Source organism: Eptesicus fuscus, chromosome 11 (assembly GCF_027574615.1).
Source record: "Eptesicus fuscus isolate TK198812 chromosome 11, DD_ASM_mEF_20220401, whole genome shotgun sequence".
NCBI lineage: Eukaryota > Metazoa > Chordata > Mammalia > Chiroptera > Vespertilionidae > Eptesicus > Eptesicus fuscus.
The window spans coordinates 85,345,138-85,633,495 of record NC_072483.1 but is presented as its reverse complement, the minus strand read 5'-3'; the positions used below and the strand labels follow the sequence as shown (position 1 = coordinate 85,633,495).

The following is a 288,358-nucleotide window of genomic DNA, read 5'->3' as shown; positions in this document are numbered from 1 at the left end:
ATTTCTGTGGAATTACATCCCTGGGTTTCCAAAATCCCATTTCCCATAGTCCAGTCATTGAAGTGTGGTTGGGCGTCGGCAGAGCTAAAATCAGTCAGTGTCCAGAGTTTCCAGGTTTGCACCGCACAGTCCAGCAGCAGGCTAGCTGTAGTCCATCAGTTCATTGTGTGGGGTCCTCATGGCCGTGGGCCACAGGGACAAATGCAAGGAAGCAGGAACAACAGAGCCCCCAGAAGCCAAGAGTCAAGCACACCAAGAGAGAGAATGCTTTTGTTTAAGGCATTATGTATTCCCAAATTTTCATGGGTCTGTAGTGGCCACACCCATTCTGGCCAACCATTTCTGCCCCGGGTTTGATTGACAGACAAGTACCTTCCTTGTGTCACCCCAATTTACTGGGCTTGTGTCTGTCTTTCTTTTGTTGGGTTTCCTCCCCCCGTGTTTTTCAGGGAATGGGCTGTGTTCCCCGGGGTAAGAGGTGGGAGGGTGGAGTGTGAAATTGCAGTTTCCTGGTGAAGCTTCCCAAATGATATGCCTATAATGTCTGACCTTCGCTTTGCTTCTTTCCTATTATTAATAACTACTGGCCCGGTGCATGAAATTCATGCACATTAAAAGGGAATTAATTAGAGGAAATAGTTTAATATTGCTATTTGCCCTTTCTCTATAATAGAAGTGTCAGAGATGAAAGAAAATTAGTAAAATGTATATGAAAATCTTCCTCCTGTCAGAGTCTGGGGCATGCTGCAGGACCCAGAGTCAAGTCCCTGCCCACCCATGTGCACCTCAAAATCGCATGAGACCCAGACCCGGCCGGCCCCACCCCCATTGGGTGAGATCCAGACCTGGCCAGCCCCACCCCTGTTAAACCCCACTGGGTGGGGGGCACAGCCTCAGGTCCCCCATCAAGCCCCGCTGGGTGGGGGGCACAGCCTCAGGTCTCCCAACACACCTTCAGGTCCCCTGCCCTGGCCCGACTCCAAGCAGCCTCAGGTCCCTGCTGATTGCTTGTTATGGGAACCCCACCTCTGCTGTGGGCGCAGCCATCTTGTGATGGTATGACAGTTAATTTGCATATTACCGCTTTATTGTATAAGACTAGCTAATCACAACAGTATCACACACACACACACACACACACACACACACACACACACCTAGCATTTCTAGACTGGAGTGAGACCTCTCCTACTTAGAATGACCAAATCGTTCTTGTCTTTTTGGGGTCAGGAAGCTTCTCTGACTTAATTCTGGCAGACAAAAATGCCCAATTTCTGTAATGCATCACATTTACCAATACTGCATCATAATAATTGGTTTATATGTGTGTTTTCTGAACCAGCCCCTAGGCCATGGGTTCCTTGACTATAAAACTGAGTCTTTTTCATGTTGGCATCACTGTGCTGTGTCCAATAGCCACTTGTAGCTGCTCAATGAATGAAGAATGATCCAATCCTGAAAACTGGTTTGCGCAGTCCCAACTTTTCTTTGGTGTACAGATGTGTTCATCCTCTGTGTGAGGAGAAATAACTTTCGTGTAGCGGGACTCTGTACTCATTCTTAAGCAAATAAAGGGAAGACATTGATTGGGTAAGCCTGGGCTTCAGGCGAACCTCTGGGTCAGGAGCTCTGAGCCCATTGGTATTTCTGTTTATTTAGACATGGCAAAACCTGCCTTTCTGTTTTGAGAGAAAACGATTTTCACAAAGCTTTATTAAAATATTCAAACAGTCTCGCAGACTTCAATCGCTCTCCCGACACACTCTTTAGTGTAAACAGTCAGGAAGGCAAGGATTAAGCTCCCCTTCGCGCATGTGGGCTTAAGAAGCAAGAGCAGCCATGCTTGGCAAAATAAGCTCTGAGCTTTGAGGAGCCTCCTTTCAGATGGCAGCTCGAGGCTGTCAGTCACTCAGGGACACGTGCGGGCCCCACCACGCTGGCTGCGGGAACCAGAGAGGGAGATGAGTGGACACAACCTTTATCTTCGTCTCCTTTCCTGTAAGAGGAAAGAGTTGAGCAGATGCCATGCGTACTCCAGGTGGGCTAAGGGTCATTTTTATTTTTCAAACAAATAGGCCTAAAAAGCCAGCCCTCCTGGTTCCCAGGGCATAATCCCCATTGACATGGCACGGGGCGAGCAGCTGTTTTGTTTGTTGTTGTTTTACCTTTAGGTAAACGATGGTCTGGGAGCCTGAAATTGGACACAACTGGGAGAAGACAACAACACGTGCTCTCTCAGAAATGCAACCTCCACGCACACCGAGGGCTCTGCTTGTCATGATTGCGATGCTGTTGTCAGTTTCCCCAACGTGAGCGGCTGGGAAGCAAACCACTGGGGAATTGGAAGATGGCTTTTCTGGCGATTCTCCCTTCCGAGGGTCTACCAGGGGTCCTCAAACTTTTTAAACAGGGGGCCAGTTCACTGTCCCTCAGACCATTGGAGGTCCGGACTATAGTTTAAAAAACACTATGAACAAATTCCTATGCACACTGCACATATCTTATTTTGAAGTAAAAAAACAAAACGGCAAAAACACCCGCATGTGGCCTGCGGGCCGTAGTTTGAGGACGCCTGGTAGACCGCCCTTGAGCATGTGCACCATAGAGTCCCTAGCAGAGAAATGCTCCAAGGCCCAGCACAGAGGCTCCCGTGTGCAGTCTGAGAGCCGCGTGGGCTTTCCCCACATTTTAGCTTCCACTCGGAAGCCGCAGCTGTCATCAAGTAAAGGGAAAAGGCTGCTTTCAAGCACGAGTCCTTTTTCACAGACTTCATTGCAACAAAACAAACCTCGTTGCTGGTTAGTGAAAGGCAGAGGGGGAGGTAAGGGGAGGTGATTCTAACTCCCCCTCCTGTGCTGAAGATCAGGAAAGATGGTGCCATTCCTGCCGTGTGAAAGGTGGAAGGCAACACATCCATTCCCAGGATAAATGGAATGACGTGTGAGGATGGAACTGGAGACAGGCTAGCCCAGAGACTCCGAATGAATCAACCGCAGGAGCGTGAAGAGAATGCAGGCTTTCTGATGCCGAGGCCAGCGCTCTGCCCCCAGTGCTTCCAGATGTTACCCAAATGGTACAATAATTGGACTTACGTATTTTAAGAGACGTTCTCTTTCTATATATCTGAAATATATCACAATATCCATCTCTATAACTCGTCTTCCCCCCTACAAGTGTGACAATATATTTGAAATAATCTGTGTATCCTCTTTTAATGTTTGAAACATTTTTGACCCATCAATAAATATAAAAACCTCTGTGTACCTACCATCCAGCTTAAGAAACAAGACATTGGAAATACAAGAGAAGCCCCCCTGGGTACCTCTCTCCTCCCGCTGAGTAAACCACTCTCCGGAATTTGTTTACCATTTGTGTTTATTTAACAGATGCAGGCTCTCTGACAGGCCTTGTTCTAAGTGCTTTACAAATATTGACTCATTCTTCATCATCAGAACAACCCAATGTGTTGGGTACTACAATTATCCTTATTTAACAAACTAGTGGCCTGGTGCACAGATTCGTGCACATTGAAAGGAAATTAATTAGAAGAAATATTTTAATATCACTATTCGCCCTTTCTCTATAATGGAAGTGTCAGAGATGAAAGAAAATTAGTAAAATGTATATGAAAATAATATACAAATTGATTAATAAATAAACAATAGCAACATGATATAACAACAACAAAGACATGATATAAAAACAACAGTGATAAAAACAATGACTGATAAATTTATTAAGCTTATTCTAATATCTCCCTGTATACCACATTAAGAATAAAAACACTTTCAGAGTGCTTGACCAATTTCCCTTGTGATGAAGTATTTACAACTTTAACTTTAATGTCACATGCTCTTCGAACTTGAGAGAACATATATATGAACTTGAGAAAAACATATATGAACTTGAGAAAACAACATATAACTGACCATATCCGAAAACATAACATGCCCCAGCAAAAATGTAACCCACAGCTGAAGATGGAATCGCATGGCCCCATGAGGAATCGGGCTCCCTCCTCTCTGGTGCTGAGATGTGTCACCCAAGAACTGCCTCTGCCAAGTCACTGCAGCTTGGCATCTCCTGCATTGAGCGTCTGCTTCCTGTGGTCAGTGCGCGTCATATGTACTGGCTGGTTGGACTGTCCGACGATCAAACAGTCACGTAGCCTTTTATATATATAGATGGCAAACCTGTGGCACAGAGAATTACATAACTTGCCCAAAGTCTCACAGCTACTAAATTACAGAGCTAAGATACCAATCCAGAAATTGAGATCTAGAGTCTGTGCTGTTATTAACTACCACATGATGTTACCTCGTGTCATCTATCTATCTATCTATCTATCTATCATCTATCTCCTATCATCTATCTATCATCTATCTATCTATCTATCTATCTATCTATTTTCTATCTATTATATATCCACCTATGTCTCTATCCCTAAACAAAATATACTATTTCAGCATTATCATAGTACTAGCACTATACAGTATGTATTCTTTTGCAATTTGCTTTTGTCCTCTCAATATAATATTTATGAGATTCATCCACATTGCTGCAGGTAATTCTCACTTTCATTGCTGGTTATCACATCATGGGGTGAAGTACAGAATTATCCATTTTAATATCAATGAACGCTTAGGTGTTTCCAGGATGTTTTACAGACACTGTCGTTATGAACATCCCTTCATGGTTTCTGTGCACGCATGCGTTGCTTTTTCCTCAAGGATACGTGCCTACGAGGAGAGTTGCGGATCAAAGGCGATGCTGATCTTCAGGTGAGACACGTATTGCCAAATTGCTCTCCACGGGGTTGTATTCATTTACATTCCCCCAGCAGGTGAGTCCCATTTTCCACATTATTGTTTTAAATATTTAGGTATTAGATATTTTAATTTTAATATTCTTTCCACCTTGTTTTAATTCCCTTGATTATATGCTAGGTAAAAGAGCCTTTTAAGAAGGCTTTTGTGAGCACTGCTCATTCATATATTTTACCACTTTTCTCTTGATTTGTCTTTTTCTTATTCATTGATAGGACTTCTTTGTGTATTCTCTCTAGTAACCCATGTCCATTATGTTCATTAGAAATATTTTTCCCCGACATGGTTTTGTAATGTATATAAAGGGCATGGGTGTTGAAGAGGCTACTCAGCAAGACAGATAAACACCTAAACTGGAATTTCTGGGTCATAAAGTAGGTGTATGTTTAACTTTGTAAGAAACTTCCAGACAGATTTCCAAACTGGTTGTAATATTTTATATTCCCGCCAGAAATGTGTAAGAATTCTAGTTGGCCCACATTCTTCTCAATGTTCGGTGTGGTCGATCTTTCTAATACCAGCCAGTCTAGTGGGTGTTGAGGGGCATGTTATTGGATTTTCATTTGAAATTCCCTAAGCATGTTGAGCTCTTTTCATTTGCTTCTTGGCCACCGTGTAGCTTCCTTGTGGAGTACCCGTTCAGATCTTTTGCCCATTTAAAAAAATTAGGTTGTTTGTGTTTTTATTGCCGAGTTGTAGTTATCGCTGTATTCTAGATGCAAGTCCTTTGTGAGATATATGTATCATGGATATTTTGTCAACTCAATCATAGCTCCACTGGCATTTCTCTCTTCCCTGGTCATTCTCTTTGGTGCAGCCTTGTGGAGTCTTGCTCTGTAAATGCACAGCTTAGTATTTGGCCAAAGAGTCACAGAACCTCCTATCTGAGCCTCTTTTATCTGTGCAGCAGCCTCCTCTTTGGGGTTCTGCTCTGCAGATTCCAGCCACCTCAGGAACTCTGAGCTCTCATTTCTACCTCCTTGATTCAGCAAGACCGCCATGCTCTGCCTGAGCTCGGGCTTCCTTGGTCACAGTCGCAGAGTTCCCCCAGGCAGGCATCCTGGTGAGCAGGGGGCTCATCTCATTTCCTCCTCTTCTCTTAGGAACCAGAGTCATGTGACCCTTTTGTAATATTTGAAAACGGGAATCACTACAGTTCACCTAGTATGAAACGAAAGCGCTAATCTGGTGCTAATTACTTCGTCACGGCCCAAGAGTTTTTAGTTTTTAATCATAAATGCATTTTAAATTTTATTGGGTGCATTTTTTTTTCGCCTATCAAGATTGTCTTGTGGCTTTTCTTCCATTTGTCATGGTGGTGAATTACTTTAATAACTTTTCTAATGATAAAATGTCCTCATATGCCTAGGATAAACCCAACTTGGTAAAGATAGTTTTGTTTTTGTTTTGTTTTTGTTTTTAATTCTTGCTAGGTTTATTTGTCTTGGCAATGTTTTATTTAGAATGTTTGCACCTATATTCAGAAGGAAATCAGCCTATGTAGTTTTCTTTCTCATACTGTCTTGAATATTGGTATCAAGATTATGCTAATCTTTTAAGGGGCTGTGTTAGTTTTCTTTTGCTCCTGTAAAAATTTACTATAAACTCAGTGACTTAAAACAATACAAATGTATTACCTTGCAAGTCTAGAGGTCAGCAGTCCAAAAACGTTTTCCTGGATCAAGATTAAGATTTCAGTAGGGCCACGCTCATTCTCGAGGCTCCAGGAGAAAATCAGTATGACTGCCTTTTCCACCTTCTGGAAGTTACCCACTTTCCTTGACTCATGGTCTCCTTCCCGCCAGAAGTCACATCGCTCTGACCCCTACTCTGCTGTCACACCTCCTTATCCCGCTCGGCCTTTCCCACCTTCCGTGTTCATTTATAAGAACACGCACGGTTACGTTGGATTCCTCTACACAATCCAGAATAATAATATCTCTAAGATTCTTAATGTAATCACATTAAGACAAGGATATCTTTTCTGGGGTGGAGAGGGGGCGTTATTCTGTCTACCACAGAGGAGAGAACATTCTTCAATTTTCTTTTCTTTGGAAGACCTTATATAAGTTTGGAATCCTCTGTTCCCTGAATATTTGATAAAACTCACCTGTCAAATGTGATCATATATATTTCCCTGAAAGATGGCATGGTGAACATACTGCTCTAAATTTTACTTTTCTCACTTTTTAAGAAACTACTGGTATGTTCTGGGAAGGAGACCATCACTATACAGAGACCTCTCTTATGGCCTTTTATAACTACATAGTACTCCTCGTTGGCACTCACCATAATTTTTTCAAACAGTTTCTTATCTTTAGACATTTGGATTGTTTTTAGTTTTTTTCTAATAGTACAGTGTTTCTTTTTTCTTTTTTTAAAATCTTTATTGTTGAAAGTGTTACATATGTCCTCCTTTTCCCCACATTGATTCCTTCTAGCCCACACTTGACCCCCACCCCAGGCCTTAACCACATAATAGTATAGTGTTTCAATGACTAGCATTATACATATATCATTTTATAGTTTTGCTAGCATATTTTAAGTAGAGCTTCCTAGAAGTGGAACTGATTTTACAAAGAATAAATACTTTTCTAGTCATCCACAGACTCATCACAGAATAACTTGTCAATCTTTTGGATTATTGCCAATGTGATAGGTAAGAAATTGTATCTCATTGTACTTTTAATTTGTATCTTTCATGTTATGAATGAGGTTGATCATCTTCCCTTATGGTTAAGGGCCATATACCTTTCTGTGAATTATCTAACATAGATAATATATATATGTATATATATATATATATATACACACACACACATATATATACATATATATATATATATACACATATATATATTTAATAGGGCTATTGTCATTTTTCCTTAGTTTTTAGGTATTATATATCATATTTTGTGACATATATTGCTAATATTTAAAAGTTTGTTATTTGACTTTTCTTGTGATGTGAGGTTTTTTCATTATTGGTTTTATCTTGTCATGCAAAGCATTTTTACATATGTCTATTTTTTTATGTGGTCAAATTCATTGGCCTTTTTTCCTTATTGATTTTAGTTTTTGAGTTATGCTTAGGAAAAGTTTTCTCCACTCCCAAGTTATAAAACAATTTATATGTGTTTTCATTGAGTACTTTTACAGTTTTATTGTTTAGATAAATCTCTGATCCATTTGGAATTTGTGCTGGGTTTAGTGTGAGGCATGGATCCAGTTTTACTTTTTTCAGTGTAGTTATTTAGTGTATCACCTCCTCTTATTAAGACTCCTATCTTTTCTCCACTGATTTTACATGTTGCCTTTATCACATACAAAATTTCCACGAGCCCTTGAGTCTATTACAGCGTTCTCTAACAGTTCATTGATACATCTACCTATCATGAGCCAATATTACACAATTTAAGCAGGAAGACACTGCAATCTTTTTTAAAGTCATACATTATTTAATTTGGTAGAGATAGCCTTCTCTTTTCATTGCTTTTCTTTCTGAAGGTTTTTCTAACTATTTTGTTGTTCTTCTTCCAAATGTACATCATAACCAACTGGTTCCGGTTCCAGAAAAGAAAAGAAAAAAACTCGTGGCATTGTTATTTTTACATGGAGTGTATCCAATTTATAAATTAAGTAAAGAGAAAATTACATCTTTATGATTTTGAGTCTTCCTATCCAAGAATATGTTATGTTTTTCTATTTGTTTATGTCTATATTTCAGTCTCTAAGGAATATATTATAGTTTTCCTCATGTATGCATTAGACAGTCCTTGTTATCTATGCTTATGGTTATTTTCATTTTGTTTTATTTTCTTTTGCTCTTGTAAAATGGACTCATCTCTCCTTATACCCTTTAACTAGTTACTGTTTGTGTCTATGAGGAATATTGATTTATGGTTTGTTGGTTTTTATAATTTGTGACTTTACTAAATTCCCTTATTGTTCCTAATAGTTTTCTCATTGATTCTTTTGAGTTTTCTAGGGAGGTAATCACATCGTCAACATATAGAGGTAGTTTCAGCCCATCCTTTCCAATTGCTTTGCTTGTCTAATTGCATTGTTTGTACATCTTAATTTTACTATTTTCCATTACCTATGAATGTAGAATCGAATGGCTTATCCAGTGAATTTCCAAATGATATTATAGATTGTAATTAAAAATATTATCTTTATTTCAATCCTGTTAGAATAGAGTCTTGATCTTATCATTACTGTCAACACTTTCATGCCTATACTGTATTTCTTCTCATTTTTATTAAATAATAAGTACAAACGTGTTGAACTATTCCTGCAGCACCACAATGACTGCTAAGGAGACAAATAGGGCAAATGTAGTCCACGTGCCCATATTGGGCAGCAGGTAGCACCCCCATGATGGGTTTCCTGTGGGATCTCGTATGCAAAGGCAGATTCTCAAGTAGGAGAGGACTTCATGAACATTTAACATAATTTCGGTAACTGCAAGTGGGGCAAGAGTTCGAATTTACACAAGTTGAAGGCTAGCCGCACTTCTTTTACACCTGAGAGGTATCTGGGACAACTCTCTCCTTTAAGATGTAAATTTTTACAAACTATTAATCTGGATACCCACATTTTTTTTCCTGTTAAATGCTTCCCATTTAGTCCTTGCCCATCCTCCCTCTATCGAAGATCTCTTTTTCCTCTCCTCCGTCCAGAATAGAGGGGATAGCATATTTCCCCCTCAAAACATTAAATCAGGCCCATCAAGTGGACATTCAAGAGCAAGGGACGAGTTTCTTGGGGCCTGAAGCCCTCGCAACCCCCATGAGTGTAAAGCGCAAGGTCGGAGCAAAACAAGGCATGAAGTCCAGGGTGTCTGTGATGCAAGCAACTTCCTAACCTTGACCTTCCCAGGTCAGCTTCAGGACAGACGAAAGGGTGCTCGCAGTGCCCATCCTGGAGGGAAGAGAGAAACGTGCCGTGAGGGTCTGCGTCCCTCTGACTCTGAAATTGTGACCAGCCCCGTGTCAGCATCGATGTCAGCTGGGCTGGCAGGTTTGTCCAACACATTTTTGGGGCTGGGAGCAGTGAGGACCAAGGGCCGAGTACTTTGTTTCCTTCAAATTCTAGACTCTGAGAGGCCCAGCTCTCTTTCCGTTTCCGCCTCGAGCTTTGCAGGATTGCACATTGCATGTCTTTTCATCCCTGCCCCCTCCTGAGAATGACCTTGAAAGCCGCCCCCTGTTGCTTGCCATCAAACGCCGTGGAGCCCTTCACCTCCCAGCACGGGAACCAACACCCCGGTTCTTTGGCGCTGTCGGTTTGTGGAGGATGGATCCTCAAACAGCTGCAGGGCAACCACAGCTTCTTAGCAGGCTGCCTAGCACCTAGCAAATTTGTTAAACTAAATTACTCAAACAAGGCAGGCAGAAGGATTGCATTTAAAACACCCCGGAGCATATGTTCCCAGGAGACGCTGAAACTGCAGGCTTCCGGCGAACAGCAGCAGCCAACATCTCAACAATCAGAAAAGAAGATAAGATGTTGGGGGGACCTGGAGGTCACACAACAGAGTCCCGTACGCGTCTTCCCAACTGCAGAGTTGTGGGTCAGAAAGGAAGTTAGTTTATTAAAACGCCAACATGCAAGTTAGTCTTTCCAGACATGCCCCTGAGGACTAGTGTTTCAGAACTGACCAGTATGCGGCACGCATATGGCTATTCCCCCTCCACCACCCAGTGTGCACAGGTCTTCCCCTGAGCCCATGACCAGCTTCAGAATCCTACTCAACCAGCATTCAGGAAGCCACCACAGATCAGAAGGTTGGCAGTTGAGACCAAACTCACTTGCCATCCTGACATGACACATCCCTCTCATTTCAAAGGTGAGGACATGGTGACAGTAATGGTCCCTGGGTTTTCCATACCATTCATCCTACCTAATAATAGACAAATATGCAAATTGACCATACCTCTGCTACACTCAAGCCACGCCCACCAGCCCAAGCCACACCCACCAGCCAATCAGGGTGAGTATGCAAATAAACCGAACCAAGATGGCTACAGCCACCTAGAGTAAGGTTTCCCAGGCAATAGAGGGAAACAAGCTTTCCGCCTGCCCTTGCCAGGCCTAAGCCTCCACTCAAGCTACAAAGCTTCAATTATAGAAGGTAAACAAATTCAAACAAATGGCGGCAGCCATGGAGCTGGAGAGACCAGGCCAGGGTTGCCCGCGGTAATGGAGAAAGCAAAGCTTTCCGCACACCCTGGCCAGGCTCAGGCCTCTGCTTAAGGCTACAAAGTTTCAATTATAGAAGGTGAATTAACTCAAACAGAAATGGCTGCCGGTGGAGCATTCAGGAGGCTTGGCTCCGCTCCAGGCTACAAAGTTTCAATTGTAGAAGGTAAATAAATTCCAGATACCAGTGCCTCTGCTTGGGTTGCAAGGGGGCGTGGCTGGCCTGCAAACCACCACCGGCCCCTTGCTCAGGCGGCCCCATGCCCCAAGGGAACCCCCACCCTTATCTGGGACACCCTTCAGGGCAAACCAGCTGGCCCCCACTCCTGCACCAGACCTCTATCCTATCTAATAAAAGAGTAATATGCAAATTGACCACCACTCCAACACACAATATGTCTGCCCCCATGTGGTCAAAGATCCTGCCCCCATGTGGACACAAGATGGCAACTACAAGATGACAAGCAGGGGAGGGCAGTTGGGAGGCACCCGGCCTGCAAGGGAGGGAAGTTGGAGGCAATCAACCCTGCAGGGGAGGGCAGTTAGGGGTGACCGGGCCAGCAGAGGAGGGAAGTTGGGGGCAAACAGGCTGGCAGGGGAGCAATTAGGCATCAATCAGGCTGGCAGTGGAGTGGTTAGGGGGTGATCAGGCTGGCAGGCAGAAGCAGTTAGGAGCAAACAGGAAGGCAGGCAGGCAAGCAGTTGGGAGCCAGCAGTCCTGGATTGTGAGAGGGATAACCAACTGCCCATTTAGGCCCGATCCAACTGGGATCGGGCCTAAATGGGCAGTCAGACATCCCTTGAGGGGTCCCAGATTGGAGAGGGTACAGGCTGGGCTGAGGGACACCCCCCCGTGCACAAATTTCGTGCACCAGGCCTCTTGTTTATTTATAAAACTAGAGGCCTGTTGCACAAAGACTCATGCAATAGGTCTTCCTTCCCCTGGCTGCTGGCACCAGTTTTCCTCCGGCACCCGGGACCCAGGACTTTGCTCTGGTTGCTGCCTTCCATCTTTGCTCCAGCCAGAGCGCCGCTCCTGTAGCTTCCTCTGCCCCACCCCCATCCCCCTCATAGCAGGCATCCCGCCCTGCCCAGCAGCTCCGCACCTGCATGTGTGCTGCCCAGAGGCCCAGAACAGCTGGAGGGTGGGGCCACTGCCATCTTTGTCTGGTTAATTTGCATACTCACTCCTGATTGGTGGGTGTCGTGAAGTGACAGTCAATTTGCATGTTTCTCTTTTATTAGTGTAGATTGTTCAAAGTGGCACTTAGATCTTTTGACTCCTTGCTCAGTGCTCTTTCTAGTAACTACCTCGGAGGCTTGAAATGCCCATTTTTAGTGACAGTGGCTTGGAAACTTAAGAACTTCCCGGCATTTATGGTTCAGGTGAGACCTGAGGAAAGGCTATTATCTAGCATCGACTCCAAAACAGAGGCCCTGGAGGCCCAGAGAGCCTCTCACTTCCTGTGCGAATTTAAAGTCGGGAGTAAGTACTGAAGGTGAGAGGTAAACCTGGCTATAATTCTTTTGGTCTCTAGTTCCTGTCTTCTGCCTCTCCCATCTTCCCTCTAGAGGCTAGCCACGGAGCCCAAGTGAACAGGTAGATGCGAGCCGAGATAAACGCTGCAGCAAAACAGTAATGTGTTTTGGCGTTTTATGATTGATTTCTGTTTTCTTGAGCTGTTTGCTCTGTAACAAAAGCATCTTCTGTGTGTATTTTGCGCTCTTTGATTGTTCATCTTCTCATAAGGGAAAAAAATCTTAATAAATCCTTTGTTTTGAACTCCATAGATTAAATTTTTTTAACATGCTATTATACTATATTTCTGAAAGAAGATAATTACGTGGTGAAATTAAGACATTCTGCAATTATATCTTGTAATATCATTAATTTCCAGATGAACACAAATTACACCTACCTCAAGAAGAATAGCAATTTCCTTTGTTTCACTCACAAAAGCAGGTAATAACAATCATTCTCCTGCAATTATTTTAGAAAAATTTTCCAATTTGTTATCTTAGACCTCTCAGAGCAGTAATGATACACTGTCTCAGGTTTCAAGTTTTACTTTTATCACTGTATCGCTAATGATCTTTTAGATTGAAAATGTTTTGTTTTTGAAAATGCATTGACATTCATTGTGATATCTCTCCAGTCTCTTCATAATCTTAGGAGAGAAATCATTAATGGTAATGAATGAACAGGCTTATTGAAAATATTATGCTATGGATAACATGCCCCGTCTATACTACACAAGAACTATTTCATGCAAGACATACATAGAAAAAAAATTAATGGCACAGAACAAAAAAGCTTAAAGAAGCATACCCATGAGCATCTTATAAAGTTATTCCAATCTTCATTAGAATTTTTTATTCATACCAAATAAAAAAATGTTATTGAGCATATATTCTATGCAAAACACTATGTCAGGGATAAAACTGCCATTGGACCCCCTAAGAGCCCAGCGAGGGGGACAAGAATGAAAGACTCAATATGGCAGAATGAATAGCAATATAGAGTAAGGATGCATTAGTAATCCAAGACTAACTGTCAGGTGAATCTTAAAGAAAGGAATCCTGGGGGTGGAGAGGGAAGAGAGCTCATGGGGTTTGGGAGGTGTGGGAAGAGTTCCTCGAGCAGGAAAGACATAAACTGAACGGATTAAGAGAGGAAAGACCCCATGGCCAAAGCTGAACTTCATCAAGTAGGCTTTCTCCACGAACCCATCTCTCATTCTCACAGCCGTCTATCCACACCTCACCAAGACTCACCTCGTCTGGCCTCTCTTTGTTTCTCATTTCTGTTTCCTCTTTGCAATATCACTAACTCCTGTGGGTTCATTACAACATGTCTGAAAGCTGAGTTCCCAGCAAATCTGCGCCTCTCCACTTGGGCTCTGAAGCCCACTGTGCCCTCTGCCTGCTCAATGCCTTTCCTTCCATACCAGTGTGAGCAAATCTCTTCTCTCCACCCAAGCCAGTTACATGCCACCTCCAGGGAGCTTTCTGTTGATCCCCTCATTGAATGTCCTATGTCTCTCCCTTGCAGTCTCGTAGCATCTTTTCGTTATCTCTGCCATGAGCAACCCTCATCACTTGTTAAAACCCCAAACTTGAGTAATTTGCCATCATGCCTTCGGCTTTCAACATCTTTGTTCTATGCCACATCTGAGAGCCAGCTCTGCCACCAACAGAGGTAGATTCAGAAGCCTTATTTGTACTACGTGAGCTCACCCCCTGACCATGGCTGACTGGGTCTAAGGTGGACATCAGCCTCTGGTGGCGCAAAGTTAACTTTCCTTCCCAGCAATAGGAAGCAAATGAGTTTCTGCTGGTTCTGAATTAATAAGATAGTTAGAATCAAAGGACATTATCCAGAGAATGAAAAGTTAACCCACAGCATGGGAAAAAATGGTTGCAAACCATATAGGACCTAGAATACACAATACGTAAAGAGCACTTACAATTCAGCAACAGAAAGACAAACAACCAAATTAAAAATTGGGCAAAGAATTTGAATAGACATTTCTCCAAAGAAGATAAGCCAATGGCCAAGAAGCACATGTGTAGATGCTCAAACGTCATTCGTGATTAGAAAATGCAAATCAAAACCATAATGAGATACCACTTCACACCCATTAGAATGGCCATCATAATAAAAAGAAAATGATAAGTGTTGGCAAGGATGTGGAGAGATTGGACCCCTCATACATTGCTGGCGGCAATGTAAAATGGTGCAGGTGCTGTGGAGAAAAGTTTGGTAGTTCTTCAAGTTAAATATGGAATTAAAGTATGAACCAACAATTCCACTCCTAGGTACACATCCAAAAGAATTCAAAACGGGTATTTACACAAAAACTTGTCCCTGAATATTCCTAACAACATTATTAATAATAGGCAAAAAGTGGACACAACCCACACGTCCATCAACAGATAGATAAACGAAGTGTGGAATAGCCATACAATAGATATTATTTAGCTATAAAAAATGAAGTACTGGTTCATGTTACCACAAGGATGAATGTCAATAACATTATGCTCCGTGAAAAAAGCCAGACATAAAAGGCTAAATATTGTGTGATTCCCTCTCTGTAAAATATCCCAAATAGGAAAATCCACAGACACAGAAAGTGAGGCTTGTGGCTGCCAGGAGCTTGGAGTAGAGGGGAATGGGAGAGACTGATTTAACAGGTGGGGAGTTTCTGTTTGAGGTGATAACAAAGTTCTGGACCTACACAATGATGATGGGTTGCCTAACATTGCAAATATAATTAAGGCCTCCAAATTGTACATCTTAACGTGATTAAAGCAATAATTTTGTGTTTTGTGTAATTACCACACTAATGAAAAAGGACTTTTAGAACACTTGGGTGAACTTTTCCCTTCATATTCATGGAGAATCAGAAAAAAAAAAGCCAATCCACGCAAAATGAATGATGGCGCAATGGAGCAGAGAGAAGCATAAAGCCTGGGAGCAGGAGCCACGGTTTCTCCTGTCCTTCAGGATCTGGCCGCAGCTTCACCAGGCTCACGAGGCTCCCACGCCCGGGCAGGCTAGATGGTCACTCACATTAAATCCCCTCTTCAGTAACGTGGGTGTGGTACTGCCCCCAAGAGCCCTAAGGCACGCCCCCCTCTCCCCCCCCCCCCCCCCACACACACACACTCTGAGCTCCTTAAGGTCATGGTCTATAGGAGAATTCAATCCCATCTTTGGCCCCACAGGGCCCACCTAGCCTAATACCCGATGTTTAAGTGACACGCACAGCATTTGCCCATTAAAAAAAGGAAGGAAAATAGATTCAAAATCAACACAGGCAAAAAACACTTTTTGACCTAAGTAAAAACAGACCTAATGGAAGAATTTGCTCTCATTTCTCATAATAATTTAAATCAAGTTGCTTAGTAACCATCTTCCTTAAAATGGTACATTTATAACAAATAGTGCTTTTATAAGAAGCTGTGGATTTTCCAAGCCAGGTTCTATAACCTCATGCAGGCCCACATGTCTTTTTTCCAGGCTAAATTCCAACTGCCTTGCAGAGGAATATGCAGGCCCAAGAGCAATCCTGAGAGCACGGGGGGTCAGGTCGATAGGGGAGGAAGGATTTCATCGGAGCAATAATATCAAAAGGGTGCCTCACAATGAAAAAGGATTTTGGTCTCTGTGCTGTGTATTTACTTTCCTCGAAGGAAAGCTATTGGATAATATTGACAAGGCGTGTCCTGCCCTTGACTCCATGGTGTGCTGTTTTTGCAGAGAGGTGTCCAAAGAAGGGAAAAAGGAACTCATGCTCATTAAGATTTAATATGAAAACTCCAAATTCTTGTGCAAAATGTAACCTGGGAGAGGCAACAAGGTTGTTATTTTTCATTTAATGTAATTTTGGTATCCATTCTCAATTAGAATCCTAATACACAGTATTATTTAATGGCATATTAGTACTACATTTGTGTGTTTCTCATTAGGTTTTATTGATCACCTCCTAGAACAGGATGCCTTGAGTCAAATAATGAATCTGTATAATAGTTTGTTAAAAAAAAAAAAAAAAAAAAAAGAGTGTCCACACCAAGTTTTTGGTTCCCTTGGGGCAAGAAGCGCATCTCATTGCGCTGTTTCGGGTTTTGGCTTCTTTCCTCTTAATGCAGGATGGAGGCAGGGACTGGCAGGGAAGACACGCCGCCTGGAAACACTGTAAATCAGCACCCCAAAACGTCAGGTGGGCAGCGCTCACTGGAGTAATTAGCAGAAGAGTCCATGAGCCACGTCTTGCCGATCGCACTGTTTAGACGCACTCAGCGCATGCTATGCTGCGGCAGCTACAGAGCCCCCGGCACTTCCTGGGTTGGCTGTCCCCTGGGTGCCTGTGCAGTCACTTTCCCTGGGGTGAAGACGGCTGGGCCATAGCTCTTCGGAGACAGCGTGAAGTGCAGTAAGACCACAAAAGAGCATGATTGGGTTCGGCTGGGCTTGAGTCTGTCAGTTCAATAATTCAGATAGCGTCTTCTTTTTGGTTGACATCTCTCTAATTATGTGACAAGGACGGACATGTCAGAGACACTGACAGGTAGCGTTCTGTGTCATGCATCCCTGGTCCCAGTGTCCAGCTGAGGTGATCTTTCCTTTTGTGTCATCACACTTGTGCGTGTAGTGTGTGTGTGTATGGTGTGTGTGCATATGTGTGTGTGTATATGTGGTATGTATGTGTGTGTGTGTGCGTGGTGTGGTGTGTGTGTGTGTGGTGTGTGTGTGTGTGTGTGGTGTGGTGTGTGTGTGGTGTGTGTGCGTGGTGTGTGTGTGTGGTGTGTGTGTGTGTGTGGTGTGTGTGTGTGCGTGGTGTGTGTGTGTGTGTGTGTGTGGTGTGTGTGTGTGTGTGTGGTGTGTGTGGTGTGGAGTGTGTGTGGGGTGTGTGTGTGTGTATGTGGTATGTATGTGTGTGCGTGGTGTGGTGTGTGTGTGTGTGGTGTGGTGTGTGGTGTGTGTGTGTGGTGTGTGTGGTGTGTGTGCGTATGTGTGTGTGGTATGTATGTGTGTGTGTGTGTACGTGGTATGGTATGTGTGTGGTGTGTGTGTGTGTGGTGTGGTGTGTGTGTGTGTGGCGTGGTGTGTGTGTGTGGTGTGGTGTGTGTGTGTGTGTGGTGTGTGTGTGTGTGTGTGTGTGTGTGTGTGTGTGTGTGTGTGTGTGGTGTGTGTGGTGTGGAGTGTGTGTAGGGTGTGTGTGTGTGTGTATGTGGTATGTATGTGTGTGCGTGGTGTGGTGTGTGTGTGTGTGGTGTGGTGTGTGGTGTGTGTGTGTGGTGTGTGTGGTGTGTGTGCGTATGTGTGTGTGGTATGTATGTGTGTGTGTGTGTACGTGGTATGGTATGTGTGTGGTGTGTGTGTGTGTGGTGTGGTGTGTGTGTGTGTGGCGTGGTGTGTGTGTGTGTGTGGTGTGGTGTGTGTGTGTGTGTGTGTGTGTGTGTGTGGTGTGGTGGATGTGTGTGCAATTCGGTCGCCTGCAAAGTAGAGTTACACTAGGAAGCTCAGGGGGGCCGCTTCAGCCGCGGGGGGGGCTCAGCGTGGTGCCTCGCCAGGGCCACCATCCTCCTTCCAGCAGCCGGAAGTGGCAGCAGGGGTCTCCGGAGAGGGGCAGGAACCTGTGACGGCCGGATAACACCAGAGCCACTTCCAGGAGCTACCACAGCTGGGCCAGAGTGCCCAGCCCATTCACACAAACACTTTCAGAGCAGTGGCCACCTGCCCAGCAGGGAGCCAGGTGCGCTGGGGGTTCAGAGCCTTGCAGCTTATGGCTCCTTTTCTCACGTCATTTGCCAGCAGTAGCTACACCCATATCTCCCCTGTCACATCTCCCTGAACTTGTTTGCATGCACACTCCACCCTTCCAGATGAAAACTACTCCCCTCCCCCGGTGATAACACCCCACTCCTGAGCTGTACTGGGGCGACAGGGAGGCAGCCTCAGCTTCCTCTAGCTGTGCGCCTTTGCTCATGCCAACTTCTCTGGGCCTCTGCTTCCTTCTTTGTAAAAGGACACACATTCACCCCTGATCTCTAAGTCCCCTTCCAGCTCAAAACTCAGTGTGAATGGAGTTGAAGCCACTAATATTTCAGCGGGACTACGAGGTGATTAAGAAGTACACTTAGATTGTTAGGGCTCAGATTCTCCGACTCAATACTTTATACAGTACATTTGCATTTCAGTTGAAACTCAGCTTCAGGTCCACCAAGAATTTAAACATTTGAGTATCTTATGAGTCCTTCCATTTGTGACATTCAACAAATACTTACTCAGTGCCCACTTGGAGACAGGTCCTAGCACAGGAGAGCTGGCGAGACATGGAAAATGAGGCATGGCCTCACCCTCAGAGAGCTCACACCCCAAGCTTACGTGGCTCCGGACATGTGTGAGAGCCACGGAAGAGCCAGAGATGCTGTAGGGGGAGGTTACGTTAACCCCCCTGTTAAAGCACTAACTGACAAAACGACGGAATTCATCCCAAATGCTGATTCCCCAGCTTTCGAGTTGAGTCCAACTGTCTCGGTGGAGCTTTCTCTTGCGCACATGAAATGCACACGCTTTCTTCACTCCACAAAGCGCTGAAGGAACAAAGCATTCTGGGGATTGCCAAGGTGCTCGCCCTGCGCCGTCTTATCCCACAGGAAAGGGGAGAAAGTGCGAGATTCTCCTGTGCTTCAATGACTCAGGGCTGACCCCTTTGAAGCGCGTAGCAAGGAATGAAAAAGGAACGGACAAGCAGAAATCAATACTGCTCGGCTATTATCTATCCACCCAGGGACACCAACCCCAAATGCACATTTCTTTCACTGCTGCGGGTGCTTGTAAATATCACACACTAACATATCAAGACTCGGGACAAGTTTTTTTGTATTACAACATCATCTAAGAAACGCTGTAATATTTAAAATGTCTGTATTGTGCTTGCTTTTTAAGGAATGAACTTCGCTAAAATTGTAGCCGGTAAAATAGGGGCGTCGGTGGACGGTCATTTGTTTCAAAATGGTTGTTTTACCAAAAAAAAAATCCATTCATCGCACGCAATCTTTCTCACAGCTCTCGTGCGGCATTGTGTAACTGGGTTCCGTGCCACCTAAAAAAAAGAAGCGATCACAAGCTCTTAGGACCCATCTATTGCATAGTGTGAGAACCATTTATACGCTCATTTGATTACCGATTCAACAAAGCCCTTTTAAAAAATTATCCTGAAACTATCCCATCAGTTTCCGCTGTGAAATCTAAAACCAGTTTGTGCCGCCACCACAGAAAAAGAAATAAGACGGCCAAGCCAGCAGCCAAGCAAATCTCCTCGGTCTTTTCAAGAGGTCAAATTCAAACTAGAATTCTTAATTGCAATCAAAATGAGAACAAGGGCTACAGCAACAGATTAAAAGGATCACTTTTCTAAGTTATAGCAAGTAAGTTTATAATTTTTAAGTTTATAACCTGCTTAACATGTCAGGCAGATTTGGGCTATTTTATAGTTCTGACAGTCCATTTGAACAAAGACAGCAACGTTTACTCAACTTTTCAATTTGAGCAACTATTCCACCGAGTTTTTCATCTGAGCTACGTTGTTTAATCTGGCTCCTTCAAAACCATCCTCCAAAAACCAGCAGCAAAGCCAGCGGCGTCCTCGCCTACACCCTGAGCAGAAGGAAACAGAGGCGAAAGGCCTTGCGTGGATTTCATCACCGCGTGATGACTTTCCTTCGCCCTCTGGATCCAGTGCCCCTGTCTACACGATGAAGATCATCGTCAGGGCCTACCTCCTAAGGCTGTCGTGAGAATGAGCTAAAATGACATTCAGAAATGCGGCGGCTGGCACGGCCATGGCATACTCAGCCCCAGGGGGCTTTATGTGCCATGCCAGCTCAGCCAGGTTCAGTGAGCCTGAGTGTGGGGGTGAAGGGTTAGGAAAGCCAGACAAGAGAAGAAAGCTGGGTCTCGGTGGGACACTGCCCTCTCTTGTGGAGAGAGACAGCGCCAGGGACTACAAGCCGTGTCTTTGTTTTATAGCCGATGCCACGAGGCAAAGTAAGGGTGTGGTCAAGATGTTTACAACATTCTCATGGGTTTCGATCTTACTCAATTACATGCACCTGAACTCTATCAAGCCCGCGTCACTCAGGCACGTGGGGCCACGTGTTTGGACCATAGGTTCAAGCTGACAACTATAGCTGTTGGCTATGATTGTGCTGGGAGGGCTCTGCCCTCCAAGCTGGGACTTGCACGTGGCCATGAGAGGACTGTGCCCTCTCATCAGTCCGAGGCTTGAACCTGTCCAAACACTGTAGCCGCTCCCCACACAGGAAGCTTCCAGCACGTGGCCTGACTCAAAAAATGAACGGCGCTATTGTTATTTTTTGAGCTGGGCATTAGGGAACACGGGTCTGTGACCACCAGCTGCGTGGCCTTGGTAAGGTTGGCCCTTGCCTCCCGCAGGCCCTGACTTCCTCCCTGCGAAGTGGAGCTCTGACCGAGCCACCAACTCGGTGCCATCAGAGGCCAGGCCGGGATGCCCGTGACCTACAACGGGTAGGAGACAACTGAACGGATGGAGACGGTCATGAACTTTGCAGTTCTTCCCGCCTCGAGGCATTCACAGGCTAAACTTGTTAAACGCACCCAGCCCCGCAAACCAAACACGCGCAGGTCTGATTCTGCCAGTGCGGGTCCACGTGCGGCATCTGGGCACACGCTGTGACATTCCTCTCCGCTCTGGCTTCTCTTACTCTTCGTCTCCCTGCTCTTCCTCTCCCTAAACTCTACCCTCAGGGGATTCACAGTGGGCCAGCCAGAGGGAGGGATGGTGTTGGACCTTATCCCTGGAGTCTGCGCTGCCCTCGCCCCCAACCCCCCCCCCCTTTCCCTCCTCCACAAACTGTATGTGACCCTCCCCAGCTCGAGTGACGCACCCTGGAACGACCACGCGGAGTGTATATTGTACATGAACGGGTCGCCTACACAGCTCTCTGCCACGCTGCTTTTCCCTGGGTGAGCGTCTGAGGAGGACGGAGACATGCGTTATATGTTCCTCTCGGTGCTCAGCACTCTCTGGACATGCAAAGTTAACGATGAAAAAAGTGCCAGTACAAGCTCCCATTTAAATGTGTCCCATCTCAGGCGTCTAGATTTTCCTCAGTTCCCTAAGCAAACAGCACGGCCACCGTGCCTCATACGTCTGCATAGTAAATGAGACTCGCTCCGAAGGGCTGGGCTCTTTCCCCTCCTTTTGCCTCCCATCCAGGCCTAGCAGATGCAGAACAATTGCTTAAAGCTGTCTTTTTCTTCACGGATTTCCCGCAAACTACAAACGACACATAGATGCAACATGGTGGGGCTCAGAGCGTACCCAGAATACTCTGTACCTACAGAAAGGAGTAAGACACAAAGAATAAAGAGACTACCTGCCTGTTTCAGGGCTTAGTCCTTGAGAAAAATCCTTTTCATATCCCTTTCATTACCTCGGAAATGGAGCCAGGGCTTTAAGAAGGGTCATAGGATACTTTGAAAGGCCTTTTGCCTCCGTGTGGTTATTAAACCCCTGGGAAACAATGGGCTTCTCGTAAAGTATATGGAACAGCCGTGCCCCCGGAGGCCCGCGTGGCTCCGAATGAAATACACCGGCTCCTCTAGAGAGCGAAACGTGATTGATTACGGCTTAGAACCCGCGGTGTTCGGGCCTCTCACCTCTGGCTCCGGCTCATTCTGTAGCGCCGCAGAATTCAGGTTGAGTCTTTCAAAAGCTCCCTGCCTCCCGGCTCTAATGCAGCATATGGTAAAATGAGCTCAGCACAGGGTTATGTTTTTCTTTTCTTAATCCTCCCAGTCAGACGAAATTCCAGGAGTGGGATTGCAAAGGGAGGCCGTCGGCAGAGAAATACAAGCAGGCCGTGGGAGTGAAAGCTACAATGCAGCTTTGAGACGGAAGAATCACGAGAAATACGTGTAAGTGAGAAACAACCTGAAAGCCAGGATAGTTCCTCCCCAAGCGGTGTGCACTCATCGCCCAACCCTGAGACCTCCAGCCACATCACGATGCTTCATCACTTCTTTGCTTAAATGCATGTAAGTGCACTCGGTTTATAGGTCCAGGGGAAATACACGGCTGTCCTAACCCAACACAGGGACATGCCTTAAACCTGAGTCAGCTCTCTTCTTTCCTCGCTTACTGCTCTTTGATGCTGTTTTCTTTTCCTGTAAGACGTTCCACAAGTCAGGCCTGTGCTAGGAAAGGCCCGGAATAATTCTCCCCTCCCCCTGTGCTGCTGAGAGGTCCCAGTCAGCTGGGCAGGCTGTTCCATGAGTGGGGTTCCAAAGAGGCTCTGGCCAAAACATCAAGGGTTTCCCTCTCTCATGGCAGGCTGGGACCTGGAGATCTGGCCGGAAAGCAAGAGAGGGGAGAATAAACAATATACAAGAGCCACTGGTAATTGGGGAAAGATGGCAGTAGCATGGAGGAAGCAGAAAGTGAGATAGTTGGACCTGTGAAGCGGGGGAGCAGCATGTCCAAGCCCAGGGCTCCAGCCACATCACGGTGCTTCATCACTGCCTGGGCCGGGGCCCGGGTGCAGATACCGAGAGCTTCCGATCCACAGTGGAGCCTCGGTGCGTTCGGGTTTGAGCTCTGGAAGTGAAACCAGTAGGCAACATAGAAGGATTGGCCACTTTTGAGGTCTACAGAAGAGAGGCCCTTGAGACTATACATTTATTGTTTCTTGACGCTGAATACATATTTGTTGATGTCTCACAATTGCAGTTAGTTGAGATATTTTTAATAAAGGACTCAGTTTTGACTTTTAAAAATCATTATTGCCCAGCCGACGTGGCTCAGTGGTTGAGCGTCGACCTATGAACCGGAAAGTCACGGTTTAATTCCTGGTCAGGGCACATGCCCAGGCTGAGGGCTTGATCCCTGGTGTGGGGCATGCAGGAGGCAGCTGATCAATGATTCTCTCTCATCACTGATATTTCTATCTCTCTCTCCCTCTTCCTTCCTCTCTGAAATATATAATATATATATATATATATATATATATATATATATCAGTATTAATGGGATCATGGCTTCAGGATAAGTGTTCTGGGGTGAGATAACCGGACTAAAAGATAGGAATGCCTTTATGGCTCCTTGGGTTCTTACCGCCAGACTACATCCCGGGAGGACAACAGCGACAATGCCAGCTGCTGGCTGTGAGTGGACCCATTTCTCCATGACTTCGTCAGCACCGGATTTTTGTGCCACTTTTTCAAGGATAAAAAGGAATTTCAAAGTGGATCTACTTGCACTGCATCACAAAGCAGTTTTAAAGTAGCTTTATCTCATTAATTTATACCAATAAAAAGGAGTTGGACTCCTTCAGAACAGCAGTTTCCTTTCAAGATAGAATTTTCTGTGCTTGTGTCGTCAGTTCTAAATGAGGCTATGGGTTTTAAAGTGAAGCTAGTGTTGAGGCAATTAGCCTTCTACTCTCTGCTCTATTCTAGGAACAACAACAAAAAACGCTTTTACTAGAATCAGTGATAACACTACTGCTACCAGGAGAACTGGTGACAAGTTCTAAGTATTGCACTAGTCAGCTGGTTCAGCGTGGACAAGTACTAAACCTCTCAGTTTCATCTTCTGAAAAATAGGCATACTATTTGCCCTATTATAGTCACAGAATTGTTTTAAGTATTGGGATAATGATTGTAAGAGTGCTATAACAATAATATTTGTTTAAAACATTATAATAAGAAACAAATGAATAATAAATAACAATAACCCAGAAATTTGGCAATATTAAAGTTACTACGTGGAAGAGAAAAGAGGCCCAGATCCAAGAACTTAAAATTCCTAGGAGAAAAAGAAATCATAAACAGAACAACAATTCCATTATTTCTCACCCTCTTTTAATTTTCCGAGATGTTCTTTTAAACTAGATTTACATAAGGTGTCAATACTCCAAAGAAGAGCAAATAACTATAAATCAGATATAATGTTTATCAATTAAATAATAAAAAATTAACATATCTATACGTGATGCATTGACAGATGAGGTCCACAAATCCTCCCAAAACAGAGGTACATTGGGAAGGCAGTATCTGCTGGGGTGACATATAATAAGTCATTGGTGTTGGGTTTTCTGATGCTACTGTAAATTGTATTTCTTATTTCATTTTCCAATATTGCTAAAAACTACAAAATATTGAGAAGAAAAATTAAGACAAATAAATGGAGAGATTTTCTAAGTTTATAGTTTGGACAGCTCAAGATTGTTAAGATACCAATTCTCCCCCAAACTGATCTAGAGATTCACTGCAATCACAATTATAATCCTACCAGTGTGTGTGTGTGTGTGTGTGTGTGTGTGTGTGCATGTGCATATGAATGTAAATTGACAAGTTGATTCTAAAATGTATATGAAAATGTTAAAAAGCCTTGAAAAGACAAGGCAATTTGAATAAGAAAAAGTTGAAAGTCTTGTACTACAAGATTATAAGACATGATGGTATTGGTATAAGGATAGACAAAGAGACCAATGGAACAGAATAGAGATCAGAAATCAATCCACATGTATACAGTAACCTGATTAATGACAAGGACAACATAGAAATTCCATGAAGAAAGAATGTACATTTAAATAAAGGTGCTGGAGAAACTGGATATCCATATGGAAAAAAAGTGAAGTTGGACCTCTACCTCACACCATATGCTAAAATTAATTCAAGATGGATCATAAAGCTAATTGTGAAAACTAAAATAAGCCTTTAGAAGAGAGATAGGAGGAATATGTTTATAAACTTGTAATAGTCCAAGGTTTCTCAAACAGGACACAAAAAGCACTAATGATTAAAGAAATGATAAATTGGACTTTAGTAAAATTAATAGCTACTATTCATGATATTTGTAATTTATTTCAATATAACAAATATATGTTATATTGATATACATATTTAATTATATACATATAGGCATATATAATATATACAATTATACATAATTAATACAAATTAGCATATATTAATGACAAAGATTCACATCCAGAATAAAAATCTTTTACAAATCCATAATAAAAAGAAAAAACAAAACAACTCAATTTAAAGTGGGAAAATGAGTTGAATAGGAATTTCTTCCCCCCCCCCTCTAAAAAGAATGTCCAAATAGCTAATAGGCATGAGAAAAGATCATCATAATGACTATATCCCAATTCAGTTATCCATTCTCACATTGAAGAACTTTGAGTTGTTAGAATTTTTAGCTATTATGAGTAAAGCTGCTATGGGCACACCTGTGCATGCCTTTTTGTAGACATTGTCATGCATTTCCCCCCTTGGGCTTGCACCTAGGAGTGGAATTGTTGATTCACAGTGCCGACACATGTTTAGCTTTAGACATGTGTACCGTCAAATATTTTCCAAGGTGGTCCTGCCAATTTACATTCCTATACGTAATGTATGAGAGTTCCAATTGTCCCACAGCCTTTCCAAAGCTGTTACTGTCAGTCTTTTTAATTTTAGCCATTCTGGAGGCCTGGATGTTATAGGGCCTTGCCCACGGCCAATAACAAACCAGTGACAAAGTAAGGATCAGGCTGCCAGACTCCTGATGACCCTCCAGGGGTCTTTCCCTCACTTCATTTCCCTAGAGCACCCATGAGAATGAGGTTGGCACCCAAGTGGGCTCTTTAGTCAATCCCTATGTCCTAACAAAATGTCTGCGGAACTTTGTCCACGCATCTCCTCTACTTGAATTCTCTTTCTTAGTTTGTTTATTTTCTACCACATCTCTACCAACTTATCTCTCAAGTCTCTGCTCAAGCCTCCCTCACTTTATAGAGGGCTTTCTGTAATCCTTTCCTCAGGAGAATTGATCCCTCTCAATATCTATGATAGTAACATCTGTTCTTTTTTTTACCAGTATTTATTGGGCATCTATTATGTGCAAGGTACTGTTGTAGATACTTGGGACTCAGCAGTTAAGACAAACTTCCTGTTTCTATGGAACTAACATTCTGGTGGGAGAGGAATAAAGTCAGGAAATGACACGAGGCCATAAAGAATAGGGTAGGGTGACTGTAACAGAAAGTGCTCTGTAAACCAGCTTGTCAGTAAATGTTTCTTTGATGAGGTGACATTTGAGCAAAAACCTGTGTCAAATTGTATGCCAGAGACCTTAATCAAGATAGAAATCGGGAGGGCCTGAAGAAGGAGCTCTCACACCCTATGTTGGTCACAAAATCCTCACAGGAAGAACTCTGTGGTTATGACAGCCCCTTCCTTTACTTTCTCTTCCCTCATTAATGGTCTTCCTTCTCTTTGTCTCGGGCAACTTGCACATGGCTCGCCATGGCTGCAAGTACCAGATGAAATCTTTTACTTTTCCTGTATAAATACTTCTTGCTGACGGAATATCTGGTAGGCTTTTTGCTTATGGTTGACACCTGAAGGAATTAGAGGATGAGTCTCTCCAGAGTATGAGACTCCTCAATGTGTCTGTTTACATGTCTTTTTTCTTCATGAAAGAATCTGATTGACTAGAAGGCAGAAACAGTACCTTATTTCACCTTATTATTTTGGATCAGTGTAGGGAGGCAAAAAAGTTGGGAAAAATAAATAAATGGCACAAGCAACAAAAGGAACTATAGATAAATTGAACTTAATTAGAATTTTGAGCTTCTGTGTTTCAAAGGACAATCAAGAAAGTGGAAAGGAAATCAGTAGGATAGAAAAAAATAGTTACAAATAAAATTTATATTGTACGGTATCTAGAACATACCTATATATTTAGGATATTTAGAGAATTCCTACAACTTAGCAACAAAAAACAAATAATCCAATTAAAATGAATAAAGGATATAAATATACATTTCTTCAAAGAAGATATGGAAATGACCAATAAGCACATGAAAAGACGCATTAGTCATTAAGATGAAAAACAAAATCATAATGAAATATCACTTACCACTCCCTAGAATGACTACAGTAAAAAAAGACAGATAATAACAAGTGTTGACAAGAATGTGGAGAAGTTAGAACTGTCATACATTACTGGTAAAAATGTAAAATGGTACATCCATTTTGGAAAGTAGTTTCGTAGTTCCTTAGAGTGTTAGATGGGGGTTACCATATAACCAACAATTCCACTCCTAGATGGATGCCCAAGAGATTTGAAAACATCAACTCACATAAAGCTTGCACATGAATGTTCCAAAAGAGGAAACAACCCAAATGTCTATCAATTAATGAATGGATAAAGAAAATGTGGTATAAACATATAATCAAATATTATTCAGTTATAAAAAATAGGATAAAGTATTGATACATGCTACAACAAGGATGAGCCTTAAAAACATATGGTTAAGTGAAAGAATCTATACAAAAAAGGAATATTGTATGATTCTATTTATAAGAAATGTCTGGAATAGGCAAATCCATACAGACAGAATGTAGATAAACAATTGCCAGGCGTTTGGAGGTGGGGGAATGGGGAGTGACTGCCAATGGGTGTGGGTTTCTTATTGGGGTGATTTAAATATTCTGGAATTAGATAGTGGTGATAGTTGTGCAACTTTGTGAATAAACTAAAACCACTGGATTGTATACTTTATTCTATTTATTTATTTATTTATTTATTTATTTATTTTGGATTGTATACTTTAAAAGAGTAAAAATTTTAGTATGCAAATTTTATCTTAATTTATAAAAAGAATGAGTGAGTGAATGAATGAATATACAAATAAATACCTAGGAGACAACTCAGGCTTGTAACAAATGTGAGTTCTCTGAAAGCTTTATTCACCGTGAAATAGCAGAATTCTACTGTTTGGTTCCCACAGTTTTTCCTGCACTTGGTGACTAGGCTGCCAGCTGCACCATCACCAAACACAGAATCCAGCCCATCAAAAATTGAAGCAATGAACCCAAACCAGTGCTCTGGCCACTAAGTCAGCAGCCAGTGCCAAGAACTCATGAGAACATCTGGACAATGTCATTGCCAATTCAGACTTCACCCACACATCATCTGATCACATGATTACACTTCCTTATAGCCCACAAATTCTACAGGGGAAAAATTTGTTTAGAACAAACGAAGGAAGGGTGATTTCATCCTATAACAAATCAATCAAAGGCAAGTAAAACAAAGGAGGCATAGCATAGAGAGAGAGAGAGAGGGATCTCAGACAAAAACAGCAAGCTCTTTTGATCCAGTTGTTTATGTCAGAAATCAATAGAGATGTTTTCTTTCACTTTGGAGAGTGAGAATTGGAATTTGCTGAAATTGGATCTTGAGGCACTTAGATATTTTTCCCCCCTTGGTACTGGAAAAATAGCACACACATTCTGTTTACCAGGAAAGTCTGACCACTGGGGCAAAAATTGTAGTAATTCTATACTTAGCTTTTAGTTTTCAGGGTTGTATAGAACAGACTCAGAGATGTTAATGGGCAGTCCATGAAGAAAGCCCTTAAGATACTTTTGGAACGATGTGAAACATTCCACTTTATTGAATGCTTCTTTCTGGAAATATCGTCGGACTGTGATGTCACCTGGGAAATGGAGAGAGAGAACACCGTTATAAACTTTTCTGAGTGCAAATTTCATCTCAGAAACAGGAAATGATTATGCTAAATGAATGCTCTCAAGATAAAGCAGTTTTATGCAACAAACCAAAATGAGGGTGGCAGTGCATGGTAGCTAGCTTTATGACTTTGTTTTAATTACGGCCTGATTACCGCAGCTGCTACTTGTTTACCTAATAGCAGAGCTTTGGTGTTTCAAGAGTGGAGAACCCCAGAGCGGGAACTGTGGTGCCTGAATGTGAGAGTGAGCGTGTCATGGTAACTTCCAACGCGCAGATTATGAATTGCTGTAGGATTTTGCCTAAAGCCCCATGAAATTCATGGCAAATAGAGTATCGTGTTGAGCTCTGGAATAAAGAGCAGCTGTTCAATAATGCCTCCAGAAAGGCCAGAGTGGGCCTTCTGCATACCACTGTTGTGACTCAGAGAATTCTTCATCAAAATCCCCCTTGCTTATTAGGTCTCTAAGAGATTTCCTGTTGCCCCTAGAGCAAATACTGTGATCCAGTCAAAATGAGGACATTCAGCATTACCTTTCCTCCTGTACAGTGGAAGTTCTTTTCCTTGTCCTTTTATTTCAGTGGACATGAGATCTGTAATAGGATTTTCGGAGTTGATAGGCCCTTTAGGCTGATCTGTAAGGTGGTACAAGACTGGACCCGCGTTGCGAAAACAGGAAGAATAATTTGTTGCATGTAGCACGTGAAAAGTCCTGTCTAATGGAATTATTCAGGCCAGCCAATCCCCAACATGCCTACATTTTTCTCTCCCATCCTATGTAACCCTTCCCCTCGGCCTTCCTAATGCCCAAATCCCTATCTGTGCACAGGTGTGCTGCCCCAGGTCAGGCAAGGCTTTTGATAAAGCCAATGAAACATTTCCAGAGGAATCCTTCTGGTTTCAGAGCAGATGACATTGGCCTGGGATAGTGCTTGCTGTTGAGAGTGTTCTGTACCTGCCCCACTCCGAGCTCTGAGGCAGCTCTTCCTCCCTCAGTTGCCATGCGCATGTTATTTGACCCCGATTTCTTGTCTAAAGCTGGTTTGGCTAGAGCAGTGGTCGGCAAACTGTGGCTCGCGAGCCACACGTGGCTCTTTGGCCCCTTGAGTGTGTCTCTTCCACAAAATACCACGGCCTGGGCGAGTCTATTTTGAAGAAGTGGCGTTAGAAGAAATTTAAGTTTGAAAAATTTGGCTTTCAAAAGAAATTTCAATCGTTGTACTGTGGATATTTGGCTCTGTTGACTAACGAGTTTGCCGGCCAGTAGCTTAGCCAAAATCAACCATAAATAATGAGTATCTGGGAAGACAACCTCAATTTTCTTTTAGCCTGGAAAACTGCTAATTTGATTATCTTCAGACAACTTCTACATCTAGGGTAGAGGATTCTCAATGATGAGGTACCGTTGTTCAATTTCTTAATGAGACAGCTCTCCATGGCTATTGATTTTTCCATGTTTCCTAAAATTTTCTGCATCTTCATGATAAACCCAGAGTATCTTTAAAAAACCTGATTTTTATCTAAAAGAACCTATCTCTATTCTTGGTGACCTGATAGAGCCTAACAAGCCCAGGAGCTTGAAAAATGCCATATTCATCATTGTAAACTCAAGGCCTAGACTCGAGTAGGGAGCTCAATGAACATGTTAGATTCATGGAATGCAACCCCATTAAAAATTCCTACTGTTAATCATGGATTGAGGATGTGGGAATATACTTTAATCTAGGTGAAGGATCCTCAATTCTGAATATTGTCAACATCGCTAAATTAGCCTGTCTGAAAAGATAATTTCAGGTCAAAATGAAAAGCTATGCAATTGAACTTCAGCTGATAGTTGGGAAGAATTAATTGGAGTTTGTAAAGGAGAATTCTTAATGAGTTTCATCAATATGGTATGGTATTTTCTTTGCCTTATTAATTGGTGAGGATAAGAAACTGGGTGGTTTCATTTAGGGAACATTTGGTCCTCCTGCAAATGCACCAATAGGTCTGGGGCTCAGAGCTCTTCAGCATGGGAGTGAGGGCCCAGAGACCTATAGCCGTGGTCGGCAAACTGCGGCTCGAGAGCCACATGCAGCTCTTTGGCCCCTTGAGTGTGGCTCTCCAATTTAAGAATTGAGTAACCTAATTAAGTTAATACAATGTACCTACCTATATAGTTTAAATTTGAAAAATTTGGCTCTCAAAAGAAATTTCAATCGTTGTTCTGTTGATATTTGGCTCTGTTGACTAATGAGTTTGCTGACCACTGGCCTATAGGGCATAGTTCTCAAACTCAGCTTGCACCTACGTCACATGGAGGGCTTTCTAAGATTCAGATTACTCCATAATTTCTGAATCAGAATTTCTACAGAGAAACAGAACCCATAGGAGATACATATGTTATGGAGGCTGAGAAGTCCCACCATCTGCTGTCTGCAAGCTGGAGATCTAAGAAAGGACCTAGTTCGAGCTCAAGGCCAAAGGCCTGAGATCTTTAGGAGAACTGATGGTGGAAGTTGTAGTCCAAGTCTGAAGGCCTGAGAACTAGAGGGGTGATGGTGCAAGTCCTAGGGAAGGAGACCACTGTCCTAGTTCAACAGTCAGGCAGAGAAAGAGCATGCTCCCTTCCTCCTCCTTTTTGTTCTATTCAGATCTTCAGTGGATTGGATGAGGCCCACCCACTTTGGGGAGGACAAGCTACTTTATTCAAATGCTAATCTCTTCTGGAAACCCTCTCACACACAGACCCAGAAGTAATGTTTAGCCAGATATCTGGTCACCCTTTGCCCAGTCAAGTTAACACATAAAATTAACCACCACAAATCCATCCTTTGTCAAGTTGGCAACCATAAACATCTCCTTAGACCATATTTAATCTCCAAATAAAGATGATAATAATGTCACCTGACATGAAACAACTATCCTGCAGATAGAAACCGTGAGTGATGTTTACTCTTCTCCTTGATAGCCCATAGCTTAAATACTATAATGTAAACTTAGCAATGCTTAAATATGATATAAAATCAACACATCCTATGTTACATGATAAGGAAATAAAAAGAGAAAGAAAAAGGTATACACAGAGATGTATTCATAACAAAATACGGAGAAAATATTCATGACAATTACATGGAATTGCTGTCATCATTTCATCATTTTTCTATAACTGGTCATGAGGTCATATCTGCTATTTGAAATTCCCACTATTCATTCTGTATTCTCTTTGCCTTAAGCAAGAGCTCAGCTGGTCTTGGTTCTTTTACCTGGGGAGGGGGGTGTGCGGGGTTGTGGGTGGGGTGGTGACCCAACCCTTCATCACTGAAAGGTGTGGGCCATAAGTAGTTCTGCCTGGATTGGGTTGTAGTTTTCCATTAACCTAAATCACAGGGCTTAATAATACTAAGAGATACTCTAAGGATCTCCTATATTCCAGACACACTCTTCCTTATCTCCATGTGGAGTAACGGTCCAATTACCCCTTACTGTCAGAACCAGTCACTCCATCCAACACCATAGCTCCCGTCTTTGCCTTTTGTTTGGGAGTCATGAGGAGCCCAAAGTGGCTGTGGCCATCTTAAATCCCTGCTCAACGTGTTTGTAGTGACTGGGGGTCTTCCTCAAGGGGATTTGGCCTCCTCTTCACTCACAGGTCCTGAGTTTATAAACTGGCTCAAGTCTGGGGATTCATCGAGGGCCTGTGACTCAGATTTTATGATTCAAGTTCAACTTTTGTTCACGTCTCCTAGAACTTTCCTGCTTATACAGATTAAGTCAGAATTCAGTTAGCTTCTTATCTGTTTCAGTTCTAGGAACATCACAATCAACTAGCTGATGCCAGAGGTCTGTGCGAGTCAGCACATTCTGATTGCCGCCCTTTCCATTACAATCAGCGTCCCACCTTGCCCTTGGAAGCTAAGTGAGGTCACGTGGCCCCTGCCACGCTGGCATCCGATTACTCCCATTCATTTAGGTGTCCCCGCTCAGTGACTGCAGTTCCCGCCGCAAGGTCTGGACTACAGAGAAGGGCAATCACAGAGCTCTTGTTTCCCACAGTCCAGGTGAAAGGTGTGTCTTTTGGACCCTCCCAGGGTGGGTGAGCAGGTCTTAAATGATAAATCCACGGCAACACTGCAGCCTCCCTAAACCTTGGAATCCCTTCCTCTACATTAAACCCAGGCAGGTCTGGCATTCCCCATTCACTCACAGTGGGCCATCTTTTGGTCCATGTTTCAGCAACCATCCAAACTGTTCGGGCCCTTTCTAACCCTCCAAGCTGCCACATTAAATGCAGAATCTCTGCCTAGTGGGCCCACACCAGTAAATTCAGCGTTATTCATTACCCCACACCCCGAATATCCATTTGACAACTGTTCCCCAGATTTCTGTCTGTACAAATTAGAAACCTCAAGCAGTTCTCTTAGAGTGCAATTCAAAATCCTGAGCTCAGCTATAGAGGGGCTGGTGAGGCACCCAGAGAACAGCAGCAGGAGGAAGCCACTCCCCTCTAAAGGACACTGGGGACAGCAGGAAGAGGTAATGTCACTGGAATTCAGGCCAGGGGGTGATGGGGAAACTGAAACCGGAGTGGGCTCTGTCTGGTGGAGCTGGAGCCATGGAAGAGAGTCAGTCACTGACACAGATGTTGCTCTGCGCAGGCAGAAGGATGGCTAGAACCCCCTGGTGTGGAGAGCGGCCACAGCGTTTGGACAAGTTCAAGCCTGGGACTAATGAGAGGGCACAATCCTCTCATGGCAAAGTCATGTGCAAGTCCCAGCACAATTACAGCCAAAGGCTATGGTTGTAAGCTTGACCTTGTTATGGTCCGAACCTGTGGTCCCACATAGTTAAGTGATACAGGCTGCAGGAGGTGCAACAAGTAAACAAAGCTTGATCAGGTGCGTGTAACTGAGTAGATTCAAACCCCGTGAGAATGTTGTAAACATCTTGACCACGCCCTTACTTTGCCTCGTGGGATCTGGCTATAAAATAAAGATTCGGCTTGCAGGCTGTGGCACTGTCTTTCCATCAGAGAGGGCAACGTCCCATCTAGTGCCCAGCTTTATTCTTTTGTCTGTCTTTTCTCCATCCTTCACCTCCCCCTCTCAGGTTCACCATGGCAGTGCCAGCGCGGCACAACCTGGTATCTGCACCCACCTCACACCCTTCCTACATATGCAGGCACATGTGCGTGCACACACACACACACACACACACACACACACCCCAAAGAATGGATCTGAGGGGATACAGACACAGGGCCTTCTCAGAGGGTCAACCACATTACCATGGTGACTGAGACAGACATGGGCCCTGCCGTCTTTGACCTTACAGTCCAGCAACTGGATTGCATGGAGCCTAGGAGTCCTGTAGAGTGGTGGGCTCCATCGGGCCTTATGCTCTCTAGAGGGGTTTTTTGCACTGAATGCGTGTGTGCCTCTAAATTTCGTATGTTGCCATCTTATCTCTAATGTGATGGTATTTGAAGGTGAGGCCTTAATGGGTGATTAGGTAATGAGGTGGGCCCTCATGACTGTGCTTTCACCCTAGGAAGGAGAGTCCAGGGAGCTTACCTCTCCTCTTTCTGTCACCTGAGGGTATAACAAGAAGTTGGCTTTCTACATCCCGGAAGAGGCTCTCTCTGGAACCCTACCATGCTGGTAGCCAGATGGCAGCCTTCCAGCCTCCAGAGCTGTGAGGATTCAATGTCTGCTGTTGACAAGCCACTCAGTCCATATTTCATTAGAGCAGCCCAACTAAGACAAGAAGGATAAGTAAATCAATGGTGTCACTTTATAAAGATATAAAACCCAAATGTATCTGTAAGAGAAGCTGGGCTTAAAATTATTCAGATTACAATCATAATACATTTTTTTCCTTGTCCGGTTAGGCAGAAAGTTAGAGAAAGAAGTAATTTTTTCTTTTGCCCAAATGACCATACTTTGTATAAAACTAATGTTTGGAAATGGAAAAGCTCTGGAAGTGGCAGCGGTTGTCCTTTGAATTTATGAATATCGTCACTATCACATGTTACATTAACATTAATAAGAGCTGAGGGTGTGTATTGAGGGGAGAGGAATGGATCCCTCGCTGGGCTTTTGTTGGGCACTGCAGTTGTGCTGAGGAATGGAATTTGAGGTCTGGTGCATAACCAAGCATGAATTAATAGCATGGTAGAGTGAGGTCTACAATAAAAACACGTGGCTGTCTTTCACAGCTCAAGTGCTCTGCTCTGCTCTGTTCCACATCCTGGAATTGAGCACTTAAATCAGATATCTTTAAGTTCTTGCCAGAAAGCCCTGTATTTCTCTTGTAAGCCTGAATTTTTTGGAGGGGGAGGAAGTGGGTGGCGGTAGTACAGAGCCGTAGCTTTGAATGTTGCTCCTCTGGAATGCATTGGGACAGCGCTGGCATGTGGGGGAGAGATTCTGTGAAGATAGGAGATGCCTGCAGAACTGTTTGCTAGCTGCAGTCATATGGTAATGGCATCAGCCCTGCCTGGGGAAAAATGACAGCATAGAATTCGGCTGATTTGCCTAGACAAAATTACATGAAATTGCATGTATTTGTCTAGCGCATTCTAATAATAGCATTAGAGGGATGGATTTTTCTTGAAGAGCAAATAATTTGGAGGCAGAGTTCATACCCAGTCTATCATTGCAGCAATAAGCTAGTGCCAGAACGTGCCTTGTCTCTTTTTAGGATTAGATGTTACTGAGTTTCAGCTTATTTAGCGCGGTGGCATATTTTCTTCACAATCTCAAATTTTAAGTGAAATATTTACACATCTTACTGTAAGGTCATCGACTTCGTTTATCTTATCTTTGTGGGAAATAATAGAGTAGTGCCTATTAGTAAAGGCACATTTTCTTTTTCCCCTGACAAGATCAAGTCGGTCTAGTATGCACACACAGATGTGCCTCATGCAATAAAATAACTGCATTTCTAAAAGGTTGTATATGAATTGAGCCGTTTTCCTATTGGCTTATATTATCTTGTCAAAGACGTTATGTCTCCCTTCCAGAGTGAACGCCAATGAACTTCTAACACTTTAAGTTTCAGTTTTTCCTTATTCCTGCACTCTTTCTAAAAAAGTGTTTCATATTAATCTTGATCATCTTAAAAACACAAACATATGCAGAAAACTTCACAACTTGGAGGATGATTTTATTTGGATAAATAACTACCCTTTTTTTGCTTGAAGGAAGGCATTCCTGAATATGATAAACATGTTTACCTCTTATTGGTGAAATGAAATCCGGTGAATGTGTATTGAACATACAACGTTGGCTGTGCTGGTTGTGGCTGGATTGTCACACACACATACACACACACACTCACACATACACACACACCCTCCCACACACACACTCATACACACAAACTCACACACACATTCACACACACTCACACATACACACACATATACACACTCACATACACTCACACATACACACACACCCTCCCCACACACACTCATACACACAAGCTCACCCTCACACACACACACTCACACCCTCACACACACATTTACACACACTCACACACACATTCTCTCTCACACACACTCACACACACACACACACACACACAGCCCACCCCAAAGAATGGATCTGAGGGCCACAGGCCCAGGGCCTTCTCAGAGGGTCGAGGTGGAGTCCCAGGCATCCCTCAGCCACCACCACTCGGCAAGAATCGCTATTTCCGGCTGCTAAGAAAAGCTTAATAGTCTGATACTTTGTATGATTCTGCTTCCTTTCTGTCTGGAAAAATAATAAGGGAAAACTATATGGAACACATTTATGCGCATAATCTTACACTCTGTTCACATCTACCATCCGATCGAACATAAAAGCGCCTACCTGAATCCTGCTCTTCAGTTCTCAGCAATTCTATCTCTGACATTTACTAGCCCTACGATCTGTCTGCTCAATTTTCCTTATCTTTATAATGGACTTGGCAAGCACTACCTTCAGCAAAGATTAATCATAATATATATTAACCCTTTGCACTCTCTTGCTTTTTTCTCGATTCCTTTATTCTAATGCTAACCGTGTCGAGTCACACTCGACATCCGAGTGCAAAAGGTTAAATACCCAGCACAATGCCACAGTATTACACAGCAAAGGGCAGTTAACCTCCTCTTTCTCCTCCTGGAGTTAGTTGTTGATAGCGCTTTCTTACCTGTAACTTCAGGAGCTAGTACAGTGCCAGGCCTAGCATGTACTCAGTAATTATTGACTGAAAGAATTTGTAGGTAAAATTGAGCGTGTTTATTATATACGTGAACTCCAGATTCCTTGTGCCCCCACCAGCCTACAGATACGAAATAATCCTATTTGATGAGTCACACCTGTTCACATAGCCCCCTAGTCTCCTGACATATGCTTCTTGAGCATGTCTGTGAGTCTGCAGGTTAGTCTCAGATACGCATGGAAAGAACCTGGGTCCAGGGGGCTCCTCCCCTGCCCCCAGGTGATGCGCCAGAGCCTGAAGGGACCAAGCATGGGCGTGGACAGCAAAACCTTATGAGGGCATTTCTCTCCGTTTGGTATTAAATCCCCTACAGGGGCTCCCAAACAATACTGCCTGGGAACCAGTGTCATGGACACAGACCTGCGGCTCTGGGAATGGGCACAGGATGGAGGAGAGACAGCACCAGGCCGCGTCGCAATCAGCCTCCCTCTGGCCGAGGCTCTGCGCATCAGATCTAGAGCCTGGCTCCCTCCTCTTGAGGAGGCGTCATCTCCAGCTGGGCCCTCAGGGAAATGGGTGTTGCTGGGGTCAACCCCAGGCTCATGAGACAGGCTGGGCCACAGCCGGACTCCGGCAAGGTCCCAGCATTGGTTCCAGTTGCTACTCTTGCCACGGAGCTCCATGCTGGTTGGAAAATCAACGTGTTACCTTCGTCTGCGATGACCACCCAGACTTCCAGCAAAGGGCTCCTTCGTGTACTGTTTTCTCCCCACCGTTACAGCTGCCCCGTGGGAGAGCTGGCTTCCCTCAGGAGGCTGTATGTGGAGGGCTCAGCTCCTCACAGCACGGCACGGCACAACGACAACCCGAAGTCCAAATCACGTCACTGTCACAGGGCTCCCGGGACTGTCCGAGGCCCTGGTGTCAGAGTCCCTTCTAGGAGTTCGCAGGCAAAGCAGACCCACTTCCCGCACCAGCTGGGCACCAGGACCACAGGACTGGGCTTCTCACCAGGCCTTGGGAGCCGGTGGCCAGGCAGGCACCGATCAGGACTCGCCTCTTTACCAGATGGAGTGTCCTCGGATTCCTGGCATTCTCCAAGTCCTGGAGAACCCCTGAGGGTGGGCATAAAACCCTGGGGGTGGGCAGCTGCTCCTGGGAAGAGGCCGGCAGGCCCGCCGCTCTCCAGCTCCAGCTCCAGCTCCGTCCAGGGGAGTCTGGGCCATGGCTAGAGGAGAGCCTCGGCTTGGAGGAAGCGCCTTTACCCGCGAAGGATGGCTGAGCACCTCGTGCTTGTCAAGTTCAGGGATGAACAATAACGGAGGGGCTTAGAGAGGCTAATGACGAATGGCCCCTCAACTTCCTGCTGAGACGGGCAGTTTTGTGTTAATTTATGCACACGGGATTAGAATGTAGCATGATGTGGTCATTTAATTTAATTGAAGTATGGAACTTCACGGGCCCAGTTTTACATTTCCCTTATAGATTTCAGTGACTTTATCTTTAGCATTTAATTCCCCCCCACCCCCGACGGCCCTCCTCCCCCGCTCCCCCCCCTCCAGATCACCCTTCTAATGGCAATAATACATTTACATTTGCACCGCACTTTTCCTTCCTAGCAGCTCCAAGCATGGCATGGCCCATTACCCCACAGCGCTCTGCAAGGCAAATGCCAGCGAGCATTGTGAGCCCTTGCTTGGGTTTAACATACATGAAAAGGCGCCGCCTTCATCATAGAGATGAGTTCCCAGCCGTTTAAATGACTCTGGACGCGATGAGAAGCTTTGCTCGTGCAGGAGGCCTCCGCTGTGCTGTGCTTTTCATACTCAGAAACCCGTGACCTTTCAGAGGGCGTGCAACTTATTAGAGAGCTTGCAGCGAACACCCCGTCGCCTTCTCTTAAAGATGCAGTGTTCGTGCCACCCTGCCGGGGAAGACTGCCCAGGGACAGGGAAGAGCCGGTTGGGAAGTGGGGGAGAGAACACAGGGTCAGTGAACTCCCTTGTCAAAGCCACAGCCTTTGCTCGGCCCGTGTGGCTCAGTGTGACCCAGGAACCAAGAGGTCTCTGGTTCGATTCCCCGTCAGGGCATCAGCCAGGGCTGTGAGCTTGACCCCCCAGCATGGGGCATGCAGGAAGCAGAGTATGGGTGATGACGTTCCTCTCTTGCATCGATGTTTCCATTTCCCTATGCCTCTCCCTGCCTCTCTCTGAAAATCAATAGAAACCTATTTAAAAAGTAAATACAAGCCACCAGTGTTTGATGGTCGCAGGGACTAGTCCGAGAGTCACAAACGCACTGGACCCGTTCGGGCTCACTCTGAAGAGCCATGCAAGTGTCCGCGTGGAGACATCAGCACTCGGCACTCCTTTTCCCAGAGGCCAAAGGAAGGCAAACGTGGTAGCGAATTCGGCTGAGACGTTGGTAGAGAAGGAGCAGAGCACAAGCCCCAATGGAGGACGCCCTCCCCCGAGTCTGATGTCTGTGTGGGGGTAGGGGGACCCCCTTTCCCCGGGGAAGGTTCTTTTCGCTGGTCCAATAATGAACTCTACCTGAGCTAAATTAGATTAGCAAGGGGAAGTGAGCAAATTTAATTACAAACAGATGTACAGGAACCCCACCTACACGAGAGTCAGAGACCCAGCAGACGCGAGAGGTTCGGAGACAGAAAGGGAAAACGAGGTAGATAGGACATGCTGAGCTAAGGGTGAGGTGCAGCGTGTTGGGACTTCAGAGGGGAGGAAGGGCCCTCGTAGGATGATGGGAAGAGCAGATGTTCGGTAATGAGAAGTTTGCCCTGCCCTACAGCGGGCCCACAAAAAGTTAACTCTGGTGATACACTCTTATTATGGGCAAGACTCCTAATTTACATTTTTTAAGGGAGAGGTGAGTGTCTCATGAGCCACACGGTCTTCATTGCCTTCAGCTCAAAATAATTCACAGAACCGTTTGACCTACAGATTGAGAACCGCTAACAGGGTCGCCTAAGACCATCGGAAAACACAGATATTTACATTACAATTCATTAACAGTAGAAAATTACAGTTATGAAGTAGCAACGAAAATAAATTTATGGTTGGGGGTCACCACAACATGAGGAACTGTATTAAAGGGTGGCGGCATTAGAAAGGTTGAGAACCACTGCCCTAGAGGATCAGCAGAGTGGCTAGAGCATTTCTGTTCCTAGAACATGAGGAAGAACACTGTCTGGCTCAGGCCCTCGGGGAGTGGCAGGATCCTGTGATAACAGCCGGGCGGTGTCTATGGCAGAGGAGGGAGGACAGCAGAGGTGGGGCCCCGGGCGAGAGCCAGGGACCTGCTCACAAAAACTGTCACTGTAGTTAAGTCATGTCAAATCTGACTCAGCAATCCCATCTACTGACTCATAGAGAATTTCATTCTTGGTTATTCATGGGCCTTTTCCTGCTCCTTACTAGTCCTGTGGATAAGTACACTGTCAGGGGCCATGGGAGCCCTTCAACCCTGGGGCTTTATTAGGGGAACGCAAATTAAAACCACTAAGAGATGCACTACACACCCATTACAATGGCCGTAAGAAAAAGTGCTGACACTCCCTGCTGCTGATGAAGATGCAGAACAATTGGAACTCATGCAGTGTCGGTGGAAATGTTACATGGTACCACTACTCTGGGAAAAGTGGAGCAGTTTCTTATAAAGTTAAGCATATTCTCACCATAGGACCCAGAAATCCCACTCCTGGGTAAGTTACCCTGGAGAGAGGAAATCGTATGTTTCTATAAAAACCTGTACATGAATGTTCATAGCAGCTTTATTGGTGATAGCCAGAAGCTGAACACAACCCAAATGTTCTTCAACGTTTGTGAAAGTATTAACAGTACATCCATTCTCTGGAATACTACTAAGCAGCACAATGAAATAAACCATTGATACACACAAAAGCATGGATGAAGCCCAAAGAGACTGTGCTGAGTGAGAGAAGCCAGTCTCAGAAGGATACAGACTGTATAATTCCTCTTATTTGACAATGTCAAAAAGACAAAACTAGATGATGGGAAACAACTCTGTGGTTTCCAGGGGCTAGAGGTGGGGGGAAAGCACAGTGGAGTTTTGGGGATGGTGAAACGGCTCTATATCCTGATGACATGCATCGATACATGTGCTGAAATTAATAGATCTGTACCACGAAAGAAAAAAGCTAATTTTACTGCATGATGGTTTGAATAGCACAATTTCTAAAGAATCAGTCCAAAGGCTTTGTTCCTCCCATGCCATGTTTGGGTGCAACATTCTACAGATCCTGGGGCTCCAGTGCCTGGAGTCCAGTCTCTCTAGCCCAGAGAACATCCCCCTTGAAGAATTTGCAGCCTTCCCCTGGGAATTATAAGAGAGATGTGGACACTTCCTGGCTTGACAAATTGTTGATCCTCTCTCTGACATTTTTCGACCTACTCCTCTTCATTCGCTTCCCTGTGGGGGGACATTCTCACTTAGAATTCTCAAGACTTTCAGGAAAGCCAGAAAGAGAGATTGTTTGCAGCACCGGCTGCTTTCTGCTCTCCAAATACCCCTGAGTCAAGTACAAAGGCCTTGACCCCTTCCAGAAAAGAGATGGGGAAAAGAAAGAGCATAAAACCCCAATGGCACTCGTTCTTGCTGAATCTCTAAGAAGCAAAAACAAAACGCAAGTCAAGTCCTCAGTAGAATCTTGCCTAGACTCTACCCCTGTTGTTCTGGCCGCTGTAATCAACACCATCTCAAGTCCAGGAAAGGTCAGTTAAAAGCAGTATGTGGGGATAAGGGGGAGAGATCAACCAAAGGACATGTGTGCATGCATATGAACCTAACCAGTGGTCACGGACAACAGGGGGGTGGGGGCATGCGTGGGGAGGGGTTTGGGATGGGAATGGGGGGATGAGGACAAATATGTGAGACCTTAATCAATAAAGAGATTTTTGTTAAAAAAAGCAGTATGCACAGCCCACAAATGTGTGTTTGTGTGAATTAACAAAGAGAACAGGAGGCCACCAAAGGGGAGTCAGGCGGGGACCGTGACCCAGGAGCCCCGGGCCTGACTGTGTAAAGGCGACATGTCACTCACTGCCTGGGAGGTGAGTGGCATCAGATGGAGAACATCAGGCCTCCTGAGAGCAGAGCCTAAGTCCACATCTCTGACCTTGTGGTAGGCAGGGGGCCAGCGAGTGCTCTGTGTAGACAGGGGCCAAGGCCTGCCCCACGCCTGAAGGCATGCACGATGGGAAGTGGCCCCAGAGATGAAGCGGGAAGTGGAGCCAGGACTGTGGGCGGGTTGTGCCCTACACAGAGGTGCCAGAGGGGAGGCGCCAGTGAGACTGAAGCCCAGCTCACCCTCCGCTCCACGCCACAAGTCTCATGAGACTGGCCTATACTGACTATATATATATATATATATATATATATATATATATATATATAAAATTTCTTTATTGAATAAGGTGTTACGTATGTGTCCTTATTCTCCCATTATCCCCCCCCCCCCCCCGCATCCGCCCCACTCATGCCCTCACCCCCCTGGTGTCTGTGTCCATTGGTTAGGCTTATATGCATGCATACAAGTCCTTTGGTTGATCTCTCCCCCTTACCCCCACCCTCCCTTACCTTCCCTCTGAGGTTTGGTGGTCTGATCGATGTTGACCGACACTTTAATATTAAAGTATTAAAATTCAGAAACAATTTTTTTAAAATTACATATATTCTCATTGAATTAAAATAATTAAGCACTAAACTTAGCCCTGAACTTTCTGAAAACCAAAGGGAATAGTAGAAAATTTCATTGAAATCTTCACCTCCTAATTATTCAATACAAAGAAATCGTTATTTTATAGAGGTAAGTTTTAGACTAGAAATACATATTACTGGATCCTATTAAGGGCTTTGAGGAACATGGTAGGAAAAGTTGTCAATTACAGTTTTGCAAAGTATGCAGAGGCATTCTGCAGAAGAACATTTCCTGCATGGATCCTCTAAAAAGCCAACGTGAGGAACTAAGATAAGATGATCTGAATATATCACTTTCTGATTTTTTTGAATTAATAATAAGACAAAATACAGAAGGTTCAACACTCAATGGGCCTCTAACATGTGGAAATTTCAAAGCGTTCACAAATCTAAGCGCTGTCTATGGCTCAAATGAATAAAATGAAAATGTAGATCATGTGGGAGTCAGCAAATCGTTTTTCCACTTTAAGAAAGAAATCCCAGCACAATATCATGTATATAGTATCCCCGTCCAGCCAAGAATGCATAACCTGAATCCAATTAGACAAACTAAAAGAAAGGGAACATTCTATGAAAAATGGATTAGGGACTCTATTCTTCAAAAGTGTTAATGTCATAAAATACAAATAAAGGCTGTGAAATGTCCAAAAGTAAAGAATGCTAAAGGACATAACAACTAAATATAATTCCTTACCCTAGCCAGGACCCTATATTGGAAGGGGGAAATGAGCTAAAAAAAGACATTATTGGGTCAATTAAGTATGGGTAGAGACAAAACTCGAATATGGATATAGATTAGACAAAAGTATTGCATTGATGTTAAATATTCTGAAGTTGATTATTGTATTGTGGTAATGTAAGAGAATCTCCACTGTTCTTAGAAATCACACACTAAATATTTAAGAATGAAGGGTTATGATGTACATAATTTATATTTAATGGTTCATAAAAATATTATATTGAGAAAGCAAAAGAGAACAAATGATAGAGTAAGTGAGGTAAAAATATTCATAATAAATGAATTTGGGTAACAAGTACAGTAAGTTTTCACTTAATGTCATCAGTAGGTTCTTGGAGCTGCAGCAAAATGACATGTAACAAAACCAACTTTTACCTTAGGCTGAATGATATAAACAAGAACTAAGTTCCCACAGCATTTCATCAGCATCATAACAAAACCACGTCATTGGAGGATCTGCTGCATAGTTCATTTTCTTTTTATTGTTGCAGATTTTCTGTGCTTAAAAATATTTTTTAAAAATCCTTTTTAAAAAGTCCTGTCTGTATGATGTTATGGTGGTGGATGTACATCATTATAAATTTTTTTCAAACCCATAGACATCAAGAGTAAATCCTATTGTAAACTATGGACTTTGAGTGATAATGATGAATCAATACAGGTTCATCAATTATAACAAATGTATCACTCTGGTGGGGCTGTTGATAAGGGGGGAGGCTATGCATGTGTGGGAGCAAGTGGTACACAGGAAATCTCTTTAGAATTACTGTGAACTGATGAAAAAAAGAAAGTCTATTTAAAAAAAAAAAAGAGTCCTAATGCTTAATAAAGGTTGGGGACCACAAGCCTGAGAGAATAAGTAGTGAATATACGTACTCTCAATGGCAGCCTATTGCAGGTGAGATGACAGCAAATATATGGTTAAATTCTGAAAAGTGACTGAAGAGATAATGGTTTTCCCTATTGATTCAAAAGTGACCCACACTATATAGCTAGCAGACAGGTGGGTGGCATTCAGTTATGAAAATTTGGAGCCTTCCATTTTCAGGTCATCAATTTTTTAATGAGGTGGGTCCCTAGAATACCTAGGGAAATGATGTTTCAACCACAGAATTTAGATTTTTTTTTTATGTTCTACATTTCAGAGGAAAATCTAAGTTGCTTATAAGTATAGACCGTCAAAGGAAATCCGTCTTTTTCCCCATGAGTTTTTCTTAAGTAATGACTCTGGGTGATTCTTCAAAAAGTCCATGATCCATTCCGATGGACAGAGAATATTAATGAGAGTGTCAAGAAGGTGGGTCTGACAATTTGATAGATTGAAAATGGTACCACCAGGGTATCAAACTCAGATCAAACTAAGGGTCATTAAAGTTGGGGTGTTGGTTTCCTATGCAGTTGTGACACTGGACGGCTGGCGTCTCACTCATCAATGCTGTTCCTTGGCCTCCAAACACTAAAGGGATATCAAAATTGGGTTAAGAAATGTCAAACGACATGTCCAGAGGTGAGACCCTTACACTGGAATAGCACTGTAAACTATGACTTGCCTTTCATCACACCTTCAGAATCATAAATCTTGTCCCTAGCTAAATCTGGATCCCCCCAAAGGAGGAGGTGGACGAGAGGGGGAGGTTCGGTATTATATTGCTTCCTGAGAATTCTCTTTCATTAATCTCTGCTCCGAAGGTGCCTTTGAATGGCTCTTGGTGCAATGAATAACGTTCACACACAATCTTCCCTGTCAAACATTTTACTCACTCCAAAGCCTGACGACAGTTTGGGAGCAGTGTCTTTTGCTATTATGCTTTCCAATTGGCTTTCTATTGTCACTTCGAGAAGTGTGGAAACACCTGATTTATGAGAGCCTGGCTGAAGAAGTGCCGTTTCCATGGGTTCTTTAGTAACCGCCTCCAATAAGCAGAGGAGGGCAATTTGGCTCAAACTTGCTTTGAGAAGCTTTACGTTTAATTTATACATTGGGTAGAGCTCTCCAACTCGTTGCAATTCTACTTAATGCATCCTCCGAAAATACCTGGAAGACACAGCAAGTGAAGCTACGGTAGGCATGACCCTACAGTTAAGGCAACAGCTTTGTGTGTGTGTGTGTGTGTGTGTGTGTGTGTGCGTGTGTGTGTGTGTGTGTGAATAGGCTCAAAGCAGATCTTGTTTTGCTCTCCTCCTTACACTGTCAGAACATATGAAAACCAGAATTTCAATGAACCCAGAAACGATACCTCAGTTAATAACTGGGCCTGTTTCTCGAAGGTGCTTTAATCTTCTTATTTCCTTAAGTGCCTGTCTATAGTTTGTCTATGTTCCTCCTGATATATTTTCTTCAATAACCTCATTTGTGGGGCCTGGCTTGAAAGTCAGCAGCAAGGAAGTGACAGTTTGTGAAAAGAGGAGTTTTAATTTAATATGTGCAGGCACAGGAGTCTCTTAGAAGATGATTGGTGCCAAGAAAGTTGGAAGGTCATTATGTAGAATATCTGTAGCTCAGTATCTTTTGAACCTTTTTAATGGGTAAGGAGGAACATTTATGCATAATGATATGGGACTTCCTGTACCCTTGTCCTCAGAGCTGTCAGTCACGGGCAGGGCTCTGAGACTGGTTTTGCAAACGCAGGATCACAGCAAGCTGAACAAGCAGTTTGGAGGCACCTCTCAGCCTCGAGTGGGGAGAGTTCCTCAGAGACGGCTTCTCAAACTTCAGCATGCAGGTGAATCACTTGGGGAGAAGTTAAGATGCAGGGTCTGATTCCGAAGGTCTGGGGCACAACCTGAAATTCTGCATTTCTGGCACGCCCCCAAGTGATTTGGATGCTTCTGGTCCATTATCTATGCTCTGAGTAGCAAGGGCTTCGAGGACAGTGCTTCCCCAGCCTCCTCTGCTGTGCAGACTAAGGACTGGCATATTGGGGTTCGTACAGTTCTCCTGCTGTGATGGTGGATGCCCTTCAGCTTCTTCTTCCATCCTTCTTATTCTTCTGTCAACTACGAAAGGCCTCCCTTTAAAAAGTGAAAAAAAACACAAGCCAGAATTCAAAGGACTAATTTGAATTACTGAGATAATGGTCTTATGCTTTACTTTGGAGTTAGAACCCAAAATTTTTTTTTGGGGGGAGGGAGGTCGGGGTCCATTTTTTAATCCAAATACAACACCAGGCAAATAGTAATTTAGGGATGTAAAAGCAATAAAACTGGCATACACAGGTGACTTTCCTGTGATCTATTATTTGGTTCTCAAATGAATAAATGAGGCCAACGTGGGATTGCCAGGTTTTTCCATCATTTGAACAACTGTTTCCAAGTGTGAAAGTTGAGTTAGGATTCTCTGTCCACTGTGTCTGCCACCCCCTTTCCATTATTCCATTAGAGCGTGGATGCTTTCATGTTGGCCAGGATAACACCACATGGCTATGTTAGGGATATTAATTAAAAACAACGCAGACTTTCTAGATTGTTCTAAGGGATGTTTTTGAGTTCTGAGTGTTCCTTTCGAGCCATCTTAAGGATTTTCCATTCACTCTATTGATGGAGGGGAGAGGCCCTTGTCTCCCCCAGTTGCTAGTGGGGGTGGATTTCTTGCGATATTTCCCAAGAAAAATAATTTTCTGAGACTTACATGGGATGGTAAGATGTCATAGAAAGCTTTATTTCTGTGGAATCCAACTCCTGAGTTTTCAATGCCCCCTCTCCTTCAGTCCCACCACAGAAGAAGTGTAGCTGGGGTATCAGTAGAGCTAAAATCAGAGCCAGTGTCTGGAGTTTCGGTTGCATGTTAGGGCACAGTCCAATTTAGCATCAAGCTAGTTTAGTTTGTGCTTCTCACTGCAGTCCATCAGTCCACTGGGTGTGGGGTCTGCATGGCTGTGTGCCGTACAGGCAAGTGCAAGGAACAAGAGAGCCTTGTGAGTCAAGAGTCACATAAGAGAGCAACAAGAGAGAGAACTTCTTTGTTTAGGAGATTATGTATTCCCAGATTTTCACATGCTGCCGCCCATCCATTCTGGCCAATGATCTGTGTTCCCAGGTGTGACTGACAGGTACTTTCCCCTCTGTCACCTCAACTCTACTGGGCATGAGTCTCTCTTCTCTTTGCTGGATTCCTTCCCACAATGTTTGGCAGGGACCGGGCTGGTGGTTCCCTGGGGAGTGCAAAGTTTCAGCTTCCTGCTGAAGCTGCCCAAATGACATGTCTATAATGCCTGGCTTCCCCCTTTGCTCCTTTCCTATAACTAATAACTAGCTCATTACAATGGTATCGACTCCGTTGGGAGTATAGAACTTTCCCGATCATGTCCACCAGTCAAACCTGCTGATTCGAAGTGGATGTGCATATTAGAGATGGGGTTGGTGGAGCGCAGGGGTGGTCAAAGTCTGGGACAGTGGAACTCCAGAGGGTCAATATCGAAGTCACAATGTCATGGTAACAAACCAACACTGACTTATATCTGCCTAATATTTTGCCATTTAAAAAGATCTTTATTGAGTGTTTTGATCTGGAGAGTAAAATACAAAGGTTAAAAATGGCAGCACCCACTTTTTCTGGTTCAATTCTAGTATGACAAAGGATGTTTGGTGTTACCGGAATAAATCCCTGCAGCTACAGAAAATACCCATTAAAGCTAAACCAGCTAAACTTACTCTCATGAAGATCAGCTTATTATGCTCTTACTTGTGTAACACGGATTTACCTTGGGCCAGTACAAAAGCCTTCTCTTCTCCCCAGATATTGATTAATAGTGATCACAGCTGCCCTAACTGGTTTGGCTCAGTGGATAGAGCATCGGCCTGCGGACTGAAGGATCCAAGGTTTGATTCTGGTCAAGGGCATGTACCTTGGTTGTGGGCACATCCCCAGTAGGGGGTGTGCAGGAGGCAGCTGATTGATGTTTCTAACTCTCTATCCCTCTCCCTTCCTCTCTGTAAAAAATCAATAAAATACATATTTTTAAAAATTAGTGATCACAGCTAACATTCATTGAAAGCTTACTGTGAATCGGGCACTGTGCAGGTTTAATATAATCCAATCCTTACACCACCCTATGTGGTAGATATTATGATTAGCTCCATTTCACAGATGAGGAATTTGATACGTAAACAAGCCACGCAGTCAGCTTCTAACTGGTGACATCAAGATTCAAATACAGGCAGAAGAACTCCAGAGGCTGCATTCCAAGCAGGGGGCTAAAGTAGCTTCACTTTGGAAGGAAGTTTGAGACTTACGTAACTGTCAGTAAGCAAAAGGTATGACTTAGTCTTGCTTAGGACTTTGTCATTTTCACTCTAGCCTCACCTCCTGTAGGCTCTGAACCCTTGGAATGCCGTGGGGTCTAGCGCTCAGCTTGACAACATCTGAATGTACTTAGCTGATGCTTGCCCTGCTTCAGAGGACTTCCAGGGTCCTTTTCTTGTGTTTTGATACAATGAGAGAAGACACAGGGGATGGAGGGAGATTCAGACCCTGGGTTTTCATGAGCCACACAGGGTTTGGGCACTGCTATTCATTTAGCATTTAATTGAACTCTCCCACAGCCGTGCTCAGAGTTCTGCTTCCATAGCATCCCATGCTATTCCTCCAGACAGCACACAAGGAGGTTTGTCTTTAAAGGTTGAAGTTCCTGATTCTTTCAAGCCAGATGGATGGAAATGTGTGTGTGTGTGTGTGTGTGTGTGTGTGTGTGTGTGCGCTTAGACACTGATCCATATGCTTGCCCAGATGTGAATTCTGTGACCTTCTGTTATTTCTTTTACTTGATGACTTGTATACACAACCTCAAAAGGCAAATCTCATAATTAAGTTGGATCTGTTTCAACCATGAATTTTTCAAAGGATCGTAATCATCATGGTTTCCATGTCCATTTAAGAAACAATGTAATCACATATGTCCACAAATGAACTGTCCTTATCAATTTGGTTTTGGAACATGGGCCAAATTTGACTTATTTATATTCACTTCGAACGTAATGGCTTAGCCTGCTACTAAACAACACACAGAGCAGAACTGAAAATAAAAGAAAAGAAAAAGAAGCAAATACTCTTTTCTGTGTCAACTAGAGTTACAGAATACAGGGGGAAGGGAGCAAAGAATAGTTAAAAGCTTCAGTTTCTCTTTAAGGCTCAGTTTTCTCAGCTGTGAAATGGGAACATTAAAAGTTTCCTTGACAACTTACTGGACTTCTATAAACTTGAATTCTTCTATAAAATCGAGATGATCATAAAAATACCTTACAGGGAGTTGGGAGGGTGAAGTTCATTTCACATGCAAAATGTTTCTTGTAACCCCTCATGCTCAGTAAACATTCCATAAATTTTAACCCATTCTTAGTACCCACTTGTAGCACTAAGTCTAGACATTTGATTTTACGTTAATGAATGGATAGCTATTATTTTTGCAGGGAGAAAGGACTCCTCGAGTTGGAAGACTGAAGGAGCCATTAGCATAGCGTGATTTCAGAAGCCCTAAGAATGTTCTGCTTACCCTTAGAAGGGTCTCTTTCACTGTAAAATGAAGCCTGCTGCTTCTCCAACAAAGCTTAGTTGTCTGACTTAAAGTGTTAAAACAAAAAATACTCCTGGGATAAATGTTACTTTGAGCATCGTTAGCTATTTACATGTTGGAATGAGTGCGTTTTATGTCCTGTTCTGAGAAATGTCCCCACGAGTAGAGAGGAGCAACACAAGACAACTGGCAGCCGGGAGAACCACGCCTCCTGCTCCGCAATTATACGTCACTTCTGTGAGCGCCGAACTTAGTGACAGGCGTCATGTTTTGGTCTCAGTGCACAGCCCACGACGGCCTCCGAATACCCCGACAGAGTCATCAGGCCTCAGAGATATCACAAGCATAGACAAAAGCTCTTTTTATTGACCTTGACTGGACATTAAAATTATGTGGTTCATGCTAAATACCTTTAAAAGGAGAAAAGTTCCCGGAGAGCATTTATTTGTTGTAAATGTCATGACTGGGACTGAAGCTTAGGTAAAAACATAGACGTTGTTCCTTGCTCCTGTTCCTCCCTCTCTCCTGACCTTGCCAGGCACCCGAGGTCCAACCACCTCTCCCACAGGCGCCCCAGCCAAGCTGGGACCTGCCAGCAGCTTTACTGGCGGCAGCAGAGGCGCTGCACAAACACCACCTGGTACAACTGAGCGGATTGCCCATGGAGGAGGCAGCGACCGGCTCACACAGCTGGGCAGGACCGAGGCTCCGGTGCCAGCTCCTCCACAAACCTGGCAAGTCGCTGCTGCCATCCTCTTGGCCTTGGTTTCCCTCTCAGTGAAACGGGGTTGGGTGACATAATTTGTAAGACAAATCCTCTGGTCCTACTATCCTCTGATTACTTCTTGACCGTTTGTGCTTAACTAAATGCCAGATGTCCTAGTGACACCCGTGCCCAGCTGCAGTGTGAGCAGGACGCTGGCACTCCCAAGCTCCTGGGACAACCTGTCTTCATGCCACACAGCCAGGATGGGGACGTTGGTCCCCAGTGATTCCACCTTCTTCTTTTCTCCCCCAGAATCATGCAGGTGGACAAGTCTAGAATCCCCAGCCTCCTTGGACAAGTGATCTAGATTCTCTGGGCAGTGATGTCTTCTTTTATGAAATGGAAACAGTAATGCCCACCTCACTGGTGGGAATTAGTTATGTGATGTACGGAACTCACCAAGCACATGCCTCACACATATCGGCAATGGTCTCTTCCCTTCAACTTCACTGCCCTGTGCTTTAAAATTCTCATCCTCCCTCCACATGAAGGGAAATGATTTGGTGAGGCTGGGGTTCACTTATATGTATGATGGCCCCCCAGCCTCCATGGGGTTCAGCCTTTTATCCCTGACTGTGGAAGCCTCTGACTAGCCTAAAAAGGACCCCGAGCATCTGGGGTGCAGATGAGTGGCAGGGTTCTCTTGCTAAGTGGGGGCTACTCTCTGATTCTGAACTCAAACCTCCTCAAAGTCAGTTCCGACGTCTACTTGAGTCTTTTCCTAGGAAGCCAGAGAGCTGGGTAAGCCCGAGTCGGAGGCCTGGCAACCCTCCACCAGCTCCCTTCACCTCGAGCCAGAAACGACAACTGTCTGGGCTCCCTGGGGACGCGGGGGCAGCTGCTGGAGGTCCTTGCCCGGGAGCCAGTGGTGCGGAAGCTGAGGCGCTGGCACCGAGTCTGTGTGTCCTCATGCCCGCACCCCTCCAGCTGGCCACGGAGTCCGGGTGGGGGACAGGTGGAGGGAGGAGGAGGGAGGGCCCGGAGCAGCTGGACGCTCGCAAGGATCCCACATGAAGGGCGGTTCCAAGATCTGAGCACTTGGGCCTCATGAGGGGGAACCAGCTCTGGGGCCCGGGCATGGGCCCCCTGCCCTGGTGCCTACAGAGGGTCCTCCAAACCCCTTTCCCAGGGTCCAGGGCCCCCCAGCATAGCTGCTGCCTAGCTTCACCCCTCCCCTCCCCAGCGGCTCTCGCCATCTCCGGGGCAGCCTCCAGGTCTCCAGGTCTCCAGGCCCCTGGGTCTGGAAGGCCTCTCTTTCCTTTCAGCGCTGAAAACTCTGGCATAGTCTCGGAGACCCGTCTCTGTCGCCCCTTCTTTGCGTAGCCTCTCAGCCTGTGCCCCGTGTGCCCACAGCGTGCATGGCCCGCCCTGCCTTTTCACATGGCCGTGGCATGCCACCTATCTTCCACGGCTCGTTTCCCCACCAGGATGGGAGCTGCGTGGGAGCAGGGACGTGGCCTGATGTGCCCTGACCTCCAGCCGAGCCTGTGCTGGCCCAGGGCAGGGGCTCAGCAAACATCCCTTAAGGCTGTGGTCAGCAAACTGCGGCTCGCGAGCCACATGCGGCTCTTTGGCCCCTTGAATATGGCTCTTCCACAAAATACCATGGCCTGGGCAAGTCTATTTTGAAGAAGTGGCGTTAGAAGAAGTTTAAGTTTAAAAAATTGGGCTCTCAAAAGAAATTTCAATCGTTGTTCTGTTGATACTTGGCTCTGTTGACTAATGAGTTTGCCGACCACTGCCTTAAGGGACTAGGAGCCCCAGTTGCAAAAGAGACCTCGGACCTGCCCCGGGGCCCTGAGGGTGGCGAGGAGGCCCAGGCGCGCACAGGATCCAGAACCCGGCACATGCTGACCCTGGCCACAGCCTACCAGACCATGAACCAGAAACCAAAACTAGAAATTCGCCTCAACTGCTCAAAAATAATACTCACATTAGTCACTTTCCTCCAGATTTTGTTGGCAAGGAAAAGCATTTTCCTTGTCCTTTTCAAAAACCCTCCCATTGTGGCAGCAGAATGGCGTCCTCAGCTCCCAAGGAGCCTCATGGTAGACGTCCCCCCTCCCCCTCCCCCTGTGTGGAGACGCAGGGACAGAAAAGCATGGCCACCGCCGAGGGGCTCTGACCTCGGTCGCCACGTGGGCATCGGAGCAGCTCGCCGAGGCTACTTCTTCTTTAAGGAAAAAACTGCACGATCGTAAACATGCAATGGCATTTTCTAGATTCTCTGTCCATTTCCTCCACCCATGGAGGAACTCCAAATCTAATTACAGGCATTTATGGGAACAACTTCCATTTATGCCTAATTGCCATGTAGTACAATAGCTATTACGCACACCACTGTGTGCTGTGTGTTTTATTGGATTAACATTCCGCTCTACAGAGGCACTCGGTCCACGTAGGCAGGTCTGTCCACTCGGCGTGGCTGACCGTTTGTAGGGGACAGTGATCGACTCACATCTCAGAAAAAATGGTCAAAGAGGTGCTGAGCTTTGCAAGACCCCCCGTCCCCCTCCCCCAGGACTTCTAGTCTGGCAGGGTGCTCCAACGCATTTGTACAGGGGACTTGTGGACCATTATCTAAAGAGAAATGTGCTTTTAACGCTGTTACCTTTGGACCTTCCAGATGCCGCTAAGCTAACAGCCCTGCCATCAGCAGCTTAGGTCTAAGGTGGGAACCAATTTCACCTGAAGCCAGTTTCCCTCTACGCAGAGCTGAAGGTTGGGGGGGCGGGGGTGTTGGGGGAAGCTGGGAGGAGAGAGGAGATGGCAGGCAGCCCCAGTTCTGTCACCGCCAGGATTTGGGGCACATTCCCTCGGGGCTTTCGCTCTGTGAGCCCCGAGCTGCCTGTCTCCGGGGAGAGCAGCGAATCGACGGGGATGTGAATGTCCCGTTAGAGGTTAGAGGCGCTGGCGCAGCATTAGTGTCCGCTGAATCCGGTCCCCCGGGTGCGGGGCAGGGGTTTGCAGAGGAGGGCGAGGTGCGGCCCAGCCCACAAGCCCAGGGAAGAGTCTCTGATCTGAAGTTCGCCCACCTGTGTCGCCTGCCCTGCTCCCCGCAGCTTATGGGGGCCTTCCCGGTCCTCTCTCCGAGTGACCCCTTCTGGATCCGTGCTGCCCTCTGGCATCTCGGGGTGTCCCGGGGAGAGAACTTGTGATATTGCTTCGGTGTGGGTAGGCTTGGGAGACGGGGTGGGAGCAGCTCGGAGGGGCTGATGGGTTAGATAGTCCTGGGGTGGCCAGTGGGCGTGGAACCCCTGTCGCACAGGGGACCCTGGTAACTGGAAACTAGTGACTGGAGGAACCACGTGTGCGGACCTGAAGGAGGCCCGGGCTCAGATTCCCCTCCCAGTGACAACCCCGCCAGCTGACGCCCCTGACTGAGCCGCAGTGAGACCAGGGCGGCCACCACGGCCCAAGGCCAGCCTCCTCCCTGCTGGGCCAGCCAAACTTGCCCAGAGCCGCACTGCAGCCACCCGAAGTCCTCCCTCTCCTCCCCCTCCTCCCTCCCACTCCTCCTTCTCTTTCTGCAGGCCTTTCCCCAGAGTCGCTCCCACTTCTGATTCTGTTTTGATGTCCACTTCCCAGAGGACCTCACTGACCGCAGGTAAATGCCCACGCCGGGAGAAATGTAATTTATCTTTAAAAGGTTATTTGGTCTCAAAACACAGGACCATAATATTTTATTCACAATTTAAAATCCAAAAATTCTCTGAAAATGCCAAAACTTAATCTGACCTTCTGTGAGGCTATTTGCAATCTGCAGTTATTCCACCCGAGTCATACATTTTATTCCAGAATTATTAAGGTGCTTGGTTATCGGGTGCTGCCCCAAACTCGGCTGGAGATGTGATATGATATACAATCCACGCATTATATTAAGTCCTTAAAGTAAAAAAAAAAAAAATCTGAATTATGAGACAGCTGACTCCAAGCGTTTGAATAAGAGGTTGCAGACATGCGCTACGCAAAAATTAAAGTCTGCACCAAGTGACTGGTATCTAAATGAGGCTCCCCAGGAACCACACCTCCCCGTCTTCATGCACGTGGGAGGTCCTCCCCCCTTGAGTCTGGGTGCTTCCCCCATCGCATGTGGCAGAAATGACGCCGTGTCCGTTCTGAGCCCGAGCCTTCAGAAAGCCTAGCAGCTTCCTCTTTTGTACTTAAACATCCGATCCACCAAGAAATCTGGCCACCCTGATGGACAGGCCACCTGGAGAAGCCAAGTGGACGAGGCAGGCAGCACGGCCTAACCATCCTCATCTCCTCACCACCCTGCAGGACGCTTAGCCCGTAGATGGTCACATAAATGAGCCAAACCGACAGGTGACCGCAGGGCGATCGTGACCTCCCCTTGGTGCAGCCCCCGCGGCATTTAACGGAGCAAGTACCCGGTGACAATCTCAGGTCCTGCTTGTAGCTTTCCAGGTGCTCCCGGCTGTTGATGGTTGGCGCAGACACGTGTGAGAGCTGAAATGTTGATTACTTTTGGGCTTGGGAGACAATAAATAACATCTTCTTCCAGTCAGCTGAGAGCTGAGACATAAGATGAAAGCATTAATATTCAAATGTTAGCTTCATTACAGTGAACACCAATGGGAAGACATGACTTTAATTGGGTGGCCAAGCTGGGCCCCCAAAGGGAGAATTTGGGTCTGCAGAGCCAACCATTCATTAAGGTCGCTGCCTCCCTTCACGGCAGAAGGACAAAGACCCCTCCCTCAGTGATTGCCAAGTGTAAGTAGTTCCCAGAGCATGACCAACAGATGCTAATTCATTGCAAGTCCGATCGATCACATAACCACCCCTCTTCTCCTGCGGGAAAGCAAGAAGGGGCTCAGGGGAGAGAGCAGAAGTGTGATATAGTGAAGCCCCTTCCTGCAAACACAAAGCCAGGAACATGTTTGACTGTTATGTGGAAGGACACGCAGAAATCGGGAACCTGGGGGCTCAGGGAGGTGGCGGTAAGTCCCCAGAGAAACCCAGATGTGCTGGCTTCTTTAATAACTAAAGGAACAACCAAAATACCCAGAGAAACTGCTACCACAAATGCCTATATGGGTGCTTGAAAACACTGATTAGGAATTTAAAAACCGTGCATTTTATCCACTTAAGCAATCATATTTATGGCATGTAGAATAACAAGCCTCTTTGCTAACATAGCCAATGACATTTCTGAAACATGAACAATTATAGTGTTCTTCAGTTTACTTGGCTTGTGATAATTTCTTGGTTTTAATGGAAAATGCTGAAATGTTATGTTACAGTGTTCAGGCTGAAATAAATGAGTTTTTTAAAAAATACTGTTTAGAAAACTCCAGGGGGAAATGCAACCCTGGCTCACTTCCTATTATAGATTCAGATACAGCGTGTAGTTGACTGATTTTTCACATTTCGGGCTCAACTTTGTTCTTAGGTTGTAAATGGAAGAGAAAGTTGAGGTATATATTTTAAATGGCTCTGGAGCCCTGAATTTAAGTGCCAATATGGTCAAGTCATTTAACTTCCCTGGAACTCACTCCCCTCATCCCCATCTATAAAATAGGGATATAGTAGTTACATTCCTGGAGTGAAATAAGAATTAAATGGGACAAAGTGCATAGACATCTGCAGGCCAATGCCAGGCACTGAACTAGGTGCTTGGTAAATGTTTTCAAAGCGGCCAGCAAGGCAGCCCGTGATGAGTGTAACGTGAACACACCCCCGGCAGCCAGGGGCCACTGGGGGAATCTGATCTCACGCTGCTGGAGTTCTCACCCGGTTGGATCCCAGTGAACACAGCACAGCAGCTATGTTGAATTACAGAAACACCAAGGTTGACTCTTGGAAAGAGTAGAGAATAAATAAAAACGTCAGAGGACTCTCTCTGAGCCCAGTGCTAAGGAGACTGGAATTGTCTGTGCTCCTCAGGACGTAGGGACAAAAGGATGATGGGTACTGGAGGAGGAAAGTCTTTTCCAGTAGTGCATATGCAGTTGGCAATTTGCTGCACCCACCAGGTAAGAAGTCATTCACTCCAGCCTGAACACTCGACGTTTCTATTAAATATTCAAGCATGCATGTTCAAGTATGCTAAGAACTACACGTGAAACTCGGGCTGTGGACTATGTGCTGTCCAGACCAAGTGATGAGAATACCAGGTAGAAAGAGCAGATGGGAAGGAATAGTTGTTGCCCACCTGACATTTTCTGTAACCATGTGTTTGCTATTCAGCCTTCCCCCAGCTGGAGTTGTGGACAGTGAACAGAGAGAACAACGAGATAGCATGACGGATGCACATTTCCCTAGCGAGTTATTGTGGTGCTTGTATCAGAGCACAGTGAACATGATGCACACAAGGTTTTATTTCAAGAAACAGGTACATATATACCTATCTTCAAAGTGACATTCAAATTTTTAATTTCCAAATTTGAATATGCAAATATAGGGCTTCCCTAATGAACTTGATCACAAATATTATTAAAACTATATACGAGATTCTTTTCTTTACCCATCCCCCCACCTGCCTCCCCTCTGTCAACCATCAGTTCTTTCTCCGTATCTATAGGTCTGTTTCTATTTTGTTTATTCATTTGGGTTTTTTTCGTGTGTGTGTGTGTGTGTTGTGTGTGTGTGTGTTTTAATTTTCACATATAAGTGAAATCATATGGTATTTGTCTCTCTCTGTCTGACTTATTTCACTTAGCATAATACCCTCTAGGTCCATTCATATTGTCACAAATGGCAAGATTTCATTCTTTTTTATTACTGAGTAAGATATATATGTGAGATATATATATATATATATATATATATATATATCACATCTTAATCTATTCATCTATCAATGGGCACCAAGGTTGCTTCCATATCTTGGCTGCTATAATTAATGCTACAATGAACATAGGTATGCATATATGTTTTCGAATTATTGTTTCTGTTTTCTTCAGATAAATGCCTAGAAGCGGTATTACTGGGTTGTATGGCAACTATATTTTTAATTTTTGAGGAATCTTGACACTGTTTTCCATAGTGACTGCATCATTCACAATACACTAACAGTGTACAAGAGTTCCCTTTTCCCCACATCCTCACCAGTACTAGTTATTCGTTACTTTTTTGAACAATTTTTTTCAATTAAAGAGAGCAAGTTTGGTAACATGTTTATTTAGTCATTCACTGAAAATCTATAGAACAATCATTTCCTTAGTAATGTATACTGTACAAAGAATGAAAAAGAAATGTGATTTCTGCCTTCAGGAAATACATGACTTGGTTAAAGAGAGTCACTTTGAAAATTATATATAAGATTTTAAGTTCCTTGAGAGCAGGAATTGCCTGGTAGAACCTCAACACATATTAAATTAACATGAATAAATTCAAATAGGCTTTTAAGCATAAGAGATACAAGTTGTTTTGCCTGTTTTTCTGCATCCTATAAAATGAAATGAGATGTATGAGCACACATAGCATTAGGAACACCTTAGTTCCTTTTTTAATACAGTGTAATTTCTAAATACTATTCCTCCTATATGGTTGCTTCTTAAGAGTGAGTTTGACACCATCAGAGAGGGGCTAGCTGCTGTAGGTCACCGGAGTACTGTTTCGTATGTTGTAGGAGAGCTAAAATGTCACTATCCGGTCCCCAGTACCCAAGCCCTGCTATGTTTGGGGATTACCCACTCCCCCAGCCTTTCTCTTGCTTTCCTAAATATGTCAAGGATTTATTTTTTTACTGTAGTGTAGATATTTGGTTTCTCCATTAGAAAGGACAATGCAGCTCATAAAAAGTAATCAAAATATTACCTCAAGTGAAACAATTTTAGATGAAAAAAGAAAGCACCAATAACTTCTCCTCTTCCCCTGCCCTCAAAAGTGTAAGAAAGAAAGACACTTATTCTCACAGGTCAAAGGGCAAATGCTCCATTCTACCAGTTGTGCAGGGTCTACTGTCTAACGCCGCCAAAGAGAACAATTACACCTTGTTTTTCTTCCCGATAGACTGACACCAGAGCTACACAGCTCAACCGTGGAAAACTCTGAAGTGAGCAGTATGGGAAGTGGTTCAGCTGGCTTCAGGAGTGGGGCCGAGATGTTCTGGAAGTTCAGTGTTCTTCTGTTTAATTCCCTCCAGGATTTATGAAGGCAGAGCCACCATAAAGTATTATTTCCCAGGACATTCGCAGTCCTCCAGGCACCAGGGCTACGGGAGTAGCCTCTAGGTTTTGTTTCCTGCAGCCTCAACTTGAGCTCTCTTCTTTGGCTGTGGTTCAGTGGCAGCGCCTTGCTCCTAAGTCACAAGGCCCCAAAGTTGGAGATTGATGGCCTGAACTTGACTGAGACAGCACAGTTTCCCAAAGAAATGTGCGTGTTTATCCAGAGAAATGAATAACTTCTTTGAAGCGTGTGTCTCGGAAGCCTCTGAATGATTTCTATGAGACCCAGACAATGGGAGACGATTCAAGAAGAGAGTGGGAGATAAGTAGATAGGATCAACTCGGAACAGCTCAAATGAGACTGAGAACAATGCGGGGCTTTGATTGATAAGGTGATTGAAAAAATTAAAAGAGGGGAGTCTATCTGTGAGCAGAATGTCAGTCAGCAGAGATTGATGGAGGCATGCGTCTTCCTCTCTTTGTGGTATCTTTCAGATAAAGATGTGTTTTCTTTTCGAGAGATCTTTATAAGACAATTGCTTGAGTAGGAGTGTGTGTGTGTGAGTGTGTGTGTGTGAGAGAGTGAGTGTGTGTGTGAGAGAGAGTGTGTGTGAGTGTGTGTGTGTGTGAGTGTGTGTGTGTGTGTGTGTGTGAGTGTGTGTGAGTGTGTGTGTGAGTGTGTGAGTGTGTGTGTGTGTGAGTGTGTGTGTGTGTGTGAGTGTGTGTGTGTGTGTGTGTGTGTGTGTGTGTGTGTACTGCAGCATTTTGGAGCAGGGCTCTATACCTAGGATGCAAGGCTGCTCCATAGCTGTGCAAACTGTCTGCACTTTCCATGGCATGTGCATGGATCACGCACTTTAAAACCTCCCTCCTGGACGAGCCTTCGTTTCCAGTTGTGCTGTGCACCACGTGGCAGCCAGCACGGCGAGGCAAAAGGCGATTGTGTGAACCTCCACATCCATCTGTCATGTCACTGGCATTGAAGAGCCACGCTGAAAAATTAGCCTCCTCCTTCCCCCACCGTGTGTTTTCCCATCCTCAAGACAATGCTGGAAGCTCTCAGCTCTGAGGGAAGGGAACAAAGGGGCAAGGAATTCAATAAAAAAGAGATCCAAGGCGAAATGAAATATTGTCTCCCTGTCTGTATTGCTTTCTTTCTCTGCAATCCGCCAGAGCGTTAACCACTTCTCTGCTGCACCGGAAGCAGCCTCATTGCTAGGATTTGCCTGCCAAAGACCGGAGTGTCTGAGGCACCAGCCATGTCCAGGGTGATGAGTAGCTGAACATCAGAGGCTAAACTGGACATAAAAATGTCAGCCTGTCGTGAAAAAAGACTCAGATCTCCCACTGCCTTGGAATTTTTCTAGTGCACTTGCTTATTGAACTGCATATACAGGCTCAAAGACTCACTGGATTTTTATATTCTCTGTATGCATTGGAGGACTTCCTAAAATTGCATCAACGTTTGATTTACCTGTGCATGTGTGCATTTTTCTAGGGAGAGACTCCATAGCAACCTGCAGTTTCTTTAAAGTGTCCATGACCCACAATGTTAAAATTCACTGCAATAAGGTATTTGCTGTTTGGGTTGTTTGCTCAATCAGAGTGAGTGCACTTTCCATCACTGGGGATTAGGAGTTGGGGAGACTAATTCCATCTGTGAAATACTTGGACTAAGAACAGACCACAAAGGAAACACAAGTAAACTAGACAACAGATGCTGAATCAGAAGATGAAAGAGGATGAGGTGGAGATTTATAAGACTTGTATTTTCTCATTTCACAATTGCAATTCAGACTCAGACAAAACACATAAAACAGAGAATGTGTGGATTTTTGTTTATTTTTTTGAACTATTGTTTTAAATTTCCTTTTTCAGTTGTTGAGAGGAAAGGATGTTGAATATTTGGACTAATGAACTCATTTGAAATTTCCTCAGTTAATATGAGATCTAAAGAAAGTTAATTAAAATGGGAAAATTGCAGAGTGGCAATGGTGTTTCAGGTTAGGGGCTTTTGATGGAAAGGATCATTAACATAGCTTGCTGTGAGCAGACTGACTAACAGTCAATTAAATTTTTAATCCGTGTACAACCATCTTAACATGAATATTTTCTAAAAGTTTTTAAAAAAACAGAGTTCATAGATATATTTTAGAATGGAGTATTTTAGCTATAATTGCTCTTTTAGGCAAAAGTGATACCCCCAAAATTAGGATTAAAGGGGAGAAAATCTTTCATCAAGAACTGAAGTATAACACTAATTACTCATTTGAGTATGCAAAGTAATCTTAAAGAGACCAAAAACATCCTTCGTGATCAAAACACTCAATAGCTAGAAACTCCCCAAACTGATCAGTCATCTATGAAGCAAAGGTAACCTCATACTTAATGTGAAAGACTGAAAGCTTTTTCCCTAAGAACAAAACAATGGTGTCCAATCTTTCCACTCTTATTTAACATTGTGTCAGATATTCTGGCTAGGCCAATATGTCAGAAAAAGAAACAAAAATCATCCTGATTGAAAAGGAAGATGCAAAGATATTTCTATTCACATATCTGAAAATCCTGAGTAATTCACATAAACACACACACACACACACACACACACACACACACACACACTCTACTGGAGCCAATAAATGAGTTTAGCCAATGGTAGTATACAAGATTGATATATAGAAAAGTCATTGTATTTCTATACAATAGCAACGAACAAACCTAAAATGAAGTTAAGAAAACAATTTTATTTACAATAGCATAAAAAAAAACGATAAAATACTTAGGCATAAATTTAATAAAAGCAGTGCAAGGCTTGTACTCTGAAGACTAAAAAACATTGTTAAAAGAAATTAAAGACAAATGTATGGACATACATCCCATGTTCATAGATCAGAAGACATAATATTCTTTAAATGGTGATATTCTCCAATCTGATCTTCAGATTCAATGCAATCCCTATTAACACCCCTGTTGGCTTTTTTTGGTATTTATTTATTTAATTTATTTATTTATTTATTTATTTTTGGCAGGAATTAACAAGCTGATTCTGAAACCTACGTGGCAAATAAAAAGGACCCAGAATAGTCAAAATTACCTTGATAAAGAAGACTAACATTGAAAGACTTATACTGCCTGACCTCAAAACTTTCTATAAAGCTACAGTAATCAAAACAGTGTGGCATTATCATAACAATGAACATATAGGTAAATAGGGAAAAGAACACTCTTTTCAACAAATGGTGTAGGGGACTGGAAATCCACATGCAAAATAACGATTGGAACCCTACTTCACAACATATACAAAAATTACTCAAAACGGGTCATAGACCCAAATATAAGAGCCAAAACTAAAACTCTTAGCAGAATAATAGGTGGAAATCTTCATGACCTTGGACTAAGTGCTGACCATGCTACAACACGAATGAACCTTGAAAACATGTTGCTAATTGAAAGAAACCTGTCACAAAAGATCACATATTATATGATTCCACTGGCGTGAAATGTCCGTAAGAGGCAAAGTCCATAGAGACAGAAAGGGAATAGGGAAATGCAGAGTGACAGCTAATGCGTATTGGGTTTCTTTTGGGGGTGATGATATTGTTCTGAAATTAGATTTATTAATGGTTGCACGACTTTCTGAATATTTTAAAAGCTTCTTGATTGAAAAAAGAAAGAATGAAAAGGAGAGACCAAAAGTTTTTAAGTAAATATACTGCAATCCAATCAAACATGTTAAAGTTTTAACATATTTAATGAATGAATGTATCAGCATGTTAATCAGAAAAGCCTATTGATTAGCCATTTGTGGTAGATTGGATTATATGTACTAATTTTTCATTTCCTTGGATAATAATAATATAAGGTAGAACTATGTAATATTGCCATTTTTGATTAAGTACAAAATGGTGTAATTAATATCAGCAATTTCATGTGGTTTAACCTAATACACCCATGCCTTTTGCCATGTAATTTGCAGTGTTCTCCCAATGAGGGGTAAAATAATTCTGCATCATCCCACTGATGTTGGGTTTGGCCATGTGACTTGCTTTGGTTAGTGAAATGTTTGTGAACAGAGACTTTAAATGTGTTAACTTTGTATACCAACTCTTCACCAGGAGAGGAACATTCTGTGGGTAGTCACTGGTCCAAGGTGGATGAGATACAGAGGGGGCAGACCTGGAGTCAGAAAGATTAACTTCACCAATAAAAAAGAAATCGCATAGCTAGTAAGGGGAGGAGCTGAAATTTGAACCCAGGTCTAACAATAATCTTACTTAATGGTGAGCAAACATAATTTTAAGCTAGAGTTTTTGTTGTTGAAATAAAAATGTTCAACCCATAAAGATTTAGCTACCGGCATAGAAAAATAATCTTATGATAAGGTGGTCTCAGTTAACCTTTTTCTATCTATCTATCTATCTATCTATCTATCTATCTATCTATCTATCTATGATCTACCTATCTATCGAAATCTATCAAAAAGTTACCAGAAAATTCCAGTTTGAACATTTAATTCATTTTCACTTCAGTTAATTCCTACGTCCTTATAACATGTTGGTCATGGACCTTTGGCTCAGTCCAGAATGAAGTTGTTTTTGAGGAAGCATAATCTAAATAAGAACTCCAATCTTATCCATGTTTCTGAAAAATACCATCTGACATATGAGTACAATCCCAGAAAAATTCTCTCTCTCCTTTTCTCCCAACCCTCTCCTTCTCAGCCTGTGAGGCCTGGGCCCTGCCACCCCCTAGACAATTTCTCCTCCCTCCACTTTTCCACACTGGTCCCCGGCCACGGCTGACACTTACCCTACCCAGCCTCAAGGTGAACTTAGTGCCTCTCTCTTTATAACAGCCTTTAGGCAAGAACCTTCTCGGAGGCTTTGGTCCCTTTAACTCCCCTTCTTTCCTCTCTCATTCACTTCCTCCTTACAAAGGTCCAGAAAACCAAACTCACCCAGGACGCTCTTCAGAAAAGGAAGGAGTAGCTACGTGGGCCACCCAAGAATTATTCATCTTTGTATGGGAAAGAAAAATATTAAAAGGCTGCGACCTTCCTAATCCCTCATATGAATGTTCTTTGCCCATCACATGGTATGCTGGTTTCTTATTGCTGCTGTAACAATTACCACACAGTTAGTGGTTTACAACAAGATGTATTATCTTACCGCTCTGGAGGTCAGAAGTCCAACATGGATTTTACTGGGCTGAAATCAAAGTGTCAAAAGGCTGCAGTCCTATTGGGAGGCTCCAGAGGAGAATTTATTTCCTTGCTTATTTGTGTTATGGGCAGAACACAGAAATGGGGACTCAGAAATAAGGACCATTTTCTTGCTGACTGTCAGTGGAGTATCGTTCCCAACTTCTGAGCCCACCCACACTTCTTGGCTTGTGGTCCCTTTCTTCCATCTTCAAAGTTAGCACCTGGTAGGTTGAGTCCCTCTCACGCTACGAATCCTTCCTTCTTCTTACATCTCATCCCTTCAACCCGTTCAGCAAAGTTTCCCTGCTTTTAAGGACCCCTGTGATTAGATTGGGCCACCAAATAATCCAGGATGCTCCCCCCATCTCCAGGTCCATACCCTTAATCACACCTACAAAGTCCCTTTGGTCATATAAGTTAATGTATCCGCTGGTTCCTGGGATTAGGGCATGAACATTTTTAGGGGATGGTATCCTGCCTCCCATATGTAGTAAGTTTCATTCTTATTTTATAGGTGGAAAATCTGAGGTCACAAGGCATTGATTGAACTGGAAGTCCCACTGTAATATAAGCTGAACCAAGGTTTGTTAACCTCGATCATATACCTCTTGACCCTGCCTATATCCTTAACCCATACATGATCCTTGTAGGGAAATTAAATAATGACCTTTGAAAGTCATATAACTACTTTTGTTGACCTGTCCCCCAAATGTTTTTATTAAGCTGCATGTATTTATAATTTTTTCAGTTGTAGCATAAGGAAAGACATACATTAGAAAATGTATAGTCTTAGAAAAAACAACTTAAAGTATCTGTGGTCAAACAAAAAGAAAGCTTGCTTACTATTTTTATGAGGCCACCTTTCTGTACGATTTGGTCATGTTTCTGCTAAAAGTTCTCCACACAATGGTTTTCCAAGAAAAATCACATTTTCCCTACAACATCCTCGCTGTATGTCCTGAGTTGCCTAGGTCAAGATAATTCAGAATTCCCCAGTCACCATCACACATCAGAGTTTTGCTTTATCTCCTCTGCTGAAGCTGCTGAAGACAAGACGTCTTAAAACACGCAGCTAAATGGGAGGCTTGTCAAGATGAAGTGGGGTAGGGCACATCCGAGTTTACTCTTACTATTCAGCGTCGCTACCGCTGATGCTTTATGCTCTCTAGGAAAAATTAGAAGCCCAGATTAGATCGTAATTGCAACATGCAGAAACCAAGCAGGATACACACACAGAGGCTGCCAGAAACAACTATGATTAAATGATCAGCGATGAACAAATCAAAAGAAAAAACAGAAAGCAAACTGGGACAGCAGAGCTGAACGAGAGCTCATCACATCCAAAGCTAATAAGCAGGAAGGCACATGGGGATGGGAGAGGTTGTCTGAAGACAAGACAGGAAGGTTTACACGTTGTGGGACAGTCTGGGGGGGGTCTCTCTAAGACCTTTATCAACACAGACGGTGTCTCCGAAGGCTTGGCAGCAGATAGGACGGCTGCAATGCTTGCCCGGTTATGGGGACGTGCACAGGAGAGGGCTTTGTGTTGTGTCCTTTGTTGTGCATCTTTATCCCACCTGCCAGAACATTCTATTTATGCTCCCTCTTTTTATTTCAGCAAAGAGCAGGACAGTCGTGATGGGCAGTTGATAAAAATGTGGGGCTGAATTTACATAGTCTTTCAGGGACTGCCATGCTCCTGATGCCTGTGGTGTATAATTAAGAGAACCTCTAATTTGGTTCGAAATCTGTTCTTTTAGTTTCGTGTCATCTACAATATCTCTACAAGCTCATCTACATAGCCCATTATAATGCACACTTTCATACCACGATAGCCTTCGCCTAATCAGTCCTCTACGAGCTAATCAGCTCAAAGACTGTCACAAGTGGCATAATGCATGCAATTATCTTTAATTTAACTTCCAAACATGGAGGTGAAAGATCATGTTTCTGACAAACAGGCTTCTCGGGAATTCATGAATTGATAATCATGATTAATGGGAAATCACAGTGCAAAACTTGTTTTAATTTACCTGTTCATGTAACTTGTGTTACAGAGAAATGGGAACCTTCATCCAGAGCAAACAAAGACTGTCTGTACGATCAAATGAATCGTAACCCCAGTGTAAGAAATGTGCAGTCACTCCTTCACGGATCATCTTAAATGACAGAGATCAGGGTGGCTAAATCAGGATGATAGCTTTGACAATATCCTGACCTTGACTCACTGAAGAAAAAAGGGGAAAAAAAGAAATTACTCAGAAATGGAATCTCTAGTTATCACCAATACATGTTTGAAGGAGGGATTTACTTTAATGGGATGAATTGAACGGCTTGTCGCTGTAGATCCTCGGATTTCTACAGAGCTGTGCTATTTTTGGAAGGTGGTCTTTGACAATAACTGCATGAGGGCTTGTGTTCCCCTAAATGTTGACATAAGAGGCTCAGAATACTGCCTCTCACTCATTTACTGAAATAATATTTATTGAGCAAATATTATATGGCAGAACCTATGCTGAGTATTGGGGGTAAAAACGATGAGTAACAGAAGCCTCATCCCTGAGAAAGGTGCAGTCCAGTGTGGAAGATAACACAGGGAAATGGAAATAACTGGCATAACAGGCTGAGGCATTGACAAAAATGCTGGCGGGGTCTTATTTTGTAACTGTTGTGCTACAATAGGTTCTCCAGGGAAGACTGAAGTATATCCGAGCACATTGCCTGTGTTATGTCTCCGAACGGTTAGGATTTCCCTTCTGTAGGGGAATACAGTCTTTCCTGTTCCCGGCACAAAGCAAAGGTGTTACACCAGATTATGCCAGCGGTGGAAGAGTTGGGGCTGGTGTTCTGAGTTAAGGTGGGGGTTTGCCTTAACCCCAGGAGGCAGCTTCCCCAGAGCTAAAACGGGACGGCGGCTTGGAGTCTCTCAGGAGAGGCAGAGATGTCCCCTGCTTATACGTATATAGGCCCCTGGAGGGAGTGATAGTCTACAGGTGAGATGGCTGTAACATGCTTATGGAAACTGGAAATCTAAGTGCTGTGGCCAGGGTCTCTGTGTCTGAGTGTTCAGTCCAAGGAGAGGGCCCCAAGAGGAACATCTCTCCCCCTCCCCCTCCCCACACACACACACAGACACACACACAGGATGGCAGCTGGGCACATAAGTAGCAGAGGACCCATGCTGAGGAGGGCAACAATGACAGTGTCGACCCCATTCTCTGCGAACCACCCCGGCACAGAAATCCTCTGCATTCCTATGCGTGTTTGAGGACTCCACAAACATGGCTGAGATTGAACGTCTTGCCTGAGGAATCTCCTGTTGGGGAGCAAATCCATGCCAGGTGTTGCAAACTCAATGCCTATAGGAGCTACTGGAATGACAGGAAACAAGTGAACCAGACTTGCTGCCTTGTGATATGCACCTCTGCAGATACAGCCTTGAAATAGGAAGCAGGGTTGGGAAGTTCTCAACTCCCCTTCTCTTTCTTCTAAAATACCTAGATCAGACATAAAACTTGGTTTTCTATCCCAGCAGGACGGGGAAACACACTTGTTTAAAAACTAGCATATACGGCAATTACAGCTGCACCCCACCGTTACCACCATTGCCACCCCGCACGTACATGTGGGTGGTGCTGGTGGGTACAGCATCCATCAATCTCGCGTGGCTGCCAGATGGTGAGAAAGGACCAGCGTCCCCCACTTCCTCCTCTGCTCCCTGATGCTCTACATCCTGGTGCAGATTTGCCTCTTAGCATCCCGTCGATGTGCACAGACTGCGAACTCTTCCCGGCCCCACAGTCAGTTACCCTTCAGCGCGAGAGCTTTGTCTGAACTCAGTGTTTCACGGCTAGTTACAGATAACAGGGGGAGAGAAGAGAGAGTTAAACGCGGACGTGACGCTTTGCCTGCTGATGGAGACCACAGGGTTAGTTTGTAGTTACGGAACAGTCAGATTGAACTATGCAGACTCCAGGACGTAATCTGGACTGTGACTCACTCCTGAATTAGAATAGATCTTCACAACAAATTTCAGTGTCTTTAAGATAATAGAATTTTGCTTGTGTTTTAAAGTAAGTACAGATATTGCCGGTATTATAGCCTTTTTCATAAAGTGGGGTTTCTTTAAGATCTCTTAAAGGACTCCAGCTGTATAGAGACATCTCTTTAGTGATAAAAACAAAGCGAGTTTTTCCTGCTCTGTTGACTCAGACAGAGGAGCATCCTCCCGCACTGGTGCCTGGCTGCTTACAGTGGCCTGTGCAGGCTGGGTGTTTTGTTCCCATTCTCTAAGCATTTCCCTCCTCCCAGCATTTCTGCAGGTGCTTGAATTTCCTTCCAAAGTCACAAAATATAATATGAGTTGAACATCTGGCTCATAAAAGTCCTTTTGAAGGCCGAGCAGAATGCCTCTCTGGTCAAAGAAAGTTGCAGAAGAAAGCTCTACGGGAGGGTTCCGACCACAGGGCTCGAGGCTCACGTTGTTCATTGTGCTGGAAGGCTGTTGCCCTTCCTGAACACTTGCTGCCTGGTGTTATGCTCAGGAAGTACTCACCAGCTAAGCATTCACGCAAAGAAAAGAAGGACTAATATCCCGGTGCCCTGAGCGTGCAGTGCAGAGAGATGTAGCAAGAATTGCGTGCAAACTGGAGAGCTGGGTGTCCTTGAAGTTGCTGTTGACACAACCACAGTTGTCAAAGTGCTGCCCTAACCGATCTGGCTCACTGGATAGAGCGTTGGCCTGCAGGCTGAAGGGTCCCGGGTTCAATTCGGTGAAGGGCATGTACCTTGGCTGTGTGCTCTATCTCCAGTAGGGGGCGTGCAGGAGGCAGCTGATCAGTGTTTCTCGTCAATGTTTCTAACTCTCTATCCCTCTCCCTTCCTCTCTGTAAAAAAATCAATATAAATACATTAAAAAATAAAATAAAAGATGAAAGTGCTTAATGGCAAAAAATACAAAGTTCAGGAAGCAAAAAGAGAAATGTTAAAGCCATTCATGCAGAATGATGACAATCTGATTTGATAAACCCTGTCTGGCCTGTTGAACTTGAGGCTAAGATGCAATCAGAGTTTCTGCTGTGATTTGGGGCAGCGGGTTTTGCTCGGCCATCTGGGTGCCGGCGGCAGGGAACCCCTGAGGAAGGACCCCTGTCTATCACGATCAACACGGAGTCTCTTTGCTCTGATACAGGCCTTGTGCCAATTGGGCCCTAAATGATTTTTCAGTGCTTTACATGCCAAATTACATAGCTTAAAGCATTCTATAAAATGCTACATTTATAGGATGCTCGCCAAAAACACGTATTTGAAATATGTTACCACTAAGTAAGTAGTTTTATCCAATGGATTTTCCCCCCAGCTTCATCCATATTTACTTCCCAGATCTTCTGTTCCAACAGGAAATAAACAAAAATAGATTTTCCCTTAAGTCAGATCTTCCAGAGGATGTACCACCTCCAGAATTACTCAGTAAATATCTAGTCCGGTGGGTTCAAACCCTGAGCGCCCAGTTTAGTCAGGAGAGAAAAACTACTGTCTCAATAATTAAAAGAACAAGCAAACAAAAAAGGCCAGGCCCCTCTTGCCCACAGTCTGCAAACAGTCTGACAAACGGGTATCGAACAAGCACAGAGCCTGAGAGAAATCCGATAGCTTCCACCACCAGAATGCTGGTCTCGGGGGCAGACAACTATCAGGTGACCAGCACTTGCCTCTCCGTTCTTTAGTGCAATCAAGTTCCAAGGCACCTCTGAGACCCCTGCCGCTCCCTCTGGCTCACCCAGAGCCTTGGACTGTGCCCTCTGCAATTGGCAGGGGCACCAACATTCAGACATCGCTCACTCTGCTTTAGAAGCCTCACAACGACGCCCCAAAGCCCAGGCTTCTGAATCCTTCCTTCCTTCCTTCCTTCCCCCTTCTTCCTTCTTTCCCTTCATTTTGATGGTTCAAGGGCCAAAACAATGCAGGATGCAGAAGAAATATAAGGGGAAAAGAAGACAACTTGCAAAGAGTTTAACAAAGTGGCTGGTAACAGGAGTAGCAAAAGCACAAGAGGTAGGACGGCACGCAGGGCGCAGGCAGGACTCACGCCCCCGGGGCCTGTGTCGGGGGAGGAATTAGTGAGACGGGTGGACCGTGTGCAGAGGGCCTCCTGCCAGGAGCTCAGGCCTCCCATCCATTTTCAGGGGCCCTGCAAGGAGGGAGCCAGCAGAATAAACACCTGCATCCCCCAGACTCCTTCCAGCCCTCCTACTGACCGAACCCAGCCCGAAGCCAGAGGGCAAAGGGACAGGTTAGACTCTGAGGCGCTGAGGATGGATGTGAAGGGCAAACAGACATTTCAAATATCTGGAGTTTGCTTTCACACACACACACACACACACACACACACACACACACACACACACGTTTGCTGGAGCCGACACTAAAAGAGTGGAAACTGAAATCCGCGGTCAGAAGCCAGACTGAAATGTTCGTTCTCTTAGAAGTTAACCACAGAATCCACTTTGTGCTAAAATTCATCCAGAGCCGCTTACCCTCCTTATGTAACAGGGGCTGGAATCTGGGACGATGCATGGAATTCAAACTCATAAACCATAAAGAACATTTTGCTTGCAATTTTTTTTTTGCACTGGCCGCCTCTCTCCCCTGCTCCAGTTCCACCCCGTGGGCAGAGATCCTGGGCCCCCGCCTCGCACCCTCCTCCGGCCACATTGAAATTCCGCCCCGTTCGGGTTTCCTAGGAAAACCGACCGCTGATGCTTTCCAGCCAGAGAACCACAGAAGTGGTTCTGAGCACAGAATTACTTCAAGTCACACATGGCTCGTTTTTTTTTCAAGCATGCCTCCGCTTAGATGAGTGGATTTTCAATCAAAACACCACGTCCCTTCGGGCTGCTATGTTGGAGTCCCTATTTTCCAAGTGGAAAAGTAATCATGGTTGCTCAAGCACCGCCCAGCACCCGCCGCCAAAGCAGCCCCTGCCCGGAGGCAGACGCCAGCGGACGCCTCCGGACAAGGGGGCGTAAATGCACGGAGACCCTTGAAGAGCAGACACTTGACATTGTCTTTATTCGTTCCACACATCTGTTCTCGAACCACAGTTTCTTCAAAGTAATTCAAGAACTATCTGGTCCACCATAACACCAAGGAAGATGAGTTGCTGGCTCTTCAACACGAATATCTATCTATTTATCTATCTATCTATCATCTATCTATCTATCATCTATCTATCTATCTATCTATCTATCTATCTATCTATCTATCTATCTATCTATCTATCTATCTATCATCTATCTATCTATCTCTATCTATCTATCATCTATCTATCTGCCTATCTATCTATCACTCTATATCTATCTGACTATCTACTAGTATATCTATTTTTCTCTATATCTATCTAGCTATCTATCTAGCTATCTCTGTCTTTATTTCTCTATATCTATCTGCCTATCTATATCTATATAGCTCTATATCTATCTATCTATCTATCTATCTATGTATCATCTATCTATCTATCTGCCTATCTATCTATCTATCTATCTATCATCTATCTATCTGCCTATATATCTATCACTCTATATCTATCTATCTACTAGTATATCTATTTTTCTCTATATCTATATCTATCTATATCTATCTAGCTATCTCTGTCTTTATTTCTCTATATCTATCTGCCTATCTATATCTATATATCTCTATCTATCTATCTATCTATCAAACTATCTCTATATCTACCTATCTATCTCTATCTGCCTATCTATCTATCTATCTATCTATCTATCATCTATCTATCTGCCTATCTATCTATCACTCTATATCTATCTGACTATCTACTAGTATATCTATTTTTCTCTATATCTATCTAGCTATCTATCTAGCTATCTCTGTCTTTATTTCTCTATATCTATCTGCCTATCTATATCTATCTATATCTATCTATCTATCAATCTATCTATCTAACTATCTATCTATATCTACCTATCTATCTATCTATCTATCTATCTATCTATCTATCTATCATCTATCCATCCTACTGCAGACTCCAGTTACTTGGAGTTAAAGCTAGTTTATTTTATTTTATCTTTATTTTTGGCAGGAAGCTTTGTAAATATTTTATTTTTTTATTGATTAAGGTATTACATATGTGTCCTTATTCCCCCATTGCCCCTCCCACCCCCCACTTATATCCTCACCCCCCTGGTATCTGTGTCCATTGGGAAGCCTAACCAATGGATAAAGCTAGTTTAGACATCTCCTCTATGGTAACGATTCTAAACATCTCCTGTGGCTATACTTTGCTGTTGAATTGTATATGTTGATAAATATTCCTTGACATCTACTCTTGCTCATGGTCAAAAGCAATGTGATTCCGACCTGCTAATACACTGGCTTAATTGTCAATGTATTTTTCTTCTTTCATCTATTCATTTGATCCTTGGGGAGGGTGCCTGACAGGAACCCCTTGGTCCAGAGAAGCAGCCAGCCTTGGAGACCTCACATGGAGGGAGCTAATGAAATAAATCCCGGCCTCACCTTCCTCCCTCCCTCTACTTGGCTTGAATCCCATTTTCTCCACTGATCAGTTATGTGGTCTTGGGCAAATTCATTAGCCTCTCTTAACCTTAAATTTTATTTTTTTATTTTATTTTTTTGCAAACTTGGCAAAGTGATAAAAACCTATTCCACTGGGTTGCTGTTGTAATTAAATGAAAATGTAAATCTCTCGGGATGCCACCTGTAATACTTATGAAATAAACAATAGCTCCTGTGCCTCTTCCTGCCCTTACCCACCTCACGGAGCGAGGTCACAGCAGCACTTGTTTACGACACGCTGGGAGTCACAGCGTTTCCTCCTTCAAAGGGGCCATAGAGGACCCATCTTCTCTCTCCCAAACAGGATCACTCTTTCCATCACCCCACCACCGCTGGTCAGACACAGAACTCATTCTTAAAATATCTCCAGTATCTTCTCACTCACACAGCTGATATTATAGTCACTTGTGTACATCTTGTCCTCCCTACCAGACTGCAAGCGCTTTGAGAGCAAGGATGTGTCTAACTTTGTTGGTATCCTCCGGTGTGTCTAGAAAAGAGCGCACAGAAGGTGCTAACTAACGTTTTGAATAAATGAATAAGCTAAGTGACTTGGCTACATGTGTGATGAGGTCTTTTACTCAAAATGTAAGCCAGGCAAGATGGCGTTGTAAGGTTGGTTTGCGGCCTACCACCTCTACTCCAGGCGTACAGCAATGAGAGGTAATATATCAGGAGAATATTTAAAAGATGTAGCTTGAAACAAAAAACAAAAATTTTCTTGATTAAAAAAAAATGAAACAATAATTCAAAGCAGTAAGCCAGGAGCCAAGCTGTGGGTGCACAACCAGCCAGAGGCAGCCAGGGGTCCGCCCCAGCACTGTAATGGGGCTAAAAGGGTCCCAGCAGACAGAGACAGCTAGGGTTCATTTCAGGTATTGCAGCATAAAAAGCCACCCCAAATCTTAGTGGTGTGCAGCAACAACCATTCTATCATGCCCATGGGCTCTGTGGGCTGGGCATCAGGAAGGGCCGAGGTAGCTCTTCTCCGCTCCACAGCATCTGGGGCCTCGGCTGGGACAACTCGCGGGACAGGGAATGGCTGTGGAGGGGGAGCTGGGGCTGGAGAATCTATTTCCAAGGTGACTTCTTGACTCGCATATCTGGAGCCCAGCCCTCGGTGACTGTAAGACGGGCTCAGCTGGGACTCTACACCTCACTTGAAAGGAGAGCAACCCAAAGAAATAAGAAAAGGTTTGCAGAATAAAAGTATTAGTAAGGACATGGGGAAATGGAATATACCACGGATGAAAGAGTAAATTTGTCCAAACCCTTGGAATTTAGGAATTTTGGAATATCTAGTGCAATTGAAAATGCGCATCCCTTGTTACCCAGCAATTTCATTTTTAGGTAAAAGTCTTAGAACTTTTCTTTCATTTACAAGGATCTTGATTGTGTTATCAGATGTTGTTGCATAACAAACACCACATCTCCATGGCATTCCAGAAGAAACCTTTATCTGTAGGTTGGCTGGAGGTAGGTGGCTCTGTTGGTGGCAGCCGGGGTAGTTCACCCCCACCTGGGAGTCAGCTGATACAGGCTGGACTCAGCCAGGCGGCCCGGCTCTGACCCATGTGGATTACCCACCTCCTAGGTTAGTGAGTAGCATGCTCTTCTCACAGTAATAGCAGAAACACAAGAGCACCAATCCAATTATACAGATACTTTCCAAGTCTTTGGTGAGCTTATGCCTGCTAACATCCCACTGGCCAAAGCAAGTCACGTGGCCAAACAGAAAAATATACTCCAATGGAAGTAACTGCAAAGTCACCCGACAAGGGATATGATCACAGGAATCCGTGAAGCATTGAGTCTATGAATGCAACCGACCCCATTCCCTGCAAAATTGTTTGTAGTAAGACAAAGAACCCAAATGTTCATCAAAAAGGAGAGTGGATAAGTACACCGTGGTGTTTCCTCCATCAGAGCTCTGCCTAGCAATGAGGGCTACCTGCATCGACATGCATAAACATCAAAAACAGGAACTGTTGATTGGAAAAAAAGCAAGTTGCAGAATGAAGTGTGACAGCTCTTAAAATGTTCCAGACTGCAAGACTACAATGCATATTTTTATGGACATATCCATATATAGTGAAAGTGGTAAACATGGGTAAGAACGATACACCCCAGCCTCAGGAGAGTAATTACCTACGGGGGAAAAGAGAGAAAATGGGGTCGTGAAGGGAGAGGAAGTGGGCTTCAGCCGTATCTGTGACATGGTTTTCCTAATACAAAAGATATAAAGCAAACATGGGGAAATATTAGCATCTGTTAAATCTGAGTGTTGAATGTTATGCTGTTTCTTTCTTTTTCAAATGTTTTTAATTGATTTTTTAGAGAGAGAGGAGGGGAGAGGGATAGAGAGATAGAAACACGGATGAGAAAGGACCATCACCATTGCTCCGTCGGCGACATGCCCTGATCAGGCCTCGAACTGGTGACCTCTTGGTTCCTGGGTCGACACTCAACGGCTGAGCCACAGCGGCCGGGCTGATATGATGTTTCTTATATGTGCTAGTCTGGCGGTCTGGCGAGGAGAGGGTTACAAAGAGCCCAAGCAAATGCTTTCTGGGCCCTGGAAGAGAAACAACTGCCTGCCACACGGCACCAGGAGATTCTGCCTGTCTCCCCGCTGCCTCGCTCCCTGCCAACGTTTTGAAACTGCTCCAGATGCAAAAGGGATGCAAAGCAAATTAGACCAAAAAATTAGCAGCGTGAGCAAACTCCATTCATCTCATCCTGATCTCTTGTGTGAGCTTTGGTTTGAAAGCCCAGACACACAAGCTGCTGCTTGTTTCTGCGACGTGTCTGGCTGCTCCGGCGGCCGGCCAATCCGGCTGCTCGGCCGCAGCACCCAGGTGCCTTCATGGGGAGGACGGAGCTTGGAGGGAATGATCTCACTCCTTTTTTCTTTTCCTTTTCAATCCGACTTTGATCAGAACACCTCGGAATCCCTTTCCATCCCCAGGGGAAGGAAAAGGTCTGTTCTGGAAAGAAAATGACACCCCAATTTGGTTAGCAAATATTAGGAAAATGTTAAGTCACGGCAAGAACTGCCAGATGGCCTGGAAGAACAGAGGGTGCGGGTGTGGGGGTTGGGGGGTGCGCTGGCTGACTGCAAAGCTCTTCACGTTAACCACAGGAATCACGTAGGAGCCAGAGAAAGAGCATTGACTTTTAAGTAATATCAGGTTCGATACGTTTTTTTCCCCCAGCAGTGTTAAATTGTCCTCTATTTTCACTTGATGCTTCGCTCTAAAGATGGTGGTTTGGAATTGACACGTACGTGCATGTGAAAAAGCATATAAAACCCTACAAATCTAACGCGCCTTTCCGGTGGGCTTTGCTGCTGAGCCGTGGGCGGCTGCATCAGCACGGACCGTGTTGATGGTAAGCAGATGACACGTCTTCAAAATAGCTGCTTCACTGAAGAGAACAGGGCTGTCGGATGCAAGGCCACGGAGGGCTGGCCAGCATCTCCCCGGAGGCACTCAGCCCGCAGTGAAATGAATGTCCTTGGCAATTTGCAACGTTACAGTCAACATGACTCTGAATGGCTTTTCAATGGAATGATTCTAGCGTTTCCTAGCTGGGATTTTGAAGTTGCTTACGGTGGTTTTTAATAAAGGGAAAAAAATCTCTCGTCCCTCCTCTGAGGCTCCTTTAGAGTTACTTATATGGTTCTACTCCCAAAGCACACCTTGAATTTTTCTACTTCTCTCCACCCCGACTGCCACCACTCTCCCACCCTCATCCAAGCCACCCCGATCTCTCCCGTGACCATCTGGTCTCCCTGGAGCCTCTGGGGCCTCCTCTTTCTAGCTGTGCTCCGTACAGATAGAAAACAGCAAGAGGAAGCTTCCCCAAATGGAAATCTGGTCTCACCCTTCCCCTTTGAAAAGTCTTCCCTGCGCGGGCTTCCTCCTATTGCCTTTAAAATCCTTTCTGTGGCTCCCACCTCCCTGCTTATGACTCCAGACCCTGCTCACACCACTCCCCGCTCCCTCCCGATACCCCTGCCACTGCTCGGTGTTTGTTTCCCATCCGGGTTATAAAACCCTTAGAGAGGAAAGTCAAAAATCCCGTTATATCCCCAACTAAGGAAATGTCACAACCCACCCACTCACCCAACCCACGCAGCTTCCATTTCCCCAAGGGCAACCGCTTGCAACTGGTTTAGCTGATTCTTTGGGATTTTGCCCCCACATCTCTAGACACCATGCTTTTCAGGGTCCTTTTATTTTTGTTCTAAGCACTTTCTATGGAGGGCTCCCTAGGGAAGGTGAGAATGAGTTCTTTTACACCGCTGGCCAGCCCCTCCCCCAACACCACCCTTCCCGTCCCCCTGTCTTCCCAACATAGTTACCTGGTAACTGTGGTTAGGTCAGTGTCCTCCGGCTACGTTTAGAAGACGCACAGCGTAACTTCTGTCCTATCCTCATGGTTACAAGCCAGTGACAGGTTAGCCACACGTAAGGCGAGAGAGTGACCACCAGACAAACCTTGGGAACCACAATCCCTTGGCGGTGGTCTTTCGGAGACAACCACCACGGGCCTTGATTTCAGCGGGGGCGTGGCAATGGGAAAAGGTACGTGGTGAGACCAGACAATAGTAAAACCCAGCCACTTTGCTTAAATATACATTCATGTGTGTGGCCATGTGTTCGATTCATTCTGGCAAGGTCAGGGTGGGGTGGTAAACTTTTCCTGTGAAAGGCCAGATAGTAAATCTTTGAGACTTTGCGATCCATGCGGTTTCTGTCACGTTTACTCAGCTCTGCTCTTCCCGGGGGGGAAGCAGCCAGAAATGCCTGTGATTGACCCGGTGTGGCTGTGCAAAGTAAAGCTTTATTTATGCACGCCGAATTTGAATGTCTGATCATTTTCATGTATCACATAATATTGTATTTCTTTTGATTATTTTTGCCCTGACCAGTTTGGCTCAGTGGATAGAGCATCGGCCTTCGGACTAAAGGGTCCCAGTTCAATTCCAGTCAAGGGCATGTACCTTGGTTTCGGGCACATCCCCAGTAGGAGGTGTGCGGGAGGCAGCTGATCGGTGTTTCTCTCTCATCGATGTTTCTCACTCTCTATTCCTCTCCATTCCTCTCTGTAAAAAATCAATAAAATATATATTTTTTAAAATAAAATATTGTATTTCTTTTGATTATTTTTCAAGCACTTACAAATATAAATCCATCCTTAGCTTGAAGACAGAACAGAAGGAGGCAACAGGCCAGCTTTGGCTCATGGGCTACCATTTGCCAACCCCGGGTCTAGACGAAGGCAGGGACTGCACGGTGTCTGCCTTAGCCACTCTTTTATAAGCCCTGTATTTCGTACATCATAGCTGTGCTTAATACATTTATTGGGTGAATGCATAGTTGATTTGTAAACAAATTATAAAACCCTGAAATAAAAATTACTCTGCAAAGCCTTCAGTGCTCACCTAGACATCAATCTCCTCCACTTAAAACCGAGGTCAAAAATTACATTTGCAGGTTTATTGACATTTTTCTGGAAATATAGCAGTATTACAACACCCAAGTCTCACTTGCCCATGCTAAATGAGCCCAGAGTATCTTGAGTAATCTGAGATTTCAATACTAAGAGTGATGGAGGCTCATTGCTTCCTCAGCTTCTCAGAGACGCAAGCACAGACCATGAATCAGCGGCGTCATCGCTCCTGAGCCACGCATTGCTATTCAAGTGCTGGCAATATGACCATAGTTGTCCTGAGACTCTTGGTCACATCCCCTCATCTCCAGCCATGCTGCTGGACATCGCTGACCCGGATGCCCCAACCACAAGACCTGGTGCCAAACCCAGGGTCTTCCCTTTATGCATTCTAACCAGCTCCTCCTCCTGACTTCCTTATTTCTATTAAGGCACCATCTATCCTCAATTCCTGAGGCTTAAAACTTTGGAATTGCCTTTTTTTCCTCTCCCCTTTTCTCATTATTCCATCTTCTCATTGCTGAAGGCCCAGTTTAGATCCTATTAATTCTTGCTTATACTCCAGTCTAACGGCAACCTCTTAATCATTCTCTCCTCACCACCACCTTTTTGCTCTCCCTCCTCCAACATAGCCTATACACTGAGTGGCCAGATTATTATGACCTCTGAACGCATAATAATCTGGCCACTCAGTGTTTGTGTGTGTGTGTGTGTGTGTGTGTGTGTGTGTGTGTGTGTTTGTATTGGAGGCTCAGTGCATGAATTCGTGCATGGGTGGGGTCCTGCCAGCCTGGCCAGGGGGAGGGGTCATGGGCAGTTGGCTGGCCTGCCTGCTGGTCGAACTCCTGGTCTAGGGGACAATTTGCATATTAGCCTTTTATTATATAGGATATACACTGAGTGGCCAGATTATTATGCGTTCAGAGATCATAATAATCTGGCCACTCAGTGTAGATTCTAAACCAGGAGTAACTCTCAAATGACACTTAATAGCGATTGCCTTGTTTTATAATCCCTCGAGTGGCAAATTTTTAAAGTAGAAATCTAACCATATCCCTTGCCTGCTCCAAAATCTTGGCTGGTTGTCCATTGCCAACCAGATTGAACAACCTCCTTGATGTCGTAACATTCAAGGGCTTTTAACCCTAACTCTCTAGTCTCATTTCGCGCCTCCATTTTTGGCAACATGGAGTGGAAGAGACTGTCTGTGTCCCAGTATTTATTTTTGCATTACTTTCTTAGACATAGCACACTCGATTTTTATATGCATACAGGCCCATTACATTTCCCAGCTTGCCTGGCAGTTAGGAATGTCCCTTTGGCCAAGCTCTGGCAAATAAGATGTAAACAGAAATGGGTACATCTTGTGGAAGTATCTTTAAACAGTAGAGGGTTGCCCCTTTTTACTCCCTCCATCCAGTTAGGCAGAATGTAGATATGATGGCTGGGACTTGAGCTGCCACCTTGGACTTGGAAGTCGTACACTGAGGATGGCAGCACAACGCAACAGAATGGGCCTGGGTCCTTGATGCTCAGAGTCATCCTACCGACCCTGAACGCTCAACTTCAGGACTCCCTAACATGACAGAAAAATAAACTTTTATCTTTCTAAAGCTACTTTTTAAAAATTTGCTTGTTCTTTTTATTTTATCACCTAATAATGAGTGATGCCGGGGTGGTGGTGGCGGGGCTATGCCTCATTTTCTCAGAACATGGCGTTCTTGCCCCAGGCTCTCTCTGTATGCAGTGTTCTCTCTGCCCACTGCACCACCCCTTTTGTCCCCATTTCCTTCTGTTATGCATATCTTGGCAGTCTACCCATTGTCAAGGCCCATCTCAATGTCTTCTCTACAATGCCCTTTCTAATCTTCCAATCACTGGGTTCTCCCTCTCCTTAGATGTCTCTAGCTCTTTCAATCCCCTTTTCTGTATCTTCTATCACACTGGTCATCTCTGAACTAATTTTACCCCAATGCCCTCTCTTCTATGTGAGGGCAGATAGCCACGCTGTGGCTCATGGGTAGCAAGTGTGCATTGAGACACATTTTGGGTGTTGTCCAGCTCACAGAGACTCTCCTTTCTCTGGGAAGTGCCACTGCCGCACACCCACTCCCACCACCACCGCCATCATGTTTTACTAAATGACTGGGACACCTTTTGCCAGCTGACCTGCTCAGACGCTCTCCTCTGAGAAATGGATGCAGACTTCTGAGGCAGCATATAAACCGGAGAGCTGTGGGGAGCTTGAGGGCTGGAGGAGTGGTGAAAGTCAGTCTGCTGTAGGAGAACGAAGGGTAAGAGAAGGGGAGAGGTTCTGTTGACTCCCAGCTTCTCAGCCCAATTGTTCTAAAGGTCAGGATGTGGTTCTGCACTTGGGTTCTATGAGACCCCTTTGACTCCTCTTCTTGTAAGTGTCCACATCTCATAGAAGCTCATTCTAGCGAGTGTTTGTGACTCAAAATCAAAAGGTCAACATATACCTGTGGAATTTTATTCCACTGACCTGCTGGAGGGTCACAGGTTGTTCAGTGGCAGAGTAAGGGAGCCCTTTGGCTGTTTCCATTTGGGTGAAGAGCCACATGGGTCAGGAATGTCACGCCTTCTTTTTCTTTCTCCTTTTAATTTAGTGGAAGTTTAACTAGTCGTAGTTCTTCATCTTTAGAGTCAAGGTGTAATCTGAAACGGAACGTTTCACAGCCTGGCTTACATTTGCTTCTGTGGCATTTGTCATCTGTGGCGCTCATAAGGCATTTACCCGCTACCCCTCATTTGGTCAGTGTCCTCACTAACTCTTAAACCACAGGGGGCGTGTTTCCATCTCACGTGTCCTCCTGTCCCCAAAGCTCAATAAATCCATCGGTGTGTTAGTTTGTTCCCAATATATTTACATTGGGAGTAACCTGGACTGTCACAGGCCAACCGTGGTTCCTAATTAGATTAATTCAAGATTGAGTTTATTTGTAACTCAATCTCTTAAAAATCTGAAGTCCACAGATGGAAAGAGAGAGTAAAATGCTGTATTTTCTTTACCACCTAAAAATCCGGACTGAAGAGAGAAGCCAAAGTCAGACGTGAGACTGGCGAAGAAAAAATAAGTTTAAATAAGTGAATAGCTTAAGGCTTTAACGTGAAATTCACTCTGAAGTGTGCTGTGCAAGGGAACACGTAGTCTCCTGTTGCCTGTGTTCAGCAGACAGCTGGAAACCCACACAGGATGCCAAAACTATGTGACCTACATTCGCAGCTAGACGGCATTTGCTAAAATGAAATCTAAGATTCAGAATCCTTTCGTTTACATTTCTCTGGGAGTATTATGTGGACTGGATAATGGGGTAACTGACGCATTCTTTTTTCTTGCTTCCAGGTATTTAAAACCATGTTAACCTGACTCTCCAGTCTTTAAGAAAATCAAAACAACACAAACAAAAACCACAAAAACTCTCCGTTCGGAGTAGGGCTTTTTCCAGGTATAAAATATTAACCTATTGAAAGTTTAATTAACCACATTTCTTCATCTCTGGTATTAAGGTAAATCTGAAACAGAACGTTTTCAATCTGGCTTACATTTGCTTCTTGTTGGTGTGGTTATAAGAAAAACAACTACATGATTAGCGTGCAGTCGGATTCCTTTTCTCTTCACGCAAACAGCCTGAGTACACTTGCAGAAGGCAGAAGCAAACGTTTTAAGGGAGACTGGGCCTTCCCACAGGATTTCCTGAACAAGCCACCTCAGATCTAGCAACTGGCTCCTTCAAGTGGTTGGTTTGTTTTGGTGAATGTGGTAACCATGGTGGTGGGTGGGAAGGTGTCTTTCTCAGAGGCCTGGTCAGGGAGGGATTTCCCTTAAAAACCAAGCTCTTTTCTGAACTGCAGCGTCTGACTCTCAATCCGCAGACGGAGCCAAGGCAGCCTAAGCCTCAAGCAACCACATGGCCTCGATGTCAACTCACTGGAAGCCTTTTATTTTTCCAAATTTCCAGGGGAAATGAACAAGCAACTTGCACATTTCCATGGCTTCCACTTCTGTCTGGAAGGTTTTTCCTACTCTCCTTTATTATCCTTTCCCTGCCCCTCCCTCCAACTCAGGGGAGGGGATGTCTCAGAGGTCATTTCTTTGGAAATCATCACCAACCCACCAAAACGAATCCTTCTCCCCTCAGTGCTACCCACAGCCCTGCTGTCATCTCTCAGCTCTTGCAAATCACACTGGTAAATGACTCTGTCCCCTTTCCCAATGGACTGTCCCTCCCTACCCCCCTCTTCCAATATATGAACTCCCTTCGGGATGTGGCCCTATTTTACTGGTCCTTACATCCTCAGCAGCTAGACCAGTCAGAGTTGAACAGAGATGCGGAATAAAAGTGAGTTAGTTGCTTTGCTGTATCAATCATGTACTCTTTCTCCTGTAGCCCACCTGGCTTTCCCCCCTGCCTGTAAATGTGCTCAAGTACCTTTAAAAACTACCCATAGCAAATGATTTTAGCTCTTTGAATGCATAAGAAGCCATGAGTTCACAATGACATGAATGAAGAAACAATTAAATAAGTGGAGGAGGGAAAGCCCTTCATTATACTGCGAAGCAAATGAATAACTATAGAAAGAATAATGGATTTAGAAAAATTACCATTTTGCAACCAGTGTAATGCTAAAGGACTCAAGTAAGAATCATCAACAGATGCAATAGCTAGGGGTGAAAATTTGAAGAGAAATGGGCCATTTACATAGTCTCAAAATACCTCTCATAAGATTCTTACTCGTTGCAATGAGAAAAATAGTACATTTACAGTGGTGAAATCTAGCAAATACTATCACATTGACCCAATTATTAAAATGACTAGCACTGGGCCCCTGACCAGATGGCTCAGTTGGTTAGAGCGCCATCCCAATACACCAAGGTTGCAGGTTCGATCCCCAGTGAAAGCATATACCAGGAATCAACCATTGAAAGCATAAAGAAATGCGACAAACAAATCGATATTTCTCTCTTTCCCTTCCTCTCTCTCTTTAAAATCAATTTAAAAAATTTTTAATGACTAGCACTGGGACAAATCAACATCATGTGCCTCCTGATATGATGCTTAAGAAAGACACAATATCACTTCTGTAGCATTCCTGCCATAAATGTATTGCCAGAACGTAATCAGGAGGAAACATCAGACTAACCAAAACCAAGGGATATCCTACAAAATAATCAGCCTAGTCCTAACTGGTTTGGCTCAGTGGACAGAGCGTCAGCCTGCGGACTGAAGGGACCCAGGTTCGATTCCAGTCAAGGGCATGTACCTTGGTTGCGGGCACATCCCCAGTAGGAGGTGTGCATGAGGCAGCTGATCGATGTTTCTCTCTCATCGATGTTTCTAACTCTCTATCCCTCTCCCGTCCTCTCTGTAAAAAATCAATAAAATATATTTTAAAAAATAATTGGCCTATTCTCTTCTAGTATGCTAATACTTCATGAAGTATGAATGAAAAAAGACTGAACTATCCCAGATTAAAGGAGACTAGCTGATAAGACAATTGAATGCGACACCTGACCTGGGATTTTCTTTTGTAATACAGGACATTATTGGTGAAATCTAAATAAGAGCTGTGGATTAGGTAATAGTGCTGTATCAGCATTAATTTTCTGATTTTGATCACTGTGTTATAGATATAAGAGAATATCTTTGTTTTTTTAGGAAATACACTGAAATGTGACATGTAAAGCAGACTTACTCCCAAGCAGTTCAGGAAAAAAATAATGGTGGGGGAAGGAGGCTGTTGGAGAGAAAAAGAGAGAAATAAAGCAAATGCAGAAAATGTGATAAAATATTAATATTTAGGAAACACAAATAAGAGGTATATAGGAATTATTTGCATTATTGGAAATCCTCTAAAGTCCAAAATCCTGTCAAAATGTAAAATTTAAAAAACGGGACAAGTCCATCAATTCTATAATTCTTCACCTGCATATTGGATTGTGTGTATTGACTTATACCCTGTCATTCCTCTCCATAGCACTTAGCATCATATACTATAGTTGTTCTTTACTTATGAAACTTCCTTTGATTCCTCCTCCTCCAGGCAAGGTTTCCGGAGACATCTGTCAGTCTCCACACTTCTCATCAACTCTCACCCACCGCCATCCATTCTTCTCATCCATTACCCAACTGCAATGACCTTAATTTAATCTCCGGTGACCTCAGCACTGCCAAAGCCAATAAGATTTTTCTGTTCTCCGCTGCTGTTCATCTCCATAGCATGTGACACTGTCTTCACTTTGTTTTTGAAAGTTCAAATCCTTAAGCCTGAGCACAGCGCATGACCTCTCGCTCTCCTCCCTGTGTAGCTTCCCTCTCCAGCATTCCGGACGAGGTCCTCTTTACTGCTATTTGCAGCGTAGTGCTATTTATGTGGGACTCTTCTCCTCAGGCATTCCTTTCCTCAGGTCACTCTAAAGTCAAACTCACCCACCAAGTGGCAGCTTATATATCACCTCCTTTGATAAGCTTCTCTGAATTGGCATGCCAATGTTTTTGTGTGGTTTTTGTCTGTTTGTTTGTTTTTTGCTATTAAAATCACTTTATATTTCATATATCCTTTTATTTCAGAACATTAGCAGGTAGTTCCAAAACTGCAGTTTTGAATGGATCCTCCAAGGTCTGGGTTTTTACAAATGAAACAGACATTACTGAGACCTGTGTGTGTGTGTGTGTGTGTGTGTGTGTGTGTGTGTGTGTGTCACTTTTTTGTTCCCTGTCGATAAGCCTGGCTGTGACTCAGGGGTGGCCACATATGCCCTCCCGGGCTGGCCTCTGCTCCCTCACGCCACTGCCACTGCCACTGCCACTGCCCTGCTACACTCACCTCCCCGCAGAGGACTCTTCCCTCCGAGTGCGGGTTGTCCACGTGGTCTGTGGCCTGGGTGTGCGCACTGGTTCTCCGTCGGGGACTGTCTCTGAGGTTCAGCAAAGCTGCGTGTCCCATGGGTTCCTGTCCCAGGCTACCTCTACCAGCCCCGCCTCTCCAGCAAGACTTTCCGTGTGCCTCCTCCCCTCTGCTCTTCAAGGTTCTGCAGCTCCGCAAATTGATGGCCATTAGATTCCCCTGCCTGGGATGAGCCCCTGCCAGTACTTGACCAATTTTATGTCTCAATATGGATTTTTTGTAATGGTAGGATGCCCATGTTTATTAAACGACTTTTACCTAAAAGGGCAACATTTGATTTGATTTGAGCACAGAGAAGAATCACAGGTCTTTCTTTTCAAATTAAGCAACTTTTTAAAGCACCATTTTATTTAAAAAATAATCTATGCAGCACTTTAAGAAACAACTATAGGGTGTTGTATATTATAAACTGGTGACATTCTATTAAGTTATGTACAACATGCTTATTTGTATGCTTCTTGAGGTGGTAATGAGAAAAAGTGTATTTTTTTTAAAGTGTGCCTTGCTGTATTTCTTATACCGTTTATTAAAAAGCTGCTTTCATGGTAAAATTAGGTAGGTTTGAAAGGAGGAAATAGCAAGGTTAAGATGTGTAAATAATTTCTGCATATATGTATAATCAAGTACAAACCTTGATGTATAATGACAGTATAAAAGCTGGCATGTTTGTGATGTCTAGTGATGTGGAAAATATAAGCCTTAAATCCATTAGATCACATGGTAATTAAAATTGGCATAATAAACATAGGTTACTAGAGGAAAAGGAAAATTAGTGATCTCTTCCACCTGTGTGTTTACCAAATTATTGCATCTGGTTATGGAAGAAAATATTACATTTAGCAGCTTCAAAAGTATCTATATTGCATAAGAGTGTTGAAATCACTTCAATTAAAAACTACACATGAAAACTTCACAGTTTTTAAAACCTTTCCAATCACTATAAAGATCTTGGAACCCAAATGATTTAATGCCAGTTCCCCTAAACCAGTAGAATATATATCCAAGATTTTCTATTTCTACTTAACATTAACTAGAGGCCCGGTGCACAAAATTTGTGCACAGGTAGGGTACCTAGGCCTGGCTGGTGATCAGGACCAATTGGGGCCTTCTGGCTGCTGGCTGGGGCCTCCCTTCCCTAGCTGCCGGCTGCCAGCTGCCGGCCAGGGCCTTCCTCCTTTCCATGCCGTCCCCTGGTGGTCAGTGCATGTCATAGTGAGCGATTGAACTCTCAGTCTCCCAGTCAAACTCCCGAGGGTACACTTTGCATAATAGCCTTTTATATATATAGACAGTTTTAATGTTGGATCTCAGGATACTTAATGCACTTACACTTATTTTATGTTATCATTTTTATTGAATTTATTTGAGTGAGATTTGTTAATAAAATTATACAGGTTTCAGGTGTACAATTCTATAATTTTCACCTGCATATTGCATTGTGTGTATTGACTTATACCCTGTCATTCCTCTCCATAGCACTTAGCATCATATACTATAGTTGTTCTTTACTTATCTGTCCCTCCCCCTATAAAATCCAGAGACCATCGTTTATTCATCTTAATATTCTCAACACCTAACATAGTTCCTGACACAAACTAGGTGCTCAATGTGCAGGGGATGAATAATTGATGGACAGAAGTGACATGTTAAGTCTGAAAAGAGAAGCTGGCTTTTCCTATTCATAGACCTCAAAGAACAAAATTCTCTTCACAAGCAGAAAGTTGCAGTTGAAAGAAGGCATTAGTTATGTTTTCCTTTAAGTGGGTGTATTTCATAGTTATGGCCATTTAGTGCCCCGGAGCTGTAACACCACTTGTGGAACTATGGTCTGGCTGCCGGAATGACAGACCAGAATGACAGAGTGTCGCCGTCCACGCACTGGCCTTGATGTTCAGGTGTTCCTGAGCTCAATGCCAGGGACAGTCCTCTTTACAGTCGTTTGCTAGTGGTTTCCATTTTGCAGAGAACATGAATTTTGGCATGGGGCATAAATGTGTTCATTAACCTTATAGCAGCTTCAAGGGGATGCTTAAATAATGGCTTCATTTTACTGAAAAAAAAAAATTTTGTCCAATTGATGAAACAAAATAAAATTCTGGAAGAATCTCACAAGAAATTCTTTTCTGTCCCCATTATTTTTGTCCCCTATAAGGTTTCATCCCAGAGACCAACATTCATAAGATTTCCTCCCAAGTATAAAACTGAGATGTAGCTTACATCTAAAACCACCAAGTTGAAGTGGAGATGACACTTTAAGTCCTTGAAATCAATCATTAGCTTTTTGTTTCAGATGGTTATGAGGAAAGACAAGTTCAGAGCTAACGCTGGGCTGCAGCCTGGTCTCCCTGGTTGGAGTTAGTGCCCTCTGACGTCCTCTGTTACCTTAAGGAAAACACAGCTTCGGCTCAGCGTGGTTTCGCAGGGTTTGGATTTGGATAGGCATTCTGCAAGGGCAATAAACTGTGAAAACACATAAAAATCTCAGCAAACTAGGAAGGAGGAGAATTGCTAAGAATTCGAGGGTTTTTCTCAAACACTCCTTTTTTCACACATCCAGAATTTAAACTCAGATGTCGCTCTTGTGGGATGCGCTGCACACAGATTCAATATTTAATGACAGTGATGATTTAGAGTAGACACAGATCCCAGGATATAAAACTGGAAATGTAGCAGAGCAATCTTTCTTGTGCCACAAGAGGACAAGAAAAAAAAAGAAAAGGTGAGAGCAGAACCGTGTGGAAAATTAAGTATTTGAAAACTAACTTTCAAAAGAGAGTACAAAAAACATGGGAGAAGGTCTTTGTGTCCTTGGAGTAGGCAACATTTCTTAACCAGGACACAAAAGTAGTGCTGAGCATAAAAGAAAGATGTGTAAATTAGACTATATTAAAATTCAGAATTTCTTTTTATAAATATAAGATACCATCCATGCAATGAAAATGTACCCCCTAAAAGTGGAAGGTAATATTATTAAAGACAAAGGACTTGAATCTAGAACATTTAAAAGAGAAAATATTTTTTAAAAAAAGAGAAAACTCAATAGAAAAACTGGCTATTGATTTGACACTTTACAAAGATGTCCAAATGCCCAATAAACATACGAAATGGTGTTTAACCTCATTAATCATCAGAGAATTAAAAGATTTAGTTCAACTTCAAAGATAAGTGAGTGTTTCTGTGTTTGCTCGTGTGTATAACCAAGTCTTTGAAGGTGCCGTAGAACCTTCTTCTACTATTTTTATTTTACTTCATTCTGAATTTCATAGAGAAGAAAAAAATGGGTTCCAAGATGCGAAGGCTCTGACATGAAACCAAAGAATAAGTTCTGAGAACAGAGCCAGACAGTCATGGACAGACCTGGCTTTCACGGAGGAGCAGACCTTCATGGGAGGCCTTTTTTCGACATGCGCTAGTTTTAAAATTGCCACATCTCAACCACATCAAACATCTAGATGAACATAACTGTCTCAGGCCATTCTCTTTAAAGTGAAAAGCAATAAATAAATAAATAAATAAATAAAAGCAAATCTCTGAAGTCTGAAATGAAAAATGATTTACCCAAATTCCAGTAACAAATGAGAAACTTTAGATTTTAATTATTCAACTTTTATTTGATCCTTGATTCAAATAAACAGTCATTTGACTATGCCAGGGATAAGGGATATAAACATGTGTGCAGATACGATATTTTCAAGTCATTAACTCCAATGAGCACAAATACAAGTTATTATTTACTAACTGGAATCAGCTTTATCTGCCTAATGCATAGTCCTTAATTTAGTCATTTCCAAATAGAAATCAGGTGTTTCAAGATCCACTTTCAGATTTTTCCTTTCCCTCCTTTTTGTTCTCCAGATTATGGGGTGCTGAGTTCTGTGGGTTAACAGAGAAGTAGTGGTGGGGCTGGCTGGCTGGCGTGTCTCAGTGGTTGAGCGTCAACCTATGAACTAGGAGGTCATGATTTGATTCCCAGTCAGGACACGTGCCTGGGTTGTGGGCTCAATCCCCAGTGTGCAGGAGGAAGCCAATCAATGATTCTCTCTCATCATTTATGTTTCTATCTCTCTCTCCCTCTCCCTTCCTCTCTGGAATCAATAAAAATACATTTTTTAAAGAGTAAGTAGTAGTGGGAAGAGGAGGAGGGATTTGATTGGCAGCCACTCTCTGCCTGTGCTGGGATCTGCCAAGGTGACTAATCAATTGCTTGGGTTCTCATGGCCACCTCTGCATTTGGCATTACTAAGTCAAGTCCTGTCTTCAATCCACTGTTTCCTCTCCATCCAGGTATTACATGCCTGCTGTCCGCCGTTTGCATGACCCTCACGGAGCAGAGAAACTTTCAGGAGCTCTCGGGTGCCTTTGAGGACATTCTCAACCCTCTAGCGAGCACATACCATGACAAACATGTCTGCTTCATTTGTATTACACTGAGGTAGATGAAATTATTTTTCCCAATTGCTCTTTACCGCCCCATGGCTGTGGTGGGCCCGCGTTTGGTGCCTTGACTAGAGGAGGATCAAGGTTAAACTGAAGAAATTCAGTGAAGTCCCTAATAGGGGTGGAAACACCTTTATTATTAAACTAAAATAGTAATCCAGTGAATGTCCTCAAAGAACATACAGTCTCCTAGGAGAGATAGACCTTCACCAATAAGTAAGAGAAAAGCTCTCGGATCTGTATAAGATATGCATTGGAATTCCAAGGAGAAAAAATGGCAATTTCTGTCTGGAGAGAGAAGTGAATGAACCGTTTCTTGAAGAATATGATTCTAAAATAAAATTTAAAAGGCGATCATGATTCCCACTGATGATAAGTTAGGATAAAGCCATTTGGGGCAGAAGAAGAAAACATCTGAAGAGCTTGTCTTAGGTATCTCCAATTCTGAAAGAGAAGTTTTGACTTGTGTCCAGATCACTAGAGCAGAAATAGAGAGGCTTGAGTGGCATTTCCCAGATTGCTGGGTTTTTTGCTATTTAACTAATTTGTCCATCAGTGTAGTGTACATTATATAACTCACATGATGTCATCAGATTTCACATGAACTTTAAGATTTATTCATGTGGACAGTAGGGAATAAGAAACTTAAGAAATGGCCCCAGCTGATTTGGCTTAGTGTATAGAGAGCATGGGTCTGCAGACTGAAGGGTCCCAGGTTAGATTCCCATTGGGTTATGGGCTCTATCTCCAGTAGGGGGCATGCAGGAGGCAGACCATCAATGATTCTCTCTCATCATTGATGTTTCTAGCTCTCTCTCTCTCCCTCTTCCTTTCTCTTAAGTTTTTAAAAGAAACTTAAGAAATGAACAAAAGTATTTTTTCACCTTTTAAAATTTATTTTGGATACAATGGTATGAGATATCTGCCATCAATAAAGCTCTGATGGGCAGTCAACAAATAAATAAATAAAAAAGAGAGGTTTTAAAATCGCCTAGTACAGTTTTTATTAAGTTCTCCTTGTCTTCCCACTAGATTTTTGCTTTATCTATTTATTTATAGGTTGTTTGGTGCATATGAGTTTATAGGTATTATAGCTTCTTCATAGATTAAGCCTTTTATCATTGCTTCTTTGTCCTAGCACTTTTAATCTTAAATTCTAGTTTGGCTAACAGTAATATTATTCTGCTTTCTTTTTTTTTTTCTTTTTTTTTTTAATCTTTTCTGGGTTTTTTGTTTGGTTGGTTGGTTGGTTTGGTTTGGTTTGGTTTTACAATTGCCCGGCATCTCTTTCCTCTATTCCTTTGGTTTTCTCTTCATTTTAAGTGATTGTCCTTTAATCAGTATATAAATGTTTTGTTTTTTTTTATTCTAATTTGATTGTCTTTTATGGAAGAATTTGGTTTGCTCCTATGTCCTACCAATAACAATGTAATTGATTTTATTCCTTCTGTCTTTATTTTATACAGGTATCAAAAAAATGTACATAAAGTCCAATGGGTTAAATCTGAAAAGAAAGAAATATTGAAATTAATAATTATTCAAGTGTGTATACATTTTTGGGGGGACACCTTATGTTTTCATTTCCTTTTGCTCCTGTCTTTATTGATGTGATAAAATTGCTTTTCATTCCATTTTTCCCCCTGGTGAGTTCACAATATTTTTTTGTTCTATTAAACTACTAGTCCTTTTACCCTCTCTGGTCATTACTCAGCTACTTCTCCTTTACTATTTGGGAAAAAAATACTATTTTACCAATATGATACACTGTTTCCCGTTGTTAGACTCTCTTCTTTCTGCGTCTCTCCTGCCTCAGTCAAATGTGACCTATAGAATACATTCACTTCCCTCTATGCCCTTCCATCCCTAGTTCCTAGGCGTTTGCCAGACAACTTAGCACTTTAAATTTTGGATTGCTTTTGAAGTTCACCTGAAGAGTGTCCTCGAAGAGTTTTAAGCATGAGATTGATATCGTGACATGTGTATTTTACAAGAGCACCGTCGCTTCAGCGAAGAAACTCAGATAAGAGGCAGATACCTTTTACAGCTCACATCCTCAGATCGTCCGTATGCAGAGTAAACAGAATATTACACGATGCAAGCATGAATGCATTATGCACAAAAGTGTGTATATTGTCACCAGTGACAGGCAGTTTCTTGTATTTTTGTTTAACAAATATTCTCTCGTAAACCCCGTAAAGAAGTAATGATAAACTAGAAGCAGCTGCTAGAAATTCGGATGGCGATAGATCATGAACTGAGGAACTTAATTTTCTGATCTTTATCTTGAACTCTAGGATGCCATCAGCTTAACTCTGCAGTAAAGATAAATTAGAGAAGTCGGGGGGAGGGGGGAAGAAGCATTAGTCTATAGGTTAAACATACCAAAGAGATTTAAATGAAATGCTTGATTTTACTTCTGTTTCCTGTGATTTTTGCTTGTTTTCCTTTGATCTATACTGGATATATATTATGCTATATTTAAGGGAAACAGGATGGTTTTTACAAAAATGTGGCATTCCTTTAACATGGTATAACTCCAGAAGAAGAGACAAGAGGATCCCCTTCAGAGAATCTACTTACAATCAATGAGGAGCATGTTTACTGACGTGCCTGGCCTGATGTTAGGTGCTGTGGATGCGGGCAACAGCGCTACGAGATCCCTGTTAGCCCAATAGTGAGCTTTTAATTTGCCCTTTCATTTTTAATCCATGTGGTTCTTAAGAAAGAAATCCTATATAATAAAAGGCTAATATGCAAATTACCCCCTTGGGAATTTGACCAGGAGTTAGATTGCTTGCTATGGTGTATGCTGACCACCAGGGGGCAGCGTGGAACGTGGTGGATGACCAGCGACGATGGTGGGGCGCTGAGGGCGTGAGGGAAGGAAGGTAGGGAGGTTGGGAGGCGGGGAACCTGATTGGGCCCTGATCACCAGGCAGGCCTAGGGGACCCTACCCGTGCATAAATTTTATGCACCAGGCCTCTAGTTTATTATATTGATTTGAAATTTTGTTCAATAAAAAAGTAGCTCTCTCTGGGCGGCCGCTTTAAGTTCACCCTCAGTGAATGTATTGAGTGACTATGAGGACCTACAATTCGGCTACCTGCCATTAAGCATCTTCCTCCTGCAAAGTGGGGGAAAGACACGCATGCCTGGGGGCGAGTGAAATGCTTCTAGAATCTAATGAACTCTTCGGAAGGTTTGCCTGAGCTGAATAATGAGGAAAATAAATGATAAGGCTACTTTGAGAAGGATGACTGGAAAATGGGTAACATTTTTGGTCTGAACCATAACCACCCTTTCCTTTTTTATTTGGTATTTCTTTCCTTTCTAAGATCTCTCCAAGGCCTCCAATTTCTATGCAATAAGTGAGATCCAATTCATCTTTTGTAAGTCATTTAAGTAACTTGTTCAAATGCTATGACATTTCTTCAAGAAAATCTATTCATTTATTCAACAAACATGTATCCCTCACCTTCAGTGTCCTATTCAAAGAGGTAACATACAAAGCACACATAACAAGCTAACTGCTCGATAAACGTTTATTACGTGAAGACCGTCATCATGAGGATGCTATTTTCCAAGCACTGTGCTAACTGCAAGACATACATTTGCAAACAAAAAGGATACGGTCCCTGCCCCTTTCTGCCTGGGCAAGACAGAAAATACACCACAAACACGCACGATAGTAATGGCGTGATAAGTGCTATGAAGGAAACTGGGTGTTTTGATATAAAAATGGGGAAAGTAATATTTACAGAACTGAGTCTTGTGTACAGTTTGAACCAAAGGGTCTAGGGTTACTTCCTCTTGTTAAAATTCCCTGCCTTTTAAAAAAGAAATATTGTTTGAAACAATATTGTTTGAAAAAAGTATTGTTTGAAATCTCTTAACTTAAGACACTTATTTACAGCCCTTAAGAATATCAGGTACTCTCCTTTTCTTCTTTCACATTGGCTCCCTCTGGTTGGCTCTGTCTTCACTAACTTTATTTACCAGAAGTAGACTGTAATCTATAGAATTACCTGTTAGGAGGGAAGGACACAGAATCACTCTCCCCCAGTGAAGAAACGCAGATCTCAGAAATAACAAACTCTAACTCAAATCTGTCCCTCCAAGTCCTCCTTAAAATTAATCATTGGATTCATTTTCCCCCCTTTTTTCCCTGAGAGTAATCCAATTACTAAATGGCTTAGAAGAAATCTTAATGAAGTAAGCGTTCTGGCTAAAGGGGAAGGAAAATTAGACTTTGAAGTACAGCCCCAAAGACTGGTTCTGTGTGTGTGCCTCTCTTGCAAGCATGATGTTTTCACGTAACTTAATTGGCTCATTTCTCATTTTTTGTCATCTCTCTCTTGTTTCCTGGCCCAGGGGCAGGCCACTGTACTGTATACCATTGTTTTAACCTCTATCAAAGGCCTTATTATGCATACCCCATCATCAGTAATATCAAAATCCATAAGCCTTACCTTCAACTGAATTAAGTATAATTGGACTTAAAACAACCAATTATGTCCTCAATTCAGCTGGTGTACAAGGTGAGGAATGCAATTTCCCTGGAGGAAATGGGAACACCCTCACTCTGTAAAACACTTCTCAAGGAATTTTATAATTGTTCCTGTTCTCTGCCAGGCCTGTGTGCAGATTCCATTCGTGAATGTTCCCCACTGTCCCCCGAAGCACCCCACATCCTCCCTGCCGTGCCCTTGTTCCTCCCCCTGTAGGGAATGCCTTCCCCCCTCCCTGCAGTTCCCCGCCTAAGTCCCACTCAGCCTCTGAGCCACCTCAGATGTTACCTCCTTCTTAAAACCGCCCTCATCCCCAGAATTATCCCACCACCCTCACCCCAACCCCCTCTAATATCTCTCCTGACTTCATAGGTATTTGTGGTCTCTTTTGCTTCACTTTCTAATTTGTAAATTCTTTAAGGCCAAGAATTTAGAAGCTTCTGTTTGTATCCCGTTAGCCCCGCCCATGTTGCCTTTGACCCAGGAGGCACTCCACAGTTGTATTTTGAGAATGAATAAGCAACCAGACTGCATGTTACATCCTAAACAGTGCTCTCACATCCCGCATCCTTGTTGAATGGGATGTGTTTTTTCTACTAAGACTTTTTCCTGCTCACGTTTATAGAAAGTTGTAACGCCTGATACCGGGGGGCGGGAAGGGCGAATGCTGGCCCTTCTGTTCCTGTAGATGTCGCGCGTCTGGGAAACCGTTTGGTCTCATCATCGCAGTGAATGTGGAACGAGCTCTGTACACACTGTCTGCGGGGCGCCTTTCCCGGTGCGGGCGGCTCCCAGGCCGCGGGGTCTTCACGCCGGGCCTGTACCAGCATGTGCTGGGGCAGGGGGTCTGAACCTCTGACCAGCGTGTGAGATGGTTGCAGAGTCGCAGTATTGTCCACCTCTTTAATTAGTCAATGTGAAGGTAATCCACTCTGCTGATTGGATTGGCGATTTCTTTAAATTCACTCCCCATTCATGTAGGAGGCTCTCGCAGGATGCCCTGCCCACGTGGACTCACAGTCTCCAAAATGGGAATGTTGTGGCCATTCAAGTCATTAAATCAGAGAATGCTCCTCTCCTTCCCCAATGCTGGGAAGAAACTTTTAGTGTGTACACACACATACACACATACACACACACACACACACACATGCATTGATGTGCAGACCATTTCATCAGTTGAGTTCATCCAGACCCAGAGCAGAACTTCCGGTGTTTGCATGTCTTGGGCTGATCATGAACCTGGATTAGCTGTACAGCGAAAGGCGTGTTTCTCTGGAGCCAGCATAAGGGAGATGTCTGGGTCACACACATGTGCCATCAGCTCCGAGCTGTGGCCGTCCGTGCCCGACCCCCCGGCTCTCCCTGCGGCTGGGTGACCTCCAACTCTAGCTCTGCAAGAGTCAGCCGGGCTCCAGGTTATGCGCTCCAGGATGGATCCACTGACTATTCCGGTTCTTCCCTGGCACATGTGGCCGAAAAGGAGGCCGGGCCCAGCCGGCTCCGGCTCCGGCTCCCTCCGAAGAGGCCCGTCTCTGGGTTGTGCTCCCCGTGGCGGGGGACCCAGCAGAGCGCTGCAGACCTTTCCCGAGAGCCTGGCATCTCGCTGCGTCCAAAAACAACTGGACAGGCCAGGCTTGGGGCTAGGAAACGATTCAGCTCGTACACGGATTTCATCAGGGAAACGCTGCTCTGAAGCCTCCTGCAGAGACCTCTGCTTTGGAAATGGTTTCGTTTACACACAGCTACAAATATACCACTTCTGAAATAGTTAGGTGGGGGCCGTCCTGAATCTTTGGGTGACTTCTGGAAAAGTCCTCTTGGCCAGTATATTCCAAAGCTCCTCTGTCCCCGCAGGAGCCTCCTCTAGAGGCGGCACCAAGACTACCAAGAGCAAGTAACACCAGGCCCGCCTCATGGGATGCTTCACTGATAAGAGCGACCCCCCATCCCAGGAAATACGGGTGCATCTTGTTCTGTGTTATGCTGTTCTATATTTAAACATGCAAAAACGGCAGGGGATAGTTTTGATTTCATTGAATGCTTCACCGTGCTGAGTACTGGTATGTTGTCATTATTTGGCTTAAAACATATGCTGTAAGTCTAAGAGAGTTTTGAATTCCCTGAAAAACCTTGCAAAATGCTTAAATCTCATTAAACGTCCCAAAATTATTCTATTTACTCAGCAGAATGAGCACCACTCCATTCTTCTCTTTCTAACACAACCTTAATTGACGCAGGTCCCAGGTCTGCTGTCACTGCTCCATAGCTGGGTGGAAAAAATGAAATAAAAACGGAGGCATCTTCCTGCAGCCAGGGTGGCAGGGGTGTGAGACCACCCAGGGCGAGCAGTAGACCCTCGTTATGTCCCAGGTTGACACTGGAAATACAGCTGCAAAAAAATACCCAGCCTCTCACGACCTCAGCGGAGAAAAGGATGTGAGCTTTACGGTTGTGGCATTGAGGTGCTGGATCTGCTACTCTGGGCACAAACTTGACTCAGTTTCACAAAGCCTTTATTTTCTCATCTGTAAAATGGAGCAACTCATTCTTGTTGGCAGAACCAAGTGATGCAGATTATTTGTAAACTATGAAGGATCCCAGAAACGCAAAATATCACTTTGAAAGAGAGAAATAAAGAAAGCTATTTTAAAACTAAACCTACACCCAGCCTGTGTGGCTCAGGAGTTGAGTGTTGACCTATAAACCAGGAGGTCCGGTTTGGATTCCCGGTCAGGGCTCATGCCTGAGTTGCAGGCTCGGTCCCCATCAATGATTCTCCCTCATCATTGATGTTTCTATCGCTCTCTTCCTCTCCCTGCCTCTCTAAAATCAATAAAAATACATTTTTAAAAAACCTAATTTCCTTTAGATAATAAAATGTTGTCTTCCTAATTGCTGTTAAGAGGCTGTTGCAGCGAAGAGGGCTTTTCTATCTCCCATCCTTTGGACAGTTAGGCAAGAAAACTAATCAGAGTCCAGAAAGTTTGGGTCAAAAGATTAAACGTCAAAATTGTGGAACACGTGCTCTATCATTCCTTCCATACATGCCAAGCACATGGACCTGCACCGGTAATCCCGTGCCTCCAGCTGCGGGGTGTCGCAGGATCAGTGAGGGTAGCTCTGTCGTGACAAGCAGACCCCCAACATGTACATTATAAAGGCCCTAACACAACGGAAGTTTACGACTGGCTCATGTAAAGACCGAAACAGGTGTCCCAGGCAGGTGAGGCCTGCACTCCAGGCATCTTTCGAAGCACCAGGCTGTTTCCATCTTCTGGCTCCACCATCTTCAACACAGCGTCCCCAAGGTCAATATATTTGTCTGTATTGATCATGCAGAAAGGGAAGGAGAGCGTGAGAGAACTCCCAGGCCCCTTAACCACGCCAATGGGGAAGTGACACATACAAACCACGCCGCTACACTCCACTGGCAGGAGCTAGTCACGTGGGCCCACCTGGTTAGGCCAGGAGCTAGGAAGGATAGTTTCTGGGTACCCAGCACGACTTTATGATATGGAAGAGGAGCTTTCATGTTGATAGACAGTTGGTTTGCAGTCTCTGCCACAAAGTCATTTGCACAACAAACCGATTAAGGGTATCACAGCTGGAGGGCACCTGGAAGTCATGTCTCTCGGCATTTCTCAGACTGTTTGTGACCCACAGAATTAATTTTACATCCTAACCCAGTACACTGCACATGTGTGTGAAGCCAGTTACGTGAAATACTTTTATTTTTCCCTCTGCTGCATGATGCACGGGTATTTTTCACTCTTTAGTCCCATTCTATTTAACCCGTTATTTTTATCTCTAGTTTATTTCACAGCTTACTGCTGGCTTGTGACTCACTAGGTACAGCTCATCACTTTAGAAACAGTCCATACGAGGCGCCAAGGACGTACCCGAGGCCACGAATCACCGGCACCAGCTTTGGACCCACACCTATGAGCACAGCCATCAGCCGAGAATGAGTTTTTAAAAAAACAATATGCATCTTCTGGTTTAAACTTCAGAAACAAGTATCTTTGCTGAAAATTTTTAAATGTATTTGATGTAGGCAAGTGCTGACCTACTCATGGTTATTGAATAATTTATTATTCTCTAAATTTATGTATTTCTGAAATTTAAAGAGAAATACCAAGTGCAAGCTATAAATATGTAGGGCGTTTGAATCTTGAATAAGTTGAATGACAAAGATTCAAATTCTCCCCATTACCGCATCTAATTGTCTTAATACTAAACTCAAAATTCTATTTTAAAAGATTTAAGTTCTATAAACTACTTGCCTCAGAAATTCTAAATTTACTTTTACATCTTTACCCTTAAAGAAGATGTTCTACACACAGAGATAAGCAAAACTTTACAATGATATGCGTGCTTCTTCCCTTTCTCTCAATGTTATTGTGGAGTCAGAGAGTACCTTGGAAACAGAATATAGCACCATCCTCATCAGAAACGTGGCCATCTGGCCATGAAGGAAGACCGATCATTAAGAAGCAAAAACATCTCTGAAATGAACACATCCTCTTTCCATTCAATTGTATTTTTCTTTTTCTTACATTCTATGCAAGGCTTATGATGGCCTTGTGATCTCTCGCCAACTCTTTTGATTAGCAAGATTGTGAGGGGGAAAAATGCTTTTTGGAGCACACATCATACATTTTCGTGAGAGAACTGTACCGCACAGGGTAATTAACGTTATAAATAGTGAGTGTTTATTTCTGCGAGGAAGCTGCTGGGTGCGGGTTCCAGCTGGCTAGGTGAGTGTTTACTCAACCGAGAAATCCACACTGCAGGCACAATAGCATCATTATGCTCCCTGGGTGGCATGGGGGAGGCGAAGTGGGAAACTCCTCTAGCAGGAAATATTCCCATTATTTTATCTCAGTTACCAGGGATTGGCTCAGGATCCTGGAATTCGACTTCACCTTCTGGTAGCTTCAGTGTGGTATCCAGGAGTAGGAGTGTGAGCTTTTTGGCTCAAACTGGTTTCAAGTCCTGACTCTTCCTCTTACTTAGGTAGGTGAGTTTGGGCAATTTGCTTAGCCTCTCCAAATTCTAAATGCATTCTGTAAAACAGGAGTACCCATGTTACAGGGTTTTATGAGGAGGATTAAATGAGAGAGAACGCATGTAAAGTGCGTGGGGAAATGTCTGGCCTACGGAGGACGTACAAGGCATGCTATTATTAAATTAAATTTGAAGACTCAGAAAGGAGCTTCACAAGTAACTGTGAGGCTTAATTTTTTTTTAAATCACTCGTAAGCAGATCCCTTTGGATTAGACAAATATTATTAACTAGAGGCCCGGTGCACGAAATTCGTGCACTGGGGGAGGGTGTCCCTCAGCCCAACCTGCACAGTCTCCAATCTGGGACCCCTTGGGGGATGTCTGACTGCCTCTTTAGGCCCGACAGGGATCGGGCCTAAAGAGGCAGTCAGACATCCCTTTCACAATCCGGGACTACTGGCTCCCAACTGCTCGCCTGCCTGCCTGATTGCCCCTAACCACTTCTGCCTGCCAGCCTGATCACCCCCTAACCCAGTGATGGGCAACCTTTAGAGCTTAGTGTGTCAAACTTCGCCAAAAAACTGAGCATAACTCGGGTAGCATGTCACTTTGAGGAAAAAACTAACTCCAAGACTCTAGTCGCAAATGTTTCATCCTCAGGAGCAGCAAATGTTTCATCCTCGACATGCTGCCGCATGTCATCAGAAATGGCTACGTGTGTCAGTGCTGACACGCGTGTCATAGGTTCGCCATCACTGCCCTAACCACTCCCCTGCCAGCCTGATCGACGCCTAACTGCTCCCCTGCCAGCCAGATCATCTCCAACTGTTTTCCCCTGACAGCCCGGTCACCCCCAAATGCCCTCCCCTGCATATTCTCTCTTTATTAGATAGGGTTTTTTCTTTAACATATTGGACTGCTCTAACTGGTTTGGCTCAGTGGATGGAGTGTCGGCCTGCAGACTCAGGGTCCCGGGTTCGATTCTGGTCAAGGGCATGTACCTTGGTTGGGGGCACATACTGCAGGAGGCAGCTGATCGATGTTTCTCTCTCATAGATGTTTCTAGTCTCTATCCTTTTCCCTTCCTCTCTGTAAAAAATCAATAAAATTTATTTTAAAAAAACATATTGGACAGTGTACCTGCTGTGGTCTTGACAAAACAGTAAAAATGTAAACCCAGACTAAAAGAATCATAAAATAAACTCCTTCAACAGGAATTTCATGAGACTTGGAAAGGTGATATCCTGTGGTTGTTTCTTCCTTTTTTTCTTCTCTTTCTTTTTCTTGATGTTTCATCTTTTGTCCTTTCTTACTTTTCTCCTTCTATTCCTTTTCTATCCTCTCTTTCTCTAAACTTTTCCTTTGGAAGAATCATCAGTACTTGACTTGCTCCCTGGGGGGCGCGGGTGCCTCCCAGCCAGATACCTAGGGCTGCCTCTGGGAGGGGTTGGCGGGGTGGGGTTGAGGGCGCCTCCCATCCAGACACCCCGGGCTGCCTCTGGAGGGGATGGCAGTGTGGGGTCCTGGGCGCCTCCTATCCAGACACCCTGTGCTGCCTCTGGGAGGGGATGGCAGTGTGGGATCATGGGCGCCTCCCATCCAGACACCCCGGGTTGCCTCCAGGAGGGGATGGCAGTGTGGGGTCCTGGGCGCCTCCTATCCAGACACCCCAGGCTGCCTCTGGGAGGCTTGGTGGTGTGGGGTCGCGGACGCCTCCCAGCCAGACACACCGGGCTGCCTCCAGGAGGGGATGGCAGTGTGGGGTCCTGGGCGCCTCCTATCAGGACACCCCAGGCTGCCTATGGGAGGCTTTGGAGGCGTGGGGTCGGGAAGCCTCCCAGCCGGACACCCCTGGCGGCCTCCCGGAGGGGTTGGCGGCGTGGGGGCGCGGACGCCTCCCATCCGGACACCCCGGGCGGCCTCCAGGCGGCGATGGCGGCGTGGGAGCGCGGACGCCTCCCATCCGGACACCCCGGGCGGCGATGGCGGCGTGGGGGCGCGGACGCCTCCCATCCGGACACCCCAGGCGGCCTCCCGGAGGGGTTAGCGGCTTGGGGGCGCGGACGCCTCCCATCCGGACACCCCGGGCGGCCTCCGGGCGGCGATGGCGGCTTGGGGGCGCGGACGCCTCCCATCCGGACACCCGGGGCGGCCTCCGGGCGGCGATGGCGGCTTGGGGGCGCGGACGCCTCCCAGCCCAACACCCCGGGCGGCCTCCCGGTGGGGTTAGCGGCTTGGGGGCGCGGACGCCTCCCATCCGGACACCCCGGGCGGCGATGGCGGCGTGGGGGCGCGGACGCCTCCCAGCCGGACACCCCTGGCGGCCTCCCGGAGGGGTTGGCGGCGTGGGGGCGCGGACGCCTCCCATCCGGACACCCCGGGCGGCCTCCTGGTGGCGAGGCGGCGTGGGGCGCGGACGCCTCCCATCCGGACACCCCGGGCGGCCTCCGGGCGGCGATGGCGGCTTGGGGGCGCGGACGCCTCCCATCCGGACACCCCGGGCGGCCTCCGGGAGGGGTTGGCGGCTTGGGGGCGCGGACGCCTCCCAGCCGGACACCCCGGGCGGCCTCCCGGAGGGGTTGGCGGCTTCGGGGCGTGGACGCCTCCCATCCGGACACCCCGGGCGGCCTCCCAGCGGCGATGGCGGCGTGGGGGCGCGGACGCCTCCCAGCCGGACACCGCGGGCGGCCTCCCGGAGGGGTTGGCGGCTTCAGGGCGTGGACGCCTCCCATCCGGACACCCCGGGCGGCCTCCGGGCGGCGATGGCGGCATGGGGGCGCGGATGCCTCCCAGCCGGACACCCCGGTCGGCCTCCCGGAGGGGTTGGCGGCGCGGATGTCTCCCATCCGGACACCCCGGGCGGTCTCCAGGCGGCGATGGCGGCGTGGGGGCGCAGACGCCTCCCAGCCGGACACCCCGAGCTGCTCGGCTCTCAGCGGCAGTCCTCCCTGGAACTGGGGAACTCCGGCCGGATGAGCGTACTGGTCGCCGCCATCTTGTGGCTATGGGGGCCGCCATTTTTGTCGCGGAGGTACGGTTAATTTGCATACTACTCTATTATTAGATAGGATTGTTATAAAAACCCAGGTTTATGTAGAAAGGCCTCTATAGGCCGAATTCGCTTCTGTCTGAAACTTAGTGGAAAGGCCCTTAACTGGCATTATGTGGCCAAATAATACGGCAGATTAATATAGAGAGAGAAAATGATGTACCATCAACCCGATGTAGCCAGGTGTAAGTCACATCCAGAGTGCCATTCACTTAAACGAGCCTCCTGTTGCTCTCCGTTGATCATTTGCTTGCCCAGAATCCATCATGAGAAACGCTCTACGTGGCTTAACTAGATATCGGAGCCACACACTTCAACAGACTCACAGTCCCTGGGCTGGTGATTTGCTACAGTTAAAGGTAAATCTCTCTACCTTGTTGAAGAATCCAGAGAAGTAAACATCATTTCTTAAGTTTCATGTATGGTAGCTTATCTCTCAGGTCCTCTTTATTCTCTAATTGAGACCATTATCTAGATAATTTACAATCACACTGTCTCCGGGAAGAAATCATGGCTTTTCTCATCATGATGTCCTTGTCATTGCCTGGCAGGTGAAATCTAGGTTCTTTTCCTGACTCTTCAGCCATTTAAGTCTTAAAGACGTAGGAATTTATGAAATTCAAAAATTATTTTCCACTTAAATGCATTACTTATTTTGAGAGATTTCATCTTTTGCACACCTGTCATTAATTGTGATCCTTCTGCCTTTGGGGGAACTTCTGTTTTCCAGTTTTACTGAAAAATAATTGACATACATTGCTGTGTAAGTTTAAGGTATACACGATGGTACATTTACACAATGGAATACTATGCAGCGATAAAAAAAGAAAGAACTCTTACCATTTGCAACAGCCTGGATGGACCTGGAGAGTATTATGCTGAGCAAAATAAGCCAGTCAGAGAAAGGTAAGTATCATATGATCTCACTCATACGTGGAATCTAAGGCACCAAATAAACTAATGATCAAAAATAGACCCAGAGACATAGAAGCATAAACACACTGTTGAACCTCAGAGGGAAGGCAAGGGAGGGTGGGTGGGACGAGATCAACCAATGAACTTGTGTGCATATATGCATCACCCATGGACACAGACAATGGGGTGGTGAGGGCCTGGGGGGCGGGGAGAGGGAGGATGGGAGCAGGTTGGAAGAGGTTCATGGGGGGAAAGGAGAACCTACGTAATGCTTTCTACAGTAAAGATCTTTTTAAAAATGTATATGCATGTGATCCTCGCCATGTAAGAAAAATATTCACAGAATAAAATCTGAAAGAACATGTACAAAAAAAAGTTTAAGGTATACAGCATGATGGTTTGATTTACGTATGTTGTGACATGATTCCACAGTAGGTTTAGCTACATGCATCTTCTCTTATGGATACAATAAAAAGAAAGGGGGGGGGGGAGAAAACGCTTGTTTATTTGTTTGTTTTGTTGCTTGTGTTTTAGGTGTCATATCCAAAAAATCACTGCCAAGACCCATGTCAAAGAGCTTTATGCCTATGTTTTCTTCTAGGAGTTTCATGGTTTCAGGTCAAACATTTAAGTATCTTATCCGTTTTTTGTTAATGTTTTGAGTGGTATAGAGTTTCCCTTTTTTTTACATGTGAATATCCAATGATCCCAGCACCATTTATTGACGAGACTGTCTTTTCTCCATTGGGAAAGCTTGGCTCCCTGGTCAAATATTAATTGACGGGATATGCTTGGGTTTATTTCTGGGCTCTGGATTCTGGGGACAAAATAATAGCCATTCTGTATCTGTTGATAACTTTCAATTTCTGCATCATATAACATTATATTGCCCCCATGAAACTACTTTACTTCAAAGGCAATATCACAGGAAATGCTAGTTTATCTCTGGGAATTACTACACGACAGCTTTAATAATTCTGTTGATTGCTGAAGCCCATCAACTAGAACTGTGCCTGACACATACATGGTACAAAATGAATATTAGTTGAATATAAAAATTCATTTAAATCAATATCAGATATATAACTGTATCAAAAACTATAGTTTTAAAATAAAATTTCCTACAAGATCATCTGAAGTAAAAATAGCAATATTAATTACTACTCATAAAAATGATACTATTAGGATATCTTTATTGTCTCACATTTTTTCCAGCGTCAGGAGTATACAACTGAACAGAATCATCAGCCATATTCCTTTACACAAATAAACCTTTGATTCTTAAAGTTCAAAGTAAAAGCCATCAGGCACTATAAACTCTTTTGATCAGCTGGAACTACTCCTCTGCTCCAGGAACTGCTCCAGTGAGCAGAATTTTCTTGTTTGCAATTTTCAGCTGGCAGATGAGAAACGCATGAAGCTTTATCCAAATGGAAAACTCAGTCATTCTTGGTAGAGGGGGGAAAAAAACCTGTCAGCTCTAAGAATTTGTCCGTGGGAAGTATATTAAGGTGATGCAACTTATTTCTTTGAACAGGAGCAGGCATAGACTGAGTAACTTCTCATTCTCACATGTAATGGACTCTCATCACAATTATGCTCCCTGTCCATATAGTCCGCTCCCCCTGCCACACACATATATAAGCATATACACTCACATATGGGTATATGGTCATTGAAAAGGATGGGCATATGAATTCTTGGTGGGATCGTAAGGGTAGCAAAAGGGAGAGAGACTCTCTCCTACCCACCACTGTAGCAAGTCCTCTGGTTCTAGGATCCAGGAGGAGAGGGGAGGCAAGGGTGGCTCTGGTTTCACTCCTCCTGGGCCAGCTCCCCCTTCCCTCTCCCTTCATGGGAAAGTGCATATTGCTAATGACTGCAGAAGCCCTCCTGGGAGGAAAAGCCATGTTTACACAATTATTACTGAGCTGCATTCCACAGTCTTTGTTGTTTTAGTTGTCTGTTTTAAATCACAGAGAACGGGGAGGAAGTACTTGGAGAACCCGCTGAAAGAGAGGAGAGCGTGGCATGGCCTCGCGCCCTGGTTCCCAGGCAGTTGGGTTTCCTGGACCAGCAAGATGGCAAAAATAAGCTGGGGAACTAAGAGACAGTTACTAGCTTTTATTTTGTCAAGTAAGACATTAAAGCAACCATGCCAAGTCCTGTTGTCCACTATCACCAGATCTTCATAAAAGGGGCAACGTGGAAATAGCAATTAAAGCAGGAAGAACATACTCTTGGAATGAAGGACTGTTCTTCCAGAGAAAGGAGGGTTGGCAACCCTAAAGAGAGAGAGAGAGACTAAAGACTGTTTTGCTAATAAGGATATTAAAAGACATATTTATGGGTGTTTTTCTTTTCCTGTATTTATCAGAACAGATGTATTATGAAAAAGTAATGCATGACATAAATTCTTGTTACATTAGCATAAAAATGAAAACTAACCACAGGAAATGATTACAGTATAAGTATGCTTATAAATTTAATATTTTCTTTGTAAAAGATGAAGGGCGTGATTTTTAGTGGGGGAAAAACATGTTTATTTTATGTCTGAAAATGGACTTTTTTAGTATTAAAAAAAAAGGGCAAAATGTCGTATCTGAAAATAGACAATTTTTTTTTTTTTTTTTTTGGTATACAAAGGAAAAATATACCCAGGACACTCAATGTGATTCATAGAATTACAATTAGCCAGAACAACTCTCCCTACTGCTCTGATGTGCTCACCAAAATGTAACAGAAATGCCACATCTGATGGGCTGTAAATGAGACTGGCCCTGCCCGTCCACAGGGTTGTTCTGGAAGATAACATGAGCCAGTAGCATGTGCAACAGAGGTCCAACCTGCACCAGCTCAGGGCCTTTCTTTCCTTTGATCTCAGCCCTCTGGCTGTCAAGGCCCAATACCAATACCACCCGTCTGTAGGATGAGGGGCACAAGGGTCTTGGGTCATGGAAAAGGACGGGCATACACACGTCAGAGTTTGGATGGAGGTTGGCTGACTCTTGGAGATGGGCCAGCTTTCTGCCAAGGGGCAATCCAGGGCACTGTGCAGGCAACTGTGGATGAGAGGAAGAGAGCCCACAAGAAAATGAATCAATTTGTAGAAAGAAAGAAACAGCCCAAGGGCTTGAGGCAACCGCTCACATGGCTCCTACCCCTGGCGGACAGGACCAGAAATGTCAGAGGAGGCTGAGAGGAGAACTGAAGGCCAGGGCCCTGGGGGCTGGGCCTTGGAGAAGAGAGCTGGTGAGAACGGGAGGAGGAAGAGTTGAAAGAATGACTTTCTCAAACACTTGGTGCTTGAGGAAGCCTGAGAGGAAGAGCGGCCCTCAGGAGGTTCCTAAGGGCTGTAAACTGGATCGTAAAATAAAACCGTACAATCACCAGAAGGTAAAAGTTCTTTCAGAAGCACAGTTAAAGATGTGAGTGGCTCTTTAATTACCTGTGGGTGCTAGACTGAGTTTTCTGGATGATCTATTGAGTAACATGGAAGCTGTGGTGTTTATTCAGGTGCTTATTCAGGTACTCTAGCCATAGTACCTCTTGCTGGCATATATATTGTCTGCATAATAACATATCACTGACAAAACTCAGATGATAGATCTAGTGAGATTTTAGTAATGAGACCTACCTCATGTGCCTAAAAACATTCTTGAAACAAAAACCAGAAACTCTTTCGGATTCACACCACGATGTGGAAAGCAAGCGGTTCTGTTTTCCACATGAGGTGAGTGTTTCTCAGGAGGCAGTATGTTCTAGTAGAAATTCATGTGAGTTGTGAGTCTTACTACCTAGTTCCAGTGAAACCACAGACTTTTTTTTTTTTTACTTTGGATAAGTCATCCTCTCTGACTCTTTATAACTTTCCCCAAAAAATGTAGTCAAGAGTATAAATCAGTTTATCATTTGCATCTCCATCATTTGTGTCATACTGAACATTTCAACAAAATGAACAATATAATCACAAGACTGGTATCTTAGTCAAGGTTCTGGGCACCTCATAGCCCAGTCAAGTTGACAAAATGAACCATCCCAGCTGGGTTTTTTAAATTATAAATAAAGCCATGTTTTCAGGGGAAAGAGGACATACGTAATACTTTCAACAATGAAGATTAAAGTAAATGAAACCATGCTTTCATCTGATGGAATGTAGTGTGAGATTGTCTCTACTTCTTTGCCTGAGGAGGAGCCAGGAATTCATTCTTTTGGCCAAGGGCCTGTCTGACGTTAAGGGATTCCCATCACAGATGTTTTCCTACTTTGAGCATCGCTCCGGAAGGGCCAGCCTTCCCATGGGTTGAAGTGAATGGATGGCAAATGCAGAGTCAGCAGCAAGCTGGGAGCAAGATGATCAAGGGGCCAGTTAGCTCCTATAGGGGATCCCATATGACATTCCCAGACCTCACACCTCCACACCAGAGATCTAAGAGCTGGACCGCCCTTTGGGGACATAGAGCTAAAGGAAGACGAGTTCGCGCCAAGAGAAAATGAAGAGAGCTCTTGGCTGGTTGTTGAACTCATGTGTCAGCCCCTGAGAGCCAATTCCTCTGCTTTGCTTTGTCTCTCAGAGTTCATTTTGTTTTGCATCCAGTATTACCTTTCAGCTTAAAACCACATCCGAGCCGCTCCTCCCTCTCCTATATTAGGGTGCACCAACTCTCCCCAAGCCTTAATCAGGCAGTGGTGTGCCTTGCATCCAGATGAGGAATCCTCAGTGAGTATCATTCTGGAGTAATAGCTTCTTTGTAATAATGACTTACGACTAACTCATTACCTTCTCACCAGCCAAAACTGCGCACTTCTCCAGGGCATATCCACACGACAGTGAGTAAATGTGGGAGGAAAGAATCAACCGCTTTCCATGGAAATCTGTACTGATTTCTCTTCGTGGAAATTGGTTTGACATACTGATAGTTCTGCCCTGACTCTTCAATAGGTAAGTGTTCTCAGTTGATTCATTCTCATAACCAACAAGACCCTGGCTTACTAGCTCGTTGGCCAGTCCTCAAGCTAGAATTAATTTCTCCTTTTTTCCCCTCAACATATATTTGCACATCTCTTTTGTGGTATAATTATTTAGGTATACTTTTTGTCTTCCCTACTATGTTATAAGCTCCTTAATCTTCTGTGATCCATCTTTATACCTTGCACAACACTCAGCACAGTACTTTGCTTTGGGTATGTTTGCTATGAATGTAATCAACATAATAAAAATGTGTATTTGCCATGCAAAATCCAGTTATTAATTACTGAGCAGCTAGTAAGTAACCAGTATTGTGCTATTCCTATGAAAGGAATGATCTCCAACACGGAGGAATTTAAAATCACAGTGGTGGAGCCCAGATGGCATGGCTCAGTGGTTGAACATCGAGTTGACCTATGAACCAGGAGGTCATAGTTCGATTCCCAGTCAGGGCATATGCCCTTGCTGCAGCTTATTCCCCAGTTCCTATTACCATGGATAGTGAATCCTCTGGGCATCACATGAAACATCATAATCTTCTGTTGGACCTTCATGTTTATGTCACTAAGCTTTTTAATTGCTTCCTCCATTGTCTGTCATGGCAGTCTGGGCATTTCAACTTTATATAGACCATCACTTTTTCCACATTACTGGGAGCCATATTAATAACAAGCTTGAACTGTCTCCAGAGGTCCCTTCCATCCTGTTAATTCTGTATCTTGAGAGAGTGATCTCAATCAATAAATTCTGCCCTATCTAATCTTACGTTCCTACCTCCTTTATCAAATTCACCCATAATCTTTTGTTGGACCTTCATGCTTACTTCACTAAGCTTTTTAATTGCTTCCTCTCATCCCAGGCAAATGCTCCTTGCTCAGACTGGTATATGCTTGCTAGCTCTTGCAGCTCCTTTAGGGCATGGTCTGATTGTTTCCCTGATCAGTCCCCTAAAGTTCTCTAGTTGGTTAATATTATGACTTCGCCCCAATTACAGGCTGAGTGGTCATGAGAGAGGGTTAGGGACAGATCCTGAGGAGGTACATGTTGTCATGTGGAGGAGAGACACTAAATTGTCTCAAGGACAGGGGAGTGTATTAGTTCTTAATAGTGAGGAATGGGGACTGGAGAAAACTCAAAGGGTTCAGGAATCTGTGACTCAAATTTTAATGGGTGACTCATCCAGATACCTTCATGCCAAAAGTGAGACCCCACTTTTCTCCAAATCGGGCCTGACCTTGACATAGCATACCTGTCTTGGTTGGATGTTTAACCTTCTCTGGGGCTTGGTCACTTGATTAATTCTTGGGCCTGGGGCTAGTCTTCAGCTTTCTCTGCCCCTCTGCTATGGGAGATGAGAGCCCCTTTGTAAGTTACCAGGGAAGACCTCTGTTTTCCATACCTCACTTTCCAATTGCCAGTTCATCACTTACAGCTTCCCATAATCCTTTTTTAGGGCATAAACAGTATTTAGCAAAAGCCATACAATCTCACTGTTCTTAGAATTTCTATTTTCCCACACACTTCTCAACTGTCTATGTCACACCACTAATACTTCTGGTGAGAATGTTAACCACTGGAGTGCCACCTTCAGTCAGGAACTCCTCCTACCAACAGTGATGGGGGTCTCATTACCAAAAGGGAGGTATGTGATCCAGCTCCAAAACCTCATCTTTATCACCCATTTCCTCTGACAACTCCTTGTACTAATTGTCTCAGGTTGGGTTACCTCTGCAGGAAAAATGGGGTGACAAAGGGGAAGAGCAAATAGATTCATGGAAATGACCAGCTAATGCTCCTGTTCTTGAGTTGGGTGGCAGACTCGTTGTTGTTTATTGTATTATCTGGTAATTTACACATAATCTCTTGGCTATATATACCAATATTTTTTAAAGATTAGAAGGCAAAAAATAAATTGTTTATTAATTATTTATCTTGCACAACATCTTATGCTACTATAATTATAAAATTATGAAAAAACATTACTACATTTAAATTTTTTCTTCTATGCTTGTAAATACTTTAAAGCAATACATGTTATTTTGCTGTTTAAAGTATGTAGTATAATCTGTTGGACTTAACTAATAGTAGTGATAGTTCATTATCATTGTTACTTTTTGTTTTAATCTTGGAAATTATTTTGAATAGAGAAATGGCTCATTTAACTTTTAATGAATATAGTATGCTTTAGCTTTTAACCAATTAATGCTTTAAGTCTCCATTTTGAGGTATAGGTTATATATCTCTATAAGAAATCAGAGTTTTAACAAGGCTCTGAGATAACACTCTCAATGTAAGAAAGGATAGTCTCCTAGGTCAAGTTCTACTAAATTGTTTGTGTTGATCTTGACTCATTAAGTTTCATCTTTCAATTAACCTTGTTGCAATATTAATGTAATGATTCTCAATTCTGTGCATGATAGAATCCTTAAATATTGACAAGATTTTGCATGGAGCAGAGTTATGAGTAATCAAAAATCTTGGATGACTGTTTTTTGTTTTTTAAGCAAGGTAGTAAATGATCATATCTGTGTTTTATAAAAAAATATATCTTGATGTTCTTGGACTAGTGAATGGGAGAAGAAAGCGTAGAAAAGGCAGGAGAGTGGCCACTGAGGACTCTTACCAAAGTCAAGGTGACAAAGAATAAGTGTCTGAATCAATGGAAGTGATAATGGAGAGGAAGAAAGGAACCACAAGAGACCTTTGGGACATATCCTAGGGAAGAACATGGTGCTCGGTCTGATATAGAGATAAAGGGCAAGAGCTAGTCAAGGGTGACTCAAGTTTCTAATTGGGTGGACGGGGTGGAGATCGTGCCATCAGCACAGTTTGGTAATCAACGAGGAATTGATAGATTTGGCAAGGAAAGGATTAACCCAAGTTTTAGCCATTTTGATCTGAGAGGTCTATTGGGCATAGTGGTAGAGCCCTCAGGGATTACCAGGCAGGTACAACTGCCAAAGGAATACTTTGTAAGATTTTTTAAAATCTTTTAAAAACTTCTTCTCTGCCATTTACCTCAGTCTTTTCTTTTTTTAAAATTTAATTTATTGAGGTGACATTGGTTCACAAAACCATACAGGTTTCAAGTGCACAGCTCAATAAAACATCGTCTGCACACTGCAGCGTGCGCCCATCACTCCAAGCAAAATCTCTTTCAGTCCCCATTTCCCGCACCTTGGCTCACCTCCACCTCCCCCGATCCCCCTTTGCCTCAGGCCAACACCACACTGCTGTCTGTGTCTATGTGTTATGTATATGTGTCTTTGGCTGTCAGTTATGCCTTTCTATTTTCCTAGAGGAAACCAGATGCAACTCCTGAACCTGTGGGAAGGAAGAAAAGACAGCCACACAGAAGCAGCCCCAGGCCAATCCCAGTACCCGGGGCCATAGAGGCCTAATATGGAACTGAGTGTTTCTCCATATTACTTTAGATTTTATTCTTTTTAAAATCACAGTACAAAATATTTTCGAAACTGTGTAAAGTTCAGTTCTTTATGAGTTTGGAACATACAGCCCATGTTAAAAATGAATGATAGAAAAAACATGTTGGAAAAAACAAAACAAAACCATGACAATACACTGCCAGCCACAGGATCCATAATTCCCAGTGGGAACAACACAGAAATAATCGACATATAACAACAGGCCTACCAAATATCAATATGCAGCAAAAGCCAACCCGTTCTTTTATAAATGGGATAGATAAAGCTTTAGCAGCAAGCCCACTTTGGGCTTTTATTTTTAATTCAGCATAGCTGACCTTTCAATAGATTTGCATTGGGAGAAATGTAAAACTTCCTCAAATATCACACTACTTAATTCAACATAAGCTGTGGGGTGAGGGTGGAGGGTTCTATCTCTGGAGATACTTTTTATATCCTAGTAACTATAAAATAAAGGTTAAATACTAAGCTATTTCTCTGAATTTTTCATATTTTAGTGAAGTTTATAAATATGTCTTTGGGCTGATAACAATGCCACTGAGTGGTGTGACCCCCTCACCTCTGGGACTAGATGTTTGGCATGTACCCTCAGGATGGATGTTGTCTCACTTTGAGAGCTAGTTCTTCAATTTTGTTATGATGCCACCAGAGGGTGATTAAAAACATACTGAGATCAAACTGTAGAGGCTGGACCCCAACGATGCAAGATGGGCGGGCAACTAAAGGACTAATGGACACCTCTTTTCCACCCATGATTTTAGCTTTTGTAGTCACAATAGCACAAATACATTGTCGTGAGCAAGTCTTAAGTGAATGAATTTGTTTTCTGAAACCTCAACGTCCCCTTCCAGCCCTTTACCAGCCCAGGTATTTCTTCCAACTTCTTGCCCAGTGTCAGCACCTGTCTCTGCTTTCAACGGCAACACCAGGATGTGTCTATTTATTAGGTGTCAAGTTATTCAAATACTATGTCGGCGATTCCTCATATCAATCTGTGAGTAGGAATTACGGTTATTCTTTCACTGAGTATAGTAAGGCCAGGGGAAACTACGGATCCAAGCGATTAAATGATTTGCCTGAGGTAGCCCAACATATTGAAAATTTTATTCAACATTGGAAAATTTAAAGCCAGGCCTAACTTTAAAACCTCAGAAATTATACTAGCTCACCTCATGTGTTATCTGTCTGGCTCTTCCAAGGTCTTTAGCAGAAGGGAATCCTGTTGGTGAGGAAAAGGAATTTCCGGTATGAAAGAGTTTCGGGGAACTAGAAGATCTCAGAGGATGGAGATTTTTTTTAGCTGTTTTCCTACTGAGCCCCAGATGACATCTTGGCCTACTTGATTCAATTCAACCAAAATTGATTTAAGGCCTCTGTGTGCTAGTAAGTGCTCAGTGTTATAGCAGAAACAAAGATAAATGAAGCCAAGTGCTACCTCCCAGGAAGCTTATGTTTCTCTCCATCTTTGTCTACCAAGCATCACTGGATGGCATGCTATTCTCACAGAATTTGTCCTAATCCAGGCAGCAACAACCTAAGGTTTATCAGGTGAGATTAGTATATAGCCCAGGACTTATCTGGACCCATCCCAAGTCCATACCTTCCACATAGTATCAAGGAACACATTGAGTAACAGAGGAAGCGTATGAATGGAAAGGAGGAGCCGTTGTTAATCTCCTACTTATGTTTAACACCGTAAGCGTTTTATGGACCATTTATATGTTGCAGTGTGCATCCTTTTATTTATCATCATCCCTTCCTTGGAAAAATCTACCCTTTCTGTGCATGGTTAGATCCCGACAGAGCTATTAATCACACAGCCCTGCCTCCATTGGCCATAGGAGTGGGCCCATGACTCCACAGATTATTCAATGGTGTCCCATTAGGCATTGTGATTGGTCCAGAGGTGTACATGTGCTTCAGGTAGAGCCAATCAGAATTCTCTTTGGGGATTTCTATACGGACACCAGAAGAAGCTCTTTTTTCCACTGTGATTTCTAACCACGGACCGACCGTGTGGAACTCGCCCACCACGTGGAAAGAGACTGCAGCTGGAATAAAGCCAAGAGATGGAGAGAGTCACAGGCTCCTGGTGACATCATTTGAACTCTTGGATACGTTTCTTAGACTTCCAGTTGTATATAAAACACACACACACACACACACACACACACGCAAAACATTTTGTCTGTGTCCATTGGGAGGGGGGTGTTTGTTTGTTGGATGTGACTGAATGTTTAAGAAGCAGTATGAGAAGTTAGGTTGAGAGTATAAGAAGTTCGATTGAGTACCTGTTGCCTAGAACCAGGAATCCCGACTTTCAAAAGAAAAAACAGAATTCATAATTCCCTGAAACCTGGCATTAGTGGAGCTGCCTCCTTACATCTCCGAGGGTAATGAGGCGCGAAGTCAAGGGCCTGCAGACGCCCTGCTCTTCACCGGCTGTGCCCCGCGCGCAGCTCTCTTGGGCGTGAGTTCACTCTGTTCCCGAGGTCTCTTCCAGAAGGCTTTGGAGCGATCTGTCACTCCCGTCAGTATCAAGGATGTCGCCGAAAGCAGCATCTTGAATCCTAAGTATCCAAGGCAGCCTTCACCCCACACCAGCAATGTGAGCAGCCCGTCATCAGGTCGTGGGTCTTGACCCTCCTTTGCTCTGACTCTGACCTGAGATCCCTGATCTAAGGTCTCGACCTCCACAAAGAGAAACAGTTCAGCGCGTTCCTCCTAGTGATGAGCAAAGGGGCTTCCAACTATGAGTAATCTGAAAGCAGGCGTTTTGTGGGCCCTCGGTGGCCACTGTTAAATGGGTAAGTCATTAATCAATTTCAGTTCCCTGGCACGACGGGAGGATGAGGTCTGGAGACGGATATTGGGTCCATGGTGCCCTGGTCTGGAATTTGGCTACGGAAACCATAACATGCCAGAAGGAGCTGAGGTTTCGGCCTCACAAAGCCCTGATCGTTTACCGCTAAAAATAAACGTGCTCGAGAGACGACCACTATGTAAACAGCCGCAGAAAGGTTTCCTCAGCGTCTGCCTGCAGAAGCTGCCATCCGATGCCCAAGGACGCCGAGGGCACCGCTCACAAAGAAGGCTTTCTCTTTGGGGGAGCCGCCATCTGCCGAGCATGAGGGAAAGGCAGGACAAAGAGGCGCTTCTCCAGTCCAGGCAGGGAGACCGAACGTGACTCATTGTCTGTCTTAAGCCGTTGCCTGTTTACGGTTCCCTAACTGGGCTGCATACTGGAGCCTGCCTTTCATTAGACCCGCAGCGCCTGTCCTTAGCCTGGGTGTTGAGCTACCAACTACCTATTGGGAAGCGGAGAGGCCAATCCGCCTTGTTCTCACTGGGTACCCTGCGGTGTGTCCAGCATGCTACCTGGCACTGAGTAGGCGCTTCATAGTTTGTATTTCTTGCCCACCTTTCCAGGAATGCCTACTTTAGGCAAATGCAATTTGTGAAACTCAGATCTATAAGGCAGCCAAACTAGAACACAAAAACCATAAGATGAAAAGATTCCTCTGCCTCGCAGGGGTTTTAAACTGAAAGGCCCCTCACTCAGGGTGCATTTAAAATGCACAATTTACATGCAGCTTTTCAGGGACACTTTCAATGCGCCAGGAGCAGGGCCCACATTTGTGCTTGCCGGTTTGCCTCCGTCAGGGTTTGCAAAGGAAAGGCCAGAGGAAGAATTGGCCAAAAGAACAGCTGTTTCAGGAGGCAGGAAGTTGACATTTTCAAAGCTTTTACATTGAAATTAGGTTTGGGGATTATCGGAGTGCTTTAAATATGCATACGATTTGTATTCTTCATTTTTCCTGGTTAGAGAGTCTGTGCAGTGCTTGGGAATTTACTGCCCGGCACCGTGGCAGGAAACTCCACAATCATGAATGCACGGATTTCTGGGTTTTGAGTATGAATTTTTGCCATGGGTCACACACACCTTGTTATGGGGAGCTGCTTTGGACGAGCTGAGTGAGATGCAGAAAACGCTGCCAGGGTGAGGAGGGGTGGGGAATAACACCTGGATGGGAAGGAGCTACCTGCTACTCCACATGCTGCTTTCTCAGCTTTTCTGTAAGTCTGAACGCTCACCTGCCCCAGCACAGATCAGTCTTCCTGGAACACTAGCCTCCCCGCTGAGCCTAGTTCCTGCCAGCCCCCCCTCACCCCCCCCCCAGCCCCCATGCGGTGGGTAATCACATCTGCACTGGACTTTGTAGTGAAACCCTCGCTCCGCCTAAACTCGAGGGTCTCTCCAGATGTCTCTGCAGTTATGCTGATGGTTTAGTTTCTTTTCTCTCATTTTGAGTTTGTTTCCGATTTTGTGGTTTTATATATGGTTACTAGTACACATAACGTTATCTAGGGAGGATTGAGGTTTTCCATGATTCCTGGCGACTTGGGGCCTGCCTCTCGCTTTCAGCATTTGCTGAATGATGGCTAACATTTCTGACTACCAGCCAGCTCCTTTCCCTTCTTGTTCCTCATGTTAGAATTTATAAAAACACAGCACCAAATTCTAGTGCTCAGTAAATCTCTCACGGGGACTTAAGGTCGGAAGCCCAGAATTTTAGAAACAACCCAGTGACTAACAGTGGACTCTACAGGCCTGAACAAGTTCTGGACTCCAGGACCCTGGTGACGATTAATTTTACGTGTCACCTTGGCTGGGTCACGGTGCCCAGATATGTGGTCAAATGTTATTCTGGATGTTTCTGTGAGGGTGCTTTTGGATCCCTAAACTTTGTGTAAAGCAGATTGTCCTCCATGGTGAGGATGGGCCTCATTCTATCAGTTGAAGGCTTTAACAGAACAAAAAGATCAGTCATTTCAATAATATCCTTTTGGTTTCGAATTTCTGCCAGTGATCTAAAAATTGTTAAAGAAGCCCTTTTGATTTTATTTTAAACTAGAGGCCCGATGCACGAAATCCATGCAAGCATAGGCCCTCACAGCCCCGGCTGCCTCGAGGCCCCGCCCCCTGCCCATGGGTCATTCCGGAAGGTCGTTCCACCATCCAGTCTAATTAGCATATTAGCTCTTTATTATACAGGTTATGAATTCCTTTTGACTTGATTACCTGTGGCCCCTGGCTTTAATCTGAATTGAATTCTGTGCGAATTTGTAATGCCTGGAAATAGTAGTTAAAAATATAAGCATCAACAACATACATGCAACTATGATCAAGTGAAAATGTTTATTATTTATGCATGTGCTTATGTAATATTTTAAGCACATAAGCCCTCACCTGTGTGGCTCAGTGGGTTTGGTGTCATCCTATGCACTGAAAGGTTGCTGGTTCAATTCCCAGGTAGGGGATGTTCATGTTTCTCTCTCCCTTCTTCTCTCTCTAAAAATCAATTTAAAATAATAATACTAATAAATATTTTAAGCACTTAAATTTTTTTGTCTTTATATAGCTCTAATTTCCCCTGGAGTTTTAATTTCATTTTCAAGCATATTTACACACTGTTTTTAAAATGACTAAAAAAAAACCCTACATAAATGTGTGACTGGAAATTTAATGTCTCCTTAAGTTTATTATACAACAGGGAAAGAAAGGAAACTAACATTTATTATGTGCATATGTGCTAATTCGTATGCTAGGTTCTCTCATATATACATTCTCTCTCATTTAATTATAGACAAAAAGCTTATAGTAAAACAAAGGAAAAGTGTAAATGAACTTTAAGGATTTTACAGAAATATGATGATTTTACTGAATTCATGAGGATTTTTTCAATGTCTACTTTAAGTTCAAGTTGAATAATGACTATTTGAACTACCTAAGAATATCATCTCTAGTGTATAATTAAAATGAAACCTTCTGGGCTCGCTCACCTTGATAACTAAAAATGTGTTCAGCAATTTGACCCTTCTATTTCTCCTATTCTGTCATGTTAGTGTAATATTAAAATTACATTTTACTTAGTCCCTCTTTGTTCAGCTTATTTTCTAAGAAGTCTGAGAACAGATTTGCATTAGGTGTGATAGGGTCTTCATTGGGATTTCATTTGTATCTAAGAGACTTCATTGACATAAATTAAAGTAAGATATTTTTAGGTTACCTCTAATTCAAGTTTTGGATTGTTCATGAGTCCTTAGCAAAAATAGCAATTAAAACAATAGCACTTAAATAGACCCATTTGTATCTCTAAAGTATACTGAAATTGTCCTAACATGTTATTGTGAAATAGAAATCATTGGAGAGGCAAACCCTCTTTTATCCTGATTAGCAATGAATAGTCACTGAGATAGAGGAGATTTGAAAAATTTATCCTTAGTGCGAAATGTATGTGTTCCAAGAGAAGGAGTGGGAGGAGAAGAGGCAAAGAGGAGAGACACGGTATTTTTTTTTTGGACGATTGAGTTTTTGGAATTTCCCAGATCTGGAAATATTATTGTAGCCTGTCTAGTCAAGCTGATGTAGGGTCAGAAAGTTAGCTAAGGAGGAAATCTGAGGTCAGCTTGGCATAGACTGTTTGCGTCCCCCTCAACATTCATATGCTGAAACCTAACTCCCAAAGTGATAGTAGTTGGAGGTGGGGCCTTTGGGAGGTGCTTACGTCACGAGGGTGGAGCCCTGGGCTTGGAATGAGAAGAGACCAGAGAGAACACGCAAAAATATGGCCCGCTGTGAACCAGAAAGCAGGCTCTGGCCAGACACCAGATCTGCTTGCACGTTGGGCTTGGACTTCCAGCCTGCAGAACTGTGAGTAGTACATTTCCGTGGTTTTTAAGCCACCCCAGTCTATGGTGTTCTGTTACAGCAGCCCAAACAGACTAAGACACGCAGGACCTGGGGGGAATGGAAGTTCATGTCGTACCATTGGGGATCCAGAGAACACGGGCATCACCTAGTTGGGGAGATCGTCCAACCCGTTTCTGCCCAGGACACTCATGACTTTGTTGGCCCGGGCCCCTGGAAGCTTTGGGAGACCGTCTGAAGGCGTCACCGCCAAGGACACCAGCAAGCGGAGGCCCGGAAAAGCTGCCTTCTCCAAGGGGTTGGCAAATAACTGCTTTTCTCACAACCTCAGAAAGACAAGACCCTAAGAACGGAGCCACCTTGAGATACCACCTGGGGACTCCCAACAGAGGAGGGGGCGGGGAAGAAGAAAACTCAGGGCAATTTCAATAGGGAACGGGGCTGAAATCTGGGAGCAGTATAGGTGGGAATATAAATCTTGCCAAATGTTATTAATAAACATCACCTCTTCATGCTCACAGGCTGGTGAGTACTGAGGACGTTCAAAGGAAAGAAATTTTTTAAATGACAGCAATCTTAAGAATACAGATTGCAAGCACTCCATCTTGTGACGTTGGAATAACTTTGTTGTTTTACTATTAGTCACACACCGTGAGTAATTCTAATTGATCTCGGCTGCTTGCAAACGGCCACTTCAACCAACACTTGTTACCAGGTGTGAACCTCCGATGGCAACCCACGGCTCTGGGAGTGTGAAGCATCAGGTGAGCGGGTTTTGCTGAGCTCAGGTTCACTGAGTTGCAGGGGCCATTTTCCCTCCTCCAAGCACATCCTCCTCGGCCCATAAAGTCCACCTCTTTGGTAGTAATGGGGAGGCTCTGTCCTCATTCCACTTCACTCCTCCTCCTCAAGGAGACAGAAGTGGTGTCTGCAACTGATGAACTTGGGGAAAGGAACTGAATTGTTCCTAGCTTAGTTCTTTCTGATGCTTTTTCTTTTTTATTTCAGAGAGGAAGGGAGAGGAAGGGAGGGAGGGAGAGAGAGAGAGAGGAGAGAGAGAGAGAGAGAGAGAGAGAGAGAGAAGAAACATCAATGATGAGAGAGAATCATTGATCAGCTGCCTCCTGTACGCCCCCTACTGGGGATTGAGCCCGCAACCCGGGCATGTGCCCTCAACTGGAATCGAACTCAGGACCTCTCAGTCCGCAGATCGATGCTCTGTCCATTGAGCCAAACCAGCCAGGGCAGTTCTTTCTGCTTTTGATATGGCAGGTCCTCAGGGAAAAAATTCTCCTCTGCTAAGAAGGGGTTTGCCCTCCCCAGAGAATATGTTGTATGGTAGTAGCTGGGTGGGCAACAGAGTTCAAAACCATTTACGAGTAGCTGCTGTTTCAAAACACATTATCCCATCAGGGTCCCAATGGAACAAATTTGTATTAGGACCATCTGAGGAGGGCGTATTTACAAAGGAGCAGTTTACAAAGATGGGAGCAGAGTATAGGAAAAGCTCAAGATACTGAACCAGGACAGAGGTCCCCAAGGTGGAGGCCACCATCCAATCCAGTGAGGTCCTCAATGGAACAAAAAGACAAGGGAGCTTGAGTTTGCTCTCTGCCTGGCTGCGTGGGCTGAGCAATGAGCCTCGGGGGCTTTTAGCCAGGAGCTCTCGTAGCTCTTTGCCTCGTGGATTTCTCAGGCCAATAGGATCTACTTGACCTGCACACAGAGCAGCTGAAAGTGCCAGACAGTTGCTTCTGAGAGCACCACTCAGCCAATAACTGATAGGACTTGGAGGATAGCTACCTCAGCCCCTTGTTCGACCATTTCCAGGTCTGTCCTACACTGTCTTCCAGAGTTTACCAGTAGGGTCAAGGCCAAGGGTCCAGTGGCCATCTGCTTGATACCAGACCCTCTATTGGGCTTCCTGCCCTTTCCTGTCTCATTTCCCCAGGTCCTACCTGTGCTTCTAAGGATCATCTCCTAAATGAACTATTTTACTCACATCCTTGATTCAGAGTCTATTCTAGGCACGCCCAAACTTCAATAGTAGTGCACCCAGCTGCAAGAAAATGAGATAATTATCCCAGAAAGCATTTAAATAGATGGAGCTCCAAATAACTCTACAAATCTCGACCAGACCCCTCAAGTCTAGATAAAGTTAGAAGAACTGAACTGAGATTTAGACCTCCATCTAAGAATCGGAGTTGGAAATCCGAGTGTAACCAAGTCAATTGCACGCTGTCTTGGACAGCCAATCTCTGGTGCCTAAGAGACCCCCTTCTGAGAGAGCTCAGAGTGACATCCATACTGACAGGCTACTGCTGAACATGTCCTTACCCCTCGTCACTCCGTCTTAGCATCTGCCAGGGTGGAGGGGACCATGCACACATTTGTCTGTTTGCCAGTGACTGAAAGAGATTTGGGAATTGTAACTGACTGACCAAACCAAAATTTGAACGTGAGAGCCAGTAGAAGAGAGTCAGGTAACTGGTAGCAATTGGAGCAGAAAGCAGCTAACGCGGCAATAGAGTAGAGCACTAGAATAGGGTTAGATACCAATTTCTGAGGCAATTTAAAAAATTGGGGTTTTGAAAGCTCAATTTGAACCAATTTTCAAGGGACTCGGTGAGGCTTTGTGCTCTATCCTCATAAACCTGAGGAAACCTGAACAGACCTCAGTTCCTCCCAGCCTTCAAATACCCAGTCGCATCTTTCTTCCCGTTAAGTGACAGGCATGAAAGGGAGAGGAAACGCATTGCCGCACACAATTGCACAGTCTTGAAGCGTCAAGGGAAGTTGATCTAGCGGTTCAGTTCCATCGCCAAGGACTTACCTTCCCACTGACCAGCCCTTCTGCCATCCACAGTGTTGGCTTCATTTCCAGGTTTCAAAGAGAAGCTTTCTTCTCTTGGTGGCAGCAATTTCAGCCTTTACAATTTTTTAACCCAGCGCTTGGAGAAGAAACTTCTGTCGGTTCCTGCCCACGTCTAAAGATTCACTCTCACTGAATCAACAGCTGATGTCATAGTCCCATTCTTGCACCAATCTCAAGGGTCAGGGGCAGTGAGAGCGTATTTTTCCATGTTCCATACCTGAAGTTAGAGGTGGGCTCAGCCTTTAGGAAATTACATGACTTCCCAAAGATTTGGGAGGCTATGGAGAATGGGATGAAAGAAAATGGATGCTTGGAAGCAACATATATCTACATATGTCCACTACCTAGCCTAAAATGGCCCTCAAAGACAGCCATTGACTTCGTGAGCCCTGACATTCCACTCTTATAAAGTTTTTTGGTGAAGCCTTGGTCCTCCCCTCGTGAGCAAGTATCCTTGTTAATACATTCAGACATAATCATCAATCCTGGGCAGATTTAGACTTGAGGAAGGGAAAGAGCAATTGAAGCCTAAGGGCCTTGGATACTTAGAAAGGAGAAGAAACTACCAGAAGGGGAACTGGAAAAAAAGAGAGTTAGGATGCCATTACAAACTGTGTCTCATTTAAAAAGTGGATACTGTTTTAATGGTTCAAAAAGAGAGGATACTTCCCAATACCAACAGTAAGCTGCCTCTCGGCTGCACTGAGCAGGCTGAGAATGCCCATGTGTCACCTCAGACCTAAGAATGGCTTTAGGACTTCACAGGCCACTGCAGACATTTGAGACATTTTTTTATCAAACTCTGTTGGGCCACTCCAAAAAGGGAATATGGGACTTCGCTTTCTGCTAAACTAAAATAAACAAGATCTGTAATTAACGACCCCCTTTCTGCCTCCTATAAACACACACACACACACACACACACACACACACACACACACACTGTTAAAGATATTCCATTCTTGCAAGGGTCAAAATCCACACAGAAAAGATGCTTCATGCAAAAACACTGGATGTTCCCTAATGTGCCAGTTCAGAGTTATGAGCATTTTAATGAGGCATCAATTAGGCATATTTGCCCCTGGTTCATACCTACCCTGCTTCCCATTATTCCTCTCCCACTTGGTAAGGCCCCAGAGCTCTCTGGATTAAAGCAAGCTTATAGAACTCAAACTTTATAAACTGAGAAACCAATGGGACATGAGACAGGAATAATGTTGATTGATTTATTTACCATAAAAATAAAAAAGTTAACGTGACACCTCAAAAATTGGTTAAGTAGAGAATACATTTACATAACTTTCATTACAGTATATTGTTATAATTGTCCTATTTTATTATTTATTGTTGTTAATCTCATACTGTGACTAATCTGTAAATTAACTTTATTACAGGTTTATATGTATAGGAAAAAATATAGTATATACTAGTATAGGGTTCAGTACTATCTGCGATTTCAGGCATCCACTGGGGATCTTGGAACACATCTCCCAAGGATAAGGGGGGTGGGGGCTGCTGTGTAGAGGGAGGACAGGACACTGGGAGCGCCAACATTTAAGAGGCAGGAGAAGGAAGATACGCCAGTGTGAGACTGGAAAGAGGCAATCCAAGGGTTTGGATGAGAACTCAGAGGGTAGCACAGAGGAACAGAGCGTCTTCAAAAGGACGGCAGAGTCCAATAATTCAAGGAGGCCCTGGGAGATAGGGAGTGAATAGTGTCCACGGAATGTGGCAAATAAGAGGTCTCTAGTGACTTTGGGGAGAGCAGTTTGCATGTCATTGTAGAGAGGAAGCCAGACAGAATGTGTTCATATCCTTGCCTTGCACTTTCGTTATTGTAAAGAAGCAGTTGGGCATTTGAATCATTCCTTCTCGGCCAAGACTCACAGCACACTGGAACAATCAAAAAGTGGCATTTGTGTATTGGGACTTCTAGCTCTCACGTATCTGCTCCTCTCCTACCTAATATTGATCAGAATTCATGGCAGTCGTCACTTCATTGTTCTTTTTCCCCATCACTTAAGCCTCTCGGCCCTTATTTCTTTCTAGCTCCATCCCTCTCCTTCAAGCCGCTGGAAAGAGCGGTCCGTGCCCACCATCTCCACTTCCTCACACCCCCTCCTCTCCTACCATGTTTAGGCACCAGAATCCAGTCCTGACATGATGGGGGTTTGTAATGCTAGATAAAGGGGAGCCTAGAGGGTTTGACCACCAGACTGTAAGACGCCAAATGCGATTGACTTCCCAGATGAGAACCACACTGGCATGTCTGAAACCTTCACACCCAGGGCTGTTCACTCTTTAGTGTAATGACTGTCTGGTCCCTACCCTGAGGTGGCCCTTTTCTGCTCCAGGTCTTGACAGCTGTCTGTAGAGCGTCTGCTATCCTTCCTGTGGCTTAGTGGCAAAGGGAATGGTTGGTGGGAGGCTTTTGGGTTTGGATTTAAGTTGTTCTTTCTTTCAGAGTAGTGTTGCTGGTTTGGCTTGTATCTGATGTCCTAGTCTTATTAGCTATTCTTCCTCCCTTTCCCCCTTCCTTGTCCTAGAATCCTTGGAACAAAATCCCCGTCTCCATTTCCTATCCCTTAGCACCTGGCTTGTTAGTTGGTGATATCAGACGAGCATTTCAGTTGGTACCGAAGCAGGGAATAACAGTGGCTTCAGCAAGATAAAAGCTTAATTTTCTCTCGTGGAGAAACATTCAGAGGTAGACAGTCCATGACTGCTATGATGGCTCTTCTTTGGTGAGGGACCAAGATTCTGGATTTCTTTCTGGAACAGTTTCCTTAGCACTCTTTCTATTTTCAAAGTTGTTATGTGGCCCAAATGGTCTGTTGAAACCAGCCAGCATTGGTGTCTTTCAAGAGAAAAGCTGGAGACCAAGAGAACATGGTGGATTTTGGGCAGACAAAGAGCAGTCTCTGAGCTAACTGCTCAGCTTAGAAATGTTTGCCATTCGCATTCTATCCTCCCTCTCCCCCTGTACCAGCGTCCCACCTCATCTCTCTGACCCTAATATCTGCTGATGGACTTCTAGAAATCCAACTGCCTACTGATTACCCACCCGAGTCTCCACATACTGCCTGCTTCTACAGTTTCTATTCCTATGCTGTGTCGACACTCTGGTTTAAATTACCGGGTCACCCCAAAGGGCCTTCCATGCTGTTGACACTAAGCTCGGACTTCTCTATCAATTCCTGGTGAATGGTACTTTCCAATATTGCCAAACATGCTTGGAGGTGCTTAGGGAGAGATCGATGAGCACATTGCACAAGGGGCAAGGGTTCCCAATGATCGTGTGGGAGAGCAGCACATCTGGTCTGAGGCCAGCAGCTCCCCGCTGTGCATGGCACTCTCTCCCCCTTCTCCTTCCTCTCCTCCTCTAATCAGCCACCATCTCTGGGATATGCCCCTGCATCCAAGGCTCTCATTCCCGGTTAGTAACTAGATGGCTTCCTTCTGAGACGTTTCCTCTCTGTGCCTTCCTTGGCTCAGAATCATTTTTCTGGCTGTAAGTCTTCAGTCTTAAGACTTCACTGTAGAAATGAGGTTTTCTTGACTACTTTCCCCGTCCCCTGTGCAGGCGGACACTCATTCTCACTAACAGCATCTCTAGCGCTCCCCTGAGACTGCAGGCAAACAGCTTGTTGGTTTATTGCCAGGAGTTTGCTGGAGCAGGCTCACTCTGGCTTGAAAGAGACAATTGTTAAATATAAAAATATATTAAAAACAAAATAAATACAAATGTAGAACCTCTTGTTGAACTGTTGGTAACTTGAAATTGGGCATGGTAGAAGTATTTATGGCATGGAAATTGGCAGATGCTACAAATCAGGAACGCTTTTTCCCTGAAAGGTGGTTTACTACCACACTATTGTTTATTTTCCCCCATAATTGCCCTCTGTGCACACGCGTGCATGCACACACACGGTCACACACGCACAACGCACACACAGTACCATTCCAACACCAAGTGCTCCTCTCTCCTTCCACCTTAGCTTCTGGCTGCAGATAAGCCTTTCACACTCACCTGCGTCCAGGGAATTGACACTTTGGCTCCTACCTTAAAACATTCATTTTTAACATGTGATAATTTGAAAATACATTCTGGACCCTAAATAGATGTATCCAAAAAACTGCTGACCACACATTCTGGAAACTGCTAATTAGCCCCTTTAACTTCCGTGAGCTTAATATTTGGAGGAAGAGAGCCAATTAATTACTATAGATATTTCAGAAAACCTGGTGCAAACTGCACTGATAAAGCTGCATGAGCCACCAAAATTATCAAGTTGCTTTGCCTTTGACAAGAATTATTCCAATGCAGATCATGCTGTTACCTTATGTCAATTGGGAACTCTGTTACATATGTCTTTGATTAAGAAAATGAAAAATGAATTATTGCTTATTTCTGTACTTTAGCAAATAAAATCATTCAAAACATGGAGGGAAAAATATAAAAGACTAGAGGCTCAGTGCACAGGTAGGGTCCCTAGGACTGGCCGGCAATCAGGACTGATCTGTGAGGCAACCGGTGGGGCAATCAGGGGGCCCCTGCTGGCACCTGCCTTGGCTGGCCTAGGTCCTGTGGGCTGGGGGCAGTTCCTGCATTGAGTATCTGCCCCCTGGTGGTCAGTGCGCGTCATAGTGACTGGTTGTTCCACTGGTCATTCCGCCATTCGGTCAATTTGCATATTGGGCTTTTATTATATAGGATAATGAAAGGCTAAGAATCACCAGACTATGAATTTCTAAAGAACATGCCAATTTATTTTATTTTAAAGAGTTAATGTTTAGAAACCTGTAGAGGTTGTTAATACAGTGACTAGAAGCACAGGCTGTAGAGACAGACTGCGTGGGTTTGTGTGAGAGCTTTGCCCTCAAGTTACTTACTGCCTCTAAGTCTCAGTTCTGTCACCTGTGAAATGGAAATAAAAGCCTCTATTTTACATGATTGCTATGAAACCAAAATAAAATAGCACATACAGTGCTTAGAATCGTGTCTGGCATGTAGCAAATGATAAAGAAATATTTGCCATCATTTTCATTATTAATGCTCTTTTTGCAGTGCTCATAATGGGCCAGGAACTTCAGGCTTCTCTTCCAATCTCCTGTCACCCTATGAGGTAAAAATTAAGCCTTTATGGGTAAGGAAATAGCCCCTCCCTGAAACGATGCAACTTTTCCAAGGCCTTGTGGCTGGTAAGTGGAAGAGCTTGGCGCAGTCGAGTTTGGGAGTTTTAATTTCACTGAGAGAAAGATGCAAGACCACGGCTTGTCCTGGAATCCAAGCCGCCCCGATATTTGGTATTCCACTGGGAAATCCTTCCTTCGCAGCCAGCCGGGCCCTTGCATGCTGCAGCATAAACTGCCCTTGTTCTGTCTCCAGCAGCGACAGGAAAGCTCATCAACATGCCTGCGTTTCCACTTGAAGACTCTTATTACGTTGCCCTTCTGACGTGTGTTCCCCAGGTTTTAAACACGCACAGCTCCCACAGGTCTTCTCATGAACTCTACTTATTAACCAAAGAATGAGCTCCACAGATGGATTTCCACTTTGTCTAACTCTACCTTTTAAATTAGACTCTAAATCTAAGGCTCGTTATTCATGTAAGGAGGGCACAGGATCCTTTGGCTGAACTTGCTTCGTTTCTAAAGCAGCTGAATATCAGGGTGCTTTTTCCCGATTGGACTTTTCTTCCTCCACCTTCCCATGGAGGAGCTGCTGCCCACAATGTGCCACGATGAACCCGACAAGGGCTGCTCCAGTTTCAGATGTGCTTGTCATTTTGTTTGCAGGGGCGAGTCTAGGTTCACTTGTGTTTGGTTGTGCAATCTGGAAGACAAATGGCAGCATGGACCAGCGTCCTTTCAAAGGTGAACCTTGTATCGTTGTCCGTCATCCATTCGTTCCCCAGTCTGGACCAGGCACTGGACTAGGCATCATAACAAAGGACACTGTCCCTGCTCACAGGGAGTGCAGAAGTCTCCTCGGGGAGATAAGTGCACAATTACCTAATCACGGTGATAGGACAGGAACAGGAACATTCACGAATCACAGGAACATAGGAGAGGGGGTCAGGGAAAGCACCTTGGAATGAGGGTCTGATAAAAAATCCTGGGTAGCCAGCCAGAGACCCAGGCTCTAACCTCACTTTTATTATGATTAACTTCGTCACTATGGTTGAATTGTGTCCCCTCCAAAAAAATATGTTGGAGCCCTAACATCCCCATACCTCAGAATATGGCCTTATCCTATCTAATAAAGAGGGAATATGCAAATTGACCATCACACCATCACAAAGATGGCAGCACCCATAGCCACAAGATGGCAACACCCAGTCCCCTCTGCCCTGCAGTGGGGTGGCAGGCGCATTGTGCGGCCAGACCCGCCCTCAGCCCCCAAGCCACCCAGGGCCTCCCGAGGCGCAGGCAAGCCTCGGATGGCAGCTGCCCAGCCGCCCAGGGCCTCCCGAGGCTCAGGTAACCAGGGCCGGCCAAGGCTTGCGCTGCCAGCAGTGGCAGCAGCAGAGGTGTGATGCAGGCGTTGCCTTCCCCTGATCGCCGGGTCGCCTCCCGCCCCTGAGGGCTCCCGGACTGTGAGAGGGGCAGGTCGGGCTGAGGGACCCCCCTCCAGTGCATGAATTTTCATGCACCGGGCCTCTAGTTTTACGATAAGGTCAGTAAAATGAGCTCTAGGGTGGACCCTAATCCAATGTGGTTGGTGTCCTTATAAAAAGGAGAAATTTGGACATGAAGACAGATGCATGCAAAGAGAAGACACCGCGAAGAGACGCAGGGAGAAGGCAGCCGTCTGCAAAGCAAGGAGAGAGGCTGGGACACATCCTCCCCTCACAGCCTCTGGAGGAGCCAACCCTACTGACCCCTGACCCCTAAGTCTCGGACGTCTAGCCCCAGGACAGTGATACAATACATTCCTCCTGAAGCCACCCACTCAGCCTGCCCGTACTTCGCTATGACGGCCCGAACAAACACATACTTCATTTCACTGTCATGAGCATATCTCCCATCTCTGGTTCCACCCCAGGCAAGATCACGCCCACATATGGGAAAACTTGGGCAAAAGCACTCGGGGCCACAACCAATGAGAAAAAAGTGCCTTTGACTCATTCATCTGCTATGACCCAGAGGAATCTTAAGGTTTTTTAAAATAGTGAGTTTGGGTACAGAACAAAGATTCCTTTATCCTCTCTAGTGTGGTATCCAAAAGCAACACAGGAGGCCTTTATTTAAAAGGTAAATAATACACAATAATATGGGGAATTTTAGAGTACAAGCTATCCCCAATAGATAAAACAAAGCTCTCTGTTAAGTAACTGATCAACATGGCACTACTTAAAATAAATGGTTAATAAACGCAGGAGACGATATTCTATCTCACTAGAAATCAGATCAGTGATAAACAGAAGATGTTAATACACACCAGCGAGCAACTGAACACACGCATCCTGAATGCACGATAGCCTATTCACCTAGAACACACACTTCTGCCATTTGTCTTCCTGTTGGCACAACTAAGGTTGAATGAACCTGGAATTATCTTCCTAGAACACACAGTGACATGTAATCTTTAAAACAAAACAAAACAAAAAAAACAAACAGAACCAAAAAAAAAACAAAAAAAACTTCCATTAGGTACAGATCATTTCAGGCACCAGATTCTGAGAAGACAAGGTTGTAACCTAAAACAATCGGAGGCAGTAATATTTAGTTCCTGTAGAGACTACGCAAGTTCAGCCAAAGGACATTGTTTGGTTTTTTTGTTTCCAACATGTTTGCCCTCAGGCCAGCAAGGTTATCCTTTCTCTTCTCACCCCAAGCCTTCCTCTTTTCTGGAAAATTCCCAAGCAGAACCCTGGTCCCAGTTCATAACAACTCGATCCGCTGCCATTGGAACAGAGACAGTGACTCATTCCTTTGGATGTGTCTCAGCAAGGCTTCAGCTCGTCTTTGTTCCTCTCCCCATTCATTCCTCAGCCCCCGGCATTGGCCAGTGTCCACAATGGGCTTTTCTTTCAGTCTCTCTTGACTTCTGTCCTTTTCTGTTTTGTTTTCAAATTATAATGATAAAGATGATGTACAAATGGGAAAAAGTGTACCAAGTTAAAAATGGAAGTCCCTCACCCCAAGGTTATCAGTGTCAACGGTGTACATTCCCTCAAGACACAAAGACTTCTGCCTCCTATCCCACCCCCTTCCAGAGCACATACTGTGTATATTATTCTCACTTGCTCTTATCACTGAAAAATATATCGTTAACACTCTTCCATGCCAACAAGTACATCTCTCTCTCATTTTTAAACAGCTATTATTATTCCAGTGTATATTTATGAAATGTATTTAACCATTTCTCTATTCGTAACTGTTGAGCTGTGGTCCAATTTTTTTGGGGGGCTCCTACAAATAATACTACAATTGACTTACATGTAGATATATTTTGGCACACTTCGTCTTTCAGTTGGATAGATGGCTTATAGTGGAAATGCATAGTCAGCGTATATACGCATTCTTAATATTTACAGATACTGCAAATTGCGTTCCTGAAATGTTTATCAATTCTTACTCCAGTCAGTTCAGTATGAAAGCTATTTTTTATACACATTCACAAATAGTTGATATTAAAACTTTTTTTTCCAATCCGATAAGTAAAAAATGCTATCTTTTTATTTACACTGATCATGGGTGAGGTTGAGTGTGTTTTTATATGCTTATTAGCATATATTCTTTCTTTTGAGAATTACCTCTTCCTATCCTGTGTTCATTTTCTTATTTTACTGCTTCTCTTTTTTTGTCTTCATTTCTAGAAGCTATTTGTTATTTTGCATATTAACCCCTTCCTGTTGTGTATGTGTGTTGTATATATTTTCTCCCATTAAATAACATTGTCATACACTTCGCTGTATAGAAATGTCTTGGGTGATGGGTTTTTTTATTAGTCAAATATGTTTAATCTTTCCTGTTACAGTTTCTAGAGTTTTAATCGTGATATTTCTAACTAGTGTTAGAATGATAACCAATATTATAATAGAATCTCATATTTTCTTTTAGTCTTTTATAGTTTTCTTTGTTTAGATTGTTAATCCCTCTGGCTTTTTTCCCTGGAATATGGACTAAGATAGTGTTTAGTTATGCTTAGCTCAACAGGTTTGTTTGTTTGTTTGTATTTTTACTAAGAAAACATTTCAGTGTGGGTGTTCAGCAAGAGGACGCCACCGAGTTACTCAGAGACTCGGGCCCCTTCCATCCTGTGTTTCTACCCTCCTCTAGGTAAGGAGTCAACATATTACTGCACTCAGAACACAAACCCACTACCTGTTTTTGTAAATAAAGTTTTATTAGAACACAACCATTTTCATTTGTCTATGTCCTTTATAGTGTCTATGACTGCTTTCCTGTAAAACAGCATAGTTGAGTGGTTGTGATAGAGACCAATGACCCAGAAAGCCTAAAATATTTACCCTATATATAGTCCTTTAAATAAAAAGTTTGACGTCTCAGAGACCTCAATTTCCACATGGCTGATGGAGAAGAGAGATCACATAGGAGGCTTTCCGTGGGTGGGGACTGGAAGTGGAGTACAAAGCTTTCGTCTGCATTTCATTGGTCAGAATTGAGTCACTTGGCCTCACCCAACGACATAGGAGGCTGGGAAATGTGAATTTGTAGTGCATCCAGGAAGAGAAACAGGTCTGTAGAAGTATTAGCCGTTCTCGGCCAGTGTGCCCTGCAATTATTTCTTTCTTGCTTGCTGCCCATTTTTAATTAGAATAGGCTAGATCATGCTGCAGAAACAAACAACCCCTACATCTCAGAAGGTGAGAACAACAAAGGGTTATTTCTCGTTCATACTGCAGGTCCCTAAGGGACTCATTGTTGTCATTGACCCAGTCCTGTGAGCAGCCACCACCAGGCGCACCTCGTGGGCTGCAGTTGCAGAGGGAAAAGAGAAGGGGGTGCACTGCACCAGGGCTTACCTTCTCCCCACCTTCCGCAGGCTGAAGCAGGTCGCACACTGTGCATCCTGTGCTTCAAAGGAAGCAGAGCTGGAATATTCGGGAACAGCCCTAACAAACAACGCACTCACACGCAGAGACCACACTTCTCTCCTCCCCCAGGGAGACCACCCAGATTTCACACAGGGCACCTAGCCAAAGCCAAGGAACTCTCCATGGGAGACTCTCCACAGGTCTGAAGAGTGGTCTGGAGCCTAGCAAGTCACTTTCTGTCCCCACCGCCGATTCAGATGCCAAAATTCTAATTCAGGTCACGGCCTAAAACAGGCTTCTGAGATCTGAGAGACTCCCAGGGATGTGAGCCCCGCTCTGAACGACCACACCTACAGAATCGGAAGCGTGGCACAATCTAGGGGTGGGAAGGAGACAGAAGGGCATTTTTCTGGGATTGGGACGGCAGGGAAATAGCCTCATCGGAGGATATGTCATTGTCCCCCCTGCTCACAATGAAGCACAATAAATAAAGAGTATTGGTGACGACATAGAGGAAAGCAGCAGACACAGATTAAAAACACCTATATGGAGACCCTGTCAGGGTAGCTCAATTGGCTAAAGTGTCCTCCTGATATGCCAAGGTTGTGAGTTCAATCCCTGGTCAGGGCACATAAAAGAACCAGCCAATGAATGCATAAATAATTGGAACAACGAATCGATGTTTTCCTCTCTCTCCTTTGTCTCTCTCTAAAAAAAAAAATCAATCAATAAAAAAATACCTATATAGAAATATTAAAATATATAAATTAATATTTTGTTTTCTTAAAAAGACCCTCACTTTTCTATTTAGTTTTGAAAATAGTAAAAAGAGATTTGTGTATTTTAACAATAGAGAATTATTTTGAACAATAGAATCATACTACCATTAAACAGATAACCTCCTGATCAAAATTTCAAGTAATGTAATTTTTCTAATAAATGTTCAATATCTGGTGCCAACAACAACACATAAGCATTTTAAACCCTCTCCCTCAGAAACAGGAATTTTCATTTTTTCCCAGAGTAAATTAAACAGAAAAAGATTTGTTTGATTTGAAACTCACTGTCTATAAAACTTTCAAAAGTCTGATTTTTTTTTTTTTGCTAGGTCCCTTAGCTAACTCTTGAAAGCTATAATTATTTCTTTTAGTAACGTCATAATTGTCTTTGCATGGACCAGGCCTCCATTCCCAATAGGGATTAGTTTTAGTCTAGTTTGTGGGACAATAGTTACTACTCTATCCCTTTCTCTCTCTCTTTTTTTTTTTAATAAAGGAATTTTTTTTAACATTTTTGCTCTCCATACACATACCAGTTATTCTTATGTATAGTACCCACTAACTGGGAAATAGCCTTCAGATATAAAAGCCATGCGTGTGAGTTTCAGAAAACTCTGTCTTCCTTGTGGTCGTGTTTCTTTCAGACTTGATGAAGAAGCAAGTTAGATTTGGATCCTGGGAAGATTGTGAAGTTGTAGAAGAAAGAAATGAAGACCGAGTTCAATGTTATTTCCAAAACCCTTCTTAGGAAAGCAATAATTTATTCTTTATTTTGGAATTCTAATTATGGGGCGAATCCAAAAAAAGCTAAAATTATTTTGCCAGAGAACCTAAAAAGCATGTCAAATTCCAAGTCAAATGGTTACGAATTACCTTTTCCACCTAAACTTAATAAGCAATAGGATGATGTTTATCCTTTATATTTATATGTTACATTAGTTTAGAAAGCAGGTTTTCCTATCTGCAGCTTTGGCAGAGCTAGACAGGTAGGTGCAAATCCTCCCTCCACCATTTACTAGCTGTGTTATTTAACCTCTTCATGCCTGGTTCTTTATCTAGGGAAACGGACAAATAAAAGGATCGTTTGAAGTATTAATCAAGTTAGTACTTGTAAAGCACTTACAAATGCTCGTTAAATAGATCATAGGACCCAGGCACCCATCCAGGATGACAAGAGCCACCAGCACAAGTCACAGAAGAAAATGCACCCCTTGCCTTCCAGCCCCTCTTTCTTACGGCGGCTGTGCGTTGCCAACCGGGGCACATTACGTTAGCAGATCTGAACTTTGCCAGAAAGGTGTCTGTATTTTATTTCAGATTATGACTCCCGAACATCGGGTGATAGATATACCATTCCGCCCTACTGCTCCGGAGCCCCCTGGAGTCTGGAGCGTGGGAAGCATAACCAGCCCTGGTCTGATGTTCGCAAGGGGCTCTGCCATCCAAAGAGCCGCTGAGACACCGTTATTGGCACTCCGGAAGCGGGAGGCAACGAAGTCATCCCTTTAAAAAAATAAAAAAAATAAAAATACACTGAGTTGGACAGCTGCCTGCACCTCACTCCACCGCCTCTGGAAGAGCGTGTCCACAGCACCTCCATCGTGAACCGTGATTGAGAAGCTGCCTTCCCGCGCCCGGCTGCTGACTCCCAGGCAGAAGCCCAGGGCCCATGCCCAGGTGCCAATCTGGAACTTGGTGGTCGCACACCTTTAGAGCGACCACCTTCCAGAAGCTCGGCGTGCACCGGCAGCGAAAGGGGGGCGAGGGGGGGGGGACCGGGACGCCCCGGGTTGGCGGGGTTTCTAAGGTGGGACCCCGGCCCGGGACTTCCCCGCGCCTGGGTCTTCGGGTCCCCTCGGAATGCGCGCCCTTTGTTTACGTGTGGAGCTGGGCTCCGCGCTGGGCAGCACCGCTGCCTCCTGCAAGGAGCGGCATCGCGCCGCTGTGCACAGTGCGGGGGGCGGGGGGCCAAGTTCACGCTCCCGGGTGTGGGGGACGCCTCTCCCGCAACACGTGTCGGCGGTGACAAAATCAATAACAGCGGCGGCGGGAGGCGGGGGCTCGGGGAAAGGGGAGGTGGCTGGTGCGGGGCAGGCGGGCAAAGTGTGGAAGCGATCCTTCTAGAAAGTGGGGTGGGAGAGGCGCCGGGAGGGCGTGTGGAGGGAAGGGATCTGTGTCGGAACGTGCGTGTGAGCGGACACAAACCCGGGAGGCGTGAGCAGCGCCGGGTGCGAGCGGAGCGAGGGGCGCCGCCGGGGAGTGCGCGCCGGGTGAGTGACACGGGGGCGGGCGGGCGGGGCCGGGGCGGGGGCGGGGGGGGCGAGGGGCGGGGGAGCCGGCGAGGGGCGGGGGAGCCGGGCGCGGCGGGCCGACCGAGCGGTGTCCGCGAAGGAATCCAGCCGGGGCCGAGCAGGCTGCGCCCTCCGCCGCGAGCGCCGGCAGCTGGGCGAGCTCGGGACGGCGCGCGGCCCAGCCAGCGGCTCCCGCCCGCCCGCCCGCCCGCCCTCCGCGCCGCAGGGGCCGCCACCTCCGCGGAGCCTCCCCCCGCGACCGCGCCCCCGATCCCGGTCCCCGGTCCGGGACCCAGTGCCCGGCGATCGGCAGAGAGGTAAGCGCGGGACCCCTGGCCGCCGCCTCCGGGATTCCCTCCCCACCCGCCGGGCCCGAGCCCGGAGGCGGGACGGGGACGGGCGCGGCGGGGCCTGCGCGGCGGGACGGGGGCTCGGTCCGGGTCGCACGTTCGGCAGCCCGAGCCGCCCAGCCCCCCGCCGCCTCCCGGGGCGCTGGGTGTGGCCCGGCTCGGCGCCGACGCCGGCGGGCGGCGCGGACCGGACGCGGAGGTCGCCGTCCTTCCTTTCTCCCGCCCCGCACGGCGCGATCGAGCTGGCGGGGGGCGGGCGGGCGGGAAGAGGAGCCGGGGCCCCCGCACCCCTGTGCGCCCTGGGGGAGCTGGTGGCCGCCGCGCTCCGACGTGGACCCGCCCGCCCCGGATCTGAATCGGCCGCGGTCCCCGCTCCGCCCGCCCCGGCGCGAGCGCCCCCTTCCACTGGCCGAGCGGAGTGCCACCCACCCCGCCCGCCCGCCCGCCCGCCGCCTGCTCGCCCCCGCTCGCCGCCGGTGAGGAGCTGCCCGCCCCGGCGGGACCACCCTGCCCTCGACCGCGGCCCTGGGCACCGGTGGGAGCGGGATGCAGCGCCCCCCCCCCGCCCCCCCGTGCCCGCGGACTCGCCGCGATTGCAGGCGGGAGGACGGAGGAGACGCCGAGCGACCGGCCGCGGGACGAAGCGGTGGTGCTGCGGGGTCCGGGCGGGTGGACCGGAGTCCGCCGGCGGCGGCGGCGGCCGAGCTCGGGACTGTGCAGCGGACGCAGCCCCGGGACCGCGGCCGTTCCCAGGTGCAGGAGGGTCCGTCCTGCCCTCCGCACCCTCCTGCCCGCGCGCGCTCGGCTCGGTGGTTAGAACTCACCGCACACGCGGGAGAGGAAGGGCTGGGACTGCGCCTGCAGCCGAGCCGAGGGTTCCTGTGCTGGGGGGTTGGTGTGTGTCCGTGAACTTCATAAGCTTTCCGTTCCCAGCATTCCTGACTTCAGTGGGCGCCGAGGGTGTGGAGAGCTGACCCTGTCGTGATTCTCTATGTACAGCACTTGGCTGTGAGTAGATCGCAGAATCTGTGGCTTGAGAACCAGGGAACCTCAAACACAGCCGACCTCTACGTAAAATGTTGTGGAACCGTGCCCCTTGCTTATTTTTAAAATGTTAAAAAGTGTATTAGAAACTTTTACCGGTGCCTTCGCAAGTAAGAAAAAAACGACTCTGAAATTGTAGAACCAATGCCGAGGGAGGGGCTGGGTGCCAGTGTTTGAAAGAGGAAGGTCGTGTGACCTGTATGACATCGTTCATCTTCCAGGAATGATTCATTGCCGTTCTGATGGATTATGTTTTCTAGAGATAAAGCTGATTGCGATATGGCAGGAGAAAAAAAAAGGATGGGAAGTCAGAGATTGCTTCATTAAGAAAAAAAAAAAAGTAACAAATTTGGTTATTTTGAAAGATGCACTGAAAATAAAGACTTAAGTTGCTTTTTGGGTCAAGTATTTCACTGGCCTTAGACAATTGGATTACTTCACCAGAAAGCAGTGGGATGTGTGGATGGGGGCAGTGTTATCCAGTGACTGTAGTGTTTGAAAATACCTGTGTATGACCATATTTGTTGGATCTTTAACTGGAGGGGGAAATCAACTTTGGGAATGATTTTCTACTTGGATAAGGCATTCATTGCCGCAGTCTCTAATTAGAGTTTTGGACTAAACTCAAGCGTTGTTAAAACCTATTTTATGGAGCAGCAGAACAGAAAGCATGTAAAATTCTGTATCTTTGCGGCTTTAAACACACACACACACACACACACACACACACACACACTCACAAACTAAACTAGCCCCAAAGATAATTTGCATAAAACATACAATCACTTGAATGCAGAGAATATTTAAGAGGATAGTAAAAACTCAACATCTGGGGAAGGAGTATATTAATTGGCAATTTTCTTTCCTTCTGTAATCCTTGCCTCTGAGAATATTAAGTGATTTCCTAGGAATCGACTTGGTTTCATAGACTTATTTGGACAGGCAGAGTGACCAAGACTCCTTTTGTATTCATTTTGTTGAAGGGAGGCCCTTAGTAAAAGTCCTGTAGTCGGTTCTGTGCGCCCACTGATTTTCAGGTGGCCATTGTGGGGATAGGTATCCTGGGCTCGGAAGCTGCTTTGCCATCTCTGTAACGATCAGGGAGAGAGAGTGCTTGGGCCACATCGTTGCAGTCTTTGAAGCACTGCCAATCACAAGCAGCTCCTAGGTCACTTTTGCTGTGCAAACAGAAATACTGCTCCATCAGAAGTTAATCTTGAGATGTGGCTCATGTTTGGTCCTAAGTGTTATCAGTACCTCCATTTCTGATCATAGAACTGTGCTGTCATTAGCAACGAATATTCATTTATGGCTTTTGTGTTGAAGGTGCGTAGGTGGTCTTCATTCTGCTACCTTTGCACAATTTTTTTAATCAGCATCTTAGGAGGTGAGCCGGGGCAGGAACTTCTGGTTTTGTTTGATAAAATGGGAGACTCTGAGATGGCTCACGGTGAGATCGAAGCTACCACCACCGGCCTCGCCATGTAAGAATGGGGTGGGTTCTGTGTGCGTTAAACAGATACTCCCTGCTCACTGCTCCATAGTACTACTTTCGTATTCTGCAAACCTGTTCCTATTAGTTGACGGTGACAACTGCATCAGAAGACTGCCATAATTTTTGTACACAGAACAGCAGCTTTTATAAACATGACACAGGACGTGAGGGCAGAAATATAATGTGACAGAGTGATGGAGTCTGTTTATTGATCTCTACATGATTGTGCATAATTCAGCTAATCAATTCATGCCATCCCTGTTCTTGCCGTGTCATCACACAATTAAAATATGATTTTCATGATACAAACAATTAATGACCCAGTACACATACTGAGAGAAGAAAAACAAACCTTCCTTTCTCTCCCCTTTTTGGAAGTAGTCTGCTGTGAAGGTGTTCGTTCCTTGACACATCAAAATGGCTATTTTGGAGTTGCGATGCCTGTTATGTAAATAGGCCATATGTTGAATTTCTACAGAACTTAATGCGTTCAGTGTTGTGGCGCTGGACAGGATCCACTAAGTACCACATCTAAGAAAAATAATCGATTTCTCTCTACTCTATATCATTCCCACTACCTTTGTTTAATAGTATTTCTAATAAATTCTTAATTGTTATGGTGTCATCTGCCCTTGCATCATACAAATCTTTGGTGCTGGCACAACTATCCGTATTCATTTATTTTTTAAAAATATATATATTTTATTGATTTTTTACAGAGAGGAAGGGAGAGAGATAGAGTTAGAAACATCGATGAGAGAGAAACATCGATCAGCTGGCTCCTGCACACCCCCTACTGGGGATGTGCCCGCAACCAAGGTACATGCCCTTGACCGGAATCGAACCTGGGACCCTTCAGTCCGCAGGCTGACGCTCTATCCACTGAGCCAAGCCGGTTAGGACTACCCGTATTCATTTATGCGCCCATTTAACAGACTTTTCCCAAGTGGATGTCCTGCTGTCAGGCTAAAAGGCCTTCTGCCTGATAACAAACTTCTCATGTTCTTTGCTAACCCTTTTCCTTGCACAGCGAAAAGACCTGCCTTTTCTTGATAGGCTTAGCATTCTCTCATCACCCAGACCGGAGACCTAGGAGCCACCCTGACTCCGCTTTCTGGTTCCCTCAGTGAAACTCGGCATCAGGTCCTGTGAAGCTTCCTTTGTAACACTTCCTCGGAGCCAGCCCCACCTTTCCTCTGTATTCTCACTTCCCCACCTCCCCCCGCCCCAAAGCCAGGCCCTCAGCATTGCTGTGCTCTTGGGTGATTGAGTCTGCCCCCTTCTGCTCACTTCCGTCACATGGACCTCCCTAAACTCTTCTCCAAGAATTGTCTCAGAGGAAGGCTGTGTTGAAGTCAGCTTTATCTGATTCTAAAGTGCTCTTTCTATAGTTAAAGTCTTTCCATGCCCTGCCCCCCAAGTTGCTTTTGACATAAAGTCTAACCCCTCAACTATCAACCTATTTTTTTTTTTTTTATTGATTTTTTACAGAGAGGAAGAGAGAGGGATAGAGAGTTAGAAACTTCGATCAGCTGCCTCTTGCACACCCCCTACTGGGGATGTGCCCGCAACCAAGGTACATGCCCTTGATCGGAATCGAACCTAGGACCCTGGAGTCCCGCAGGCTGACACTCTATCGACTGAGCCAAACCGGTTTCGGCATCCCTCAACCTATTTTAATGTACCTCATGGTCTTGCCCAAATTTAACTTACTTCTCTCCAACATGAACCTTTACTCCTACTAACTGGATATCACTGGCCTTCAAAGATGACTTTGTACCCTTTTGTTCATGATCTACATTTTGTTTTTTTATTTATTGATTTGAGAGAGAGGAGGGAGGAAGAGATAAAGATAGAGGTAGATAGATAGATAGATAGATAGATAGATAGATAGATACTAGTTGTCCCACTCATTTATGCATTCATTGGTTGATTCTTGTATGTGCCCTGACTGGAGGTGGGACCCAAAACCATGGTGCATTGGGATGACGCTCTAACCAACTGATCTACCTGGCACGGTCCATGATTTACCTCTTAGAATGCCTTTCCTTTTTCCTCTGACCCAACCACAGTCTTCAAGTTCAAGTCCACCTGCCCATTCATGTTGCCGTCATCCGTTTCTTTCTCTTCTGCCCTTTTCTCTGCATCATTCCTTTAGCGTTCTAAAGTTTAGACCATCAGGTCCTCTCTTATACTCTTGAGTTCTTGATTTTTTCTTTCCTAACTAGATGGCGAGTTCCTTGAGGGCACTGACGTACCATGTATGCCATCTTCGAATCATTTACAGGCCCTTGGGCATGGCGAGCGCTGGGCAACCAGAGGGGACTTTTTTTTTTTTTCTATGATGGGGTTTGATATTGTGTACTGCTCCCAATTGTGTCCCCAGAGCCTAGGCTGCAGCTTGACACCTAGTCCTGACCTCCGTACATATTTGTTAACATAGACATTAATGTTGACATTGGGTCACAGGGTCAGACAGGCATTTGAAGGAGGCATTTGTCAAGGAGTTTTCCCATTTTTCTTCAGTGGTCCTAATCAGCCTCTTGACTCGTCAGCTGTGGGGATTCGGAGGCCTGGCATTTTCCAGAGTGGAGATAATGATGGAGGCCGGCAGTTGTGAGCTGGAATTAAGGAGGTTGTCATTATTTTAAGGAGAGTGATGGGTCCCATTAGTGAGCAAAAATAAAGGCATGCAGGCTGTGCCAGTATTTTATACATAAAACAATTCAGACTAGAGTTACCAATTGTCTAAGAGTTCAGCTCATCGGCCCTAACATCCTAGACTTTTATCAGTGGGTTGCCCAATCTTTTCATTTAAAAGCTTCCTTGTAACGTTAAAAATAAATTTATCTGGGGGATCCATCTGGGGATGAAAGTTGAGGTAGGGAAGAGACGCCACACCCCTCCTATTGTGTTCAGGACAAAACCCAAAACTTTAAACTTTTAATAAGACTCACGCAGTACATGGCACTGTTTTTGCAGGGAAGGAGTTTATAGTCAAGAAGGAGAAATGACATGTATCCCAGAAACAGGGGTCTGAGAGAGCTCCGAAGGGAAGATTTCCTTCTCCTGGTGGGGGGCAGGGGTGTGTGGCAGGGACCTGCTAAAGTGTGATCATTGTTTGAGCTGATTATTAACAGGATTGGGGTAAGACTTCAATAGCTGTTACTGGAAATACAAGGGCACGGGAATGGGGGAGGGCGGGGGCAGTGCCGGCAGGCAATGCAGGGTTTTTGACTCTACCCTCGGTCGGATGCCAGGGCGCTCCTGGGTGCTGGTGGTCTGCAGGGTTCAATAATGAAACTTTAAGGATATAGTGACACCTGCAATCATTACTTTCAGTGCTGAATTGACTGTGACATGAAGCACAAAATAAGTCTTGTAAGCATTGTAACCAGTTGCATTCCTGGGTAGCATCCAACTTGCTTCGAATGCTCAGAAAGGCCTCCTGCATCATGGAAACACCGCCGAAGGCTGAGCTCTCCCGGTGATGTAAAGAGGGAATGTCTGCCCGATTGTGCTCCCAAGTGGACAGCCATATGGACACTGCCCAGTGCGCCTAGCAGAGCTCAGTAAATGGGCAAACATAGCGTTACATAGAACCCTAGTTGTGAGTCGGTAGAACTACCCCCATGGATTGTGAAACTAGGACCGATGGGTGTAAGTTTCAGAGAGACAGATTGGGGGCAGTGGAAGGAAAGTAGTCCTATGATGGACTGCACTATCTCATTAGATGACTGAATGCATTCAAGCATAGGCTATACCACAGGCAGTGTCTCCTTTCAGTACATGCATTATCTCCTTTCTTCCTCCAAGCAGTGCTTTGAAGTATATGTGCTAATTACTCCGGGTTTACTGAAGAGCAATACTGAAGCCTAGGAGGTTGAGTGAGTTATAGAGCAGGTGCCAAGCCCAGGCAGTCTGAGGGCAGGGACTGAATATGTACTGGATGAAGAAAGGATGCAAACATCGAATGGCCAGTAGGATTTTCAAGGGCCCTTCCTAACAGGATTGATTCTGAAGTTCTCCTTATGGATCCAGGTGCTAACTGTTGCAAAGCACGCATGCATTATCAGCACACCCAATTCCTGCAAATCAGAACACAATGACCACAATTATCATCTGTAGGTATTTCTCTCTTTCCGCGTCCAGCGCGGCTAGAGAGCGGGTCCAGTTCCTGAGTAGGGGCGGCTGGGGATTGAGAAATAAAAGAAAGAGACAAGACACAGAGATAGAAGGAAAAGAGCTGGGACCGGGTGGGACCACCGTCCTCTTCTGATGGAGAGACAGGGACCCAGAGCCAATCCAGCGAGTTTATTTTATATCCCAAATACCAGGAAGTTTCACCAAAAGGTCAAGACAAAAGGAGATTATTTGCATTCTTGAGTAGTCCCTGAGCATTCCTGGTGCTAGGCTGTATTTAGATATGAAAACCACTTCCCCACACGATGGGCTGAAATGAAGGTCAGGCTGACAACACCCTTGCCCTTTTGGCAAGGCGTGTTCCCAGGGCGTGGTTTTGCCGACGCCACTGGGTTCAGCTGACAATAATTAAGGAATGCCCATGTACCTTCCCAGGGGGCCCTCTACAATCATCATCATCATCATGATAGTTTAATTTTTTAAACTTAAACTTCTTCTAACACCACTTCTTCAAAATAGACTCGCCCAGGCTGTGGAATTTTGTGGAAGAGCCACACTCAAGGGGCCAAAGAGCCGTAGTTTGCTGACCATTGGTATAGACCCTTCCCTGCGACTGGTAAGGAAGAAAAGAAGGAGACTTACTGGTCATCTCATTTAAACCTCACATGATCTTGCAAGGTTGGGATTATGTACCCTTTTAAGAAGGGGACACAAGCTCAGGGAAGTCAGATGACTTGATCGAATCAGCAGAGCTGAGAAGTGGCAGATGAATCTGGTGCCTGACCCCCACCCCCAGCTTTTTTCTTACCCTACCCTGTGAGGTAATGCATGGTGACATTGAGAATATTTACCCATCAGTTCAGCCACGGACACCAACCAATCAGAGAGGCCACTAGCTATAAACAACCACGGTGGCTCTCTGTCACCTGAGGTGATGTTTAGGTGAAGTCAGTCCAAAGGTGTGCGAAAGGCTTGGTAATATTCCAAGACTGCAGCTCTGGAGCTCCATGAAGCTAGTAACGTCTACTGACTTTATCCGTGATACATAGAAGTATTAGAGGAAAAGCATGCCTTCATGTATCATTCTATTTCATTTACATTTCTACGCAAGGAAAATTAGTTTTTAAATGTTAATGTTATATCTTCCTTAGAAATGACCAGCTCTTCCCCACTCCTTTCCTCTCCTGCACCTTCTTCCAACCTGAGGCTAATCTCTCTGGACGCCATCCCCTCTTGCTTCCTCAGGGATCTTGCTCCTTCATCTTCCTTTTCTTCATGGTCTCAACCAACCCTTTCTCTCAGCACATGAGCATTTGTAAGTACTTCTCATTTTTATCAAAACACAAGACAAGATAAACAAAATCCCCTTGGCTCCTCCTCTCTCTGCCTGGTTATGTTCCATCTCATTCCTGGCCTCAGAAGGCAGCTCCTTGAAAGATAAATAGTCCTCATGCAATACCGGCTCCTCCCACCTACTCATTCTCTCCAACCCTCCACAATCCTGGCCTTTCCTAATGGCCACCTCTGTCCTTCAAACTGCCAGATCCCTTGTCCAGGATTCTCCTCTAATTCTTGACCTGTGTTGGTGTTAATGACCTCTCTCTGCCCCTTGGAACTTTGCCCATCTGTCTTCTGAGACATTCCTCTCTCTTTATTTGTCCCTGTCACCCAGTGTTCTGTATTAGTTCTCTGTTGGTTCCTTTCCTCCTCTCAAACCTCAGCATCCTCCAGAGTTCACTCTTCAGCCCTCTGCTCACTCTTCACGTTTGCCTTGGGGCAACTCACCTGTTTTCTTCTGGTACCACCTATATGCCATTGATTCCTTAATCAACCGTGAACTCTTCTGACCTTTGCTCCAGGAATCTTAAACTCAGCGAGTCCAAAACTCCACTTCCACAAGCAGCATATCTTTTGTGGTCTCTTAATTAATGGAACCTACTTCACCAAGTTTGAAATCTGGGAGTTGCCCTCGATTCCTTGCTCTTCCTCAATCCCTACGTTTTATTGATCACCAAACCCTGTGGAAACTACCTTCTCTGTCTTGCACCTGCCCTCACCTCTCTAGACCATTGCCACCATCACTGCCGTGGCTCGTGCCCTCGTCACTCCTCTCTCGGATCACTGCAGTAGCCTGCGAGCTGGTCTCTGCCTTATGCCTGGCCTGCCTCCAATCCACTCCCCACACTGCTGCCTTTCTAAAAGGCAAATGCAATCACGACTCAGCTGCTTAAAATCCTCCAGCAGAGTCACTGCTGCTCCGGGATAAAATCAGAGCTCTCTAGCCTGGTACAAAAGCTCCTGGTGATCTGGGCTCTCCCTTTGGGGGTGTATTACAGTCTTTTCTAAGGACCCTGGTCCCCACTGTCGGCCCCTGCCTCTATCATCCCCACTAAAGAGCAGCAGTCATTACAGGGGAGAAATGAGAGGAGGGATGGGAGCAGGGGACTGACCAGTACCATAGCCACCAGCTGGATCTGGCTGGTGAGCCCTTGACGTAAGTCTAGTCCAAATCGAGATACGCTGCAAATGTCAAATGCACCATGGGTTCAAAGACTTCATAGAAAAAAGAGAATGTAACATCTCATGAATAAAGTTTAATATAGATTATAGATGGAAACAGTAATGTCTTGGATAGAGTGAGTTAAATAAAATGTATTATTAAAATTAATTTCACGTGTTTCTTTTTCTTACTTTTTTTTTTAACGTGACTGCTAGAATATTTTAAATTACCTGCGTGGCTCACATTCAAGTCCTACTGGACAGCATTGTTTTAGGACATCTCCTCATTCCCAGGAGATGCTTCCTGCGAGAGCCACGCCCAGGAGCCCTCTGAATGATGAAGTCAGCCCTACAGGTACAGAGAAGCAGCAGTCGCCCCGAGGCTTAAATCCAGAGACACCAAGTGCTTCAGATCAGGTTCAGAATCGGAGAGACGGACTGTGCAAGCGCCAGGCCGGCGAGCGCCATGCAGTGCTCACAGTGCCGAAGCCACGATGAAAGCACATCTGTCTCCCAGTCACCGCCCGGCGTGGGAAGCAGGGATGCTCGTGTGCTAGAGGGAGGATCTGAGACCGACAGGAGGAGCAAGGAAGGGCAGGTGGAGTCGCAGCCCGTGGGAGCCCCCAACCGTGAGGCACCAGGTGGGATGCGGAGAGCCACGGCTGTGTCTCTGAGCCCTCCACCCGGCCATCGATCCTTCCCGCTGGCTAAGTCCCGGCTCCCCCACTGTCTCGCTGTCGGATCCTGAGCAAGTCAGTGAATCTTGAGCCTCAATAATATGCACATCCCACGGCCATTGAGTGTCAAACAACATGCCATGCCCAACAACTGGTACGTGCCCTGCAGAAGCCAGGCGTGCCTCCAGACCTCGAGGGCGGGTGGCAATCTCTGCAGCCCTTAGCCCCGAGGCTTCGAGGACAGGCGGCGGGGCCGTCAGAAAGGCCCGGAAGATGTGCTGTCCCTACGAGGCACGCAGAGCTCTAGGTCTGCACAGTGGAAAGGCCGACCGCTGACAGGGAAGCAGAGCTTACCGTTTGGAGCAGGAGGCAGGAACGTGGAGGTGCGGGAAGAAGCATGGCCATCACGAGAGAGGCCCAGCAGGACCAGGTTCCCGGGAAGGCTGATGGGCCGCGTGACTCCGCGCCACTCAGCGCTCTCCTGGGAGTTGGCACGCCGTGTTCTGTTGAACCCTCCGCTTCCGAGCGGTTGTGTTTCTTTGCTTTTACCCGTTAGGCATTCGTCTAAGATTGTGTGAAGGGGAAAGATTCTGTGCTCCAGATAAGAAGTATGAAAGTCACACATCTATAGGAATGGCCTGCGAAAGTGGGGGCCACCCTGGTGGGATTGTTTCTCCCCCACTTGCAGAATCTGGGAGCGGGTTAGGCCCCATGCAGGCGCCTCCCAGCTCCCTTAGGGACTGTCCGTCCTGCTGACCGAGCAGCTTGCCTTGTCGGACAACGGACCTAGGAAGCCACAGCAGCCTCATTCTTGGGAAACCAGATCTTCACGTTGTCTCCCACATCCCCAAGTCCCTGCTTTGAGTTCTTGCACAGCAATCCCCAATTGCTTGGGGTGAGCGTGCCACCACATATCTCCGAGCCTCCCTGGACAGCAGTCTTGCCCCTGAGCTGCAAGGCCGGCCACTCCCTGCTTCTCCCTGCGAGGCTTCTTCAGGCCTCCAGCAGCGGGCAGGACACTCAGTTAGTTGAATCATTAGTTTCACAGCTTGCCTGGCTGCTGGCTGCTCCCTAACACCAAACACTGCTCACTAATTGGCAGCTCCACTGGTCTGGAGGTCCCATTTGTACCATATGTGCAACTTGGGAAGAAAAGGGAAGGCACCTAGAGGGCTGGATTTTTCTAAATTGTGACACAGCTGCTGCTTTGGCTCCTGTGGGAAGGCCAGGCTTACGTGTGCGGAAGAAAGGCGGCTGCCTCTACGACGTGATTTCAGAATCCGCACCGCTCAAAAGGGCGCTTCAAATGTCAGCGCTTCCACTTTCCTGCTCTCTAATATGGGAAAGCGTTTATTACGAAAACGCTGGGCTTTTTCCTAAGATCAGTACAGTTTAGAAGAAAAGGAGGACACATTTGGTCCTTGAATGCCCTGGTTTTGACTCATGTAATTGGCTGGCTCTATGAACTCGAGCAAATTATTTAATTAAGAAACCTCAGTGTTGTTTTTTTTCATGTATGGCATGGGACTAATACCTATTTGTTTTGTTATGATTTTACTAGAGGCCCGGTGCATAAAATTTATGCACGGGGGTGGGGGGTTCCCTCAGCCCAGCCTGCACCCTCTCCAATCTGGGACATTCCTCTCACAATCCTGGACCACTGGCTCCTAATCGCTCACCTGCCTGCCGGCCTGGTTGCCCCTAACTGCCCCCCGCTGCCAGCCAGATCGCCACCAACTGCCCCCTCCCTGCCAGCCTGGTTGCTCCTAATTTCCCCCCACTCCCGCCAGCCTGGTCACCCTTTACTGCCCCCCTGCCGGCCTGGTTACCCCCAACTGCCCCCCTCTGCCAGCCTGGTCGCCCCTAACTGCCCCCCTGCTGGCCTAGTTGCCCCTAACTGCCCCCCCTGCTGGCCTAGTCTTCCTTCATGCCTCCCCCTGCCAGCCTGGTCGCCCCACGCAGCCTGCTGTTCAGTCGTTTGGTCGTCCCTTACTAACCCCCTTGCCGGCCTGGTTGTAGGTAGCCATCTTGTGAGGGTGTGAGGGTCAATTTGCATATTGCCTCTTTATTATATAGGATGACTAAATAAAACAGGATAGAAAGTGCCCAGCAGCAGAGCCTAAACTGCAAATGCTATAGAAGCGGTAACTTAGGTCCTTAGGATGAATAATTGCATAGACCAGTAGTCGGCAAACTCATTAGTCAACAGAGCCAAATATCAACAGTACAACGATTGAAATTTCTTTTGAGAGCCAAATTTTTTAAACTTCTTCTAACGCACTTCTTCAAAATAGACTCGCCAAGGCCGTGACATTTTGTGGAAGAGCCACACTCAAGGGGCCAAAGAGCCGCAGTTTGCTGACCACTGGTATAGACCCTTCCCTGCTACTGGTAAGGAAGAAAAGAAGGAATCTGGGTCGAGGGGCCCAGGTTTTACCCATCCAAGGGCACAGAAGGACCAGAAGGAAGTTGCCTTCACATTTCACTGGAGGCCAGCCTTGCCTGGTGGTTTGCATTTGTGGAAATATTCACCTGGGACTATGAATACCGCATGAAGCCATGGAAAAAAAAGGCATGTTTACATCTTCTGCCAGGAAAATGTAAGAACAAACAAAGCAAGTTTTTGAATCTCTGAATAGTCAGGCACACCGGCCAACAAAATAAACTTTTATTTCTATTCTTTGCTGACAAATGACAAATAAAGGACGGCACTCAAATACCCTGAAAGGAAGACTCAGACACAAATTAGGTACCAGGGACAGACTTCACACTTATTTTGCCGGAGCCGCGCTTTCTCTAGCTGTGGGTGTTTGGGAAGTTCTTTTGTTGTAGCTTTTGTTGCTTACAGGAAGGAGGGGAAAGCTGTAGTGTACTGAGGAAGAATGGTTTTGATTGGAGGCAATATTGTTCTCAGTGTGGGCTGACTTTCATATATTGCAGTGATTGCTAATACATAACTGAGAAAACCCATTCACTGAAGTGCCGTACAGCGGTGAGACGGTCGGATCTGCCACTCCGTCACTGCTGATCAGCGAGGGTTTTTTATGGAAATGTGGGCCGTCCTATAATTTGTGAAGGGGAAAGTGGAGGCTGTTATGCTGGCTACGTGACTACCGCCCATGTCCTGGCCTAGAGGTTCTTTGTCCTTCCTCAGTCATTCCCCCTGGGAAGGGTGAGTGGGGGCCGGGATTCAGTACATGGGTTGACTCCCCCACTGTGATACCCTGGCCTTAGCGTAGTGCCATATTGAAATGGTGAGCACGCAAGGAGAGAGTGTGAATGTCCTGCCTCCAAAATTAAAAATAAAAACACTAGAAAAGCTTATTTAGTGCTGGTTTGTGGCATTGAATGTATAAACTCAGTTATTGTTCTGGTAGTCCCGGAGCACGAACTCTTTCAGCTGTAATGGATGATATCAACCAAGGTTACCATGACAACATGAATTTATCATTTCTAAACTTTGGTAGAATTTGACTCCCGGTCTCCTCTGGATCGCATTTAAATGTAGTTATTTCTCCTTTATTAAGGCCAGGCATATTTAGATATTGCTAACGTAAATGCCCTGGGAGTGTCTTCAGGGAAGTTTCTGGTGTGAAGTTAGAAGCACAGACTGTGGGCATTGGACAAGGGTAGTGGATGCTGGGGTCTAAGAGTCCCCCCAAAGGCAGTGTCCAAGTCAGCCAGCTGCCATTTGTTTTTTGTTTGTTTGTTTTTATCTTATTGTTGAGAGTATTACAAATGTCTCCCCCCGTTTCCCGTTTGCCCCCCAGCCAGCTGCCATTTGAACCCTGCCAGGGACGAGTTCACAATCTTGTGATGCCGAGGAATTTTGCTGACAGAGCCTCCAGGGCTCCTAGACCTTAAGCCCCTTTGGGATGTGGTTGGGCCATTGCTCACTAACAAGCACGGAAGACAATCATATTGACACCTGCCTCCCTGAGCTCCCCCACTTGTCTCCCGTCACCCTTTGGGGTGCCACAGAATAGACATGGACCTTCTGGGTGGCGGCTCTTCACATACTCCATCATAGCTATGGTATTTCCTACCATATGTGGTCCCAGGTCTTTCCACAGGTTCCCAGCCTGTTAACACTCCTCCGGGCACCCGCCATTCTGCCTGTGCCATTTACAAACGAGGCAGCTTGCCCAGCCGGCGTGGCTCAGTGATTGAGTGTCGACTTATGAACCTGGTCACTGCACATGCCTGGGTTGTGGGCTCGATCCTGGGTAGGAGGTGTGCAGGAGGCAGCTTATTAATGATTCGCTCTCATCATTGATGTTTCTCTTTCTCTCTCTCTTCTCTCTCTTTCTCTCTCCCCTCTCCCTTCCTTGCTGAAACCAATAAAAATATATGTAAAAAAATAAATAAAAGTGAGTTCCCCCAGGGGTAGAAACGCAGAGCTGCTTTTGACTGCCTTATTCAGAGCCCCCTTTTATTAATCTAGTCAAGTACTGTGTTGGCCTCCATTTAAATCAGCGGCAGTCCATTGTTAGTTTATATCTAAAGTCAAGTAAAACCTCCCAAGCCTTTTTCCGACCAACTGCTGCAAAGCCAAGTTCCTTATCCTGTCCTTGTGCAGTTCCTGTGTGAACCCTATCCTTGTTACATTTTGTCTCTTTTTGTAGAATTTTTGAATTCCAATCTTTAAAAATCCAATCTGTTAGTGGTACTTCTTTCACCTATCAATTACACTTTTGAGAATGGCACTTTCTCTGTCATTGATAAAACGTTGGTCACAACACAAGCCAAAGATAGAGAGCCCTTTGACCTTCTGGAGACTCCTTGACATCCATCTGTGGATTTTGTTAGTTTTTTTTTACTAACTTGGTAATCTTTGACTTGTGCTTATTTTCCCGTCCCCAGGTTGTCTACGAGCCAGGAAAGAGTGAGTCAGATACTCAGTAAAGCTATCATTGTTGATCCACTTATAGCCAATCGTAGACCCTCGCCTATGAAGTGAAATGAGATTAATTTGGAGGCACTGTTAGAATGCATTAATTTTTCTTTTGACAAATTTACTCAAAAGCTTACTCAAACAACCTTACTTTCAACTTACGTAAAAATAATCTGATGAAATAAATTCATACCCTGCCTGTCATTCCAGTTCCTATGAACTTGTTGGATTCAAAGGGATTGCCTTTTGGTACATCATTCTGTTCTCTTTGTGGAGTCGTTGCTGTGAAATGACGCGGTGGTGTGACAGGAGATCACTCCTCAGGTGTCACTCGGCACATCATTATCTTCAAACTCCTGGGAGCGACCGCGATCCAGCCGAGGCAGGCCCAGACAGTGCGCAGGTCTCTGCAGACAGCTCTGACAGCATCGCTACGTGGCCATGACGGAGCATGCTCTGAGGGCAGTGTCCCCGACGGTGCGTGCTCTCTCTACCTGGGGACTCAGATGTTACTTGAGAAGGGTTATGTTCCCCCTTCACACAAACCCTTTGGCTTTTTATATTAATACTAGAAGCCCAGTGCACAAAATTCGTGCATGGGCAGGGTCCCTAGCGGCTGCTGGCCGGGGCCTTCCACTGTTCCGCACCACCCACTGGTGATCAGTGCACATCATAGCAAGCGATCGAACTCCCGGTCGGTCAAACTCCTGAGGGGACACTTTGCATATTAGGCTTTTATATATATAGATCAAATGTCTGTCAGATATACATATGGTGGTTTCTGTACTTATTCATGTACAAATTAGTCTTTTTTTTTTTTTACTTTGGAATCAATGGAAAAAATAATTTAAAGGAATAGTAGCACTGAGAAACCCAAATCTACAATAAGTCAAAGGATAAACTGTCACAGGTACTCTCTCTCATTTCCTTTTTTGAAAAACATGTTTTTCTAGTTGTGAAAACAATGCACACTCATTGAATTTGGAAAATATACTGAAATGGATAAAAATTAGCTAAAATTTCACCACCCAGAGACTGTCATTGTTGGCCTCTGCCATTTATTCCTTCTAGATATGCATGTGCGTATTGTAGGTATGCGTGTATGTGTACATTTGCGTGTGTTTAAACAGCCTTACGGTGGACCCAGATGTCTGTACTGAAGCGTCAGTGTCACGTAGTTGTTAAACATGCTCTGTAATCAGACACTTTGAGATTCCAGTCCTGGCTGTGCTACTTATGCAGGGACTGTAAATTGCGATGATGAAGACTTCAGTTTCTATTTCTGTAAAATGGGGATAGTATTATGCATCTAGTAAGTTTGTTGGAAGAATTAGTAAGATAATGCATGCAAAGTATATAGCATGCTGCATGGCTCATAGTAAATGCTCAGTAAATGTGAGCTGTTATTATTATATAGGTTTTCTTGTCTGTTTTCCTCACTTAAATTTTAGGGTAGCAATTTCCCTTGTCATAAAATATGATTTGAAAAATATTTGGAATGACTGCATATATTTCAATATATGAATATACCTTAATGTAATCATTTCTCTATGCTTAGACCATTTCCAATTCCTTGCTGTCATAAAGAGCACCACCGCTAATATCCTCCACATTATTTGGGTGCATAGACAACAGATTCAAAATGAAACACTGATGGCATTTCATAGAGAGGCAGAAAAAGAATAACAATTCTTGAGTGTCTGTTAATGTACCAGGGTATGTGGCAGGTTTTCTACAGCAGCATTCTCACCGAACTCTTCCACGGCTCTGCTGAGGTGCATCTGTCACCCCCATTTTTCAGATGAAAAGCTCCGAGGGGAGATCAGTAGCTTGCCAAGGTCACGGAGATAACGGTGGTGGAAATGGTGTTTGACCAGCTGTCTGGCTTCAAAGCTGACGCGTTCCAGTGCTGGCATGCGGTCCGGGCCTATCTCTTTCAAGGCTGGAGGAATGAATAGTGACCATTGTGCACTTTACAGAATGTCCCTCGGTGCCACGTAGAAGATAGGACACTTGGCTGGAACGCCTGGCTGGCTCCGCACCGTACCTTTCGTGTGCCTACGTTCTTATATGTTTTGGAACCGAGCCTCATTAGCATAAGGTGTGAACCAAAGGAAATAAAACATGATGAAAGCAAACCTCAGGAGAAGAAAATATTTATTTAGTCAATCATACAAAGTCATCTTTGTTTAGTTGCATGGACTAAGCCAGAATTACTTACCTCCCTCGGAATAGAGGATTTCACATAGATCAACGCAGGAATTAAGCAGTAATAACAGCCAGAGTACATTAAGGCGGCCAAAAGGAGTTTTACGTTTCACTACTTGCATGTGAGGGTTGAAAGGGAAAATCTTTAGCCTTAGCTATCCGCTGATACGCTGGGGAAGAGCTGTAATAATTGCTCTAGGTCTAAGTATAGGTACAGGGGAGACATGAAGTGTACTGGGAGGAACCCCTAAAGAATTACTTGGTGAACTGTCAGGTTGTCTTTAAAAAAGTGAGCCATTTGGAACATTTATCTTGGCAGCTCTCAAGGCTGACTTATAGCAGGAAATGTGGCAATCAATTTTGTAGGAAAAATGCATAATTAACATGAAGATGATGGTATAGGTATTGCCAGTCAGTAGCTGACACAGTTTCTCAGGACAAAGGAACAATTGAAGGTGTCTTTTAATAGGGTAATCCTGGTTTGTCATTTTGTAGGTCTCAGTTCTTAGTAAAAATAAAAGAGAAAAAAACCCTAAATGTGTAATATTTCGTATCCAAGAGGTACTCTGTTGCATTTTCCAACCAACTGCTGTCTCATCAAGAAAGCTATCTTTGGCTTTTGAGTTCTTGAATTTTTATAGCCCTTGTACCCATTCTTGTCTTGGAATTGTTCTCGTTTTCTTCCGTCATTTTAGTTCTTGCAAGGGAGGGACGGTGTCATTCAAGCCTTCGTGAGAAGGCGTGGGACCCTGATAGAACATGACCGCCACCTGGACCTGTGGAGGGTATGGCCCGCCAACTATTGCAGGTGGGAAGGGCACACCGAGTTCCATCCGGGCTGTCTGTGCAACTCGTGCGTAGCTAGACCTGTGAGCGGAGACCTGGATGTGAATCTGCAGACTGGATTCGAGACGTGGCTCCGTGGCTTAGTCTAACGCTGGGCAGTGCCGTGCTATCTCGGAGCCTGGCTCCCGCAGCCCTCACGTGGAGATAATGACGCCTGCAGTCCAAGGTCATATGGGGGATTATATGTAGTGAGCAAACCACTTGGCTAACTCAGAAGTGCTCTTACGATTAGTTTCCCAGTTATTAATTAATGGTCACTGGTCATCCCTCTTGAGGAGAAGTGATTTACCATTTAAAATATTTTCAAATGAATAATGGGGATATTTGTAAAAAATATATATATATAGGTAAAAATACACCCCTCCTAGGGCTACGCTCACCAGACCCTGCTAACTCTTTGCTTCCACGGTGTACAGTAATAAGGGAACTGTTTGCCCGGCAGCCCCTGCGGGCTTGGAGTTTCTCAAAGGTCACGCCCGTGGCTGTTCCTCTGATGAGGGAAGGAGGCGCCAACAGGTGGTTCCTTTGAACACACACCTTTGTTAGAAAGCAAGATACGTCTCCAGAGTTGGGAGAAGGGAGATGTTAAGTACGTAGTGATTTTTGGTTTTTGCTGCACATTTTACAATAAATTATACTACATAAAAGTCTATACCAATATTCATTTATGTAGCAAATCCCTTTATAAAGAAAATTCCTGTTAATCTGTGACTTAGGCAACATCATTAGAACACAGTTCCAATACAGAAGACTGGACAATCCCTTGGAGTGAGCTAAAATGAGATTTGACCTATATATCAAGCTTTTCATGGTTTTGATATTTTTCATTTCCACGTGTCAACAAATACCTGGCTTGATATTAAAGCCAGGTAAATCAATATTTCTTGCTGTAATCAAGGTACAGCAACCTATATCCAAGGGCAACATATCCCCCACAGCCATATTCTGTTGAGTACAGAGATTTATCAAAAACCTCACTGATTGAACTACTCTTGGATAAATAGGATGAAAATATCAACATAGCCACCATGAAAAAAGAAAAGCCAGCGAATCTATGATCTTGTCCCTCCCCCCTCATTTAAACAATATCATAATTTATTCTGTCCACTTTAATCATAAGAAATGACGATATGGAAAAGATCTTGATTGTGGTAGCTTGTGGGTCTGCTTTAACCCTTCTCCCAACTCCCATCCAACCAGAGAATGTCTGAATATAGAGCAGCCTAGTAGCAGGTACCAGTGAATCCAAGTGTCTCAGACTGTGGGAATCTAATAATTGTGATGAATAGGAGAATGGGGTGGAGCCTATTCCTTCTTACTCTTTTTCTGAACTTTTAACTGTTAGAAGATTTCTGTTAAAAACTCATTCGCTTCTATAAACAAAGGGCCTGAAGCATCTATATATATAAAAGCCTAAGCAACCAAACAACTAGTTGAACGGTTGCTATGATGCGCACTGACCACCAGGGAGCAGATGCTCAATGCAGGAGCTGCCCCCTGGTGGTCAGTGCACTCCCACAGTGGGAGCGCTGCTCAGCTGACCAATGGGCACCAGATGCAGGGCTCACGGCTGGTGGCTCGAACCTCTCACGATCAGGACAGACTGGGCGTGAGCCTGCAGCAGGTGCAGCAGGGCTGGGATGAGCGGGAGCGGCAGGCAGGAGCAGCAGTCCGACATCCCCTGAGGGGATCCCTGATTGTGAGAAGGCGCAGGCCAGGCTGAGGGACGTCACCGGTGCACGAATTCCGTCGTGCACCGGGCCTCTAGTCAATTTATAAACACCAATGAATTTATTTACTGTTATCAGAGAAGCCTAACTTCTCTTCCCCGTGTACTATGAATAGAAGAGTGATTTATTTATTGGGCCCCTACTCTGTGTGCTAAGCACTAACAGTATCTCATCTGTAATCGGTGAAATGTTGCTTCAAGGGATGCGTTATTATTTCCCTTTCATGTGCAACTCAGGCTGCTGAGCAACTCACGTGAAGGCACCAAGCCAGAAAGGGTACAAGCTGGGATTTGAGCCCCAGCTTGTCTGATTCCAACGCCTTTTCACTTTTTACATCAGGCGATTTTCCATAATATATCATAAGATTGAAAAAACAATTGCTTCAAAGTCACACATGCTTATTATAGGAAGTTTGGGAAGCAGATAAAATTATAAAGAAGAAAAGGATCACCCATAATTTTTCAACCCAAAGATAATCACTATTAAAATTTTGATTATTTTCTTTCCAGGCGTAAGCAAGCTATGATTCATATACCCAAGGAGTATTGTTCCTCAGATTTGTCATCTCTGAAGTTTATGCATGTGCTCCAATAATGTTGCCATTGCTTAAAACATTTTTAGAATTCCTTTCAGAGTAATTTAGGAACTAGATTCTCTGTAGACTCCCAGGCCCAGGGTGCTTGGACAGAGACAGTATGTCCATTACCTGATTGCCTATCAGGATAATACATTTTTATATCTTCTACCACTTTGTGCCTTCTGAAGTTATATGCTGCCAGTATTTAGCCATCTGTAAAGAATACCATCATTGCCTCTCTAAGAACATAAACATCTTGTACTGACTTTTATTGTGGTAGGAGATGGAATTTATTAAAATGCAACTTTCTCCCATGTCAAGGATGGATGGACATTTTGGGGTATGTTGTAAAGTCTTCATTGAAAATTAAATCTATGCGTGTTTAATATCTCATCTGACAACTCGTGTGTTATTTATGACATTGCCAACACAATATTTGCCGTTTGTAGTTCATAATATCAGAAAATGTTGTTTTTCTCAAGTTTGAAAAGCATATTTTAAAATCAATTTCCTGTTGACGGAAGTACTATACTGACTGAATTAGTCTCCTCTAAGGAGTTTCTGTGGAAGCAAATACATCTAATGTGACGAACTGACCTTTAGGTAAAGTTAGCAGCATCTTGTGTTGGAGTAAACGTTTCTCAAAGGGGCAGTTTGTGTGTCCTCACAAATACCTGAAGAAAGATGGCTGTCCAAATAGCCAGTGGCGTACTTCATGAAGGCCGGGAAAGTCAACTAGCTCTCTGCCAGCCGAGTTCTCACCTCTGAGCTGTTGCGCACAACACTGACTTCAGAAAACAAATCCAGCCCTCTACCCAAGCATCTCACTGGCTGTCTGTTTCTGGCTTATTTTCCACAGACATTCTTTTTTTTTTTAATCTTCATTGTTGAGATTATTACAGACGTCTCTCTTTTTTCCCACCATAGCTCCCCTCCACCCGGCTCCTGCCCATCCGCAGGCCCTCCCCACCCTATTGTCTGTGTCCATAGGTAATGCACACATGCATATTAGATCTTTGTCCAGTCTCTTCCCGCCCCTCCCCACACCCCTTCCCTCTGAGAATCGTCAGTCTGTTCCACTTCCATGCCTCTGATTCTGTTCCATTCACCAGTTTATTCTGTTCATCAGATTTTTTATTCGTTTGATTTTTAGATTCAATTGATGATAGATACGTATTTGTTGCAACTTGGTTGTTCATATTTTTTTATCTTTTTCTTCTTTCTCCTCTTCTTAAAGAATAAGAGGCCCAGTGCACGAAATTCGTGCACGGAGGGGGGTTGTCCCTTAGCCCAGCCTGTACCCTCTCCAATCTGGGACCCCTCAAGGGATGTCCGACTGCCCGATCCTAGGGATCGGGCCTAAACAGGCAGTCGGACATCCCTCTCACAATCCAGGACTGCTGGCTCCCAACTTCTTGCCTGCCTGCCTTCCTGATTGCCCCTAACAGCTTCTGCCTGCCAGCCTGATCACCCACTAACCACTCTGCTGCCAGCCTGTTTGCCCCCAACTTCCCTCCTCTGCCGGCCTGGTCACCCCTAACTGCCCTCTCCTGCAGGGTTGATCACCTCCAACTGCCCTCCCTTGCAGGCTTGGTCCCTCTCAACTGCCCTCCCTTGCAGGCCAGGTGCCTCTCAACTGCCATCTCCTGCTGGCCATCTTGTGGTGGCCATCCTGTGTCCACATGGGGGCAGGATCTTTGACCACCTGGGGGCAGCTATATTGTGTGTTGCAGTGATGATCAATCTGCATATTACTCTTTTATTAGATAGGATAGAGGCCTGGTACAGGGGTGGGGGCCAGCTGGTTTGCCCTGAAGGGTGTCCCGGATCAGGGTGGGGTACCCTGGGGGCGTGGGGCGGCCTGAGCGAGGGGCCTGTGGTGGTTTGTAGGCTGGCCACGCCCCCTGGCAACGCAAGCGGAGGCCCTGGTATCTGGAATTTATTTTCCTTCTACAATTGAAACTTTGTAGCCTGGAGCAGAGCCAAGCCTGGGGCTCCCTCCGAGGCCTGAAGCCATTTGTGTTGGGGTTATAATTGAAACTTTGTTGCCTTAAGCGGGTGGGCCCAACCAGGGTGTGTGGAAAGCTTTGCTTCCCCTGTTGCCGCCTGTTGCCGGCAGCAACCCTGGCCTGCTCTCTCAAGCTCCATTCTGCCGCCATTTGTTTGAATTTGTTTACCTTCTATAATTGAAATTTTGTAGCTTGAGTGGAGGCTTAGGCCTGCAAAGGCTGGCAGAAAGCTTGGCTTCCTCTGTTACCTAGGAAACCTTGCTCTCTGTGGCTGTAGCCATCTTGGTTTGGGTTAATTTGCATACTCGCTCTGATTGGATGGTGGGCGTGGCTTGTGGGTGTGTCGGAGGTATGGTCAATTTGCATATTTGTCTATTATTAGATTAGATACCCTTCAATATTTCATATGACCCTGTTTTGGTGGTGATGAACTCCTTAACTTTTTCTTGTCTGTGAAGCTGTTTTTCTGACTTTAAATTTTGAATGACAGCTTTGCTGGAGAGAGTAATCTTGCTTATAGGTCCTTGCTGTTAATCACTTTGAATATTTCTTGCCACTCCCTTCTGGCCTGCATAGTTTCCATTGAGAAATCAGCTGACAGTCGAATGGACAGTCCCTTGTAGGTAACTAACTGTTTTTCCCTTGATGCTTTTAATATTCTCTCTTTGTCTTTAGCCCTTGGCATTTTAATGATGATGTGTCTTGGTGTGGTCCTCTTCGGGTTCCTCTTGTTTGGGACTCTCTGAACTTCCTGGACTTGTAAGTCTATTTCTTTCACCAAGTGGGGGAAGTTTTCTGTCATTATTTCTTCAAATAGGCTTTCAATATCTTGCTTTCTCTCTTCTTCTGGCACCCCCATAATTCGGATGTTGGTACACTTGAAGTTGTCTCAGAGGCTCCTTACACTATCTTCATATTTTTGGATTCCTTTTTCTTTTTGCTCTTCTGATTGGGGTTTTTTTGCTTCCTCATATTTCAAATCGTTGATTTGATTCTCAGGATCCTAGCCTACTGTTGAATCCCTATATATTATTCTTTATATCAGTCAGTGTATGCTTAATGTTTGACTGGTCCCTTTCCTTTTTTTTTTTTTTTTTTTGGCATTCTCACTAAGACCCTTAAAAGTCTCACTAAGTCCCTTGGAGGTTTCTAGGAGATTCTTGATTATAACTGTGATTTTGAACTCTATCCAGTAGTTTGCTTTCTTCCATTTCTTTCACTTGTGACATGTTTCTTTGTCTCCACATTTTGGCTGCTTTCCTGGGTTTGTTTCTATGTATTGGGGAGAGCTGCTAAGTCTCCTTGAGTTGATAGAGTGGCCTTGTGTAGTAGGTGTTCTATAGGCCCCAGTGGCTCAGTCTCCCCAATCATCTGAGGTGGACATTCTAGGTGCATCCCTTTGTGGGCTGTGTGCACAGTTTTGTTGTAGTTGAGCTTTGATCCTGTTGGTGTCACTGGGAGGAATTGGCTATGAGGCCCAGCTGTGACTACAGTGGGAGAGCTGCTATGCAGGAGACACCCCTATGGAGCAGGACTTGCTTCAGTGGGGCTTTGTTGCTCACTGAGTCTGCCCCTTGAATGTGTAGCTTATGGAGGTATAGAGTTGTAATCTGGTATGGTCTGACACTGACCACTGAGTACACTGGCTCTTGGGTCTCCAGGGAGGTGCAAAGTCAGCCACTGCCTGGGGCCACCCAGCAGGAGCTACAGGGAGATCTGCAGATTCCTCCTTTTGTATTGGGTTTGGAAGTGCCCAGACAAGGCCCAGCTGTGAAGCAAGGCAAGTTGGTGCTGGTGCCGGGTCTTGGGCCTTTTATTGATAGGTTTGGGGCTCCCTGACCCAGCTGTAGCTTGTTTGACAGGTTTTAGTCTGAGCAAGGACAGGGCCTTCAACTGCTCACAGCTTGGATGGTTGTAAATTGGATGGGGCAGGGTCTTAGGGAATCACCAGGGTGGAGCAAACAGAAATGGCTGCCAGTCAGCCCTGGGACTGGGGAGGTCCTAGTGTAGGAACAATGATCCCTGTGGGCACCTCCGTCTGGAAGAAAGTCACCCCTGAGTTCCTGCCCCGAAGCCAGATAATCCAGTTCCTCCTGGTATGTGTCTGTGTTCCCCAGAGCCTCACCCTGGTGATGGAGCTCAGAGGAAGCAGGACCTTGTAAGTTCAGTTTGTGGTGCTGGCCTTTTAAGAGGATCAGCTGGGTCTCCGGCAGCCTCCGTGTCACTGAGCCCCAATTGCACTGGTTTTCAGAGCCTGTAGTTCTTACTGCCCATAAGGACTTCTTTTCCCAGCTCTGGGACCCTGGGCTGGGGGTCTGGTGTGGGCTGGGACCCCTTGCTCCTCCGGGTGACCTCCGCAGAGACTGTCTCCCTCCTGATTAAAAAAGCGGCCCATGTGGGTGCCGGGCCAGCTCGTTCCGTGCCTCCTCGCCTCCTCCCAGTCTCTGTGTGCTTTCTTCTTTACTTCTCTAGGACTGCCATTCAGCCAGCTTTCCGGCGGTTCTGGATGATGGTTGTTCTGTGCTTTAGTTGTAATTTTGATGTGGTCGTAGGAGGCAGCGAGTACAGGCGTTTGCCTGAGCCGCCATCTTGGTTCCCCCAGACATTCTTATCTGTCCCGTCATCTTGGCATGGCATCCCTTCCCCGGATTGCTGGGCACCTGGGACACCAGAATCCTGGATTGGGAGTGTCACGGACCTGAGGGCCACTCTCAGGGTTCACATTGGGCATGCTCAGTTGTCCTCAGGATTGTACTCTCCCCTGGGCTTCTGATTGCCAAGATTCCTTATGATAAGATTTCATCCTACTCAGAGAGCTAATGACAAAGCGAAAACCGAGTCTTCCATTGATATCCTGGGCGCTATTCACAACGCCTGGCACTGTGTTCAATGCTCATTAGAAACAATAAGAGTTATTATAATCCATTCTCTCCAAAATGGATTGTTGGGAGGAAAAGTTGGTCTGATCGACAGTGTCAGAATAGGATTGTATATTAGAACCTCGGGGCTGAGGGGCCGCCAGGCCAGCCTTCTCATTTAATTATGAAATCCAGAAGTCAGGTGACTAGAGAAGGTCACCCAGAGAGCTGGTGCCAGAGGCAGGCACGGCATCCAGAGTGCTGGGGTCCCGTCCCAGCCTCTCCGTGCTCCCTCTCCGCCGTTGTTCTCCAGTTGCTTCGTGGAGGTTGATGTGAGTCTGCGGGATGAGTGACCAGAGCATGTGAAGCCTACACAGTGCTTCACAGAGCACCTGACACGCAGGCATCCTCGGGGGACCCCTGAAACCCTCATTGACTTAGTGAGTGACTGGGTGGTTTGCTTAGGATTCTGGCACGTGTCTCTATGCCCAAGTGGTTACTAGCTAAACGGTGAGTTCCCTGGAGCTGTGTGGTTATATATTCTAGGAGAAGGGAGTATTATAACAACAATAACAATATAGCTAACACTTATTAGTCGTGAATTAGGCAGGATATCACTGTGCTTTAGAATCCAGTCTCTGGGGCGAGAGGGTCACAAGAAGAATCCCTGATCCACCACTTGCCCTGTGTGGTTTGATGAGACAGGTGATTTGACTCTTTGATGCCTCATTTTCTCCATCTGCAGAATGCCAGCGTAATCGTGCCTACCTCAGAGTGTTGAAGAGTTAGCCCAGTGGTCGGCAAACTGCGGCTCGCGAGCCACATGGGGCTCACGAGTCTCGGTTTGCCGCTCTGTTGACTAATGAGTTTGCCGACCACTGAGTTAGCCTATTTGAAGCTCTAGAACAGGCGTCCTCAAACTACGGCCTGCGGGCCACATGCGGGTGTTTTTGCCGTTTTTTTTTTTTTTTTTACTTCAAAATAAGACATGTGCAGTGTGCATAGGAATTTGTTCATAGTTTTTTTTTTAAACTATAGTCCGGCCCTCCAACGGTCTGAGGGACAGTGAACTGGCCCCCTGTTTAAAACGTTTGAGGACCCCTGCTCTAGAATAATGCTAGGCACTTTCTGAGCAAGCAACAGATGTTAGCTGTCGCTATGATTAAACTGATTATCGTGTGCTCAGTTCGTTGCACGACGTAGCATTATCTTCCACTGCACTACTGAGTAAACTGAGTCACAGAGAGGCTACTCTGCCCACACAGCTATTGTCACGAGTAAAGGCAAATTCCACGTCTGCCTGGCCCCAGAACCTGCAGCTGGGTGTGGGTGGGATGGAAGTGGGTGGTGTGGCTGCTAATGTGAGATCTGACCTCCCAATTTTCCTTTCTCCTAGAGCCCTCCAGAGCCCAGGCTGCATTCAGGAACACCTCTGTGGATTCCCAGGTGAGTAGCCACGGCCCCTCCCTTCTCCATACCCTCCTCCCGTGCACATGGCCAGCTGTCCTTGCACCTGCCGCTGACTCCTGAGGCCTCGCCACAGCCTGGCCAGGCTTTCAGGGTCTCAGCGCCAGAGTGTCTGTGTATAGGTGTGAAGCCTGAAGCCGCTTGTAGTGGAGTATGGGGGAGGGGCAGTGGACCCAAGTCTGCCTCATCCACCTTCCCCTTCTCCACCCACATTAACATTTCTGTGGGTTTCCTAGGGTAGTGTTATGCATGTCAAATCCTTCAAAGTTCCGAAGAGAAAGTATTTTACAATGCCCCTGGGCTGTAGAGAGGAGTCATGGTTGAGAGTGGCGGGCTCTGGAGCCGGACTGCCTGGCTCTCCCTCCTCAGCGATGGCCACTGAGTTTGCTGCTGTTGACATTGTCAAGGGTCTTGCTCCAGTGACTCCAGGAGTAGGACTCGCGGTCTTCAGGGCTCACTGGGCGTTGGGTGGGAATGGACGGACGTAGGCGTTTGAGCAAGATGCCCGGGGCCGGCTTTGCATCCTGCTTCCGCTGCCGGGAAACGGTGCAGTCTTCCAGGCCACCTGCTTCTCTGAACCCCCGTCTCCTTCTCGCTAAGGTGGGGATAGTCACGCCCATCTTGCGGAGCTGCTGGGATGTTTCTAGCTCAGGTGCATAAAGGGGCCTGTACGACATGGACTCTCAGTGAAAGGGTGTCCACTGTCACCCGTTACTAGTATTTGAAGGGGCTCATCAGGAGTATTTGCTGGGCAGGAAGCACGTTCTTTCCGGTTCATCACATTTTCCCTGAACTGAACTGTTTGTACCCCCACCCCACCCCACCCCCGTCGTTTTGCTTGTTTAATTTGCTTAGCGAGCCATATATTTGTTGTGGAAAGATCATCTCTGGTTCAGACCCTGTCAAATGATTATAAATTCCAAATTGCGGTAGTCCAAATTAATGGGGTCTCATGGCACCTGGATATTTCCATGAATGTTTCATCTAAACTTGATTTTTTTTTCCCCCCATAACCCCGAAATTTTACTGGTACGATGACTAACTTTGAAACCATTGATGTTGGTGGGAGCTGGTTTTTTTCCATGAGTGGAATAGAATATTTTACTTCCTCATGTCTGAATTCTGAATCACCATGAAAACACTTTCTTTATTGTTGTTCAAAGAGCATTACTACAGAAACTCCTGGTCAGCCCCTATTCTCTCTCTCTCTCTCTCTCTCTCTCGGCTCATGCACGTGCACACACACATGCATATGCACTGCTTCGTTTTTCTTTCTGTTAGGCAACTGAAGAGTTACTATGTACATTCTGGCAGCATTCTGCCCATCAGACGCGCAAGGGCACAATCAATTCCTGTTTTCTCGGAATGTACCAAATAATCAGAATCTCTGATTATTCTGCTGGAAGGCTTGAACAAACAGCTTGATGGAAAGATGTACCAATTGAAACCAATTCTGATCATATTTCTGTCGGGAGAATGAGAGGCCTCCAGCTGTCTGTCACTAATCACATTAGAGGTGGGAGCAGGAATGTTGTGGCCTGCAACAGATTGCTCTAATCGCGTGTCGCAACACGACTTCCCCTGGCTGCTTCTCCCCGAGCAGGGAAGGGGACGGCCGTTCTGTCACTCCTCCCGCCAGTGGGTGGTGGCCTCCAACATATGTCCTGTGAGCACACTTAAGGAATTTTCTAATTACAGTTCAAAGGCTTTTCTTTTATATTTTTATACTCACTCCGCAGACATCCCTGACTGCAACGATTTCTCCCTCGGCACAGCCCTAGTGCCAGCGCTTACAAAAGAGTGATGAGATGGCAGATGAAACTCACAATAGCTGAAGAGGTGTCCGAATTCAATTAGGAGGAGGCCGCTCCCGTGTGGACGCCTAAACCATATAAATCCGTTTTAATCGTGAGCCGTGGTGCTTAGCTGGTCGTGTTTATTTTGGATGCCAGTGCCAGAGCTGGATTTAGACCAGAACGCCACATCTTTGAGCCCTAATGACTAATTTGGGTATCCGTTGAATCCCTTCATTCATTTCTTAATTAGTTCTCTCAGAGTGAGAGCTGCTTGGTTACGATCATTTCCACAAAATGTTCATACGTGAAAGCAAATGTACATAGATTCCCCCCACCATGGCTCGTACCTTTCTCTCTGGTCTTAAAGAGCTATTTTTACTGTTATCAAAATAATAACAATGACAACAGCAAAAGAGGAATGGGTTGCCAGGCAGTGCAGGGGAGTCTGAACTGAGACACCAGGAAGTTGGGTTCCGATTTCCAGCACAACTCCTTCCAGCCATGGGGTCTCGGTCCAGGCACTTTCCCTATCTGTGCCTCGGTTTCCTTCTGAAAATGGGAAAAATACTCATCCCTTCCTCCTAGGGCTGTTCTGAGGATTGAAACGGCATTCTAACACGCGCGAACATACAGAAAGCTCCGTAATAAATGTTAGTTATGAAGTTCCCTATCAGCGAGACAAGGGGTGCCCACTGAGTGGGTTCCCCGCGGCCACCGTATTGCCGCCTAAGCATGTCCCATTTGTGTAGTCCCGATGCACATCACTCATGGCTGTAACGAAACACCGGGAACTCTGAAGTTGGAATGACCTTTGTCCTTTGTATTTGGACTCCTCAGTTTGGCTGCAGGATTAACATGTTTGGCTTTTCATGCTTGATCCATAGGAGTGTTAACTGGAAACTTTTTGCTGCAAAATGGCTTTAAATTTTGAATGGACATTTTATTCTCTCAGTGGACCTGGATTGGCCCTCATTAAAAGGAAAAACTGTTCTTACGATGTAAAAAAATAAATATGTGGGGGAGGAGATTTGGGGCAACTGGCTTCAATAACTTCATTGGAAATTCTCAAAGTATTTTTTAACATCGTTAATATCATAGTTCAAATTTAACCAATGTGCCAGGCGTGGAAGTCTGGGGAAAGATAAATCTAGTAATTTAATGAGCTCATGGCTACATAAGAGTTAGTTCATGATAAAATTGATTGCCGAGAGTCGAACTAAGTTAGATGGGGCCCGACAATTCCATTCGCCCACTTGCGCGCGCGCGCGTGTGTGTGTGTGTGTGTGTGTGTGTGTGTACATTTTAGAGAAACGCATACTCATGTGCATCCATAAACAGGTGTGCAGTGTTCCGAGCAGCATTGTTTGCATTCACCTCAAATTAGAAACATCCAAAATACCTGTCAGTAGTAGAATGGCTGAGTAAATGGTGGTGTTATCATAGGATGGAATACCATACCGTGATGAAAAAAGAATACACTAAAGCTCCCCATAACACAAATGTATCTTAGAGATGTAATGTTGGAAGGAAGAAGATACAAAAGAATGCATGACAAAAATTTTCTATTTATATAAAGTGCGAAAACCCTAAAAACTAAACTCTGTTGCTGAGGGGTGCATGCATAAGTGGCTAAAACTATAAAGGAAAGCAAGACATTCATTACCGGAGGAATTAAGGTAATGGCTGCCTCTTAGGGGAGGGTGTGCTGGGACAGAGAAACGGCCTGGAGGGCTTCTGAGGGCGCCGGCACTGCTCCGTGTTCTGACGGGGCTGCTAGTTACATGGGCAATATACTGTATAGTCTATTGCATCCAACATTAATGTTTTATGTGCTTTTCTGGTTGTGAGTTATTGTTTAAAATTTTTAACTTTTTGTTTAAAAATGCACGGTCGCTGTCTTTTCAGCCAGGGTTGGTTTGTTTTTGTCCTGCATAGTTGTAGGCCTAGAGATTCCTGTGGTTGTAATTGGCTCCGGAATTGAGCTACTGCCTTGCTGCACAGCACAGTGGCCTCCAAGGAGGCATGTGCACCCCTAGGAGCTCCTGAGACTGACTTAGGGGAAAAGAAATGGACTAGAACTTGCATTTCCGTTCGTTTTATCAGGAAGCATTCTGATAACTGGTGTAATCATGAGAGTCAACAGTGACCCCTGACACTGCATCGTCCCAGGGTCCCCATGCCAGGTGGTCGGTGGCATCACCTGGAGAGAGGGAGGTGAGGCCTGCCTTTCACCCCGACTTCCCCTCTGGTGCCTCTGCTTTGGTGTGGAATAGATCACGCCTGGGTAACTGGAGTTACAAATTCTAGATTTTAGTTTTAGCAAGCCCTCACAAACAAGCAGTTGCTTAAAAAGATTCCGCAAAGAATGCCCATAAATTAAAGGTAACTTGAATATTGCAACCCACAAGAAAATGGCAAAAATTGAGTGTGAACTCTTTGTCAGCCACATTATGAGGTAATGACAGTGACCCGTAAATCAGATCTGGCAAGAAGCTGGCCACGAAACTCTAAATTATCTGGATGACATATGGATTTATAGCCACTGTGGTTAATTAATCATGAACCTCATCCCGTGCGTATTTGCCTTGAGATAATCATGATTAGCAAAACATTACATCAATTCCTTTCCTCTTTTCCATTTTGTTCATTTTTTTAAAGGTATAAAAAGATGTATATGAATTATGAAGAAAAACAACCAAACATATTTGAGGATACATGCTCAAAACATGTTAAGATGGAAACATTTCGGGGCACCCCGGGCATGCAGTTCAAAGGCCACTCCTTGCTAACAGGGAAAATGTGCAGATGCTGGTGAGCTTCTCTTCATATCGAAAGGAGGCACCTCTCGGTCCTAATTTCTTTTATTAGCAAATATCGACATGATGGCAATAATTTGCATGTTGCACTTTATTAAACCTTTCCCCGGCCACTGAGTTGGAGCTGGCGAGTAAGAGATAGCAAGTCCTAAATAGAGTGTTGTCCCCTTTGGATTATTCACTATAAAGCTACAAAGAGTGCAGAAATTCTTTGTTTTTCAAGCACGTACACATGTGAAGTCACCACATTCTCTGTTGTTAGTAAACAAGGAAATGTCTTAGGGCAGGTGGACCGCGGAAGGAGGAGGGATGGGAATAACAGTCATCATTCTGCTTAGCCTCCGTTTTCCAAAGTGCTGCGTTATCACGTCATCTACGGCTCAGACGTTTGTACCAACTCTCAACACATTACCAACCGGCGCCTCACCCTGGTTACAAGGATGATTTATCGTTCGTTAGACTTTTAAGTGCTGACTCATGGAATGCTGAACTTATATTGGCAGCTGTTGTCCAAAGGTTTGCAGATGTCCCGACGAACGCTTTGAAAGACCAGCATTAGCAATAAATCACTGCATGCATAACTTTTCAATAAAGTGATGGAAAGGATTTTGTATTCTGGGTCCTGTAAGCCTTGGTATTTGGAAGTTGCTTCACATAGAAAATTCAAGTAAAGGGGTAAAATCTTTTCAGGCTTTAACCCTTGACCCTTGGGCCAGCCATAGTCAATAGCCAAAGCATCTTGGTAGCTTTGTTCTAACCCTGAGCTCTCTTGGCTCTGAAATCTGACACAATGCCAAGTATAGGCCTAATTGCATTCCTTGTTACTGAGAAAAAAGAATCTCAAAAGAATCTTCCCTTTATTTCAAGGGGTACCTTGAGCATTAACATTTTCTGGAATAGCAAAATTGTTTACAAGACTTTTGCAAAGCTTTCTGAAAAGAGAGCGTGAAGAGGGCTCCAGCGGCCAATTAAGAGGCATGTGTTGCTTACCTAGAGCAGCAAAGTGTGAGGGAGATGAATCAAAGGAGCAGGAGAGATGGGGCTTTGGACTCTACGAGCTTGATTTCTGACTAATGAGCTGATGTCCTCTTTTCTTCTTTCTTTATGGTCCGCCCAAACACTTAGCAAGATAGTACATGATATATTCTGCTAGCCCCGTAACAGACCACTGACTGTCTGACTGTAAGTTCTGTATTCTGCTCCCCAGTAATCCCTCCCCCCACTGCCAGCCCCCGTGTTGTGCCCATTGCCTGGTACGGAAGAGATGTTCAGTTAGGACCTGCTGAATGAAGGGATATATTCAGGCAGATCTTTCTGTGATCTATGCATTAGTGAATTATATATCGGACCAGATATACTCTGGGCCAGACTAACTCTGATTAAAGAATCAGCATCAGACTCTAGGATCTTCCAATACAGGAGCCACTGCTCTGGTAACCAGTGAGTGAACACAGGAAGTATAGCTAGTGATAAGGGCGCCAGAAGCCCTCAGCGGGCTGCGGGCTGCGTGCTGGGATGGGGACCACGGGATTGGAGAAACCACAACCTAGAGCAGCGTGGGAACTCAGCGGTGAGGAAGGAATTGATATAACCTCCCAGGAGGCTTCCTTTACCCCAGAAGTTAGCGTATCCAGTGGAAACGTCCAGCTCATCGCAGCTTTTCTTCATGTACATTGTTGGCAGCGTTCTGACCACACTGACAGGGCCCGTTCCGACTTTATAGGATCTTGCTTTTAACACATCATGGGCTGGTGCCTCGTGCCAAGGCCAAGGGTGAGCGTTCTGCTTCACTTCCCTTGTCCAGGCTGCAGCGCCTCTCCCCAAGCCGGGCAGCTGCCTCCCTGGGCATGCTGTCCGTCACAGAGGGAACCAGGGGCCCCCAGGGAGGCGCTCGGCACAAGTCTGTCGTCTATGCTGCAAGGGGAAAAGGAACCTCCACGGGAGCGCCCCGCTGACTGCGGGTCAGAGGGATGTCCGTGTGGCTGAAGGACGGGACGTGTAGTGACGATTTGGTACAAAGTGCCCCCTCCCCTCCGGCCTGCGGAGCTGAGTCCACCGGAAGGCTGTTCCTTAGGGCTCACAAGTCCCCTTTTTCCTAAATGAAAAAACGCGAATGTGAACTCCCGACTCTCAACAACACACGGGGTTATTGTATGTGGGGCGAGGAGACCAGGAGACACGTCCTTGCCTAATGACACAGCAGGTCATTCAACCCGGCAAGCTGGCAGTGACTTCAGCTTCTTTCCTCTCCTCCATGCTGAGTGGACATGGGCCGCAGGCATTTCTGCCTCACTCTTCTTCATCACCTTCTCGCATGCTTCCTGTTTATGCTATGAAGAGCTGTTTTTAAAGACCCCTTAAGGGATACCCTTTCATACACTGTTTTTAAAATAATTACTCATCTATGGTTCCCACTGAGAATGAGAATGTCTGAGAGTCTAGGAATATAGAAACATCTTAAAGAGAGATGCTTAATGGTCTATGCAGAGTATTGTCAATCTCACACTTAGTTCAGTTCATGCAAATTATATTTAATCAGCCATTCCGGAAAAGCAGTAGATATTTTAGAATAGATTCAGAGCCAAAAACCCACCATTTTGCATTTATGTATAGTATTTATAGATAAACTTCTAGGAGGAGTAGTTATAGATGCAAAAAAAAAAAAAAAAAAACTGTTTGCAGTAACATAAAGTCAATTCTTAGGGACTCATAATAATATGAACAGTGTGACTTGTTGGGGCCTGAAAAACATTCATGCGGGACACAAGATCCCTGTTATAAAAATTCTTTCCCACCTTCAAAGTGTGACACAGGTGTCACCTGTTAGTTGTGTCCACACCCGCGGCCTGCAGAGCTGGGCTGACAGCAGCCCGGAACTTGAGGGTCAGTGGTGAGCATGTTCCTGTTTCAAGTGAGATTTCCTCTTTCCCACCTAACTCCTGTGTCCTGCCCCGAGTTCCCCGTGTGGGTGCCTTCCCACCGCACCCGCCTTGAACTCTCCCGCCCACGCGGTGCCACCGGAAGCAGCTTCCGTGGTGCTCTAGAAGGGGGTTTCGTTTCTAGAAGGAACCTCAGCCCCCATCACATCTCAGCTCTATGGATGCGCCAGGAGCCACGGCCAGGCCCGCCGCCAGTCCCCCGCGTGTCCTGCTTCACGTGTGTGGTCCTCTGTCGCACCTGCTGGCCCACGGCTCCTCTGGCGTGACGCGCTCTCTGCTGCCGTGGTATCTTCCGCAGGCGGGTGCTCTTGGGGCAGTTATTCCAGCCCCTGTGGTCTTTCTGCCCAGCTGGTTGGTCCCTCTGTTCCTCCCGAGCCTCCCCACGCCACCTTCTCTGCGCATCAGCCTCCTCTTTGCTCCCACAGCCACACACACCGACTAGACGTTTTAACAGGCGCCCGTTACATTCCTCTGCGGGTTTCCCACCGCCCTCTCCCCTGGTGACACCGATCTTCCCACGGCACTCCACAGGGGCCCCATCTTTCTTCTCCTCTCCTAGGAGGGGCACTTGGAGGGTGTGGGAGAGCTTGGCGGGGAGGGGGTGGTTGCTGGCCCAGAGGAGTGCTTTGCTGTCCACATGGAGGACCAGGCCGCGAGCAGCAGCCCCCCTCCCCGCCTTCCTCCCCCATGAGTCACCATGAGCTGCACAAATATTACTGCCATTTAGCTTGACCTTCCATTGTGCTCTGAAATGACTGAAAATACTTAAATCACGTGCAGTATTTTTCTGGAAGCAAGAAGAAATGGGGTCCTTTTAAGAAGCCACACTTGAACTTTTGCCCTTTTCTGACTTTTTGAGTCATTATATCCAGTTCAAGGTTTCCTTTTGTGAGAAATAGCTAATTTCTCTGCTGATAAAGTGATGAATCATAGGAGCGCTGTCATTGTTAGAGATAAGGATGCCTCACCGGCTTTCAAGCACTTAGCTCTGGGAACTGAGCCTTGCAAACATTTCTGAAGAGTGCAGGGGTCCTCACACTGTTTAAACAGGGGGCCAGTTCACTGTCCCTCAGACCGTTGGAGGGCCGGACTATAGTTTAAAAAAAAAACAATGAACAAATTCCTATGCACACTGCACATATCTTATATTGAAGTAAAAAAAACAAAACGGCAAAAACACCCGCATGTGGCCCTGCGGGCCGTAGTTTGAGGACGCCTGGTTTACTGTATGCCAGGCTCCGGCCGACTAACATCCTAATTCTTTAACTGATTTACTGTATCCACTAGTCCTCACAGCAGCCCTGGGAGGTGGGTTGTACTGTCCCTCGTTCTTGCTTTAGGATGTGGACACACCGAGGCAGAGTGAAGTAACCGGCCCACGGTCACCGAATGACCGGTGGTCAGGGCCTGGACTTGAACCTTGGTGTCGGCTCCCATGCCCACGTTCTCACCACCCAGCAAGCTGCCTGAATGACAGGTGCGCCGTGGACCCTCGGGGAGCGTCAGCCTCGCTAAGTTGTGGTGAGGATCCAATAACATAGTTATTCGAAAGGGCTCGGTAGACTGTGAACCGGAAACATCGGGCCACCTGTCCACACGCTGTTTCCTGTCAGCCAGGTGGGCCTGCCTGCTGGCGTGGCCCTTGCTCCTTGGATACACTGCCGGTTCAGGTGGAAAACTGTGAGCTTTTCTTGACATTTCAGAAAACCTTGGGTTTCACAATGAAAATGGGCATGTGTGAGTGTGTAGAATATGGGCAGGTCTCAGCATCGAACTCGTAATGTGCCAAGCGCTTTAATGACATTCACCCCCATTAATGTAGCACTTAACACCCCCTCCCTTTTTCTCTCAGTCACAAAAGATTACTTTCTGCCAAGTGTCTGCTCACACATACTGGGGACGTGGCCTGAAGTGCCCTTCAGGGTGTAATATGGGGTCTGGGACCATGTCTTTTCAGCATGCGACCCCAAAACAGAAATGATTCGGGCAAGGTTTTGAGCGATGGAATGGAGGTGGAGAGGAGTCCAAAGGTGAGGATTTAGAAAGGCCTCGCACTGAAAAGAATCATGCCTCCGAATGCGGGATAGGAGAGCAGAGCCGGCCCTGCGGGGTGGTGGGCGATGCGGGCAGGAGGCCTGGGAAGGAGGAGCAGAGGAGACTGAGGAGGCCCCGTGGGCCGGAGGGAAGGCCGGGGGCACTTCCTCCCGCTCTGAGGCTGGGCCTGCTTTCCCTGCTCCCGGGTCCTGGCACTTTGGGGTCTCACAGGCTCTCAAGTCAGCATGTGGGAGACCTGACTTCTTTTAGTCCCTCGGGGGAGGTGAATAGCCCAAAGGCTGACTTTTTGTGATTCTCTGGAGCTTTTTTAATGCAGCCTAGAAATTGAGTTCTTCCTGGGTTTTTATGGGGCTGGTATTGCATCCCCAGGGACACTCTGTTGGGAGGGTCTTCCAGGCAGGATTCGTGATCATAATGAGCTATTTTCCCCTCTTTTCTGGCTGAGAACAATATCCTGCCATTCAGTGTCCAAATATAGCAGGCAGTTATGATAGAAGAATATCCTTATGTTAGGAAAGAAGTTGGCAGCCTCGATGATGTGAAAATGTCCAATTTAGAAAACACATTTAAAAAGAAAAGCTCCTTTAAGTCCTCTTTTGGAGTCAGGTGGAATAAATACAACGCTCAAAAGGCAGTGTGTGGTCTGACAACACAGTCCACTTCCTGTCCTGAGTCTTGCAGGTACTCGTTGATTTTGCCTGAACTTCAGGTGTTGTTTCTGTCGTTTCACTAAAATGTCAAACTGCAAGCTGTTCTGGCATCTAATCAGGGGCATGGTTCGCATGCTGGATTTTCTAGCTGGTGCATGTAATCAGAGCACTGGAAGCATGTTACCAGGGACTGGCCATCTAGACTGTTTTTGAGAATATTAAGTAAGACTGCGTAATACAGGGGAGGGCAAAAAGGCATCCAATCCCAAAGAAAGAGTCCGGATGGGACGTGTACGTCGGTTAATGGCTGGCAGTGTGTCATCGGGGAGCTCCTCGCGAGCGGGTGGCTTTCCCTGAGCAGGATGCCAGGGTGATTTCTTCCCCGGGTTCTTATCCAAGTGAATTCGAAGGATGAAGCCATGGACAAAAAGGTGGTAGATGGAAAGAGTGGAAATTTATTGGAAGCAAGTACAGACTCCCACATAGGAAGGGGGTCCCCAGAGGGTAACCCCCCAAGCTCTCTTTTGCTAAGGTTTCTAAAGGCTGCAGTTCTTTGTTTCTTCATGCTGCCTTCTGATTGGTAGAACATCAGCTTCAAAGCCCAAACCCCACGTGGTGTTCCCCTCTTTCCCTCCCGCTTCAGTGGCAGAATTCTCTGTCTCCTGTGAAGACCTGTTTTCCTCTTTCTCTCATTCATGGGCATTTCTCTGTCCTCTGTGATGTTTCCTCTTTCTCCCCACGCCCTGTGCTTTTCCTGTCTTCTGTGAACACATGTCTTCCTCCCCCCTTCTCCTGTGGCACTCTGTTTTCCTCGGTGAATGTATGCCTTTTGGTAACTCTAAGCCAGGCGTCCTCAAACTACGGCCCGCGGGCCACATGCGGGTGTTTTTGCCGTTTTGTTTTTTTTACTTCAAAATAAGATATGTGCAGTGTGCATAGGAATTTGTTCATAGTTTTTTTAAAACTATAGTCCAACGGTCTGAGGGACAGTGAACTGGTCCCCTGTTGAAAAAGTTTGAGGACCCCTGCCTAAGCCCTCACCTCTGCCTTCCTTCCCCATGGACCCTCTTTATTCCTAAAACTCCCTAAACCTGCCTATTTTATCCCTAAAACTCCTTCACTAGTATAAACTCACTTAGTTGATTAAGGTGCCTATAGTTAACATTCATCAGAATTTTAGATGTAAGCATGTCTGTCCCACTTGGCCAACCCCAGTGAGCCTCAAGGGTTTCTCTTCATGGAGGGCTGAACTGACCAATACAAGTGATGTACATGTAACTCAAGCAAATTGAACTCTATGATTCCCATGTAGAGGGTAGTTTGGCAATGTGCTTTCTTTTAATCCTTTAAAATGAGTTCACTGTTCTGTCACAGGAATTTTATTTATAGGAATTTATGTTAAGGAAGTAATTAAGGATGTGTCAGAGGTTTTAGTCATAAAGCTATTAATCACATCATTGTTTATAAAGGGGTAACGAGGAAAAGTGCTTACATGTACAATGGCAGCTTGGTGAAATATATTACGTTACAGTCAAATATGAAATACTATCCAGCTATTATAGGTGATGTAGATAAACATTGATAATGAAAAGATGTTCACTATATATTGTTAAATGATAAAATCATGTTTAAAACACACACAACAAGTATGCACGGTACGCTCACATTTTTGTTAACCTATAGGTGTATTCCTGGAAAGTGACCCGGAAATATATTTCAGGTTTTTAAAGTGGTTCTCTGGCTTGTAAAATCGTGGGTATTTAAAATGCTCTCCTTTCTTTGTTTACCTCCGTCTTTACTTTTCCCACTCTAAACAGATACTGCTTTTATATGTAAGAAAGAACCCGCCAGCTTTCTTTGTCTTGGAAAAGGAAAACGAGCCGACCATCTGAACGTGAGTGAGTCAGGATAGCCTCACGTGATGCTTCTCAGCTGGGCACGTTTGTAAACAGATTTTAGCGGCGTGCCCTGACTTCAGAGCAGTGACTGCTCTCTCATCCCTGGTGTACCCGAGATTATCCGCTTTCTTCCTCATCTCTGCAAAATGCGGGAACTCCACTCATCAGACCCTCCCTGGGGTTTCTTCCTACTCCAAACCCCAGGTCCACACTTTCTGGATTTATCTAGAGCAGTGGTCGGCAAACTCATTAGTCAACAGAGCCAAGTATCAACAGTACAACGATAAATTTATTTTGAGAGCCAAATTTTTTAAACTTAAACTTCTAATGCCACTTCTTCAAAATAGACTCGCCCAGGCCGTGGTATTTTGTGGAAGAGCCACACTCAAGGGGCCAAAGAGCCGCATGTGGCTCTCGAGCCGCAGTTTGCCGACCACGGACCTAGAGGAACTGCTGAGTGGGGTATGTCCTGCATGTCTCATGTTCACAAGCGGCCAAGTGATGCCTGTATTTGAAGAAGAACCCATCTTATTATTTGTAGTGCACTCACACTAGCCACTCTGCAAGCTTATCCTTGTTTCTGTTTCCTGCCACTTCTAAGAGAGGCCTTTCTATGACCTAGTTTTTCCATCACTTGTCGAGTACCCTGGTTTTGAACTTTGGGGGGGAGCTATGGCGAGCGCAGTACGTGGCTGAGAAGTCCGTGTTTCAGGGGAAGGTCAGCAGTAGGTGGGAAGCAGTTGAAACAGTGACAAGGAATTCACTTCCCTTCGAAGGAAAGGTCCCACCACCTGCTAAACCCTGGCAACCTCTTAGCCCCTCCCTCAGGTACCAAGGAGGCCTCTGTCTGTCCACACACCCTGGGCCCGGTTTAGTTCAGTGAAGCGAGATATACACCGAGTGGCCAGATTATCATGATCTCTGAACGCATAATAATCTGGCCACAGTGTGTGTGTGTGTGTGTGTGTGTGTGTGTGTGTGTGTGTGTGTGTATTAGAGGCCCGGTGCATGAATTCGTGCTTGGGTGGGGTCCGGCCAGCCTGGCCAGGGGGAGGGGACATGAGCGGTTGGCCGGCCTGCCTGCTGGTCGAACTCCTGGTCAAGAGGACAATTTGCATATTAGCCTTTTATTATATAGGATATACACTGAGTGGCCAGATTATTATGCATTCAGAGATCATAATCATCTGGCCACTCAGTGTATGTTTTGCCTCATTAATCACCCTTGGCACATGTCATGGTATTATAGTTAATGTCTCCTACCTTTGAAAATATAATTTCAGGATGAACTTACAGTCAACATAGAAGTAAATCACAATACACATCTGGTAGACCAACTTCCTCATTCTGTAACTTTGGAATGGAAATTAGTGGACAGAGTATTGCGTCACGAGTTAGGAAACCTGTATTTTGATTCTGATTCTGCCATGAACTTGTAGAACGTTAGAGAGGTAGGTGACCCATCTTTTAGGTCCGAATTTCTCCTCTGCAAAGGGAGAGGGTCCAATTCGGTGATTTTCAAGCTTCCTTCCAGCTCTGAAATTGTGTGAAAATTATCCACAAAGGGTAATTTTATTGTTGCCTCCATAACTCAGGGCTGGAGGCAGAGCCCTGTGGACAGTCCAGCCCTGTGGCCCCCCTGCTTATCTCTCCTGGTCCAGCAAACCACTGTTTTCTTGTTTATCTTCCTCTTCTCATGCCACACTAAGTGATTTCAGAGAGAATCTCATTTTGGCATTCTCTATATCCTCTAACGAATGATGTGTCTTTGTGACTAGTGAAAAAAATTCTTAAAAGCAGCTATTTCCATTAATCTCCAACTTTAAAGCTATCCCCTGGGAGTAAATGTCAATTCGAAGATGCCTACATTTATAACCATTGCTCACCTAACCTGGAGAAGCCGAAGGCATAATTCGAAGCAGAAAAACTCCTGCCCTGAGACAGTGGACTCATAAATATGGAGTGTGATTTATCTCTATAATTTAGGAAGAAATTAGGATATTTAACATTTTTAGCAACATTTTTTTCAGTATCTACCTTGAGTATGCCAAGTTGGGCTGCTGCACGTGCTTGCCAATCCCGCGTTTTTAATTGTAGATACCGTATTTTAAAACTGAATAATAATTTCAAATGAATGTATTATAAAAGAAAAATCAGATTACCTTAATGAAAGATTTTACAAATCAAATACTTGTGTGTGTGTTAGCTTGGTCTCGTACTCTATTTATAGATCCCGAAACATGTAATAACTCTCTTACAGAACCTAACCCAAACAGATCACAAAAGCGACTATTAATTGCCCATCCAATACCCATTCTTTCCTGTTCCTTCCTAGCACACTCTGATTTTATTCAGGGAGGCAACATGCCCAGCCAAAAGACTGCATTTCCCATCCTCCCTTGCAGCTGGGGGCCAACAGAGAAATGGATAGTGGGACTTCCGGGAACCCTCCTCAGTGGGAGTAGACTGGGCTGTGCATTTCGTGACTGCTTCCTCTGGTTCCTCCCTGGTCGGCAAACTGCGGCTCGCAAGCCACATGCGGCTCTTTGGCCCCTTGAGTGTGGCTCTTCCACAAAATACCACGTGCGGGCGCGCACGTACAGTGCGATGGAAACTTCGTGGCCCATGCGCAGAAGTCGGTTTTCGGCTCTCAAAGGAAATTTCAGTCGTTGTCCTGTTGATATTTGGCTCTGCTGACCAATGAGTTTGCCGACACAAGATGGCTGAGACCACGTTAGTCCCTCCATCCTCTTCATTCAAGCCTAGCCAAGAGAAAGTCCAGTTTCCTTGTCGTCAAGCAAAGCCCCAGACTTGCTTCTCCTCGGCCTGCTGCCCGTTTTGAGCTGCCGCGAACCCATAACTGAGACGCATGGAATGATGTGCTGGTGGTGCATCCTGGTCACTCGCCCCACCCTGAGGCCCATCCTGGAGGTGTCTTCGCTGGGCCCCCCAAAGCAAAATAGAGCTTCCGTGGCCAAGGGAAGTAGGTGGATAGATATTGGATGATCAAACCACCATCATCCATCACCCCACCAAGTTTACCAGTGTATTCTCCAAGTTATTATACTCCCTAGTAACCAGGTAAATGATCATTTGGTTTGCAAAGTTATACTGAACCATGATTTGGTCATTGTGAAATCAAAGTCCCAAGCCCACACCATTGACCCAGGTTAGATATCAAAATATATATCTTTTAGTTTTCCAAACTAATTCTTGTAATAAGCCACGCAACTTCTCTTCCTCATTACCACACTGTCTATGGCTGTCTGAAAGGGTAGAATAAAAGTTTGCCAACAATTTTTTTAAACCCCAACCAACTGTATTCTCCAGTCTAGCTTGTTGACGCTGCAGAGGATATTGTTTCTAAGCATTGAGTTGTGTAACGAGTTAGAGCTAGATGAAATTTAGGATGACTTGCGGTAAACCCTGGAAAAGTGGCACTTTAAAATAACAATGTCAGCAAGCCACCTGGTAGGTAGCCACAGTGCCAAGTGCCCTGAGTTTCGACGGAGGAGCTACCGGGCAATGACAAAAAAAAGATTGTGTGGTGTTCTGTGCTGTAGGGTGAGCATGGAGAAGTGATTTGGAAGTGATTTACTGCAGAGGCATGTTGGGACATGCTGTGCAACAAGACAGATGATAATGGTCACAGTTCTGAAAATGTTCAGATGGCTTTCAATTAGCTTTGGGCAAGGCTGCTTCTCGCAGGAGCCAGTATCGATTTTTGAGATTGCCTCCTAGCTTTCCAGCAGAAGGGCCAATCCTGTCAGTCCTTGGGAGCCGCAGGAAAGGGCATTGGAGGATGGACTGCGGGAACGCTTTGCGGCTGAGGCGGGGGGACTGGCTGGCGGAGCGCAGATCTAGGTCTGCCGCTGGCCCCTCCGTGGGTACCAGTCGGTCACTTAAGCTCTTGGAGCCCCATTGCCTCATTTGTGAAGTGGGGGTGCATGAGAATCGGATGAAGAAAGACAGGTAAAACTACTGGCCCCAGTGCCTCAGACCTACCTTACGTGTTCAGTAAATGTTAACGATTATTCTGTTTTCAACGTTGACCTTAAAAAGAGAGAAGAGTGTTGAGTTCTTCACGCTTTTCTTTTCCTCCTGAGTTTCATTAAAAAAAAATAATAATGTGTGAAAGCAAGAAGTTGGGTTGGCGTTCCACCTGGCCATGCTTCCGCTTTGTTATGTGGGGACATGGAGAGGTGACCAGGGTGTATCATTAGGCGCCTCGGGGTGCTGTCCTGTGCTTGGGGTGGAGGGCTGTTGCGAACAGCCTTTGTGGAAGAATGGCAGCCACCTGCTGTGGAAGTGGCCAGGACCCCCAAGCGGTCAGCGAAGCCTCAGGCTGCAGGTGGTACCATGTCGAAGACCCCTGGCACTCTGTCTGTCGTTTTAGACCTGCTGGGAAGAGGGAGCATCTCAGAATAACACGACCCTAGGACCATGACCCTAGGACCCTTACCCTTCGTTTTACAAATGCGGAGACTGGAACCTAGAAAGGAAAAGCAACTCAGAGGCCACGTGAAGGGTCAGTGACACAAGCAGGACCTACTCCCAGGCTCCTGATGCCCAGGTCAGGGAAGCAATGACGGCGGCCGCTGGCCTGCTGTTATCCTCCAACCTCTCCTCTGGTCTGCTCATCGCCAGTTCATCAGCCTCTGATAGACAGGAAGTCGTTCCTGTGAGCAAATCAAACTTACTGGTACCCCTCCCCCAGTGTCAGCACAGGCAGGTCTTCCTAGTGTGGCCTCCACGTTCCCCATGAACTGAACCCACGTCTCCTGCGTGGCCACCAGCTAAGCTGTTGACGGGGGGAAGGGCTGGAGGCCCCCCTGCCAGTGCCCAGGCTCCCTGCTACGCCCCTTGTTTCCAGCCTGGCACCCACACTGTGCCCGCTGCCTGAAGTCTCCAGCCTCTCGGGGTCAGCTTTCTAGAGAATTAGCCGCCCACGTCCCCCAGGCCTGGCTGCTCGGAGGGGGTGGATCTGTCGCCTCCTGATCTTCCTGGGGTTTGGGGGGGGCCAACCCGCTGGCTGCTCCTTTGTGTTCTTGTCGGTGAGCCCTACATCTCCGTCTGCTTACTTCCGCTCTTTAAGAGTTGTTGCGCCCGTGTCTCAGCCCTTTTTGTCCCCTCTCCCATGTGTTGTCTTTCGGGCTTACGCCTTTTTGTTTCGTTCTCCCCATCCTAGTGGGTTTGGGAAGGAAACCGAGATTAGTTTATCTGTTCACCACTGTCCCTCCCTCCAGAATGTCAACAGCCTTTTCCCCCACCTTCACTTCTCTCCATACAAGGTCCTCATGGACCCACAGTCTAAGGAGTCATGTCTGCCCAGGGCTGAGCGCAGTTCATTTTGCTTACTTATTTAATGATTGGGGGCGGGGGAGTCTGGAGGACCTTGGCCTGGAGTCATACAGAGAATGGGTCCAGGACATCTCAGTTCTCACGTGTGAGGAGTGGCCCTCCGCGAAGAACACACCATGTGCCCAGTGTCTGCCCAGAACCTTCTGAGAGGCCAATCTCAGGTTTGCGTTATCTCCAAACGTCAGCCTCAGGCGTGGATCACACTCACGTGGATGAAAGGGTTTTAACCCTTTGCACTCGCTTGCTTTTTTCTCGATTCCTTTATTCTACTCGGGATTTAATTTTTTAAATACCCCAGATTTTACAAAGCGCGGCAGTAGAATAAAAAACTGGAGTTTCTTTTCATACAAACTTACTTATTTGGATTTTTTTATATTTCAAATTATTGATACATTCAATACAATTCGACATACGAGCTGCTACCGATGCTAACCGTGTCGAGTCACACTCGACATCCGAGTGCAAAAGGTTTTGAACGTGAAATGCCCCGCTGTGAAGTCATGGGTGGGAATCCACGAGAGCTCCCAGGGGCCGGCAGGGAGCACGGCTCTGCAGCAGCAGAGCCTCCGGGGAGGAGGCCCCGAGCATCGCCGCGTGTTTGTGTTCCTGGATGCGCTGAGCTGCGCAGACACTGGCCTCCCGGTGCGAGCGTGCGGGACGCGGAGGAATAAGTGTTTGCTGAGTAAATAAACGTAACGCCTGGTGGGGGGTTCTGACCGCAGCAGCGTGTTTGCCGTACAAACATTTGAAGGCAAGATGCTCGTCAAAACCCCGAGAAATAAAAATTCAGTGAATGGCCCGTATTTTTATTTTCTCAAGACTAAACTTATCCCTTAAAGAAATAAATATATTAGCCCATCAGTAACTTTCCTCCAACACCTGACATAGTTTCGTTAAGACTGCGTTATTCCCGGCGTTGACAGACACAATTTTACCAAAGGGATTCCCTGCTGCTGTTTGCAGAAGTGATGGCCGACTCACACAGCCCGAAGACCAAGGATGGCGCCTTAAAAGTTTTGTACTCGCTTCCTTCCCCCAGCCCCTCCAGTGAGGGATGATGAACTGAGCTTTTACTCCGATGCAACTACAGTTGAGCCTTTTGAAAGCGCAGCTAACAGCAACGCAGCCCTTAGTGCAAGGTGGTCCTGTGGACTTCATTCAGGAAGTAGCTGGGGAGTTTGGTTATAAAGCCCTGCCCCTGGACATAGTTCTTGAAGGGGGTGGACCTAATTCGGTGTCATCCTTCTGATGGTTGCCTTCTGTTGCCTTTAATGGGTTCTGAGAATGTGGTTCCATCTCTTCTCCCGTCTGTTTGGCTCCCTTCCTGGTTTGGGGAGTTTCCCATTTCAGTGTCCATCTCAGTTTCGCGTTTACGTGCTTGAAGAAAGACCCAGGGACCGAAGTGGTTCCGTGTCCCACGCTTTTTGTTAATGGCCAGACCACGTGACGATGCTCCGCGGTTTACAACCCGGTGCTTGCTGCCTTTGTGTTCCGAGTCGGCCTTATCGTGGAAGCAAAGCTGATGGTTTAAGGGCCACAGGAAAGGGCGGGCACTTGAAGACATAAAATGCGTTGGGCAAGCTCTCTGTGAAATGGAAAACACTTTGCTTTGAAGCCACTGTGTAACCAGCAGAAGTTAAGAAAATAAAGGCAAAGGCAAAGGGGCCATCTTTCTCTCCCACATCATTCCAGGTAACTGGTTGGACTGGTCTCCCGCTGCATGGAATGCTCTGCAAACCGTCTCCCTTCTTTTCTTTCCTAAGCCCCCGGGCTTCAGAACGGCTGCCTTTCATGGCAGGGGGCTCAGCCTCTGTCCCGAAGGCCTTCCCCTCACCTCCCCCCCCCCCCCCCCCCACAATTCCCCTAGAGAGGGAGGCAGGATTAATTCCCCCCTTCCCTTTTGATTATAGGAAAAGCCGGCTGCACCCGAATTGAGCGCCAGCGCACCTGAACTCAGGGGGCAGCTCCCCGACAATCGCGCTCTTGTTCCTTCGTCTCCGGGGCCTGGGGAGCGGTGAGGGCCAAAGGGTAATGAATTCTTCTGGGTGGTGATAAGAGCCACATTCCAAGAGGATTAACAGCACAAAAAGACCTGCTTCTAGAAGGAAAAAGAAACAGCGAAAAAGCGGGGGAGGGGGAACACCCACACAGACACACACACAGCCGCACAGGGAGCTGCTGAGCGTGTGCTCAGCGCCACCTCCCACGTTTAGCCTGACCAGAGCGCCTACGTGCCGCGCGTGGCAGGAGCGGGCCCAGGCGGGCAGCGCCGTGATCAGAGGAAGGGCCGCTGCCTCGCGGTGAGGATGCCATCTGGCCACTGTCAAGGACTTCCCGGATGAAGACGCAGCAACATTTTCAGAATGCCTGGACTTCAGACGTTGCGGAGAAGAGGGGATGGAACAGTCCATTGTGATTTGTTAGCCACATCTGAGAACAGTTCCGCAGATAGAAATTTGGCTCCATTTAAACTTTCCCAAAACAGCGTGAGCCCCGCATTGAAATGTGGGATCTTGATTGTGCAACGCACGTGGAGGCCCCTCTGTGCTCGGATGGATATATTTGGTGAGACGTAAAGGCAGCCTCACTCCGGGCCGCTCACCACGGGCCAGAACCAGCCCACAAACGTCTGCTGAGCTCTGCCTCCTGCCGCTCCGGAAAAGAACCTCTCCTTCTGCGGGGAGGTCACTGCCCTCCCGGGGAACGAGGGCACGTGGATGTGGTCCCTGCACCTTCTCGCCTTCTTCCCGCCCTTCCCCACCCTCAGCCCCATGGCTGCGCTGCCCGGGCTCCCGGACCTGACATCTCAACACCCCTTGTCTTGCCGCACCCCCTCTTTAGCTAAACCCTAAAGAAATAGTCCTGGAGGCGTTTCCCCCTCGGACACACTGTTCTTGAGAAATAAACACATAATCGTCTCTCGCTGAAACGGTGACTTTTGCAAGTTCTGTGCTACAGTCTGAAAAAGAAAATTGCCACCCTGCTGTAGGGAACTGCAGCTTGGACGTTTCCTTGGCCAAAGCCTGGGTTCCTCTCTAGCCAGAAGAGAACATTCCACAGATTTCGACGTGGGCCTTGGGCAGAGACCCTGGTCCGCAATCCCTGGCTGAGCCACCCTCTCGATGGCAGACGGGCTCACCGGCGTTAATCATTTGCCCGGGGAGTTTGTTTTTGAGAGGAGTCGCTTCGAGAAAGGCAGGTTGGAGCAAACCTTTGCTTAGCTAGCCGTGAGTAATTATTTGCCTGTGTCCATAATTCTAACAACGTGAATTATTAGCTCGGCCCCTCTCTTTGATCCCAAATTGGACAAGATCCATTGGCCGAGACCATGAACTTGAGTGAAGAAGGCTCTTTGTTCTTAAGAGAAAAGGCTGTTGATGGTCTTTGTGCGGTGAGATGACTTCAGCTTCAGCGACCGTGACCCCGGAAATGGGGCCACGGGTCTTGTGCAGTGTAACCGGCTCTGGTAGAGAAGGGGGACACCTGTAATATTCTCAGCAATAAAGATAACTTTAAAAAAATAGTAAATAATAAAACTAAGTAAATGGATTACATTTTAAAAGTCCCATTGGTCCATCTCCACCGGGCGTACCCGCTTCAGTCCCCTGCCTCTGAGGCCCTCGCCAATGGAGGAGGCCCGTCATTGCCAAGGACTCTGGTTACGGCCCTTCCTTCCCGTTTGGAGAGGGGGGGGGGTTGTTTGTAGAAAATGCAAGTCGCCTTTGACTGTCCGTGGATGCATTTGAAAGTGCTTTCTGGGATTCGCGAGAAAATGCTTTTCCATTTACGAGAAAATAGCCGCGCGTTTGTTAGTTATTTGCTGTGACCAAACAAACCCGGTTTTAGCAACAAAGGCAGTACCTTGACGTCTTGCCAGGCTTGTGTTTCGTAGCTAAACATGACATTTAGGAAATGTCAGCTGTGAATGACTTTTTGAAAAATCGGAGTAACGTATGGTTGGGTATGCGGACAGCCCCTGACTTACAAGAACTTGACAAACAAGTCTCCCGCGGACATAAAAGGCCGCCCTTCCTCCATCCATAAAAGGCCGCCCTTCCTCCATCCGTCCTTTTCAGGGTCCCTTCATGTCTCCTCCTGGGCCTCCCTCCCCCCTCCCATCCCCCGCCGTGCCAGAGCGGTTCGGCAGCGCCATGGAAACTGCCCGTGGAAAACCTCGGCTCTCTGGGAAAGCTGGTTCCCAAGGCAGGAGAGGACGCTGTGTCCAGCAGCGCAGTTGGCCCTGGCCCCAGAGATGGCTCCTGAACAGGCCCCGCTGGACTCCCCAGTGTTTCCTCTAAGGCAACATGATTCTTTTTCACTTCGTTTACTTTTATTCATTTAGACTTAAAAGTATCCTTTTTTTTTTTTTTTTTAAAGATCCCATGTCTGTGAGAGAGATGAGGAAAACAGCACTTGTTCATTTCCATGTGCATGTGAATGGGTTGAGCTATGGTGACCAGATGCACACACACAACCCTCCTGTGTGTTTAGTCTTTGTATCTCACTGTTACATAGGTGTCCACACGCACTCTTCACCTTCACCAGTGGCGCGTCTGGGACTCAGAGAGCTTGCAATGTCTGAGCTGCTGGAAGCGGGACTAGGAACTGAACATTTCATTCTGGATTGGGTTCTTCTGTGATTCCATAGGACATTGTGTGTGCATATTCTTATACGCGTGAGTGTTTTTGTATGTACACACAAATGCTCACATCTCCGCCGCTTTAAACAGTGAAGCAAAAACATTTGCAGATGATTGGCAGACAGCGTAATTCAGAGGGTCTCAGACCATCTCTGACTTCAGTATCCTGCTATTCAAGACCCTGGAGTCTGGAAGGTGAAGATTAGATGACTGGATCTTATTGCATAAGCTTTAGAGATTGAGGGTCCTGTGTGTGCACCTATATAACACACTTAGAAACCTGAATGGTAAGGTATTACAGCTTGGCTGAGAAATATCTATGTAGTGGTTGATTAAATGATTAATAAAATTCATGAATTATATTTCTGTTCATAGGCCTAATCCCAACACTAGCAGCATATTTCCATCTGTGCTTTGGACGTACTAATAGTAGTCCGTCCATTCTTGGTAAATGGGTGTTATTTGTATCTACAAAGTATATTTGAATCTCATATCAAAAAGCTTATTTAATATCATTCGATCTTTTCATGTGGTAACCTTTTGGATCAAACCCTAAATAACACAATTCTGAAAGTGAACATGATAAACATGTACATAAGCACATTTTACAGCTCTATTTATAGTAATAATATTGATGGCTCTAGACAGATTGCTCACTGGCAGTGAACACACAATGGGAACGTCATACGAGATGAACTGCTGCCATTTTCTGAGATAGAAAATTCTCACATTTTACATAAAGCCTAAAGTTAAAATGGTTCCAAGAAAAAAACATGTGTTAAGAATTATAAGTGTTTAGCTTAAAAAGCAGGGGGAAAAATGGGTTATCACAAACATTGCTTTTTTTTTTTTTCCTCCCAAAGTATAGAAACAGCTTCCATCCCCTGACCCCATGATGTCATGCCCTGAATAAGAAATGGTGAAGGAAATGGAATTATGCAAATGAATGACAAACTTGGTATCAATTAGACTTAATAGCAATTTAAAATTTGAAACAAGTTGGTAAATATTTAATAATGCCTTAAGGAGCATAGAATTACTGTTTGCTAGAACCCTGTTTATGGTTAAAATGGTATCAAGTTCTACCTGCAGATGTTCTCAAAAACAGTAACTTCATCTTCCAGCCTTCTCCACAGATGTTGAATGTTGTTCCATTCACGTTTATCTTGTGGCCAGAGTTTTCGGACATGTATGTACCCCGCTAATCTGCCTCCGTGGGATGGGCTAGCACTATTCCTGAGGGCCATCTCATTGGCAGTATCTGTGGAATGATGCTTTGGGCTCCGCTGCAGCCTTCAGCATTGCTGGCTCAGTGAGGCCCTTAGAAAAGAAGCCAAAACCACCATTCACAGACTCCAACACTCAGCTCAGCCTTTCACTGTCTTTGGGGACAGGAAGGCAGTTACAGAGACCAGCAATTCCTGACTTTTGAGAAACTAGGAAAGGGGGGAAAGCAACTATGAACTGATGTGACTTTTTCTTTTTCGTTAAATGTCTCTTTTCTTAGTTTAAACAGGATATGAAAAGCCAATCCATGCCACGTATATCCTGGCTAAATTTTATTTTATTTTTTATTTCATTTTACTTATCCTAAGAATGCAAGGATGACTTATTTTCAAGATATACAAATAAGTCAATATGATACACTACGTTAATTTAACAAAGGATAAAATTACATGGTTATTTCAGTAAGTATGGAAAAACACATTTGACAAAAGTCAACATCGTCATAATAAAAACAGCAAAATAGGAAAAGAAGAAATAAACATCATCATCATCATCATCCTGGCTAAATTTTAACCTTTTGCACTCGGATGTCGAGTGTGACTCGACACGGTTAGCATCAGTAGCAGCTCTTTTTATACTCTTTGACTGTATCAATAATTTGAAATATAAAAAAATCCAAATAAATAAGTTTGTATGAATAGAAACTCCAGTTTTTTATTCTACTGCCGCGCTTTGTAAAATCTGGGGTATTTAAAAAATTAAATCCCGAGTAGAATAAAAGAATCGAGAAAAAAGCAAGCAAGTGCAAAGGGTTAAAGCATAGGATGTATCCTATATAATAAATAGGTAATATGCAAATTGACCATCACGCCCTCACCAGACAGCTGCCTACGACCAGGCCAGCGGGGTGGGGGGGGGGGTGTGAGGGCAACCAGGCCAGCGGGGGGGCGGGGGGGCCGTGAGGGGCGACCAGGCCAGCGGGGGGGGGGGGGGGCAGTTAGGGGCGACCAGGCTGGCAGGAGGGGTGCAGTTGGGGGCAACCAGGCCAGCATGGGGGGCAGTTGGGATCGATTAGGCTGGGGGGGGGGCAGTGAGGGGCGACCAGGCTGGCAGGGGGGGCAGTTAGGAGCAACCAGGCCGGCAGGGAGGGGACAGTTAGGAGCCACCAGGCTGGCTTGCAGAGGCAGTGAGGGGCGATCAGGCTGGCAAGGGGAGGCAGTTAGGGGCGACCAGACAAGCAGGCAGGTGAGTGATTAGGAGCCAGCGGTCCAGGATTATGAGAGGGATGCCAATCCCCTAAACCAGCAGTCAGACATCCCTCAAGGGGTCCCAGATTGGAGAGGGTGCAGGCTGGGCTGAGGGGACCCCCCTTGCATGAATTTTGTGCACCGGGCCTCTAGTTTTATATAATGAGAATAGAAATTTTATTCCCATTTTGCATGGGACTCGGCGTAGGTCCATTTAACACTCACGTAGACCATGATAATGTCAACCGTGAACTAGCACTGGGTTTTAAAGTTTTTGTAGTTAATTTTAGAGCATTGGTATATGTGCAAGAGCAGTCCTCGTCCCAAGTGCATTGCAGATGTCATCTTTGAGAGATGACAAGGATAATTGGTTTGACTTCATAGCTGAAAGCGCTCAAGCAAGCAGACTCTGGGAGAAACTTGCTTAGCCACTGAGACCGGGAAACTGCCCTCATGTCACGCAGCTAATGTTCTGTCACTTGCCGGACATTTCTGCTACAGGTTCATGTTCTGATATTTTCATGAACCAGCTAGATGGACAAACTGTGTGGTTTGGATTAAATAATATCTGCCTGAAGGAAGGAAGTGAAGTTAGCCAGAAGGCCAGATGGCAGCTGCATTTTCTACACAACTCCATTTGGAAAGTAAGCTTTATGTAATTTTTGGTCATTTCTTACCATCTTGGGAGACCATTTTCAGAATAAGTCATTGAGCACACAGGTTTCAAAAAATGAACGGCACAGACATAGATACATCATATGTCCTGCCCACGGAATTACAGGATAGTTATATGATGAAAATGCTTGGGTTTCTTTTTCTTCCAGCATAATTATAACCTACTCCTCTAGTCTATCTTTATTATTTTGCAGCTGACTCAATTATCCCAGAGCTAAGCTTCATAGCTTATAGGACCATGGAATTCACATATAGCAAAAGCGTGGCTGAAAAGGTCATGAACTTATAACCAGTCCTCAACTTGTGGTTGACTAGATTGTTCACCTGCAGGAAACAAGAAATTGTGACCTGCACACACAGAAACACGGTGTTTCCTTTCTTTCCAAAGCAGTGTCATTTCTAAGTTGCATCTTCCAGCAAAGTAAGCCAGGCATAGCTTGGACTCCTGAAGGGTTAGTTAGTCCATGTTCGTGTTTAAGAATTTTACTTTGAAGTTAGAGGGTGAGCCCCAAGCTTTTAAATGAGAGCAGAGAAACACCACCTCACACTGAGGTTACTTACCTTGGCAAATCAGGAGAGAGGGTCATTGGAAGAAGTCAATTAAGGTTGTTCATGTCCCAAGTGGTGGGACCATCTCTGGGCATATTTGGTTTCTTCTCCTTCTCCCTCCCTATCTTCTTGGTTACCAAGGCTTAATCATATTCCTTCTAATTGACTTTTAGTTTCATACTTTCTCCTCCATTATCATCTCCATCACTCTAGTCAGATTCCCAGACTCTTCAGAGCTGCTCAAACCCAATTGAAATATCATTCCATCCAATACGCATCCTACTCCCAGTCTAATCTTCATCAAACATTGATATCATGATGGTGTTTATATCTTAAAACTTTCGATGGTTCCATATTTTGTTCTACAGCAAATCAGATCCAGATACCTCCGCCTAGATTTCATGGCCCAGGGAAACCTGCCACCTTCTCTCTTCTCTCTCTCCTCCAATAACCAACTTCATTTCCTGCCGCTCTGCAGTGTGTTGGTGCTCAAGTCAGTGTCTGTTGAAAGCCACCCTCTCCCCCAGTTCTGTGATGTCTGTTCTTGGAATAAGATATTCCCAGATAAGGCTCACTTAGAGTCTCTCTCCCTTTTCCTTCTAGCTCGATAAACACACCTTCATCCAGGGTTGACTCAGTTCTCATATTCTCTTTCCAATCGATTCAACACACACTTACTGAGCACCTGCCGTTACATTGAAAGTCACCTTCCAGGGTGTGGTGAGGATTGCCAAATGGTGCGAAACAGGGTCCCTGCTGTAGTGCTGAGTTGTCTGGCTTGTTCTGGACCTCCAGGTCCTTTTCTTCTAAGTGTCTACAGCACCTAAAGTCTAGACCAGTGGGTTACAGAGCGGAGTGCTCAAAATAATGCACTGGGTGCAGGAGGAACATACTGGAATTTCTAGTTACAATTTTTGTAATGTTTTCAAATTTATTTTAGAGTATTTTTATAAAGTATATAACATATTAGTACAAAGGTACATGTTTAACATTTACAAATACATAATATACATGCATTGGATGTCCATGTACAAGCATTTTTACTAATGGAGTGAATGATCAAAAAATATAGACAGCCTCAAATTCAGAACAATTTCATCAGGGCTTTAGGTCAGCAAACGGATGCAGCCAGTCTATGCATTCTTTCATTGATTTTCATTGATAACTTGTTTACAAATCTCATACTGTTGAAGTTGAAGCTTGACCACAAGAATGTCTTTTGCTACTTTACAGCTGAGTTAAAAAAGGTTTCTAGGTGAAGTTTCCAGACCCAGGAGGTTCACTATAAACCAAGATCACGCCTGGCTGGAGTGGCTCAATGGTTGAGCGTCAACATATGAACCAGGAGATCACGGTTTGATTCCTGGTCAGGGGCACATGCCTGGGTTGTGGGCTCGATCCCCGGAGGCAGCCAATCAATGATTCTCTCTCATCACTGATGTTTGGATTTCTCTCTCCCTCTTCCTTCTTCTCTGAAATCAATAAAAATATACTAACACACACACACACACACACACACACACACACACACGATCACAACTTTGCTGGTATTTCGGGATACTGAAGTCATGCTCCCTCATCGCCCCTTGATCTATGTCATCCTATTCGTCTAAGGTTTGCTACACTTTTCTGAAAGAGGCAGTGATGTATATTTGGAGCTTGTAATGATAAAAATAAAACTTTTTAAATGCTAGTGAATGAAATTTTAAGTTTAATAAAATTGTACTTGTGCTATCTTGCAAGATCTGCATTACTTTAAGAATGTTCTAGGAAAACAACCATAAAACAACACGTTGCTGATTCCGGCGTTACCCATACTCCATTGGGGACTCGCATGCTGTATTTGTTTACTTGATTAGCCAGGCGTGTTTTCCTGTTAGTGTCCACATTCATCTTTTTCAACTGTAATCCTGGTTTTCATCTCAACCTGACAAAGCCAACCTGGATTTTGACAGTCACACTGATGTTTATCTATTTAAACTGCTGGGAGCAAAATCTGATTTTGTGCCTGGCTTTTGTTATTGAAAAAAAAAAAGTAATAAAAAACCAAGGCAGAATTAGATCAGGGACATCCTTTATTTTAACCAGGATCAAAAACTAAATAAATATATAGCTCTACCTGAAAATTGGATTAATTTAAGTATATAGGGGATGCAGAAAAATTGCGTTTGAAATTTATTTCTCAGCTGATCATTTATTTCATAGACAAATTAAACATTTCTATTGCCTGTTGTGGAAACATTAATATAATAATGATGAAAACTCTCATTTGTTGAGTGGTCAGTACGCATCTTTCTTGCACTGATTTCTGTGGTCAAAGCTTCCGCCTCCACTCAGTCCCACCCACCCTGGAAGGCTGCGACACAGCAGAGGAAGGAAAATTGTGGAAGATAAACAATAGGTTCTACTTCAGTATGTTATTCCCATTTGAATAGAATGTGCATTCTCAACAGGGTATATTGCACCCAGATTGAAAATTGGTTTTTGGAGAGCGAACAAATCAGATCTTCTGGCTGATGTCCGAGGGAGAGGGAGATGTGACTGTGGGAGACTGGTCAGGGGGGTGCTGCATTGCTGGCTTTGAAGGTGGAGGGAGGAGCACCAGCGAAGGAATGTGGACAGACTCCAGGTCTGAGGGGATGCGGACAGACTCCAGATCTGAGTCCCTACTGGGTCTGGAAACTTCACCTAGAAACCTATTTTACCTCAGCTGTACGGATGCGGACAGACTCCAGCACCTGAAAAAGGCAAGGACACAGACCCTCCTCTGGAGCTTTCAGAAAGGAACGCAGCCCCAGCACTGTGATGGTAGCCCCATGAGTTCCGCGTTGGGTTCTTTGAAGGCGGCAATAGGAAACGAATACGCTCAGTTCCCTCTCCTCTGTAATGAGAAGAACAGAACGATCTACAGCCCAGGTGGTCTGTAAGCATTGCGGTAAATAACCTGCGAGGAGAACGGAGCGGGCACAGCGACTTGCCCCGCCTTGGCAGTGTTCAGGCGGACAAGGTGGGCACTCTGAGTGCACCTTGCTAATGTTGAAGTTGCTGGTAGACTTCTTTCTTTATGTCAGTCGTGATAACAGTCACGTTTTATGCTGGCCCTGTCACGTTAAGGGGACTTGGTCAGTTTCCCTTCAGGTTCATCGGGTATTGATTTTATATTTCAATTGTGGGAGGTTCCTTTTAGTGCCTTCCACGTACCCCCAACTCTTAGTTCCTCCCCCAGATCTATTCTCCCCTTATGGTCTTACCTGTCTTCTGCCCTGGCTGAGAAATGCCTGTAGCCTTGGCCGGGGTAGTGGGAGGGAGCGGGCGGGGGGGGGGGGGGGGGGGACGCTGTGGAAAGGTGGGGATCCAGGGAGCAGAGAGGAGAGAAGGGCCAGCTGCCAACTCTCCAGTGAGGGAGTGGGACCCCCCCCAGGGAGTGGACCCCCCCCATTCCATTCAGAGGCATTGCCCATTAGAGCCGCCCTGGCCTGGGAAGAAGGAGCTCCGGGTATTGTTTTATTTTTAACTTAGACAAAGTGTGTGTGTGTGTGTGTGTGTGTGTGTGTGTGTGTGTGTGTGTGTTTCTGTTCTTGTTTTCTTAAGTGACTAAGAAAATGTCTCCAAAAATGAGAATCGCACAATGTCCCATCGCTGACTTGCTCCTTGAAGTCAGTTGGGTGGAGCCTGGTGTAAATGAAGTGAGCGCCACGGGTTTTTCTCTTCTTTGTTGTCAGTTATTTTCACAGAAAACAGCTTCTGCATGGTCACAGGAAAAGAAACCAACAGAATCGTATTCCGACTACCCAAGCGCTAAAATATGTGTGCTTACATATGTTACCTTTTAATCCTCCCAGCATGGCTGTGAAACAGATATGATTACTCTCATTTCCTGCTGAGGCAGGGGAGTACCCTCACGATATCACTATGAATAGATTAAGAGATGTCATCACCCCCACTTACAGCGTGGGTCCCCCGGCTCGGGGAGTGTGGCAGCTGCACGGGGTTGGCTGGGGGACACCGGGGTGGCCGCTGACTGGGCTGCTGTAGCTGGTTGCCTACGCGGGCAGGACTTCTCGTTGGAGGCAGCGATCCATACAAAACCTTCAGTCCCCGAGGCCCATGCATTGGACTTTTCCTGTGAGCTCAGAGACGCCCACACCTTGCAGTGCTATATTCAGCTGACAATGTTCTTATGTGGCTGGTGGATAAATCAGAAAGTTCTTTTCTTGATTCTGACTTCCCAAGGGCCAGGGCATCCCCTCTCCTATATTAACTGAGTGGAATATTGGATATGAAAATAAAAGGGAAAAAGAAAACCACTAACATGCCAGCGTGTGTGAATGTCACATGTAAGCCACTGCAATAGCTCACACCTCATGTCCACTAGGCTAACTCCATGGAGAAGGAATCCATGCCAAACTGCAAGACTGTATTTGAGCGCCTACGTTATGGGAGTTACTTCCTTCTACCCATTCCTACGGCTTATTATCATAGGAATCATACCCTTGACCATGTCTCAGGTACTCTTGCTAGTAAATGAAACATGTTTAGATATTTCATTAATATATGCAATAATCGAAAGTAGTAATTTACTAAGACATTCTATAGGTGTTGTTAATTTCTTCTAAAATTTGCTCTACATTTCCTGGTAATAGTGACTAATTCAAAATTTGAAGATAGACTAAAAAATTTTCACCAATTACTTCTTAACCTTACTGCAAAGTCTTGATCAATATTATTGAAATGATGTCCCTAATGGGGAAAAATATCAGTATTGGAAGTAAACTCACTACAAATGATTTTAATTCCCACTTCTTAATTGAAAGTTTTCTGGCCAATGCCAAATTTCTTTTATCTTTGGACAAAACTGTATTTGGCCTCGTTTGTAGGCTAATTAGCATTAGGGTTTTTGGTTGTTGTTTTTTTCTCTCCATCATTTTCATGTGTTATTGCTTACTTAGTAATCCATGATGATCTCTGACCTCGTGACTCAGCAAAGCTCACTTCTAGCTCAGATGGCCATGACCTTGTGTGGACAGAGCATAGTCTGTTAGCAGCACATAAGGAAAACACCAAAGACAAATGGATGTGTTGTTTCTCTTCTTACAAGTTACTATGAGCTCAAATCACAGACAATGAAAATGATTTGATGACTCAAATAATTGCTACAGAAATTTTGATAAAAATCTATACTTTTCAAGAAAATAAGAGCATCTCTTTATTTCATATGAAAAATAAATTATGGTTTATTGGGGAACAGCTTTTGCATTTGATTATAGATTAATTAAATTACTTTGCAGAAAGTAGATTAAAGAAATTAAGAAAGGAATGCTTATATTTATGTATGTCTTAGTATTGAAAGTGCATTTCAATTTTCATGCTACATATGGAGTATATCATCAACTCTTCATGTTGATGACCAATTGAATAATGCTATAATTTTGGCTATATTCTTTAAAAATGTTAATTATTTCCATCAAGATCAGTGATTCTTAGTGGTGGGTGGAAAGGGGTATAGTTTATAACAATATAATACTTTATCTCATAGCTCTGATTTTTTTAAGTTACTGGACTTAATTTGTCATTTCAAAAAACAATATAGGAAAATAAGGAAATTTTTATTACCAAAAGACTGAGAAACCCTGTTTTAGCTAATCTGCAGTTACAGAAAAGGTTGGTCAGTGGCAGAATTTTTGACAGAGAAGAAACAGAATAAAATAGGTTATTCCGGTGAAGCAGGAATCGAGACATTCCAGGATGCAGAAGTGTGGGTATCCAAAAACCCGAGAGAGGGCACACTCTTGGTGATGTTAAAAGGAGGAAGAAAAAAATACAGTGTCCAGAATAGTTCCTTGCACATAGTAGGTACCCAATAGATAGTTTGGAGTGAATAAATGAACTCAGACCACCCAACATATCAAGCATTGATATAATTTGCTTCTGATACACCATACCAAGTGACATGAAGTCATTAGTAGGTCTTATGAGACGCTTAAGCTATGTGGGCCTCTGCTAGATGTTTTTGTTTATATTTAAATGAAAATAGGGTCTCAGATACCGGTCTACCTCACTGACATATCCATCTCTAAGAAGCTAAAGGAAATTAAGGGAACTGTTATTTTGGATCTAATTTTAACCAAAAAGAGACTGGTTAGTGTAATAGAAGTGGAAGGAGGTGTATCCTTTTATTCAATAAGTATTTTTGAATGTCTGCTATGTGCCAAGCACTTGGAAGATTGTGCCATGTCATCATAGCTTTTGTGATACTCAAGGAACAGATGATGGATACAGCCAGATAGGTATTACCATCTTCTGGAGGGAAATTTCAACTGTTCAGAGAAGTAGATGGGATTCTATCGACTGAGGCTCTAAAAGAAGATGACTAAAGAAATGAGAATCCCAGCCCTTTAGTTCAGATTAGGACCGTTTCTATGTGCCCCCAGAGCTCCTCAAACCTCCCTTCTCAAATTCGATATCATATGGGATCATAAGTGCCTTTGTACTCATCTCAATTTATACTGAAACTGTAAGCTTCAAGAGGGCAGTGCTGCATCTATCATGTTTATCTTTGTGTCCCAGCAAATAAGACAATACTTAGCACATAACTGATATATGCAATAAATTATACACACACACACACACACACACACACACACACACACGTCCAACAGTCCACAAGTTTTTTAATGATTAGAATTAGAGGTTTGAAAGTTCTAAAAAACGAAGACAGAGGGTTGTAGTTACAAAGGGCATGTTCAGACTAACTGAAAATATCAAAGACCATTTAAAGAAGAATGCAAGGAGAGGCACATAACTAAGAACAAATAGCAGAGAAAGAGATAATCCCATTAGAATGATGTCCGGAAGCCTGGAGTCCAGAGTGAGCTGAAGTATGTAAAAAATGCTGAAAACAACAAACAGGGATTTAAAAGCTGGCAAGGAACAATCCTCCAGAAAATGAAATTCTGCAGGCACGAGTAAGCCAGACGGCGAAAACTGGAAAGCTCATGAGGTGAAGCGTATTGGCCCCATTTTTTGGATAATGACATAGTCATAATTTTTGTCAAGACTGAAATACTATTTTTATCATGTTTTTTATTGTAGAACTTATTTATTTATTTATTTTTTTACTTTTGTAGAAAATAAGAAACAGGAAAGAGATAGGACCTGTGATGGGAAAAACAAAGGACTATTTATCTCTTCTTGTTCTCGCCTTGTAATCAAAGACCATGATCTCCCACCTGGGAAGCCTAGAACAAAATGTGAATATTAAGGAATTGTGGCCCACAGAGGCATGATGCTGGATCCTTAGCCCTTCGTCATGGGTAGGGCTTCCTGGCCCAGATTATATCCACAGGCCTGAAAACATCACACCTGTCACTCTCCCAATTCAGCCAGCCACCTGGGGATTTCAGCAAATGGAGAAATCCCCCAAACCTGACAAAAAATAAAAACCATGGAATGCCAGTAACATTCTAGAATTTATTTGGAAACTTTTGATAACACTTAGAAATAAAAAAAGTGATAATCATTAGGCAACAAGAAGTCAAGTAGGACTAAATGATTTTCCTGTTCAATTAAGTAACTGAAATGCAAGACGGAAATGTGGTAGAGATGATGCATATGAGTTTCATCAAGGCAGTTTTCACAACATCTCAAGATTTCATTGTGGATTTGATGGGAAAATAGGGACTGGATAACTGAAGAGTTAAGTGGATTCACAACTAGGTTTGCATAACCAAACCCAGGGTGCTAAAGTGTGTCAAACACTTATATTTCTCTATAGTATGTATTTAATTCTTACAGCCATTCTGTGCAGTTGACACTTCTGTCTCTACTTTATAAATGAATAAACGGCCGGAAGAGGGTTTAAATAACTTCCTCAAGATCACGGTTCTTAGGTGGCAGAGCTGAGATTCAAGCCCAGACTGTTCACTTAATGGCGTAGTTATATGAATGGTATCCATCGATTTGTGAATGACCAAGTGAAATGTACAGCTAAAGTGGAAAGTTATAGATTTGGTATTAAGAGAACTAATAGACTGGGAAATTCGGCCAAATTAATGAGGCAAAATTAATTGAGGCAGATATAAACTCATGCACTTAAGTTCCGAAAAAATACCAGTTGTAAAAGGGAAGAGTGGGGAAATAGGACTTACTTATAGGTCAAGTGAGGAAGTCTTATGGAGTTCCTTTACTATAGGCTTATTATGGCTAATGTATAGTGTGATCTGCTTGTCAATAAAATGCAGCCTTAGGCCATAGAATGAATATGTATGTATATATACATATATACACATATATGGACTTACGTAGGGTGAGAAGACTCAACACTTTGTCATATGAGGAATGAGTGGACTCTCAGAATTAAAGTTCTGCAGGTCTGACAATACAAAATGAATGTCTTATCCACAAAATAATGTAGGGATCTATGAAATCCTTTCGTGCTCTGACGTCCTGTGATTCAGTGAATGATTTTGTACTAGAACAGAGAAAGCATACTTAGGTCAAATCTGCTTTGCACGAGTGGTTCGAGTCCTGGCGTGTCTGGAGGCAGAACTAGGAGCATTGCACGGGACGTTGCAGGAAGGCGATTGACTCCATTTTATCTAGAATTTACTCACAATTGCTCTTGGGCAGAAGCCACATTGTGAGGCAGTGAGCCTCCATCACGGAACTTGTTCGGGCAGAGGCTGGATGGCCCCGTAGTGAGGATGCTGGAGAGGAGATGCGCTCATACGTCAGGAAGGTGGGAGACCCCTGAGTCCTTTTGTAACTCCAAGGTTCCAGAAGAGTGGAAATCACTAGAATCTCTCTGAAGCGAGCAGCGAGGGGTGGACGTGGAGTTGTGTTGAAGCTGCACCAGCTTGCAGGACGGTGGGCACGTTGAGACCTGGAGATGGACCTCCTGGCTTTCCATTGGAGGCCCATTGAGTTCTGAACCAAAGCAAACACAAAAAGCTAAGTTATAAGATACTGGTTCGTGCCTTCCTGGTGACAGTTTCTTTAGATTTTGCTTCAAATGGCCGGTCACAACAAAGCCATCCATCCATCAGGAGACCTTTCCAGTCCCGCCTATCAGCAAGCTCTTCTGGGACTCTCTCAGATTCCTAGGCACAAAAGCCCAAGGGGATAACTCCCGTCTGGAAGCATGCCACACATCAGGGAGACCTCACATGGTTTGTTTCCATTTCAAACTTTCAGACAAGGCATGAGTCGGACAGAAGGAGAGCACTCTGGGTGCTCCATGGGGAACCTACACACTGAGGGAAGCGACACACCTCACTGTCTCCCTTTTGGAGTCCTGGAGTTAGGAGGATTGTGAGTCCCCGCTCCAGCTCCCCATCCAGCCTCCGCTTGAACCAATTCTGTGACTCACTCCCTCCTCAGACAGCGCCTGCTGTCTAGAGACACCAGATGTAACAGGAAGCAAGGGAGGGGAGCATGGGGTCGCAGGCAAAGGGAAGGGTGAGCAAGACCTTGGAAATGGTTTGGGAATGTGTATTCCACAGTGGCTGTCCTCACTGGGAAGATGAGAGGAACATTTAAAACACTGGCATAACCTTCTCCTTCTTCCCATTGATAATGTCCCTGCCCCATGTGGCTCTTTGCCAAGCCATCTTTCCATTTCTGATTCTAATCCTCATGAATGCTAAGATTGCTCCGTTGGAATGAACCCACTAAACAGTTTTTAGGCGATTCCCTTTCTTAGCATTGAACCTAAACGGTGGCAGCAGACTAGTGGAATGGCATAGCCTGGGATTCGGCTTCAGACGTCTGAGCCCCTGCCTTGCCGTTGTCTGGCTCTTGGGCCCTGGGCTTGGCCTCAACTTCTGTCTTCCTGGTTCCCTCATCTATACAATAGATGCCTGCCTTGTGGGGACGCAGTGAAACCACGGACAGGGATAAAATCACCCAGCATAGTCCTGAGGGGATTTTGTGTTGCTTACTGTTGTATCTCCAAAACCTAGGACAGTGGAGCTGCTTAAAACGTTGGTTAAATTAGCACTGAATGAATGAACAGATGAATGAATGGATGGATGGATGGATGAATGAATGAATGATGAATGAATGAATGAATATGCTCAGTATATAATAGCTCTTGCTAAAGGGATGGTAGTGTTATCAGACATGAGAGTCTTTGTAAAACAATAGGCTGATTATTCAGAGGTTTCAAGAAGGAGAATACTTTGTCCTAGCTACATTCTCACCCCCACCCCCTGCCATCATGCAGCAGAGCTTTAGGATTTTTAAAAAGCTAAACTAAAATTGTGACCATTATGTAGTCTTTGTATTGTTTCCTCAGTCCTTACCCTGTGTTTCCCATGGGGTGCCTGGCATGGTCTCATTTTGTCTAGCCGTATTGTTTGAAAGTTTGAAGTGAAAAATAGTGAAATAAACCAGTCAGAGAAAGGTAAGTAGCACACGATCTCACTCGTATATGGAATCTAATGAACAAAATAAACTGATGAATAAAATAGAACCAGAGACATAGAAGCATGGAACAGACTGTGGAATCTGAGGGAAGGCGGGAGTGGAGGAGCGGGAGGGGAGTGATTAATCAGAGAACTTATATGACATATGCATAACCCATGGACACAGGCAATAGAGTGGTGAAGGCCTGGGAGGGGTGGTTACGGGGTAAAGGGGGTCAATGGGGAAAAAATTCACAAACAAAGGGGACATATGTAATATTTTCAACAATAAAGATAAATTTTAAAAAAGAAAAACAAGTTAGCCATTCAGAAATAGATTTTTTTTAAGTAGATTAATTTTCAAAGACATTTTCCCTCACTAATACTTCCTCATATTTTTTAAAGGAGCATTTAGTAAAACAACAAGAGTATCTTTTCAGTTTCTGGTTGTCTCCATTTCAAGACTGAGTTTGGTAATTGTATAATATTAGCTGTTGGTCAATGCCCAGGATGTAAAACCAGGTGAAAATAAAACCAAATGAAATCTTCAGTGTAATTTATGAGTTGCTTTCCTAGAGCGCAGTGAAACTCAGGTCCTTGGTTTTATTTGTTGTGGAGCCTCTGATAGCAGTCAGATTATAGCATGCTTTTGCAAAACTAAAAGGACAAAGAATCAAGGTGAAATGGTTAAAAAAAAAGATCCAGTTTTCAATTTAGCATTTCCAGAATAACAGCAAGTAAGGTCTAGTTTCAGAACCTTGTAAGCAACAATGACAGTGGCTAACGCAAAAACTGGGTGGGGCGGGGGAGAGAAGGAACTCTCCCATTTGCTAAAAGGAAAACGAAACAAGGGCGTTATCTCTTTGCTTCATTACGAACAGGACAAGCGTGTAATTGAAACCACGCCATGTAACACCTTTCACATACTGCCTTCTGATGTCAGCTAACTGCTTACTGCCTGCTAATCTTATCTCCCGTCGATCTGGTACTGCATTATAATTAGCCACACACACTGCATGGCGCCAGGACACCCAGTGCACTCCCCATAAATATTTACTGACTGACTGTGCACGAGGCAGGTAGGTTTTCTTTCTGGCCTCACACGTGACTTGTTTCTGCCAGAGAGGTACTTGCTCTTCCTCTTCCCTGGAATGCCATTCCCATCACTGCCTCTCAGAACCCCTCCCTGATTAAACCCATCTAAACCCAAACCCTCTCTCCTCTCTAGAAGCTCCTTTTACAGACATGGTTGTAGTCATTTCATCAGGATTTGTTTAAGATTCAGCCACTGGCATTCTTATTTCTCTTGGTTCTGACACACCCCGTGCCCACCATATACACTCCCAAGAATAGGCATGTATCCAATGGAATGTTACTCGGCCATAAAAAGGAATGGAATCTTACCATTGGGGACATCATGGGTGAACCTAGAGGGTATTATGCTAAGTGAAATAAGCCAGACAGAGACAAGTACCATATAATTTCACTTACATCTTGGAATCTAAAAAAGCAAAAGGAATGGATAAGCAAAGCAAACAAACCCCAGCCTGCCATATGGCTCAATGTCCAGAGAACATTCTGATGGTTGCCAGAGGGGAGAGGGGTCGGGGGGCTGGGGGAGAAAGGGGGAGGGATGAAGAGCACGATGAGGATGTGAAGGACAGCATAGGGAATACACTCAATAACTGTAGTCGTATGCGTGGGCACGAGACTTATCATGGGAGGTCACGTCTTAAGTTACATTAATGTCTACACCCTATGTGGTACACCCGAAACTAACAATATTGTATGTCAACTTTAATTGAAAAAAATTTAATTATTAAGAAAGTTAATTAAAAGAAAGAAAGACTAGGCATTGAGTCTTATTTCCCGTTGGGACACATACACGGATGCCCCTCCGCATGCGGTGTCCGGCTCGCGGCGAGCACACTCCCTCACAGACGTGTTCCGCAGCGGGATGACGAGATGTTCAGCCTTAGTTAAACAGTCAGGGAGCGCTGCTGGCTTGTCTCGTCTCAGCCTGCCAAGAACGGGTATTCATGGGATCAAGGCGGTGAGAGATGGATCTTTTATATCAACAAGTGATCACAACCTAATACGTTCCCACCTCAGAACTGCTTCCAGGTAGATTGGACGACTAACCAGAAGTCTTCCAAAGGGAAGTAGCGTATGGTGGTATATTTATTTGAGAGGCCTGTACAATAGTTGTACGAAAATAGTTTGGATTTATTCCATCTTTGGAGGAGATTAAACTACATATCGCTAAGGCTTATAGGCCATCCTAAGCATTTGATACTTTTCCGAACGTCCCGCAGTGTGAGTGGAGCCATATGGCAGGTTGGGGCTCAGTGCAAAGTAGAGGCTGAGGTGTCTGCTCCTGGGCCTTTTCTGCTGTAAACCAAAGGAGAAGGCAGGCAGGCCAGGAGGTAAGGTCCATGTAAAGGTGCGGTTAGTGGTTAAGTATGTTCAGCATTGGGGTGGAAACCAATTATTTTTTGTTTCCTCGTGCTCCACGGAAAAGGTAACATTTCAGTCTTTCTGTTTTGAACAGACCATAGGCTAGTCTAGTGGTTGGGTTCTCCTTAATGCAATGAAGGCTCTGCGTTTAGAAATAAAGTAAGGAGAAGAGGTTGGGGAAGTTACCTGGTTAAAGGTAAGGACACATGGGGCCTAACGCAGGAAGATGTGGGGGGCTTCGGGGCTCGTGATTAGACCTTGACTCTGAGAATGACTAAATCTTGCAGGGCTGGAGACAGGGGGGAGCGGGGGAGGGAGAGGGTTGGAGGGGGTGTGGACCCGTGGCTAGGACAGCATTTGACAGTGCTGGTTTTAAATGGTGGCGTTTAGAATGGTAACCCAGTACTAGGTGTTGAAAACAGGAGAATAAATTATTAAAGACTCGTTGCCACCAAGAAAGGAAAAATAAAATGAGAGGACATTTATTCCTCTTTTCCCACATGCCTTTATTGAACATTTAATTGTCAAAGGGATTCTACTAGGTACTTTGGAAAAGAGAAAGAAGAAGTGGAATTTACCAGAGACAGGCTTTTGGAAAGAAAGGAATTATTTTTGTATTTTAGTAAATCTATTAATATCTTGTATATTGGAAGCATTTTAAAGTATTTCTTCATCTCCCCCAAATAGCATATTTCAGGTGGCAAATTTCATTTTGTATTACAGTGAGAAATTGAAATGAAATTCACTTAAGATAGTAAATATGACCTCTCGAATTTTGAACATGTCATAAAATGGTCGAAATGAGTTTTTATTATCTGTGATTGCATTAGAATAAACTCAAGGACATGAAAGTCATATTAATTCTCTCCTTACCCATCTTGATACCAGTCCCTGAAATCAGAATGTGTGAAGAGACTTAGTCGTGTTTAGGTGGTTCTCTTAGTAGCTGCAGAACGTCGTTTGAACTTTGCCCTTTCTGTGTGGCAACTGTTTATTGTCTTCCAAAGGCAGGCACCTTCACTATGAAGTGGGTCACTAAGGACTGATCACATCTGGGAACCCGTGACCTGGCGGGGGTTTCCGAGCCGGTCTGCAGGGAAGAGGGATCGTAGCTCTGCATGGACTTTGCTTGTGCCTGATAAGTTTTAAGGCCATGGGAAACCAACGGCCCTGTGGACATCGGGCCCTGAGAGTGTCATCCCTCCTGGCAGTGCGCAGTGGGGGGTGGGTGGGGAGGGAAGAGCACAGCCATCGGAGGGTTATCTGTGGTCAGGGTTACGTGTCCAGGGCCACCTCCATCACTGCCCAGATGCAGGACCCTAAGTCTCAAGGTTTAGCTTCTCATCTACAACGTGAGGACCGTGGGCACGCAGCCCCACAGGCTGTGGAGAATCTAAGGAGAGTAGTTATGTTTCTGTTGTAGCACTTGCTGCGTGTCAAGCACTGTGAACGCGTGTTATCCTCACTACCACCCTGTGCAGTGGTTAACGGTGATCGCTCTGAGTTTACTGATGAGGACACGAAGGCATGGAAAGGTTGAGTAAACTTGCTCAAATCCCGACAGTAGTAAGAGGCCACGTTGGGATTTAAAGTTGGTTGATTGTAATTACTTATTTTCTGTCAGATAAGATAAGGGAGACTCTAAATAGCAGAAAATAGGCAGTGTTTCCTTTTTTGCCATCATTTAAGGGCCCAAGATACTATGGCTTTTGAAAGAGGCACCTTAATTAAAACGGATGCTATAGCGACTTCCTGGCTGACTTTGCCCATGAGTGGTTAGTGAGATGGGGGGAGGACCAAGGAGGGCCTAGCCCCACAGAGAAATACCGCCTAAGAACCTGTTGAACTTACATGTTAGTCTTTCAAACATCACACCAGAACACAAGGGACATGTATCGGTCTAACTTGCCGACAGGTAGAGCAGGCACAACAGATAAGAAAACCTCCTCCATCCTGCCCCTCAATAGTCATCCCACCCCCATGCTCCTCACACGAGCTGTTGCGTGGCAGACACTGGACATTGCACCGTGAGAACTTCATTCCTTGGAGTGAGAGCATGACCCCTGACACAGTGTATACAGCCCTGGAGATGGTAGGACATTATCCACTTAGTGCAAAGTCAGCCCACGGATACTTCCAGCCAAGTCCAGACAGGAACAGGTTTCGGAAGAGCGAGCCCCGGGGTGCCGTGCTCGGAATGTTTGCTGATTGATTGCGATGCCGGTACTGGTGTCACCGGAAGATTGCAGGCCCTCGGCCAAGACCACACTCAGAAAGTGACCTTTGGAAGGGTGACTGCAGTCCCAGCCTGCACTGTCTCAGCCCCTGGGGCAGCCGATGGGACGGTTGCAAACGCCTCCTTAAAACCGCGGCTTTCCCAGGAGACGAAGAAGAACTGGGCCTTCGCTGGCGGGCCTGCAGGCAGAGGCGCCGGCGGCTTTACAAAAAGGAAGCGAGCGGGTCCCCTGCAGGTGAGCCCCCGAGCCGCAGGTGGCTGAGGCCAGCAGCCGGCTGCTCAGCCACACCCAGGATCCTGCCACCCATCCAGTTCCTGACTCGGTGTGCGTCACTTCTGAGATGACTTACTGGTCACCGTCCATGCAGGTTGATAAAGGAGGCCAGTTGGGGGACGAGGCTTATTTGCCTGTTGGGAAAGCCGGTAGCCGGGCCGTGTCCTGGGAACCCTGAGTTGGAGCTTCAGGAAACCTTACACAGTGAGTTGAGGTGGATTTTGTTGGAAAATCTTGGGCGGCACAGCAAGGGGTGGGCAAGAGGCAGGCGGGGGCTGGCTGCCGAGTTCTGTCGCCGGATGCCCAGGCCCTGCCTCAGCCCCTGGTATTTCTTTCACCCGGTGAATTAGTACATCACACACTGTTTGCATTCAGCAGCGCCCGTGGCGTTTCGGGGAAGCAGGAAGAACCGGGCCCTCTCTGCTGCTTTGAGAAAATCATTAAGTGCTTACCAGGAGCCTCCTGGCTTAATGAATTAGGAATGCTGGGAGCCTGTGGAAGCCAGAATATGCTCTGAAGAGATGAGGGCTTCCTCCAGCACGCGTTTATTCCACAGCAAATGAGCCGCCGTCCCCAGAGCTGGCTCTGAGCCTGTCACCTCTGCTTGCCAGGTTTTCTCAGGATTCCTGGCCGGTCCAGAGATACATTGCAGAACCACAATGCATGTTTTCTTTGGAGATGAATGTGCTACAACACGTGTTTTTTTTTAAAGCAGACAGCTCTCTCCCTCCACCCCCCATTCCTTGCCCACTGCCAGCCTGCCTCTAGCTCTGGGCTGAACCAGGACTCTGTGATGAGACTCTCAAGTTGGGTGAATCACAGCCCCAGTGTTCTCTGCCCAGAACCTTGAGCCAGGCCAATTCCAGCTCTCCTTTCCTCAGTCCCTTCTGTGCTTTTCTGCACATGTCTGCCTCCCCCCCCCCCCCCCCCCCGGAGCTCCTCTGGGGGCAAGCGCTCTGGACTGGGAGGGCTAGCTCAGGCCTCAGCTTAGCACCTTTCTAGCCGTGGGACTTGGGTAATGAGCTTCCTAGGGTGACGAGGAGAATTAAACGAGTTATTCCATGGGAAGTGCTTGGAGCGGTGCGGGTGTACAGTCAGAGTTCAGTACGTGTTATTTTGTCACCATTGCCAGAATCCCCCGGAGCGCCTGGCCCATGGTGGGTGTTCAGTAACTGAATGTCACAGCAGAGGGAAAAGCACTGCCCTTTCTGTAGGAACGGCCGGAGCTGGCTGGGGGGCTGGGGGAGGGGGAGAAGGAAGGGGCAGGCACGATAGTCCTTCAGCGTCTGGGGACTTGGTGGTGAGAGGCAAGGAGAACTGTGCGTGGTCTTTTGTCTGGACCCCCGTGGGACTTGGGATTTGCTAGGCGGGTGGGGGTCGGGGGGGGGCTGGGGGTGGGGGTCTGCCAGCCTGTTATGGTTGCTGGGAGAGGGTGGGATCCTCACAACGTGGCCACTTCACCTTCCCCAAGACCTGTCTAAGCACAGCCATGCTTTAGAGACTCGAGCTGACATCATAGCATCTTGAAAGAACTGCGCGTAATTGAATTGCTGATACAAGTGGCTACTTGCCCCGGCCCGGGTCGCCCCCATCTCTATGGAAACACATGTTTGCTAGAAAGCCCGGCCATCAGAAGCAGAGTCAGCGTCGGGTCACTTAAAAAAAAAAAAAGACATTTATTTATCTTCTCAAACCGTCAGAGACCTACAAAATGAAATAATTTAAATAGGAAAGCCGTGCTGCGGGAGAATGCGAAGGGAGCCCGGGCGCACCCTCCCCTCTGCACGCGGTGAGACCCACGCATTCTTTTTCGCTGTCCTCTGCTCTTTCGCTCCCATTTGCATTCTGCTGCCGTGGGGCGCCGGCTTGTCACTTTATGCAAAAATGGATAATCTTCATTCCTAGGCCTTTGGCAGCACGGAGACGGAAAATTCAAAGCGGGCCTGCCCTGGTGGGCCTCGAGCGGCTCTCGGCCCCCCGTGCGTGCCACTCACAAGGGCGTGCAAGCCGAGGGCCGTGCCTCCCGCACCGCACTTGGCGCCCCCAGAAAGGTCTGAAGCCGCATCGGCACATCTTGCCCTAGATGTGCTCCAGTGATATTCTTAGTGATGGGGAGCTTTTATCTGGCCCTGGATGCAGGCCTTTTCAAACAAGTATTGACTGTTAATGACCTGTTTAAATAAAACATTCCGTTTTCTTTCTCCCCGCCACAAAGGACTTAGTAGGCAGTGACATTTCCAATCCGGAAGCTAACCCTGCTCTTCTCAAGAGGCAGAGCCAGGGCTTTCAAATGTGAAATTTTTGTCTGACATTGGCCCTTAAAATGCTTTTCAGTGAAGTTGTTCTAACAGTGGGTTCGGTGCATTGAAGTGTCTTTGAATAAATATGCAACCTTGAGAGTCTGTTCTCCCCCCCCCCCTGCCCACTCCCCAACTAAACAAAAACGTTTAGGTAAATATCTTTCTGTGAAAATGGTATTTCAGTCGTCATGCTGCGTTTCATTGTTGGTGTCCTCATTCCTAATAATTAAAGCAACTTCCCTCTAAGGAGCAGGCAGGCACAGGAACTTTTATTAAACCGGGGACTTCAACCCCGGAAGAGAGAGCTGGAGCGCTTGGAAGCTGAGACTTCAGTACTTAAAAGACCAGACAAGGAACAGCAAAGGAGTTGAGGGGAAGGGAAGAGGGGGTCAAATAGGAGAGAGATTGGGCAATGAAAAAGGTAAGCGGCAGAGCACCCACATCATGTTAAATTCAGACAAAGCCCCAGTTACGTAGAAGGACGCTTTCCCTTTCAGCTGGCATGCAAGCACCCATGGTGGTGGGAGGTGACAGGACATTGAGTCCTTGGCCAGTTTCAAGGTGATTGATTGTACAGACGTCAACATAAAAAAACAACAACAGCCAAACCTGAAGAGAATCTGTATGAGTTTGTTGGAGCCAAACTGACAACAATTGCCGGGAAGCAAAATCTCCAGGGCTTGGAAAAACGCTCCGTCCAGAGAATGGCAGTCTTGCCGCTTCCTTTCTACATGAGAATCAAAGGAAGAGGCACAGGAGGGAGGGTTGCGTGCAATCCATTGGTGGTGGGTTAGGGCGGTGGGAGAAAGCAAAGCATGGAAATCTCCAGGAGCGGACGAAGAGGAAACCCGGGAGACACATAGATAGGTCTTTTACGTGGGTGGCTACAGGGTAGTTAGCAATTAACGTTTACAGCGCCCAGAGGTGGAATTCGGGAACAAGATAACAGTGAGGTCCCAGGCTCTGGGTGCAGTAGGTGTGCCCTGAGGGGTCTGGAACAGGGGATTACTAGGGCATTCCAAGGTGATGTTATCTTAGACGCCAGGAGACCACAGGCAGGCTGGCTTACTTCAGGTAAAGCTTGGCCTTTGTCAGGGAAGCTACAGGCCTAGGACGTGGCCCGCTTTTGGTGAGGAATGTTATGTTCAGGCCAGCCTGTGCCGTAACCTTTGGTCTCCGAGTTTGTAAGGCTCACCAGGCTGCTCCCCCCCCCCCGCCTCCCCCCCGCACCCCCCTCTACCCGCTCCTGCCTGACGGAGCCTGTCAGGTTTAGTATGTGGTCTCTTCTTCCTCCACACAGAGAAATAGCCTCGAGCATTGGAGTCAACACCCACACCTTTTATTTTTTTAAGTTGAATTTTCAGCTTTTTGCTACCCTAGTTGCCTGGCACATTATAAGTGCTCCATACGTGCGGCAATTGTTATTTTAAATCGTTATTTTTAAATGTATTCTTGTGTATTTCCTCTGGTTTCATAATTCAATTAAAGGAAAAGTGATGTAATACCTGAGAACACGAAAGTGAATCTAAGAGCAGTAAGAGGTTCCAGAGAAATAAAAGTGAAACTTTATCACTACCTGCATAATAAAACACGAGGAAAAACAGTCATTGGGAAGTCATCAAGCAATTTGGCATTTCAGCACATTGTTTTAACTTTTTATATTTAAATGATTGCATGAGAAATATCAATTTATATATTTTTTAAACTGTTAATCAGATTGTCATATATATAACACTTCACTGAATTGTCTTCATTAGAAATGCTGAAACAAACATATTCGCCAGAATTGGTATTATTCAGTTTTAGTTTTTATAAAGAGTATTTGTCTTTGTCATAGACTAATAGATTTTATGACTGGCATTAATGCATATTAAGTAAGATCTTTGCATAACGAGTAGCTCAGTTTGCATAACTTTGAGCATGAAGTGATTGGTGGCAACCGTATTTGTGGTGTATTAATTTTCCACTGGAGAAGTGTATAGATGATATATCGGTGATAAATGGTGAAATTCTTTTCTTTGGAATTGATTTTTTTTTCTAATAAGTTTTTGATGATGGAAGATATATATTTAGAGAGAAGAGATTAATCTGTTATTTCATAAATAAAATTTCAGTCAACAATTTTCTTGATCTTTATTTTTCTCTAGGATATATATATGTATATATATATATATCTTAGATGACAGCTATATATGTTGGTAATGTTATTACTGAAAAATAAAGTATAATTTAGAGGGAAAATATTTCAAATAATACCTAAGCTACTGAAATGTTGCATGAGTATCAGGACTTATATTTCTGGTTATTTAATTGTATATTGATTTTTTTATATGCCTGGAACATGTATCATGGATTTGAATAGTTGGGCCCCAGTAACTGGTTGGTTCCAAGAACAGTTTTAAGTGATAATAGGAACCAGAAACCATGTTCTTTCCCAAGAAGCCAGAAGTCCCTTCTTGTGGGTGTGCAGCTCTTGCGATGGAGCTCCGCTGGGATATGGGCATCACTCGTGCCCAGGAGTGACGCTCTGTCACCTGTGGTGACCACGCATGGTGGGAGGGAAATAGGAGTCTATTGGGCCCGAACCTCTGTCACTCGCAGCGTTACAGGTTCCTCGGGCTAACAGGTTTCTGCCAGGCCTGAGGACTGGGGTTTCCAGTTGCTGAACTTCGGGCCTGTCAGTTGGCAGTTGGGCAGGGGTGACAATATGTTTCCTAGAGGCAGAGTTCCTGAACTGTCTAACAGCTAAGATTCAGACTGCGTTGATCTGACTGTCCCGCTATAGCTCATAGTAGACAACAGAATCCCGGGAGCAGGGGCACAGCACAGTTGACCCCCAGGTTCGTGGTCACGAGGAGGGGCTCAGGAGACGGAAGGAGCACGCCGTGAGCGCTGTGCCGGTGTGAGGGGCACTTTGGAGTATTCCTGAGGGGCTGGCGCCCACACAGGGCCACAGACCCCAGCGAGCCCCTTCGGCACACTGCAGACCAGCCTCGCCTGTGCCCTCGTTTCCCGAGTATTTGTCTTGACCAGTAGCACCCAATTGGACTGTCTGGTCACTTAAATTCCTAATTCTTTAAGGCAAACCCAACGTATGTTTTGTTTACATTAGAATCCTTCATCTCGTGTCCACAGCTGGAGCGCATTTCCCAGGCCTCTGTGTCCCCGCCCGCAGGAAGCCTGGACTGCAGAGGGCATTGGAGGTCACGGGGAGGTGGGGCCCGGAGAAGCAGTCCTCCATGCGGGAAAAGAACATTTCAGGGAGTAAAATGAGCAAAGAACAGCTTCCTATAATTATTTTTTATCTTATCTTCCCTGTAATAGCCTCCTCCTACCCTCATAGCCAGCATTTTCCTTCCACACACACACACACAAAAATAATAATTTTGTAATTAATCTTACTGGTATCAGTGCCAAAAAAGAGCTTTCCCTGAGTCAGACTTTGAGGTTAAAGAGAAAGAGAATTGCCCAGGGAATATATGTATATTCCTATGAATAATATATGCGTACATACATTGTTTTGCCCTGTGACTATAGCTCACCATTCAGTCCCTCCACTTCCTCAGATCTCAGAAATTCCTCCCGGATTCCTCTGTGGATTAAAACCCTCTAGCTTTAGAAAAACGCTGCACACCCAAACCCTAGACATCAAAGCAAAAAACAAACAAACCAAAAACCACAAAACTTCTCTCAGTTTTTGTCTCCAGAAGATTTAGCTAATCTAGTCTAATGAAAGGAATGTGGCTCACAGATCCATCCTAAGAGACAGCGCCAAATCCAGCCATCACCTTCTAACCTCTGTAGTTCATAGGTATCTCTTTTTCATTTGCTCCCATCCTCCTTCCATCCCTCGCTCCCTTCCTCCCCCATCTTTATTCTCTTTCACACCCACATACACTATAATACACAGGAAAACGCCCAAAATATAAAGTGTACTAGTATTCATGATGCCTAACTCCCATGTGAAGAAGAAAAGCAACTACCCAGATGTCATCGAGCAGCACGGCTGGAGGCCGGCTTGTGGGCAGTGTGATGCCTGACCAGCGGTTTCACCTTTCACGTGTGGCTCATAAACAGAAGCACCTGGTTATTTTCCCTGTGCCTCACATCCTCTCGGTTCACTGGTACAGATAATCAGAAAATAATCCTGTTGACTTTTACTAGTAACTCCCAGGGGCAGGAATAAATGAGGATGAAATTCCACTATTCCTTGCCAGCTCGTGTTATTTACTTCCTCCCATATGTCAAGTCAGAGGACATGAAATGTACCATTTGGGAGTTGTTTACATGGGAGGTGTGTGTAATGGGACGGGCACCCTTAGCGGAGCGTATGGGAAGGAGCTGCCTTAATGCGGATCGGGCATGAAAGTCTCTCCTGCCACCGTGCCCACGTGTATGTCTGTCAGTGGCTCTATCACGTGGAAAATTATAGAAAGAAAATCTTACTGCTTCTAATAGTTGGTAATATATAATAGTATACCTGTAAGGATTCCTATTTGCGTGTTACTAGTGTTAAGATTATATAATGCGAAGCTTTCATCCTAAAATCAACAAAAGGTAATGAATCGGAATTTATAGTTTGTTTAAGATCTAGTTTTAGAAGAAAATTACGAGGCCCTGGTCGGTGTGGCTCAATTGGTTGAAGTGCCATCCCGTGCACCAAAAGGCCACCCGTTTGATTCCTGGTCAGGGTCCATGCCCAGGTTGTGGGTTCAGTCCGCGGATGAGGTGCAACCGACTGATGTTGCTCTTTCACATGGGTGTTTCTCTCTCTCCTTTCTTCTCTCTAAAATCAATAAATATGTCCTCCGGTGAGGATTAGAAAGGAGGGAAGGAATAGGGAGAAATCCAAGAATTTTTGCAAGTTATCCCTAAAAATGTACCAACTCTAGATACACTCTTTGTCAAAAGTCAAAAAGAATATAGGAAAGCGTTTCAGTGGTTCTTGATTTACAAAAAGCATAAATATGCAAGTAGGTGGTATATTGATATCTTAGCCTATCTAGCTGCTAATCTGAACCAATATGTTCACTCATTTTAAGTCATTTATATTCTGTTTCAAAAAGAGATTGAAACTGTTAAAGACCTAAGATCTAGCTTCCGTAATAACAGTGAATGACTTAGAGCAGATGAGAAGAGAACACCCGAGCTCAAGGTTAAGAATAGACATCTCAGCACAGGCCACTTCCCCGAAAAGATTGGACACCCAAGGCAGGAAACTAAGCGTTAGGGAAACAGAAGGATTATGGGCAGTTGTAAGGGTCCATTTGAAACTCAAGAGCACAAATTTATGGTCATTAAATATATAGTAGTCCTAGCCAGTTTGGCTCAGGGGGTAGAGTGTCGACCTGCAGACTGAAGGGTCCCAGGTTTGATTCCGGCCAAGAGCACATGCTTGGGTTGCAGGCTCAATCCCCAGTAGAGGGAATGCAGGAGGGAGCTGATCAATGATTCTCTCTCATCATTGATGTTTCTATCTCTCTCTCCCTCTCTGAAATCAGTAAAAATACATATTTTTTAAAAATATGGTAAAGGTATGGATGTTCATGATACGTTGGTAAGTGAAAAAGCAAGTTTTAAATCTATTCTATGCAGTGTTTCTTATATTTAAATCTGGAATCATTTCTCCTGTTTCTTCCTCGAGTGCATGATGTAAATACATGCAGGAAAGACTCAGTAAATGTTTGTTATATTACCTGTACGCTGATAAAAGCTTTGGGACAGTAAGGGTTGTAATAACAATGCGCAGTTAATGTAGGTACACCTTTCCTCCTCCCCCTGCTCTGACCACCTTTCGTTTGCATAATAAGAGGAAACTCAGTTTGGGTGCATAGCCGCCTGTCTTTGTCATTTTTCACGTCGATACGGTATGAATAAAATATTGTGCGTTGTCTTCCAGAGTTATCGTAACATGCTTTTAGGACATATATAAGACAAGTGCTTTGCTTGAAAGTATTTTTACATTCCAAAATGGTATTTATGATTATGTCAGTGAAGTTGTTTACTAGGTTGGAAGAAAACATAAAAATAACACATTGGGAAATCAATTTCAAAACTTTCAAGTTAATCTTTTTTCCCCTTCTTTACAGGGCTCATTCCACTAGAACCAAGATGGCTGAACTCAATCCTCATGTGAATGTCAAGGAGAAGGTAAGATCAAGTTGCAGAAGCTCCACACTGGATGACGTAGTCTTTAGCTGGTGCAACTTCAGTTGCAATGGAAGAAGGGAAAAAATGGTTTGGGGGGAATATTTAATAAGTTCGACACACTAGGAAACCAACAGAATCTTAAGTCCCATTTACTGAATTTTTGGTAAGCATATTAATTCATTTTCTCATTTAAGCTTGACCATAACCCCATAAAGTTAATACTGTTTATTATTCTCATTTCACAGAGGAGGGACTGAGACACAGAGAAGTAATCTGTCTAAATTCACATAGGTAGTCATCGACAGAGCTGGGACTTGAACCCAGGTGGTGCCGCTCCACAGTCCATTCTCTTAACCATCATGCTGGTTGCCTCTAAGAGCTGGAGTACTATGCTGCATCTTCAGAAACGGTCTCATGTAGAGCTATCAGAAGCCTCACCTAGGGGTCGTGCTGTGTAACCTGTAAAGTTTTTCAACACTGAGCGTTCATGACCAACAATCCCCCTCTGCTGGGGTTCTTTTCCCAGCCTTACAAAGGGTTCAGCAATCTGGAGAAAGGGGCTGATGGGTAGATTCAAAAAGGAGTTCAAAGCGAAAGATAATTTTGAAAGGCATTGGGAGTCAGAGGATCTTCAGCTAAAGGAACTAAAGACTACTCCTTGTCTAAGGACCCCATGCTATTTATTTAACACAATTTGTCCTAAGGCAAGGTGGAGATAATACACTTCAAAGGGTAGGGTACAGAAGCATTGTCAGTTTGGGGAATAGCCTACAGCTATTCAGGTGTTTGGCCAACAGAAGGCAATAAAATGCCCTGAGCTGTCTGGCAGCAAGCGATTATACTATTCAGGTTTGGGGGAAGTGCCCTTTAGCCATTCCAACAGGTAAACTACATATGTGGCTCACCCTTGTTGAGCCGCCCAAGCTTCACCAACCTTTTGATGAAACTCTTGTAATTATTACATGCTGGAATTGGTTCCCGGCACCCCTCCTCATTTGTTGGAGGCTGATTACATTTCAGAGTCCTGCCAAGTCTTGTCCTCCTCTGTGAACTGTCTTCCACTTAGGGTCACCAGTCACAACCCCTCACTTGCCACGTAGGCTACTGTGCACTGTTAGCTCTTAATGATCATCAACCATAGACCATATAAGACCATAGAGAAACCACTCATCAGGGGACGGAGGCCCTAGAAGAGATTTGCCCCTGGTCATGCAGCAGAGAGAGACAGTGTGGGGGGGAACTCTCTCTGCCTTCCAGGTGGCCATTTCCCGCCTCCACTGGTCTATAAACTACTTAAGGGCAGGAGTTTGTCTTTCGTCTCTTTGTGCCCCAACAGCACCTAAAACACGCAGTGAGGGATGAGAGGAGTGACAGTTGTGGGGTTCTTACTATTTTTTCTTTCACTTAGCAAAGATGCATCAGACCCCGACTTTGTGCCAGACACCGTCCTAGATGCTGGGACATGGCACTGAGCATGGAGATGAGTCCCTGCTCGCGTCGAGTTCACTTTTTATGGAGGGAAACAGAGAATAAGCACAAGAACATGTATGAACACAGTCATTTCCGATGGTGATAACTACCATGAGGAAAGCAGGGTGGCGGGCGGGGGATAGGGGCGCCACTTTAGATGGTGTTGGACGGGGCAGCCCTCTTGGAGGAGGTGATTGTTGAGCTGAGATAAGGACAACAGGAAAGAAACCACGCACAGATCCAAGGGCAGAGCGTGCCAGGTAGAAAAACCAACGCCGATGGGCAGGTGGACTAAGCTGAATGTGTTTGAAGAGCAAGTGGTTGGTGTGGCCACCGTATGGGAGGCTGAAGGGATGGTGAGGTGAGGTGAGGTGAGGTGAGGTGAGGTGAGGTGAGGTGAGATGAGATGAGATGAGATGAGATGAGATGAGATGAGATGAGATGAGATGAGATGAGATGAGGAGAGAGAGGGAGGCAGGAGCCAGTGCTGGGAGAATATTGGCTCCTTACCTGTGCTCCTGGACCGCTGATGGATCCGTGGGTGGAATTCAGGTTCTGTGAACTTGGATGGGAAACAATACATTTTCATCTTCACTGACACCTACATGAAATGTAGCATTTCCTTCGATCAGGAACGTAGGCAAAGGAAAAATACAGCCCCAGTAGTAGCAGGAGTCCCTGTGACTCCACAGCTGGAAGTCAGAGGTGTCTGCACAGCCAGGTACGTTTGCAGCAGATCTCCTGAGGACTTAGTGCTCACCACCTCGCCATCCCCGATGGAGCCTGCACTTCCCCGCGTGATTGGATGCGGACATTTTACCGCAGCATAAATTCGTTTTTTCGTTACTATTTTAACTTTACTGCAGCAGGAGGGGTTTCCTTTGTAATCGGGTGTCCTTTATTTGGTGAATTTTAAGGCGTTATTCCTAGAAGGACCCCGCAGGCTTCCCTGGGTTCAGAGCCGGAGACACAGCCAGGAAGGGCTTTATCCGAAGGGCAGAAGCAGCTGTGGGAAGGTTGCAGGTAGAAGCGTGACTCGGAGTGAGACTTCCTAGAAGCTCACGCTGGCTCAGCTGAGAGCTCACCGTGGCTCTGTCGGCGGCTACGCGACTTGTTTTCTAAATCCTCACAATAAGTGGGTTTCCTGTTTGGTGAGGTCACGGAGGCTTGAGGTGAACCTCAAAGTCAGAACCCACTTGTCGCCCCAAATCTCGGCGGACGTGGTCAAAACCAACTTGCACCAACATACAATTTCTTTGGAGCTGGATGCGTTACCTTAAACACATGTGGGTGCGTGTCCTTTACCCATTGTCTTCCGTCACATGCTCCACGTGTTTGCTTGCGGACCACGGAGCGCGCAGTGGCAGGAGGATGCGCCCCTTTGATATCACGGCTTCCGATTCTCCCTGACCGCCAGTCCTAAACTCGGGGGGGACGATAGTGCCCCCAGTTTGAAACTCTGGGCCCAGCACCAAGCGCCGACCGAAGACCCCCTTTTCCTAATGTCTGCTGACCGATGGGCGGAGCGGCTTCTGCAGGCGGGCTGCGGGGAGGAAAAGCGCTTTAAACATCAGCGTCTGGGCAATCGATTCCCTGCAAATGACAACTCCCGGGCAGACCGGGCCGGTAGTCTCGGCAGCCAGGGAGAGTCTTGCTCAGAACAAAGGTGGCATCGAGCCAGTGAGGGGAGGATGGCTGGTCTGTGGGCACGCGCCTCCGAGGCTCAGTGTGAACACCCGTGCATGGCTTTCGGCCCCCCATTGTCTTCCTGTCGTGCTCCATGGCACAGGCGCACAGGAAGATGGGCGGTCGGTGCCGGTCCTGCCGTCCCACTTCAGAAGCTGACCGAAAGGTTGGCATTGTTTTGAAAGAGGGTGATGTCTGAGTTGTAAATATTATCAATCCACGTGACCAGGGCAGTAGAGCCCCCTCTAGCTCGATTAGTAAATTCCCTCTTCCTGGGTCAAAAGGTTAATAGATTTCTCAGCTCAATAAAATAAATCATAATAAACAACTGGAGATTCTGATCGTTTATAATTTTACATTGATTTATTTTCAGTACATGTATTTCCTTTAGTTATTAGCTCTTATGGCCTTTTTATGATTACTTTGTTTCTCAATCTGTCACACAGAGCAGTGACATTTTAGTTCTGAAAATTAAGAATAATAACAACTGTTACGTCTTTAAGTCCTAAAGCATAAGCTTTGCGAGATCTGAGAACAGATCCATGTCGAGTTCTTAGACAAGGTCCAGTCGAGCGCTGTGGGAAATGAAATACTCAGTAAAGGCCTTGCAATGGAATGAGCCCATCAGTTATGCCTAGTGTTGGTGCTTTGATGAGGAAATAATTTCTGTCCTCAGGCAGCTTTTAATTCGAAGGAGAAACTAATAACTCAAGGTTTAATATCCAAGACAGCTGACATTTACAATTGATACTCTGTGACTGTTTTATTTTAAAATATCTTAATATCATTGGATGGTCACTGTAAGGATTTAAATGGGAAATACTGTTGGGGTCAGAGTTCAGTCTCCGTGGTGTGCCGTGGGTGACCAGTCTCCTGTGTGACCCGACCCCATCTGCTTTACACCTTTATCGGTTGCCGCTTCTCCACCCCCTGCAGCAGCCTCCTGACCTCCAGGACTTGGCAAAGGCAGTTTTCTCTCTCGGGTATCCTCCTTACGGGCCCAACCCTCCCTCCCCTCCCTTCCCTATACCTCCTTTCTCCTTCCTTCCGCCTCACCTGAATTATCTGCGCTTCTACCCTTCTTTTTTTTTGTTTTAATATACATTTTTATTGATTTCAGAGAGGAAAGGAGAGGGAGAGAGAGATAGAAACATGAGAGAAAATCACCAATCGGCTGCCTCCCGCACAACCCCCACTGGGGACCAAGCCCACAACTCGGGCACGTGCCCTTGACCGGAATCAAACCTGGGACCCTTCAGTCTGCAGGCCGACACTCTATGCCCTGAGCCAAACCAGCCAGGGCCTACCCTTCTTTTTGCTTCCGTGGGGTTCCTGCATTCGCCTGCAGACAGCACTCACTGCGCTGTGATTGTTCGCTGTCTGTCTGCTCAGGGAAGGTGATGTGCTCCGGGGCAGGAAGTGGGCCTTTCACCCAGGTGACCCCCAGTGAGAAGCAGAGAGATGAGTGGGTAACAAATGAACGGACATGCCTGCTTGAATAGCTGAGTTCTTTAGAGAGGCATTTCTCACTCACGCTATTTGCGAATTCGCAAGCCTTCCTGAAAACAGAGATCTAGGTTAATGGCAGTGTCATCTCATTTCAGTCCTCTCTTTGCTATTAAGTAAAGCAAGTTCTAAATTGCTTCTAGAAACAGGAACTGGGGTTACCTAGGTGATTCTGTCAAAAAAGCAGCATGTTTATGAGAGGCTTACCAAATGCAGTTGTTCTCACGTAGGTCTCATGCTAACAAGTGATGTCTTTTGGTGTGTAGTCATAGCCCACTATGGCAAAAAATTTAAAGAAAAACCTGGGAGGGAGGGAGGGAGGGAGGGAGGGAGGGAGGGAGGGAGGGAGGGAGGGAGGAAAGGAGGGAAGGAAGGAAGGAAGGAAGGAAGGAAGGAAGGAAGGAAGGAAGGAAGGAAGGAAGGAATCCCCATGTGTCATTTTGTGAAGGAGAGATACCAGAACCAAATATTTGGGCTAATGAGGGATCTTCTATTTAGGGCATACTCACTTTTACAGCTCTTTTCTAAATGACATATTTTTAATGAAATTCAACATTGGAAAATCACAGAGAAGCTAAGAATAGGACTCAGTCACTATTTCTTTACTTCTCATATGAAACTAGAGTACCAAGCCAAACTGATTTATAAAATTTTAGTTGTAATTCTCAACTGAGTATGAAAGGATTACTGGAACCAGCATGGACAAAATAAAAATTTTAGTTAGGTATTTTCAAGCGTTATTATAAATCAGTTTAAATAGAACACAATCCAGCAATAAGAGCTGGTGATGGAACGTAAAGGGGCTCCTTGTGTGTAAAACGGGGTTAATATTCCTGAGTGTCCAGCTATGGACTGAGAACTAAACCCTAAATCACCCTAGAGAACCCAGAACACTTGGGAAGTAAGCTCCAGGGAGGGTAAATCGTGGGGCAAGTATGCAGGTTGGAGACAGAAGCAGAGATATTAGCTCCCCAATTATTAGTTGAGCGGCCTGGAGCAAGTCACTTACCTTGTACGGGCCTCAGTTTTCTCCTCTGTAGACTGGGTATAATAATAATAACACCTACTCAGCCAGCTCATCAAATGCAGTAATAAATGTGGAGCTGCTTTATGAGCTCCTAATCATATCATCTATGCGGGATCTGGAGGAACACATCTGTTTATTTTACAATTTAAAATGGAAAAGGAGCTCTAGTTAGCATTTTTGTGTAGAACTCAACATACATATTCACATGGAACTGAGATTAGAAAGAAAACAAAATAAAAAACCAGTAAGAAAAAGAGCCATGAACACAGACAACAGCATCGTGGAGGCTTGGCGTGGGGTGGGGTGGGAGCCGGGGGAGGGGGGCAGGGAGGTGAAGCAAAAAGAGAAAGAACAGGAAACTGGACTCGATTCTCTCAAACTCTCTCAAACGATTGCTGAGCCTCGGACTAGAAGACACGCTACGGGAATGAGGAATAGCTCGGTGCAGAATCGCCTCGCAGAGCTGTGCCCCTTGCTGGGAACGGCTTTTATGGCTGTTGACGTCGCAGAGGTAAATGGGGCTGTAAACAGTAATCACACGGAGTCGTTAAAATAATGGAGGAGGAAGCGCAAAGGCGGGGAGGGCCTCTTGTCCGCAGCGGGAACAGGGAGGGGTCACCTGGGCATTTCTGCCGATGACAGGGACCGGCTGTGTCCTCCTCCGCCCACAGCAGGTGAGCCTGGGTCCCATCCCACCCTTCCTGGACCGGCCTCGGTCAGTTTCACCAAGCACCGCAATGTAGCTCCCGTCTCCCTTCTCCCTGTGGGTGGGGTCTGGCCAGAAAAACCCACGCATCTGGTTAAAGAGATTTCAGCAGCAGCCGAGAGGAGACCCGCCATCCTGTCATCGTCCGCTTTGCCATACTAACTCCACTGAACAGAGAACTCGCTTCATGGGACGCGGGACAAGCTTTAATGATACGCAGTTGTTTCAAAAGACCAGATGGGCAAGCGTTGGGGGCACATTTTAACTTCATGGGTTTTTAGGGGTGTTTAAGTCAATGCAGCCCAATCCTGAAGTTCCAACAGCAAGGCCACCAAGCCACAGACAGCTTCCGGTTTCCCGGCGAACAGGTTCTTGTCACCATCTTCTCCCAGGAAAGGGCCACTGGGCTCCCCTTTCACAGACAGGAGAGGCGTTTGACAACAGTCATTGCCTGATGCTTATGCACAGAGCTTGCTGTTTCTGTTGCTTGGCAACTGGAAGAGAAAGGGACTTGACAAGGAGTCTGAAGGCACTGAATGAATGAGTGGAAATGTCAGCATCCGTTTCAGGGGATGAGAAGAAATCCACTATTGTGGGATTAGCAGCGCCGCGCTTTCTCGCAGCCAGACGGTGAGATTCACCGTGTTTCTGTCCTGCTTCTCCTGCCCCCTCCCCCTCCAGCCTCTCACTGTAGCTCTTCTGCGCCGTGGCTGAGATATACATATAACATAGATGACTCGTGCTAGGGAATACAAGAGCGCATCCGAAATTGAAACCTTGGCCGCAAGAAAAAAGTTACCTCTGTTGGCCATCCCTTGGGATTTATGGGTATTTCACCAACATTCTAGTTATCTCTCATGGTGGTCCTTCACATTAAATTATCCCATTTTCACAGATAAAAATATGAGAAGGCCGCAGTGGTTTCTTCTCTCCTGACCTTGAGCACTAAAAACCTGTCCAGGTAGATGAGATCGGCAGATAGCTGAACGGATGGATGCGGCACCTGGAAGTAGCCTGCCTGCGGGATTACTATTGAAACCGCTTTTTCTCTGTGAGCGATTTCTCCACAACTTGGTTACAAGCTCCTTATAAAACAAATGGACTTCTTAATTTATTTGTGTACTTCATAGCTCCTGTAACAGCAATATCATAGACTTCATGTCCCCAAATACTTATTAATTAATATGTAGGTAAATGACTGAGCCAGGATTTTATACTGGTGACTCTCAGCTCTTAGGACCACAGGAAGAGGAAGTGGGGCGTGCGTTAGGATGGCTTGGGACAGGCATATTTGTGGAAGAAGCATATTTGTGTTCATTTGAAGAAAGGTCCAAGACGCCAAGATCAGGCTAGATGAGGGACAGATTTGGGGGGCAGAGGGAGCAGATGAGTGCTTACAAAAGAAAGAATGAGGGGAAGGAAGCGCGAGCAGGTAGGGCGAGTCTACAGACCTCCATGCGGGTTTTACATCTTTGCAGGAAGAAGGAGAAGAAAGGAAAGTGGGGGAGGCAGTCTCAACTGGCAGCGTGGTTCTAGGCAAGTTTCTGCAGGCTGCTGGGGAGTCCTTGGGCCGGAGCTGCCTGCATCCCCCAGACAGGAGCTTTCCCTAGCACCCCGTCACCCCAGGTGTTGGCTGGGGCGTCCTTGAGGGGGGTGGCGTGGGTACCGAGGCACCGGTGGACCCACGGGGTGACAGCGGGGCTGCCGGTCCCCTGGACTTTCCATAGAGGGAGGTTCCCATAGCCACACAACGTGAGGGGCAACGAGAGGTTTGCTTTAGAAAGGAAACTGAAAGACCTGTTTGGGAATTCAAACATGTAAGTCATTTATATGTTTATTGAAAGGCGTTAATAAAAAGTTTGAGAACCACTGTTCTAAAGTAATTAGTAAATTAAATACAAACTCTAGACCAGTGGTTCTCAACCTTTCTAATGCCGCGACCCTTTAACACAGCTCCTCGTGTTGTGGCGACCCCCAACCATAAAATTATTTTCATTGCTACTTCGTAACTGTAATTTTGCTACTGTTATGAATCATAATGTAAATATCTGTGTTTTCCGATGGTCTCGACCCACAGGTTGAGAACCGCTAGCAGGGTCGCCTAAGACCATCGGAAAACACAGATATTTACCTTACGATTCATTAACAGTAGCAAAATTACAGTTATGAAGTAGCAACGAAAATAATGTTATGGTTGGGGGTCACCACAACAGGAGGGACTGTATGAAAGGGCCTCGATGTTAGGAAGGTTGAGAACCACTGCCTAGACCTTCCTGTCCCTTAATGAGCTGAGCCGTGCTGCCACTGGTAGAGAGGAGTCTTCTCAACTTCCAGGGCAAACGGTGAGTTAGGAGTCTCGTTTTTTAAAAATATATATTTTTATTGATTCCAGAGAGGCAGGGGGGAGGGAGAGAGAGAGAGAGAGGGGGAGAGGGAGAGGTGATGATGAGAGAGAATCATTGATTGGCTGCCTCCTGCATGTCCCCACTGGGACGGAACCTGCAACCGGGACCTGTGCCCTGACCGGGAATCGAACCGTAACCTCCCGGTTCCTAGGTGGACACTCAACCACTGAACCATGCCGGCTGGCCTAGCATGCCTTTTTTTAAATTGGTAAATCCTATTAAAATAAAAAAAGGTATGTGGGTGAACAAATACACTTCCCCCAAAAAGGGAGTGTGTGCCTAGTTTCCGTGGTATTCCAATGTTCCCCCTCCTGCATGCCAAGGTGAGGAAACAGCCAAGGCTGATGTAATTGGGAGATTAACTTAACTCCTTCATTCTGGCATCGACTAAAGGGTAATTAACTCCTTTACTCTTGCATTGATTAGCAGGTATTAGCGACTTACACTTTTATGGGACTGTTTATGTGAAAAGTCCTGTGAATGAATGAGGAGAAACAGCCACAGGGAGAGTGGATGTCGGTAATCACCCTCCCCCCAGCCAAGCAGAGGCCTTAAATTCCAAAGAAGAGGTTTTCACTGAATAGTCTTAAGTTAGAAGCAGAAGATAAATGAAAACTCTCTTACTTTTCCATTCTGATTAAAATACCAAAAACAAATGTCTTGTAAAAATAATGTCGCCTTTTGTGTCTTGACGAATGAATTCAAATACGGATTTCATCAGAGGAGGTATTTACCGAGGCCCTAAACTGTGTGGGTGTGACAGGCTGGCGGGGAAACAGACTTCCAGTGGCCTCAGGGGCTCACGCTGCCCTAGATTATGTGCAAGTCTAACTAGTAGTTCTGGGGAAATCGGAAGAATCAAACACAGTTATAGAAAGCAGGCAGGGTTGCGTGCGTGCCAGATGGGTGAGATGAAATGTGTATGAAGCCCGTTGCTTGTTTCAATAGAGATTAGAGGGGCAACTGCTACTAGTAGCAACCTTTTGAGATATATACACATGTGTGCGTGTGCATGTGCGTGCGTGCGTGTGTGTGTGTGTGTGTGTGTCCTGCAAGTGTCAGATTAAAGGTAAGAATTCTGCTATGAAAAATGTATCATAGACAAATCTTAAATTACAAGATTTAAGATACTTTGGTTATCAGACTTTAATTTTGTGATGTTTTTAGATAGGAGAAAAGTCCATTTGAGTATGTATCTCTTGCTTTACACGTCAAGTTTTGATGCTATCGATTTTCAGTTAGTGTTATAACAACTGTTAAATTATTTTTCTCTCCCAAAAGTTTAGCGAATTGACAAAGTCTAGACCCAGAGTTGCTGGGAAGAAATCTAGGTGGTGGTTGTGTTTAACCCTTTGAGGCAGATTGTATTCTCCAGCGGCCACAGCAGTATCCCCATCCACAGGTGGGGTTAGGCCCCTTCCCTTGATTGGGAGCTGGGTGGGCTTTTGGAACTAGGTGGCCAGGACAGCAGGAAGGAGGTGGCCCTGTGTGGCTTATGAAGCCAGATGACTCGGCTTCTTCCTCACTGGTTGGGACGATGGCTGCCCCTCTGGGCTGCCCGGTGCACCATCTGCTGTAAGGCCGCCATGCTGTGAGGAAGCCCAGCCCAGCCCATGAGGAGAGGCCACCCGAGAAGACCTGAGATGGCATGGAGAGAGAGGCCCAGCCGGTCCCAGCTGCACCAGCATCCCTCTCCCCATCCTTACCAGCCCCTCCACCTGCCCGCGTGAGAGACCCCAAGGCAGAGCCACTCAGCAAACTCCTCTCGAATTCCTGACCCACAGGAAGACTGAAGACGAGGAGAGGGATTGCTGTTTTAAGCCACGAAGTTGGGGGGTGACTTGTTACTCAGCAGTGGATGACTAGAATAACCTCTCACGAGGTAAAAGTGTTGTAAACGAGAACCGATGTTTTTGAAGTCATGCATAAATAGTGAAAGATGTGGATGAGCAGATGGTGCGCTCCGGTAAATTCGTTGGTGGCGAGTGGTTATAACCAGAGAGAGGTCTGTCCCACGCCACCTCTCTTCCTTCCGCACTGCCCCTCGCCTGTCCGTGACTTCCCTCTTGTCTGTCCGTCGTGGTTCTCAATTCTGACGCACATTAGAAACACTAGGAACACCTAAAAGACAATCCGTGTCCCGGCCCAGATGTAACTGTTGGAGGCGGGACCCAGGTTTGGGTTTATTTTTAAAACTCACCAGGTTGCTCCGGTTTGCAGCCAGGGCTGAGAACCGCTGTTTGACGCCCAAACCTGTGTCCCTGGCTCAGGTCGTGCTTGGAGCTCAGATTCCGAGATCCGATGGCTCCCCAGGTACCCGGACATGCATGCCTCCCTTCGTGCGTGGTGCTCATGACCCCTTTTCTCTGGAAATGACACCACTGTCCACGTAAACCATGTTCCCACCACAGACCTGGGAGCCATCAGAGTCCCTGTCTTCCTCCGCCCTCGCCTCTAGTCAAACACAAGCCATTCACTTCCTCCCCAGGAATTTGTGAGTCAGTCTCTACCCTGCCCCGTCGTGGTCCACCTTCTCCTCCGGAATCTGCTCTAGAATCCTAGCTCCATCCGTGTGCTCTCCTCCAGGCCATCCACATGGAAACCACAGTGCCCTTCTCACATGCGTGAGTGCCACACTCCTCTGAGGAAAGCCTTCAGTGGCTCGCCCTTAGAAGAAGGCTCAGGGTGCTAAGATGGCCAGCAGGGCCTTGCCCACTTTGGCACCGTGCTTCATTGATCCGACTGCATCCGACATCTCCTTCCTTGTAAGATTTCATGACGCTCCATCGAGCCTGGGGCTTCATTCCTTTGAACGTGCTTCTAGTCCCTCGGTCCTGTCCATCAGTAGATGTGTGTACCCTTCCTGGGGACCCCCCACCTCCTCTCCAGTCCCGCTCTCCTGTCTCAGTCTTGCTTACCTCTCTTCCTCAGTTTAAATGAGCACCAGGCCTGGGAGGGGACTTCCCTGACGGTCTGGATTGGGTTAGGTCCCCCTGTCACAGCACCCAGGCCGTCTTTACTTCCCTTCTGGAACGCTCACCAAGCATCAGTCTTTCTAGACCAGGGGTGGGGAACTTCCGGCCCGTGGGCCACGTAAGGCCCGAGAAACCATTTGATCTGGCCCCGCCAAGGGAGCCACAGATGGGACTCCAGATTCAATAAATCTAGGAGCTTTTTTTTTATAGAAACATACATTTGTATTAAGTGAATTATATTAAGCAAATGAGGTTATAAATATCCAGATGGCCCTCCCCTGGCAGAAATAAAAAGGTTCCCGCCCCTGCTCTAGACTGTCAGTTCGAAAGCAGGTCAGGATGGTACCGGCCGCCGCCCACAGCTCAGCTTGTAGCAGAGTCTGCACATTCTAGTCACTGCACGAGTGTGAGACGGGGTACCCTTGTCACAGAACAACTCAGGGCGTGTCCGCCGGAAAGTAAGCTCCCTGGGAGGCAGTCACGGATGTGGCTCCCGGAAGTGCTCATGCCAGCTCAGACTCCCCTGGTGGATGTGCGGGGTCCAGCCCAGGCAGGCGGCCCCACGGTCCTCGGCTCCGATCGATCGGCCTCCTCTGCTGCGCCGCCTCGTGGGCAGGACCGCGCTTCAGCAGGACCACGCCGAGGGGCTGGACCCGGGCAAGGCTGGGAGGCGCAGCTTCTGAAAAACTGCCGGAGAGCCCGTGTCTACTCCATGCAGCATGGAGTTCTGGGGCACACTCTATTTCCGTGAAGAAAGGGAAAGGCTGCGTTTGTTTGTTTGATGTTTACCAGGGGCGGAACCAGAACCAAGGATTGGCACCGTCTCGCATCCCCTTTCTGGCCACATCCTCTTGTCATCTCCCTCCCTCCTCCCTTCGCTCTCTGTAACATCTGCTGTTTGTTCTCCGAAGAACCTCTCATCCCTGGTCTCCCGCCCACCATCCTCCCCATCACAGACCACAGGTGCCTTGAGTGGCCACCTGGATGAGACTCAGCCGCACCCTTCCTCTCCCCAACCCCCACCCCCCCGCCATCCCTGAGCCCTAGGCTCCCCCACTGTGATGCTCATGTTGTAACCTTGGGTCCTTCCTTTGCTTTGCGCCTGCTCGTTGCTTACTGAGAATCGCTGGGGAAAGCCATGCCAGCTGGCTCCGTGGCAGCCCCGTGCTATCAGCGCTAGTGGGCCTTCGTCCCGCTCAGCGTCCTCCCATTCATCCGGGCCACTTCCTACCACAGCCCCAGAGAGCCGCTCTCAACCTTTTCCCACTGTTTGAGCCCTAAGCAGAACCTAAAAAAACGCTCACCCAGAGGAAATAGTTGGCTTAAAGTTCCTCTCCACAATCTCAAAATGTTACTGTACATTCGCGCTTCCTTTTTCTCTTCTCCTCCTTTCTCAGAATTCTGAGAACCATCCCCCATCTCCTCCTCCTTTCCAAAACTTGCTTTCCGCGTGGATTTTGGTATCTTTTTCTTTTTCTTTCCTTTCCCTTTCCCTTTTCCGACTTCGTTGTATAATTTATCTCCTGTCTTCTCTCCCTTTCTTCACGTTCTTCCTCGTGGCTGGCCCCTTCCCTCGGTTAGTGAACCAGCCCAGTGCTTTGGGGGATGAATTGTGCCGTGATTGTTTGAGGTGGTTGCAGAGAAGGCTTTGTCCGGGTGAAGGGCGCGGGGGACCAGCACTGAAAGGATGGAGAACAGGTGAGGTTCGGAGGGATTTCGTTGTCAGAGTGACTCTTGAGTTAGTTGTTATTTATGACTCTGCCTTCTTTTCCTACTGTTCTGTCAGCTCCTTGGGGCAGAGGCTGTCAGATGTATCTCACTTTCCGGCAGAAATATCTGGCTTGAATGAACAGAATTCCTTCAAAACGTGTGTGTATGGGGAGAGAGAGCTGCTCTCTGGAAGGTGTAATTTTTAAAAACAGGAGAGTTGATGGGAAAGAGAAAGACATCTTCCTGTTGGAGGACAAAAGGAGTCACCTTTCGTTCGTTCCCCAACGCGTGGTCCATGGTGTTAGGTTCCTGTTGCTGCAACAAATGGCCACATAGCGGCTTCGAACAACACACACTTACTCTCTGACAGTTCTGGAGTTCCGGGTGGGTCTTACTGGTTTGAAGGCCGGTATCAGCAAGGCTGCGTTCCTTCCTGGCTCTAGGGGAGAGTTGTTTTCTTGCCTTTTCCAGCTTCTAGGAGCTGCCTGCATTCCTCATGGTCGCCTTTCATGTCCAGACCCAGCAATGGCGGGTCAAGTCTTTGTCACGTGGCATCACTCTGACCCTCTCTCCTTCCTCCTTCCATTTATAAGGCCCCTTGTGATTATATTAGGCCCACTGAGAGCTTCCCGGATAATCTTCCCGTCTCCAGGTCAGCTGACTATCAACCTCCTTAATGCTATCCGCAGCCCTAACCTGCCATGTTACCTAACATACCCACAGGTTCCCGATGGTCAGGGCATAGACGTCTTTGGGGAGGCATCTGCCTGCCACCTCCTTGAACAAACAGCATCTGCATCGCCTGGGAACTTGTTAGAGATGCAGAATCCTGGGCCCCACCCAAGCTTCTGACGCAGACCCTGCATTCTAATCAGTCCCCAGGTGATTGGAATGTACTTTCAAGTTTGAGAAGCCACAACTAGATTATCGCAAAGCCCCACTTTAAACTTCCCACGATTCTGTGAAAACTGCATTTTCCCCCACCTTCCAATCTTCATTTTTCCTTCTTATCCTGGTTTCCTGCCAGAAAAAAAAAAGTTAATTTTGATTTGTACCCTTGGTGTTAATTCCCCAAAAGTCAGCCAAGTAGAACATGACAACAGCTCATGCATATATTTTTGCTGGCAGACAGTAGATGCTGGGAAAGGCAATTAAATTATAGAATTATCCATGATGCGGAGGTACTGGTCTGCAAAGAGTATTTTCTTCCCCGAGAAGATTCGCGGGAGACCTGCCTTCATTAGTGTGAAGATAACGTTAGTGGCCCAGCCAGTGAAGCAAAGCGAGCTGATTCTGAGGCGTCTCTGAGTGGCTCAGCCTTTGAGAAATGTGACCAAAGCTGATTATAAAATTCCTTTCAAAGTTGCGGGAACGGCAAACCCATACATAACGCTGGTTCTCGCTGGTGGGAAAGGAGGCGGCTGGCTGTGTGACTGCTGTCCTTATGGCAGGGATAGGCTTGAGCTCACCTCCCAGACCACAAGCTGCTCGAGGCTAGGACCAGCCACAGGCCGCGCCTGGGACCTGGGCGCTCGCCATACATTCTGGGCTTGAGCACTTTCTAATACCCAGTGATACTTTATGCTGAATCCAGAGATGCACTGAAATAAAAGTGAATAAGTAAACGGGAATATTTCAGGGGCCATCATATTAGACTCTCTACTTCCTTTTGTTCATTCATTCCTTCATCTGTTTGTTCAACAAACATTTATGAATCATCTGCTGAATGCCACCCATGGTTCCGGGCCCTGTGGCTATAAAGATACGGTCCCTGTCACTCGGGAACTCACATCCCAGTGAGGCAAAGAGTCACATCCGTGAATACCTGTGGCAGCGTGCGTGCCGGCAGCGGTATGTGAGCAGGTCAGGCGCCTCTCTTCTCCCACGTCATTGCACGTTAACTGAATTTATCTTTGACATTGCCCGTTTCTCCCCTTTGCCAGTTGGACTCATTATTGGGCTTTATTGTTTTGTTTTCATCCCCAGCTGCTAATGTCGCCTCTAGGCACTTCACTACTTGTTCTAGAAAGTGAAACCCTCTCAAACTAGTGCAGGTAAAAAAGGGGTTATTACCAAGGTCTGGTGGGGTCTCATGGGACTTCAGGAAAAGTCCAGGAAGCAGGAAAGGCAGCTCCAAAAGACCCCTGTTCTCCCCCTTTGTGTGGGGTAGAGCAGACCCCACGGCAGAGGATCTGACTGGCTCACGTCGTCTCTTCGGCCAGGCTGCTTCCTGACACCGTGATATAGTCCCTGTATTCTGATTGCCTCCTTCCTATCACTCACTTAGCATAAATGGCAATTACATATACACTGAGTGGCCAGATTATTATGATCCCTTAATGCAGTGTGTGTGTGTGTGTGTGTGTGTGTGTGTGTGTATTATATTAGAGGCCTGGTGCATGAATTCGTGCATGGGTGGGGTCCATCCAGCCTGGCCAGGGGGAGGGGACATGGGCGGTTGGCTGGCCTGCCTGCTGGTCGAACTCCTGGTCGAGGGGACAATTTGCATATTAGCCTTTTATTATATAGGATATACACTGAGTGGCCAGATTATTATGCGTTCAGAGATCATAATCATCTGGCCACTCAGTGTATATTTAAATTTACATGATTACATCTGTTTTCCTCTCTAGGTATGGTAATGACCGTATCTGTTTTGTTGCTGCTCTATCCAGCCTTGGATAAATAAATGAGAGGGAGAAAAACTAACTGTTATTAGTGACCCTCGAGATGGGCTTTCTGTGGTCCCCGTCGGCTTGCAGAAGGGGGAGCGGGATCGAGGAGAGCCTTGGGTCCCCTGGCGCTCACCGAGCTGTGGAGGAAGGTATACAGGGCCGTCTCCCCCAAATAAGTCTTGGCCAACGCACTCGCCACATGTTCTTTCAATTGCAAAGACACGCCAGCCTTCACACCCAGAGAGACCCTTCTCCTTCGTGGCCCAGTGTAAATGCCCCCACCCTTTTCTTTTTAAAATGTATTGAGCAGCTAATGAATGCCCAATCCTGTCTCAGACACTTTCATGCATCATGTCTTCATTGTCACAGAGATTCTAGCAAGTAAAATCCTCGTTTTTACAGCCCCGGGACCAGGTTTCAGTTACTTAAGCAGTTCATCCAAGGTCATAGAGCTGGCACGTGGCAGAGCCAGGATTAGGACCCGGGTGTGTTGAATCCCAAAGCTCCTTCCTTGCCATGTGGCTGCTCCTCCAGAAAGGATCCTCGCCTCCCCGGCGGGCTGGACTGCTGCTTCTCTGGAGAACCACTGCGCCTTGTTCCTCGACACACAGCGTGAGCACAGACAGCCAGGCTCCTCGCCGCCCTGTCCCTCGTGGGGGGGGGGGGGGGGGGGGCGGAGACTGCGTCGGCTTCCCCTTCGTGTCCTCGGCACCTGTCACTTACTGGGAGCTCACCCACTATCTCTCCGCTGGGCTGAGCTGCGGAAGGATAGGCAGTTACTATGCCATTTCATATTTTTTAAATATATTTTTATTGACTTCAGAGAGAGGAAGGGAGAGGGAGAGAGAGATAGAAACATCAATGATGAGAGAGAATCATTGATCAGCTGCCTCCTGCACACCCCACACTGCGGATCGAGCCTGCAACCTGAGCATGTGCCCTGACCGGGAATCAAACCGTGACCTTCTGGCTCATAGGTCGACGCTCAACCACTGAGCCACGCCGGTCAGGCTCATTTTATACTTTTAAAACTCCACCAAATACCATGAGTACATTCTAAAGAAAGCAAAATTATCGAGTCTTATAAATATTGTTCCCTCTCTGCTACTGAAATTGAAGGAACATATGTGTATTCTTCCTGCCCATGTAATGTTTAGTTACATCGCAGTCAACAGAGACTCACCCTCTGTTACTGTGGAAGGTAAAAATGCTGGTGACTCAAGGCAGCAGCCTGGTGTACCTACACATTGGCATTCTCTCCTCCAAGTGGGCATGGTGATTATGCACAAAGTGTCTGAGAGGAGGATTCTGCACTCTCTTCCTAGGAGACACAGTGTGTACACAAACACTTGGATATAAAGTAACAGGTGCTAAGTGTTAAGAAAGACCTCCTGCTTCCATGGTGGCGTGGCTCAGTGGTTGATGTCCACCTATGAACCAAGAGGTCACGGTTTGATTCCCATCAGGGCACATGCCTGGGTTGTGGGCTCAGTCCTTAGTAGGGGGCATGCAAGAGTCAACTGATCCATGATTCTCTCTCATCATTGATGTTTCTATCTCTCCCTTTAAAACAATGAGAGAGAGAGAGAGACCTACTGCTCAGGGCTATGGGAATTGAAAGGCGGCAGGGATGACCTCTGGCAGGGATGGGGAGGACTTCATGGGACACCTGGCATTTCAGCTGGAATGTAGGATTCAGACAAACACACACAGCTCAGGTCAAAGGCAAAATACACAGAGGTGGGATGGGAGGCCAGCACTGGGCTGTGCGTGTCCGTAAAGGGCAGAGCAGGAGGGGCGCTTGGAAAGCAGGCTGGAACCCCGCTGCTGATGGCCCCGAGTGCCAGGTGGTAGAGACTCGCTTTATTCTCAGGAAGGAAGGTGGTAAACGGCCACTGTTCTGCTCTAGGCAGAGCCGTCTGGCAGCAGGGAGGATGGATTTGCGGGGAGAGCCTGGAGCAGAGGGAGTGGTGATTTTATGTTTATTTGATAATACTGGGTCTTTACTGATCACACAGCTGTGTGGGTGGACTGAACACCGGGCAGATGCATTTCTGAAACTCGGGCACAGTCTACATGACTCATGGGTGAGGCTGAAGGATTTCTGAGGAGTCATCACAGACAGGCTCAATAAATGCACACTGCTAGCAGCTCTAACACCGGACCACGCGGTCCAGAGGAGGGAGGTGAAGGCAGGAAGCCGCAATCGAAAGGCTTGTGGAAGCCGGGCCTCTGCTTGGTGAGGGCGCAATGCCAGCAGGCGGGCCTGAGGCAGAACGGGCCAAATCCTGCCCGGCCAGATAGGAAGCCCCAGAGAGAGGAGGGAAGGGGAGATTAACACGCTGAAGGCGAAATCACAACCACTTCTGAGGTGCAAAAGGCCAATTTCTAAAGCAGGGGTACGTGATTTGGGAAAGGCAAGGCGGTTGCTAAGCGAACCGCTAACGAGGGCTCCCGATTGTCAGCCTGCGCCCTCTGGTTTATGGCATCAGCACCCAGGGGGGTGCAGTGGGGGGCAGCTCCGAGCAGTGGGCTTGGGGGCATGAAGCCGCCGCAGCAGGCACATCAGCCGCTTGGGCTGTGGGGTGCGGGGTGCGGGAAGCGCTGTGCACCAGGCCATGCCAGAAACAGCCCCTGCGGGACAGAGCAGTCCCTGCACGCGTGGATTTTCTGACTTCCCCGGATGCAGACTACCCTTCCTCACGCTTTGATGGATCCATTCCTCCAGGAGCTTCATTTCCAGATGCAAAGGCCGCCTGCAGCCCAGCCTCGCTGCAGCCCTGCCCGTGACCCCCTCCTTACAGTTAAGGCGACGTGTCAGGAGGTCTTTCTCAGATTTCAATGTTTAGAGCCCTTAGGATGGGGCTGCATCTTGGATAGTGACACTGTGGGGTTCCTGTATTTTTATGCGGACATGCGCGCGCACACGGTTTCACCATCCTTCTCACAGACGTTTTCACAGGAAAATAAGTGCAGTGACTATGAATAAGAAGGTGGTGGGACGACACCACGCCCTTCACATCAGCAGAGTTCGGTGATGAAAGCAGAAACAGCGTGGCCCAGAAATTCACTAGAATTCGACGTCACCACGGAATATCTAAGAATAAGCAGAAGCTATATTTTTCCCTCTTTCTCTTATTTTTTAAAAAAACTTGATATTCCCGTCTTGGTGAAGTGTCTTCCTCTGGGAATCATATGCAATATTCATAGTTAGATTTGGTGTCAGAATTCCGTTGTTGACAATGTTCTAAGGATACGTTCAGAGCTAGGATGTGTAAGATGACCAGGATGGATGTTTTCTGTATCTGACCATGGTTGTTGTTGTATAAACATCTAAAAAGGAAGTGTCTGTGAGCCATGGTTGATACTGTGTTTTGCTTTAACCTGACACAGTGTATTATGTTCTGCAGAGGAGAGACTGGAAACAGGTAGAACCGTTAGTTATGCTTATTCCATAGCTAGAGGCCCGGTGCACGAAATTCGTGCATGGGTAGGGTCCCTAGGCCTGGCCAGCGATCAGGGCCAATCTGTGGGGTGACCAGCGGGGCAATTGGGGGGGGCCCCCACTGGCACCCGCCTTGGCTGGCCTGGGACCTGCAGTCTGGGGGAAGCTCTTATGTTGAGCATCTGCCCCCTGGTGGTCAGTGCATGTCATAGCAACTGGTTGTTCCGCCGTTTGGTCAGTTTGCATATTAGGCTTTTATTATATAGGATTGTGGGTCTTTACTGATCACACAACTGTGTAGGGGGGTTGAGAACTCTGGTCTAATGATACTACAGATGACCCTGGAACAACACGAGGGTGGGGGGTTACCGGCATGCCCCTCTCTCTTTCCCGCACAGTCAAGAATTGGAGTGTAACTTTTGACTTCCCAAAAACATAACTACTAATAAGCCTACTGTTGACTGGAAGCCAATAACGTAAACAATTAACACATCTTTGTATGTTACATGTATTATCCTATATTCTTACACTAAAATAAGCTAGAGAAAAGAAAATGTTATCAAGAAAACCATATGGAAGAAGAAATTCCTTTACAATATTTATTTAGAAAAATCCAAGTCTAAGTGGACCTGCACAGTTCAAACCCAGGTATAATGTAGTTAATGTCATTAATAACTAAGTATTGTATTATTTAGAAGAGCATGGGTGAAGTGGTAGTAATAATGGTGATTATTAAGAGGTTCTGTGTAATACTAACCAACTAGAGTGGGTTGAAATGCTAGAATTTTATTTTAAAGAACTACGTTAGAAGGGTCGCATGTAATGTTTAGACACACAAGGCTCTGGTAAATACGGGGCCACTGTAGTTATAGTTGGGCACACACTGATAGTGACTTCCCTGGGTTGGATGTAGGTTTGTTCTTGTTTTTCTCCCCATCTTAACTTCTTTTTAAAAGAGGGGGAAATGGGAAGATATTGGTCAAGGGGTACAAACTTCCAGTTATAAGATTTAACAAGGACTGGGGGTCTCATGTACAGTTTGGTGATTGTATCTAATAATACTGTATCTTGTATTTGAAAGTTGAAAGTAGATCTTAAATGCTCTCACCACAAAATAAATGGTAATTATGTGATGAGATGGAGATGGTAGCTAATGCTATAGTGGTAATCGTTTTGCAATATATAAGTGTATAAAATCAACACCTTAACTTGCATTTACATATATATATGTATATGTGTGTATGTGTATACACACACACATATACACACACACACACACACACACACACACATACCGAGAGAGAGAGAGAGAGAGAGAGAGAGAGAGAGAGAGCGCTATCTTTTTTAACACGATCAATGAATAAGAACAACTTAACAGAAGATCTTGTCAGCATCCTTGAGGGATGCTCAGAAGACCTGAATCCTTTGCACAGCCCCGTGGGCCCTGCATGATCTGGTCCCTGCCGTCTCTGGCCTGTCTTACCCTCTAAAAGCCCCACCCTCTGCCTCCCTCCTAACTCACCTCCAGCCACTCTCTCCTCATCTGCACCTTGCTTCTCATTCATGCTGGTCCCTCTGCCTAAAATGCCTTTCCCCTTACCTCCCACTCATCTCTTCTCACTTCAGATCTCCACATACCGATATAAAGGCATGCATGTCTCCCTGTCATAAGATTTTATAGATTTTTATCACAGTGTACTGGTATGTTTGTGTGATCATCTGATCAACGTGTACATTTCTCTCTAGTCTGTAAGTTCCAGGAAGTTTGATACCTTGTCACACAACAGACATTCAAAAAATAGTCACTGAATGGATTTTTAAAAAGTGGGGGGGAAAACCACTTAGATTTGAAGAAATTACTGTTTTTTAATATGGAGGCTAGAAAAACTAAGAACCATAAAATGTGAGAATAGAAAAAACAACAACAGAGGAATCTTGAATCACATATACAAATACATATGTTGTATGAGTCCTCAGTAAACACCACAGAGTGAGCATTTTTGAGTGTTAAGATTCAAAACCAGCTTTCTGATCTATAGTGTCATTCACCCATCGCTTGTACTGTTTGCTCATCATAATCTAAATATTCATATGGAGAAGGCTACCGATTTCCTAACATAATTAAATGTCCTAGTCAATCGAGCCACATTACATCCATACCCATACAACCCATAAGCCATGAATCCGATTACAATAAACTGCAGGCAGCTCACAAACTCAACTGGTCACACATCACCATTGATGTAAACACTGAAGATCGTGCAGCGATCACCCCTGTGAAGCCACTTACCTTGGCACCGGGCAGCACCCTCGTATTTGTCCATAGCAGCTGCAGTCATCTCCTTGACAGGAAGCTGGTGAGCCAGGCTTTGCTAACGTGGATAGAGCACCCTATGGCAGTTGCCAGGGAGGTAGAGATCAGTTCTGTTAAGCCAGACGAAAGAATACGTGCTGTTTTTGACTAAGAAATACGTACAGATCATTAAAAATTGACGGTCAGCCTAATCTACTGCAGTCCTTTGCTCTCACATGTGTATTTACTGTGTTTGAAATGCTTGGTGTTCACACGTGTGTTTGGGAGCATTTTCTGCCCTGTGGCTAAGACTGCCATTTCGAACAATGCAATGCCCACGTCTCTCGGTCTCTGTAAACCGCAGTGGCGTTCACAGCACACCGGCAGCCCCGGGGTGACGGTTTCCACTGTGCGGAGCGGAGACGCTGAGGCACGAGGCCGTTCCTGCACGGTTGCTTCCCAGAGACCCCCCGGAGCCGGCGCAGGGAGAGCCCGAGGCAGAGCACATCCGTGTCCTCCCTCCAAACACATCTGTGTGCATCTGGAGCCTCGGGGAGGGTAGATGGCTTTTCACACTCGCTGTTGGAGTCCGAACAAGGGGACCTCTGTACGACGTGTGTGCGCAGCACGGGGGTGTCCAGGTGGTTGCCAGGGTGCACTCCCGCTGGCCTGGAACGCCCGAGAAGGCAGCGGGCCGGGGGCTTCCCGGAGCCTTTCCCACAGCTGTCATTGCGTCCGTCCGTCCGGTGAGAGATCCCCAAGTGGAAGATGTTTAAAGCGCTTCCCTCCCTTTCCCCTCTTCCCCCTTCCAGATCTACGCGGTCCGCTCCGTCGTGCCCAACAAAAGCAACAACGAGATCGTGCTGGTGCTGCAGCAGTTCGACTTCAACGTGGACAAGGCCGTGCAGGCCTTCGTGGACGGTGAGTGCGGCCCGGGCCGAGGACGCCCGAGTTACGTGCGCCCCGGGCTTCCATACGGGGTTCCTTAAGTGCACTGGATACCAATTCATTACTAATGCTTTCTCATGAGAACAGGCATGTTGGGAAACACACATACATACCCAAGAAGAACACAATTTAATGTTTTCTCCATCGTTACTAGTAAGGAAACACTATAGATGTTTTCTAAGTATTTCCTAAAGGATTCCTAGAGTAATGCTATAATTCCTCTGCTGCCAGTCATTCACGATTGTTACTGAACATGCGCTTTATTTGACGGGGTCCTGTGCCTGGAGGGGGAGGGACTCATTCTGACCTGGGAAGTTGTCGCTCTCCTTGTCTCTACGACTGGAACCCTTGAGTGTGATGCTTTAGGATCCGAGGAGACTGGTTTATCCTTCGATAGCCTTACTTTTTTATTTTGAATTTGCCTAATTAATTGGAATATCAGTTCATCTCGTCTACTTCTAGAACCTTTTTGCCTTTTTTTAAAAAAAATGTTTTTTAGAAAGCCCATTGCCAGTTATGTTATAGAATCTCAAGTCTCGGAATGTTTTTTCTTGTAAATGTATAACCTAGTGCTTTAGATCTCCTGCAAACTAGGACATCCTCTTCTCCTAATCACATCAAATACGTTTCCTTGATGAACAGAGATCGCATGCCCGCCCTTGGCTCTCATAACGCCTCTGGTCCCTCGTCAGCGTCTGTTTTGTAAATACGGACTGGCTCACCCTAGTCTGACGGATGAGGTCAGGGAAGACTTAGCGGTCTCTCAACCACATCCTATTTACACTGCGTTTGTTAAGGGTAGTGTGACCTGCTCATTTTCCTAGGGACAGAATAATCGTCCGAAGTTCCGACCAGTATAATTGCCTTTCAGACAAGGTCTTGGAACCAGGCAACAGGCTCGCACTCTGATGTCAGCAGCCAAGGTCTAAGGTCCTAATTGACTTTAAAAATGATTATCATTCAAAATAGACCTGCAAGCACACCCACAGTGCACAGCTTTCCTGCTTTTCCCTGATTCAGGGACCAGCAGATAGAGACTCTGTAGCCATCAACAAGGAATAGTAGAGAGCGCCGTATTAACCAGGCGTTGCGGCTTCCAGGGCAGTGTGTCTTCAAGAAGAAAATGTTGGGCCCTAGCCCGTTTGGCTCAGTGGCTAGAGCATCGGCCCGCGGACTGAAGGGTCCTGGGTTCTGTTCTGGTCAAGGGCACATGCCCAGGTTGCCAGGCTCGATCCCCAGTAGGGGGCGTGCAGGAGGCAGCCTTCAATGATTCTCTCCCATCATTGGTGTTTCTCTCTCTCCCTCTCCCTTCCTCTCTGAAATCAATAACATATATACACATATATGTATATATATGTGTGTGTGTGTGTATATATATATATATGGATGTATGTATATATATTAAATATATTAAAAAGAAAATGTTGGAGCCACACACATCCTGGCTCAGACACACTGTTCAGGTTTCCCCTGGCAGCATCGCTCGAATGGAAACGGAGCCTCAGGAAAGGGTTAGGGCGACTGTCCCCACCCCCACGGGCTCGTGGCCCCACAGGGGAAGTTCCATTACAGAGTGACCCCGAGGAAGCGCACGGACGCCCGGTAACTGATCACTGTGGAGCTCCGTGGTGTTTAAATAGAGCACCTTGCTTGTCCTTCCTGAGATGCTCGCCTCGTCAGGGTCGAGGCCTCATTAAATAAAACCCTCATCGATCGCTGAGGAGCCTCGTGCCATTGTGGCTGGGGACCAATCACACAGCTTGTTTAAAAGCCACGGAGAATCAAAAATATGTGTCAGCAACCTCTTACGTGGCATATTAACGGCGCTCCTTCCGAGTGGCCCAGGAAACCCCAAGCATTTTCAGTGTAATTAAAATTTAACAGTAACAGTTTCACAATTCTCTGCAAACATGGTTATTTCTTCTTCGGAATTACTCTCCAGAAGCTCATTTTTTAAAAACTGCAAGTAGAATTTATGTCAAAATATGAAAACCAGAGGAATAATTGAGCGTTGCCTTTGAAAGCAGGAAGCCATTCACCTCCTTCCTCCGCTTAAAAAGGACAGTATTTGGACATTTTTAAAAATATTATTTAGAAAACTGCAGCTTATCTATGAGTGAGAACTACCCTAATGACTAGTTAGCCACTGGTGTGACTTACCCCGAAACCCAATGAAAGGGACTTCCTCAAGTTCTTCCAAAGGGAAATCCTGGGAAGCGTTCATTCTTGGGGAAAATCAGAGGAAGGCCGGCCCAGTAAATAGAAAGTCTGAACTATGGTGCACTTCTAAGTGCAGTGTTGTTATTTCAAGTACATGTAACTCAAAAAGCCTGCGAGGGGCGCTGAGTCGGAAACTTTGAGTCGACAGGAATAATTAGCCCGTCTCAGCATTAGTCAAAGCAACGCCGCCTCTGCTTACCCAACAGCGACAGCAGACTCCATAATTGGGACCCGGCTGATTTGAAATTTCTCACGAAGGCCAGGCTCAAGTTTATCTTTGTTTGGCCAGCACACTCCTTGCAGAGAACTGCTACAGTGTAATGGGATTGTATGAGAATGCTCACTCTTGGAGAAGTAACTGCTTAATATGAAAAAAAGCTAATGCACTCATTACCAATAAGTTATTGTTGAAATTACCCCCCAGCTCAGCTGGAAGGAGGGAAAGAACTTTGTTAGAATAGGTGGAAACATTTACTTGAGCAAAAGATTAATACATACATACATACATACATACATACAAAACAACCATGTTGTGTAACATACCAGGGTGGGCTTTTCCTCTGAGTCTGTGTGGTTCCACATGTGTGAGTGGCATTGACAGAACCTAAAACTGTTGTCATTTGATGAACTTTTGTTTCAAAGTGGGCGCCTGGCAAAGACCACCCCCTACCTTTCCCCCAGTGATGAGCGCAAAGCTTGCATCAGCTCGTCTGGCCTCCTCTCACCCTGCAAACTGTGAGCACAGTAGAGGCAGGGAAAAGAGCAGGAATGGCCAAACAAAAACCTGTGATTCACATGGTTAATAATACTCAAAACCCCACCTTTGGTCCGGAAGATTAGAGGTATTTTGATTCATCTCTCCAACAGAACAATTTTAATTCTACTTACGGCAACGAAGCTAGCAGAAAAGTCTCAAGATATATTTCATTTTCTCTAAGACAACATAATGACCAAAAAAAGTAAGCTTCATGTAGTAGGGCTTAATGTTTTGATAAAACCAAGATCATGCGGTGAATTAAATGAAAATCTGGAAGTAAAACACGAAACTGGCATTTTTATTAAGGTAGGATGAATCAAAACAAATGAAAAAGCCGGGGGGAAAAAATTGCTACCAAGATGAAAAGACCGAGATGAATTTTGTGTGGTGTTTTATTATGTGAATATGCATTAAAGGTCCTTTGTCTTTGTCTAGGCAGCGCAATTCAAGTTCTAAAAGAATGGAATATGACAGGAAAAAAGAAGGTAAGATTAATATTGATTGTAAATTAGTAGCATCTTCAATCAAAACTTTTATGGTTGTTATCATTTTAACAAGGCTGCCAATTTTATGCTTCTTTCAAATATGATAATATGTACACCCAGAAAGCTTGCAAATCCACGACTCTCTTCCCTTCCCAGCCACCCTCCCCTCGAAGGCCGTGGTTTTCTGTCTGGTGTTCTAACGACCAGGTGTGCTTCACAAGCGCCCGGGTTTTCTTTTTACGTATTAGGGGGAGCCTCGCCTGAGAATTCAAAGGATTCAAGACATTAACTTGCCTGAACAGATCCTGTGGCACAGAGAGGATTAGGAGTGTTTCAGAGATGCTTGGAAACGCTCTAAATATATTTTCACATGTTTTTCCAACTGAAAGAATCTGTTCAAAGCTGTGCTGAGATACCTTTTTGCTGAGTTCTAAGCTAGATTTTCTTTTTTAAGAGAAAAAGAAAATACTTTAAAGTCATAGTAAGGGACCAATTTTTTTCTTTTTGAGAACTCTGGCAGACTCCTCCTGGAAAACAGAGGGGAGATTTTCATCGGCCCCTTTTACTAGTACGTGACTTTGCCTTCTTGTCTAGTCAGCAAGAGTGACTTGTGAGGTGTGCGTGCGCACACTGGCCTCTGTGTCTGGCTCGCCTTTCTCATCTTGTGAGCATGCTCACTCGCTCCTGGTTCTGCGCCTATAACCTGCTTCATGGCCTTCACAAAAAGTCTGCTCTTTTCTTTTTTAAAAATAAATCTTTAGCCCTAATTGGTTTGGCTCAGTGGATAGAGCATCGGCCTGCGGACTCAAGGGTCCCAGGTTCGATTCCGGTCAAGGGCCTGTACCTTGGTTGCGGGCACATCCCCAGTAGGGGGTGTGCAGGAGGCAGCTGATCAATGTTACTCTCTCATCGATGTTTCTAACTCTCTCTCCCTCTCCCTTCCTCTCTCTAAAAAAATCAATAAAATATATATTTTTTAAAAATAATAAAAAATAAATAAATCTTTATTGCTGAAAGTATTACATCTGTTCCCTTTTTTCCTCCGTTGACCCCTTCTGGCCTGCCCCCCTGCTCCTGGCCCCACTCCAGGCCTTCATCACCCTATGGTCTGTGTCCCTGGGTTATGCATATATGCACACAAGTTCTTGGGTGGATCACAAGTCTGCTCTTTTCGAAGTCATCGCCCCGCCATTGCCACTGTTGGCCAGCAGGGCCTGAGTCGTGGGCGTCCCAGGAGATAAACCCCAGTCTGACCTGCTGCCTGAGGGACCGTCACAGGCCTGCGAGCCAGATTTTCACCAAAACAAACAAGCCGACAGTATTGCCTTCGTACAACCCCGAGACCACGGCAATTATCCTGGCCCCTTTTCCTCTTCCCAGTTTCGTGTAGCATAGGAGGAATGACGAGCTTTTTTCCTCGTTTTTGTGAGCCACCATCTTTGACAGTCTCCGCTTATCTTTAATCATAGCTCCCTGAGCGTTTGTGGGAGATGAAGATGAGTCACAGCGACTGAAAGGCGGTGTTTACTCTGACATGGAAATTTTCAGAAGTGTGGTTTGGGTATGAATGTCTCTGACGTGAGAAAAGGAGCAGACAGCAGCTGCAGACCCAACTCATTACCGAGTCTCCCTCTTAGATGTTGGGTGGGCCCGTGGGAAAATGGCCTGCCCAGCCTCGTCGCTGTGGGGCTCCCGCGGGAACTGGGACCTGGTGCCGCTGGCCTTGGCCGCCACCCAGTGAATGAATGAATGAATGAGCTCCCTCCCTTCTCTAGGGGAGCGCTTTCTCGGGGGCATGGTCGTGGTTTCAAAGGAAAAAGAAAGGGAGGAGAATCCAGGAGAGAAAGCTGTTCTTTTTATTCCTTTTCCGCGTGTGTAGAAGAACAAAGCCCGCTGAGGTTTGGCGGGTACCCACTGATGCAGCAGGCAGACAGGCCGGGTCCTGATGGGTCGGCATCCGTTCTGATCGGCTGAGGCCTGTACCACACTGAAGGTTAAGAACAGCGGATATTCCTCGGTAGAAAACCAAAGCAGTAAAGCATACAACATACTTAGGTGCATCATCATAGTATGTTGACCATTAGGACATGTTAGGAGAGAGACAGGAGGACTCTGCCATATGGTAATAATCCGGGTCTGAAGGATTTTGGGGTGTCTGAAGTGCAGGGTAGGGAAGCCTTGTAAAGCCGGTCAACTACAGCCGAGAGGTCGGGGGGGGGCCGCTGCTCAGTCCAAACCCAGATGGACCAGGTCCATTTGGCCTTACTTTGTAGCCATTGTCTACTCCAGCTTACAATGTACGTGTAAGCCACACACATCCGTACGGGGATGATTTGGGGTCCCGGGGCTGCCTGGAACCTCCAGGCAGTGGTAGCAAACAGGATCTCGGGTGCGCTGGTGCCTATTTCACAGACCCAAGGTGGACTTTGGGGATCTGCCATTCACATCCTCATCTTGCAAGGACTTGCCTGCCTTTTTCATGCCAGTCCTTCCCTCCCTCTCCTCTCCTCCCCAGAGGACCAAACCTTAGTGTCCTCCTTGCCTCCCCACCCTCATCGCCTCTGTAAGAAAGGAGAGCCGTTCTCCGGGGCGCCAGGGCTGATTCCAGTTCTTTCCGGGCGTGGTCACAGGGTCACTGTTACCTCGCGTGGTGTCTCGATTCGCTCAGTATGCCAGTGTCTAAGCCATCCCTGCCATGTTCCCCTTTCAGAGGAAGCTTTTTGTTTACTGTTTATGAAATGAAAGTTGATACAACTTATTGTAAGAAAGAAGATATTTACTTACATTAAGTTGGGTGGTTAATAAAGATGTGTTTTCACCCATTCTATTAGAAGACAAGAATAAACTCTGTGTGTTGCACATACAACTGTAAACCTACTTTTGCCCCACCCTGTGTTTATGTGTGTCTATATATATTTGTGTCTGTGTGTATATATCATCTTATATAAAACTAGAGGCCCGATGCACGAAATTCAGGCCTCTGCCTTGGTCCCCGCCCGGTGCAGCTTTGTCGTGCACAATGCGGGGGGGGGAGGGAGGTGCCTCAGCCTGGCCTGCACCCTCTCCAGTCTGGGATCCCTCAGGGGATGTCCAACTGTGGGGTCGGGCCTAAACTGGCAGTTGGACATCCCTCTCGCAATCCGGCACTGCTGGCTCCTAACCGCTCACCTGCCTGCCTGCCTGATCGCCCCTAACCACTCTGCCTGCCGACCTGCTCGCCCACAACTTCCCCTACTGCCGGCCTGCTCACCCCCAACTGACCCCCCCTTGGCAGCCTGATCGCCCCCAACTGCCCCCCCCACTGGCCTGCTCACTCCCAACTGCCCCTCCCCACCTGATCACCCCCAACTGCCCTCCCCTCCTTGCCTGATCACCCCTAACCACCTTTGCCTCAGCCCCACCCCATGGCTTTGTCTGGAAGGACGTCCGGAAGGTCTTCCAGAAGGTCTCCCAGTCTAATTAGCATATTACCCTTTTATTAGTATAGATATCTTATTTTGGTCTGTCGGGTTCATCTTATAATTCAAGGGTCTGAGCTAAAATCATATCATCTTCTCATTCACTTCTCATTCTAGAACAATAAACGAAAAAGAAGCAAGTCCAAGCAGCATCAAGGCAACAAAGACGCTAAAGACAAGGCCGAGAGGCCGGAAGCTGGGCCGCCACCCCCACCGCAGGCCCAGAGCGGCCACAGCGGGGGCTGCGAGAAGGATGGCTCGTCCACCGATTCCACCAGCGAGAAGCCAGCCCTCCTCCCTCGGGAGAAGAAGATCTCGATACTCGAGGAGCCTCCCAAGGCTCCCCGGGGGGTCTCAGGTCAGTCATTGTTAAGTCAAGTTGCTTAGGAAGATGTGGAAGGAGGGGATGCAGAGGGAACCTGCTGGCCCAGTCGTGGCTGCTGTTGACGGTGACGGAGGTGAGAGGCTGGACTCGGTGCACATGGGTCAGGCTTCCTGGGAAAGGTGGGGGAGGGACGACTGTCATGGGCTGAAGAGCAAATGCTCAGTCCAGCCCTGCACTGAGTCAAAGGATTACCTTTTCTCAAAACCCCCGGTCTGGTCTGGGTTAGGATCATTAGGAAAGTGGACATTCCAAGTTTAAAGACCTTTTCTTTCTAGACACCTTTGCTGGGATAAGGGAGGGATAACTGGTGACAAGAGAAAATGTTATTTAAAGGCAGTGTTTTCCATGATGTGACAGAACATAATCTTCCAGGGTGTTAGCATCTGGAATGTTAATCATTTGGGCTGAAGCTAGATGTTAACTAAGCTACAAAGGCCAATTCTCAATCAGCTGCATGGCCTTGGGTACATCTTTCATCTCCACTCTCCCATTTCCTTGCTGTCTGTACTAGAATGTACTGGATCAGTGGTCCTCAATACTACCTGCTTCATTTTTACAACAAATCCTAAACCAAACTTCCTAGGTAATATAGTTTACCTAGAATTTCAATAAAGTAACACTAAAATAGAGGCCTAAGAAAATGGCCAGATGTTCACACCCACTTATAATGAATCACTTTGCACTACAAGAAGTGAGACATGGCTGGATAGTGTTGACACCGTTTCTCTGTATTTGGCATGCGAATTGAGAGCTAAATAAGTATTTTTTTGTATGCAGACCTGGAAGTGAATGCAGCTGCTATAAATGTAGTTGTCAGTTCAAGTACCGTGACTGCTGGTGTGGTTGGCCATGTGATTTTTCTAAATGGTGAGATTCTCTTGGTAAAGTTCTGAGCACCGTAAAGTACAATCTTTTCTTAATTTACACGGCAGCTGAGTCCTGGAAATTCAAGTAAAACAGTGAGAAAAAAAATACCTTTGGGTTTATGTGTAAAGTGACTAGAAGGACATAAGAAAGTTCAGGACACAAGGCAATTCTTGGCTGTGCAAGACTCTTGTGATTGTAAGCAGTCTATATCCCCCTCCACCCCCCCAACCCCCAGACATCATTTTGATAAGTTTTAAAAATGTCCTGTCACTTTTTCAAAATGCCTCCTAAGAGGTGGTAGTTCCCTCGGTGAGATCCAGGACACTAACTTATTCCCAAAGTCCTTCTAGTATAAAACCCTGAGTCTATTGCATCAGCAACTTTTTAAGCTCCTCTTACATGCAAAGAAGTGCTCTGGAAAGGGTGTGGTGTGGTCCAGGCCCTGGGGGAACCCCACTCTGGTCTCTTTAAAGAGAAGGTCGTGGGAACACTGATGAGTTGATGGTTTGGGAAGAGAAGAGCCACATCCGACTGAGTGATGCAGGGGATGTCATGGGAGCAGTGGGTACTGAAGGACCCATAGATGTGAGGCGGCGGAGAGGACTCGGAGGGTCAGGAAACAGTAGGAGAACTTGACTCAACACGCACCGCTATATACGATGCTGTGCTATCCTCTGATAAACCCAAGATGAATTGGACAGGGGCCCCGCCCAGGAAGCACTCGGTCTGGCAGAAGAGCCACGTGCCACGTCAGGGGTGCAGTGAGGCAGCATGAAGTAGCCGACACACTCCACAGCGCACGAGCAAGTGTTCCGATGGTCACAAAGCTCTACTTTTCTCCCATAAACACATCACCTAACAACTCTGCTCCTAGGGCTGGAGTTGGGGTAATCCTGACCACACAATGATTTCTCAAAGCCAGCGAAACAGCAACAAAGACAACCTATTTCTATTTAGAATCTCGAATTTTCCAGGAATTCTTTAAATTCCGTTTTTAACGATGCCTACTCTTTTGAGAATGTTTTGATTTATAGTCAGGGCAGGAGAAAGAAATTAAATAATCGAGTGGCAGATTCCCAACTTTGCTTGTTATTGCTTTCACATGAATTACTTTCAAAATCTAATTACTCAAGTTGCTGCTTTGATATCAATCATAGACTAAAAGCCTAGCACATCTATTTGTTCATTTACGGATAATTTATACCTTCTCCCTAAAACAATTTCGGTAACTCTATCAAGTATACGACGTCAAAGCAAATGCCATATTGAAGAGCTCCCTTCACCGTGGAGAGCTGCCTGGAAAGTTAAGTGCCCACTGGAGTTCTCTGTCCAAGCGTTTCTGTAAACCTGCTGGGGTGGTGAACACCCAGTACACAGATGATGTGTTATAGAATGATACACCTGAAACCTACGCAATTTTATTAACTGCTGTCACCCCAATAAATCCAATAAACAAATTCTCCTATATAATAAAAGGCTAATATGCAAATTGACCGATCAGTGGAACAACTGGTCCCTATGACACACACTGACCATCGGGGAAGATGCTCAATGCAGGAGCTGCCCCCTGGTGGTCAGTGTGCTCCCACAGGGGGAGCCCCGCTCAGCCAGAAGCCGGGCTCACGGCTGGCAAGCCCAGCAGCGGTGGTGGGAGCCTCTCCTGCCTCCACAGCAGCACTAAGGATGTTCACCTGCTGGCTTAGGGCCGCTCCCCATGGAGCCTGGGCCTAAGCTGGCAGTCAGACATCCCCCAAGGGCTCCCATACTACGAGAGGGCGCAGGCCGGGCTGAGGGACCCCCCCCCCAAGTGCACAAATTTTGTGCACCGGGCCTCTAGTCCCTATATATAAAAAGCTAGGGGCCCTAACAACCAAAACAACTGGATGGACGACCGCACAGCAAGCTGCGTGGTGTGACCAGGCCGGCAGGGGCGGGCAATGAGGGGCAACCAAACGACCGAACAGCAGGCTGTGTGGGGCAACCAGGCTGGCAGGTGGGGTGGTGAGGGGCAACCAAATGATCGAACAGCAGGCTGCGTGGGGTGACCAGGCCAGCAGCAGGGGCAGTGAGGTGTGACCAGGCCGGCAAGGGGGGCAGTGAGGGGCAACCAGGTCAGCAGGCAGAGGTGGTTAGGGGTCATCAGGCAGGTGGTGGGGGAGGGCAGTTAGGGGTGATCAGATAGGCAGGCAGGTGAGCAGTTAGGAGCTAGTGGCCCCAGATTGTGAGAGGAATATCCAACTGCCAGTTTAGGCCCAATCCCTGGGCCTAAACTGGCAGTCGGACATCCCCTGAGGAGTCCTGGATTGGAGAGGGTGCAGGCGGGGCTGAGGGGACCCACCCCCCGTGCACAAATTTTGTGCACTGGGCCTCTAGTATATAAATAAAATTTAAAAAATAAAGAACAACTAGGGGGAAAGTAATCATAACAAAGCCGTATAATGATATTCTGTACTTGAGTGGTTTCGAAGTAGAATCCTAAAAGAAATCTCCATTCTGCTAGCGGGAAGCATTTCTCAAGCTTTCCACTAATGAAACTGGCTCAAGCACAACTGCCCCGAGTGCCCAGCTGGGCAGCAGGCTGTGAACATGCACAGCAGGTGTTTTATCTTTTTATAACACCTTGACATTCAAGATCTCTCTTTTTAAAAGTTTTCAACAGAATTGTTTTCTGGGAGGTGGAGTCAGCTTTAAGAGATATACAGGTGGCTGCGGGGTGTTAGTGTGACTTCCTACGTGAAAAATACCACCCAGAGCATGTTCAGGCTGTAAATATAGCGCTGTCGAGTGGGACAGTGCTGCCCATCAGCAGATAGCTCAGACGTTTGGGAGTTTGGTTTAAACTTAGTACAGAATGACTTTAAGCCTTGGAGTACTTTTTTCTGGGCTTCAGAATTTTTAATAATAGTGACACTGAGCTCTTTTACATAATGCAATCAAGATTCATCCTGCATCCAAGCACAAAGTCGGACAAAGGGCAGATCAAGATTTATTCTTACCAAAAGCAATGCCAAGGCTCATTTTTATTTCTAAGGCCCCATGTAAAGCACATGATGATGTTAGGGTCCAATTTTCCCAAATGTTCTTCCTGGTCTATTTTCCTTAAGGCTTAGATTCTTCACTTGTTTGTGGGGTGGTTTGATTTATATACTAAGTTAATCATTATCAAACAAAGTGCTTTACTGAAATTATGTGTATGGGAGACTATGAAACCATTTTAACTCAATTGGTTAAAGTACTTATTTTAGAAGTACTCTGTATTCAATACATTTCTTAAGGTTAGATTCAAATTTTATGTATACTTCTTTCAGTTTACTTACAAGTACATAAAGCTTTCATTAAAAAGTAAAAACTAAAGAGAAAATAAGTGTTTACAGGAACTTTGAAATCTGAACACATACATGACTGTACATATATTATGAAAATCTTTGAATCCAAGTTCATATATTTCTCTCAAGAGGAACATTTGTTTTCTTTGGTGCTGTTAACAAAAAATGACAACCACCATTTATGTTTTGCTGTGTAAAATAAATCAAGTTAAGAACAAATTAAATTATGTAAGTTTTAGTAACTGGAAAATTGAAAGTCCTCAGTATTGAAGAGTTAACTTTGAGAACAATTGCATGCATTTACAGCTGAGTGTAAATGGGCACCAATTGATGGGAAAATAATTCAGCAATGCATATCAATAACTTTTTAAAGAAAATAAAAGCATGAATTTATATCTTCTTCATCACAAACTCCACTGACTTTTTGGATGTAGAAATCCTATATAATAAAAGGCTAATATGCAAATCGACCAAACGGTGGAACGACCAGTTGCTATGACATGCACTGACCACCAGGGGGCAGGCACTTAATGCAGGAGCTGCCACCTGGTGGTCAGTGCGCTCCCACAGCGGGAGCACCGCTCAGCCAGAAGCTGGACTCCCGGCTGGTGAGCGCAGCAGTGGTGGCAGGACCCTCTCCTGCCTCTGCAGCAGCGCTAAGAATGTCCGACTGACAGCTTAGGGGAGTGGGCCTAAGCCAGTGATGGCGAACCTATGACACACGTGTCAGCACTGACACACGTAGCCATTTCTGATGACACGCGGCCGCATGCCAAGAATGAAACATTTGCTGCTCCTGAGGATGAAACATTTGCGACTAGAGTCTTGGAGTTAGTTTTTTCCTCAAAGTGACACACTACCCGAGCTATGCTCAGTTTTTTGGCGAAGTTTGACACACCAAGCTCCAAAGGTTGCCCATCACTGGCCTAAGCCATCAGTTGGACATCCCCCGAGGGCTCCAGGACTGTGAGAGGGTGCAGACCGGGCTGAGGGACTGCCCCCCTGAGTGCACGAATTTCGTGTACTGGGCCTCTACAATAATGAAGAAAAAGGAAAAGAGGACCTGGCTTAATAGAAGAGGACAAGGAAATGGAAGAGGATTGACAGATGAAGCTACAGCACAGAATTACGAGGGAGCTTGGGCAGGAAGGAGTATGACTGCCCAGCAGGAAACGGAGAAGCTCTGGATTGAGGGTCAGTGGATAGAACTGAGGGAAAACTTGAGAAGAGGTATAAAACAGGACAATTGAAGGTATTTTAAGAAACAATCCACTATCCCCATACAATCTCTTCTACTCCAGCTTGTTCTATAAAATGCCTAATATTTACCTTCAAGGCAAAAAAAAAAAAAAAATCAGAGGAAGAGAATGGAACATGACCTAGTATTTTAATGACCTATTAGAACAAAATCAAACTATTTTGAGGAAAATAACAAAATCCAACATTTCTCAATGTGTCATCCACAATGTTCAATACCCAATTTTAAAAATTACTATTCACGGGCCCTGGCCGGTGTGGCTTAGCTGGTTAGAGTGTCATCCTGTACACCAAAAGGTGGGGGGCTTGATCCCCAGTCAGGGTGCACGCGGAAGCAACCAATTGATGTTCCTCTCACATCAATGTTTCTCCCTCTTCCTTTCTCTTGCTCAAAATCAATATTTTTTTTAAAAAATTACTATACATGGGAAGAAGCAAGAAAATGTGACCTATAATGAAGAGAAAAATTAATCATAGAAGCAGACCCATAGATAACCTGCTATTTTAGTCAGCAGACAAGTTTTATAAATATGCTAAAAAAAAATGTACAGAAAAAAAAAGGTGGATATAAAGGGTGAAGAGTAGGAGACTTTCAGAGAGAAAGAAATATGAAAATGGAAATCCTAGAACTGAACTAAAAAGTACAATATTGGGCCCTAGCTGGTTTGGCTCAGTGGATAGTGTCGGCCTGCGGACTGAAGGGTCCTTGGTTTGATTCCGATCAAGGGCACATGCCCACGTTGTGGGCTCAATCCCCAGTGGGGGGAGGGGGGGAGGAAATGGGGGGGAGGAAGGTGTGCAGGAGGCAGCCAGTCAATGATTCTCCCTCATCATTGATGTTTCTATCTCTTCCTCTCCCTTCTGCTCTGAAATCAATAAAGATACATTAATTAAAAAAAAGTATAGTATCTGAAAAAAATATTTTTTTAAGTCATCAGATGTACTTGACAACAATTTAGACAATGAAGAAGAAAGGTTCAGTGAACTTTAGGACAGATCAAAAGAAATTATCCAAACTGAAGAACAGAGAGAAAAGATTTTTAAAAGCGAGACCCGGGAAGAATGGAACACTTCTCAACTCATTTACTGAGGCCAACATAACCTTATCAAAATCTGACAAAGTCATCACAATAAAAATTACAGAATGATATTGGTCATGAGTAAAGAAGCAAAATTCTCAACAAAATATTAGCAAATGAGGTATGATTTTATATTTATAATATTTATATTTATAGTACATCATGACCAAGTGTGCTTTTTCTCAAGGATGTAACATTGGCTTAACATTTAAAAACCAATCAATGTGTCTTACTATATTAGCAAAATAAAGGAGAACAACAAAAGGATTATCTCAAAGTGAAGCAAAATAAAATCACTTGACAAAATAAAAACTCCCAGCAAATTAGAAATGTAAGAGAACTTCCTGATAAACGTGAAAAATCTACAGCTAATATCATACTTAATAATAAAATATTGAATGCAATTTCCCTAAGATCAAAATCAATGCAAGGATGATGATTCTACATTGTACTAGCATTCTTAAACAGCCCAATAGGGCAAGATTGGGAAGGAAGAAGTCAAACTTCGTTTTCAGATGTCATTATTGCCTATCTAGAAAAATTTTAAGACAAATACATAAAATAGAAATACTAGTAGCTACACTTAAAAAAGAAAAAGAAACAGGTGAATTAAATTGGATAATATATTTTGTCTAACTTAATATACCCAAAATATTATTTTGATATGTGATCAATTTTTTTAAATTACCAAAGATATTTTTCTATACTGAGTCTTCAAGTTTTAGTGCGCATTTTACACTTAATAGCACATCTCAGTTCAGACCAGCCACATTTTATGTGTTCAACAGTCACCTGTGCTGGTGGCTACCTTATTAGACAGTGTTATGAATCAGCTCTGAATCAGCTACAGTCTATTGAAGTTTGCAAATGGATTCCAGAAAGTCAGAGAATTGGTGCTACTTCTGGCCTGTAATGTTAGAGGAAAACCTCTATATCCAAGAGAGAACTCTCATTTATCCTAATTGTTAGAAATATCAGGATTTGCGGTCAAGGTGAACCTAATTCTGTTATAGCTGAGTAAGTCTCTACCAGTTTTCATCTGAAAGAACTTCATTACTACATTTGGAGACAGATCTGTATAGCCAATGTGCAAACAGTGCAAAATGATTTTTTTTCCTATGAAATCATTTAATTCAGTCACAATTTTACAGATAGCTATTGAGCCAGACACAAGTACCAGTACTGGGGCTTTAAAAATGTGTCATATTTTAATATTTGCCCTCAAGAAGTCACAGCCTCTTCAAAGCAAAGGCAAGGGGTAGTCCCTGAGAACTTCACATCATCCCAGTGTTCAATGATCCCACCAGTACTGAGACAGTTTTCCAGGACCCTCCTCTAAAAAAAAAAAAAAAAAAAATACTGCTACTCAAATTTCTCAATAAATATATGTTGGGTGAATGGTGAAACGAGCCATTGTCCACTTACCAGTTCTCTGATACAAAAACATAATATTTTCAGCTCTAGGTTAATGAGCCTGTGCTCATTTGCAAGCTTGTCTTCAGCTTAAAATCTTCTGCATTCAACAGAATAATTTTTCCCCTTCGGTCATTATTTCCATCAGGCTATCCTATAAACCCCCTTACTTTTAAGAATAAGACTAGTTTACTACACTATTCACACTAGGATGTATATTAGGCTCTCAATTTATAATATTTCATCGAGGCTGAATCTTCACTATGATTTACGAGAGGGGGGGAGTTGGAACCAGCCTGTGCTTAATCACTGTGTTAACGAAACAGTTACAGGCTCATCAAAAAGTTAGCTTTTTTAAAAAAAAAATTAGTTTTTCATCTTTCAGAGCAGATTTCCTCCAGGTGGGCGGTGCCACCCATCCTCACCCCAAAGGAATCACCTGCGGGTAGAATCCCGGGCCCCCGCTGAAATCGGAACCTCTGGGGGTCTCATGAACACGCAAGTTTGACAACCACTGCCCACAGTGAGCTTCCACTTCCGTGTAACGGAAGCCCCCTAAGAACCCTTCCGGGTGAGCACACTGCGGCAGGTGACTCCCTGAGATTCAGGGTCTTGCCCAGGGTCACCCTGCAAGTGATTCCCAGGGCAAAACACCCGCCCAGGTCCTTCTGAAGTACGAGTTTCTTTCCATTCCTAGTCCATCCTCTGATCTTCCGGGGGTGCTAGTAGATGTTTCGTTCCTGGAGGAAATGCTGTTTTCGGTACTTAGTTACTAAGTTTACTAGCTTCGTTGCACGCTTCCTGTGAACTGTAATTTCCCTTTAGGTAAACGTTAAAGAGGACTCGCTATTCAGCCCATCGAGCATATGCTGTGCTGCCTTGCTATGTAGGTTACGAATGATGGATTCAAATTCACACGTCTCATACATGGGCTGATGTCTAAGGCCAAGCTGACTAGGACCCAGACCGTATTCTTTGGCGCTTTCCGATGCTGTCTCCGTCATGTTTGTGACAGTGTCAGGAAACTTGGTTTTTGTTTTTTGGTGTGTGTGTTTTTTTGTTTGTTTCATTGTTTGTTTGTTTCATTATTTTCCTATAAAATCATTTAATTCAGTCACAATTTTATTTATTTTTTGAGGGTTTTTATTTTTTTTTCCACATTTTTTTAATTAAGATATTATATGTGTACATATCTTACCATTGTCCCCCCCGACCCCACACCCATACATGCCCTCACCCCCCAGAGTTTTGTGTCCATTGGTTATGCTTATATGCATGCATACAAGTCCTTCAGTTGATCTCTTATCTCCCCACCTCTCCCTAACCTTCCCCCTATAATTTGACAGTCTGTTTGATGCTTTACTGTCTCTGTATCTCTATTTTTTGTTCATCAGTTTATAATGTTCTTTATGATCCATAAATGAGTGAGATCATGTGGTATTTTTCTTTCATTGTCAGTCACAATTTTACAGATAGCTATTGAGCCAGACACAAGTACTGGGCTTCAAAAATGTGTCATATTTTAATATTTGCCTTCAAGGAAGTCACAGCCTCTTCAAGGCCAAGGCAAGGGGCAGACATGTAAATATTGTGCTCAAACATCACACACTACGTTTTTACGAGGCCCCGTGGGAGTAGAGAAGGGAGACGGGGTGACTGTCTGAAAGGGGGCTGGGCTTCATCGAGATGATGCTGTTCTCTGTTTGAGTGTGAATCCTCATCGGCCAGAAAAGTGAGGTCCTTCCTACGGGGTCATCGGGCCCCAGGGAAGATCAGACCACTGGTCTCAGGGATCCAAACCGGCACCCTCCCCATGACACCCAGCTCTCCCCAGGAACCTGGCCTTCAAACGCACACTGGCTCCCCCTTCTTCCACCCCCAGAGCTCTCTCTGGTTGTAAGATGTTCAGGGTGATCCATTTCCTTTTCAGGCCACGAAGGTGCCGTTTAATTCACTCCAGCAATAACTAAATGGGAGCCTACCTTTAAAAGATGCCGAAAGCAGCGTGCTGCTAATTTATGGCAGCAACTATCAGAGCTCCAGAGAGCGTCTGACTGCCTGGGTTTTAAATATAGTTGAGATATTATGATGATGTTTCCTGATTTAATCCCCCCCATAAATTAGATGAAATGATTGTAATACCTGTTGTCACTTCATTCTTGCCCTCTCTCCAATCACTCTGCCCGCCTTCATTAATTCAGAATAAAATACCACGGGACATTGATGTAGCTCTTAGAGACAGGAGGACTACATTTTATAGCCTCAATACGAAATCATACTCAGAGACATGTAAGCCTTTACCAAATGAGAAAAACACACAAACAGCCCACCTGACCTTCTGATGTAGCCCATGGGAGCCTCCTCAGAACTTTCCTGGGTGAGGAAACTAAGGCTCCGAGGTGGTAAGTGGCTGCCCAGGGTCACCCTGCGAGTGATGACCAGAGCCAGGACACCCCCCAGGTCTTCTGACTCCAAGTACAACGTTCTTTCTATTTCTCGTATATTCTCTAATCTTCTGGGGACTCTGCTAAAACAGTTTCTAGACTGTTTGCAATGAAAGGCATTATTGTCCACATGGAAACAAACGAAAAAAAAAAAAAATCGTGGCATCCCCCCATCACCTTATCATCCATGTTTCTAGTTGATCCCGTCACAGTCATTATTTGGTGTTTTCTTACAGAAGGCAACAGACCACTGCACCAGAAACTGTCCTTAGATGGGAACCCCAAACCTATACACGGAACACCCGAGAGGTCAGAGGGCCTGCAGTGGTCAGCTGAGCAGCCTTGTAACCCAAGCAAGCCTCATGCAAAAACTTCTCCTGTTAATTCCAATGCCCCTGCAGCTCATCCTGAGATAAAGCCAGATGAGCTGGCAAAGAAAAGAGGTAAAGTGGTTTCTTTTGCACAAATGATTCAACGTCTTTGACACACAGAGGAAAGGGCCAGGATGACAGGACGTTCCCAGAGATGCCGCCTCGTGGAAGGGAGAAGCACACGAGAGGGAGTTTCTTTCTGTGACCCACACGCGCCGAGAGGCAGATGTGGTTCTGCCCGTGGCGGTCAAAGGGTGTAAATGGCATTACATCCCTTTTCTCTGCCTCCCCGGGACCATTCTTCTCTCCGTGGTGAGGGATAAATTTGCAGATACTTTCTACCCTACACTCTCAGGAAGCAAATGTTAGTGCCAGATCCTTTACCCAGAACTGGTCCTCAACATGAAAGGGGCTAAATCACTTCCTTTCCGATTCCCAGAAGATTAAATAATGTTCTTCTCATCCAACCTCAGTTCTATCTGATTCCCTCGGCTTTGGTGTGATACGCTTTCTCACTTTTCTGGAGGGAGATTGCTTTCTTCCAAGAAACACGCCCTTGTTGGGATACGTACAATTTGCCGATTTGTTTTGCACTATCTGTCAGCCCCGGTGACGGTTTCAGGAAATCGGGCAAGATTGGCACCCACGGAGCCGCTTAAGTGCTGCTGTAATTACAGGCCTGGCCCGGACCGATGGGCCCCGGGCCAGCGTCCCTGGCACCGCCGCTCCGGCCGCTCTTGCTGTTTGTACCTCCCCCATCCTCTAAGGCATTTCCTCCTGCAAAAGCCCGCAGGCGTAGCCACGCAGAGTGGTGTTCACCGCGAGAGCCAGCGGCACAGGCAGTCTTTAGACACATCCCACTCCAAGAACGTGTGTGATGGAACATACATGATCGGGACCTTTTCCCAAGAGCAGAGGAGACACGTGTGCCCAGAATGGCCCAGCCAGAGGACCCACTAGTGAAATCCCAGCAGTCTCCCTACCGACCACCCGCTCTGGATGTTAAAATCCCTGGGTTCAAACAACCTCTTCGCAGAACTTTTTAAAAAAATTTTTTTCATTGAAAAACAAAAACAAATCTCTCTCTGTTTGGCGGGGGGTGGTGTTGGTGGTGAGTTAGTTGGATTTTGTTGGTATTGTTCAGCTCACAAAGATAAAGTGCTCACATTTAAGAGACAAAAAAACTTTTTTTTTTTCTTGACATTCATTTTAGGCCCAAATATTGAGAAGTCGGTGAAGGACTTGCAGCGCTGCACCGTGTCCCTGACCAGGTACCGCGTCATGATCAAGGAGGAGGTGGACAGCTCGGTGAAGAAGATCAAGGCCGCCTTCGCTGAGCTGCACAACTGGTGAGTGAGCGGCCGGGAACCTGTGCCCGGGGCACTCAAGCCGTCTCTATAGGATGGAGAACCCTGTTTATTTCGTATATAAACCGCGCAGGGCAACTCTTCAGCAGATTTTTTTGTAAGCCCTGCAGGCAGAGGCGTGTATCTTGGGAATGAGAAAGGAGAGCATGTGTTTGAATAAAAAGAAACCTGATGCACAGAGTTCATTGGCGTTTGAGGCTGGCCCAAAAGTGCATGGATGAGGTGGAGCGCAGCAAAGAACGAAACCTCCACCAGGGGCATTTTCGACAAATCTCTGGAGAGCCAGCAGCACGCATGCTGCTAAGAAAAGAATTTTCCAGCCTCGTCCTTATAAAAGGACAACTGCCTGAACAAAACTCAGAAGCATCCCATGCAGACATAGTGAGGGGCCCATCCGGGGGTCTAGACGGGAATTCAATGGGGCACCGTGCGGTGCTGGCCCTGCCTCGCTCTGCAGCTGGTTCGATGGGAGACACTCCTTTGAGTCCTGCTCCGTGGCTCGTGTCCACAGTTGGAAGGAAGTATCTGTTAGGAAAGGTGGGGTTCTTATCAGGAAGAAAATGTTCTCAGGCGATCAGCCAGAACTCTATTTCAGTTTTGGGTGACAGAAACCCAAGTCACACTAGTTAAAGACAAATAGAACTTACTGGCCGATGTACATGAAAACACCAGGAGATTCCTTTAGGCCCATGGTCAGCAAACTGCGGCTCTTTGGCCCCTTGAGTGTGGCTCTTCCACAAAATACCACGGCCTGGGTGAGTCTATTTTGAAGAAGTGGCGTTAAAAGAAGTTTAGGTTTAAAAATTTTGGCTCTCAAAAGAAATTTCAGTCGTTGTACTGTTGATATTTGGCTCTGTGGACTAATGAGTTTGCCGACCACTGCTTTAGGCAAATTTGGTTCTAAGCCCAAATCATGTTGTTTCTCTCTGTGCTCCTCCCTCCCTTTTCTCCTCGCTCTGTCTCTCCTCCCCTCTCTCGCTGTCCCCCACAGTCTCCTGGTTCTGCTTATTCTTGGCTTCCTTCTCAGGCATGACCTCTCCATGGAGCAGCCAAGCAGCCCCCCTGGCAGCTCCCGCTCACATACCCCATCGCCCCCGTCATCCGAGCGAGGGCTGGTCTCCAGGAGTTCTAACAGAGGCCCAGGGGCTCATTCTCATTGGCGGGGTTGGGTCATGTATCTGTCCCTAAACCAGCCGCTGTGGCTGGAGCGACCATCTCCCTGTCAGCCAGGCGGAGACCATGTCTACCACAGTGAGTGGGGGGCCGAGCCCCACCAGAACCCCATGAAGTGAGAGGTGAGGAGCTGTGGTCCCCAGAGGAAAAGCAGGGTCCGGAACAGAAATACACAGGACAAGGAGAACACACCCTCAGCGCCCCGATTTGCATAACACGTCCCCCGTATCTCATCAGCCTCCCACGGTTCTAGAATTTGGTCACGTCTTCTGCATATTTTTTCTATTCCAAGTCCCTTTTTGGCCTCTGATGTGCTTTTTAGCTAATGGTTGAGTTGTGTAAAACTAAGGATTACACTAAACACTAACCTAATAAATTCTTGAATTGTAAACCATCTGCTACATATAATATAAGATCCCAAGGGAATATAAGAACTCTTGAAAGACATCCACGCCCCTGGGTCGTCCTTCAGTGAGGAACCCTTTCCCCTCCCCCAGTCTCGGCATCTGTCATGGATCACTCCTCTGTTTGATCAGATTATAACCTACTTGTCAAAGGCAAACTCCAAGAATATGCTGAAACCATTAGAGAAGATAGGTGCTCTCAAGTGAAAGATGTTACACGTATTCTTGTTGGCTTTTATATTTTCCAATCTATCCTTAAGTTACCCCGATATTTAAAGCGCACTCAACTTCCAGGCCTGTTCTCTCGAGCCCAAGTCAGCAAACTCTATCTGTGAAGGGCCAGCTAGTACGCGTTGTAAGCTTTATGGGCTGTGACGTCTCCGTGTTGTGGCACGAAGCAGCCGGAGGGGATGCAGAAAGGCCGTGGGCCGGGTGGGCCCGGGGAGTGTGGGGGGGTCAGAGCTGGCCCTCCACTGTCTGGGGGCATTAGCCAGCTGCTCAGGGAAACCCTCGGTCTTCTCCTTTTGTGGGGCATTTTAGAGTAAACTCTTCCTCTGAGGCTCCTATTATACCTTCCGTCGGAGTGACTCACACACTAATTGACAAAGTGTAGCCATGACCTCGAATTACCTCTCCCCTCCAGCTGCTCGGCCGACTTTTATTTTTATTGTTTTACTTTATTTCCTTAGTAAAATGAACATCACATGGGTCACGGGACATCTTGAGATTTATAACAGATTCTTGGAGTGTTTCACGCCTGACGAGCTAAAAGCTTGGGGCCAGGAAGTCAGTGCTACGGGGGGGTGAAGTTGTATATCTTTTCTCTGCTTGTAACTCACATTGTGTTTCAAACTGGGGGGGCGGGGGGGAAGGCTCCCTTCTGAGTGAGCTCTGCCAAGCAGTGCTGCCGTTTCACAGTCACCTACGGGACAGAACAGCACTTTTCCCCCAAGCTGGAGAGGAAAAAATGTAGACCAGCCATCTTCTGTGTGCTGTTGCTACCCAGTGAGTCAACGCCCACTTGTTTTCTGATCTAACCTTTAAAAAAACGATCCCAAAACATAACGTAAATGTTAACTTAAAAATAAAACCAAAGTGGTTTTTAATCAACCACTTCCATGCATTTCTGCCGAACGGAAAGACGTTGGCTCTGGTCCAGGCCGGCCCGCAGCCCGGCCGCCGCGGTGATGTGCCTGGACGGAGCCTCCCTCTCATCTTCTGAGAGATGGATTTTAGGGACTGAGGTGCTTTTGGAAAATAGCAGGTCACAGAACTGAAGAAGGCAGTTTATATGTTTTTTAAAAATTAAGCTTTTCTGTTGGTGATGAAATCATGAACAATAGGCATGAGCGAGAATTTTGAATGCAGCACCTTTCGCTTAACACAATTGGAACCTGGGGATTGCTGTGGGGCAGGTCCTCTGGAGGGTTCTGGAAAGTGCTGTTTCCGAGACGGACGGCAGCTCACCTGGGGCCTGATCGACGTGGACCCAGCCCCTGTGCTCGCCAAGGCTCTCAGCGGCGCTGTGTCTAGTTTAGAAACAAATTCTAGACATTCACTTTGTTACCCAAGTGCCAGCTTCAGGGGGTGCGTCCTGCCTGCCTGAATCCCCCCGAATTCCGCGGGAAGCCACGGGAGTGGCCATGTTGTGAGGCTGGGGGAAGCCACCTGTTGGCACGTGCTCAGGACCACGTGGCCCACAGCTGAGTCAGGTGAACACATGCTCATCTTTCCCAGTCTGCTGTGAACAATACTTCCTTCAACGCCGTTGGGGGAGAAATCCATTGAGTTGCTGAATTCTGCTGTCAGAGTTGGCCTTGGACCCGGACACGGTTGCCTAGGCTCAGGGACCTTGCAGGGATCACGGCTACTCCCCCAGGAAGAACTGGGGACGTGAGAGGGGAACAGGGATGGCTAGAGCTCTCACAGCGTGTCTTGACAGGAAGTGGATGCTGCAGCAGGAGCATCTGTGTGAGAAGTCCCATCAGGAACTAACATGAAACAGCTGGCTTCTTGTCTGCACGCTCGGCCCCCTACCACAACTGGAAAATATTCATTCTTTGGAATTATAGCTGCCAGATTTAATCGCTCTGTGTGCGAACAAGTCCAGCTTCTCGTTGCAAATCTCTGTGTGTGTGTGTGTGTGTGTGTGTGTGTGTGTGTGTGTGTGTCCATGTGGATGGCGAAGGCTTAAAATGAGCAATAAAACATTGAATTCAGAAAGCACCGAGGAAGGAGAGCGATGCTGACAGTCGGCCGTGTGCTGGGGAGGCAGCATTCCAAGGCAGAGCTGTAGGGACTGCTGAGGGGCTGCAGTCGACCGGCGGGACTCTGATCAACAGCAAGGGGTGGAGTGTGTGCTGGGGGGGGGGAGGCTGGAGAGTGGGAGCTGGGGGGACCACAGCTGAGGCGGCTCGGGCTCAGATATAAGGGGGTCGTCGCAGCAGGCCTGTGCACAGGGGCCAGAATTCCCTCCGTACTCACGTTGACTTTTCCTGAAGCAGCGCCAGGTCTGCTCAAGGAGAAGTGGAAGTGGATCCGGAGTCCCCACTCCCCTGGCCCCCGGCCCTGCCCACTCCCCCTTCTCTCCATCTTGGAGCTTCCTCCCTCAGCGAGGTGGGGGAGGGGGGGAGGACCTCCCACTGCCCCTGCAGGCCAGGGCTCCTGGCCCCACACCAAACACTCCAGGGCGGAACTCCCATTGGGCCCAGCCCCCTTCCCTTTTCTTTTTCACCCTGAACTCTCTCATTTTTGTGTCCCTGGTAACTTCATCCTTTCGATGCCCAGGTGTCATCCCTCCCAAGTGGCATATCTACATGTTAACAAACGTTAACCAAATCTGCTGAGACTCACCCAGCAGACGAATGACTGAGCGTGAGACCTTCGGGCTGCAGGAAAGGCCTTATTCAGCTACACCCATCTTCTTGGGCCTCCCCACGGCCCCCCACTGCACAGCGTCCTCTCATCTGCCGGGAGCTCTGGCCGGAGCCCAGCACGCACACAGCCCGCCTGGTGGTCCGCAGACCGGTGTCTCCACTGTGACGCCTAACTGTGTCCTCTTCCTGGGCTGAGAGTTTGGGGAGCCCCCCACCCCCACCCCCAAGGGAACCAGCTCTGCAGCCCGCTGACCCGCATTCCCGGGGCCCTGCTCCTGGTCCCCAAATACTGTCAAATCCTTGGCGGACCAGCCTGGGAACGACTTCCGCCTGAGTCCCAATAACACCCTTTTTCTCTGCAGGGTTAGCACACAGCAGACTCCTTCCTCATTGCTTTCCCCCCACGTTCCCCAAACTTCTAGCTGCTGCTTGGAGAACGCCTGGCTTCCCACTGAGTACCGGAAGCCCAGCCCGGGTTTTCCTGTGCCCTGAGGGCTTTTCTTTTCTTTTCTCTCTTTGTGACTAACTTAAATTAATATTAACTTCTCACCACACCAAAGTCTGTGTATGTGCACTGTAATTAAAAACTCCTAGAGCTCTGGCCATCCTGGGCTCCGAGACACTGACATCGCTGGTCTGAAGTGGACCCAGCAGTCTGTGCATGTGTGTGTGTGTGTGTGTGTGTGTGTGTGTGTGTGTGTGCGCTCCGGGTGACTCTCTTGTGCGTCTGTGGCTGAAACTCGGGCTGAGAGTTCGTCAAAGGGGCGAGTGTATCTGGGGCCAAGCAGTGTTCTCCGCGGGTGGATTCTTCCCAGGAGACAGCATGTCTGGGAATACTTGGGGTTGTCACCATGGGCCGCTAGTAGGTAGAGGTGAAGCACGCTGTAGATGTTCTAGAATGCACAGGACAGTCCCCACCCCCACCCCTACCCCGCAATATTGCAAAGGTTGATCCCTCCCTCGACATCCACGATGCTGAGGAAGCCTGCGCCCCGGAAAGTGAGAGGACCCTGTCTTCTGGCACCTTCCCCCCGGCCCCGCCCTGCTGCCGGTTCTGCCCTGGCTGGAGGCCTGGAGGCCAAGGTTACTCCCTTTGCACACCCCTGAGTCGCCACCCGCCCCTCCCCCAGCTGCCCTCCCAGTGCACTGCTGCAGACAGGAGAGAGGAACGGTCCCCTCCACTCAGGTACCTGCCCAGACAGCATAACCACGGCCCTGTCTGCTCAGATCAGCGAAGGAGGAATTTTATTTTCCATATTGCCCGAAATGTAAACCTTCTAGCTACGCATTTTAAAGGTCAAATTAGATTTTTGTCGTCTTAAGGCCAGAAAACCAGTTGCATTGAAGTGGAGAAAATTGAGGGCTTTGCTTTTTGGTCTACTTTTCATTATAGAATTCAATTCAGTCCTTAGGAGAAAATATGGACGCTAAGAACGGACGCCTGTAGCTAATGATAGGCAGTCACTCTCATCAGCCGTCCTGTCTCTACCTGAGTCTTTTTCTCGTTTCGCAGTAAGACCACACAGCGCGGTGGGGCCGGGATTGGGGTGAGGGTCGGAAGCGTGTGGCAGTAAACACAGCAGGGAAGGCGTCTGTCCAGGCGTGGTTCTTGCCCTTCGGCCTCGGCCGGGCGGCAGTGTTGCTCGGTGCTCCTGGGCACACGTGGCATCTGTCCAGCTCCTCTCACGCCGGCGACCGTGGCATCCTCGGTGCCAGCCCTTGTGCTCCCCAGCGTGAAGGGAAACAGGCCTTTCTGTGTATCTTAGGCTTCGGTGGCGATGGAACACACACTTGCCCTCCGTTTAATTCGCCTCCCGTCATTGGGAGAGTCGTTGAATTGTGGCGCTGTGTGTACTGCGGTAGATAAATAAATGGAGGGGAGGGGAGTATTGGGTGAAACAGGTCCTGGAATCAGACCTGTGTCGCAGAAAAGACGCTGTGACAACAAGCGAACGTGGCGAGTGTTGACAGAAGCATGGATGATGAGTAGAGACTCCACTTTAAAACTGTGTGGCTGAGCCCTGCTGGTGTGGCTCAATGGTTGAGGGTCGACCTATGAACCAGGAGGTCACTGTTCAACTCCCAGTCAGGGCACATGCCCGGGTTTCGGGCTCAGTCCCCAGCAGGGGATGTGCAGGAGGCAGCCAATCAGTGATTCTTCTCTCATCATTGATGTTTCTATCTCGCTCTCTCCCTCCCTTTCTCTCTCTGAAATCAATTTAAAAAAAAAAAAAAAACACAGTTAAAAAAGATATAAAACCATGTGACAGAAACAGTAAGTATTCCTAGTGTCTCCACCAGGACCAGAGTGGTGTGTGTCCAGCAAGAAAGCGATGCTTTTCTCAGCCCTCTCCCACAAGGATGTTGGTCATGGGATCGCAGCAGAAGAGCTGAGGGTAGGAACCTTTGTAGCCACTGGGCAGTGTTATGTGATCATTTGACATCAGCCGTGTGTCACATGATTTCTAGGTTATTGCGCGCACCTTAAGCCAAGCATGTCATGAAGACAAAAATCAAGATTTTGCATTATATTTTTATGGTACTTTTTGAAGACATTTAATAAAAAGTCTCTATGTCCTTTTGCTCTGGACGTGAATACAATCTTCCCATCGATCAAAACCTGTATAAACCGGACTTTCCTTCTCGTCCAGTGATCTTCCTAAGTGCACACCTGCCTGTGATCGGTACAAAGTACTGTGCAACGGAAATTAACCAGGCCCGTGCCTTCTCCCCACACCCGGGATTCGCGACGTGCCTGCATCTCAGAAGCACGCACCGTTCGGAAATGAACATACACCTGCAAAGGATATCGAGAGGCAGTAGCAGAAGAGGCTCATAAATATATTTATGCCCAAATAGCGCCATTGCCTTACTCTGCACCAGCCCCATAAACAGAAGCGGGCTCCAGGCCCACGCTGAAGCTGTGGGCGGGGAAAATCGCACCCCACGGAGGAGCTCACGGTGCCTGTGCCTTTGCGTCTAGGCGAGCCCCTGAGGTGCCGTGTATTTCCGATCTTGCCTCGTTGGTGAAAGTGTCGTTCTAAATAGGTGCCGCTCGCTTTCGGGAGGCGAAAGCTTCTCGTTTCCTATTTCCTTTCCTCCCCGAGGTCTTTCTCTGGGTTGGATGTTTCCCCGGGGCCCTGCAAGGACTCCGTGAATCACTCAGCGTGAAGGAAGAGCAGATTGACAAACACAAAAACTCCGGAACCAGCCTGTTCAGTCTCGGCCTCGTCCCCGGGAAACCAGCCTGAATAGCACCTCGTATTAAGAGCCTTTCTGAGCCTCACATGTGATTACCGCCAGGCGTCCTGCCGGCTGCACACGTAGCCTGGGAAGTCGCTTCCCGTTCAGCGCAGCCTTCCTTGCAGAATAATAGACACACACACACACACACACACACACACACACACACACACACACCCCTCAGAGCTGGAGAGCAAGAGGTTGGTTCTAATTTCAGCTTGAAATCGGAAAAGATTTCTGAACCTTTTCAGCACATGAAGGCTACCAATCAAACAGCTTGGTAACATGCTCCTTGAGTAAGCATTGTTCGTTTCACTATAGAATGGAAATATAAAAGGGAATTGAGCAAATTGTTCTATCTTCACAATCCCAGAGTACGTATTATTTGTGTCTTTTTAATTTTGTAGTATAATCCATTGTCACTGGAAAATAAGACAAGTTTGTTCTTATATAATAGTATAAGTACAAAATACATTATTAATTTCGCAATTTCTGAATGGACCTTGGAGCTTATTTCCGTTTATTAGATGGGTACAGAGTGAGACCAAGGCATCGTTTGGGGCAATTTGTAGCTAGGACAGCAGCAAATCATAAGACTATATCAAACACCCGAAGTTACTCTAATAAAATTCCTTGTAAGTATGTCATGTTATTTTTCCAGTGACTGTAAACCTTTGGTTCTCAGTAGGCCAGTGGCTTCTAACAAAAGTCACAAGTTCAAGGCTTATCAACCACTTACCTGGAGGCATGAGGTGTGGAGCTAGAACAGCGTTTCAATCCCATCGCCACATATTCTAGCTCTGAAGATGGTTGAGTTTCTTAACGTCTACTCGGCTACAAAACAGGAGTGTTGCTGTCACTTTTAGGGCTTTTGTGAAGATTCAGGTACGAGATACACATTCCTTAGATTATTCCAGAAAATCTCCAGCCTGCGCATGAGAGAAGTCCCATCTAGGTCGGTTTCTTCACTTCCAGATAAGCATTTAGTGAATTTCTTTCCCTCTAACCCAGGACACTGGGAAGGCCGGCTCCTTCTCCGCTCTCTGTCTATTCAGCATGCTATGGGTCCCAGCCTGGAGATATGGACGTGTCGTCACCACTTTCTGCTGCTTACTGCTCTGTGATGAGAGAAATAAGGCAAAGGGACCTGGGTTCCGAGTGGCCACTGCTGCCACCAGCCCAGCCCTCCTTCCCCTGGCCTGTCTCCCATGCCTTCTCTCTATCTCCTCCTCCCCTTCCTTCATTCATCCTTCCAGTAGATAGATGAATATGTGACCAGCTGGTGCCTCTCAGATGTTGGAATCACAGGGAGCCTCAGAGCCCATTCATTCCCAGAGTCCCCAGTCTGTGGGTGCGGGGCCCAGGGATATGCATACAGTGGGGACCATCACCTGGAGAACATTGCTCACTGACTGAGGGATGGGAGAGATCTCTTGCCTAAAAAACATACCAGGTCCTATGGGAGCAGACAGACAGGCTGTGGAGCATGCGTGGGGGAGGGCCAGGCAGCCCTGGCTGTTACCTCGGGCCCGGAGTGACCAGTGCTGAGAGATCCCTGCAGAGAGAAACTTGCTTTCTCTCCCATAGAAGTAGTTTTAGGGTTTTTTGTTTTTCTGAAGGGGGTGGTGGTAACTCATACCATTTTTGTAGCTATGGAAACCGAGACCAGAAAGTGGCTTCCCTTGAATAGTGATCACCATAGAAAGAAACAAATCTAAGAAGTAATTAGCAAAGCTAAGAAATCCTGTTAAGCAAAACCACATGTAAAATTCCACATGGAGGTGTATGAGGACTACGATTTTCCTGCTGAACATGTGGAATTCATAGAATTCACAGGGCTTTGCAGCTCCTAGAAATTGTAAGGAGAAAAGGGGATCCCTGTGTTTGTTTCTCAATCAGCGTGTCTGTTTTGAGGGGCTCCCGTGTTTCCCGCGTGTTGGGAGTTGGTCCTGGTGCGACACCTGCGTGTGTCTCATCTCAGAAGCGCACCTCAGACAGCGTGATGAAATGTTCATTAGCTGTGCTGCCAGTCATCGTAGGATGCCAATAAAAGCATGCAGACTGGGAGGTGCTAACATGAACAGAACATATTACCTCCGATAAAAAGATAGAAATCAAACAGGCCGCCTGATTGGCAGGGAGTGCATTCGAGAGCGCCGTGTGCAGGCACCTGTCACAGTGTTGGGCCGCCGTCCTCCTGCCCTGGGAATGGAGAGCCTCCGGGTTGCTGCGTCTGTGCCCGGGGAATGGGTCAGCGGAACCCTCACTGGCTTGGCCCTGGGCCCTAGAACGTGTGGCAATACCTGAGGAGATGGCCTGGACAGGGCACCCTGGCACTGGGCACCCCCACCGTGTATGGGGAGCTTGTCTGCCCCCCGCCTGGAAGGGAAGTCCTGTCACTCCAGGGAGAGGACTAGGTGCCTGAACCTGTGGGCAGTGCTCCCTCCTCAGCTCCAGTCTCCTCTCCCAAACCGCCCCCCCAACATACACACAGGGCGGCCCCTGGGCGCTGCAAGGTGCCAGGAGCCCAGCGGGCGTCCCTCTGGGCGCGCACAGTGCTCACCCTGGCGCAGTGGTGAGGAGGAGCCCCGTCGGGGGGTGCAGTGTGAGGGAAATAGTTCTTTACACGGGACCCTTGCGGTAGAGTATCGCTCACCTGCGTGCTGTGTGTAGAACGTGGAGGCCAGAAGGCGGAGGCAGCAGCAGGGTCCCCAGCCCCTCGCCCAGCAGCGAGCACAGCCTCTTCCCTCGATGGCGGACGGGCCTTCCTCGGCCTGCGGGCCTCTGGGCTCTGGGCTCCTCGCTGTCTCCTTCCAGAAGCGCTGCTGGCTCTGCTCTGCTTGGCAGCTGCGGGTTAAGGAAGCTCCAGCCCGAAGCTCTTCCTCCACAACGAGGTTCTGAAGCAAAACTGTGGAGATGAGATGAGATGGGCCAGGCCCGCGGCAGACACCCCAAGGCCCACGCCCCGAGGTGGGAGGGGCCCCTCTGAACCCCAGCATCTAACCCCGGCTGTTGCTGCACATGGATGTCTTCCCATGCCCTTTGAGATTCTGCGTTTGTGCCTCAGTGTCCCCAGCTGGCTCTGCTCACCAGCTCAGCAGCATGTGGCTGCTCCTGTCCCAGCGCCTTCCTCTCGGAAGAGCCGAGACCTGCCACGGCCACCCCGGCTGCCAACCGAAACAGCCCGTCCCTCGGGTCTCGGTCCGGGTTCTAGAAGCCGCCTCCGCGGGGCAGGAAAGGGTCGCTCCATCCTGCTGAAGTGCCTTTCCGATTCTTTTTACTATTGTTGTTATGAGTCCTCTACAGAAAGGAATCGAGACAGTGGGAACGTTCTTAGAAAATGACACTTTATCTCCGTGATTAACTATACAATAAACCGTAAAGGCTGTGCCATGGTAATCTCCTTCTCCTCGCACCTTACTGCTTTGATAATAAAAGCTTTTTTATGGCAACGGAATAAAACGTTACTGCCCAGAGGGTTTAGGGAAAGCGAGGAGGCGTGTTTTGGAAGGTAAAGGGCGCATCGGAAGCCCGGGAGGTCGGCGTGGCTTTAGGGGGGCTCAGTGCAGGCTGACGTCGGTGACCTCGGGGACTGCACCCGACCCCGGAGAGCCCTTGCAGTGGCCGGCGGACAGCAGGGGGCGAGTTCTGTGTGTCCGCCCGGTTCCGGCGACCGCTGCGGGAAGCAGAAATGTTCAACACGCAGAGTCACGGGTGATTAGGAGAGAGAGAGCACAGATTTCAATAATTTATTGCCGTCTCGATTTGAGAACAGAATCATTAACTACCTGCTTTGATTCGAAGCCAAACCCTGTGTGGTTCGGTGACTATCGGTGCACTTTTATTCATAAGTTTGTGTCTCAAATGATCAGATTCCGTCAGAGACAAAAAATTATATAAATCGTTGCATAAGCGTGATTTATGTGCAAGCACTACAGTATAGCAATTAAGGAGAAGTTTCATTATTGATGCCACAGGAAAATGAATATGCTTTCTTCCCTTACATTCATCACGATCAGGCAATTTTTGTCGAGCAGCTCACAATAGTCTAAGATCGTACAGCTTTTAAGCACTCGGAGTTTCCCCGAAGATGCGATGATTAAACAGAGGCCTGAAGGGGTGCTCGGGCTTAATGAGAGGAAGCAGGCAGGGCTGGGAGGAGCATCTGTGTGCCGAGGGCCTGCGGGGAGCAGCGAGCAGAGCGCCTGCCCTCCGGGACGCTCACATGAGATCACCCAGCAAGGCCTTGGCGCTCTGTTCAACGTGCCTGGGACGCAGCAAGCGGCCGGGATGTGCTAGCCAAGACCAGCCCTCGTTTTGAGGTCACTGAGGGCGGACATGGCTACACAGGTGTACCCCGAAAGCAAGCAGGTGACCTTTGTGCCTCCCTGTGGGCACGTGGTTGGTGACACTGTCTGTGACTTTCCTGTGACTCATCAGCTCTCAGATGGCATGCCTCTCAAAGGCTCTCCCTCCAGCCTCCATATCTGGTAACTCCGTCCCAGGGTTTTGCCCAGCATCTGGCCTTGTCCGGCCCTCGTAGCTGTCTGTCACCAGGCGGCACTGCGGCATCTCTCTGTCCGGTGCCTCTAAGATTCAGCAGGACATGCGAACGGCACTGGTGAAATTCCTCGTGCAGCCGGATGCAACACCACCAGGCCCTGTGGGCACCTGGGAGGCTCAGACAGTCTTTCCTGTGGGCCCTTCCTGTGGTCTGGCGCTCAGCTGGCTGCAGCAGCCGCCAGAGGACGGGCTGGCCTCCACGGCCCGGCCCCTGCAGCCGCCTCCCACGGCCATTCTTCCCTCCAGGCCTGCGGCCTTGAAAGCAGAGCCCAAGAAGAGGCTCAGGCGCCCCTCTTGCGGTGCCTGAGGGAGGGCCAGCGGGAGCTGTCGGGCCAGCAGCCGATCCGGGTTTGCCTGCCGATCCTGGGTTCGGACCAGGGGCCTGACTCACAGATTCCTGGCTGCCTGTATCCGCGGGAGTTTTGGACGCAGTCGCACAGAGCAGCGCTTGAATTCCTAAGACGCTGAGGGCAATGTTTTGGTGAAAGACCCAGAGGAACGGAAGCATGGTTCGGTGCCAACGCCACAGGCTTTTGCACATCCTCACGTGGGCATGAAGCAGATTAACAGTGTATTGTGTGCAGCCTCCATTCCTCCAGTGGCTGGCCCGGGAGGCCGGAGCTCACCGTTGTGTGAGGGCCCAGCTTTGTGTCCTATGCGTCAGACCTGGGGGGAGGTCTTGTGCCCCAGATGTCCATCTGACTTAACTGACAAAAACTGGCCATGACTTTGTAGCTTGCAAAGAATTTGCAGAGGCCTTTCCTGCACTCTTCTCCTCGCCCAGCACACGCAGGCTGCAGGGTCTGTGGCCTCGGGGGGGGGGGGTCAGAGCGGGTGGGGACTTTGTGAGGCTGTCTGGATACACCCAGTCTTGTACCCGGTGCATGCGTTTCCTTACATGGTGTACTCTGTGAGCTCTCAAAACCTGGAGACCAGATAGAAGCCTTGTGTTTGGTTGAGGGTCGGGGAGCCCTAATCTCTTCTTGCCATCACCGTTTTCTTCCCGCTTCTGTTTCTCACTCTTTCCCAGTAATTTCAGCAGGTCCTCTCACCCCTTCCTCTCAGCTCTCCCAAAAGAATGTAGGCTCCCCAGGGATGGTAGTAATTTTATTTTCATTCACAGCGGTATTCCCAGCCTCGCCGCCCTTGCCTGGCACTTGGTACATGGCAGGCACTCGGCAAATATTTGTTCCGCGGATGAAGGCTTTGCCAGACTCCCCCTGTTTCTAGTGCTGTCTGTGGCATATTCCTGTGCAGCCGTCCCAAACCCAGGCCACCGCTGCACACCACTGAGGAAGAGGAGGCAGGACAGGTCACCTGCAAGTCTCCGTGACCTGCCAGCCAGTAGTCCACTGGCCTCTTCCTGCGCCTGAAGGCCCAAAGCGGTTGTCCGGGACTCCTGTTCCGTGCTCAGTGGAGCAATGTTAATGTGAAGATGCTTGAAACGCTTTCCCGGGGGAATGAATGAGAAGGCATAGACTTATGTGATAGAGCATGTGGGTGGATTGACCCAGCCTGCATTTCTCAATGTGCATGGCCCTCTCCACCCCCCGCCACCCCACCCCTCGCTGCCAGAGTCTGGGAGAGTGAAGCACAGAGACCCTTGAGAACTTACAAGCCTACATGACCCATGCACCAGATTTTAAAATATGTATTATATTGTTGTGGAACTTGGGAAGTCGTAGGGCAAAAATACTCCCCAATTCAAATTCAAAGCGGCGCCATCCTGAAAGTCCGAAGGGCTTTTTCTAGACTTGCTGACGATGATTCAATCAGCAGATGTCCCCGTGTCATCCTCGGGCGCGTCCCTTCCACGTTGCCTCATTTCGGAAAAGCGGAGTGTGCCGCTGGCGTTGTCACAGGGAAATAGTTACGGTGATTTGCATTTTGTTTAATGAAAATAATCTTTCTTTTACTCCCAGTGCTTATTAAAAGTTGGTCTTTGATTAAGCATCCTTAGCTTTTGTTTGTGTTTTGTTTCCCCCCAGCATCATTGACAAGGAAGTCTCCCTGATGGCAGAAATGGACCACGTCAAAGAAGAAGCCAGTAAGTACCCCCCCGGCTGCTGGACCAGGGCCCTCCCAGCCGGAAGCTATCTGGAAGGCAGACTGACCGTGATATGGATTCCGAGTTGGGTCCTGAAATCCACACGGTTTTCCGGCTCTGGGGCTCCGTAACCTTGGGCAGTTACATCACTGAGCCCCTGGCGACCTCCAGGACCTCGTGTGCCAAGGGGCGTAGCAGCACCCACTGCATAAGCACCAGGTGTGAGCGGAGCCATTTCAAGTCCAGAGGGACTTTGGTGCGTATAATGGGCTACTCCTAGTTGTTGGATTTAAAATGACATCAATTTTCGTCTTAAACTTTAAAACATGACTTTTAAGCCTTTACAACTTACAAATCTTGCTCTACAACTTGCACAGTCCTCTTCACTTGGTCTTTTTTTTTTTTAGGTTCAACTAACTTAAGTCCAACAAATTTAATTCCCCTAAAAAAAAATAAGTCCTGAAATTTAAACGGAAATTCCTCTTCACATTTTAAAGAACATTTATGAATTTATTAATCTTAGCACATCAGGCGTCTGACCAGGCAAACTCACAAACCTAATGGGCAAAGTGCCCCCAGCTTGTCAGCAGCTCTTGTAAGATTAGCAGTTCAGACTCAGAGATGCACTCAGCGAACTTTTCTTGACCCGCTCCAGTCCCGTTCACAAACGTCGTCGAGTTGGCTGACACCTGCCGACGTGACACCTCCAAAGAAGATGAATTGCATGTTTTAAATTGAAATCACAAGTGCGATTGCCCAATGGACCAGACACTAAACAGTGAACACACTCAGACGATCGTGATCATTGCAAAACTTTGCCTAGTTTTAACACAAAATATTTGTTCCCTGGGTTTGATTTATTTTGTTCTCTTCATACTTGTCTCTAAACCTTTCCGCTGCGGTGAGGTTCCGGGACAGCCAGGAGGGCAGACTTGCCGTCTCAAATGGGCCCAGGCTCGTGGGTTGGAAATTCCAGCCGAGACAAGATTGCACAATCAGATCCAACACAAGCCCAAGTGGACACGGCGGGAGGGAGGGAGCCTCTCTTAGCATTGACTGCAGCCTGCTCTGTTCATGGGAACCCTGAGACCGTGTTTTTAAGCTGGGATTTACTTTCACAACTCCTATCTCCAGAGCATTTTAAATTCCTCATCTTTACCGAGATTTTATCTCGTGAATTAGATGAATAGCAGTCTGCCACCCCAGCCGGGTTTCAGCTAAATGCCTTTACCTTTGACGGCAATGCATCTCTTTTACCAGAATGAAGGATCGGGCCAGATCCTGCATTCTTTTTACATTTTTCTCTTCCTGGCCCGTGTCCATAAGTCGGTAGTGTCTTTATGGAAAATAGCTATCGTTATTTTTCTTACCCAGCTTTCCTAAATAATTACAAGCAAACTTCCAGGATCTAAAATAGAGCAGGTTTGATGAACTAAAACTAAATGTGGTCCAGGGTCAGGCTGTGGGATAGTTAGGCCGTCACACAACCCCTTTGACTGAGACATTGTTTTATGCTTCCACACGGGTTGGCTTCCGCGGAAAAAGTAGGTTTCCACACGAGGGGCTGTCTCCTGTGTCTCAGGTAGAGCTGACCCTCCCTTTTCCATTTCGTGTCCTATTGGTAACAACTCTGAAAGCCGACACAGACACAAATGCTCCTCCGGCACCCTAACAGGAAGCTGCTGGCACATCACTTTCTGAGAGGTTAACAAAGCACCCGCGATTTCATGCGCTCCTTCTTCTTCTCGGGACAATGTGAGGTGCCAGGACCTGAGGAACTCGAAGCCTCTCTGGAGAGCACCCCGTTTTCACAGCTCACTCGGTTGGGGAACGTTTACCGTGTGCTGCCCCGGGTGTGAGCATGTTAGTGCCTGGGACAGCCGCAGGGGAGGCCTGTGGGGGCTCCCAGGCCGCTGCCCAGAGCTGGGGAAGCCGGTTCCCAGGCACTGGAGGCAGCAGAACCGAGTTCAAATCCAAGTTGTACCCATTTACTGGCTGTGTGACCTTGAACCATTTTGTTAATGTCTCAAGCTCTGTGGTTACACATCAGAAAGGGGGGAATAAGACTAGTATCGAGGCCCAACTGGCATGGCTCAGAGGTTGAGCATCAACCTATGAACCAGGAGGTCACAGGCAGGGCACATGCCCAGGTTGTTGGCTCGGTCTCCAGTGCGGGGCATGCAGGAAGCAGCCGATCAATGATTCTCTCATCATGGATGTTTCTGTCTCTCTCTCTCTCCCTCTCCCTTCCTCTCTGAAATCAATAAAAATATATTAAAAAGAATGGTATCTATCTCAAATAGCTATTGTAAAGGTGAAATGAGAAAATCCGTGCCAGGCGCTTAGCTCTGTTAGCAAAGGGCAGCCCGGCCCCTCCTGGACGGTTGCCCGGTGCAGGTCGGGGGCCAGGCGGCACCTCAGGGGACAGGCCTGGGTCAGCCGTGTCCTCTCCACACACAGAAGCCGGGAGACTTTCTCCCCACAGGGTACCGAACCATCTACAGCCACCACCTGGAGCTTGCTTGTCTACGGCCTCGCGAGTACTTTTCATTTCCTGCACACGGCAGAAACCATATTTCCTCAGTTGTAACATAAGCTCCTAATATCCCTCATGGCACCTAACACAACACTGAGAAGGCTGTAGGCACTTCCTAATATTTGTTAAACAAACCATTGTAATTCATTCAGTGTCTGTAGGCTGCGGGACCCAATATCAGTGAACACTGAGGTAATTACAAACAGAGCAAGTATATTCTAGATGAATACATCTCGCTTTATTAATACTATTCGTAGTGAGCTTTTCTTGAATGTACGGTGCTAACCACTTCTCACGGTTACTGCGTGTGGCTTCACAGTGGCCTCGCGAGGTGTGGGGTTATCTCACGGTGCAGACGCGGGGACCCAGGCTGCCGCAGTGCGGTGGCCCCAGACTGTGTCCGTGTACCAGGGAGCGGGAGGCCCACAGGGGCAGGTTCTTGGAGGGCCACGTTGGCCAGAGATGTGGGAAGAAAACATTATATTAATAGGAACACAGACACATTGTGAAATGAAATGCAAAATCCACAAGAATTTTTTTTTCAGGAATAAAAAGGATTTCAAAGAATCTTTGTGCCTGAAGAGCTCCTTCTGCCCCAGCTCCCCGCGTCCCAGGGTTTCAAGGACACTCCCCCGCTATGGGGTTTTATTTAAGAAGCCCTCAACATGTTCCGAGGCCCAGGCAATAGGGGCAAGCTTCCAGTGTGTTTCAGGAACTTGAAGGAATGTATAAATCCTGCTGAGAAAAGGGCTTTCAGCACACCAGATGCTGTTCGCAAAGGTGCCTAAGTAATCTGAACCGAGGCCTGCGTGCGGGGGAAACCTAACGCTGTGTGAACTGTCCCCTCCACAGATGCATCAAAGGAGGGTGCTTTCAAAACACACTTGTTATTCTATTTTAAATTTTAGGATCAGTGAATTTTAGGATCCGATCTGGTTTTGTTTTAGGCTTTTTATTTCTGTGATGGATGTTTTTGAGGTGAAATAAATGCCTCCCCCCAAAGCATTTAGCTTTAGATCTCAAGTTTTAAGGCTTTCTCATCATGAAAGGCTTTGAAATGTTAATGAGACTGTATGTAAAACTCATCGCAACATTTGCTGATGCAAAATTTGCATTCCCTTGCACATCTACAAGAGTGTAAACGGAGACTTTATTGGTGACCTTGCACCTGCATTCCTATTTTAGGGCCCATTTATATCTATTTCTACAAAATCTTTTGTTTGGTGTGAATGCCCAAGTTCTACCTAATCAAAAAGAACAATTGCCCCTAATTGTCACCAGTCCCGTAAATGATCCATTAAGAAATGTCGGTCTGCTTAACTGTGTCGTCACTCAGTTCTGACCCTGTGCTAGCTGCTTGTCAAGTCTGGGCCTTCAGAATTTTTTAAGACTTTGCACGAAGAAAGGACTTTGTTTCATCTTCTCACTCAAAAAGAATTTTCCCGTGTCCCGTCCATAGGTTGAATTATACTGGCAAACAAACAATCAAAGGTACGAGTCCTAGACATTGTTGAGTGGCCGCTGTGGAAAAGGGACCTCTGTCCTCTCTGCATATTCCTTCTAAGTAACGGATTGGTTCATTCATTCAATCCATTCAGCCAACATGTGTGCCAGCCCCGAGGTGTTATGGGTACAAATAACCGCACGTGCAGTCTCTGCTGTGACGGAAGATGCCTATGGCAGAGGCCGGGCAGGTGACATTCGTTGGCCGACAGGGCAGGGAGGGACCAGGCCCAGTGAGCGCCGAGCTCCGCCCGAAAAGGGCAGCGAGTTCTCAGCTCCAGCCAGTTGCTGCCACAGGGAAATGCTCGCCAACCATGGCCAGAAATTCCAGTTATCTGAAGAGAAGCCAGAAATCAGCTCTCACACGGGCTCTCCTCGTTTTCAAATGTGGGCAGTCAGTTTGAAAAATGAACTTGTCATGTGCAGACCAAACAAAACATATGTGCTCTGTAGCCAAAAGTGAAAGTGGGCCACCTTTCCGTGTCCTCGGGTCTGACTGGGTAACCTGGGACACCGTGCGGTGATACGCTGTCTATGGTCAGACGGAAATTCCCTGCATTCCGAAAGGCCGCCAGGCCTAGACCGGCCTCTGCCCAGCTACCTGGTGTAAGCGGGAGGCGGGGGAGTCCCCGTGAACAGCTAACGCATGATTACAGTAGTTTGGCAGATGGTAAGGCTTTAGTTGTAGATTTCTTATTTTATTGACATCTCGGCATAAAGAGATAATGTTTCTCTGTCTGAAGAATGGTTTCTGATGTGCAGGGAGTCGTCTTAACTCTGGACTGCCTCTGAACTTCTTGGGCGGTTTTAAGGTGACTGTTTTTGACATTTACGAAGTAAGAGCTCTCACAGTGAGAATCACATTGTTTGGCTCTGCGTGTGTGCTGGGAATCAGGTCTAAGGAAGCAGTTGACCTTCGTTCAACCTGGAACGGGATGTGACGTGTGCATAGTATCTTAGTTAGATGGGCCTCTCCTTTCTTACAACTCAAAATGTTTGTCCAAAGGAAGGAAGGCATATCTTATGTGGCTTGAATTAGAGAGCTACAAGTCTATCTGTTGAAAGATCAGACTTCATATTAAATCTCACCCCATAGGTTTGTGCTCATTGCTTTTGAGTTTCATGATCTTTTGGGAAACACACACATGTACACACACGCACACACACACACACACACACACACAGATTATCTTGTGGGTTACTACATCTACTTGAGCCGTAGTCCATCTGACAGATGTGTGGAATGTGGTGCCGGTGAGCCCCCCCCCCCCCCCCCCCCCCAGTGTCTTCGCTGCATGTGCAGATGCTAAGGAGTGCCCACCAATCCAGCTCAAAGGGACTTTGACTCGCCCTTGAGATGTTTCCATGGGGACACCAAAAACAAAGACACTCTGGTTTGGACCTTCCATCTGATTGCAGAACGGAAACATGTCTGCAGAGTGTCAAAAGAAAAGGCATTTTTAGCTCACAAAAATCCAATCAAGTGAGCCCTTTATGTCATACTCCAGTAACACAGCTGGTTGCCCTGGGTGTGTGTAAAGGTTCAGGAAGTCTGGTGCTGTTAGAATGTAACAGGACAGCACACAGAAGAATGAGTTTGGCTTAATGGACTCCTATCTTTGTCATGCCATTCAGATAGGATTTTACTAAGTGTCCTTTTTTTGAAATAGCTGTTCTGAGTAACGCACACATTGAAACGCCAAATTAAGTCAGGGAGACCAGATGCCAGTGAGGAAAATGGAGAGGACTGTGGGTGTGCAGTGAGTCAGAGGGATCGTGTTTGTTTGGGATGGGTGGGCGAGGACATTCAGAACGGGATGGTTGGTGGTGAGCACCAACGCAAACCCACCTCGGTGACCGGCTCAGAAAGCAGCCATGGTCCAGCGAGTGACCCCTCTGCAGAAGGAGAACTGACTCCCAAGAACTCGGGTCACGTCCTGTGCTTACATCGCGGGCACTAACGTATTCCCTCTCACTTGGCAGTGGAAATCTTGACTGCTCGTCAGAAGAAGGCAGAAGAACTGAAGCGGCTCACTGATCTGGCCAGTCAGATGGCAGAGATGCAGCTGGCCGAACTCAGGGCAGAGATCAAGGTCAGTTCCCAGCGACCGCGGCCTGGGCCCCGAGCCCTGAGCCCGAGACCCGACCCCATCACGTGCGTGTGGCGCCCAGGGAGCTGCTCTCTGAGGACCCAGCGTCTCACACCCCGCTCCCTTTCGCAGGGCTGAAGTCGAGAACAGGAGGCGGTAGAACCTTCTAATCACTGTATTCACGTATATATGGTTTGAATGGGCATTAATAGAGAGGCAGGTACAAGCTATTTTCTTAGGCGGTGGGGACTGACCTAAAGACAATGTATTCAAACGTGAATTACAGCTGGGATGGCGTGTTATCTTCACCTTATGTAACTTGTGTGTGTGTACATAAACACACCATGTGAACACACTCCGTGTGAACTCAGTGGAACAGTAAGGATTCTAGAGAATACACAGTGTGTGGAGACCTCTCCCCTACGTCCTTGCCTAGCTTAGGTGCCCTTTCGTTAAGGGCACCACCCCCAGGTACGTGTTCCCGAGCTTCCAGGGGTTCGCAGCAGAAACCGACCCTGGCTAACCTCCAGAACAAGTGAAATGGGAAAGAGCGTGAGCGTAGCTCACCAACGCAGAGTGGGATCTGAAGACTCCCACTGCAATTAGGCAGAAGCCTGGGCAGTTTGGGTAACTTGGCAGCAGTAATCGCCAGACGCTCCTCGAGGCACCATCAGCCATGGTGCCCCATTCGATTCAAGTCCCAGAGAGAGACTCTGACCGGCCTCTAGTGGGTCACAGCCACCATTGAGCCCAGGAAGTCTGATTGACAGACCACCCCCCTGCCCAAGACTGTGCGTCTTTGAAACCGTGTTGGGGTACAGTTACCAGAAGGAGAAATGGTTACCAGAAAGGCAAAAACAAGTATCTACAATAAAATAGGAAGTTACAACTTATAAGTTTCCCCTTATTCTCTTCTCACACACACACCAGCCCCTGACCTACTTCTTGGGAACTAGAGTACTTTGAAGCTACAGGCTTTATAAGTAGGATTGTCTGCCCATCTGGGCATGAAACTGGTTAGGCAAGTGACTCCCAGTCTCCTTACTTTGGTTGGGCATGAAAAGGAGCAGAATAAGGACCCCAAGAGTCCTGGGCAGCTCTCGGTCTTTTCTTCCTCAGCTTCTCTTCTGACCTTGGTTGCTTTCCACCCACTCCGTTGCCATGGCCTCCTACTTCATCTTTGTGCCTCCACTGTCTCCCTCCAGCCTGGCCGTCCACCCTCACACGGGAGGTGCAGCCCCAGAGCAGGTCTGATCTTCCCTCGGAGCAAACTCCACAGCTGGGCTCCAGTGTCTACACATCCAACTTGTCTCTCCCTCTTATTAGAACACTAGAGGCCCGGTGCACGAATTCGTGCATGGGTGGGGTCCAGCTGGCCTCGCCCCCTGGTTGAACTCCCCATCGAGGGGACAATTTGCATATTAGCCTTTTATTCTATAGGATGAAGTGAGGACTATGAAGTCACCAGCTTCCTCGTCTGTTGAAATTATTCATCTCCCAAGTTTTGTTTCTGCCTGTCAGAATCCCCCTGAACATAGCATGGTTAATAACACAGGCTTTGGGCTGAAACAGACTAACTCCTGCAACCTCGGATAAGTTACAGATTCTTAGAGCCTAAGTCCCCTCTATGTAAAATAGGGATAATAATAGTACTGACTTCATGGCACTGTGATCAGATGAAAATGAGATTATCTGTTAAGAATTTGACCCATTTTTTTTTAAATGTTCCAGCTCAAATGCTTCCCTTGCATAACTCCCTCCCCTCAGTGGGAAATAGTTTCTTCCTTTTATTTATTTTCTTCTTCTTCTTCTTCCGCTTTTATATTCCTGAAGCACATCCACAGTCACCCGATGTTGTAGTTGGTGGTATCTGTTTCCCTTGCCACGTGGTAAACTCTCTGGTAAACTCCAGGAGGAACTGAGTCATGGCTATTTCTGCATTTCTCACTCTGTCATCTGCACATAAATCTTCATTTCAAATGAATTGAAAAATAATCTTTTTCCCACTTCCTCTAACAGCACTTGGAATTCTACCAAGACAGGGTTTTCTAGTTACTGGAAGCTACTCAGACTTCCTGGTCCCCTATGAACACAGAGAAGGGTGACCCGGCTGGCATGACCTATGAACCAGAAGGTCACTGGTTCGATTCCCCGTCAGGGCACATGCCTGGGTTGTGGGCTTGATCCTCACGGTGGGGCGTTCCAGAGGTAGCCCATCAATGATTCTCTCTCATCATTGATGTTTCTATCTCTCTCTCCCACTCCCTTTCTCTCTGAAAATCAATAAAAATATATTATTAAAAAAAAAAAAAAACGGAGAGGAGTGTCTAGGGAAGAATGACATGTTTTCTCTTGAGGCGTAGTAATGCCTGAGCAGGCCATCGGCCAAATCCGGAAGATGAGCTTGACCCAAAAATTTACAACAGGACATAAAACCCTGCAAGGAGGGTGAGGGGTGCTACAGGGTTCAGGAGGAGTCCGGACGCTCACTTTGCCTGGATCGCCGTGTTGTCTAAGCCCAGGCAGGGGAAAGACGGGGCCCACACATGTCCCCAGGACAGGAAGGTGATCGTGCTCCAGGCAGGTCGGGGTCCTCGCAGCCGACACCAGCCGCGGCAGCGGCTGAGCAGAGAGCCGCCTGCGTGAGCCTCCGCCCTCTCCGTCGTGTGGCGCTAACTCCTGCTCTCCTCTCTTGCCTCCAGCACTTTGTCAGCGAGCGGAAATACGATGAAGAGCTCGGGAAAGCTGCCCGGTTCTCCTGCGACATCGAACAGCTCAAGGCCCAGATCATGCTCTGCGGGGAAAGTGAGTTGTGTGCGCTGGCCCAGCGACCCTGTACCCGTGAGCCTGGAGTTGCTATGTCAGGCGCGGTCCCCAGGGGGCTAAAGCGAGGTCCAAGGAGATTTAATGATCTAAGGTCATGACACAAGTCACTGGAAATGTCAGGATCTGAACTCAGAGTCTCCCGATGCCACTGCCCATCCGTAAATCCTCCAGATTTACTGAGCAGAACAGAACGGGTCAACTAGTTCAGGCCTTTTGCAAACTTTCCTTAAACAGAGCCAGATACGCTGCCCCTCCCATCCGAACCGCCTGCTCCGAGGTGGAGACCTGGTCCCCGGGAGTGTCTTCCTGATAAGCCAGGGCACAGCGGACACTGTCCTGAGGGCCCGGCTGGGGGTGCGCTGCTCGGCCGTGCCCGAGCCAGGCCCTCGTTTCTGAGCTGCGTGAAGTCTGCAGATAATGAAGGCTTTCCGTGCAGCCATTAGCGTTCGTCGTGTTCGCTATCAGGGCTTAATTAGAGCAGTTAATGTGCAACCCAACTGGCTAATTCCCTTCCTGCAGCCACCCACCGGGGAGGTGGGGGGAGCACCAAGTGGCTCCAAGGGCGGCCACAGGAGGAGAGAGGACCGTGAGGGACACGGAGGAGCCACAGCCTCGGAGTCAGCAGAGAAATGGAGATTTGGCTGCACTTTTTTTTTTTTTTGTCAAAGTGAAAATTGCTCTTTTTTTTTCTGAGCATATAAAATATAAGCTTGACCTGAAAGTCACAGGCCCCCTGTTGGAGAGAATAGTTCTCCAAGGCCCACAGCTACTGAACCAGCAGTGGTCTCATCTGCGGGGAGTTAGGGCCCCCCCGACACTGACCACAGCACAAGACCCACTGAAGTGCCCTGGCTGTTTGCACAGCCCCCACCGTGCCACCGCCCCTCCGCTCTGAAACCAGCGGACTAGAGCTACATCCCTGCCCGCCCGCTCCTCGCGTTCTCTAATCCCCACGAGTCCCCCCTGACCCTCGGGAAGAACCCGAGGATCAAGTCTGAGCCAGCACAGGTAGCAGAGAAAGTTGCTTCTAAAAGTTGGGGACAATTGGACAATTTTCAAAGGTCTCGCTTTCCAGCCTGGCAGTCAAATTCTGGTGACCTGCCGTCACCCTTAGATCGATTCCCTCGGCCTCGAGCCGTGTCATCACCGAGAAACTGTCCCTGATCGGCCTGCGTGGACTTGAGAGCTGGGCTTGGTGCAGACGCGCAGCGGGGCTGGAGAAAGGGGGTGATGAAAGGCCAGATCACGCAGCTCCGATGGAGGATAAGATGCCTCGGGGCCTCTTTTGGTCTGGCCCCAGGGTCGGGGGATGTGTACAATCCAGGTGACAAAATCCCCGGCACCCGTCCTGCTCTCATAACATTGTGGCTCTGATGGGCCAAGTGTCCCTGACCTCCCGAGGCCCACTGGCCAAGGGGTCTGAGGACAGCGACACTGGGGTTGACCATGGGAACCTGGAGCAGGCACAGCTATGGACAGGGCCACATGGGCACTTCAGGACTTCGTGACCCATCTTCCCGTGGTGTTCTTGACCTAAGGAATGTTAAAGTTGCGCAGACAGGTCTTATTTCCTACCAGCGTCTCCCCACGTGGGTGATCATGCTGGACCTGCAGTTCAGTGATTCTCACAGAAGGAACTTGGTGGTCTCCGGGCACCAAGGCGCCCTTTCAAATGACCTCTTTACAAATAAAAGCTTTCCTTAGTGTTTTTAGGAAGCCCCATGTCCTCGTGGGTTCCCGAGGCGGCCGTGGCCGTGGCCCAGCCCTGAACGCCGCGCTTTCTCGTTGCAGTTACACATCCAAAGAACAACTACTCGTCCAGAGCCCCCTGCAGCTCCCTGCTGCCGCTGCTGACCGCGCACGCCGCGGCCTCTGGGAAACAGAGCAACTTCGCCAGGAAGTCCACTCACAAGCCCTCCGAGGGCAAAGCCGCAAACCCCAAAACGGCCGGCAACCTGCCCAGCACCGCGGACAGCGCTCACCAGGCCACACAGCCCAACAAGCAGGTACCGGCTGGAGGCGGGGCAGAGGGGGGGCGGGGGGCAGGCCTCCTGCGTTGCCTCGGATCCCACAGACCCTGGTCCTTGGGGCCAGGAAGAAACCACTGGTCCTAGAGGAAGAAAACAGCAACTGCTGGACTCAGAGCTTCCTGGGGCCCCACCAGGCCCTCCCACCCCCAGCAGCTCGGCCTGGCCCCGGGGCCTCCACCCACCTGGCTGGCCCCGGGGCCTCCCCTGGTGCATCCAGTCTGCATGCCACAGGCCCTTCCGTGTGGAGAAAGTGCCTGTTCACGCCTGACACGTCAGCAAAGAGCCTCCGGAGACGGCTCCCCTCCTCCCTGAGTGCCTCCACCCCCGTCCCCGGGACTGGCCCCCCGGTGGAAGGGACTCGCGCAGACGTGGGGACAAGACTCGCAGCCTGGCTCTGACACCGTGAGGGAGGAAATCCGGCATTTGTTTTTTCAGATTCTTTAATTCCTGCTGATGTTTAGTTTATCAGTAAGAGGCCAAAGTGAGTTCAAACTTCTCTCTCTTCTCTTGGGCCTTCAGTAAAGAGAACGCATTTCAGAGTGGCATCATTCACTCTTATCTAGTGTGTCCCCTGAAAATACAGCGTCCAGAGGGCAGTCTTCCTTCTGCTTCTGCACTGGCCTTGAGAAGCGATCGCCTCTTATCACTAGAGAAGGGACAAGAAATGGGACTGGCCCTAACCGGTTTGGCTCAGTGGATAGAGTGTTGGCCTGCGGACTCAAGGGTCCCAGGTTCGATTCCGGTCAAGGGCATGTACCTTGGTTGCGGGCACATCCCCAGTAGGGGGTGTGCAAGAGGCAGCTGATCAATGTTTCTAACTCTCTATCCCTCTCCCTTCCTCTCTGTAAAAAAATCAATGAAATATATATATATTTAAAAAAAAAGAAAGAAAGAAATAGGACTGATGGCACAGAAGCCAGGCCTGCTCTAAAGACATTTAAGATTTCCAGAATGCTGGTTTTCCGACAGGTGCCCTGTTGGGTTTCGTGGACTCAGTCTTTCAGAATTCTCATCCATGACACTGATGGGTATTTCTCTGGCCCGGAATGTCTTCGTGAACTTGAACATCGGGCTGGAACAGGGATCCTTTCACATGTGCACAGCTGTGCAATCACGATCAGATCTGTTTTCCTCGTCGTCTAATACACCTTCCCAGCTTTTGTTCTTTGCTCATTATGAAACCCCCTGTGAGAAGAAGTCTAACACAGTTTCTTTAGAAAGAGGCCAGGTTAAACGCTGTCCACACAGATACTTTTCAGCTCACTGTCCTTACCGTTTTCAGCAAAACATTGCAGGCGATGGCTCGTTTAAGTTGAAATGTACTCACATCTCTAAGCTAGAACACTGTCTACGGGGCAAGAAGGTCCCGTGTTTTAGAGTAACCCTTCCTGGTCCTCCCCCAGCCGTGGCGCTCCCTACAGAGCGAGGCCAAGGAGATGTGCTTACCCAAAGTCTGTACTCCCTACTGAAAAGTGCTCCCACTACCTGAGATCCTGGAATTCTCGTCCACGTGGCCCCGAGCCTGCCTCCCGTTTGGACCATTTCCCTGGATACATCACCTTGAGAGCAGACCCCACTGCAGTCTGCACACCCCCAGGTCCAAGGGTGGTTATCTGTGGGGGCAGGACGAAGCTGGGGTGCAGGCTGGAGGGGCCCCCATTTGTGGGTGCAGGGCCCCTCCCAGTGAGTGGTGGAGCCAGAGGTGAGAAGGCCCAACGTCCAGGCAGGGGGGGCCGGGCTGCCTTTGTGCTCTTGCCCTGAGCCCAGAATTATCAGGGTGGGTCTGCCCTAAACCTCTACCACCCACTCGCACCGCACCAGTTAAGAACTTGGTGTACATTTGTAACTCACACAGGTACACGTTTCAATAATAGAAGTTTGATTTTCAGTAAAAGTCTGCGTTCGTGTAACAGCCTATCTGTGACTCTTGTCAGGAGAGAGTACGGGAAGTGGGAATGGCGTCGCCGTTTTCTAACCGAAGAGCCGGGAAAGCCCCTTAAATGTACCTCCCTCCTCTATAAAGTGGACAAGTAACAGCAACTACCTGACATGGTGATTGTGATGACCAATGGGATGGGACCGGCACGCTGAGCTCTTCCCGGCCTCCAGGAATTCCAGTATCTTTCTGTTCAACACGCACAGACACGCTGGCCCCTGCTTCCTCTCTGCTCACCCCTGTGATCTTGTCTGCCCGTTAGTTGAATGTGGCGTTTTGCACTGCGGTCCTTCAAAACTTGCTGGCTGACAACGGCAGCGTTTAGGAAAAGAACGAATGGCCTTTGTACAAATGCACGTTACCATCCCACCAAGACTATCAGATACACCTCCTCCCTGAGTTCACCCAAGATAACATTTCTGAACTAGGGTATTTATTTTGAAATAAAACAAAAAGAACTGTTCTAGAGCAGAAAAAAATACAAGTAGAATTTTCCATTTTTCTTCATAAATGTAGAGAAAATTCATATACGTCAAATTCCCATCGTCGAGGATCCTCATTGCCCTGCTTCTGTGTGGCCTGTGCTTCTGCCCTGTTTTAAGTCTCCTTTGTTTGGCCCGGTTCTTGAATTGCCCATCTTGTACTTCTGTAACCTCTCTCTCTCGACATCAGTCATTTCCTTGGGGTTCCATTTGCAAACAGCCGGTGTTCTCTTACACTCGGGGGGTTTTATCAGCTTGACTCAGTTGCATGTTGTCCTGTTCTGGGTGTAAAACAGCCACCCTGGGGCTTAGAGACGTGTTTCCCCCAGGTCTGCTGCTGTCCTCAGTTGTTTGCTGGCATCTAACACCTACCTCTTTCCTTTCCTTTCCTTTTCTTGTAGAATACGTCTAACAGCCAAAGACGAAGGTTTAATCCACAGTATCACAACCGGCTAAACGCGGCTGCCAAGTCGCAGGGCGGCGGCAACGAAGCTGACCCGACGGTGAAGGGCAACAGCCGCCACGAACACAGGAGACCGCCGCACAACGGCTTCCGCCCCAAAAACAAAGGCGGCGCCAAGAACCCCGAGGCCCCTCTGGGGACAAAGGCCCCGGAGGCCCCTGCCCACCCGGACAAGCCCCGGCGGAGGCAGCACGCGGCCGACAGCGCGGAGGCCCGGCCTTTCCGGGGCGGCGTCCCCCGGGGGTCGCAGTGCAACCTCTGCCCCACGAGAATAGAAGTGTCCACGGAGGCCGCGGTCCTCTCGGTCCCCGCCGTGACCTTGGTGGCCTGAGCGGGGAGACGGGAAAGCGCTCCTCCCTCCGTTCTGGCTCCCGGCCCGAGGTGCTGACCCAGTTCGCTGCCAAAAGAGAATCAGTCAGAATAGACCAGCCCTGCGGGGTGGTGTCATCCTCTCGTAATCGTTTTTACTAATCCTCATAATCAGCTCTAGCTTGCTTCCTCCCTCCCATGGCTTTGCTTGCCCCGTTGATGCTTTTTCTCATGGAGACGCTGCAGCAGCCTGGCCGGGGCGCGCTCGCTCCCTGGTTAGGAAGGTCGGCCCGTGGCCACGTGGCCCGCGAGCCATCAGGGCCCGGCAGCAGCCGGCGCAGTAGCAGTGGTGTCATCCATCCGTTGGTCGTGGTTAGAGAGTTGCTGTTGAAACGAGTCTTACCGATCAGACAAACATGATCTGCTGAGGACACATGCGCTTTTGTAGAACTTAACATCTGGTGTTTTTCTGAAATATATATATATATAAATATATATACATATATTGCTTTATTTGAAACAAATTAAAATATGCTGCATTTGACCCCCGGCTTGCTTCTGTTCTTGAGGCCCACATTCTTCTGGAATGTGTGTGTAGTGCTTTCGAGAGAACCTGGGAGGCGGGAGGCTGTGGCTCAGAGCTCGGGACAGTGCTGCTCCTCCTGGGACACGTGTCCTGAAGGGAACCTAATGCCCGGCAGCGGCCCCCGCCAGCACCGTGCACGCACACAGATGGAGCTGACCCATCACCTGAGGTTCTGTGAGGCCAGCTGGAACCTTGGTTGCCAGGAACGTAAACCTCGGCTCAGCCCAGCTCCATAAACACTGGTCCAGTGACTGAGATGTCCAGGGTCCAAGTACGTTTGGGGTCCAGTTTGACCAGGGCTCTCTCTTGACGATCTCAGGCCTCCTTTCCCCCTGCGGCTGACATTGTATTCAGAGTGGCAGCGAATGGCCACTTTGCTCCTAAGACTCAAGTCCATCCACAGCGTCCGCATGGAGCAAGTGTCTTCCACATTAGTCCCCGCAAAGGCCTTGCCTATCATTGGCCTAGATGGCTGGTAGGCTTGTTCCTAAACCGGTCACCAAGGGGGAGGGGGGGGGCAGCAAATGAGATGTGCTAATTAGCCCAGGCTATTCAGCCTCCCCTCCTGGAGCTGGGGTGTAGCCAGCTCCCCAGAAGCACATGGGGCTGTGTAGGGAAGGGCTACTGCGACCCCAAGCAGGGAGAATGGATTCGGGTGACCCAAACCCCAAGTCCCTGTCTGACTGCAGGGCAGCTCAGTTTAAAGTGCTTCCCAGCAAACTTCCACGTGTCCTACAGATTTGTTGGCCTCTTTCAAGTGCAAATGCTTGTTTTTCAGCTCTAACATTTTCTGGTTCTCTTCCACTGATCAGTTGAGTCTGCACACCACACAAGCATCCGTCTCTTCCTTTGCCAAGTGCAGGAGGATGTTTGCTCTCTCTGTAGAGGGCTTGCTGAGGTCTGGGTGTACCCAGAGATTTAATAGGAATTTTAAATGTTAAGTCACATTCCAGGAAGGAAGGAAGAGCTGTTCGTTCAAATAAGAAAGATAAATGTCCAGGGCTGCCTTCCCGTTTATTCCATCCGAGGCCCCGAGTTTAAATGTTACAAGACGGAAGGACTTTGCACACATTTTGTGTAGCAGCATTCGGCTCGCCACTGACACGTGTCAGTGTGTATGCGCCAGCTCTAAGGATGAGTCAAATCATTCTTGCAGCAGAAAAACAAGGGGTTTGCCAGGTCAGGAGTGCACACCTGCCTTGGGCAGGGTCGGACCCAGCCACCCCCAACCTTGACTCACTCGCTCAGGTTGCCCTTGGGGTTAGGAAGTTCAAACACATTCCTAAACACATAGCAAATGCTCCCAGTTCACCGCAAAGGAGCAACAACATCAACAACGCAAAGAGCATTCAGACCTATGTTTTCTAGATTTTGCCTTTCTCTTAGACCCTGTGAACATTTCCTAGTTTGCATTTCGAAACAGTAATTTCAATTATTTGGTGCCAATGTCAGCCATTGAAATACTATATTACTAAGTAGTCATCTGTCCTAGTGGAATCATTGGTGTGACCCTAGAGATCTGGGTCAAGTCTGCCATTCTTTTAAAATGTTTTAGTCCAGCCCGGCTGGCGTGGCTCCGTGGTTGAGCACTGACCAGGAGGTCACAGTTCAATTCCCATTCAGGGCACATGCCTGGGTTTCAGGCTCAGTCCCCAGTAGGGGGCGTGCAGGGGGGCAGCTGATGGATGTTTCTCTCATTGATGTTTATCTCTCTCCCTTCCTCTCTAAAATCAATAAAGACATATTTTTAAATGTTTTAAACTCCTTTAAAAAAATCCACACGCTATGCGCACTCTAGTCTCTCTACTTAATGCACACTAGCCAGAAGAACCCACTCCTCTCTCTTGAACATATTTCCTAGCAGAGATTGAGACATTTCGTTCCCAGGAAGATGGAATAACTTCAGAATTCACCTGTGTTGTACCAAGACTCCATTTGTGAATTCCACATTTACATTTCATTTGAGAACCTGTGTACCCCAGCTCCGTGCTGTTGAGACTCCTAGGGGGCTGAATGCTACTGGGCTCAGAAAGTTAAACACCAATCAGAACACAGCTGAGCCTCGGTCAAGGCCAAACAAGAGTTTGAGGGAAGAAACCAGAAACACACCACATCCCACTTAAAGCGCAGTTCACGAGCAGTTCCGTCCTGCCAGCATCGGAAAGAGGCTCTGATTAAACATTCTTTAGGAAGCGACATCCAACGAGGCGACTGGGAGAAGTTGCCAGACTACAACTGACCTACATATTTTTGCCAAAGAAAGAGATTTGGGAATTTTGACTCAGAGCTTAGATTTGAGCCTCAACCTCGATTTAACCACGGGGTAGAATCGGGGTCTGGATGGTTCTTTTCCTAGGGCGACTGAGGAGAAGGGGAGCAGAAGGGAGAGAGCAGCTAGATGGGGAGGTGCCTGAATGCAACACCCCCTACGCTTCCTCCTTCCCGCTGTCCCTCCTGCTGGTTTACGGTACTGCCTGTGTGGAGTGCCCTCTTGTGCCCGCAGAGGGTAAGACTAATTTCCCAGCAGACATTCTCTGACAGCGTCCATGAAATGCCTAATGGCACCTTTGTACCACACTTGCTTCAGAGGCCGTACCTAAAATTCGGGCACTGGTGGGCTAGGAGTCCAGATTGCTCTCAGGTACCAAAAACGAAGCAAAAGAGGAAGAGCCGGTCGCTGGCTCCCAGATTTCCTAAGGAAACAATGAAAATAGCAAAGACGATGATTAATAATAACAATAACTTGATTGGCTAATACATTGCCCCAGCATTTTTCTGAAAGTCCTGAGCTAATTTAACGGCTCTAATCTTATGAGAAGAAAATATGAAGTCACTAAATCCCAGAGATTCTCGTTACCTCACAATTCGAAGCGCGATTTTAATACTTTCCACTGCCAGCTATTACAAAGAATTTTTGTTTGCCCTTCTGCTTTCTACAAGCTTTTAAATCCTAAGGAAGTGTTTTGTCTAGCATCAGTTTCCCCAGTCCAGGAGGCAGATCCACAAAACCAGCGTTTGCCCTAATTGGTTTGGCTCAGTGGATAGAGCGTTGGCCTGCAGACTGAAAGGTCCCAGGTTCGATTCCGGTCATGGGCATGTACCTTGGGTGCAGGCACATCCCCAGTAGGGGGTGTGCAGGAGGCAGCTGATCAATGTTTCTCTTTCGTCGATGTTTCTAACTCTATCCCTCTCCCTTCCTCTCTGTAAAAAATCAATAAAATATATATATTTTTAAAAAAAAACAAAACACCCAGCGTTTAATGTCATTGCAGCAGCCCCTCCAGCACAGGCCTGGGCCCAGTGGCGCCATCTGAGAAGCGGGGCACTCACACCACCCGGGGTCCTTACAACGCACTTCTGGGGTCTGGTTTTGGGAGCCCCCTTGTTGGTGAGCTCTGCTCCCTGCAGCTCAGCGGGGCTTTTGATGCTCCCACGAAGTTCAAGTTTCACAGGAAAAACAGCCACACACAGTGTTTAGAGAATAAATACATCCTAAAGCAAATGTGTCTGTCGGAGAAAGTATGTGCATTTCTGGCGCGTGCACACACGTATTTCAGAGCCATGGCTGTAACGATAACAAAAAAAAAAAAAAATCCTACAGAAATAAGTGTGAAAAGCCTCTTTGTCAAACACAGAAAACTACCCTATTTTTAACGTCAGACCTGTCCGTTGGAATTCTATTTGCCTATTCCTAGTCTTTGAGAGAACACACTTTCTGGAAAATGCCATCCTTATGTAGCAAGCCGGCCAAGAATGTCATTACTCCTGGACAATGCCTGACACACAGTAGGTACTCGGTAAGTACAGGGACGAGAGCAGATATGAACCAGTGATCCACTCCAATGCCCCTAGCAAAGTCTGGAGTCGAAATGACTTGTGCAGAGTAACCCAGGGAAGATGGGGAGAGCACAGAGCCGCTGAAGCTGCATCCGGGAGCAGACTGGCCTTGTGTTCAGGCCCCATGTCCCCCTGGCTGTCTAAGCCAAGCGCGCTTTTAACCATCCGATTACCTCTCTTTCTCCGCGGGTACACGGCCTAGTCACCGTGCCTCCCCTGGAGATGTCATAGGATGGAGAAAGTTAATATTTGCAAAGCACTTGGAATAACGCCTGGCACTTTGCTTGGATCAGGTTCCAATCAGGAGCCAGTAACCAACCACAGAGTAATGGGGAAGCTTTATAAGTTTATATGGGGAAGCTTTATGTCTATATAAATTTATATTTTTTATATATACTAGAGGCCCAGTGCACACAATTTGTGTACTCAGGGGTGGTCCCTCAGCCCGGCCTGTGCCCTCTCCCAGTCCGGGAGCCCTTGGGGGATGTCCAGCTGATGGCTGGCAGTCGGACATCCTTAGCGCTGCCGTGGAGGCGGGAGAGGCTCGCCAGCCATGAGTCCGGCTCAGGCCTTCTGGCTGAGAGCGCTCCCCCTGTGGGAGTGCACTGACCACCAGGGGGCAGCTCCTGCATTGAGCATCTGCCCCCTGGTGGTCAGTGTGCATCATAGCAACTGGTCGTTCTGCTGTTTGGTCAATTTGCATATTAGCCTTTTATCATATAGAATATACATAAATGTTTATATATGTACATTTATATATTTATATACTGAAGTAATCATTAGTAACAGGGGATTAGCTACTGAAGTGTACAGGAGTAACAGATACAGGGACAGCTGAGCCTGTACCCAGAGCCGAGGCAGAGTTCCCAAGGAAGGGACGAGTTTGGAAGAGCCTCCCCTCCCCCACTCCTGTCCCCAAGGCTGAGATCCTGCCCTGTGGGAAGGATGTGGCTGTGTCCCATGAGAGGACAAGCAGCTGGTGAGCAAGAAGCCACCCCCAGGGCCCCGGAGAGCCAGGGAGCTACCCCAGAGGAGCCGGCCCTCACTGGGCCCAGCTGCAGGATGCCCCTGGCCGCACTGGGTGCAGCTGGTACCTGCAGGAAACCACCTGTGGAATTATCTAGGGAGCCGGCAGGGGGACCCATGGGACCGGAAGCTGCTGCTGGGGTGAGGGCCTCTGGGGGTCCCACACCCCAACCATGTGCTGCAGGAGCAGGAACACAGAGACACAGACGAAACCAGAAGACACAGAAGAAGCCCCTTGCTCCTGAGTGTCCCTCGCTGACAAGCCGGGGCTCCAAGGGAGTCTCCCGGGCCCAGCCCAGGACCGCAAGCAGGCCGGGAAGGTGGGTTTGGAACCAAGAAGAAGGCGCTGATAACTGGCACACGGTCAGCAAACATGGCAGGAATGGTTGATAACGAATGGACTCTCTGCAGCCTATAGGCGTCTCTACGTCCGTCTCGCTCATCTGGGAATGGCGTGCGCCCTGTGAGGAGGCCTACATGGTGTCCAAGGGCCCGGACTCAGGAAGGTGCATGCGTTTCAGTTTTTGCTTCATCCTCCCCCCACCCTACCCCACCCCCATTCCCAAGCACCTCTGTGCTTCAGTAAACCAGGATAACAGTGCCCGCTGTGTGGCTCAGCGATTGAGCATCAACCCGTGAACCAGGAGGCCACCAGTTCGATTCCTCATCAGGGCACCTGCCCAGGATGCGGGCTTGATCTCCAGTCGGGGGCATGCAGGAGGCAAGCTGACCGATGTTTCTCTCTCATCAATGTTTCTGTCTCTCCCTCTCCCTTCCTCTCTCTCTAAAACCAATAAAATACATTTTTTAAAATGAGGATAATAATAACTCACCTACCTAATAGAGTTGGTGTATTAAATAAGATAATGCATAAAGGGCTGAGATGAGTACATCTTATTTTTTACTAGGCAGATGCTTAGAACAGCAAACAAAATATCCTGAGTGGCCAGATTATTATGATCTCTGAACGCATAATAATCTGGCCACTCAATTTATATATATATATATATATATATATATATATATATATATACACACACACACACACACACACACACACACACACATATATATATTTTAGAGGCCCGGTGCATGAATTCATGCATGGGTGGGTTCCGGCCAGCCTGGCCAGGGGGAGGGGACATGGGCAGTTGGACGGCCTGCCTGCTGGTCAAACTCCTGGTCGAGGGGACAATTTGCATATTAGCCTTTTATTATATAGGCTATACACTGAGTGGCCAGATTATTATGCGTTCAGAGATCATAATAATCTGGCCACTCAGTGTAAATTTCTAATATTACACTGAAACCCACAACGTAAGTGGGAG

The 288,358-nt window shown here is 46.3% G+C and overlaps 1 protein-coding gene across 8 annotated transcripts; it reads left to right on the top strand.

The window, feature by feature from the left end:
- Window positions 1-134,210: 134,210 nt before the first annotated feature.
- On the top strand, window positions 134,211-282,148 carry SPATS2L (spermatogenesis associated serine rich 2 like). Of its 8 annotated transcripts, none has more exons than XM_054723409.1 (14): window positions 134,211-134,334; window positions 149,668-149,934; window positions 161,082-161,131; window positions 210,765-210,825; window positions 233,536-233,644; window positions 237,084-237,133; window positions 240,709-240,949; window positions 251,599-251,805; window positions 252,947-253,082; window positions 267,348-267,406; window positions 273,429-273,538; window positions 276,238-276,340; window positions 278,153-278,367; window positions 281,211-282,148. In XM_054723409.1, the coding sequence occupies exons 2-14, from the start codon at window positions 149,899-149,901 to the stop codon at window positions 281,601-281,603; spliced, it is 1,770 nt and encodes a 589-aa protein (XP_054579384.1). In that variant the 5' UTR covers window positions 134,211-134,334; window positions 149,668-149,898; the 3' UTR covers window positions 281,604-282,148. The 8 variants fall into 8 exon arrangements, with proteins under 8 accessions (XP_054579384.1, XP_028008957.2, XP_054579390.1 ...); XM_054723410.1 differs by lacking the exon at window positions 134,211-134,334 and adding an exon at window positions 134,416-134,672; XM_028153156.2 differs by lacking the exon at window positions 149,668-149,934.
- Window positions 282,149-288,358: the final 6,210 nt, after the last annotated feature.

Bases quoted from the DNA above. Each gene is read 5' to 3' on its own strand.
- SPATS2L (XM_054723409.1), top strand. From the start codon at position 149,899: ATGACGGAGCATGCTCTGAGGGCAGTGTCCCCGACG. The intron at 149,935-161,081 runs GTGCGTGCTCTC...CCTTTCTCCTAG, and splicing joins TGAGGGCAGTGTCCCCGACG to AGCCCTCCAGAGCCCAGGCT. The intron at 240,950-251,598 runs GTCAGTCATTGT...GTTTTCTTACAG, and splicing joins GGCTCCCCGGGGGGTCTCAG to AAGGCAACAGACCACTGCAC.